Here is a 288,358-nt window from a genome sequence, read left to right on the forward strand (position 1 = left end):
CAAAACATTCATTGCTTAATGTTGCTTATTGGTGCAGTTTTACTTTCATATGAAAGAGGAATCGCAGTTCCATGACTTAAGCGCTCCTATCCTAAGCTATTACTACAGTATGGCTGAGTAGATGAATACTGTAATCAAAAAACTCAAGTGCAAATCTCAGCCTTGCCATGAGCCCATAATTTATCCTGGAAAGAATGGCTGTCAGCACAATTCTATTCAACCCTTAAGAAGTTTAGTTCAACAAGACTTTTACATCAGTAACTGGACATAAGACTAGAGGTTGAGTTTCTGTTTTCCAGACACAATGTGAAATACTCCACAAGATGAGATGGGAGGGAAATGGGTTGAAAATTGCAAAGCATAAGCAGATGAAAATATCTGTATAATATTACATCATTTTCAGCTCTAAAAGCTGTGTTTTGCAGGATTTTCCCCTTAAATCAAAACAAAGTACCAAAGAAAAACAGGAAAGATCATGGTGAAACAACTGAGAAGATAGGCAAAATCAAGCTTTTATGTACATTTAACATCTCTAAAATACGTTCAACTTGAATAGTACAGTATCAATATTAACAATCCTTATAGCTAGTGCAGCCACAGTATTATACAATTGCAGCAATCAAGGGGTGGGAAGTGGAGTACACACTACTGGCCATCTACTAAAGACAGAGACTATTGACAGCCATTTGGACTCCTCTGGTATATAGACTCTTAGGATACCAAGAAGCCCAAGGGGGCAAAAACAACAGGAAAACATCCAGCAATAGCATCTATTTACATGCCTGCAATGTGAAGCAATTTTGAAAAACAATCTCAGCATTGGCAATACAAGAAAATTAACTTTGTTCCAATAATTACTATTTTCTAGCAGCATAGCCATTCCTAGCTCCGATAGCGTTCTATTTTGACAATGTAAACATTTCATTCAAAAACACTCTGTTCTTACTGATGGTGCATGAGACCTGTAGTACAATCTTTTAAGAAGAGGAATCTGGAAATTAAGAAGAGAATGTGCTGAGAATGTTCCATGCTCTCTTATCCCACAAGCCGTTTTGCTGAGATGCTTGCACAACCTTTTGGGGGAGCATTATTATTCTGCCCTATTCAACAGAACAGGAGACCTCTTCAAACTTGGCAACTTTAGGACTTGTGGACTTCAACTCCCAGAATTCCTCAGTCATCGCATGCTGGCTGACGAATTCTGAGAGTTGAAGTCCACAAGTCTTAAAGTTGCCAAGTTTGAAGAGGCCTCTGCTATAGATGATGGATATTCCCACATTTCTATTCTAGCCACACTAATTAAACAGTTTCTTGAAAGGGTGGATACATCAAAGTATTTCAGTTATCTCATTTGTAATGACTTTCATGCAATAGTTAGAAGGGTAGGGCAGTTACTTGTTACTGTAGCTTAGATCCATCTCTTTCCTTGCCCCATGTTTGTCCATGACATATTTAAAAGCATGTAGCCTCTGATGCAGCACTGAACACACATTATTTTTTGTCATTCTCTTCAAGCTTCTGGACAGCATCCTAAGACTTGGTTGCTCAAGGGGTTGTATTAAGGAACCTGGTTCAAACATACATGTTTATTACTAATTGACTGTGACGTGTACCACAAATTAATTGTATTCATATTTTCCAGTATGAGAACTCTTACACCGAAGAGCGTAAGACTGCATTCACAATTTTCCATATGCCAGTTGGAAGAGTTAGTCTCAGTTTAGATTAATGGTTGTTAAATGCTGAGGAACCAAGTAATGAGAAATCATGTAGCAAGTAGCATATGCGAACCAGTTCTTTGGTAAAGCTTTAGCATGAAGCACTGATGTGAATCACTGCATCTTGGAGTTTCAGTGACCTGAAGCTTGTTTGTGGAATGCAAAGGCACAGCTTTTATGGCATTCCTTCTCTACACCAAATATTTTGACTGAAGGCTAGTTGGAAAAACGTTGTGTGGTTTTCTTATACTGTATGTTTTGATTCTTTGGACATTCCAGTCGTTTTTAGGCACAGTTTAAATGCCTGAAATTCTACAGAATCTAAATGCACCTGACTTAGACAAAATTGCTATTTATAAATCTACAATTTTAATATATGTTAATAAACACATTTTAGGTTTAGCAAAGCTAAATAAAGTAAAGCTGTAATACACATTGCCCAGTATCTAGAAATTAGAATTCAGTCGCACATCTCTATATGTTTCTTTCTGCTACGAAATGAAAGAGCTCGTTTCACTGTTGCTCTTGAAATGCTGGATGCAAAGGCCATAATTGTATATAGTAGCTATAGCCACGTTAACATGCATAAAAACCCTGGGCTCAGCCTACCAGAAAGTTCTCATGTGCACGCTCCATTGGCAGGAGAAGAAGCTGAGAAAAGGTGGCTTTCTGATGGACTTGGCCCATTTACATTTTAAAGCAGCTTTAAAAACATGGTATGAATCACAGCAGCCTTCCCCATCCTGGTGTTCTTCAGATGTGATGGGGCTTCAACTCCCAGAATCCCCTTTGATTATGGGGGATCCAATACATTTGGAATGCATCAAGTTGGGGAAGACTCAACTACATTTTAAGTTTAAAAGTACTACATTTCTGACATCAGCCTTTCTAGCTTGGTGCCCAACCCTTGTTTTGGAATTACAACTACAATCACTAAGCAGCACATCAATGGAAGCTGGTTATTCTTTATTAAGCTTACATGCTGGCCTTCTAGTCAGTAGGAACTCTGAAGGTGATTACGTTATCTAACCCATGTTAACAAGTACCAGGTTAGAGAAGGCTGACCTCATTAGTTTTTTATGGGTTTTTTTTTTTGCATATAATGCCACAAAATCAAGTTATTTCACTTCTTACATAATGTTGTATCTGTTAATTATTTTGCTACATTCTTTTGAGTACAAAGCTTTTGATGACTGTATTTCAGTCCAGACATTTTATTACTGAATTAATATTATTTCATAACTTCTACTTTACAGTTTTGCAGTCATTTTTTAAAAAAATGGAAAGGAAACGCTTTAAAAAAATAAACAAGATAAAAATTCATTCACATCAAATATGTCCATCCCATTTAATTTAACCTTTTGATCCTTTCAATCTTGATTTTCATCCTGGAATCTATTATGCCCTTCATGTAATATCTCACACACAAATCTGAAATACGTTGCCTAGGATCCAAGGAACAAATGGTAAGGTTGGCATCTTTGAGCTTGTTGAATCTTTCCTCTGCAGCATCCCAAACACCTTTGCAAGCTAAGCTAATCAAAGCATTGCAGAGGCTCTCCAGTGTTGAACCCAACAGCAAAGTCCGGAACAACTGCAGAAATCCAAGCTGTGCACACACGTTGCTTTTCACTGTGGCCAGTTATTTAATCTGGTGATATAAATGGACTGCTGCAGTTCTGTTAAGATGGAACAGTGCACTACTGAACTGCAGTTCTGTCAAGATGGAACAATCCACCACTACAGCTGCTTTTGTCCAAGTGACAGCCAGATCTGAATGTAATCATCCTGACAATTTTCCTTCTTTGGTGACTAAGTCCAGTTCAGGCAGTCCAACAAATCAATATCTATGCTGCTGTTAAACAACTTCATGAACGGAGTCCACTGCATTCTTGGTTACATTTTTAAATATTGCCAACTTTTTATTTCGGGGGTTTAGGGGTATAATGCCCAGTAAGCCCACACACTTGGGAAGGCTCAGGATCTTTGTCACCACTGCCTCATTTATTCGTCTTCTCCATCTGAGCCTAATTTGAAGCAAGGGCCAGAAGGAGAAGTCAAGATAACAGGAGGCAGCTACAACTTCTCTTTGCTTCATTGGTACTTGTATTCTTTGGACAATAGATGAATTCAAAGGAACAGTAAACAAGTGAGAGGTGCTCAGATGTTTGAGGTGGGACACTTTCAACATAAAACCTGGGTGGATGCCTGATGATGTTGAGTTAAGGTGCCAGCAGCACTGCCTGTAAGCCACCTAGATATTTGTAATCAAAGAACCTAAGTGTACGTGTGGAGTGTTTTATGCTCATTTTGCTTAAAGTTATTGTAACAAATTTTCCACTCCCTTTCCTTTCCAGATTTCCATGCAAAAACACTTGGCATCTGAACGGGTTCAATGTCTATGAGTCATACCAGATGGAGACGTTGGACCATTTCTTTATCTTCTTTTCTTTCGAAGACATCTGAAGGAATAAACAGTGTGCATCACTTCTGAGGCAAATACACTTCCAATCTGGGGCAGGCACAGGGCTAAGAATGCAATTTGGGTGCTAATTTTGATACAAAGTGGAAGTCAAACCTAATCTCTGCCAGCTGATTGCTTCTTCTGGCCAAATGAACCTTGAGCCTAATTTTGACTTTGAGATGTTACTAATTAACAAAGAGAATTGCATTTAAGACCCTAAGAAAAATTAACCAAGTATAAGGCAGGCTCTGTTGCGAGTAAACCCTCACTCTACTGGGAATGTGAGCCATGACTGACTTTGAGGCTCCAGTTCTGCAAGGCAGGCACAGGCACTTTTGGTTTCCTGATAATTGCACAAAACGGCAATTTTACAGATGAAATATTTAATGAAACTGTTTCTGCCCATTCCAATGTATTTCATTTCAGCCTTTTAAATCACAGTTTGAGGACCCACAAATAGCTTCCTTATAATGATGGCCAATTGTGGTATGTAATGGCACAGCACTCGTGTAACAAAATACTGCATGAATCACTATTTCCAGCTGTTGTTCTGCTGGGCATTTTTCCAAAAACAGCTGTTGGCTGTAGGGACAGAGGATTGAACCATACGGTCTTAATACTGGCCTGAATCTGGCATTATTTCTTATTCTGAATAGATACCATGTTGAACCACCAAATCATTGTCTTCTCATCCTGTTGCCTTTTTAGGTCACCCTATATTCATAGGCAGCTCTAAAATCTTACCTACAAAATTATGTCACTGGATCATCACTCTCCCTAAGGGCCGTGTATGTCTCTTATACCTACAGCTCTTCAGCCTATCGTAATAAAACAGTCTGTTGAATGATGCTTTAGAAGGAAGCCGAAGATCTTTGGAATCTTCATTAAAAAATATACAATGCTTGTGTTCCAGAATTTTAGGAAAATAGTGGGTTAAATGTAAAATATTTTTAATAAATAACTCTTCTGCAATGTAAAAAATAAATGAATATTCCCTTTGGCAGTAATAGCAGATATATATGCGTGTGTGTATGTGTGTGCATTTATGTTTACACACAAATATGTGTGTGTGTGTGTGTGCGTGTGTAAATATATGCACACATGTTTGTGCCTGTGTACACCCAAACACACCCGAACACATATATAGAAAGATAATTGGCTCATAAAATAATAGCATTATTTGACCAGGGGGAAAAAAAACACCTCATATTATTTTCTTCTTTCAACACTCCTCTTTTTTCAGTTTTTGAAACCAAGATTTCCCATCAGTCCATCACCAGTTGGATGAAGTCCAAAGTCACGTGTGTCCCAGGTAAGCCCCTAGGGTGATGCAGGCGCCCACCACTGCCAGACTAAGGATCGTCTTCAGAGGCAGCCATGACAAATCAAACAAAGGCCTGATGTTGTTGCTGTACAGCTCCACAAAAGCATCCTGTGTAAAAGAAAAGGATAGAGAAAATGATGAGAAACACAGGACAGCACATGCTATCAAACATTAACAGGCATAGTTAGTATTTGCAACCACTAAAACCAAACCAGCCTACAAACCAGTATCAACCTACGACCCTTTCACTCTCATTCCTGGAGGAATCTCTTCATTTGGGGAAGAAACTCTACTAGGTGCACCAGAAAAATCACCTGCCTTTTAGCTAAGATTGAGCCATTGGTATTCATAACTGTCAAGCAATACAATAAGGGCCAGTTTGGTCTAGTAGTTAAGGCGCTAGCTAGAACCCAGGAGACCATTAAAATTCTAGTCCTAACTTAAGCAAGTGATTCTTGGGCCAGCTGGTTGGTGATCTTGGGCCAGTCACACTCTCTCAGCCCTAGGGAAGAGGCAAGGGAAACCAATTCTGAAATCTTATCAAGAAAACTGCAGGGACTTATCCAGGCAGTTGCCAGGTATCCAATATCTGGAAGGGTAAGAGGAAGGGGAGGAAGAGGAAGAAGTCATCTATTAGGTTTCTATGCTTCCATTGGACAATGAAGCTGGCACAATAATCTGCTTAAAATTTAGTTTCCAATGTTTATTCCACACAAATCCTCTGAAGCAAAAAAAAAAAAAATCCTCTATATCAGACATGTCAAACACAAGGCCCGGGGGGCTGGATGAGGCCCGTGAAGTGGTTTCATGTGGCCTGCGAAGCCATCCTGGAAACAGTGAGGGAACGGCCCCCTCTGCCTTGGCCCTGGCCCAGGCTGGCCGGGAGCCAATGTACAATTTTGTGGTGGCCATCTATGCTGAAACGCATTCAGTTTTAGTTCCACAAGACCATCTGGAAACAGCGAGGAACCAGCCCCTGTCGCGTCGGCCCCACCCCTGGGTGCATGCAGGGGAGGTATCACTCTTTGTGAGGAATGAAGAAATGGACCATGCCTTGGTGCTTGCTCCGGTCCCACCCCCTTCGGCCAAAGACCCTCAGATCTGTCCCACTTCTGCCCAGGCCCCCACAGGCCCCCTTGACACGAACGATGTAGAGCTGGCCATGCCCACCCAGTAGGCCACACCCACTATATCCATGCCCATCCAGTAGGCTGCACCCACTTTGGCCACACCCACCCGGCCGCCCGAGGGCAACCGCAATGCTGATGTGGCCCTCAATGAAATTGAGTTTGACATCCCTGCTCTATATTGTATAGCTTTTCTAAACCTTCCACTCCCCCAGATAGGTTCTCTGGAATCACCTCTTTTTCCAAGTCACGCTTGTCATCCAACAGCAATGCCTTCTTGAAACCAGACATTCTTAGCTGCTGCTGTTGCCACCAAAATGTTATTGTATCTACCCAAGTGGACACAAAAATGCAAGTTTGCCTTTGGGGATTAAAGCCAATAACTATTCCCACATCTGAGTTCTGGTTTAGCCCTCTGAGCAGCTTTGCTACTCAGGTAATGCAAGGAGCCTTGAGAATGTGCCTTACTGGCAAGATAATAAAAACAAATGATGAGAATAAATCTTCTCCCCAGTTTAGTTGCACAACTCCTTCTCCTTTGCCCACTCTCCTAATCGAGAGAAACATCAATAGCTTTTAGAAGTGACAGCTGCTCTGAAGATGAGCATGCTACAAGTTTCATCAACTCGGCTAAATGCCTAAGCAAGCAATTATTCCTGCTGGCACATTTAACAAAGGACACAAGATGGCGCATCATCCTTCTTACGCCATGCAGTTCAAAAGCTAGTGAATTAAAATCTGAAGGAGAAATGCTTACATAAAGAAACAGATAATTTTTAAAATTTATCTTCCCAAAAGGGGAAGCAAATAAGCAGTCTAGCTAATATTCTGTTTTTTTCTTGGGGGGGGGGGTCGGGAAGGGAAAGGAAAGGAAACCATCATTCCTTTCTCAGCACAACCGGGAGCTCTTAATACCACTAAAATGAACTGGAAATCAAAAGTACCTACATTTCCTTATTTGTAGCGTCGATGTACAATCTCTCTAGCGATTTTTAAGTAAAGATTTCTACCAATGACAGTTCAAAGTTAAACATCTTTCTTTACGCTTGCTTTTCAAGACATCGGGAAACAGCATGGGCAAAGCTTTAGTATTCTAAAATAACACTACATTTTATATATTGTCAAGGGCATCCCTGTACCTTTCAAAGCTTGAGGGCTGGTTATACGAGAGATACGCAATCCAAGCTACATGCTTGCTGGGAAATAACAGGGTTCAGGCCACTTATATTTGTATAAAGTATGATCCAAACTGCCCGAACCAAATTCCAGCATCTCCTTAGCCAACCGTCTGCATTCTACCATGGCGAAAAAGGGACACGCTGCTTAGTAGCTGCAAGGTTTACTGTGCCCTTAATTATTCTAGGTCAGGGGTAGGCAACCCAAAACACTCAAAGAGCCACTTGGACCCGTTTCCCACCAAAAACAAAACACCGGGAGCCGCAAAACCCTTTTGATATCTAAAATGAAGATAACACTGCATATATCCTTTTTTACCTTTATTATAGGTGTGTGTGTGTGTGCGCGCGCGCGTGTGTGTGTGTATGTATGTATGTATGTACACACACACACACACACACACACACACACACACACACACTAAAAAAAAGTAAAAATATGACTCTTGGGAATATCCACACTATTAAAACAATGATCACCAAGACAATGCTTTAAGAGAATAAAATTACATACACACACAGGTTAAAAAAAGGATATATGCAGTGTTATCTTCATTTTAGATGTCAAAAGGGTCTCTCTCGCTCTCTCTCTCTCTGTCTCTCTCCCTCCCTCCCTCTCTATCTGCCCTTGGTCTGCCACTCCTCTTCCCCCCCCCCTCTCTCTCCCTCCCTCCCTCCCTCTCTCTTTCTCTCTCTCTCTTTCTCCCCTCCCTCCTATCTGCTGCTCACCTGGCAAGCTTCAAGCTATTGTCCAACAAGATCAGGGGTAAGCCATCTCGTCTCTTTCATGACTCATGGACTTCAACTCCCAGAATTCCTGAGTCAGCCTAGCTGGGCTAGCTAGCTCTCTCCTGCCCTTCCTGCTTCCTGCAGAGACGCAGCAAAGGGAGGAGCTCCGCCCAGAAAGCTTTTCAGCTCCTCGGAGAACACTGTGAGTACACTCTCTTTTACACATACACACACACAAAAACACACACACACACACACACACAGAGAGAGAGAGAGAGAGAGAGAGAAGCAGGGAAGCGCAATTGCCTCTCTCTGTCTCTATCTCTCTCTCTGCAAAGGCAGAGGAGGCTGGGAGCCAGAGGGGAAGGCTCAAAGAGCCGCATGCGGCTCCGGAGCCGCAGGTTGCCGACCTGTGTTCTAGGTGATTTACTTTGATATCTAACTGAATGCAGTTATGGTATGGTACGAAGTGGGAAATTCTTATAGGAATGACTACATAATTATTTCCATCTACGATGTTGATGTTCTGATGTCTGAATCATGAACAGGCAACATAGTCTTGTGATACACAGCCTTGTGATAAAGATGGGTACAAATGACATTGTGTACCCTCGTTACTGTTGTGTAGAACAGCCTTTTTGAGTACATTTTTTACTCTTTTCTTGGCCAGGTTGTCTGGAAGTAGTTTACCCTTGCCTTTTTTCTAGGGCTGAGAGAAAGTGACTGGCCCAGGCCAGCCAACTGGCTCTGTCCTAAAGTGGGCCTACATTAGATTTCACAGTCTTCTGGTGTCTAGCTTTGACCTTAACCACTATACCGAATTGTCTCTCTACAGCTTGTTTACTACTTAAAAAGACAGTGATACTCAGAATTGATTCTTCCAAGGTGCATCAGAAATGCAAGGGCATGAATGTAGTATCTATCCTTAACTTTTTAAAGCAGCTGCATCTCTTCCAGGACCCTGATCTTTATATATATATATATATATATATATCGGTAAGCTATCACAGACCACATCATTCACATCAATCCACAAGATTTTTCATTTAGTTGGTTCTAGCCATGCAAACTTCCTTTACATTCCTGCTACTCCTGCTTTCCTGAAATGAGTAAAAGCTACTTCATTTCATGGTTCTAGTTATTATGAAGTCAAATTGGTTTCCATAAATAAAAGGACTTTTCAATGGGCATCCCAGAACTATGTATGTTCTTCTACAAAGTCCTATGAGCCGTGGTGGTGCAGGGTCAGAATCAGTACTGCAGGCTACTTCTGCTGACTGCTGGCTGCCTGCAGTTTGGCGGTTCGATTCTTACCGGCTCAAGGTTGACTCATCCTTCCATCTTTCTGAGGTCAGTAAAATGAGGACCCAGATTGTTGTGAGCAATATGCTGACCCTGTAAACCGCTTAGAGAGGGCTGTAAAGCACTGTGAAGTGGTATATAATCGAAGTGCTATTGCTAACTCTTTGCAGAGAAGTTAAGATACCCCTTTTTCAAGCTGCCTTTGTTTGCTGCTTATAATCTTGTCCTTCTGTTTTGCTACACTTTTCCCAGTTTACTGGTTTACATATGCAAGTTATTTGATGAAAAGCTTGATACAAGTCTAGGACAAGAGTAAAGTGTTCACAAATCAAATGATGTCTGGTCAATCTAGTGATCAAGCCTAGCCATTAAAGCGGGAGATCCTGAATTCAAGTCCCACTTTAGCCATGAAAGCCAAATGGGTGACTTTGGGCCAGTCACGCTCTCTCAGCCCAACCCACCTCATGGGGTTGTTGTTGTGGGAAAACTAGGAGGAAGGTGTGTTGGATATGTTTGCTGCCTTTGAGTTATTTGTAAAAATGAGTGAGATATATATGTGTATGTGTTTGAGTGAGTGAATGGGTGGGTGGGTGTACTTGCTCTATTGATGCTAATTTAATTAAATGCTTAAAAATGTGAAAGTCTTGCCTTACTCTTCTGGACTCTGAATTTGTGGAATTGTGATGCAGCATAAATTGTATTGTTTTATTATGTCGATGCAGGGTCAATTTGATTTGACAAGTCCATCTTATCTATACCTTCCCCCTTCTTCATATCCACATCACGTCTACATGATCTGGATTTGACAAAGAAAAGGCAATTAGGGGTGGTTGTGGATTGTACACATAACACCTGCTAGCTCTTTCTTAAATCCAATTCTTCTCTCTTAGGATTGTGTTGCAGCTGTGTGAACTTTGGAAAAGACCCCGTTTTTTAAAGGAACTGACGATAGGTACTAAGCGAGCACCCTTGCAATGCTCCAAGGCACCTTTTCTTAATTCAGTCTGGACTGCTGCATAGCTCTTTTATCACTTGACCAGTCAGCCTATCTTCTATCCAGTGGCTCTGTTGCTGGGCTGCAAAACGGATCGAGTTTGCTGCATAATCTGGCTAACAGATGCCTCATATTACATCCCTTTCCTGAATCATTAATATTGATACCCTAATGTACAATATGGAGTACAAGCAAATTGTGCAGAACTTCAGTGCCCTTGCTACAGACTTTTCCCCTTGATAATTTCATTTAGCACTTTGTTCTGATCAGGAAGTGGAAGAGCTTGATGAAAAAGAAAAGCCAGGCTAATTTTACGTTCAAATGAATTCGCAGTGAGAGGACAAAAGCTTTAACTCCCAGATTCCTACTTCAGTGAGAACTCATTGCAGCATTAATTTTAATATTTTTGTGACACCTCTGTGTCCCATTAATCGCAATCACAAAAAAGTGTGGTTTGTGCCTAGTGTTAAGGCATGCACACTGTATTGACACAAAGAGAGTGTCAAAGCTCAGGATTCTGGCGATGCCTAAGAAACATCGGCAGAAAATACACAATGGGAAATTACTGTTCCTATTGACGACAAAAGCATCAATGTCTGTCTTATGGCCGCTGCTCCATATATTTGGAAGTAAATATTTTATGGGTCCTTCCTTTCCTCTTCGGTGCTTTCTCACACATCCTGATTAGACTTATTTCCGAAGCTTGTTTGAACAGCCTGTCACTATTTGTTTAAGTCTGAAACCTGATTTAAACAAACATCCCGACTTATAGTATTTTATGCATTACACCAACAAAGTGCCAAAAACAGAGGTTGGAAGCAGAGAAGGGTGATTGGGAAGGGAAGCTGCAAACCTCCAGCATCTAAAGTCAAGTAAATTCTAATCTGTTATTGTTTCATTATGCTGACTTCTTAGGCTGGTCATAAAAAAAACCCTCTGAGGCTGCTTCCTATCAAATGACATTATTGGTCCCTTTTACTTTAAAGTAACTCTGTTGCGCCCGGCGCTGGCCTTAGGCTTTCCAATCTCATTTCTTAGAGATCCCAGGGAATCAACATCAGGTTATCTTTATATCAAGGATATGCTATATGTTAGCAGAATGCAGCTCTAGATATTATGTAGATTTTGGATGATTTGCAGTAACTGGAAGAATTTATTATTCATAATTGCAAAAGAGTGACAGCAAACCCTTGTCTATGGCTGCCCAAATGTTAAAACTGTTAAATAAAATGCGGAATAAGTAATAGTAGATTTTTTAGGTGGAAAAGCCAAACAAATTTATGGGGTCAGATGTCCATTTATACCAAGAGTAATGGATATTGGGGTCTTAATAATAAAAAAAACCTGCCACTCTGCATATAAGCTATAATCTTTTTCAACAATGCCATTACAGAAGCATTACTGCAAGGATTAATGCCACAGTTATAATGTGAGATACAAATATGTCCAATGAAAGTAACATCAGCCTGATTCATAGTATAGATATTCAGCTGAATCCTGCAGAATCAGTAAGGTCTTATTAAATTCAACAGAGCTAATCCCCAAGTAAGCCTAGTGTCTTAGATGGCTTTGTTGTGTTCACAAATACATTTAACTGGTTCAGATAAAGACCTTTTGCCTAATATAATATATTTGATCAGTATTAACTTTGGTTAATTTTTTTGTGGTTTACTACCTTGTGCAAACTCAGCCATGTTTTGGTAGTTTATGGTTCAATGCTTAGTGTGAACTCTCAGAATGGGTTAATTTAATAGCCAGATTAAATGTGTGGTGAGAATGCCTCTGTAAACATTTTATAGCTGTGCTGTGTTAATTGGGTATCTGTTATGTAGGCAGGAATGGGCTTTTGTGGGTCAGCCTTTTCTTTTATAATAACCAGTCCAATCCAAAAATACTAAGGAATTCCTAGAAGATTCACATTCAGATAAATCAGCCATTAACTTACACACTGAGATAAAGCACATTTACATACCATTCAAAAGAGACAATAAAAAAGTTAAGGAAACAAAAGACCAGAACACATCATTTTCAGTAGCCTACCCCCAGATAACACCAGACAAACTATCAAGCCGGAAATAGTACACAAATCAAGGAACTACCAAAGAGAAAACCACACTCCCACCAACACTGACAGAACAAGTTACTGTATATAAACAGGGAGCCAAGCCACACTTACTAATACTTACGATTTTACCTAATCAGTTAATGAAATGTCGGAAAACAAACAAACAAGCTCAGAGAGCACAAAGGACTCCATTTTATAATCAGTCAATCCAGTTGCAATGAAAGTGGAATGGACCTAAAAGTAACCTTATTGGAAACCCCACCATCCCTTTCTTCATGACATGTTGCAAACTATGATCATATGCCATTTATTAAAATTTCTTAAGTTCATTGAAAGGGCTATTGCATACCCAAGGCCATATTTAAATAATGATCGCAAAAGAATCCTCATTATTTGCACGAGCTCTTTCATATACCAACACAATTTAATGTGTTCTTACTTCAAAGGGCCTGTATCTGAACATGTCAAAGGCCTTGGATACGTGCTTGATATTTTTTACTAAGTGGGTACATAAGTCACAATAGATGGCAGTACCTAGCCAAAGTTATTAGCTTAAAAAAAGTTAGTCTGCCCTGATTTCTACTGGGATGGGAAACCACCAGGAAATCCTAGGATTTTGGAGTGGATTGGAAAGTCAAAAACCCCCAGAAGGCAACAGCAAATGACTGCATTTTGTTACTTAGAAAGCAGCATAGACATGCTTCTTTAAAAGTTGCGCTTAAGTCGAGTGAGATTGCATTTACTAAATGTCTTTAGGACTGAAGTACTACGTTAAAAATGTAGAGCGTATCCTCTATATATAACTTAGCCCCTGACATTTCTAGCTGATGCTATCTCAATGGACCAATCTCCGTTTCATACCTTGTCTTATGACTGGTGCTCAGATTGCTACCACAGGCTAAAATGCAGCTCCCAGTTTGCAAAGCCTCAACCTATTAGCTGCACTTCAGTGCTCTGTTACAGATCCGCACCAAACATAAAAAACTAGAGACGAAGTTAAATAAAATGGTTTCCTCGGTGCTGCAGTTTGCATTTATGAGTGGGTGTTGGACAGAGTTTACACCCAGAGGAAGCTGACTTCCTTTTTTTTTTTTCTTTTCTACCTGAATCAAACAGATGGTGAGGAAGTGATTTTATTTCCCTCATTATCACTGGTCCAACAGGATATCCTTTTTGACCACACTGCTGAATGAAGAGCTGGCAAGTCTTCCAAGACTTTACTACAGAACACAACCGCTCGCCTTGTAACTCTTTTTTGCTGCCTGCTCTATGATTCACAAGCAAACACTGCTCATGCCAACTTTTCCGGAAGCTCACATAAGGATTGGGTGATACAACCTTTACATTCACATCCATGAATCCAAATGGGTGAAACAGGGTGTAATGTGATCCATGTGACTAGACTGTGTGAGAAGGAGAAAACCTTTCCCTCCCAGATCATATGTTCATATAGAAAAAGCTGATTCGTACATTTGTTCTTATTACCCGCCCATGAATATATATCTGTCTATTTCATATTGCTTGTCTTCTCGGTCTTTAATTGCTTTATAACACAGCTGCATTTTAAAACTGTAAGTCTCTGTTAGCAACTTGTAGACTCAGAAAAGCAGTGCACAAAAAGGGCCCAGGAAGGTGAGTCCTCTTGGACTAAACACAGCTACTCCCCAACATACGACCACAATTAAGCCCAAAACGTCTGTTGCTAAGTGAGATAGTTGTTAATTGATTTTGCTCCATTTTATGACCTTTCTTGACACAGTTATTAAGTGAATCCCTGCAGTTGTTTAGTAACCATGTTAAGTGAATCTAACTTCCTCATTGACTTTGCTTGTCAGAAGGTCGCAAAAGGTGACGTGATCCCGGGACACTGCAACAGTCATAAATATGAGTCAATTGCCAAACGTCATAATTTTGATCATGTGACCATGGAGATACGTCAATGGTCGTAAGTGTGAAAAACGTCCTTAAGTCACTTTCTTCAGTGCTGTTATAATTTTGAACAATCACTAAACAAACTGTTGTGAGATGAGGACTACCTGTAGACCAGGACTGTATGACTGGCAGCAGATATCCACATTTTCTTGAAGACATCTTTCCTGATTCAATTCTGCTACTTTGAAAACTCAAGGTTGGACAATTTTATCCCCCTTTTTTTGGAGGGGGTGCCCTAGAGGTTTGCTCCCTAAATTAAGGCAATAATTTTATATTGCTAAATTTCATACGTTAAAAAGAATAAAATGCGTAAGTGGCTCCATACTTCCATGCTGAATTCTTGGACGCAAAACCGACATTGGATAAATCAGCTTAGTAGACTATTGCTTGGTCCATTGAAATCTTGTGAAAATGTTGTGTGTACAACTGCTCTGGGTTTAGTGATGTCGTTCCAAACAATGGCCCTACATAGGTTTTCATGCAAATATATGCCAAGTATGCAAATGAGGGTAGATCTCTATAATATGGTTTGCTTGAAATAGTGCCTTGTGCTTCTGTCATTTGCAGAAAAATGACTTATTACATCTTAATTACTAAAATATAGGCAGTTTTGAAATAAACATGTGATATTTATGTTCATTCTTAAATATCCAGCTAATATTGCAATAAACAGTAGAGTGGTTTGGAATGGCATACCATACCATACCATAGCACAGAGGTCACCAACCTTTGTCGGTTGGTGGACCGGAGGAAAAGGGAGGGGGAAGCATTTTACATGCGTGCATGCGTGTGTGCACAGGGCCACAAGCACGCATGCACCACAAACATCCCTGCCCTGTTCTTGCGTGGTGCAGTGCCTTGTTTCTGTACCCCACAGTGTGGTGGTGGCCCATTTTTGTGCCCCATGGTGCAGTGGTGTCCCGTTTTTGAGTCCCACAGCATGGCAGTGGTCCATTTCCGTGCCCCATGATGCGGTGGTGTCCATTTTTGCACCCTGAGGCACAGCGGTGGCCCGTTTTTGCACCCCACAGCCGCAGCACTAGCACAAATGAGGGAGTGTGCACTACCGGGCTGCGGCCCACAGGTTGGGGATCCCTGCCATACCATACCATACCATACCATACCATACCATACCATACCATACCATACCATACCATACCATACTTTACATAGTTTAACTACACTAGATAAAAATAGATTTTCAAAATATTTCAGAATGTGGAGATTCCACATAAAATAATTAGTCTCCCTTCAACTGATTTGTTTTGTAGCTCAGATTCTGAATGGCTAGCTTTGATGATTGTTTGTAAGGATTCAATGTGGCTTTTCATTCTACTGGGCATTGCTAGCAAATTTAAGCAACAAAATATTTTCTTGTTTTGAACTTTTGCTTATTTATTTATTTATTTATTTATTTATAACCAACAAAACAAAACAAAACAAAGCAAAACATAACACACATACACACACAATATATACTCCTCTCCCTTTTTTTTACAGCGATTGCGTAACGGTAATCTATTATTTACATTTCCCCCCTTATTCTTCTTTAGAATATTTGTCCTTATTGCCCCGTTATTTCTTATTTACATTTTTCTTCCTTCATGTTCTACTTCTTATTAAGAACAATTCATATTATTATTATTATACATTATTATACACATATTTTCACTTTTGACCTTTCCATATTTATTCTCCTCTATTATTTCTAGTCTCCAACCAGACATACCACTTGTTCCATGTTATATAATTGCCTTTTTTAAAAAAGTGAAGATCGGTTGGTCCCTGATTTACAGATTGCTTGATGTTACAATGGCACTGAAAAAAGTGGCCAGTTCTTGCACTTACGACCGTCACAGCGTTCCCCATGGTCATGTGATCAAAATTTGGGCACATGGCAACTGGCATGAATTTACTACAGTTGAGGGATCACTGGGTCATATGATCCCCATTTGCAACCATCCCAGCTGGCTTCTGATGAGCAAAGTCAAGGGGGGGGGAAGAGCCGGATTCATTTAACAACCATGTGATTCACTTAATAACTGCAGTGATCTGCCTAACGAGCATGGCAAAAAAAATGGTCATAAAATTGGACGCCTCTCACTTGACGAATGTTTGCTTAGCGACAGAAATTCGGATCCTAACTGTGATCGTAAGCTGAGGACTACTTGTACTAGTTCAAACGGCATCCACAAGGAGGATATAAAAAAAAGGCAAGACTTTTTATAAAAACCACAAGGTGACTGAAGAAGCCCCTTTGTCCATGCATGGGACATTGACCTACATACAAAAGAGGGAGGCTTTGAGCACATTGTGGTAACCATCGTCTTGCCTTTCTTTATCCATCCTCTACGGACATTGGTGCCAATCCATATAATTGGAAACTCCTAGGTTTAATGCCTCTGTGCATCCAGAACAAGAAGTGTGGAGCAGTCCTTCGATAAGTTTCTACCTTTAGGCTTCATGTGCAAGCGGCAGTAGGAGACAGACTGGGAGACCAATGAAATTCAGAAATATCTGTGGCTTCTGATTACATTACTCCAGGGAATCTGCGTTGCTGTTGTTCCATGGAAGCAACACTATAACACTTCGGGGCTACTAGATGAGAGCAAGGAACCTGCACTGTTTGGAGAGGCTGAAATTTCTTGATTATGAGTTGTGGGGAGGCAGTGAATATCCTTCTATGACAGTCTGAGAACCCCCCACTCTGGTCTGATGCTGGCTAAACCAAGCCCGCCTGGGAAACGTTACAGCAATTAGTCTTGGCGTCTCCAACTTAATTCACTTACACACTGTTTTGCAATATCTAAAAGACAGCTCCCGTGGTGGGGGGGGAGGAGGCTGTTCTTTCTTTTTCTTTCCCCCCTTTTTGTTTCCACTCTTGGAAAAGCCACCTCAAAAATGAGATTATATATCTGACACTAGGATAGCAGCTGCAACAGCATTAAGAAATCAGCAGTTAATCATGGTTGTCTAGGATGAAAATCCACTCAGTGGGATCGATGTTAACCCCAAAGATTTAACAGCAACAACACACAGAAATAGACACACACGGTCTCTCTCTCTCTCTCTCTCTCTCTCTCTCTCTCTCTCTCTCACACACACACACACACACACACACACACACACACAATGAATAAAAGCCATGTTATTACAATTCTTTATCAATGATAAAGTACAGGTAGTCCTCGACTTACAACAGTTCATTTAGTGATTGTTTGAAGTTACAACAGGATTGAAAAAAGTGACTTACGACCATTTGTCACATGACCGTTGCAGTATCCCCATGGTCAGGTGATCAAAATTTGGATGCTTGGCAACTGGTTCATATTTATGACGGTTGAAGTGTCCCGGAGTCATGGGATCACCTTTTGCAACCTTCTGACAAGCAAACTCAGTGGGGAAGCCAGCTTCACTTAACAGTGTTAAATGGTAGTCATTTAACAATTGTGGGGAAAAAGTCATAAAATGGGGCAAATTAACAAATGTCTCACTGAGCAACCAAAATGTTGGGGTCAATTGTGGTAGTAAGTTGAGGACTACCTGTATTGACTTGGATTTTTTTCCCCCATCCCTGATGTAAAACTGCAGCTAAGAATTTTTCTTCTCTTGAATAAATTCAGATAACTCTTGCTTCTTACATTTTAGAAAATGCCAGCACTTGCTACCTTCAAATGACCATAAAAATAGTTAATTTGCAGAGCAATTTAAGAAATGAGAACTGAAAGTCTCCATTAAGTCAAATGTCTCCAAAGTAGTTTGGATTCAGAGTTGCTGTCAGCAAGCTGCTGCAGCAGCAAGAATGAGGTTTATTCATTAAATATATTCAAGGTTTATTGCTGGCCAGGGCCTAATGCTGCAGAGCTTTTACTATCTAAGACAGTGGTTCTCAACCTTTTTAATGCCGCGACCCCCAACCGACCGTAAGTCGAGGACTACTCAACCGGTCGTAAGTCGAGGACTACTCAACTGGTGCAGCACTGTTTGCAGAATGGGACTTTCGGCAGGCTCAGCAGGGCAGAGACAGCCTGGACAATTCCTATTGGCTTTTGAAAGCCAATAGAATTAGACTCTATTCAAGAGAGGCTATTCTATTGGCTTTCAAAAGCCAATAGAATAAAAGGGAGTAGCACAGCTAAGGAAAAGGGGGAAAAAAATGGCGGACTGCGTTGTTTGGCGACCCCCGTGAAATGGTCGTTCGACCCCAAATGGGGTCCCGACCCACAGGTTGAGAACCACTGATCTAAGACAAAGCTAGAGCAAAATTTTGAAGGCTCCCCTGCCCTGAGTTTTAGTAGGGTATGTAGTCGAAAATTTTTTTTTTTTTTTTAAACTACTGGATACCCAACTAAAACTCTAAAGAACTCTAAAAGGTCTAAAGAAAAGTCATTTCACTCTTTTTATTCTTTCAGAAATTAGACAAGATAGTGGAGAAAGTCCTTCCAAACATGTTTGATAGGCAAATTCTAGCTCTCTGACAAAGTTTCAGCTCATTCCAGCAATTTGGCATACAGAAGAAAAACATAAACTGATATCCCTGTTAAATTTCTGGAACCAATTATTGCAGAATGACCTGTAAATAAGTCAACAGCAACAACCATTTAAAAATAATAATAATAAAAGCGCAATCACAGTGCAGTGTCATATTCCTAATAGAAATTTTCTGAGATTGAGCAATAAAAACAATATAGAATGGAACAGATCTAGTCAGAGAGGGCAGTATTATCAGCAGACAGAGCAGCATCTGTGATTTGGGTTATTCCTTACGTCTTAAATCTCAGCATATTGTACTATATTGTACCTTCCTTAATGTGCCAGTCCCAACCGTGCCCCATCCTTAAACACCTAAGTAATCCATTTACCTACATTAGGCCATAAACTCATTTAAAACTCCATTTCATCACATCATTTTTCCCTATTAGGTCTACTCTGCCACTGAACCTCCAAAACATTTTATTTGCTGAAAACAGAAAACATATGAACATGGAAACCTCAATACAATTAAGGGATATATAAAAGGAAACCCTAATACCGAACCTTTTGTATCCTAATGTGTCATTTTTTTTTGTCTGCTGTATTCCTTCTCAAGAGTAAGTCCCATTACGTTTTTTTAATTACATACTCTCTATTAATATTTAAAATTGCAAACGAACTATTTTTTTTTATAAAATACTTTTTTTAGGAGAGGATTATAGTTTAGTTGCCTTCCATATAAAGAGTCCCAAATTCAATTTTCAGGCAGGGTTAGGAAACAATCCAGTCCAGAAATATAAAAAGCAACTGCAAATCATTGTAGAATGAACTAGACTGGCCCCTGATTGTTTTTTTTTTAAAGGCTGCTTTCAGTGACATGGGGAAAAATCCCACATTAATTGCTGCTGTCTTATCAAGCAAAATTCAAAGAGCTCGTCTTTTTTTCCCTAGAGATCTTTCCTGCTGCCCACAATGCATCTCTAAGCAATGATTTATCTTGGAACAAATCCTATGGGCATTTAAGAAACAGCACAATGCGTTGAAACTTAAACAGCTGGGTGGAGACACAGCCAGATATCTGGGCTTACCCAAATGAAGCTATTATAAGATGAAGAAGGAGTTCTGTCAATACTGACAGAAATGAAGTAGTAAGAGCATTGTATTGGAGGATAGTGGCTATCCCAGTGCTTCTTCAGCAAATCTGCTGCTCTTGGTATATAGACACTATGGAGAATGTCATTTCCCTATCAACATTTAATCGGTGATCTGGCTGTCTTATTGAAGAGTGGGGAACACTGCATCCATTTTTCATTTAATAAGGGGGAAAACATATTACAGTATTCAGCCTTGGTTTCTGGCACGGATGTCCTGGGAACAATTCCTGGGATTCTCCCCAGAATTCAAGGCCGAGAAGCAACCAAAAACAATTGTATGAATACCCTCTTGTTTTCTTCTCACTCAAGGACAGAACTCATATTATGGCTAGATTCTTGACCACTCTTCTGCAAATTATATCATAAGCAAACCTCCAGAGATCTTGTTTACGACACTTCAGACATAAAATAAAATTATAATATTGGTTGTTGTTCTGCAGTAAGAACATGATTTTCAAGCACCAGTTAAGGAAGACAACTATCTGTTACAACTTAGACAAAAAAGATATGTGGAATTATTAAGCATGTTAAACACAAAGCATCTGTATTACAAGCATTATGAGTGTTTTTGAAAATGGTTACTACAAATACATATCATTTCATCCAAACAATCTAACAATCTACGTTACAATTAGTCTCCCCCCCCCAAACATAGTTCTGATTGTCAGCTTTTGGGAATATGAACCTGTCTTTTTTACTTATCTTATTTGGCAATGTACCACATATCGTACTGGGGCTGTGTAAATGAATAACAAGAGCAGATGGAATGCCATCAGACACTGTAAACAGAATACAGATCAGCATCCTGTAATAATAGACTGCGGTGCATATGGAAACTGAGAACTTTGCATTTGTTATTCAATGGCCCCATCAATTATTTGCATTTATATTTGTAATCCACTGGGTATGACTGTTATATTTATTCATACATTATCTTCAAAGACAATTGAAGACTGGCTTGCAAAAGTGAGCAATGAATTATCCCTGTGCATTTATGGGTTAGCAAGAACATAGATTGCTCTTCAGTATTGCCTGACTTTTATTTTTTGAAGAATGAATTCTTTAGAATTGTCCCCCATTTTAAAATTATTGCAGCAAATCAGAGAAAACATCACCAAGCTTCTATTTGAGTCTGAATTTAGCATTAAATCATAGCTTCTCTTTATCTCTGTTAAACTATTAAGTATTGCTATGTGAAAAATCTTGGGTTGTTTTGCATTCTGTTTCAGTTTTCAGTTAATGCCACTTGCTTTTTTGTCTAAACCTGGGAAAAATCAGGTTAATTTTAACTTCAATTAACATCTGAATAAGCAAGTTTAAAATGGAAAACCAAACTATAGGTCCAAGTTCAGATAAAATTGGGTTTGAACAATAGCATCAAGATTGTAGCCCACAGTGGCAGGACCAGTGGTGAGATTCAGATATGTGAACAACCGGTTCTCTGTGTGGATGCTGCTTCCGAAGTCCATTCTGGGCCTGGGCCACAAAAAATTAGCTACCGGTTCTGCCGAACTGGTGCGAACTGGCTGAATCCCACCACTGGGCAGGGCCATATCTATTGCTGACAAAGGCACCCTACTATGCTTGTATAAACACAAAGCTCTCTCTCTCACACATACACAGAGTTATCACTGTGCAAGAACAGATTGTGGCAGTGACTCTCAGTGACTTTAAATGGCACTCATTTTTCCTACTATGTAGGCCAAGTCTCTCTCAGCAGTGAAACAGCTTGCCTTCAGAAGTTGTGGTTGCCTCATCACCCAAGCTTTTCAAGAAGAGACTAAACAGTCACCTGTCTGAAATGGTATAATAAGGTATCCTGCTTGAGCAAAGGGTTGCATTAGAAGACCTCAAGGTCCCTTCCAGCTCTATTCTGATTCTGATTCTGAGTGAGTGAAAATGGAGTGTGTTCACCAGTGCTACATATACAGGTCTCCTGTTCTCTAAATAAGGACTGGATATAAAAACCATCTTATACAAGAATAAATGCTATTGTTCATAATAAAAGATAACGTATCTGTTTCTATTTTTTTGATGGATGGGTAGACTTACATATTACTGGAGAAAAGCCCAAGTACGCATATCACAATCATGTCCTTAGAGGAACAAATAAGGATATGTGTAGAAGAATTTAAACCTGCCATTTTGATCTTCCAGCAAAATTTGATTATCTTGGCAAGAGAACATGGTGTAATTTATCTTATTTGTTTGGCTTCCACCACTGTGAATAAAATGTTAGTATTAGATATCAGATCAAAAAGAGGGCAAGACGCAAAAAAAAAACAAACCCAAAAATAGGACATAAACCAGAAATTAAAGCAACACTAAGCAGCAATATATATCAAGATAGTTTCAGAAGTGGTTTCTGCCTAACATAAACCCATGCAATTTTATAATTTAGAGGTTTCCATCAAGAACACCTCATCTACTAAAACTTTAAAGTCTGCCCAGATAAACCCTTTATATGATTGTAGCTGACAACCTTTGATTCTTCTTATATAAAGTATTATCTGACAGCTCTTAGTAACTTTAATAGTAGGTAGACAGGCAGGATATGTGTCATTTGTAACAGGCATTGATTCACTGTAGCTAAAAGACATTGAAATCTGTAATGTATTATTGTATAATTTAAATGCATGTACACCCTAAGTATTTGTTTCTCAAAAACAACTAGGTAGTGCAATTAGTACAGTGTGGGGTCAATATATATGGGGTCAAGCCAATTTGAATCAAGGTATCAAAAAGAAAAACTATTTTCTAAACATGCCATTTTTTATCATTTTGACATCACTTTATGATGGGCAGGTTGTAAGAAATGTTTTATATATGTAGAGAGCGAGAAAATAAATGGTAAGATGTAGAGGAAACAGACATAATGTAAAAGGTATGTTCTGTTGCTGGATTTTTCTGTCACATCTGTGCTAACCATCAGAAGCGGAGTCCACATTTTAAGATTACTTTTCTGTTTAGCTAGCCATGGGAAAGAGAATGCTGGATTAAATGGATCTTGGTCTGATTTGGCAAGGCAATTTCTATGTTTCTTTTGCTCAGCACTATTTGATTACAATGCCAAATTTGCTCTTTGCAGCTTGACACTGAACATTCCAAGGAATTAACTAATGTGATTCAGATTTCACAACAACAGAAAACTATTTATGACCTCAGATTGACAACAATATAATGGGAATTGAGAAATCTAATTAGACAACAAAGAATACCTTAAAAGGAGGGGGAAAGGGATCTGCCTGGCAGCATTGTTTTACAGAAATAAAACAAAAGAAGTGCTTGTTCTGCCAAGTCTTTCCCTTCATTCAGTATTAATTGTGAAACGAAAATGCAATATATTGCACTCATTCTTGGGAGCTAATTAACCATTCATAAATATGATTATATCATGGCATACACCTGTAGAGAAAGAAAGCACAAAAATCCATGGCTGAAAATGTAGAATATTATAGAGGCTGAAGGAGGCTTGATGCAAGTGTTCTAAAGAGTCTTAGAATATTGGATAATTTTAGGGGAATATGTTTATCATTTTTAAGGTGATGGTTGCAAAACTTCATGCTTCCATATTAGCTTATGATTCCCAACCTAAATCACAGAATACAGAATTTGGTTCTCAACACTCCATCAGGATGGATGGCCATTATGGCTGGGGATGATTGATGGTATATCCAAATTACAGATGATTTTATAATAGCTTTCTTTTCATAGGGAAGACTAGGAATGTCTCTGTGCAAGTGTAATTTGGGAACTCTCAGCATTTTCACTATCGATGCTGGAAAAGCCTGGCTATAAATCTGGTACAAAGCCCATATAAAAGTTTATAATGTAAATATACCTTAAATTAATTCTACTGACACAAACTACTAGCTTCAACAATGGAAGTTTTAACCTGTTGAATAATTTATACTTATGTCAATAAAGGGGGGAAGCCTTCTAACTGCACAAATGCAAAATAGTTGTAAAAGAGTATAGATAGGAATGAGTAAACTAAGGACAGAATAAAGGAGTCCCTGCGGATTTTACTCTGCTAGCCGTAGCTGACTTTAGAGGATGGCAATCATCTCTCTTTCAAGGCCATTGCGACAGTGCTGTATGAAGACATTTCCATGGTCATGTGACCAACATGATGTCATAGAGCCCTGTAACTTTCCCTCCAAAATGCTCCCTATTTATCTACACACATTTGCTTGTTTTCGAACTATTAGGCAGGAGCTGGAGAGAAGATGGGAACTCATCCCATTGCATGCCACTCGGCTTTTGAACCTGGGCTGCTGGCTTTCCAGCCAACAAGCCCAGCATTTTTAACCACTGAGCCACTGCACCACCCAAGGACAGAATATCCACACATAATTTTGTTTGATATGATGAGTGAATAATAAAACCAAAATCTTTCGATACTATTTATTTTGTTAAATGTAAGTAACTACAAGAAATAGGGACAATATAGGATAGCTCTTCAAGGAACAAGAGAGCCTAGATTAACAAAATAAACCATATTGTAGAGTTCTAGGGCAAGCTGATTATGTAAACAGGTAATTGCACTCATGTGTTGCTAAATGTGGGACAATTTAAAAGTATCCTTTCATTCCTTTCCAATCATAAAAATATCATGCAGCAGATCCACAACACCAAGTAAACCATAATGCACAAGCAAACAAAAAGAGAACACAAACATTCCAATTATCTTTTTTTAAAGTGAGAAAACTATAAAAATGTTTCCAGGTTAAGTTGGCCTTGGGAGAAGATGAAGTATCACCACCAAGAAGGTTCTACTCACATTTCTTGATAAAGCAGTGTTGGCTTTTGTGTATTGCCTTGCAAACGGGGGTGTCTGGCAAAGATACATAAGGGAAAGACTCTGACAAATAGAGAGAACTGAGGCGGAAAAACTCTTAGCCCGAATCTCCTGGTGAAGAAATTTGGCTGAAATAAATAATGTGTGAAGTGTGGGGTGAGTAAGAGCTGGAGGGTTGTGGGGTATGAAGGGAAGGAGAAGACAGAAGCCAAACAGTCCTCCCGGGGCCCGTTAATAGTGACTGCTGAAGTTCAGGAAATTCTTTCAAATTTCTAATCAAACCTGAACTACCAAGAACATCCCCACTGACACTGATAGGGCAAGGCACTTGCATATAAACAGAGAGCAAACCCCACTCCCTTCTAGTACTGATGATATTACCTAGTTGGGTAATGAAACATCTGCAAGAAAACAACTAACCTCAGAGAGCACCAAGGACCTCCCAGAATTGACCCAATGGATGGCCTTGGACAAGCCAGTCGCTCTGACACTCCAGTGACAATGCTTTCAGAAGTGTCTTTGAGATTTCTGGGATGATGCATATTAAGAATTTTCACTGATCAAGAGTGGCATATTAAAGCCAAGTATCTCTACAACCTATTTCAAAACAAGGTCTAAATGTGGGGAAGGTATACATATTTAAGAAATAATATGTCCTTCAGCATCAAGATGATGCTGTCCTCTGCAGTGCATTGCCTCAGAAGAGAAAGAGCCACAAGATGTATCTGTTTAACCTGGATTTATGATTGAGGTCAAGAAAGTGGGTGGTGTTTTTGAAGAAACAGAGGGTGATAATAGATGGCAACTGCCTGCCTACAGATATGGATTGGCCTTATGGTTTTACTTTGATAAACATGTCCAGATGGATGTTTTTTTAATTTAGAAAATAAATGTTCGCCATGTGAAGACAATGAATTTTAAAACTGCCTTTATACTGCAACTGTCTGTGTATTATATTATTTGAAAATGTATGTGTTTGTGTATATGTAGACAGGTAGACAGACAGACAGACAGGCAGATAGGCAGGCAGGCAGGCAGACAGATAGATAGATATTCCTTCCAAAGATTAATACTTATAAAGCACCAATTTAATAGAAAAGATACACAATATACTAATATATTTCCCACATAAGTGGGAGTCAATAGAATAACAGTGGCTGTATTATGCCCATGACATTTTTAAGAGAAGCCATAAATTAAGAAACCAGATGTAACGTGCCCATGAAAATATATTTCACCAGTGCAACCTGCAATAAAAAGTTGCAATGTGAACTGTTTCCATCCAGGGTTTCCCCAACATTCATCCAGTGCCTCCTTTTGCTCTCTTTCTCAAGAAAACCAAGCCTTTCTCATCCACCAAGCGAATTCAGATCTTGCTGAATGGTTTGGGGGAAAGTTATTTGCCTTTATATTTACGTTCCTCTGTGCTTTGAAGTTCTCTTAGCCTTGCTAGGTTTCTATTTTGGATCTAGTTCTCCTGGCACCATTCAACTGACTTCATTTAGATGAAAACAGGGATCTACTGTATTCTGTACAGATAAACATGTGACTCATTTCTGTTGACTATATTAATTACTGCCAGTTGAAATAGGAAACATGATCACAAGCTTTAAAATGTAGTCTGTGATGTCTACAGTTGTCAATTTTTTTAAATTGTTTCTCCTGTGTATGATCAAGAGAGATTCAGCCTATGGACATTAGCAAATGATACTATCAAGATGATTTCACTCTTGTATTTATTTGTTTCTGATATCAAAACACAGAAAATGGATTTTTTTTTTCTGATTCAGTGGCAATTTTGTCAGCAGCTTGAGACTTTCCTTCAGTTTAGACCAGGGGTAGTCAACCTTGGCTCTTTTATGACTCGTGGACTTCAACTCCCAGAATTCTTGAGCCAGCTTTCTGGGAATTGAAGTCCACGAGTCATAAAAGAGCCAAGGTTGACTACCCCTGGTTTAGGCAAAGAAAGAAAGAAAAGAAAAAGAGGGAAAAACCCCAGTTCACCACAATTAATACTTTGTTTGTGTAGAACAATCTGATAATATACAAGCGTAATTTAAAAACCCTTATTATAATTTCATAAACTATAATTTATGAAAAAGGGTATTTCCAAGTGTCACCACTACCCTTTTTACTGCCTTTTCTAGTTTCAAGAGGAATTATTTTAAAAGGCTGATTTGTCATAAAAAATGAAACTCTCTGAACTAATTTGCAAATTTCTACAGAGTGTGTTAGGGGATTCCCATATCTGTACACAAAAATTTTTTTTTTTTTCATGAAGCAACAGGCACCTCCCTCCCCTTGCCCAAACAAACCTTTCAAATAAGAATATGGATTCTTGCTTAAGTTCTTGTTATTTTACTGTATCTAATGTGCTTAGGCTGTTTTCAATTGCTTAAACCATATTGATATGATTTAGGGCTGAACTTATTTTAACTGGTATATATATAAAAAATAACATAAGCCAAAGCTTGGATCTCTGAGGCTTTTGCATATTTATATGGAAAGGTTCGGTGGCTGAGAATTTTAAGAAAATCAGCTGAGTTTTCTTTTCCTTTTAAAATTCAGTATTAGTACACTTTTGTACTAATGCCAAATGCTTCAGATAATCAATCTGTCTGTAAAGTTAAAGTTACATTTCAAAACAGCCTTGCAAGTCAACAGTATGGTAAAAGAGCCATAGGTCCTGGATTTTAAAATGAAACTTTGCAGATGTCACTGCATTTGTGACAAGGAAACTAAAAACAGACTGGATCTTATCAACCAAACAAGATGAAGTCAGACTGATGATTCTTCCACCATATCTGCAGGACATTTTTGGCAAACGAGAAGAAAGATTTGGTTCTATTCTGGATGCTTACATGCAGTCCTTCATTGATAGTTCACTTGGGATGTGCAGCAGACTATAATGATTTATAGAGATACTACAATCATGGAGACACCATAAATGCAGTGAAAGCTGGATGGATGAAATAATCCTGTTCTCATAAACTAAGCTTTTAGACATTCAGGAGACAGATTTACATCAGCTACAGAATACTTCCAGCTTTTATATAAAGTTATGTTTGCCACAGTACTGTTGTATAGAGCAAATGGGGGTGGGGGATATTTACACATGTTAACCCATGTTTTAAATTACTTCTTGTGAGCAACCCAAAATAGCCTAGTTCAAAATCACACTAAGCCAAAACCAAGCAAATAACATTTATATCTTACTAATATGCCTGGAGTAAATGAGTGTAAAGAGCAGAATAATTCCCCCCAATTCTTCATAAATGTTCCCAGCAGCCCTAATTATATTATGGTGTTCTCTGTGACATTATATGGAAGTGAAAGCTGGACTTTAAAGAAGCAGTGTAGGAAAAGTATTGATGCTTTTGAACTTTGGTATTGGAGACAATTCCTGAAAATACCATGGATAGCTAAAGGAAAAAAAAAAAGATGGATCACTGAACAGGATTCTCACTTGAGGCACAAATGATCAGATTCAAATTATCCTATTTAGGACACCTTGTGCAAAGATCCTGCTCTCTGGAAAAGGCTGTAGTGCTGGGAAAAGTAGAAGGAAAGAAGAGTACGACTAGCAGCAAAGCAAATGGAATCAGTTATGGAGGCAATGAGCACAATCATTGGGAGATGTGAAAGAATAAGTTCGGAATAGATTGCCTTGGAGAAAATCTCTTTGTATATTGTTAGGAGTTGAAAAAAAAATTGATGACACATTGCCTGTCTGTCTGTTTATCTATTTATCTATCTATCTATCTGGCTTCATGAATGTCAGTCTGGTTTAATGATTAAGGCACCAGGTTAGGAACCAGAAGACCACAAATGTCCCACTGTTAATGGTCCTGGATGAGTCAGTCTGTCTCAACTCTCAAATGAATACAATGGCAAATGGCTTCTGAAAATCTTGTCATGGAAACTGCAGGGACTTGCCTGTAGTCACGTCTGACTCAAAGGCAAAAAACACCCCCAAATCAAAACAAAACCACAACTACCTCCACTCATAACCTTTATGAGTATCTTTCTAATGTTCATGTTCTTTTTTTAAAAAAAGCCATTCTTTTATGGCAACACACACACACTATGCCAGATCCGTCACCAAGCTTTGGCATTTGAGAAAAAACTGTTCTAAAGTACTGTGACGTTAAAATTTCCACTTTGAGAAGATGAAGAAGTTTGAGGCTTCATAGCATTACTTTTCAGTAACAGCACTGGACCTCTGGAATGACCTCCTGGTAGATATTTGGATGGCTTCCATTTTGGCTGTCCATTAGAAGCAGCTGAAAATGGAATTCTCTAGGGAATCATCTGGGAAGCCACTTGGGTTGTGCACTGATGGCTGTTGCACTATTGCTCCATGTTGGAGGCTCACAATGTTTTGTATGCTTCTTAGTTTTGTATTCATTTTGATGTTACTTGCTTTAAGCTACTGTTGGTCCTTCAGGATATGAATACAATAAGCAAACAAAGAAACAAACATTTTCTATATTCTATAGTTTACAGCAGGGGTCTTCAAACTTGGTCCTTTTATGACTTGTGGACTTCAACTCCCAGAATTCCTCAGCCAGCATGGCTGGCTGAGGAATTCTGGGAGTTGAAGTCCATAAGTCATAAAAGGACCAAGTCTGAAGACCCCTGGTTTACAATATTTACATCCTTAAATCATACTGAACTTTGTAGCATTTATATATAAATAAGCTTTTGGATATGAAATCATTCCCTGTAGATACAAATGGATTACCACTTCAGGTATAGAAACACTATAGATCAGTGGTTTGCATGAAGAAAACAAAAATCTATTCCCTCACCTTTGGGAAGGATCCTTTGTATATAACTCCAGTAAGATGCCATTAAAGTAGATCAGTCTTTTACAACCACAACTGAGTCCAAAATTCCTGTTGCTCACTGAAACATTTGTTAAGTGAATTTTGCCCCATGTTACAACCTTTCTTGCTACAGTTGTTGAGTGAATCACTGCACTTGTTAAGTTAGTAACACGGTTCTTAAGTGAATCTATGGACATTCCCCATGGAGGAATCAGAAGGTCATAAAAGTTGATCGCATGACCCTTGGGCACTGCAACCATCATGAACACGCGTCAGTTGTCAAGCGTCTGAATTCTGATCTCAAGACCCTGGTGATCCTGCAACCGTCATAAGTGTGAAAAACAGCCTTAAGTCACTTTTTTCAGTGCCACTGTAACTTTGAATGGTTACACTGTACTTGTATTTTGGATTGCAACTTCATAAAATCTCAGCTAACAAGAGCTTCCTGTTACATATGAAAAGCATGAGGACTGGAAGGATGATGGTAGCTAGTTCCAGCCAAGAAAAAAAGCACCAAGCAAGACAGCTTCCTGTGCATTTATGAGATAAACGCCAATGATGCAGCAATACTGAATTTATGTTGAAGAAAAGTTAGACGGAGGGCATGAGCAAGGAACAGGTGAGCTGAAGAAAAAAATAAAATCAAACAAACTATAGTTACCATCTCAGCAAAATCAAATGCCTGGGTCACACTTCCGAGCCTGTGAGAATAGGCCCTTCAGAACTTCTGATCATAACAATGTGGTTTTTTTAGTGTGTTGTTCTGAAAGGTCACCCCCTCCGCCCCTGAACATTGAAAGCACAGAGGATATGTTGATTCATACCTATTGTTCCTTATCTCATTTGCATTTGGTGAAATCCCTGCACGGGCCTGATTTAGTAAGTGAGCACCGCACTGATATTTTCTTAGGCCAAATATGATTTCTAAATGTAGCTTCTGTGCCTCTCTAAAACAAACACTTGTTCTATTCTGTCTGTTTATGTCCATATTTTAATTTTGAAGATTTGAAGGTTTGTATACTTTCATCTAACATCTCTAGGTAGGATCTTTTTTTTTCTTTTTACTTCCTTCAAATAAATGTATCAGATAATCTGTAGTGATCAATATTAATCAAAAAGCACTGGAGGAATGAACGTTGTACCTTTCTAGCATTGCTCGGTATACAGGTAGTTCTTGTCTTATGACCATTGGCTTAACAACTGTTCGAAGTTATGATAATGCTGAAAAAAGTTACTTAGTCCTTGCACTTATGACTGTCATAGAATCCGCACAGTCACATGACCAAAATTCAGGCACTTGGCAACTGGCTATGGTTGTGGTGTTCTAGGGACACATGATTGTAATTTGTGACCTTACCAGGGGGCTTACAATGAGCAAACTCGATGGGAGAAGCTGGAATTCACTTAATGACTGCATGATTAGCTTAACAACCAAAATGATTCTTCTTAACGACTACTGCTAGGTCATAAAATTGGGTGCAACTCACTAATGACTGCATCACTTAGCAATGGATGTTCTGCTCCTAATTGTGATCGTAAGACAAGGACTGCTTGTACTGTCTACATTGTGGATACAACTAATGTTGAAACGGACCTTTAATTTATGCTAATCTATTGATACAGGAGCATGGTGGTTTTTGTGGTTAAGATGCTGGGATTGAGGTTAGCAAGCCTGCCTTCGAGACCTGAGTGCTGCTGGGGAGGGGTGAGCTCCCGTCCTTTGCTCAAGCTCTTTCTGGGAACATGAAAGGCGCCTCCAACTGGGCGTCCCTTGGGCATTGGTGATGTTCCTGGCTAATCCTTTCTACCCAGAAGCATCTTGATGCTTCTGACACGAGTGCAATCTGTTGACACAACTACTGAGAGGTGACAAAATGCAGGTTATTACTTAAAAAGTCCCCCCATTTTATCCTACATTTTGTAGCATAATAAAATTATCTTTACAGTGTGGTAAGATGCATAGATAGTCCTCGACTTAACACCACTCATTTAGTGACTATTCAAATTTACCGGTTTTGGGGCACTCGGTCTCTAAAAAATTCGCCATCACTGATCTATAATGTGGCAAGCTGCTATTGTACCAATCACTGATATTGCATCCCCCCCCCTTCCCATTCAAATAGCTTGTCAACCTAATTACACTACACTAAATTAGACTCATTAAAATCATCATCATTCCATCCATAATAAGTTCTGTGTGAGAGAAAGGTTCAATGACCTTTAAGGATTATGGCCTGGCTACTAGAGGTCTACTCGCCTCACTTCTTTTCATCCATGAGCTTTCTAAAGCCACATTTGCCTCTGGGATACTAACTGAGAGAATTTTAAATTCTATCTGGCTCATTGGTCACCAGCTGTCAAATTCTAATTAAGTACAGGCAGTCCTCAACTTATTACCACAATTGAGCCCGACATTTCTGCTGCTAAGTGAAACATTCGTTAAGTGAGTTTATCTCCATTTTATGATCTGTCTTGCCACAGATCATAAAATGATCTGTTGTTCAGTGAATCTCTGCAGTTGTTAAATTAGTCAAACTGTTGTTAAGTGAATCTGGCTTCCCTACTGACTTTGCTGGTCACAAGATGGCAAAAGGGGATCATGTGACCCCAGGATACTGCAACCGTCACAAATATGATTCAATTGCTAAGCGTCTGAATTTTGATTGCGTGATCATTGGGATGTTGCAATGGTTGTAAGCCTGAAAAGTGGTCATAAGTCAGTTTTTTCAAGGCCGTTGTAACTCTGAACAGCCACTAAACAAACTGTTGTTAAGTCAAGGAATACCTGTATTTAAGCTGTTCTGAGATAAAAGGCTAAGTGCTCTCATGGAATAGTAACTGGTTAAAACATAGGAAACAAGGGTAGGAATAAATAGGCAATTTACTGGCAAGATGTGCAAAGTCAGATCTTTCAAGCATGAGTTTTAGGATAAATATGAATACACACACACACACACACACACACACACACACACACACACACACACACGACTTGCAATTGCTATAAATTTGATATAGTTATTCAGGGTGAGAATCACCAATAAGGGAACGTGAATAGCTTCAAAGGATCCTCTACAAATGGCCTGAATGGGCTGCAACTGCTTTTCAAAACAATAACAAAGGCAAATTCTAAGTTTGGCATCATTAGGAAGGAAACAGAAAATAAACCTATGGATGTAATTATGCCTTTATATTATCCAAGGTGAAATCACAGAACTATTGTGTCCAGTTTTAGACACTGCACCTAGCAAAGAATATAGTCCTCGACTTATGACAACAATTGGGGCCAGAATTTCTGTTGTTAAGTCAAGGCAATTGTTAAATGAGTTGAGCCCAAGTTTAGAAGCTTTTTTGCCCCAGTTGTTAAGCAGATCACTGAGGTTGTTAAGTGAATCATGCAGTCCTTAAGCAAATTCAACTTTTCCCATTGATTAGGCTTGTCGGGAGCCAGCTGGGAAGGTGGCGAATGGCGATCACATGACCCTGTGATGCTGCAACTCTTTCTAGCCACCCCAGTAAACACATGACGGTTCCCATGGGCCTAAATTTGATCATGTGACCATGGGGATGCTGCAGTAGTTCCAAGTGTAAGAACAGGGTCGCAGGTCACTTTTTCAGTGCTGTTGTAACTTTGAACAGTTGCTAAAGAAACAGTTGTAGGTCAAGGATTCCCTGCATCACAAATCTAGATATTGTTAAAATTTTAGTTTTTTCAAAATTATTAGGGCAAGGGTCCCCAACCGCCGGGCTGTGGCCCATTGGGAACTGAGCCGTGTAAGCACATGAAGCTGCATTTGCACAAGTGGCACACATGCATGCAAAACCATCCCCCCCCACTGCCACTGGAAAGGTTGGGGACCGCTGTATTAGGGGTTTGGGCTGAGTAACTGCCTTACAGGGAAAGACTACAGCAGCTGGGGACTTCAGGTTGGAATAAAGGGAAGGTAAGAAAGATAGGACCAGAGTACATAAAATTATATCCTGATAACACAAGTAGGAAGTTCTTTCCCCTCCTGCAAAGGGCTAGAAGACAGGGCCATCCACTGAAACTTAAATGCTTGGAGATTGGGGATAAAGACAATGAAATACTTTTTCACACCGTGCATAGTTATACACTGTGAAATTTGCTGCTAGCGGTTGTGGCAATGTTAGCCAAAGAGGATGGTTTGAAGAGGGGACTGGAGAGAGAGATTGAAGGCTAGGCTAGGCTAACAATGTCAACTGATTTCTAAGGCTATTTGCCACTTCCTCAATCATACGTATATAGGTAGTCCTTGGTCTACGACCATCAGTTGACCACAACTGAGCCCAACATTTCTGTTGTTAAGTGAGACATTTGTTAAGTGAGTTTTCCCCCATTTTACGTCCTTTCTTGTCACGGTTGTTAAGTGAATCACTGCAATTGATAAGTTAGTAACCCAACTGTTAAGTGAATCTGGCTTCTCCACTGACTTTGCTTTGTCGCAAAAGGGGATCTTGGAACACAAGAAACGGTCACAAATATGAACCAGTTGCCAAGCATCTGAAGTTTGATGACATGACCACGGGGATGCTGCAAATGTTGTAACTGTGAAAAATGATCATAAGTCACATTTTTCAGTGCCATAGTAACTTTGAACTGTCACTAAACGAGCTGTCAAAACTATCTAAATACTGGCTTTTAAGAAGCAAAAGTGGACATTGTGTGGTGCAAAATACAAAGCTAAATGAACTCTGGTCCATCTTTCCATGTTCTCATCTTCAAGGCATTTTCTAAGGATTATTTTTACTTTGGCCTGCGCTAGTGACCGTGAGAAGTTTCCTGATCACAGGTTGAAATTATTTTTATATTATGGTTAAAATATTTTGTTAAGTTGTGTCATAGGCCACCAAGGATGTCTGAGATCAAATACAAGAATGGCACATAAATATTTTAAACAAAACAATGTTCACTGGGACTCCAATTTTCTGGAATAATTTAGTATAAAAAATATAGTATATTTCCCATGTGTTTCACATATGTAGATGAATAAGCCTTGTAGTAGTTTTGTGAAGGCAGCCAAATTTTTCCCCTAGTATTATTGCTGCATGGATTAGGGACCTTTCTCAAAGGGAACACTGTGACTAGGAAAGCACGACATATTTGATATATAAAAAAACGATTCGGCTAAAACAAAATACAAGTTAGTTTTCAGGATAATGTGTGGGTTTGTATACACAGATCTATAGGAATGAGAAGCAAACACAATTGTTAAGTATATATAGTGTCTTGTTAGAAGGGGAAGTTCATTCCCACAAGAATAGGAATGAGACAACAGTTTATTGGACCCACATGTGGTTTAGCTACTTAAAATGCTATATAATGTTGAAGGGAGGAAGTGCCATTGTTAACAATATTCTATCCAGTCAGCTGGACTCAATAAAATAAATTAAAGCAAAACCCCAACCTAAGCAATGCTTTTTAATTGAATCAAATCTTTACACATGAAAAGAATTCTGGCCAACTCGGTCATGATGTAGCCAGAGAATTCTAAGGTCATTCAACTAATCCAACAAAGCTGGTACTTTCCTAGACACTACAGATCTAAGTAACGCACACCTTTTTTTTCCTATCCAATATTTTAAATAACAATTAGTATATTTCATACATTTAGATGAAACACAAACCAGCCTAAAACCTGATCTTTTGCCCTAGTGCAATAGATATGCTGTCATGTGTTAATAAAATTTATCCATATGGATTATCTCATATACTTCATCACAGGCTAGGGTTATTCTGCAAAGCGATGGGTCGGTTTCTTTCAATATGAGATTCAATTCTCTAGATATGTTGCAGTTATAAGGGCAATTCTTATTTTGTTATATGTGTCTATATCAGAACAATCCTAGATATTGATTCTTTATGTAAAATGAAAACTGAAGGTATTGTTGTTTTGATAAATTGCCTCTGTTAAATTTTGTTGGAATTAGTTTAGAGCTATATTCAGTAACCTTTCCCATTTGATTGAAAAAAAATATTTAGGAATAGCAGATTTCTAGATAATTACATTTTTCTTTACCTGAAGCTTGAGATGGAGAAAGGAAGAAACACTAGTAGAGTTACATAACAAATCATATCCATCCACTTTAAGAAACAAGTACTTTTTCAATGTCTTGGGTGTATTCCAAGAACTATTTCAAAAGTTACCTCTAATTGTAATTTTTAATGTCATAGAATGGGGAAATTATTAAATATGGAGAGAAGTAACTGCATTAGGACACTCCATGGAAATGAAAATTGGACTTTGAAGAAACAGGATAGAATATTGACGCTTTTGAACTGTGAGGTTGGAGAAGGCTCTTGAGAATAACAATGGACAGCCAAAAGCAAACAAACAAATGGATCACAGAACCAATCATTCCAGACTTCTAATTTAAGGTACAAGCTGCTAGGTTCAAATGATTATACTTTGGACACATTATGCAAAGACCAAGCTCTCTAGAGAAGTCTATAATGCTGGGAAAGGTGGAAGGAAAGGAAGAAGATGACCAGCAGCAAAGTGGATGGACTCTATTACAGCAACAATGGGTGCACCATTGGAAGATGTGAAGAGCCTGGCTGGAGACAGGTCATCCTAGGAAAGCTATTTCTAGATGGTTGCTAAAAATTAACATTGATTTGATAGTATAAAATCAATCAAAATCCTATTAACAATATTTTCCTAATTCAAATAATTACTAGTTAAATATAATTAATGCAAAAATCCTTTCCCCTGGCCATATCCACTGGGGGCATGTGATTAGCCATCCAAAGACCAAATGGAAGTCTAATTTTCTCTCCAAAACGAATAACTGGCTAGGGAGAGGAAAACAGGGATTGGTTATAAACCACAGAATATTTACCTTTTACCTGATTGGAAGCTTTGTCAATCTAACCCAGTGTTTCTCAACCTTGACAATTTTAAGGCATGTGGACTTCAACTCCCAGAATTCCACAGCCAGCAATGCTGGCTGTGGAATTCTGGGAGTTGAAGTCCACATGCCTTAAAATTGTCAAGGTTGAGAAACACTGATCTAACCCAATATTTGTCTACCATGAATGGCTCTCTAGATTCTCAGTGATTTGGTCATTTATTTGTAATTTTTAAGAAAAAAAAAACGGGAATGGACTTTTGCTCATTAAAGATGCCAAGTTCAACCATAATATCTTGTTTTTTTAAAAAACAAACAAACAAACAAGTAATACACAATGGGAAAATCCATGGTGGATTTGGCAATTAGAGAAAAAAATAAGCATAATTACAGATATATCACTCTCAAAATCTTTCATTAACAAGTTACAATGTCTTTGAATTTCAAATCCCCCCCCCAAAATGTCACATCATTCTTGATTACCCCCTTCCATTGTACGGACCACATCCTAATTTGTGCATATTTGGTAAAGAAAGTTTTACACTCACCTTCTAGTTTTTATTTATATATTTTTCCTATGAATAACATTTTCATAGGGTAATCATCCTACTGATGTAATGGAGATAGGGTTTTGATGTCTAGCAAAATAGGCTTTTGCTCTTTTACAGGAAATAAAAAGAGTTCAATCAATGTGTCAAAAACGGTTTTAAATATCCTATTGATGTTTTTGCACAGCATTGGCTCTATTCAGCTCCTGTACACAGGCAGTGTGAATGAAAGAGATTCACTTCTGAGCAAACAAGGTTGATATTACAGTAACTGATCAGTGTGTTAAGACAGGACGGAATGAGAAAACCCAAGCTTTCTTTATCTTTTGTCAATGTCACAGAGATGAATCTATTAGGAAGGTCGAACAAAGCATGAACTGAAAAAACTGTGATTTTTTTATCAGTTCAAATGCAGGCTTAGGAATAAACATTCCATAGCACTTGTTCTTCTGGGACATGTATAATGAATGAGTGTGGATGTAGGATAGAGAATGAGTTCAGTGAAATAAGCCCTGGGGTCAGTATACATGAATTTGCCTGATCATCTCTATGCATCAACAAACCTCTGCAAGCATTGTATACACTGTTACGTATTCCCCCCTCCCAAAGAAATTCAGCATCTATCTATTCTGGAATATCTAGAGCAGCCTTTTTCCAACTCAAAGCCCTCCAGATATATTGCATTATAGAAACCCCTCATTCCAAAAATACAAATGGAGTAAAAACATGTGATGGGAGTTATAGGCCGATACATCCAAAAAGCACCAGATTGGAGAAGGATGAATTAGAGAGATTTTGAATATGGCCGAATCAAACCTGAGATGGCCAGAGGAAGTGCAACAAACCAATTCATACACAAGTTCCACCGAAAACTAAGATTAAAGGAAATGTTCTCTCTTACAAAGCACAGTTCTTATGAATATGGTCTTCTTTTGATCATCCAACCAAGAGGCCTTCATTAAAGAGAGTAAGGTTGACAATGAATGGGATCTTTATACCGATCCACAGAGGGAAAGCTAGGACACAATTTGGTTACAAACCAGCCTTTGACGAAGAAGCTAGTTATGCTATTAGGCTGTACTGAATTGCCTTTTCTATTTTATTTTAGGCAAGCAGCTAATGAGGTTAAAATAATAGAAAAAGAGAGCCTGTTTTGAGTAGAAACTGGAAATTAGATTTTACCTGAACATTCTGTATTCTTTACTTGGCTTCATTTGTCAGTTTCTTTTAGCAAAGTCTAAACAAGCTTTTCCTGTTCCTTGTGTTCTGTATATAAAATAGAAAACTGTTTTTTGAGAAAGCTTAGGTCATGGAAGGAAATATATAGACCTTCTGAGTTAATACACTTTAAAAAAAACCTCGCAAATAAGACCCCCCCCCCAAAAAAAGAATGTATTTCTACCTGTTTAAAAGAAAAGCAACAGCATTCACTATAGAGTTATCTATATTGAAATGAATTAAGGCAATAGTCCAATATTCCCTTTATGCGAGGTCTATTGTATCTTGGCTGCCAATTAAATTATCCCTAAATGACTGCAAAGAGATATAGAAAATTCCCTTTTGTTTTCAACTAGATAGTGCCCAGAGTTCCGCAACTGAGACACATTTTCACCAAAAATTAATGTTGAGTAAAATTTTGTGCGACCCTAAAAGGTCATGAAATAATTGTGTCTTCTCCCTTGAAATCCTTAAGGATTTGAGACAAGAATTGCAAATGTAAAAGTCCATAATTTTTCAAGATTTGGTTTATTTAAGCACACACACACACACACACACACACACACACACACACACACACACACTGCAGAAATCATTGCCAACAGATTTATATACTACCAGTAATTCCTAACTACTGACTGGGAACCACTGAATTAAATAGTTTATGAAAACATAAACTAGGAAAACGTCTGCAGTAATTAACTTGAGCTACTGAGATGTTTCAGACAGAAATCTTGCCCTTTACCAGGTGCTCAAAACCTGGAATAAGCAAATATGAAAATATGTAGTAAACCCAAGTCTATTTTGCAGTCTTGGCAAGAACCACATACCAAAAAAAATCATGAGTCAGTCCTTCTGCCCCAATTATATACAGTAGATAAAGAGCAGATTTCATTTTGCCTTCTGATTTTAAACATTTAGCCAGCTCTAAATGATACCAATATTTTCCATGGCAACCATTAGGCCAATATTCTTTGGAAAGGAAGATGTCTATGGAGATTCTCAGTCATCCAGGCCATGATTGTCCCAAAGGTGCTTTTTCATGAGGCAACTAAACTTTCTTGGTTTTTTTTTTTCTTTGAACGCGTTTCACTTTTTATCCAAGAAGCTTCTTCAGCTCTGAATGGATGATGGGGAATGAAACAAAAGGAAGGAAGGAACTAAATAGATCCAATAACTAAATAGCTCTAAGAACGGAGGCTTAAAGAACAGCATTAAACATCATGACTATCAGGATAAATATGAACTTTGACAACATTGTTATTTCTTGGCAATCCAGATCAAAGGATTCTAGCTATACCTGTGATTCCTTGAACCTACTTTTGGATAACTGCACTGTGATGACAATATGATTCACAGAAACACTCAGGCCAAAACAATGGATTTTAAGCACAGTGTAAAATGCAGTTTCAGCACATGCTTAGATCTGCATTGGGGAAATCATAAAATGTATTTCTTTGTAGAACAGGTATAACAACAACAAAACACTAAGGATGAAATTGTTTTATTTTATTTTGCAGTCACAAAGCTCTGTGTTTAGAAAGACAACTTTTACTGCGATTGTTTTAAGGATTCAATTCCCAGTTAGGGATCTATTTATCTCTATCTCCCTTTCTACCTATTTTATTTAACTATTTGATAATTGCAATGAAATTCTCTGTTTTTAAGCAATATGTCATCAAAGAAATGTAACACTTTAGATTACCCAATACAGGTACGCCTCGACTAATGACCACAATTGACCCCAAAATTCCTGTTGCTAAGCGAGATCGTTGTTAAGTGAATTTTGCCCTATTTTACAATCTTTCTTGTCACAAGCGTTAAGTGAATCACTGCAGTTGTTAAGTTAGTAACACAGTAGCTAAGTGAATCTGGTTTCCCCATTGACTTTGCTTGTCAGAAGGTCAGAAAAGGGAATCACTTGACTCTGGGACATTGCAACCGTCATAAATATGAGTCAGTTGCCAAGCATGTGAATTTTGATCATGTCACCATGGGGATGCTGTAATGACTGTACGTGTGAACAACGTCATTAAGTCACTTTTCTCAGTGCTGTTGTAACTTCAAATGGTCACGAAATGAACCGATGTAAGTCAACGACTATCAGAATATGGATTTTCTTTTACAATGCACAATACCTTTTATGTAAGGTTTTTAGGAACTTGATATTAAACAGCAACATAGTAATTCTCTGTACGTTTGTTCAGAAATAAAAGCACAATGAATTTTATTTATTTATGAGATGTGTATGTCATATATAATAAACAGTATGTGGTTTACTGTCTAATAAGAGTGTTCAAATGACTGGTAATGACTGGCTGTGGGGTTTTGCCCTCAGCAACTTTCCTATATAGGAAAGGCTAATCCTTTCAACCCAGACTGCCTTGGTAGATGCTTCCAGTGTGAACACAGCAGCAACAGAAGAAGTCTCAACCAACTCAACTGGGAGGCTTTACTAGCAAATAACTATTGTGTCATTCCCAAGAATGAGAAATAAAGAAGAAATGTTAAAAAATATTATGGAGTTCCACTGTTAGACATGGATTCAAATATATGAAGTTCTCTTTAATTATCTTCATATATTCAGAAATAAGATTCAGTCTGGTCATCTTGAATCGTCTACCTCAGGGGTAGGCAACCTTGGCTCCTTTATGACTCGTGGACTTCAACTCCCAGAATTCCTGAGCCAGCTGGCTCAGGAATTCTGGGAGTTGAAGTTCACGAGTCATAAAAGAGCCAAGGTTGCCTACCCCTGGTCTACCTCATACTGAGCTTAAAATGTGTTTTAGCTATTAACTATGTTTAAACTCAAAATCAGTCTTGATGAAACTATGCCTTTCATCAAGTCTACTTTTCTGGGGTATACATTTCTACTCAGCCATGAAACTCTCTCAGTGAATTGGAGACAACTGTTACCTCTCAATCCACTCTATTCTATTTTTCTCCAATAAAATGGAGAAGAAGGACAAATCAAAAGGGTTGAATGAAAAGTAACGACTCCTCCTCTTCAACCTTAGTTTAAATAGAGACATTTTAATAAATGAACCAGGAAAATAATCCTTGAAATGAAGTTTTTTTTTCTTATGTGTTCCACTAAATCACTACCATTTGCTAAACATTACTGCCTACTATGATAACTTGTTAAATCTGCCAGAAAATAGTTCTGTATTTTGGCTTTTCAACCATATCCTGATAGTCCTTTCTACTTCATGAACCTTTCTCATGTGAAACCTGTTGATGGTTATCACAACTCTTCATCCTTTATCGCATAAATCAGCTCTTTGCTGATTTGCAGGTCACTATATTTACATTTTTTGGCTCAGTAATGCACAGTATTCATTGTCATCTTCTAAACAGCCTGCAGTGGAAGTGAATTTCAACTGGAAAGACTCCTTCCACGGTCAAAAAGTAACTGCAGCGTCTTATTTAAGCATGCTGACAATACTCACTGCAGGTTTCCATTTCACAAGAGTAGCTACACAACCTTTTCTCACAGCAATTTCCCACACAATGAAGTGAAAGAACACATGCTTAAGAACAAGTCAGAACTTCGAGCACATCAGTACTCCCATCTGTTGTCAACTTTTAACATTGGAGGCATTATTTAACCATATAAGCCTTGTGAATGGATTTAATCTCTCAAACATTATTGAAACAATAATGTAATAAAAATTCCCATGGTGTACAATTCTGCAAGTACTGCAGAATAATAGGAACATATTCAGTTATAGTGTCAGCCTCGGGTTTTCAGCCTGATAAGTTAGGGAGAGTTTCTTTCTCTGACCATTATGCAGCTGCAGGCTAGCCCCTCTCTTATCTGATCATTCTCTAGTTAGCCTCTCCTCCATTCCCACCTCCCTAATTCACATATACCATTACAAATAGGAACACATATTTTTTTGGGGGGGGGCTTGGCCATTGTATATTGAGCTGCAGTGGGTAGACTATAGTTGCATTAAATTAATGACTCTTCTGTCAGTAATGTTCTTCTACAATTTAGTACAATTTAGCAGCCCCTGTAAGCTACACTAAGAGTTTGGGGCTGAAACTTCTATTTTTGTATCTCTGCTCTAAAAGTAAACTTTTAATGTGCCAGAGCAAGTGGTGCTTCTAATTTTGATTGAGAAAAATAATGAGCCTCAAATATATGTCAATGAAGTGCTTCCATCGTTAATATATAAAGGGAATATGATTTAAAAAACACTACATATCACTTAATTAAAGGTTATATTAACATGTCACACAGAGATATTTAGAAATGAGTCTCTAAAGTTCAGTCTCGTTCAATTTCTTATTTTTTTCACACATAAGTTCATTTTGTCCAATGTCCACATACTCTTTATAAAAAAAAAATCTCAGTGAAAATTCATATGCGTTTTCATTAGGTGCTCTTCGTTTTTGAAAATGAAACAGGTGGGTGCCATACTAAAAAAACAAAATACTCGGCATAAAACCAATCCTAAATCGCTTCTAAAAGCTGTAAATAAATTGGTTTGCTCACCTGGAGAGGATGCCTTCGGATTTCTTACCGTACAAGGCATATACAAAAAGAAGAGAAGGTCAAAAAACCAGATGCAGACCCAGAAGAAGATGGAGAGACAACATCAAAGGCACACTACAACAGCATCAAATAACAATGGGTGAAGCTGGCAAAAGAGCAAGAATCAGAACTTTGTATCTCTCTCAACATCCAAAGTGGTAAAAGAGGAGATACAGAAGAAGAAAGTGCCATATCAAAAAATTGGTATCTGAATGGCAGGCACCTTGACTTCCAGAAACAGACTTCTGCCTCTATTAATCCATCTCTACTCAAAACTCTTAATCCCTGGTGGACAAAACTATCGTGAATTAGCCTACCGTATTTAAGGACTTGTTTACAAGGCCCAGACAATTCTACCTTCCATTTATAACCATTTCCATCTTACCTCCATTTTTTTTTTTTAAAAATCCATTAAAAAGAAAAAAATTGTTGCTATTTACAGCAGTGATTACTTCAAGGTCCATTTACTATTCCCAACATGTGCAGTGGGATCATAAAATGTAGAAAGAATAATAATTTTCACTATAACTGTATCTATAATGATGTTCTATTGCTTACTTAGCCAAAAATGCTGAAAAAGTGCTGAAATGCATACCCATCCCACTGTAATCCATATTTATTCAGCATAAATGGGTCCAGAGGCTGAATTAGTAGGGGTGCAGGCTGGTCTGAGCCAGCTTTTAATGAGATGTCACTGCTCATTATTTTGCACATAATCAGAACAAGCGTTATCTGGCTTCTGTAACAGGAGGATATTTCTCAAATTCCTTTAATAGAGCTTTTTTTTTTGCTGAACCTCTATGTTTACCTCTGAGATACATTATGAAAACTCTTTTCATATCTCCCATAAGGCCATGAGGCAAATTAAAAGGAAAGCTGAGAAAAGCACTACGTAAACCAAAAGCAAGGCTATTGTATCGAGTGAAAATCAGCAATAAGATGACAATGATTTGAAAAGTAACGGCAACAAAGAAATGTTAGGCATGGCAGTAATTTTCTGCAAATATAAACGCCGGAGGAGAACCATATTAATCCTTCTAGCAAATGCCAGACAAAATCAAGCCAAAGTTAAATAATTAAACCAGCTATCTAAAATATTATTGAATGATGAATGGTTTTATATACAAGCTAATAACACCAAACATTAAACTTGTCAGATCTGATTTCAATATTTGGGTTATCTTTTTTTTAAACTACACTTTCCAATGTTTTCTCATTGTCTTGAGGAGCTTGGTAATGTGGATAAATTTCCTTCATGAACAACATGGATAATATACAAGTACCACAGATTTGATGAAAGAAAGCACGCATCCACCAAACAAATCAGTCAGTAAATTATTACCAGTCAACAATCATTCAGACTGCGCTCTAGTCTGCTTCTGGGTATCTTAAAGACACATTGTAAACATTAGCCTCAGAATTTAATAAAGATCTCAGAAATAATCACAATACATCTATCTATGGATCATCTTCTCACAATTTATTACACTCCAGAGGAGCTGATTACATCTCCCCTAGTTCATTGACAATATGGAAATTTATTGGAATACAGGTAGCCCTCGACTTACAGCCTTTTGTTTAGTGACCATTTGAAGTTACAACGGCACTGAAAAAAGTGACATGATCATTTTTCACGCTTATGACTGTTGTAGCATCCCCATAGTCACATGATCCAAATTCAGATGCTTGAGACCTAACTCATATTTATGATAGTTGCAATGTCACAAGATCACCAGACATAAAGCATGGAAACAATCAGTATTTTGTCTATGGAGATTCTCAGTCATTCAGGTCATAGTTATCCCAAAGATGCCTTTCCATGAAGCAAATGGACTTTCTTGTTTTTCTTTGAAGACGTTTCGCTTCTCATCCAAGAAGCTTCTTCAGCTCTGATTGGATGGTGGGGAATGAAAAGATTTATACTCCTGCAGACAGATGTTCATTTGCATTCTTTTAGCGAGTCATTAAAGCTACCCAGAAGCTTATCTGTTTCTCCAGGGTCACCTGAGTAGTGCATAAGAGTGTGGAGCCTTCTTGGAACTGTTGAAAGGACTGTGTTGTAGACCGGAGGGGAAAAAAAACCTAGCAGGATCTCCTCTGTAACAGATGAAGAAAATAATAAACAAAGCAAATGTAGTCATTCCATACGTTGGAGGAATATCGGAAAAGCTCAGGAGGATCTTCAACCAACACAACTTACGTGCGCACTTCAAACCTAAGAAGACACTAAGGCAGAAGCTTGCCCACCCCAAGGATAAAACACCCAGACACAAACTGAGCAACGTGGTATATGCAGTACAATGCAGTGAACCATGTACAGATCTGTACATTGCGGAAACGAAACAACATCTTCATAAATGTATGGCACAACATAGGAGAACAAACCCATCAGGACAAGAGTCAGCAGTCCATCTGCATTTAAAAGATGAAGGCCACTCTTTCGAAGACAGCAAGTCCAAATTTCGGACAGAGAGGTCCGCTGGTTTGAAAGAGGGGTCAAATAAGCCATCTATGTCAAAACTGAACAGCCCTCTCTCAACAGAGGGGGAGGGATCTGACATTATCTATCTCCAGTTTACAATACAGTTGTAACAGTTCCAAGAAGGCTCCACACCCATTTGCACTACTCAGGTGACCCTGGAGACACAGATAAGACTCCAGGTAGCTTTACCGACTCGCCAAAAGAATGCAAATGAACACCTGTCTGCAGGAGTGTAAATCTTTCTATTCCCCACCATCCAGTCAGAGCGGAAGAAGCTTCTTGGATGAGAAGTGAAACGTCTTCAAAGAAAAACAAGGAAGTCCAGTTACCTCATGGAAAACCATCTTTGGGATAGTCAGTATTTTGGCTCCAGATCTGAAGTACTACACATCCTATTAGCAAGCAATCATGACTGGAAGAACAGATACAAGAACAGAAAGAAAAACAATTAGTAGACAAATTATATGGAAATTAATGTTAACTGAATACAAATACAATGTGAGTTCTAAGATGCTGACACCTGCCCAAAGTTTCAAAAAGCAAAATTGCTAAATGCTAAAATCTAAACTATTAAAATAATGAAATGCTAAAATGCTATGCTAAGTCTAGAGCACTGCCATATTTTTTTTCCCTTAATTGGGCAATATTAACTCATCCAGCAATTTTTTTTTTTTTATCATTTGAGGTTAAGGTTACGATTCTCAAGTAAATGTTAGACATAAAAACCATAAGAATTTCCAGGAAAATTAGGGAGTATAAAGTTAAAATATCCTTATAGACATCTTTATGAAAAGAGTAGTATAAAAGGATATGTACCATAAATATGGGGTCTAGGACAACTCGGCACAGGAGAACTCACCACGGCCAGCTTGCTGTGGGATAACTCACCGGGGGACAAGAGTTACACTAACATTGAAGAAATGGTGGAATAGAAATCATTAAAGAAAGGATACAAAAGGAGGGACAAAATGAAATGTGAATGACAAAAATTAAAATATTTTTACAATTATTTTAAATAATTAAATTAAATCGTTTAATTGTCCCGCAGCGAGTTGGCCATGGCAAGGTGGCCGTGGTGAGTTGGCAGTGGTGAGCTATCCCATTCCTCACACATTCCAATATTCTTCTTCCATAGGAACAGAGTCTTTCGCAGCACGGAGTTTTCTTGAATTTGTTCTCAAGAATTGCTAAGAAAAAAGGCGTTGAAGATACAAAAGTAAACTGCATCATTTCAATTAATGAGCTGTTCTAACAATCTTGTAACATGACGTGTAACATTTAGAGTAGCTCTTTAAAAAAGTAAAGATCTGGTTTTCAGCCATTCTATTTATGAAACCTCTGGTTCCAACTCAACTGCCCATCAAGGATCTTCTGTCCCAGTTGAACTTATTCACAGTTCAGTGATTAAGCCTGAATTAGGTGAATTACAAAACAGCATTAACAATTCTTTACACTCAACTGTCTTTATATCACTTAAAAGTTTAAAAGTAAGGTATGTGGTCATCTGTTGATACTGTCCTCCTAATTAAAGATAAGTTTTATTAAATCCCACATTTCAATCCAGACTTTCAATCCAGAGTTCAATAGTATTTGGTAAAGAAAAGGTGAAATCAAATTAAGTTAAGTAGATTGGATAATTTAATGACTTGAAACTTAGAGAAGGTTTATCTAACTTGATGTCTTCCAGAAGTTTGGGATTAAGTTTTAAAATTCCCAGCCAAGATATTTAGAAAGTTCCTGCTTGGAGGGCCTGAAGTTTTCCACCATGGTTTATTAGCTCTTACTCCGTGGACATGAGTAAGCAAAGGAATGTGCCATGAAAACAGAAAAATCTATGGTACATTATTTTTAATTTGTATGATATTATTCGGTTTTATTGGTATGAAAGAAGAAATATAATGTTTAATTTTGATTAGTTCCCATAGAAAATTACTGTAAACAAATTTAATGCGATGAAACCAACATTCTCCAAAACTTAACTAGATACAGGTGAAATCTGTGCAAATTACAGGAAGAGAAATGATTTTATATGACTTAAACAGAGGGAATTAGGAGAGAAGAATGGAAAATTGTACAAAATAGAAGTTGCACTGCACATACCATGATCACAAATTCCATATGTTGCCATAATTTGAGCCTCAAGTTCAAATAATTTTAATTATAATCCTTGTAAATGTTTTTCAAAAAGGCAGGTTTATCTCATACAATAGCAACTAACACTCAAAGTGAGTACATCTTTGAAAAAAAAAATAAGTATGTTTTACTACTTTCATTGCCAAGATCTAATATAGGCTTTTACATTTGTTTGGACAGATTTACTTTTTGCCTTTCTCTAGGGTGGTCTGGTCATTTCTTCTGTGTTGTTTCATCTCCCAGAGCTCCTTGGAAAATCACACAGCCTCAAGATCAACAAATGGAGAGGTTGCATAAGAAGAACATGATCCAGGGCTCTTGAGTTCCCCATTCTAGGAGGCAACTGAGGCCTTTGTCAAGTTGCCCACCACATCCACAAGAAAAAGTCCAATCTCCTTCACAAATCCACCAGGGACCATGAGTTCACACGCTGCTCATGTATTGTACATGGAACATAATTGCTAAGATTTGAATCATGCTTTTAGGTCTTCCTGGTCCTAAATAAACATGTTCCTGTACAGACATGGTCTTTGCACAATAAAAATCTATATTTGCAGCCAGAAACACATGGATATCTGTAAGAACTGACAGGTAGTGTGCTTAAAGTCAGTTGATGAAAACGCACAGAGGCGCTCAACTCCCATCCTCAAATTCTCCAAGACAAAAAGTGGCTGCTGTACATCTGCAGCACTCAAACTATTCAAAGCCAAGTCAATAGCACAACTTCTTTATAGTACCCAGCTGGGCCTCTTATCCAGCTTTGTACCATTAAAACTTCTATAATCCAAAGTTTTAAAGTCGACCCTTCAAGTCCCAAAATGTATTTCTAATGCCACCCTGAGATTTGAGAAAGACTTCATGTAACTGAAGGACACATTCTGGATGATCATATTTAACTATTGGTTCAAACTATTCTATTTTCCCTAACTATAAGTGATGATTTTCAATCCACATGGAACAAGGCACTGTCAACTAAAATCTCATGCTTGGGAGTCCCAAAGGTGCCTTTTCAAGAGGCAACTGGACTTTTTTGTTTGTCTTTGAAGACGTTTCGCTTCTCATCCAAGAAGCTTCTTTGACTCTGACTGGATGGTGGGGAATGGAAGGATTGTATATGCATTGTACCCACAATCCAATCAGAGCTGAAGAAGTTTCTTGGATAAGAAGCGAAATGTTTTTAAAGAAAAACAAGAAACTCCAGTTGCCTTTTGAAAAAGTACTTTTGGGACAACTATGTCCTGGATGACTGAGAATCTCCATAGACATCTCTTACGCCTGGGCTTCACTCCAGGTTTTTTACTCAGCATTAGATATGAACAGGCTAAACCTCTTATTAAACATTGTATAGTAGACACCGAGCACCAATTGGATTTAGCTAGGTCCCCAACTTTTATCGCTAGCAACAGTTACTCTGCTTATCCCGTGACATACTTAACCATCTCAAAGTATCTAACCACTGGAGGGCCTTCACTCTGGCATGGTATCATGCCTTCTCCTCAGCTCTTCTTGAAGAGAAGGAAAAGATATAGGAAAACTGCCTACCAGGAGAAGCTATGTACCTGTGAGTTGACATACAAAAACAACAGACCATCTGCTCTTCCAGTACTTAAATTACAGAGACATTCATACTAGCCTCATCTCACCAAAACTATTTAAATACTTAAGGTGCACAGGATAATTTTATACCTCCTTGAGGCTTGCAGACACTAATCCTGCTACAACGTACAATGCTGCTGGGTTTTGCACAACAGCGATTAAAATCTGACAGATGATGATCTGTGCCTCGAACCAGCCTTAATGAATATTTGATTTGTTACTTCAGTTTTGTATTATGATAGATTTAGTTAACCATATATTAATTTTTATGTTTTTATATATTTAATTATCTCTTTTTAGAGAGGATTTTTTTATTTTTGTTGTATATATATATACACACACGTCACTTTATGTAATTTATATTGTTTTTAGCTTTTAAAGTTATTAACTATATTTTATCCCTCCTATGATGGTCTAGGACCATAGTAAAGGTTTGACTTGATGTTTTGACTATTTCCTGATAAATACATGATATCTCTTTACACATATAGCACATGAAGGAAAATTGGACAAAATTCAAAATAAACGTTTTATTTATATATTATGACTTCTGATCTTATACAACACAACTCTGAATGGCTCTCAGCAAAAATAAACCAAGAAAGAAAATCAAGAAAACCAGGTTCCTGACTCACATTTCCCAATCCATCAAAACATGCAGTCCTTGGGTTCCAATCTTGCCATATCCCAGAGAATGAAGGGAAAGCCAACTGTTCAGTTTTCCAGAAGGCTAAAAGGGAGAGAGCCTACTGGATGGATCCCAGGAGAAAGAATATTCCATACTCCAGGGGCTACTACAGAAAAGGCAGTCTTCCTGATTCACACTAGATAGCAGAATGTAAGGAGCGGGACCTGAAGCATGTCTACCCTGGTGATGCAAGATAGATAGCCTCTGGGAGAAATGGTCCTGCAAATAACCTAAAATGCCTTATTTTCACTAATTTGAAAGTCTCGGGAAAAGTATGACCACTTTCCCAATTCACTAAGTTCACCAGCCTTCAAAATACAAACAATTTATGACTCCTATGTAGAGTCAAGCGATAGATCTAGTACTGAGCCCAATGATTTCCAACATTGAGAAACAGGGGACAGGAAAGAGGAATAGTAACTTTTATACATCATATCATGGTCCTACAGCAGAATGAGAATGTCAATGTTATCTAGTCTGTTCTATCAGGCTTATGTGAACTAGCTTTCAAAGAAGTTACTTTAATTAATTTACTAATCAAATCACAGAAGTCACTTGGGAAAGATAAGCCCAAGGACACACCAAATCCAGAAAAGGAAGAGCAACATTTCCAATCTAGGTATCCTAGTGGGTCACCCTTTAAGTATGAGCCAGTAGTGTGCTGCAGCTGCCAAAAAAAGCCAATGCAGTCCTAAGAAGCATCACCTGACGGATAGTGTCAAGAGAAAGAGAAGTGATAGTACCGCTTTACACCATGTTGGTGAGACCATACTTGGAATACTGCCTCCAGTTCTGATTACCACAATACAAAAAAGAAAGTTGAGACTCTGAAAGTGCAGAGAAGAGGAACAAGGATAATAAAGGGTCTGGAAGCTAAATTGTATGATGAACAGTTGAGGGACCTAGATATGTCTTGCCTATCGAAGAAAAGGTCGGGAGGGCATGATAACTGCTTTCCAGTACTTGAGGGGCTGTCACAAAGAATGGGGATTAACTTATTCTCTAGGGCAACAGAGGACAGGGCAAGAAGTAATGGGTAGAAACTTGTCAAAGAAAGATACAACCTAGAAGTAAGGATGCATTTTCTGACAGTAAGAGCAATTAATCAATGGAATAGCTTGCCTCCTGGGGTTGGGGTGCTCCATCATTGGAGATTTTCAAAAATTGATTGAACAACCATTCAATTGGGATAATAAAAGCTCTTCTGCCTTGAACAGGGGATTGGGCTAGAACAGCGATGTCCAACCTTTCCAGGTTGGCAATCCGGCGTCTGGGGGGGGGGGAGAGAGGTTGGTTTTGCGTGAGGCACAAATACATGTGTGCGCAAAGCTTCATTTGTATGAGTGGCAAGTGCACGCGAGTGGGGCTGCTTGCATGGCCCAGTTCCAAATGGGCTGCAGCCTGGTAGTGGGCTGCGGCCTAGGGGTTGGGGACCTTTGGGCTAGAAGATCTCTGAGGTTGCTTCCAACCCTATGATTCTATGAATTCCCAGTCAACTTGGAAAACATCTTGGCGAGCATTCAACACTGAGGCTCCTTAGAGTTACAACAAATGGCTTCCTTCTCACTCAGAGATGGGTTTTCAGTTGTCAGATTTTTAACATAATTTAACTGGAAACAGAGTAGAGTACTCTCTATTCTGGAATCCCCCTTCTGTGCTTCATAGAGTAAATAGACATAAGATCTGAGCTTCTTGGGTGAGGAAGTATTCAGAATTTCAGATGCAATGGAGTGACAAGAGAAGGAGCAGTGCAACCCTGCCAAAAATCATGTAGAAAAGCAAAGTAGTATTGGGGAGGTCTGGTATCTAGTAGAGGCTAAATTGCTACTTACTGCCCTCAAAAATAGAGGAGGAGCTGCCTTTAGCTTGCAGCCTACCTATGCTTTCCTGGAAGTAAATTCCATGGCATCTCATAGGGTCTTTCCCCTAAGGAGATCTATATAGGCTGACATTGTTGTTGGAGCAAGTTGTTGCCTAGGTTATATAACATCCTATGTGGGAACCATTAGTGATTCTAGATATTACTGAGCCATAATTTCAGCAGTCCCAACCAGCAAGGACTTTGATACAGCATCGCTCAGAGTTAGGTCCCACAACGTCAAAACCTCAGGTTTTCCAACCTGATCAGACTTTTAAAATGCAATAGCTAAGAAGTTTTTTTTTAAAAAAGGTAAGTCGAATCCTAAAGAAGAGATTATATCAAACACAATCATCAGAACTAAATAATATATATACAAATATACAGAAGATGACATTACAGATGGCATTCATCCCACTTATCCTAGGGAAGAACAAATCTGAAATATTTTTTGTTCTGTTCAATGATAGCCATAGTCTATTTCAACATAGCATAGCAATAGCAATAGCACTTAGGCTTATATACCATTCCACAATGTTTTACAGCACTCTGAGCAGTTCACAACATCAGCACATTGTCCCCAACTATCTGGGTTCACATTTTACCAACCTTGGAAGGTTGGAAGATTGAGTCTACCTTGAGCCGGTCAGGATCGAACTTCCGGCAGTGGGCAGAGTCAACCTGCAATACTGCATTCTAATCACCATGCCACATAACCAACATAGGCTTCTGGTTTATTGGTACAAATTACAATTCATTTGATTCTTTATCAACCCTCTTTTACTATTGTTAAGTCCATTAGCTATAGTATTGTAAAATCAGAAACTTTCCACAGAAGCAACATTCCAAACAGATTGAGCTCCAGACTTTTTTTTTTTTAAAAAAAAACTGTAATCATCTTATGTATCTTTGTTTTTTTGTTATTTTTTTTGAAAGCAATAAAAATAAATAAAAACCTTCCTTTTCAATTAAGTCCAAAATATTTAAAGGACATTAGGCTGGAGAATGTTGTCTTACAGGAATTTGGTGGTCCTTGATCCACTGAATTATTATTCAATTACCAGGTGCAGCGAGGAGGGTGAGTTTAGGCATTAATGACACATGAAAAAAAATCTACTCTATGCCCTCGTACTGAGATGGAATATTCCATTTAATAAATTGTTGTCCCAGCTTTCCCACAGCATTACTCCTATATCTGCTAGTAGGTCCTGGACTATCTTTTCTTCACTCTTTCCTTAAGGTTAATTTCTCAAGAACAAATTAGATGTGAAAGTAATAGTCATATTTGTTCAGACTTCTAACATCTTTGTTCATGAATAAACAGACTGGTGGCTGTTTCGAGCATCATTTAAAACATAAAAATTTCTTTCATGCAATAGAAATGTTTGGCTTTATTTGTGAGCGGGAATAACAATGTATGAAAATGGCTACTGCTACTTCAGTTAGTTGTATGTTATCAATCTATGTACAGTATGGAATGTAGCTGTTTAGCTATGAGGACTTGAATGTTTGCTTATAAAGGTAGTCCTCGACTTACAACAGTTCATTTAGTGACTGTTCGAAGTTACAACGGCCTTGAAAAAAGTGTGACTTATGAACATTTTTCACAGTTATGACCTCTGCAGCATCCCCATGGTCAAAATTCAGATGCTTGGCAACTGGTTCATATTTATGATCGTTGCTGTGTGCCGCGGTCACTTGATCCCCTTTTGCGACCTTCTGACAAGCAAAGTCAATGGGGAAGCCAGATTCACTTAACAACCGGGTTACTAACTTATCAACTGCAGTGATTCACTTACCAACTATGGCAAAAATGGTCATAAAATGGGGCAAAACTCACTTAACAATAGAAATTTTGGAGTCAATTGTGATCTTAAGTCAAAGACTACCTGTATTACATAACTCCCTTCAGATAGAAGACTATGCATCGGAGAAAGCAGACAGGCCAAATCATAGATCAATCAAATCAAAGAGACCAATCTTAGATATACCTAACATAGGATTTGAAAATTGTGGTCTTTCAAATATAGTCAGATTTCAACTTCCCTAATTATAAAAACTGGCCATGTTGGCCGGGGCCAGTGAAAGTCAAATAACATCTGCCTTTTTATATAAGAGCTCGAGGCAGCATGCATAGCACTCTGAGCATAGCACTCTTGATGCTCTCCGAGCTTGCTCGTTTGCTTGCAGGTATTTCATTACCCGACTAGGTAACAACATCAGTACCAGTGAGTGTGGATTTTCCTCCCTATTTATTATATATGTATATATCTTGGTGGGGCTGTGAGCAAACCTCACGCTCAGTAGTACTGGTGATGTTATCTAGTCAGGTAATAAATATTTCCAAGCACTGAGAGCCAGTTTGTGCTACTAGTTAAAGCACCAGGCTAGAAACCAGAAGACCTTGAGTTCAAGTCCTAGCTTAGCTATGAGTGACTCTGGACCAATAATAAGCCCAGTCCACATGTCAGGGTTGTTGCTGATGTGCAGAAAGTAGGAATCGGAATATGCATTGAATATGTTTGCTGCCTCGAGTTATTTGTGAAAGTAATAATGGTAGGATAGAAACAAACAAACAAACAAACAAACTCAGAAAGCACGAAGGACTTCACATTTCCAATCTGAAGGACAAATAGTCTATTCTACAGCCTCCTCTTGCTTTTCTCCACAATAAAAACATTGTAAGATAGATTGATCTAGAGTGAGGGAGTCGTCCAAAGTTACCCAATGAGCTTTCCTCCAGATACTGTAGATACCTCTAACAGATACAGCTTGCATTTCCTTCAAGACTGAACATTTAAGCTTACTATGGAAAGGGCTTCTCTGTTAAAAAAAAAAGGAAGTCCAGTTGTGGACACATGTGAGTAATGAGTTTTAATATGCACAAGATAACAAACTATTTAAAACGATGGCCCCAGAGCCTTCTGTAGCTAGCTTATTGTCTTGAGAGTAGAGAAATCATAAAGTTTCTGTTTCAGACATTTTTATTTCCTTTGGCTTTCTTTTTATTTTAAGAGCAGGAAGCCTCAATAGATGGGGCAGGATGATTCAGTTCTTAGAATATAGTTATATTCTACCACTTGATTTAATTCTTAGAAGCAGACATGCACCACTACCGGTATTCTTGGAGTTCAGAGTATAATACAAGACACATTTTCCCTGAAAACACTAGCTTCAAAGTCGTTAACACATTTTCCTTAGAGACAAAATAAAGTGCAGCAGGCATTCCGAGTCTATATGCAATTACCAATCTGAATTGCACAAAATATTCACTTTACATTGGAACACTCTTAAAGTGAGCGTTCTGCTGTGGTGTAACCCAGATTGTGGATAGCATCCAATTGCACCTTAATGTGAAGAAATAGGGAAAGGCAAAAATTATTTTTTAAATGTTCATGCTAAGTCTTGTATTCTAAAACCCAAAAAGTTGAATTATAACATTTTCTTCTTCTTCTTCTTGTGCCATATCCGTTATTGGACGTTGGCAATCCTGTTGGCGATCCTGTTTTTATAAGCAGCTGCACGAAAAAGTGCTGCTGAGTTTTGTCCAAACCACTCCCTTAGATTTTGAAGCCATGATGTTCTTCTTCTGCCTGGACCTCGTTTGCCTTCAATTTTTCCCTGAAGGATTAAATGGAGTATGCCGTATTTTTCTGGATGTCGCATCACATTTTATTAAGAAAGCCAATACAGGGAATCCTATCTTCCTAAAGATAGGAAACAAATGACAAAGTAACTATAGGCATGTTAAATGAAAAGTCACTAAAACTTTCAACAGTCAAATTCAGTTTATTCAAAGAATTTATGGTAATGAAGAATTAAATGGACAAAAGCATGGAGATTATTGGGTTGATTGATATTAGTTTAAAGAGTGTAAACATTGGGGGGGGGGGATTATTTATTCTTCAACAACACTGTTTCCCTTCTCTTGGGTTTGGGGTGAGAGGCCAGGTAGGATCTACAAGTAGGCTGGATGGGGAAATTCCATGGACTATGTGTTCTCTACTTCTGACAATTAATACTTCTTTTTGAATCAGACCTGCACACTGTGTAGTAAAGCAACTACATCTACCGTAAATGCCGGCGTACAAGGCGACCCGGTGTATAAGACGACCCCCGTCTTTATAGCCGGGCCGCATTCCTAGAACGTCATCTTATACGCCGGAAACTACCAGTATTTCCAGCGTATAAGACGACTCAGCGTATAAGACGACCCCCGTCTTTGGCGCCGATTTCAGCGCTCGCGGAAGTCGCCTTATACCCCGGCATTTACGGTAGTTCACTTAAGAAATTTCCCATTCTGTATTCATGGGTTCAAGCAAGAGACAATCACGAGATGATTACTGAGCCACCTGGTCTAGTAGACTGAGTTGGTGGAGAATTACAGATTGCACAGAACTCTCCTATATAGAAATGGACCATCAGAAAGTTGGCTAAGGTGTTTTGACTTGAGAACACAAATGAACACTGGTGGGAAACAGTGTCGCTCAAGATGGCAGTGTTTTGAGGAAGCTTGGTTGATGCAATAGGCAGAAAAATGAAGATGTGATTTCCATCTTAGAATTAAAGTTAAATTTTCTATTCTTGCTAGATAGAAAAGAAGCTGCCTGTAAGAAATTGCTATGGGCTTTTTCTGCATCATTTTTTCTGGGCAGACAGAGGGCTATGTGGGAGCAATACATTATTGTGTAAGCAGTTTTGTCTTATATGGATGAATGGCATTCCAAAAAAAGGAAGAAATTAAATACATCATTGTTGACAATTCACCGTGAACACTCACTGTAGCTGAAGATGGGGAATAAGCCTCATACAGTCTATGGAACTTTTAAATATTTTTTTAGAATTTGGTAATCCTAAATCGAAACATTTGATATTAAGCTTGACAAATCACATCCCATTTCTATAGGGCACTTTAAATGTATACATGCCATTATTTTTTCTAGTTGTAAAGAAACAAAAACATTTTGTCAATATTAATTTATTGATATGAGCTAATAGCATCCGTTCTCTTTTATTTCCTGTGAGACTCAACCCTCTCACCTACTCAATGCTGTTTTATTTTAACATCAATTGATTTTGCAAGTTAAAAAGAAAACTATCTGTTTATGTCGGCGTATATTTTCAAAGATAAGTAAGCGATTTTAAAAACTGACTAATACAGACTGTGGTTTCAATTAGACAGTTTATTTTTTAGTAAAAAAGATTGTGTGTGTGTGTGTGTGTGTGTGTGCGTGCACATGTGTGTGTAAAATTACTTTGTAATCTCCCAACAAAGCAAGACAAGCTGCAGAGAACATTTAGAAAATGAATGGGAGATTGAATGCCCCACTTACTGGAACTAGAACAAGGGAATAGCAGGTATTCAGATTTTTGCTGACTTAATAAATGAACGGGATTTATTATATTTTATTTAGCACCATAAACACATGGCGTTCGTGCTCCCAAGTGGAAAGAGCATCTGAGGGCCTCATTTACAGACCTAGAAGGACAAGCTAATCCCTTATCCTTGCTGCCAGTTTTAGCTACGCTTGCATTTTTCTTGGCACAGACTCAAATGTAATGTTGGTGTCATGTGTTTAAATGCCGCTTCAGTCACTATAATTTCTGTCCAGGTCACCTGCAGCGTGAATTGAGGGACTGTTTGGTCTTATTACCACCAAACAGTTATTTCAAACCAAAATCTACCAGCTGTCAAACTGCCAACAAAAGGCTTTTGGCTTAGATGTGAAGCAGGAAGAGACCATATTCTTAGAAAAGCATCATTCTCAGTAACTGATAAACCGCAACAGCTACTGCGTTCACGTTACCATGCACATTATACCACAAGAATCAGGTTTTTATATAGTGCAGTATTGGAAGTCAAACTCCCCCTTCTCCTTCAACCCAGCCTCCATAAGGAAGGTAAGACCTATATCCAGCAATAAACTCTTAGGCCCATATCCTCTTTCCCCACCATTAATTATTCCAATAATGTGAGATTTAAATTCTTTGATGCCTTCATCATTTATTACCATCATTGCTGATCTTTTAACAACCATACTGATAAATTTCTCGGTGAAGGCAAATAGAGGGCTAGAGTCCACGTCAAAGTATCTGCAGCAAGATTTATAGACCGGCTGGTAATGGAGGGCACAGAAGTCATTGTCAAGATGAAATTTCTCGTTGCAATACCGGGTATACTTCTGCATGCTAAATAGGAAAACATGAATGCAGCAGATAACTGGGGGAAAAACAATAACATGCCACAATATGCCAATAACTCCCATGGTCTCTAAGATTCTTTAGACCAGTGGTTCTCAACCTTTTTAATGCTGCAACCCCCCCCCAACCGGTCGTAAGTTGAGGACTTTCCCTGCCCGGGAGCGCTGCGCACGCATGGTGCCGCCCCCTGCGCCGGCCGAGGTGTAGCTGGCAACCGGCAGAGATGGCGCAGGCCAACCACTGGCTGGGCCACCAGATGGCCCAGCCCAAGGGAGGTAAGGCACCCACCGGGCCCCACGCGTGCCAGCAACCCTCCCTGCGCCTGCTGGCCTCCCACCTTCCACCCCTGGCCCTCTTTTACTTTCATTTTTAGTAGTTGCTCAGCAGGGAGGGGTGGAAACTTCCAGACAGCTTGCCTTCGCTGTAGACAACTTGCAGCACTGTTTGCAAAATGGGACTTTTGGTGGGCTCAGCAGGGCAGAGACAATCTGGACAATTCCTATTGGCTTTTGAAAGCCAATAGAATTAGACTCTATTCAAGAGAGTCTATTCTATTGGCTTTCAAAAGCCAATAGAATAAAAGGGAGTAGCACAGCTAAGGAAAAGGGGGGGGGAAATGACGGACTGCATTGTTTGGCGACCCCCATGAAATAGTCATTCGACCCCAAATGGAGTCCCGCCCCACAGGTTGAGAATCGCTGCTTTAGACCAAGTACAATGAGGGTAACCAAATGTAGTCCATAAAGCCCATGATTACCAGTGTCAGCAATGTGATATGTTTAGGTTTTCATGAGATATTGAAGCAAAGCATAGGAACAAGCAAAGTGATAGTTGTACAGTGTGCATTGCCACTGTAAAGAGGTACAATGCAAGGATATACGTTTGCACTCTCAATATTCTGTGAAATATTTGAATGGGCCATTCTGAAGTTTATTAATTGAAATTAAATGGAGGGACTCTCACATTGAAAAGGTTTTGACATACAATGGGGGTTTTCTTCAGGCTCAACTGAAGTGTTATTGGGCAAGAGTGGACACAGCAAAGACGTTCTGATTCCCTGCCTCCATTCCATCTGCCCAAACCAAGCCAGCAATGCATCTCCATCAAGGTCTGGGGGAGGGAAATGAGAACTGTCAGAATTTGCCGAGAATGATTTTCATCATTCTTTGCAGGTAAAGTTGACCTGATTCACCTCAATTTGGACTGCAATATTGGGGCAGGTCATACGAAAGTAACCATGGTAACCACTTGTCAGGTTCATTCCTTTCAGCTTGTAGATCTGAAGGATGTATCCAGAATATGCGTAGAAATAAGGGCCATTACTTGCTTACTCAACCCTTGCCCTTCCTGGCTAATTAAACCAGCTAGGTTGGGCTGGCCCTATGGTTAAATGATGTGATCAATGCCTTCTCAAGCAGAGGATATATTCCTGTATACCTTAAGGAGGCAATTATAAAACTTTTATTTAAAAATAACCCCTCCCTTGCAAACCTGCTTGTCTAGTCAGATTGGCAGGAGAAGCGTTTCTGAAGATCCCCACTACTATCTGGTATGTGTGGCTCCCAGGAAGTACTTAGTCCTTACTCTCCTAGTTGTGAGGATGTTGGTAAAAATAATTCTTTTCCACCAAAGCTTGAACAGTTAACTCGTTTATTTTAATGTTTGTTTTAGTCTGAATTCTAATTCTGTTAGTACTGTTTTGTTCATATTTTGCATTTTCTGACTACAGTATTTACCCATATTGATTAAATTCACTGCACTCCAAAACATGATTGCTTAAGTAAAATGATCAGAGATGTAGCAATTATATTACTATATATATGAATAAATCATGGAGAAACACAAAAACATACGATTCTGGTCACCACACTATAAAAAAAAGTTGTTGAGACTCTGGAAAGAGTGCAGAGAAGAGCAATAAAAATGATTAGGGAGCTGGAGGCTACAACATACGAAGAACAGTTACAGGAGTTGGGTATGTCAAGTCTAACAAAAAGAAGGACTGGGGAGACATGATATCAATGTTCCAATATTTGAGGGGCTCCAACAAAGACAAGGGGGTCAAGCTATTTTCCAAAGCACCAAAAGGCAAGATGATAAACAATGGATGAAAACGAGCCAAAGAAAGAAGCAACCTAGAACTAAGAAGAAATTTCCTAACAGTGAGAGCAATCACCAATAGAGCAATTTGCCTTCAGAAGTTGTTGGTGCTCCATTACTGGAGGCTTTCAAAAAGACACTGGACAATCATTTATCTGAAATGGTATAGGGCAGAGGTCCCCAACCTCTGGTCTGTGGACCGGCACCAGGCAACGGCATGCCAGAAACTGGTCCACACAAACAAGCAAAACTCCATCCAAGGGATGTAGGCAGTATATGAAACCACGCCTCTCTGGTCCGCGGAAAAAACTCACTCCATGGAACTGATCCCTGGTGCCCAAAAGGTTGGGGACCTATGGTATAGGGTTTCCTGCTTGAGCAGGGGGTTGGAATAGAAGACCTCCAATGTCCCTTCCAACTCCTATTACGCTATGTTGTAAGGTCCTTGCATGTGTAAGCTTCACATTCCATCTTTGTCATAATTTCTGGTTTAAAAAAATAGTTTATGTGAACAGCAACCTCTGTGAAAATTTTGGGGAAAATGCTGTTAGTTGAAGAAGCTAGCCTTCCTCAACTTGTTGCTCCTCAGACAGACTGAGTTTGACCCAGCTAGAATATTGTTATAATCTATCCTGATTGGAGAACAGCACACCGGGGAAATCTAGGGTTCTGAAAGAGATGCAAATATTCTGACATGGCATGAAATAATTTTTCATGTCCCTAAATCTATGATGTATATACATAGAGGGTGATTCCTTGAAAATTATACCTATTCTTGAACAATATATGAAAAAATAAACTGGAAAAACAAATCTGATTAAATGAATTAGGAAACTATTAAAAGCTGAAGCTACAACAGCCATATTTTATTGTATCCAGAACCAATCTTTGCTTGAGCTGAGCAGTCATTGATATCATAACATAAACCTTATGATACGTTTCCATGTTTGTATTGTTCTCATCATTGTAAATGTATATTTCCCTTTTTCTCCTCCCATTACATAGCTAATTTTTAAATGTTCAAAATATTTGGCTTGGAAATAGGTTTCTAATTCTACTGATCATGAGATTACTCAGAACATTTAAGCCACACTCTCACAAACTGTAACTCACTACTGTCAATATTGTCAAACAACAAATTGTGATGGCAAGCAACTGAGGAGTTCCATATTGATTATGTATTATTGTTATTATGGTATACCAGATTCTTGGAAGGAAGTTTGAAATTTGACAGATACTAATCTACTATTAAACTATGTTCCAAATTTGGACTGCATTAATTTACCAAGAATTTTGAATAAATTGTGCTTTGATGGTTGCGAAGAAGACATGTACTATATACTCTAAGAAGGTGTTTATATATCAGATTACAAATCTTGGTTCAATGAAATTTGCAACTCTTAGTCTTTGTTTCAATGGAGAATCAAGACTGGATAATAATAAGGTGACCAACTTTTTTACAATGAAAAGGAGGACACAAATAAATTGAAGAAAAAAATATCATAAAAGCTGGCCCGGTCCATGGAAGGTCAATCGCCCGCCCGCTGCGCCCCTGCCCACAGCTGCCCCACCAGCACCGCTGCCCTGTGTAGAGCGGGCCCCGTGGCTCCCAAAGCACCAGCCATGCCAGCTCCGGGGGGCAGCCTGCCATCGACACACCCCGCCTGCAGCCGCCCTGCCAGCACCACCGCTCACCCTGCGCAGCCCTGTATAGGGAGGGCCCCGCGGCTCCCACAGCATGGGGCAGCTGGCCGCTGCCACCCCTCACACTCCTGCCCGCAGCACCCCCGCCACCCATGCCTCTTGTGCCCGCAGCCATTATTTCCCTAGCAGAGCCGAAGATCAAGAGAAACTTACCGCTCCAGTCTCCTCCAGGTATCTTCGGAACTAACTATGAGATGGCGTAGTTGGGTAGCAGGGAGGGGTGCAAAGTTCCTGCAAATTCACCTTCGCTGAGACAACTTATATGTGCCAAGTCAGCAGCAATTCCTACTGGCTTTCAAAAGCCAATAGGGGGAGTAGCACAGCTCAGGCAAAAGTTGTAAAAAAACCATCAAAAAAGGTGCCGGAACGCCGTTCTGAGTGTTCTATGAGAAAAAAAAAGCCCTGCAGATTGGTCTTCAAATAGCAAAAAGGAGCACATGTAGGAGGACACTTTTCGAGGGAGGACAGAACTCCCAAAAGGAGGACTGTCCTCCCAAAAGGAGGACAGTTGGTCACTTTAATAATAATAATAGGTTTATATTTAAAATCTGAATAATTTAAAGTTTTATATCAAAGGAAAAGTAAGTAACACTTACAATTTTGAATTTTTTTCCTAATTTTTTTTTAAAATATATTTTCTTAAAGCTTGGTTAGGATTTCCCTTTTATGTATGTAATACTTTCTATAAGAGCACTACAGATTGCATATACAACACATATAATTAATATCAAGATCATTTTAAACGCAATAAAAATAATAAAAAGATGGCACCTCAGGAGGATCCAAGAAACTTGGTTTTGTTTCCTCCTTTTGCTATCCCTCCAAAAAAATATATGCATCTGGTATTGCAGCAACTTATACTATTAAGTGATATTTAATATGCCTGCTTAAAATGTGAAAAACCTATTCTCAGTAGTTGCTCTTACAAACTTATTTTAACTTTAATCAGTGTCTACTAACACAACTTCAGAGAATACTTTGAACTCAGAGAAGTTGCTAAATAGACTTTCAAAGAACTCTAATTGCTTCAATTTGATTTGAGGCCAAACTTCTTTTAGATACTAGTTTTAATTTACTCAAATGAAAACAGAGAAATAATTCTACTTCCACCCCAGTAATTTAATTTGAGGCAAAATCTTGGTTACTTTTTTGTTTTTTAAGTGTCAGAATCACGTACTGCTCCGCACTGAAGGAAAAATTCTGGTTAGTTGCAAAAAAAAAAAAAAGTAATTAAAAATCCTTATTTAAATTATATAAAAAATGTTCTACTTTGCCCTGAAAAAAAAAATACATACTTTGGGATTGTTCATGACTGAATCTTTCCCCCACACCAAACCTCTAGCTTAAATAGTGAATGGTTGAGTTTTGAGTCTGAATAAACAGTGTGGGAGGTGACTGTTCTGTGAGGCCCGTGTAAAGGATGCAATCATTCTTCTTTCTTAGTCTGTTTGGTATTAAATCAAGTGAAACCAGCTCAATTACTATATGCGACATTCATTCCACCACTGGAAGATCAACATACAGCATATGCTTTCCTAAAGGAATGGAGAAAACACATATTCAGTCAGGAATTCTCCCAGCTTCTGCTGCTTAATTGTGTATAAAGTTCATTGACTTGCTGGTTACTGTCAGATGATCTTGCTAAAGCCTGTGGAAAAAAATGTCAGGAATGCCGCGATCTGGGCAAAAACAAACTGCACAGACTGCTTTAAATGATACAAAATTCAGCCTGCCACCCAGAGGAGAGAAGTCACAAAAGAAGGGATAGAAGGGATGTGGGATCAACTCTGGTTTAACCTCACTCAGATATTCCCAAAGCCAATATAATTGTGTGTTGTTGTTGTTGTTTTTAAAAAAACCCTACCCTTTCTAGAAACCAGCTTTTGAATTTGTAAAGTTAGTTTTGCTTCTGTATAAGCTGCATCTGAAAAATGAAGGGAGGGTAGAGAGATTATCTGAAGGGTAGAGAGAACATCCAAATCGGTAACATTCAAGGTTTTCTAGTGGTTATCTTATTGTAAGCTGGGAAGTGCCTACTACAATACTGAATTCAGGAACAAATTCAGATCGATGGTTTTAAGCAAATCTGCACTCTTAACTTACTTTCTTAATCAGCAATGTGAAGTAGATGAGTGTCAAAAACATCCTACATGGTTGAATTTGTCTGCCAAGCAGTTCCTACTGCATTGTGTCATCAATTGATACAGCCTTATAACAACTACGTTTGGTATAACCATCTAGTCTTTTTATAAATGAGGACTGAGGTTTTCAATCAACTTTGCGTTATAGGAAAAATAATCAACATTATTCTTCCCCAGTCACACCTATGACATAATTATTACCACTTTCATACAAATGAGGTTTAAGTGAATTTATGAATACTGCATGAATAAATCATTCAATGCCAGAGGAAGTAAAACCAGACTGATTACTAGAAGCACTAATAAAGAAGTTAAATATTTCTAACACAGAATGTAACGGTAAGAATCAGTGCATAAGTATCTAATTTTTAGATAAATTTAAGCCAATCGAAAAAGAGGCCAGCAGAAAGCAAGGTGGTAAGATAGTATCACTAACGACAGAGATAGGAGCTTATACAAACTCATGTTAATTAGGTCACGAGGAGTAAGAATGATTGAATCACAGCAAATAGTTACCTGCATCCCTATGTTCTTAAAACAGAACTAGAAGTTGCTCCACCTGATTTGCATAATTACTGATAGAGTAATATGAATACATGCCAGGTACCACAAGAGTTACCTGAATACAAATATAGATCTGAACACAGTCTTGTGGTTTCTTTAGCAGGCATATTGGCACAGCACTGAATATAGAGTTTTACAGACCTGGAGATTTTGGACCACCCTTGATTGCAAAATATAAATTTGGCATTGTACAGCGTGATTCCTGTTGATGATGTTGCATTTTGCTTGGCAATCTCCGATTACATTTGGAAAACTTCAACTTTTGTGATGAATATGAACCTCCAGCACAACTCTGTAGACTATATAGCATGTGAAATTCTTTGCCTGGTGGTAGCAAAACTGTTCTTAAGATACTAGATCTCCCTAGAATCAAGGAACTATATTTTGGGTGTGGGGAAATACTAGCCTTCACTCAATTTTTTGTTCATTGGTATTGTGACAATCTTTGGAAAAGGATTTCAGAAATAATATGTCTCTCAGGAATAAGGTGTCTCAGGAAGCTTTGCATACTGTACAGTAAGTTCAAGATCTGATATATCAGTTTCTAAAAAGCTGATGACAGGTGAAGGAAACTACCGTGTCTGAGACCTTGGGGAGTTTCTGCAAATTAGAGAAGAAATGCTGAATTGAAAGGACAAGCAATCTGATGTGATAATAAGGCAGCTTCATACATTTTACAAGACACAATGAAAATAAATGGTGGTAACTGAAAAGAACTTCCATGTCTAAACCATCTGATGATAGCTTTAATCGCTACAGAAGGGTCCAAAGGCGAACTACTGAACCGGCTTCTTTAAAACAAATAGCAAAACAAAAGCAATGTTCACATTATGATGAACCGGCTTCTTTAAAACTAATAGCAAAACAAAAGCAATGTTCACATAATGTTCACATTATGCCACAACATTGTGTTCTCCTTTGTTGTGTCCTGCTCCCACAATACTTTTAAAGGAATACAACCATACATGTATTTTTCACCAACTCACCAGTAAGTTATTCCTTCATACATTATGTGGACACTATACTACTGCTACTCAACCAGGCTTGCAATACTATCCTGCCAATATTAATACATGATTTCAGTGATCATCTACAGAAAGCCTAATGCTAGGCCAGGGATAGGCAACCTCGGCTCTTTTATGACTCGTGGACTTCAACTCCCAGAATTCCTGAGTCAGTGCTGACTCAGGAATTCTGGGAGTTGAAATCCACGAGTCATAAAAGAGCCGAGGTTGCCTACCCCTGTGCTAGGCTGTTCATTGTTAATTTAATAGCACATGCTGATGACTACAAGAAGCCTGGATGATAATTTCAACAATCTGAACATAATGTAACAGGACCAATAAAACCAGGCCAGTGACATATTAAATTAAAACTATAGTACATCTTAGTATTGAATTATAAGGTTGATTTTAGAAGATTATACAGAAAACTTACAACAGGCCCTGTTGTATGATCTGCTAGATGTTACTGAATCAAGTTCCCAGAACCTCACACCATTAGAAATATAGGATAGGACTGTCAGAACTGGATGACTACAGATTCCCTATCTCTGATCCAAAAGAGGGGTCTCTAACCTTATTGGCATAGTAGGTACTTTGGTAAGTTCTTATTGGTCATTTGAAAAAGGACTACCGAGATGCTTTACCCATTATAAGCTCTACATTTCAACAACAAGTGGCACAGGTGGAACTGTATAGAATCCATTTGGCACTCCACATTATTAGAAATAACAGGCCAAATCCTAGTATTTGGGCTTGGTGGCGCAGTGGTTACAATGCAGTACTGCAGACTACTTCTGCTGATTGTCTGCAGTTGGCAGTTCGATTCTCACTGGCTCAAGGTTGACTCAACCTTCCATCCTTCTGAAGTCGGTAAAATGAGGACCCAAATTGTTGGGGGCTTAGAGAGGGCTGTAAAGCGCTGTGAAGCAGTATATAAGTTGAAGTGCTATTGCTAACTCTTTGCAGAGAAGTTAAGATACCCCTTTTTTAAGCTACCTTTGTTTGCTGCTTATAATCTGTGAAGTGGTATATAAGTCTATAAGTGCTATTGTTATTTTGCTTTGCAGCCAACCATTTTCCTACTTCCACCACACCCACTTTCCAGATCCCTAAAAATGGATTGGTTCCATTTTCTTTTCCAGAAGTGCATTCATATTGGAAAATAGTGTACTCCAAACTAAAATACTTCTGCAATAGCCTGAAAGGTTGTGAAATCCAGTGAGTAAAATGTTATTTTCAGAAAAATTCTTGCCAGATAGAAGACTTCAGTTTACTTTTTGATTAAAAAAATATGGCGATACTTAAGCAGCCTAAACTTTTAATCCTAAACAAATAAATAAATTACCAGCGTATCAGTTAATGTTGAAATAAATACTATTTATATTTGCAAACCATATTTCCCACATGAAACTGATGAAGGAGACTGTTGCATATGCATGTTCATTCAACAATAAATCAACTAAGCCACAATCCCATATAAGTTAAGTTTTCTTCACCTATTATGAAATCCAGAACACAGCGGGTTCTACAATTAATCCTTGCCTGGTTCCAAATCACTGAAAAGTTTGCATATATAACTATTGGATTTTACGTGCATTAGGATCCTTCTACTGCAGAGCTTGGTTCATGTTGAAGCCAACACTTACAAAGTAAAAGCTTTTATCTTACAGACATTGCACCAAGAATGTGAATGTCCAGAGAAAAAAAATGATGTCAGCATTGAAGTACTTAGCATGTTATAACAAGTAAGTGGAGGTTTAGACGTTCTTATGCTCACTGAATTAAGTTAGTACCAGACTGCCACCTGCCCATATTTTTATGGAGTTGGAGTTGTAATCCTAGGCTTTTCATTTTATTCCGTATAAATAGCCATATTAAAAATTTAGCACTGTTTCCACAGAAAATATACAGCTAGGCTGTGCAAAGTTTTTAACTGGGTCATTTTTAGTACTTATGTGACTCTGCTCCCTGCTTTATTTCTCCTTTAATATTTAATTGCTTTCACAACCAGCAATTCTTTCATAAAGCTGGGGGAACACTGATTTGACAGAAGTCGCAATTTGTGAGGATGCAAGAAAATCTGTTAAAAAGCTGTGGCATTCATAATGCATTGGCTAGGATCACAGGAAATCATAATATGACTTAAATGAAATTTGGAAATTCATACTTAAGACAAAGAGGTCCTACATGCAACCGTTTCACTATATCAGGTATGTGACATAATAAAAACAACCACTTTGCACATAATCAGTGCTGGAACATTTGGTTTTCTAGTATTGTTGGAGGCTACCAGATCATCAAAGTTAAACCTCAACAACAACTAAAGATACCTGATGCCCATCCTTTCAATAAATCAGAAGCCTAAGAAAAAGTCCATTTTACTGAGACAAATCATCGTTCCATCACAATCAAATATTTGTCCTGATTGGCAATGCCCTTTCAGAATTTCATAAAGAGGTATTTTCCTTGCATGCTCAAAATCTTCTTCACTTAAAAGATGTGATACACCATGGAGCCACAGACTCTCGTAGTCTAGCACAGGGCTGAGCAGCCTCTGACCAAAAGGCTACATGAAAAAAACAACAACAGATGTGGGTGGACAATATCCTTCTTTTCTAAGGACATTAACATTATGGCCCTTGAAATCCTTAGTAGCCAAACACATGTTTTCAAACAGTATACTGCACTACACAAAAGGTTACTTATCCCTGATTTAAATTTAACATATCAGCTTGCTTGCTCTCTCTTCCTTCTCTTCCTTAGGCATGCATCAATGAAATAGTTTAAATTAACCAGTTATTAAGATAGTTAGTTTAGTTTAGGATGTAAACTAATTTAGAAGTCCTCGCGTTTCTTATTGCTGGTATAATGCAGCTTGTCTTTTTTGAATATAATAATAAACTATCATTGCATTATACTGAAGGCACCTTTAAGAAAATAGCCTGTTTGCTTCCCCACCTATACTTTTCTGGAGTGGTTCAATCTCACTGGGTAGATACTATTTTAGTGTTGTTTCATCTGATCTCTGTCCATATTAGAAAAAAATAGAGTTAGCTTTATCCTGTTAATGAATGATAGTTTAAATTAGTATACTGGTTTATTGTGACGATGCATTATAATTTATTTGTCATGCTGTATAACCTAGGTCTACAATAGGCTGATCTAAGATGAATGTACATTCAATTTCTTCTGAAAAGCCCAACTTGTCATTCTCTTTAAAAGACAGCCACCAGGTAAAGCGACCAATGTCCCTGTTTAAAATCTTGCATTCGAAACAAGAAAAATTACAGAATTTGCTAGAGGGAGAAATTGGTATAATAGAAATTGTCTACCACATGTCTCTTGAAATCTTCACTTCAGGATCATTTATTCTTATGCCATCTCACTGCTGAGGCATCTGACAAGGGAACAGACAGCACAAAAACCACCACCACCATACTAAAGGGGTTGAAAAGAAACTTTAGCTACTGTGACTGGTCAAGGCAAATATAAGTTAACCCTATTTCCTCATTTACAATGATTGAGCCACAAGACCATCCTGACATAATCCATGGCTAATTTTCTTATATGGTTTAAGGCTGGCAATTTCTGAGGAGATCATCTTAAGAAACAGAAATTAAGAAACAGAAAACCATTAACCGGTATTCACTTTATGATTGTAGATGTTGTTCACCTCTGCACCAGGAAAATATATATATATATATATCTTCTGTCATCAGATAAATAACAGTGATCCAAATTACATATGCATTATCTTTCACAGTTTATCTAGAATACATGAAACAATTATTATTATTATATTATTATTATTACTATTACTATTTTTACTATTATTATTGTTGCTGTTATTATTATTATCAGAAGCTCTCACAGCATAGATGTCCACAGGAAAGGCAAGAGAGACAACTAGCAGAAGCTGTGTCCAGAAGTCTGCATACATTATGTAAATTATTTACTTACCTCAAAGCAAATTACATAACCGTTTTATTTACATCATCATTTTGGCATCATTTGGCCAAGTGATGGATCCTTGTTGTTATAATTCTATCAACTACCAGAAATAACAAAGGTTTTAATATTTTCTAATATTTGGAATGCAGGCATGTAGCATAGGAAATCTAAAAGCAAATGTCTGACAAATATGAAAATTATGTTATTCAGCACCCTACTGACTAAGTAGTTATCCCCCATTTCATCTGATATCCTTGCACCTTAAAACTGTGGCTGATTTCTTTATTTTTGCAGTATTTTTTCTGGCAGCAATCCAGCTGTTAAAGGAGTCTAGGATTGCAGATCTTATACCAGCTTCCTTCCTAGTCTGAAAAAGGACAGAGAACAATTTCACTCGGAAAAAAGATATATTGCTGATACTGTGGAAATTAAAATATGGCATCTGATTTAGAATGTATGATAAGGCCATTCCTTTCTGAGGTCATTTTCATATGACTGCAGTATAAGCTGATCCTTAAGAAAAAAGGAAAACAAAAAGGACTTCTGTTTTTTTAAATATTTCCCCCAGAATACCAACCCACAATTAACATGCGAGAATGACAACAATATTTGGAACAACTGAGGATTGAAGAATGGGCTTTTCATCCTTTCCCCAGGCCTGGACATTAACACATTAAAGATTCCTTTCTACTTTTAACCCATCGATCTTTTATACTTGAAAGATAAATTGCACAGGAGTACATACACATATGCCCCACCAGTATCCTCACATCGAAGCAATTAAAACTTCTGAAGGAAAGAGAAACAATTAAGTATTTGTCAGACGAGAGTTAAGATTAATTGAGCAAGTGAGACAGCAGAGCAACAAGACAGAGTGATTAAACTGAAAGCCTCCCTCTGAACGTTTGCACCAAGAATAAATGTGTTTAATCTTTCTCAACAAGTGCAGTGGAAACAGTGATAACGGACTTAGCTTTACTGGGAAATCTTACTGATTTTTCCCCTCTCAAACCAACCAGTCAGAAAAGAAATATTATATTTTAAAATTTCCGATAATAATATTAGCATTTCCAATACTGATATTAGGACAGGTAACGTGCTGTAGCTTACATGTCAAGTATTATTTCTTGCCACTAAGTAATCTTCTCTCTTTCCTGGAATTTGCAAGCAGCTTTAGAAGAAGACACCATCTACTCTTTTGGGGGAAGAATAAGGAATAAGTTTTTCTACTCCAAAGGAGGGTAGATGGTCGTGCCTGCCCTCAAAAAATTTCAAAAAATGATACCTGAGATGTTATATGGGGCTAAAATGTTGGGGCTGGGATACTGCTCAGCTCAAAATAATCTAGAACAGGGGTCCCCAACCCCAGATCCATGGACCAGTACCAGTCCACAGCATGCCAGCAACAAGTCTGCACAAACAAGCAAAGCCCCATCCACAGAATGTAGGCAGCACACAAAAGCACCCTCCGGTCCGAAAAAACCTCTCTCCACGGAACCGGTCCCTGGTGCCCAAAAGGTTGGGGACCTCTGATCTAGAACATAAGGAAAATTTCAGGTCTCTTCAGTGTATTTTGGGATGGAAATGGAATTGCCTTCAATCTCTGTTCGAATTCACCTTGCACTGCTAAGGATGCTACAAGAAACTAGAAAATATTCAAGATTAAGTTAAACCTTGTTATTTCTGCATTATATGGGTGCAAATTCTTGTCTCAGATGCTATTACTGTGCCTGCCTTCTTTAGGGGAACTTATTTTTTGCAGCAGTGAAAAAAAATCAGAGATAACCTTTTGAAACAAGTAGTAGAAGTAGTAGTAAACGTGCTACTGTGGTAAAATCTTCAGAGTCCTCATCTTGGTACCACTGTGGTAAGAAACATAAAAGGTTCTCCCAATATCTGGTCAATGTTTAATTGAGGAAGCCTTTTAATGCTTTTACTGATATATTTACTGAATTAGTCTAATTTCGTACCATACCCACCGTATAGTTTGAAGGATTTTTTTTTTTTGCAAATATCTAGTGGAAGAATACTTTAGCCCTCTTACAGGGTCAGCCAAATTGAGGACATCATCCATTACATCCTCCGCCATCTTATCTATGATAAATCAGGCATAAAATACTGATGATAAACAGACTTATGGGGTCAGACAATTGACTGAACTACAGGCAGTCCTTGATTTACGACAGTTAATTTAGTGACTGCCTGACGTTACAACGGCACTGAAACAAGTGACTTGTAACCATTTTTCACACTTATGACCACTGCAGCTTCACCACGGTCATGTGACCAAAAATTCAGATACTTGGTGACTGACTCATATTTATGACGGTTGCAGGGTCTCAGGGTCACATGATTCCCTTTTGTGACCTTCTGACAAGCAAAGCCAATGGGAAAGCTTGATTCACTTAACCGTGTGACTAACTTAGCACCTGCAGTGATTTGCTTAGTAAACATGACAAGAAAAGTTGTAAAATGGGGCAAAATTCACTTAACAAATGTGTCAGCTACAGAAATTTGGGTTCCATTGTGGTCGTAAGTCGAGGACTTCCTGTACCTCCTTGTGGATGCGATTCCAAATGTTAATATTCAACTGCCCACCTTTTCCGCGATCTTGTTCTAACTTTGAAAGAAATGAAGCTCTTCATTTTACTGTGGTTTGATCTTAGCTTAAGTCCCCTACATGCCTTTCCTTTTTCTTTTCCTTTCTCTTTTTCTTAGTATTACTGATTTCTTTAAAATTCTATGTAAAGGTCTTATGACTTACTGACTGCCTGAATTCAGTCTCTTCACATTTTTTTAAGGAAACTTAGATGCAGCTTGAGCCAATCCGGGTTTATTTGGAATTAAATCTTATTTTTCCAATAAAACTTACTAAAATAAGTATACATAGAACTGCATTCTAAATCTTATAGGAAGTGATCTGGCAAACCACCAATGGGAATATATAACAGTGTAATAATATAAATAATAACCTTCTCTGTAGAATGTGTCACAGAGAAATATATTTTCTCTCCCTCAGCAGACCAAATTCTGCAATGCAAAAATTAAGTAATGAGTCAAAAAGATTTGGATTATTCTCTTGGGTTACATAAAAGAACAATATAGATGCAAACTGAGATAGTTTAAGAGTTGTAGCATTTCCCCCTCCCCCAAATAAACCAGTAACTTGCCTTATAATCAAGACTGGAGGCAAGAAGTAAAGACATGTCAGCGTTAACAATACACTAATAAGTTCCAGCAAAAGCACTGCCACAAACTTGACAAACAGCAAGTGATTTAACAGGGTAAGTGAACCAAGAAAGTTGCAACCATCTATACAGCGTGGCACAAAAGGACAGGATTGAAATGTAACAGTTCATGTCTGTACTTGCAAACTCAACAATAAGCCTTCAGCAAATATATTAGGTTTTTCTTTCTTGGCTTCTTCCACAGTTTGAATAGCAAACATCCCAGAGATAGTTTTGTGTCAGAACTGTTAGCAAGGATCCTTTAATTCAAGTCTTCATTATCCCTCATAGATCTGTTTCTAGACAACAGTCTCTATTCCTCTTTCTTCTTTTCCTTTTACTGTACAATGAAAAGGGGGGGGGGAAGAGACCACCTTCCACCTCCCAAATCAAAGACCAGGTCACAGCAGAAGCTGCAAATCTATTATAATAGTAAATCACTCTGCCTCCTTGCTTCAGAAATACAGGCATTGAAAAATAAAATGCTTGTCTTAAATGGCTTTATTTGAAGCAAATTAATGAAAGAAATTAGCAAGGAGGGAGCTTTGGGTAGTTATCTAGCTTTATTACAAGCAGAAAATATTTCTCCAATTGCCTTAAGTCAAAATCAATATTCTTAGGTCCAGAGAGTTCTAGTGAAAAGATTTGTTCCCATGGGAAATGAGAAAGCATTTCCCTGACTGGTCTTTCTGGTTTAGATCTCATGGACAGGACTAGCGGACTCTTCAGAACAGTCTGGAAAAAAGGTGTGTAGGGAATTGCAAAAATCATAACTTTTCAGACCCGCTGGCTGTTCTCCAGTGATTTTTATGGCTGAAAAGAGTTATTCTGAAAGGAAAATTCTGGATCCAAGTTTCAATGTAAAAAACAGAATTATACAAGTTTTTTGGTTGTACAGTATTGGATTTTCAACTATTTGGAAATAACTATAATGGAGAGAAAAAAAGGATCTTACTATTCAGGGAATAGGAAGCAAATAGCACACATCTTTGTGGTCAGCCACAAAAAAATGGCTCTACTTATATAACATTGTCTAGTATTTCCCAGTCAATGAAACATAACTTTTATCTGTAGCAGTAGTTCCTAGGACATGCATTTATTTCCATGTTGAAAAATGGCTTAAGTTCTAAAAAAATATGTTGTGGAAAAAATGCCCCTAATTAGCCATTTGGATAAGGTACAATATAATTAAAAGTCATTTAAACAACAACATTCATTTTACAGATTTCAACAGTTTTAGCCTTCCTTTTTTGACTCATAAGAATAGTCTTTTCCTTCTTCTGTGCCATTTATAGAAGCTTTGATTCTATCTGAATGAATTTTGTGAATTGTACAAGTAGCTTTTACAGACTACAATTATATGAAACAATGATAACAAAATGGTGTACATATATCCATAGTTCCATAATTTTACTGGACCAATCTTGGTTCAGAGATGGTTATTTTAACATTGGTATATGAGGCATTTTAAGGTCCAAATAGTGGTAAATATATAAAAATAAAACAAATGCTGTGAAAACATTTATACCCCTCTCTTTCTTTGTGGAAGCTAAAAAGCCATCTTCAACATTTACAAAAGTTAGAACAAGCAAGTGATTTATGTCTGATTCCCCACTAATGTCTTAATACCATTTGTTGTTATTTAACATTTGTCTGACCATCTGTGGTACATTGGCACCCGGCAGGTGGTACGCAACCATCCTAGAAAAGTGGTAGCGGTGGAAGGGAATGAGCTGAACTGGTGGCAGCACTGCACAAGCCTGAGCGAGAGATGGCTGGAGCTGCAGGGCTGTCAGGGCTCAGCGGAAGTGTCAGAATCAGGGCTTCTTCGGGGCTCTCAGCTCAGTGGAAGCGCCAGGATCAGCGCCAGTCTCCAGCTGAAGCTCAGTGCTGATCCTGGCACTTCTGAGCCCAGAAGAAGCGCCGATCAGCTGGAATGTTGCAGCATCTCCAGGGTCTTGTGATTTACATTCAGATGCTTTGCAACTAATTCATATTTATGACGGTCTCAGTGTCCCAGGGTCATGTGAAGTGACCAAAACCTGCTACAACCACCCAGCAGATGGGGGGAATAAAAACCAAACACCCCCCACCCCACCCCCACTGCCAATCCTCAACAGAAATGCTCACAACAATGAAAACCTTGGATAGGAGGAGGAGCGCCGCCGGGTGGGCAGACAGGTGTCTTGCTCAGCTGTGGTTTGGGGGGCACTTTTTTCAGTGTCATTGTAATTTCGAACAGTTACTAAGCGAACTGTTGTAAGTCGAGGATCCCTGTACTTCATCACTTTTTTCCTTTTTTTTATCGGTCATCAAGTTTTTGACACCTTGCTAGTCGACTGGTGGTACTTGGATATTGCCATATCCTAAAAGTGGTACAATGGGTGAAAAGGTTGAAAAGCCCTGCTGAAGGAACTGTGGGGATTACAATGTTGTAGAATTGCTGAGAGTTCTCAACACTATGCTAGGTTTACAATTCTCCAGGTTCCAAAGCAAGGTAGGGGGGAAATCAAGATTCTTTTAAAGTGGTTTAAATTTGTAGTGTAGAATTTCCCCAGTCTCTATGCAGTTAAGTGTCTGTTAATAAGGAACATATGGAAGTATTTTATTTAAACCTTAACTCTGAAATATATGTCTAGAAAGAGAAGGAAAGGACTCATAAGGTAAGTTTGAGATTAGTTCTATGTTACATCATGTGTGACTAAGAGCTCTCACTAATTTTTGTAAATTTTATGTATAGTATTACGTTAAATTGCCAGTACATTCCAATTTTAGATAGGTATGTCTGTATATACGTGATTCTGGATTATCAGCACTGACTATCAAAAAAGTGTGAACTGAACAATGAACAAAGAGTAATGAAACAATGAGCTGCATCTGCATGTATTGCTGGTCTCCTGTTGTGTTGCAACCATGCACGCATGTTTACACTAGAAACATAGGGTAGTATATGCTGTATATGCTCTACTTTGGTCACAGTATGGATCAGGGAGGGAACCTAGAATGGACTTCTTGTCAAAATTGTGCTATACCTCACGGAGGATAGGTGTAACCCACGTTACACCTATTCTCCATGAGCTGCACTGGTTGCCTATTGGTCTCCGGGTCCAATTCAAGGTGTTGGTTATTACCTTTAAAGCCCTATATGGCTCAGGGCCAGGCTATTTGCGAGACCTCCTACTACCTCATAGTTCCCTTCGTCCGGTTAGATCCCACAGGCTGGGCCTCCTTCGGGTCCCGTCGGCCAAGCAGTGCCATTTGGCGGGGCCGCGGAGGAGGGCTTTCTCTGTGATGGCGCCCAAGTCTTGGAACCAGCTCCTCCCGGAGATTAGGACCGCTCCCACCCTGTTGGTTTTCCGTAAGCTGCTTAAGACCTGGCTTTTCCGGCAGGCCTGGGGTTTATAAAATCTGACCCCTGGATGACTGTTATTGTACTGTTTGTTTTGTTATGTTTTATGTTGTTTTTATTGTTAGCCGCCCAGAGTCCTGCGGGAGTGGGGCGGTTTATAAATTTTAAAAATAAAAAAATAAAAAATAAAAAAATGCCTGTTCAGTAGGGATGTGCTGGGGGGAATCTGAGACCTTTTCTCTATTGTTCCCAACATGATCTGCCTATTGTCTTGGGTTGGACAGTAGACATCCCTATTACTCACAATTTAGATATTTTTGAGTTATTGTAATGCATATTCTCGCATCTTTGGAAAACAAAAGAAATAGTCAATGTGATGTCAGTGAGAAATAAGATTGAAGGCCAGGACATGGGAATATGACTATCATCTTTCAATTCCTTTCTTATACATAATTTCTGATCCCAATTCCTTCATATTGTATTTGAGGACATTGTGCCCATCACCAGTTTAAATTACAAAGGATCAAAATGTGTTTTTAAACTCTTTAGAATTACAATTTAGCCTATAGCTGAGTTTACACATAGCCCTATAACACAATTTCTAATTACAATTTCTAGATTAAACCAACATTTATAGATTAAGAAATAGCATAAAGCCACAATGGCTGGATTCTCAATCTCACCAAGCCACAAACAAATATACCTTAGTACTATGAGTGAATTCAGATTTTCAAACTGAAAACGCTATACTTTTCACACGTAGACATATTTTGTATAAATATATATCGGTTTATAAATGCATATCTACTTTCAAGCAGATAAGAGATAGTAAAACTCTAGATTCTTGCTTTCTAGGAAGATACGTCAGTATCAAATTTGATATTTTAAAGCATTTAATATATTTACTAGAACAATACATACAAAAGGAATTTTCCCCATGGCTCACAAGCAAATGATATGTGCCTTCTGATGCTTTAGGATCAACCTATTTTCCAAAGCATCTATCTGAAGGCAGGACAAGAAGCAATAGATGGAAACTAATCAAGGACAGAAGCATTCTAGAACTAAGGAAAAATTTCCTAACAATGAGAACAATTAACCAGTGGAACAGCTCGCTGTTGTGAGTGCTCCATCACTGGAGGCTTTTAAAATGATTCTGGACAGCCACTTGTGTGGAATGGTATAGGGCAGTGATGGCAAACTTTTTAGAGACTGAGTGCCCAAAAACCGCCGCTGCCTCTCCGCCTGCCCTGCTCTGCGCCCAACCCGCTCCGCCCCCACTCCCCTGCAAGGCCTCCCACCGCCTCCATGGCCCACCACAGTAGATTGCCCAAGCAGCCTAGCAGCGCTGTGGCAGCCATCCCCTCCACCCCGCTCCATAGCATCTGCGCACGATGGGACGTGAGGGCGGAGTCTTGTCTCCACTGTCTGGCTGTCATGTTCTTGGCTGAGCTGCTCCGTATGGACCGCGCTCAGGGGTGACTCTCCTCCAGGGGGGCTACTGGTGAGAAGGGGGCTGCAGGGGAAGGCAGGCTGGGGCGACAGTGCGCGTGCCCATAGAGAGGGCTCTGAGTGCCATCTCTGGCACCCATGCCATAGGTTCGCCACCACTGGTATAGGGTCTCCTTCTTGTGCAAAGGGTGGACTAGAAGACCTCCAAGGTGCCTTCCAACTCTGTTATTCTGTTAATCTATGTCATATCAGTATGAAAATTGCATGACTCATCACAACCCTGTTATTTGTGTGATGACATCATGACACATGTCTTTTTTATATCATGGTTGGATATAAATGGTGCCGCTATTACTGAATTGAAATTCTAGGTACTTATCCTTGAATTAGTAAAAAATTATACCAGCATGAAATTGTCTACTGTTTTTCTGTAACACCCTTTGTAGCCAATGCATATGTCAGAAACACAGAGGTCTCAATTAAGCTAAAATCTTTATTTACTCCATTGGAAAAGAAAAGGAACAAAATTAAGCCTCCCTCTTAAAAGGCCTAAATATTCCTTTGCCATTAATTTAAATATCTTCTTGAATTATGTAAGCAATATCACATAACACTAGTGACTCTTAAAGCAGCTTTTCCTGCTGGGTTCCCATCAATCCTTATTCTGCCTCTGTGTGCTCCCTCCCCAAGAAACTAGAATCATTACCATAGACTTCTCTCCTATATAAGAAGGGGACAAACCTAACAATTTATATACCTTGAGGCTGTCTTTGAATAGTGTCAGAATAAGGAGGAAAATACGACTTCAATCCTAAGGCTATTTAAACCATTGTCTCATTTGTGGGCTGGAGACAAGATAAAACTACTGTCATGGGGACACAACAGAAAAGGGTTGCTGCCAGGAGTGTTTGTGCCATGATTCAGTGCAAGTAGGGAAAGTCTCTGTAGTTTAAGAAATGGTGTATGGTCTCTAGAGGAGCAGAACTTAATATTAGTCTTTTTCCCCCATCTCTGCCAAATTCTCAAAGACACGCATGGCTTACAGTCATTTTATGTGAAAGCAGTTACAACATTTGTTTCATATCTATATAGTAAAGGGAGAACTCATAGCTTTTGTAAGTAATGGGTTCCATTGTTCAATACTAAGAGCTTTTCAACAAGGAAAAATGTTCCCTAATTTATGGGTGCAGTCTCCTTGGAGGTATTCAAAATACTGTCTATTGGAAATATTCCAGCACTGGATTTTCTTTATCAAAGATGGACTAAATGGCTGCAAAAAAACTTCTAACTTTAAGATTCATGTTATTGTGTCCTGATGTTATCAAATAGCCTTCTGCCTTATGTCAGAAGAAGGTTCATAAATTAGTATTATTTGGGTTCACAGAGCCTAGCTGAAGGATGCAACCTGCATTATTAAAACATAGACATTGTTATCTGATGAGGGTTGATGTTTCATAGGCTTGTGGGCAAAATGATTGAAGCATTCTGTAGCTTATATAAGTCCAATATCTTTTCAGCACTCCAGAAATAACATCCATATTGATTAGCAACAGATAGCAATGTTCTGTGGCAAGATGTTGTCAACTTTAGTATATAAGGTGCTTCTTGTGTGCATCTTAATGGTGTTATTGATGTAAGAAGGATCTCGGAATAACAAGCACCACATCTATCTCACCCGGTGTATTCTTCAGGAAAATATAAGAAGGATACATGCAAAGCTGAACTACACATACCATTTTGTATGCTACTAGTAGTCTACTAGGATGACACAAATTATACTTAAAGATCAGATAAGCATTTCTAGATGGCCTAGTTGAAACATGACAAAAGGAATAAGAAGAGAACACATATCAATATAATAAATAACATTCATGACAATAGTTTTACTCTGCAACCATATATATTTATTTGTATTGTTTTATTTTTTTTATGGTGTATACCACCCAGTCACTTACTGAGAAGTGGCTATAGAAATTAAATAAATAAATATTACATAAATAGGATGACATAGAAGAGAATTTGGGGTGCTCTTACAGAACTTGGCTCAACTAAATGATTCACAGATAAAGAATAACTTTCAGGTTTTTATTATAAAACTATATAAAAGTTATATAAAATAATAAAAATATGCATGTAATTAATGTAATTTCATTTTAATTATTCTGGATGTTCTTATGTAAACAACCCTAATATAAATGCCTTAAACAAATGCACAAGAAACTAAACAGACTATAATCCAGCTAAAATCAACATAAAGCTAAAAGTTTTATGAAATCAAATTGATTTCTGACCTAAGTATCTTATTTATTAAATATAATGCTTGGTTACATACTGCCAAGATCGAAATTTACTGAACATATGAAAATAATCTTTCTACAAATTCTACAAATTGTTTTGTTCCTTTAAATAAATAAATAAATAAATTCAGATCTAATTTATTGTTAAGATCAAAGATTAGAAACACTAAAAGAAGTCTTAAAAAGAGGATAGAATTAAGAAAATGAAATTAGTAAAATTAATAAAACATGATTGGAAAATGTATCACATTTTTACTGCCATCACATAATTTTTGGCTCCTATGTTAGTAAATAGCATAGTTGAAATCTGGTGGAAAATTGATGCAGTATTCTTCTGTCTTTCCTGGGATGTATTGTGGCAGAGCAGAATGAGTGAGTGAGTGAGTGAATGAGTGAATGAATAAATGAATGAATGAATGAGTGTGTGTGTGTGTGTGTGTGTGTGTAAGTATGTATGGGCCATTACTACAACTGCTAATGGTAAATTGTGTATAAATATAGTTATATCAGCCCAATTGCTTTACCTATAACCTCTTGCAATCTTAGTTTCTTTTAATGCAAAAATACTTATAAGGGGAAAATTTGGGCCCAAAAGAGTAGGCCTCAAACATAAAAAAAATAGAGGGCAATTGATTGAGATGCATATGGTTTACTGAACAGACATGGCAAAGTTTGAGGGAAGTAAATGAACATTTATATCCATGTTTCCCAATTGGGTCATTTACAATAGTTATACTAATTGGGGAATTCTGGGATCTGAAATTTACATAACAAGCCAGCAAAGATGATGAAGAGGAACTGGTGCTCTCTGCAAGAGTATTTCAAACAATGAAACTATTTGTAATTCTGTTTATTATAAATAACATTAATCACTTGTTAGCTATTGATTTTACTCCAAGTCGTGTAAGCATACATAGTACATTGTTGAGAGATTAAGTTCTGTTGGTTGTGTTCCAGTTCAGAATATCACCTTATTTCCATTAGAATAACTATTCTATATTGGTCTTGCATTATAGATTTTGGGCAGGCCTTTAAAGACATTATGACTTTTAGTACTTCCACGCCTGCTATTGGAGAGGGGTTTTTTTTTCACCCACAGTATGATTTTATATAATGTTAAAGTCAAGCCACATGAAAGCCCCAAGAAATTCTACATATGTGATTCTAAGTTTAACCAAGGAGGAGAAAAACAGCTCAGATTTTTATTACGTGAACTTTATTGGAATATTCCCTTCATTCAAAAGAGAATCTGGATTTGGTTACATCTGTGCTGACTCCCACATAACTGTTTTCTTATTGTTAAGATTATCTTTCCCTTACTTGATACTTAAAAAAAAATGAAGATCACGTTTTGCTACAGATGAGAGACATCAAACGCTTGGGCTTCAGATAGTCTAGCAAAGATAGATTACAAGATATGTTTGTTATGCCTTGTTATGCCTTAGGGTTTCTCCTGGCCTGATTTTATTTGAAAAGTGAAATGCTACCTTACTTTTCTAGATGAATTTCTTATGGGGGTGCCTACCTTTCTGTAAAATTAGGCTTTTGCATCATTAGTATAGATACAATTATCTAAAGTATTGTTGAAACTCATATTTGATATCTCCTTTTTTTGTAGAAATCATATTTTGATTGCAATCTTTTTAGATGTTCATCTACACATTTGAACAGCTTTATACAGGTAGTCCTCAACTTACAACCACAATTCAGCCCAAAATTTATGTTGTTGAGTGAAAAATTTGTTAAGAGAGTTTTGCCCCATTCTACAACATTTCTTGGCTCATTTGTTAAGTGAATCATTGAAGTTGTTAAATTAGTAACAAGGTTGTTAAATGAATCTGCCTTCCCCATTGACTTTGCTCATGAGAAAGTTGCAAAAGGTAATCACATGTCCCCAGGGCATTGCAACCGTCATAAATATGAACCAGCTGTCAAACATCCAAATGTAAATCATATGACCGTGGGGATACTTCAGCGGTCATAACTGTGAAAAATGGTCATAAGTCACTTTTTTCAATGGCGTTGTAACTTTGAACGGTCATGATACGAAATGTTGTAAGTTGAGGACAACCTGTATTTTTATATCTGCAAGTCATGTTCTGCTTACGCATCCTAACAAAATTTTTAACAAACCTCCAAATAAACCTTGATGCTGTAAGGTTCAAGTTTACAGCACAAACTATTTTCCAGGTTACAGAATGAAAAACAACAAATGCAAATTTGAAAATTTATTGCACTGAAGAGCTAAATATCTACAGCATCACATGTACACCATAATATAAACCAGAGTTCCCCAATCGTCTTTGCTTTGTGGACCAGTGCAGCGTGGAAGAGGGGATAATCCCATGCGTGGGGCAGGCAAGCACATGTGTATGCGCATAGCTCCATTTGCGCAAACAGCAGGCACAAGAGTGGGGATGTGCGTGCACTCACCTACCAGTTCTGCGGCCCGGTTCCGAAAGGCTCAAGGCCGGTAGTGGGTTGTGGCCTGGCGGTTGGGGACCTGTCACATAAACAATGAATTGTAGTAGCTATTCACTTAGCTGGTGACTTTGAGGAGAGTGAGATTTTAGAAATATTATGAAGATCTATAAGTGGTCACTAAGATTTGGAAACTGTTTGACGGCAGTTAACCAATCAGATATACTATCAGATACTATACCTATCACACCCAGCCGTTAAGGTCGATATCTGGAGGGCATCAAGTTAAGGAAGGGCAGATTAAGTAAAAAATTTAAATATTAATAACAGAACAGCTGAAAAGATTTACATAGCAGTGTTTATCAAAGTGAAGTACTTTTTCTGAAGAATAAAGTAATCCCAAAAGAATGGTGAGGGACAGTGAAAGGATAGGAAATCTGCCACTATTGGCTAAACTGATGGTGGGCTTTGCCAAAAACCCAGCTATTGTTTTTGAATTCATGATTTTTTTCCCCACCTTTTATTTCAATGGGGAAGACATATTCTTGTCAACTCCAAGTTGCCGTAGGTAATAGCTTCTTTTGTACCAATAAAGGATAATATTTGTAGCACAGGGTTGAAATGAGGGGTCTTTGGTGCTCTCTGAGCTTGGTTGGTTTCTTGCAGATGTTTCATTAACCAAATTAGGCAACATCATCAGTGCTAGCAAGGAGCGGTGTTTGCTCTCAGTTTATATTCTTGTGGCTTGCCCCATCAATGTTGGTAGGGGTTAATGGAAGTTAGCCCCCCCAGAAGGAAATATTAAAAAGGAAAATATATTTTTCCTCAAAAGGACTTTTTAAAACCAAACCTGGCCCCAAATCTATCTCTCTGCCCCAAGCAAGAGCTAGGCCCATACAAATGCAGATGTAAAACCATCAGAAAGTTGGAGCCAGAGCAATCAAGAAGACAAAAGAGAAGATCTGCATACCCCACCCAAACTCTAGGAGTCAGCCCCATCACCTGGGAAGCAGGATATGATAATAGAATTAAACCACAGATATCAAGGCCTAGACAAACACTCAGAAACAGCCTCAAGGTTCATGCCACAGGAACAGGAAACTATTCCAAACAAAAGGCTAGGGGGAAAATATAAAACCTATTGCCCATGTGCTCAATCTCTCTCTTCTTCTCTCCTCTGCACTTTCCTGAAGAACCATCTTTCTGCAATAAACTGTAACCTTCTTCCCAAAGCAGTCGCCATGTTTGCTTATTTATTCCCGGCTTGGATGAACCAGGATGAAGACTTTACTTCTATCAGGGTGGTCTTAGAGATTCTTTGGTTGGGCTGTTTACTGTTGGCTTGTTTACAGTTTCTTGATTGGAGTATTGTTTTACTTGATTGTTGGTCTGTTGTTAATCTTGGATTCAATCGATGCCCATCTGGGTGCTGATTGCTGGTGGTGAGGTGCATAGGTCTCTTTGTTCCATTTTTTACTTGTTCATGGTCTCTTTTGCTTTATCTATAGAGGTCTATTTGCCTATTGATGGCTAATTTGTCAGAGTGCCAGGCTTCTAGAAATTTCCTAATGTTTTTGGACTTAGTTTGGTTTAGGATGGTCACAATTTCCCATACATAAAGAACATCTCAGAAACCACCAACAGACTACTACAAGTGCATGAATCAGCGAAGTACACAAGTCAACTAAACATCCTAACAAATCAAAAGCCTCAGAAGAAAAAAAATATGAGTCATCTACAACATACAGTATAATGGCTGCAACAACCTTTAAGACTACCCTCACCTATTTAGGACAAACAGGCAGAAAACTGGCAGAACACAACTAGCAGTCAGAAGACATGATGAAAACTCTTTAATTTCACAATATATGGACAGACTTAATCATAGTTTCAATTGGGAAACTGTGATCATCCTAGACAAGCCAAGTCCAAGAAATGCTGGGGAATTTCTAGACACTCTGACAAATTAGCCATCAGTAGAACATAGACATAAACAATATCTATAGACTATGCAAAAAAGACAATCAACAAGCCTAAAGGGAACAAAAAGATCTGAGCATCTCTTCACCAGCAATCAGCACTCAAATGAGCATAGATTAACTCCAAGATTAACATCAGAACAACAATCAAGTAAACAATACCCCAATCAAGAAATTGCCAACAAGCCAATAGTAAACAGCCTAACTGAACAACCTTTAAGACTACCCTCACTAACACTGACAGGCAAATAGAATATAAACTGAGAGCAAACCCACTCTTTACTAGTACTGATGTTGTAACCTAGTTTGGGTAATGAAACACCTGCAAGAAAACGACCAAATTCAGAGAGCTCTAAAGGCTTTTTTATGGGGCTCATCATAAAATGAATTGGTTTGAATGCTAAGACCATGGATTATCTTCAACCCTATCCTCAGAAAATCTGGTTTGAAACCAATTACTGATATTGCCAGCTAATGATCTGCATCTGGAAAACTTTTCCTCCACAGAAGAGGAGCTCCGAGGAAAGATATTGAGCAACAGAGTGACAGCTCTGTATTCTAATAACCCTCCAGTGAGGGGATTGTGGGTCTATTTTTATTATACTGTAATATAAATTCATGGAAAGCATTAATCTTTTATAGGCTGGGAAGGGTTTCCTTTGGAATTCAACTGGAGTATATACAAATGACTTATCCCCAAAGGAACCCACTCATTCTCACATGATTTAAAGCAGCGGTTCTCAACCTGTGGGTCGCGACCCCATTTGGGGTCGATCGACCATTTCACGGTCGCCAAATAACATGATCTGCCATTTTTTTTTCTTCAGCCGGCGCAGGGGACGGCGCTGCGCATGCGCGCCACACAGGGGGCGGCGCATGGGGGCGCCACCACGCATGCACGCCGTGCAGGGGGCACCGCCGTGCATGCGTGTTGCGCAGGGGGCGGTGCCACGCATGCATGCTGCGCAGGGGGCGGCGCCGTGCATGCACGCCGCCTCCTTATGACCGGGATCACGGGTATAAAAAGATTGAGAACCACTGATTTAAAGGAACACCTTATCTGAGGAACAAAATACAATTTTTATCATTGGATGTATTTCTTCTCTATACCATGAATGGGGAAAAAGGTGTCAGAAAATTTGCAAAACAACAACAACAACAACAATAATAAAATAAAACCCCCAAATACGGCATGTTTGTAGCTCACTAGATAGCTATACCCGTGGGATACATAATTTAGACTGCAAGTATAGTACATAGACATTTCTATGTGGTCCACAAGGATTGAACCTGAATTTTAACTTTATTGAGCAGGGAGTTGGATTAAATAATCATGTTCAACAATATGATTCCACGATTTCAGTAAAAAGTTATAGCACATATTTCACTTAAACCTTTCCACTGAGATTGAGAGATCTTTAAGGTTTCTACTTTGGTAGTACTAATATAACAATAATGTTCTCTATAAAATTAACACTAGTATCACTGATGTGAAAATCAAAATGTTCCATGTTATCCAGGTATTTTTATGTTGCTGTCCCTCTCTCTTTCTCTCTTTGTGTTTGTGTGAATGTGTGTGTATCTCTATGTGTAGGTAGTTCCTAGCCCAAAGACTTAACTCAACAAAGATAGAGCTCTTTCAGTAATAATGGAATTTAGAGTCACACATAGAAACCAAAAATGGAAGCCAAGAGTGGAATACACCTGGAAGAATTAAAAAGAACACCTCCTTAAGACATAGTACTCCTGAACTATCAAACAGCAGCTGGTCAACTGGAATCTCCAGTATTTTACTTAGAAAGGCTTGGAATTCCTTTGATCAAGAATCTAAGGATCAGAAGTGCCTATATTCTACTCTTTGTACCATCCTCTTGATACAAATGGTAAAAACCACACTGAAATGGGAAAAAATACATTTAACATTCATTGATGCTAGTGGAAAATATAAATATTCCTCACAGAATTTAATGAGGATATCAGTACACCTAGTAGAATGCACCCATATAAAGGGAATCCACAAATTGAGACTATGAAGTTCTTTGCAAAATCCACACAAATGTCATTTTTAAATAGTCACCTCATTGCTTTGGCTGTAAATACTCAGATTTCATTTGCTATGGATTTTTTTTTTTTTGCTGAGTACAACCAACTCTATATTGGAAGCAGAGCTTTTTTTCATCACATGTACATTTTTATGTGTTGCCATAGTACTTGGATTCCATGCTCTCTTTTTTTTGGCATTGTTTTGTTTTAAATTACCACATTTCCATGGAAAGATACAAAGATCCAAAGTTGTGGAATTCCTCCCACACTTCCTTCCTTTAGCCAGCAGGAGCAAACAAGGGAACAGATTGTATGCCACTGTACACCACCCTTTTCATCTGATTTGTTTCACAATTCTGTCCTTTATGCTCTTAGTCTCGGTGGCTTTGCTGTGATGTTCCCTGCAACACCATTTTTCCTCATCTCAGTTTTATTATGTCTCTTTCCTTTCCCCGTTTATTGCTTCCATTTATTTTCTCTTCCAGACCTATTTCATTAGTACAGTAAAGGTTTTTTTTTTCTTTTAGAGGCCATATTATTCTGTATCGCTATTGTGCAACATTTGCGGCTCCGAGCCCTTCCTACCATTTTCTTAAACTCACCTGTTGAACCTAATCTGGTCTGTTTAATAGTGATGTAAACATCAAGGGCAACAATGTTGATATTTTATATCTTCTAAATTAGTTTGGCATTAATAAAAATAACCATGGGGGAGCAGCATCAAGCAGTCTCGATAGAAGACCTAATTGATAGAGGTAGGTTTCACAAATGAATGTATAATTGTCCCCATAATGTATTATTCAACTGTATTTGCATTTCCTCTTCCAGTATTATATGCACAGCTGCCATTTCCTCCAGACAGTGGCTTGGACTCAGAACAACATTTTACCATAAAAATGATCTATTCCCTTATTTATTCTCTGCATCATCTCCTGCACAGGGTTTCAGCACACACAGAAATCTCAGGGCCAAATCTTCCCTGCTACAGACAGTCATGATGTGTTTGTGGATGACCAGTTCTTCACTGATGTTACCACATGACTTACAGTACAGAGTGCAGAGGTTGCTCACTGCTGCTTCTGTGTCATCCAATTGTGGCCATAGATATCAATTGGGCAAACCAGAGAAAGTGATCCTTCTCTATGCTCCCTGTCCTCCCTCTTGCGTAAATCAGACAGGAAGGAAACACAACTAAAGATGAATTGTTCTACTTTACTGTTGTTGTTGTTGTTGTTGTTGTTAATTGCGAAGTCATGTCCGACCCATCGCGACCCCATAGACAACGTTCCTCTAGGTCTTCCTGTCCTCTACCATCTTCTGGAGTCCATTTAAGCTACTTTACTGTAAGGCTGCATAAATAGAACCTTGCAAGTTTGAAAGTACAAACTTCTCATTTAACTGCTTGATTCATTAGGACAGATCCTTCCTAGCTTTTTTTGACCCATTGGGGGCTCCTGCCTCTTTTGTCTGATTGTTTCCTAGGCATCTCTTCCTCAAGGTCATCCACACATTCCATAACAGAAGACTAGGAAAAGGCCATTATATACCAATTTTTAAAGAGTGGTCTAGGAAATCCTCATACTTTCATAACTGTTTTGCATTAGCTAGTGACAATACCCTGAAACCTAAAATTAAGAAGCACATGGAAAGCCAGTTTTTGCTGAAAACATACCAATATGGCTTTAGCAAAGGTAGCTGTTGTCATTAAGTTTTCAAAAGATTTCAGCTGTGCAAATAGTCACAGAGGACAATATAGGAAAGACACAAAAGTACCAAGATTCAAAGTAAGTATGATTTGAACGGTATTAATATCAGATCACGAGAAAATAGTTAGTATGAAAACACCTGAATATATTACCGGTAGTAAAGTTGGCCACTTTTCAATATTAGTCCACAATCCCTGTATTTGCTATTAGAAAAATAAATTATAATAAAATCTAGGTAATGTTCCAGGACTGGCATCTCAACTTTCCAGAAACTGACACTGAATAAAGTATCCATGTGTTTCTATGTTGGTAACTGGGAATAATGTATCTACTTTAACTGATTAAGGTTTTACCACTGGTTTACATATTGTGATTATGTAAAATGGAGTATTACTTTAGTACTCTATTCTATTATACATTTTTTCCGCAATACAGGAATGCTGTGGGAGAACTGTAGATGAAGATCAATGTTTGCCTCTCCTTAAATTCCATAAATGGGGCTGGGGACTTCATAAGAAAAGTCACAGCACTATAGTAGCTAAGCATAGAGAATGGCACTGGTTCAAAATCTGAATTAATCAAAACCTTTCCATCCTGTCTTTGATGATATTCCTGTTTTACCTTTTCAGGCAATTAATGAGACATACATTTAATTAGCATTTACTTGTGTTCCACCTTTTCTTCAGGCAGTCCAGAGCACCAAGCCTGGTTTTCTATTTGATTTTTACAACAACCTTGTAAGATTGAGAAATAGTGTTGGACTTCAGATGAACTTTACAGATATGCAGGAATCTGAATTTAGCCCTGTAACCTTTTTATAGTAGAGTAACCAGAAACTGGAAATGTGCTCTACACATTTGTGTGAAGCATTAAATAAAGACGGAGGGAAGCTTGAGCAACTGCATGATAGGGTGTTGTAGCAAACCGAGTGGGAATGACTAGCAGATTCAAATTAAAATGTCACAAAATTTTATTTTTACATACAAGAGCACCAAGTAATTACATTTTTAAATCAATTTCAATACCCAGTATTCTAAGGCAGCTTCACTCCTCAGTGATTATTGCCAGAAAAGATAAATTTGGCATCCTTTTCATGTCTGCTTTTGTCTGCTTCCAGAAACCTGTACTATAATCAGTCAGCCAGGCAGGTTATTAAAAGAGAAGTACATTTTTTTCTCTTCTGGTCAAACAATATTCCCACTGAGTTACTGCTACTAAATAAAAAACATTCTCATTTGATATGAAGTAAATTGTATAATCTATTAGACTATTAAGCACACATACTTAAAAGCTCCTCTTGAAAATACAACACATTTCTTTCTGAATGTGCATAACCTAAAGTGAAATAAGATTTAAATTTAAATGAAATTTATAGAACTATTTTTAGATAAGAATATGCACCTGATCATGTCTTATAGTATATCAGGAACAGGTGGTGCAACCTGGTCACATCTGGTATAGTACCGTATATGCCGGCATATAAGACGACTTCTGGAAGCGCTAAACTCAGCGCCAAAGGCGGGGGTCGTCTTATACTCCAAGTCGTCTTATACGCCGGAAATACTGGTAGTTTCCGGCGTATAAGACGACATTCTAGGAATGCGGCTCGGCGACAAAGACGGGGGTTGTCTTATACGCCGGGTCGCCTAATACGCCGGCATATACGGTACTCTATGCATAACAAAATACCTATCATATTACACCAACAACCCACCGATTTCAATGCCCTTAGCAATGGTGTTCTGTTCAATACTTATGGGAAAAATTTAGCCAGGGATTACAGATAAAAAACAAAATGAAGAATCCTTCATACTGATCCCACTTCCTGGACATTAAATAGGAACAGACTTGGTCATGTGATTTGGGGCAATAAATGCATGGGTTGCAATGGTGGGATTCAAATATGTGAACAACCGGTTCTCTCTGTGGATGCCGCTTCCGGAAGTCCATTCTGGGCCTGGGCAACAAAAAATTAGCTACCGGTTCTGCTGAAGTGATGTGAATCCCATCATTGATGGGCTGCCATTGCTGCTGCTGCTCCTCCTCCTCCTCTTCCTTTTATTTTTTTATTTTCCAGTCTAGCCTAGATTTTTCCATCTATGAATTAAGTACACAAATGTAAGTGTACATATATAAACACCACCCTACCAAAGGGACTATAGATTACTGTATATCTCAACTCTACTCCTCAGTAGCTAATTTTTCTCTAAAGCCTTCTTTAGTAGATTAATTTCTGAATAATTACCACCTAACACTTTAATGTCTAATAGTGAATGAATTAGATCTTATGTAATATACAAAAATGATTAACAGCAGGCAGGCTTACTTTTGACTTAACCTGCTCATGGGTCTTAACATTCCAGGTTAATATTTTTTTAATTGATGGTGGGATATTTAACCAAGAGAACTACTTGCTAGTAATTAATTCTGCCTAGTTTATCAAATGACAAGTGAATGCATCTGCTCTGCATGCAAACAATGGAATGTTCACCCGTCAATACAGGTATTATCCTTAGCAGAGAGAAGCAAATGTTTACAGGTTTACAGGTTAACTTAAGCACATAATGGACCCTGGAATTTCCATCATAAGTCATGATAGCTTACATCAATGCACCCACGTGATCAGACACAATTTTATGATTTTTTTGTGGTGGTCATTAAGTGAACAGCACGGTCGTTAAGTGGATCAATGTATTCTTATGGGTGTGCCAGTAAGCCAGTTTGCCAAGTACTCGATATGTGATCCTGTGACTGTGGGGAAATGTACAGCTGTTGGAATTCTGGAATTGGGTCGCAAATAGCTTTTAGGAGGTCAGTCATAAACAAGGATAAGTTATTTATAGCTGATTCTAGTAGCAGTTCTCTTGCTTATGTTTCATTAGGGTTTTTCAATAAACAAATTACACTGATCTGGCTAATCTTTTCTCTGCTGTTGAGGTCAAGAATGTAGTATCGGAAAAGCTTACGAAGTATTTTTTTCAATATGAGCCATGAAAATCCACTGAAGGGCCACTGCTACATTAGAGTTACTGTTTGTGGAAGAGACTTGAATTTAAAACACAACTAATCTAAATATAAGTTAAGGCAAAAATGTCTAGAGTTCCACAGTTGCTTAGTGAATGAAAAAAGAATAGAACAGGACACAATCTGAAACTGATTTCTACAAACAAACATTTTCTGAGTTGGATCTGGCATTTAGAACATTTTTCTTACTTTTCTCCCTCAGGCAGAATCAAGTAAAGGACAATGGAGCAATTTAGAAGACTATTTCAATGTGAGGATTCCAAGATGAGAACTTCAAGAATCAACATGTTAATGGATTCTGACTTGCAAAACCTGGAAAAGCTCCTATTAGTACTCAACTGTACTCTATGGAATTGCAAGCTTTTCTTTTCTTATTTTCCCCGCTTCTCTTTTTAATTTGGAAGACTGGCCTGACCACTAAATGTTTTCCAATGTAATGTGATTGTTTTAGGGCAAACTATAAATATTTTTGCGCATGACGTCAGCGCTGTATGTTTTCCACTAGCAGTTAGATCTTTTTAATTAGGATGAGGCCTTTGATACTTATACTTGGAAAACACATTCAATCTCTTTCAGTGCGCTCCTTTTTTCTAACAAGAGACTATTTATTTTTTTTTTGTTGCTTATTGTCCTTGAAAATTGGTCTCCTATTGTAGAAGATCAGATTATCCTGGTAAAAGGAAATAAAGCATCTAAAAACCATTATGAATCATTTTAGATATATTTTTAAAGGTTTTTACGATTTTGCATAGAATTTTACTTTTCCAAGTCAGAGTGGCAATGAAGTTAACCAGAAGGGTGAGAAAAGTGGTAATTCTTAAAAAAAAAAATAGTGATTGTTACTCTGAACCAAAATTATTTATGGTTACTTCTGCAAGATGCTAATTATTAACAAAATGTTGTTTATATGTTTGTTCTTTCAAAACTTCTATAGCTTTGTTCCCAAAGAATTCAGTGGCAAAGCATTCTAAGTTCCTCATGAATGGAGGCAGATTAATGTGTCACCAGACTTATGTGACAACCTCGGTTGTGCAAACTGCATTGGCTTCCCAGTGCATTTCAAGGTGCTGTCTGTCATCTCTAAAATTCTACATGGCACACAGCCAGGTTATCTGCAGAACTGCCTTCCCCTAAGGATATATATAGGGGGGAACGGGGTGGGCACTCTGGAGGTCCAGGACAATTTGCTGTGGCCAATGCACCATGGCCATCTAATCACGGCCAAGTTGCCATGGTCAACTTGCCGTGAGACAACTTGCCATGGCCAACTCGTCCTGGCACAACTTGCCACGGGACGAGAATTACACTAATATCAAAGAAATGATGGAATAACATCATTAAAGGAATGCAAAAGGAGGGATAAAGTGAAACCTGAAAGACAAAAATTAAAATAATTTTAAAATTATTTTAAATAATTATATTGCATTGTTGAATTCTCCTGCAATGAGTTGCCCCATGAAGATCTGGCTGCGGTGAAATATCCCACAGTGAGTTGGCCATGCGATATGGCCTTGGCGAGTTGGCAGCAAGTTGTCCTATTCCACACCTTGGTCCCTTCCCTTAAATATTGCCATCTGATGGAAGCTAGGAAGTATGCCTTTTCTGTGGGAGCCCTTACCCTATGGAACAGCCTCCCCTTGGAGTTTGACAGTCATCTACTCTCCTAAATTTCCATAAAGTTTTGAGGACCTTGCTTTTCTCCCAAGCGCTCGGCTAATTTTAGTTGGTTGTACATCAAAAGTTTGGCTTGGCGTCAGATTTTAATGTGTTTAGTTTTGTAGTTTTAATATGGTTTTTATGCTGTTTTAATTTTTTATTGGGAGCTGGGCAGAATTCATTATAAGAAGGGTGGCTATATAAATGTAGTTTCCCCCCACAATATTATAACAGTGAGATACAAGAATCATATGAATGTAGTGATGACCAATGAGTCAACATACCCACTCAAGAGCTTGATCGGCTTAGCTCCAATACAATCCTCTCATCACAATCTCCTACATGTTGCACCCCCACCCATGAATGAGAAATGTATGTGAGTAAGGACATAGTGGATTGTTCCCGAGATCATACGGGGAACCAGTGTTTTATTATTTAAGTTCTAAGTGGGAGAAGAAAGTTTTGATACAACAAAAAGTGTAACATTTTGGTACTTTCCTAGAAACATAATAGCACAAGAATCTAACAAGAAATTATGTCAATGGTAGGAAATAAAAAGGAAATGAGGAAAAGTCTCAATTAAAGTACCAGTAAAATATATGCTCTATGACCACACAGCGAATACCAGGGAATGTCCCATAACAAATATATATCAGCAATTTTTGACTGATGTTTTGAAGTTACAGCATATCATTTATCATACTGAACACCAACATGTGTTTCAAAAAAAATGAACAAATTAGAGTCAAAGTGAATCAGTGAGGAAAGCAGAGTGTTGATATCAGAATGTAACCTTTTTATAATAAATCCACTAATGCTGATAACTGTTTGTTTGGGTAGAACTTTGAAAAATATGCAGATATATCTGCAACATAATACATAAACTATTATTCTAGTTCATTAATTTTTTTCTCTCCTGGTTGGAATCAACAAGTTTATTACTCTTTACAGCCTTGGATGAGAATGGAAAATATTTTGTAGGAAGTGGTATTCCACTCTCCTCTCTCAAAAACAGATTTCAAAAACTTCATTTTAAAGTAGTGGCCAAATTACATTAATGCATGGAATATCTAAAAGGTTTTAATAGTTCCAGGAAAAGTAGATGACAAAAGCAGTTATTGAATCAGCCGATGTACCGCACTGATAAATTATTTAATCTTTTTATTTTTGAATTTTGAAGAGGTTAGGTAGTTTAAATTGTCTGGTATACCATCTATATTTTCCACAAATAAGTTTAGAATAATACGCTAAGTGACAGTGATTAATCTGGCCAGAAGAAATATCCAGACAGGCTATTTATTGGTGTTATGGTTACATTCAAGCCCAAACAAAATGCTTTTATTTTCAGGAAAAGAGAGGTTTTCTGTCTTATTTTTTAAAGCACACATAGACATACACACAGAGACAGACATAAAAGCAACCTATTACTTTTCATTATATTGAAAATAAATTATTGGATATTTCCTTTAGCATATCACTACTGTCAAAATATGTCCATTCACTTAGTGACTGTTTGAACTTATTATGTCACTGAAAAAAAAGACTTATGATCAGTACTCGCATTAATGACTGTCATAGCACTCTTGGGATCATATGATCAAAATTTGGGCATGTATTTACAATGGTTGCAGCCCCAGTGTCATGTGATTGCCATTTGCAACATCCTTTAAACTTATTTCCCAAAGTTATCTATAGTTAGTGATGACCTTACAGCAATGGATGAAACTTAGCTTCCCCTCACCTAATGCCCTTCTTTATAGATGTATCTAGATTCCCACTCTCCACAAAATTTTAAGGTGGCTTAGCAGGGCAATTTGTCCTCTTTGTTTTTATTGAGAAAAAGACATCTAGCCTACAAATGGTTTTCAGTTTCTATAGAACAGTGTTTTCAAACTCAGCAATAGTAAGGCCCGTGGACTTCAATTTCCAGCCAGTGGACCAATCCCAGACATTACCAATCTTGGAACTCAAGGCAGCAAACACTATTAGATAATCAAGATCTCTTCAGCCAACTGATTGGAGAATGCAAAGATGTTACTCATTCAGTGTCTTGTTTCTTGAGGTACATAGAGTAGCTACTAGAGCGATAGACATCCCTCACCTTTGCTCTATGGAAAGAATTACAAATAAATTGTTCACCTTTATGTTTTCAGTACACGCTATATATGTGTCTGGCTAACAATGGAGGTATGAATATGAGAGTGAGGCTGCATGGTCTTCAAGACATAATTCCTCTTGCATACAAATTTATACTGAGCCTATGATTCTCTAGCCAGGCACTCTTCTATTAGCTGTCACCATAGTTGTAGGTTGCAACGTACAATCTCTATATGTGTGGATGGGGTAGATTGGGAAGATAATATTTCACTAAACCCACATGGTGGGAGATAGTCAGAGATTAGAGTTTCTGGCATGCTACATAGGTAAGCAAAGAAAACCAAGTAGGACAATTAAACCTAACTAGAAGAATCAAGATTGGATTCATGTATGAATCTGCCTATGAAATCTATTAAAGAAATTTGAGCTCAGGCAGCCGGAGGAAGATTGAGCAAGAGTTGCCCCAAATGGGAAAATGTCACTTTCCAATCTTCTAGAACTGTAGCATCACAAATCTGAACTGAATTGTACTGCCAGAAAAATAAATTCTTGACTATTGCGGGAACACGACACTGTCACATTATGGTTGCATCGATGCAACTATGGGTGGATGAGCCCATAACAAAAAGGTACCAGCTAGTTTTCACTGTTAAAAGAAACCATCAGTAGGATACCTTTTCTGAATCTGGTGCTTTCCAGATGTGTCACCTACAATTTCCATGGCCTGTAGGTTCAAATTATAAGAAAGAACCACATGGGAAAACTTCACTTAGAACATCTAATAAGCTTACCACGTCCTAAAATAAATATTCATGCTAGGTACCCACATGTTTATTTTAACACTGTTAACAGTCATACTACCAATATATTATGCTTGGTACAGTGGAACTTCACACCAAGTCTAACTGCTGTGGAAGGAAAAGTTAATGTTTAAATTATTCCTTGATATAAAAAGATGTGTTGTTACATGCTGAACAGAATTTAAAACAGGACCGTTCTTGATTTGTGGCTTGCATACACAAATGACAGGTTTTATGTGGAAATTTACAGATTCGGTTCTCCAGAATTAGGTGGAATAGCCAATAAAACTGCACTGAAAATCTGTTTTGATGAGCAAGAGTTTCAGTTTCAAGGCTGCAGAATGCTGAAGTCCAGTCAGCGCTGCGATAGTCCATCAGAACTCCCTAATCCAAGTTACCACAATATGGTATTCATGTAAACAGATGAAATTCTGATCATATAGCACAAATAAGGGTTTTTTTTGTGGTCTGGCCAGCAATGATGTGCAAAAGCCTGTTGGGCATTGAGTTGCTAGCATGAAGAGCAGGAGTCAAGTGAGTGTTATGTGTGCACTTGCACACAAAATTGCCAGAAAAGAAGGGGAAGGACAGGAAAGTGGGGTGCGCACACTTGTATATGCAGCTGGGGAAGAAGAAGTTGTGCAAGTTCTTCCAAAGCTGAAGAGGAAGATGTTGAAGTATGGTCAGGTAGCCTGAGATAGGGGAACATGGGAAAAGGTACTCCCTATAATACAAACATTATTATTGCTTCTATTATTACTAACTTCTGATATTATAGTTATTTATGTTATTCTGTTGTTTTTATGTTCTAAAGGTTTATTATATCATTTTATATATTTTTTTTATTTTTAATTCCTTACTTTCATGTTTCTTCAAACTATAAATCACCCAGAATAGCTCTTGAGAATTGTGCAGTCATATAAACATAAGACAATAGGTTGAATCGGACTGCTGCCAAGAGACAACCTAGATTGGGAGCACTGAATGGGAAGCAGATGCCGAAGCTGCTTCCAGTAACTAGGGAACCAGGATAGATTTCTTTGTGTATCTTTCTGGTTAGATTCATCTATAGCTTTCCACTTACCTGTGGCTAATGAAGGTGCTCATTGTGTCAGATCTTAGAAGTAACTTGAGTAACTTGTTTCCGCATAATGTGGTGTCTTTCCATTGAGGTTGGGATAGTCCTTCATGTGGCCTGGCATTATGTCTCCTTTGCCAAAGATCGTCTTCTGCACCCTGATCTCTTAGGATTAGGGATCTGGTTCTGCCATTTTCAGCATTACAGATTCAGTGTGAGTGATGGAATAGCAATTTGCCTTAAGTGACAAATTCTGGAAATGGCTTTATTTTGTCATTACCTCTTAAAGTAGAAGAAGATGCATTCAGGTTCTACTCATACTTTCCCATAAAGATTTTTGTTGCCACTGTGCAAACAGAAGCAACATGGAGTTTTGGTTTGTTCCTATCAGTGCTCCAAGGATGGTAGGTTCAAGAAACAGAAGCAACATGAATTTCAGAAATGCTCCAGAAATGTAGGATATAATAATCTTGAAAGCCTGTCAGAATTTCTTTCTGCCCATCTTATACTACATTCTCTCATACTTTCCACTTTCTCAGGATTGAATGGTCTCCTTTATTGGTTCATTGCTCCCTTCCCAAGAGCAGATATCCATTCTTTCACAATTCCAGAACTGCTCTTCAAACACTCTTATTTAAAAAGTTGCTAAAACCTATCCTTCATCTATGTTGTTTAATCTGCCTATTGATATCTACAGGTTCAAAATGGGTTCAGAATTGATTCATTCTTCCTTATATTCCAACTAGAAAGCCTATTCAACACCATTCCTGGAGATCTTTTTTTATTTGTACCTGAAGGCCTTTTCAGAGAGAGCATCCATTTATAAAGCGTCTTCCCCAAGAAAACGTACCAGGTCTTACCCTATTTCTTAAGTGCCAGGTGAACATGTCTTTCTATTCAATATAATTTCTAATTATCACAAACATAGCTCATTCTTTATAAAATAAATATCAGCATTTTATAACTTCTCTATATTTTATCATTCAAATGTTGTGGGTAAGATTCAAATCTCTTTTTATTACAAGCTTGCTCCAGAAATCTACTTATAGTTAACAAAACAAACATACGTTTTTGTTACTTCAGGTCCTCTAGTGACATATATTTATAGTTAAATGAAACAAGCCAAGATCTTATGTTCTGGGGAAAGGAAGAAAAGTGCCATTGATCTTAATTATTAAATTGGATTTTTTTTTATGTTATGCAATAAAAATATACTTAAGTAGTTTCGTGTGCAAATAACAAAAGGCCATTCAACTGAGAGAGATTCATGCACTTTGTACAGAACAATATGTAGTTCTCCTTATTGTTGTGAAGTTCCCAGCTTAGAATTTATCCAATTATATATATCTATTGTGTGACATGCCTGGCATGAGGGATTCCATTTACAGGAAATATTTCTGAGATCACAAACACTCTAGCCTAAATGCAAACATTGGAGCAGATGGTAACTGATTCAGTAGGCTGTGCCTTGGGGTGCTAGAAGGGGAAAAGTCTTGGAAAGTAAACTCTGCTGAAAAAAAAAATTATTATTATATAACAGAAAAAAACACACAACTTCATCAGTCCAGTGAGTGGGTAGGGATTCAGTTATATAACAACGCATTACATGTTTCTATTAGTCCATTTTTAGAAGGGAGAAGAAGACCAGCAGAGGAAGTAAATGAAAACAACTATCTAAATATATTAGATATTAAATCCCATCAATTTTCTATAATTTAAATTATTATGAAGCTAGTCCGTGCAATGTGGTTTTTATGGAGGAAGCTGAAAAGAAAGCACAAGCAAGCAATGTGTTTTATTTTTATAGACTGTATAAATGTTCCAAGACAGAATTATTAAATTAAGAAAGTACAAGATGTGGATATAAAATCAACTTGTGTATTTCCCCAACTTAACTTATTTTTCAGTTTATTTAAAAATATTTAATAACTTCTTGATGAACTGCCATATAAGAAACTAAGATAATTTATATACATTTAACTGGAACTAAGATGTAGGGCAGATGGAGTGATTTTCATCCAGATAAAACTGTGCAATGATACATTCATTTGCACCTGTTCTCTTTCCATCTCCCAAACAAGAATGTTCAAAGCATTTTCAGAATAATCCAGTTTAATTATCTAATGCAACTCCCATGAAATAACAGTAGTAAAATAATAAGGAAAGAAGGAGAAGGAGAAGCAGAAGCAGAAGGAGGGAAGGGAAGGGAAGAAAGGGGAGGATGGGGAGGAAGGAAGGAAGGAAGGAAGGAAGGAAGGAAGGAAGGAAGGAAGGAAGGAAGGAAGGAAGGAAGGAAGGAAGGAAGGAAGGAAGATTGGCTAAGTGGTGCCAGGAAAGTTGAACAAAATGACCAACAGCAATCATAACTCATTCCTCAAAATGAATATTTATAAACTTTTATAATAGTTCTCATAGATCTCAGCTGGCACTTTATTTTTATTTATTTATTTATTTCTAAAATTTATATGCCGCCCAATCCCGAGGGACCTTGAATTGCGTCCAGAAACCCACTGGAAGCCAGTGAGCTCGCGGAGGATAGGTGACACATGGGCATACCTTGGCGCGCCCACAATTGCTCTCGCGGCTGCATTCTGAACCAACTGCAGCCTCCGAACGCTCTTCAAGGGTAGCCCCATGTAGAGCGCATTACAGTAATCCAGTCTTGAGGTGATAAGGGCATGAGTGACCGTGAGTAAAGCCTCCCAGTCCAAATAAGGCCGCAACTGGTGCACCAGGCGAACCTGGGCAAAGATCCCTCTGGCCACAGGCGATAGATGTTGTTCCAAATTTAGCTGTGAGTCCAGGAGGACACCCAAGTTGCTTGCCTGCACTGAGAGAGGTAAATTTACCCCCCCCCCAGGACTAATGATGGACCATCAGGTTGACCTTTGGGAGGCAAGACCCAGAGCCACTCGGTCTTGTCAGGGTTGAGTCTAAGCCTGTTCACCCCCATCCAGACCCTCACATCTTCCAGGCACCGGCACATCACGTCGACTGCTTCACTGAAACAGTTGATCTGAACTCCCATTCTAACCCAGGCATACATAAGGCTCTGTTCAGAAACATATATCAGTTTTAATGAATTCTATAGAAATCAAGAGTATAATCTAAAATGGTAAAAATGAGTGCACTCAATGGGTCATAGTCCAACGTGTATTTAAGAAACTGGCAAAATCCATTTTTCTACTCTAGCTCAACAGAAAGAACATGATATTATCTCCTTTTAGTTACTTGACCAAGGATACTTTTCTATAGAACAAATGCTGTTCAGGAAAATCAAAGCTTCAATTAGCACTGAAGCATTAATTTTCTGCAAGAGCTATTTTCAGATAGGCAGTTCCTAAATGCATTCTATTCTTTTCTCCTTAACCAATTTTTTTTGTAATAAGGAAATAAAGAGGAACATACAAAAGTACATAAATAAAAGATGGACCTACCCTCCAACTTCTATGAATAAGGCAGGTTTTATATAATTGTATGGCAATTGCCTCACCTGGAAACACTCATGGTTATGACACCAGTTAATATTACATGATTTATCATAGATCGGTTTCACGTTTTTGGAAAAGGCAAATAAAATACAGCCAAAACTGGGTTGCAAAACAAAAATACCTATGAATCCATCTTTACAAGAAGTGCCTTCATACTAATTAAATACATCATCGTCTCTAACCATGTTATCCTTTTAATATTTAATCAAAAGGAGAACCCATTGGATAGATATCTCTGTATACGACCTCAGCGTAGATAGATATTTCTGCAACTAATTTTACCTGAAGCATAAAATCACTGAACTTCATGTTGAGGTTATCATCGGTCCAGTCCCGATGATAACCTCAATAGCTGCCAATAGCTAAGATTAATAAGGTTTGGAAATGAGTAGTATCTGAAAGGCCGTAGATAATCACAACTGCAATCTAATGTACATTTTTTATTTCTAAATTCAGGTTTCAAATTCTCAATATATTTGTGCAGCATTTTACGATTTCCTGCTCAAAATTCCACACAGACGTGCAATTTGCATGCAGGTCGTCCTCAACTCACGACCACAACTGAGCCCCAAATTTCTGTCGCTAAAGTGAGACATTTGTTAAGGGAGTCTTGCCCCATTTTACGATTTTTCTTGCCACACTTGTTAAGTGAATCACTGCAGTTGTTTAATTAGTAACATGGTTGTCAAGGGAATCTGGCTTCCCCACGGACTTTGCTTGTCAGAAGGTCGCAGAAGGTGATCACGTGACCCCAGGGCGCTGCATAAATGTCATAAATGTGAGTCAACTGTCAAACATCTGAATGTAAATCACGTGATCATGGGTTCCTGCAATGCCTGTGTGAAAAATGGTCATGAGTAACTTTTTTCAGTGCCCTGTAACTTCGAACAATCATTAAATGAACCGCTGTAAGTTGAGGACTACTTGTATTACAGGTAGTCCTCAATTTACAACAGTTCATTTAGTGATCAAAAAAGTAACTTATAAGTTTTTCACACTTATGACAGTTGCAGCATCCCCATGCTCAGATGATCAAAATTCAAACACTTGGCAACTGACTCATTTTTATGAGGGTCACAGTGTCCCGGGGTCATATGATCACCTTTTGCAACCTTCTGACAAGCAAAGTGAATGGGGGAGATTCATTTAACAACCGTGTCACTAACATAACAACTGCAGTGATTCACTTAACAACTATGGCAAGAAAGATCGTAAAATGGGGCAAAATTCACTTAACAAATGTCTCACTTAGCAACACATTTTGGGCTCAATTGTGGTCATAAGTTGAGGACTATCTGTATTTAGAAGTCATTCAAAACTATGAGCCATGGTGGTGCAGGGGTTAGAATGCAGTAGGTTAATTCTGCCAACTGCCAGCAATTTGATTCTCAAGGTATGTTCTCAGCCTACCATCCTTCCGAGGTCCGTAAAATGAGGAGCCAGATTGTTGGGGGCAATATGCTGACTCTGTAAACTGCTTAGAGGGGGCTGTAAAGCACTGTGAAGCGGTATATAAATCTAAGTGCTATTGCTACTGCCAAATGAACATGCTTATCACTGTAACAAAAGTAAATTGAAAAGTCATCACATTTATAAAAGTAATGACTATGTGGTGCTCATGAATATGAGTAATTAACTTTTTATTTTTATTTAATTCATTACTCAGCCTTTTATGTCACTGCAACCAAATCTACGTCTTGTTGTAATTGAGATCCTTGAAACAGTTTAGAGATGTCATAACATAAATAAATAAAATCCAAATCTAGAAAGCAAGAAGTTGAAAAATATTCCTCTTTGCTTGTTTTCTACAAATAAGCTTTCAAAAATACTCCAGACTTAGCAGCTTCCCTACCTCCACTGTTACCTCTTATGAAATTAGAATAACAGAACCAGATCAGTTGGATTTTTTTTCAGAATAAGGAAACTGTCCAATCAGAACCAAACTGTATACTCTAATAGAGCCTTGAATATGCAATGCAGGGAAGCTAATATATAGATATAATCTCATAAATTATTTGTCCATTCCCCCCCCCTTCCCCCAGCTAATCTGATGTGGTTATGAGCAAATCTGTCACTTCCATCTTTATGATTCATTATCAAAGCTGGTAGTTTTTTCTATGGAGTATTTTTCATGATTCACTCTTTCCATGATCTCTAACTGTATCCAAAAAAAGGATAGAAAACATATTTAAACTATCTGATAACTTATCACTATAATAACAGCTGCAATTCAGACGGTGGAGTATGCGTTGGAGCTTTGGTACACTGAGTTTTCACATTTTGTGTTCTAACTGCCATATACCCACTTACAAATAAAGAAGATTTTAAAAAGCCAGTTTTTTCCACTGCATATATCTCAGTTTTAATCGTGTAAAATATTTATCGTCATACTGTAGGAGGGAAAGTTCCAGATGCTAAAATAAATTATGATGATCAATATTTTTAATGATACTTCACATCTACTTAAAAAACAAAGATGAAAAGTCCCTGTTTTGTTAAGCTACTAGGATTATGTGTTTGCAATACATCATGTTGATCTCAGCTGAATTTCCAGCACATTTGCTTCTGGTAAATGTGTATTTTCATTTATTACCACCTACCTATATTTGTAATGGTGGCAATGATCAAAGCATTTTGGCTCAGATGGATAGAACTTAAGTAAGCAGAAATATTTCAGATAGTCATTACCTAGCCTGCTCAGAGAGGAAGGAGAGAGAATAGCTATAAAAGCACTTGCAGTTACATCGTATGCCTTCAAGAAAAAGATTGGGAGCACAAAATATTTTTTGCAGTGCTGATATTCTATTCAGCGAAAAAGCAAAATATCCTGGACAAGGATAGAAAACCTGATATCCCTCAAATGTTGTGGAATATGGCGGCAAGATAAACTATAACATGGTCAGGTCAGGATTAAATACAGTTTGTGAGTCTAAGTCAAGACAATTAACTGTATTTCAATATGACTTGTTAAATAAACCACAAGCTGAGGTTGGACAGCTAATGTAAACTACAAAGCCTATTGATAGGAGCAAAGGCCAATTATCTGTTGGGGATATGGAAAAAGTAGTTCAACAGTATCTAAGTGCCAACAGTATCTAAGTGCCTGTACTTAGCCATAACCTCTGGTTAACAAACTACACTGGCTGGATTCACACAACAAACTAAACTCAAATCAGAGCACATTACAGTTTAGCAAAATTTGTGAATCCAGTCTGAAACAGATCAAATTGTTCCTTCTTACAGCTGCAAAAAAAATAGAGAAAGAAGAATGTGAAAGAAGAATATACATTTGGGTGTTGAGCTAGTTGATAACCCCGATACATCATAAAGATCACCCAAGTCTCTATGATCTGTCTGTCTGCCTGTCTACCATAGGGGTGTCAAACTACCGGCCCGCGGGCCAGACGTGTGACGAGGAAACAGTGCCCACCACATTGCCGGCGATAGAGAAAAAGCTCCAATATGTTGTGTGACATCACGTGACATCGCGAATTTGACATGTCTGATCTACTGTGTTTTCCTGAAAATAAGACCCGGACTTATTTTTTTTGCCTTCAAAAGAGTCACCAGGTCTTATTTTTGGGGGGTGTCTTTTCCACTCACCTTGCGGCAGCACCACCAACAGCATCACCCAGCCAGCCCACTTCTTCTGAGGACGAAGGAGCAGCTTCATTCTGCAGTTGGGAATGGAGCTGCGACCTGCATCACACAGTCAGAGGCCTTCCGGAAAGGCCTCTGACTGCAAAATACAGGCCGCAGCTCCACTGTCAGCTGCAGAATAACTGCTCCTTCGGCTGCAGAAGAAGTGGGCCAGCGAGGCGAGGCAAGTGCCAATCCATGGGAGGCCTGGCTGCAATGGTAAGCCCCCACCCCTGCCCTAGCTTGATTTTTAGGCATGTGCCTTACCACAAAACTAGGATTTATTTTGGGGGTAGGGCTTATATTAGGCTCACCCCCCAAAATCAAGCTAGGACTTATTTTCAGGGTAGGTCTTACTTTCGGGAAAACGCGGTATCTATCTGTACATCTCTATATCTCTATATCAACTTTTATCTAGAACCTCAGGTTCCAGTATGTGGATCTTCTTTAATTTTATCCCTAAACCATACCCAATAAGTTGTACTGGACTGAGAGTCATTAGCTCAAAGTCACATACTGAGTTTCTGTGATTAATGGTATGTTCACCGCCTTGAGTTATTTATAAAAATAGTAAATGCACGATAAAAACAAACACATAAATATTAATCTAACTACTTCTTTGAAGATCAGCTATCCTTTATCCTGAAGCAAATAAATTAGATTCAGGTGTCAACTACACCAAATATTTGTCAGAGTTAAAGCTACATTACTAGTTAACTGCAGTGTTTTTGAGATAATGGTTTGTTTTGCACATATACATAATATTTGTTATTTCTCTGATAGAAAAATGTTGCAAATGTTGACAGATTTTATGAGACTGTTACAAAGCATATATAAATGAGTCTGACAAGTTATGAAGTTCAGATTTTTGCAAAAGTGCATTCAAGGCCAAAGGCACTTTTATGATAGCCATGCAAAGTACAGCTTTTGGTTACTTTCTCAAACACTAAGCCCCAAAAACTTTTTGTAGTTTACTGAACAAGCAAAGTTGGCCAGAACTGCACAATATGCTATAATAACCCCAAAACCATGGTTTCTGAATAAAACATTATTTTCTTCCCAATAAAAACCAAACGTATCCAATTGCTTTAAATGCTAGAAAAATCACAGAATTTTTACTATAATTAGAATTTCATGCATGGAAGAACTTTGAAGGTTCCAGATAATAACTCTCAAGTTGGCCCCCAGTGGTTCATATTCAACATCATCTTCATTCCAATGCTTTATTGAAATTAACATATATGCCCAATAGGATGACTGAGAATTTCCGTAGACATCAACACTGCAGCATTTTCCCATTTCCTAATTCTCAGTATAGGATTTTTTCAATCCGTACAGTAAGTGGGATAACTAAAGAAGAATTGAAGAATGTATACAACACTAGGACCATGACAGATATCAAGTGGATTACTTATCTTATTCATATCTCATTCTTTCTCTAAGGACTTTGTCAAACGGGTTGGCGGGGTACTGAACCCATTTCAAGTTGACTTTGTTCTGCTCCGAGTAAAAAGCCACATATTAGCTAACTTTTCAGCTGAACTTTTGCAAATGATAATTATCTTCAAGTGCACATCTGACCTGCAAAAACAATCTAGGGGTAGGGAAAGAATTCTGCAGTCAGAATTACTGATCTATAGCAAATTGTTAAGAAAGAAAAGTTTTCTTTCTGAGTAGGCATGTATATGTTTGCACCATGAAAGGCATTCCTCGAAATATGGGAAGATCATAAATTCAGATACATTTATAAAATCCTAGCTGTCTAAAAATAGATTTGATTATTTTTTTAGACCTACCAGACAACTTCAGTTGCACATGGAAAACAGATCAGTCAAATTCACCTAACTTCTAAAAGCTAAGCAGACTGGGAATGATGAATACTTGGATGAGAGACTATCATGAAATTCTAGGGAAGTGTTTCTCAACCTTTAAGATGTGTGGGCTTCAACTCCCAGATTCTTCAGACAGCATCTTAAAATCAGCAAGGTTGAGAAAAACTAACATAGGGTAAGCTTGTTGCAAAAGCATCCTGGGAAAAGGCAATGACAAATCAGTTCTGTACTATTAGTTCTTTCTGTCAAGAAAACTGTACGGACATGTCCATGAAGCCACCACGAGCCCAGGTTGAGTTGAAAAATGTGTTACGATGATCTTGTTTCATTCCACCATTTGAGACTGTTCCCCTACTGGATATAAACTGAAATTGGTAGACAGATGTTGCATTTAGAAATCCTACTTTAAAATTTAGTTAAAAGACATTTAAAGACATGAATTCAAAGACTTATTTTAATGCCTTGTTAATTATAGCGACTGGTACTTTAATTTTCCTATAATAGTATGTAAGAAATTCCAAGGTAAGTGGAAGATATCAATGGTATGAAGAAATAATCAACCAACATATCCTTTAAAAACCCAGAACAGACATATGAAATGTATCTAAAAAACACTATAGCTCAGATTTCATTTGTGGTTATATTGTTTACAGAATCTAGAATTTTGGCACATCTACCACACATAATATACTACCTTGGCTTATTACCACAATTGGACCATAATTTCCACTGCAAATTGGTGCAGTCATAAGGTGAGTTACCATGTGACTAGACCTGATTGTACAACCATATTTACTATGGTCATTGAGCAAATAACTTGGTTGCTAAGTGTATCTGGCTTTTCCAATTGACTTTGTCAAAAGCTAGCCAGGAAGGTCCCAAATTGTGATCACGTGACCAAAAGAGCTGTAACTATAGAAAGGCAAGACAGCTGCCAAGTCCCCAAACTGCAATCATGTGATCATGGGGATGGTATGACTGTCGTAACTTCGAGGATAGGTTGGAAGTCACTTTTTCCAAGGCCACCATAACTTTGAACCATTGTTAAATGGACAGTTGTAAGTTGAAAACCACCTGTATATCTTTTATTTAAACCTATTTTTCTATACCCTCTGACTCCAAAAGTCAAGATAAAATTGTAAAAAAAAACACTGGCCACTTTGCAGAAAAAATAATCTCATACTATGAAATATCCATAAGGCACTACTTTTCTGGAAATGCCATTCTATTTGTCCAGAATAAATAAATGATATTCCTTTACCATTGCAAATATGTCATGTGAAGGGATAACAGTGTTTCTTTATTATTATTACTCAGATTAATTATATGTGGAATCCAATATCTTATGACATCATCACTGATCAAATTTCTTCCTTCAGATGGTGCCATCTCCTTTGCGTATCCTGATATCCAGTGCAGCACAATGAAGTTATTTCAGAAAAGATCCCAGGAGTACTAATTGAAACATGGCATGGAAAGAAAAAAGAACTTCCAATTCCTGTAAACACTGGCAAGAACATTCTCTGTCAAATGTGGAATAAAAAAATCCGGAGACACAAGAATTTTTCCCCTCCTCTTTTTCCTCCTTTGGGACATAAAGCATGCCAGTTGAAAAGAAAAAGCATTACCTCTTGTTTTTCTAGCGTTCCCCCCCCCCCAAATCATCTATTAACAATAATATTCAAAAGGAAATTTAAAAAAGGTGGAAAGAGAAGAATAATTGCTTTTAGTCAATCTCTCAGGGTGGAAAATAGTGGTCTTCATTGGCACAAATAGCAACTTTTAAACTCCATGTCAAAAGCTCCATTAGCAGGCATCATTCCTACATTGTTGTAAAACGAGGTTCTTATAATATTCAAAGTCACATTTCAAAAATCCCAAAAAACTGCATTCATATTTTGTACTTTCCACAGGAAAAAAAGAGTGATCTTATTCTGCTACAGTATTATTATATTTTGCAGATTTAAAATATTCTGTCCAATGTTCTTCTGTTCGAGCAGGTTTTTCAATAGCTAAAAGCATGGCATAAATCTGCCTAGACATACCTAAACATTTCTAGCTCTCTATTGGTCAAATAAAATGTGACATCATATAGAATTTGGGACTAAATGGCCATGTCAAAGAAACTAAATCTGCCAAAAATCTTAGGCAACATTCTGAGATACCATTCATGATTTCAGAACTCAAGCAAACATGTTCTTCCTTACAAATAATTGATCCAGGAGTAGCTAAAAATTAAACAAAAAGGTAATAAAATAAAATGTATGGAGTCGTTGCTGCTCTCTGAGCTCAATTGTTTGCTAACAGACATTAATTAATCAGACTAGGTAATACCATCAGTGTTAGTGAATGTGGAAATTATTCCGTTTACATACAATAGTTTGCCTTATCAGTGCTGATGGGGGTGTGGTTTTGTCCTCCATAGTTTCTTGATTAGAGTATTGTTTTTATGATTGAGTTTGTTTGATATTAATTTTGGCATATATGGATGTTGGTTGCTGGAGAGGAACTGTTTCAGTCTTTTTATTTCCTTCTTAGATTTTTTTTTATTCTCTCTTTTGAATGGGAGCAAATGTGGTTTATCACAATGTTGTTGTTGAGATAAAAACTGATTTGACTGAATGTCTAGCTTTCAGGAATTCTCTAGTGTTTTTGGATTTAGCTTGGTCTAGGATGCTCAGTTTCCCAGTTGTAAGATTAAGAAATTTTCATTGTGCCTTCTGACTATTGCTTGGGAGTATTTGTAGTACTTCTGCCATAGTTTCTTTCATTAATTTTGGACCTATTCAATGCCATGCTATGGCATTGAATGAAACCATAATTTCATGTTATTTTATTTTTAGCTCTTTGATTTTCTGGAGGCACTGTAGTGGGGAATTGATAAAATATTCACTTCCCTTTGTGAGATGTCTAAGCTTTTTTGTAAGTACAACATATATTTGAATTCATTTTGTAAAATTTAAGACAGTTTCCTGTGTCTGTATCTATGCCTATGTCTATCCCTACTCTATTTCTATAACTTCAAAATCACACCACCAAACTTCAGTAGCATAACTGTTCCTCTCTCTCTTTTTTAATTAAAAAAGCAGAAAAGCAGATATGTTAAATTGAGGTTTAATGTACTCATTCTGCTGGGTAATCCCACAAAAGCCTAGTAGTAGATGCTAATTTATTAAAATAGTTATATACCTTACTTTGAATTATAAATCTGCACAGCAGCTAACTTTTTCATTATTTACAATGCAAATTAATATACATATATCAAGAAAATACTCCTGACCCCAGTTAATTAAGCAGCTGGGACAGGCAAAAACACTCAGGAGAAAAGTTTGCATCTCCTCCCTCCTCAAAACTTCATCTGAATGAAACCACATTTACTGGTGCTTTAATGCTAAGAAAGACTGGTTTTATTCAAGCCTTTCTTGAACCTAGCACATGAGAAGTAGAAATATGGGTGCACAAATGGTTTCAATTGGGTTTGACTACATGATATGACCATTTAATTATACTAGCTATATATTTAAAGACTTTCAAGTTTGCTTTCAAGATGCCAAATTCAGTTGTATACAATTGGGAACTTTGCCACAGCTTGCTTCTCATACTGAATGATGTCAGAAAGACTCCTGAGAAGTCCATGTATCCTAGGGAAGCAAAGACTATGGGAATGCCTGGAGCCCTTTTTGGCCCTTTATTGATTGTGAGGCTTTTCTGATGAGATTGCCCTGAGGCAAGCTCAAGATTAGGAGAACAACAGCTAAACCTTTTTGACAGGAAATTAAAACACAAACTGTGAACTCCTATTAGCTATCCTCTGAGTAAGCCAACTGAGCTTATCCAACCCACTGCAATTTAAACAGATTCTCCAACTGTTTGCCATACAATTGGTTCCCCATCACAAAATATGAGTTACACGCATATATAGATTGGGTGACTCTATCTCCACATGGAGAAAATGACCTGAACAGGGAATTTACAGAGTTTTGATAATAGATATTTTATGTGCAAATCTTATTTCTGCTCAAAATCATAATCTGCAATTACACATTCTTGCTCCATGGCCCAACACCAGAGAGGAAGCAAAACCACCACAGAGACAGAACAATAGGAGTCCTGCCTTGAGCAGATGGTTGGACTAGAAGACCTTCAAGGTTCCTTCCAACTGTATGATTCTATGAACTAATCTATGGCTAAGCTAAGAACCCCCTCTTATTAAGACTTTTGATTATTTGGTACCAATGAAGGAGAATATTTGTACTTCAGGGTTGAAATGAGGGCTCCTTGGTGCTCTCTGAGCTTGCTTGTTTTCTTGCAGACGTTTCATTACCCTAACTAGGTAACATCATCAGTGCTAGTAAGGAATGCTGTTTGCTGTCAGCTTATATTCTGGTGTCTTGCCTTTCTGGGTAGGTGGGGGTGGCCTTAGGGATTCTTTGGTTGGGCTGTTTACTAATGGCTCTTTGGCAGTTTCTTGATTGGGTAAACAGCCCAACCAAAGAATACCTAAGACCGCTCCTACTCACATACAGCACCAAGGACCCTTCATTTTGATTATTTATATAGCCTTAAATCAGTGTTTCTCAACCTTGACCATTTTAAGGCATGTAGACTTCAACTCCCAGAATTCCACAGCCAGCAATGCTGGCTGTAGAATTCTGGGAGTTGAAGTCCACATGCCTTAAAATGCTCAAGGTTGAGAAACACTGCCTTAAATTGATCTGGAAGTCTATTTAGAACTGAAACAAAAATAATAGCATTTATTAAAATCTCAGGAAGCTATATTAAATAAATCCTAACTTGGCTGGGCTTTTTGCTGTGTTAAAAAAAAATGACTCACTGGCTCACTGGCTACTGTGAAAAATTAATGTTATGACAATAGAATGCATTTAAGATTGAAAACTATGAAGGCAGCCTGAATCATTTGGATAAACTGGACTGCTATTTAGAGCTGCACTGAGAAAATTAATCATTTAAATATTGGAGTGCTATTACACAAAAAATTGTCATCTTTAGACGTGCACAGCCAAGAAATGACTAATTAATTCAATTCAACCTGAGAAATGTAACTCTACTTTTCCAGCCCACAATCACTTGCCTTATGACCTTTAAGCTTTTCCCAGTTAATTCTATTCCTGCCTTCTCTTTATGCTCTGTATGAGATTTTTTTTCAGTCCTTCTCACCCCAATCCTCAATTACTTAGCAAGTATATGAACAGCAATGATTATATTCTATTGTCTCCTACACAATTTAATTCCAATTAGCTTTTTTCTATGGGCCATAGCAGGTGCAGAAGCACAGTTTGCTATAAATACAATTCTGTTTTAAATGTAGTATATTTATTAATAACTCAAACCATGACAGTCCAGGGTTCCAAATGAAATACACTAAATTTATTTATTGGCAGCTCCATCTTTATTTTTACCTGGTTTCTTAAAAACAGAGCTACAAGCATGTCCATGACTTGAAAGGACAACTCACATTAACTTTTTAGTCAAGGTTTTTTGAAATCTACTTGAATTTCACCTAGCCAAAAAGGTTAGACGAAACCATTCATTTTTCAGCTTGTTCATTCTCAAATTCTTCTGAAACTGACTGGAAAGGATATAGCACTTGGTTTTTCATTAAGACAAAATCAATTCACAGTTTGGAGATCACTCCAGACCTAATCCACAATTCTTTGCAAATAAGAGGAACAGTTTACCGTTGATTTAGTAGATGGTGACTGGGCTAATAAGAACAAATTCCTTACTAGGAAAATCCATAGCTCAGTGTTTTTATTACTTGTACAAGCTGCTGCTTCATGGTTTCTGGTTTTCATTTTCATTCAAACCAGTCTAAAATGAGAAAATAGCTTCCCCATTTTGCTGAGCCAGTGGTTGTAGCAATACCTCTCACAGTACTTTTGAGAGGAGGGGTTTTTCTGTGCCATGTTTCTCTTTTGCCTAGGAATATCTAAAGCCTTTTTAATTAGGTATCCTCATGTTTAATTGAATATCCTTTCATTTTGCGAACAAGGCAGCGGACTACGTGCTTAGGTTTATACTTCACTGACATGTATGTTAGTTTTTCTCTCACAATCTGATTATCAGAGATTAAGAAAGAGCAAACTACATCTGTTTGCTTGTAAAATCATGTTCCATTTTTCTTCAATCAGCTCAAGGCAGATTTCCATCTCTAACTTTTCCCCATAACAAATCTTTTCAGTTAGGTTGGGATGAGACTAGTCCAAAGTCACCCAGTGAATTTTCATGAGTCTTAATGGCACAGTGGTTAGTATGAATTGTTGCAGGCTAATTCACTGCTCACTGCCAGGAGTTTGATTCTGACTGGCTCAAAGTTGACTCAACTTTCCATCCTTCCAAAGTAGGTAAAATGAGAGCCCAGATTGTTGGGGGGCAATATGCTGACTCTATAAAGCACTGTGAAGCGGTATATAAGTCTAAGTGCTATTGCTATTTCTATGACTGAGCATGAACTTAAACCTGAGTTCTTCCTTGTCCCATCATAATTCTAATGACAACAACAACAATTTATGTATATTAAATAACTTTATCAGCACATCACACATGAATTTAAATAAATACAATCAAAAGGTGTGACCCACGGGTTGAGAACCGCTGCCCTAAAATATGTTAGGAATGTTTGCCATCAGATTTTACTCCAAATGTGGCAATAAATCTTCGCTCCTGATAAATTCAAATCCACATTCATAATTAGCTGATAGCAAAAGCTTCAGAGAGTTGGCATAGCTAGACATGATATTGTCAACATGAAGGAAATATGGATATTGTCAGGGCGCACTTCAAAACCTCATCCTAAGAAAGCAGAACTCGTGGAAGCAGTTTCTTCCAAAAGGAACTTTTATTAGGAGAAGCTGATAGCAGGCATAATAGACAGGATCTGAGGGTTTCCCGCTCAGATCAATTGGTTAAAAGTGTCCCAAGCAAACCCCACCCCAAAGTTCATCTGGCCAGTTCGAATGGGCCAATCCCCAGGTGTTAAGTCTGTTGTGGGAAAGAGCAGATAACAACAGACTGCCTCAGGGTTGCAGCGATGTTTTGTCGGCCCTTCACACCTTTCCTTCCGAAAGCAGAGATAAACCAGGTGCTGGAGGCGCATTCCTTTCTTCTCCCCCCCCCCTCTAGCTGACATCAAGGAGAAAGATAGTTCACAGAGGAAGTATGTAGAAATAGCAAAGTGTTATAGTGTAGCGATAGAGGAAACCAGAGCAATAGCCTGCAGTGCTTTTCCCCCCTCCCCTCCAGGAACATGGCAGAACCCAAAAGTATAGAAAGAGTAGAGTTAGAATTAAAGGTAGAAAGGGGTCCCCTTAGAATATGAGTTCTGACATATATATAGAAGTCTACAGGTAGTCCTCAACTTACAACAGTTCATTTAATGAATGTTCAAAGTTACAATGCCACTGAAAAAGTGACTTATGACCATTTTTTACACTTACTGTATGATGGTTGCAGTATCCCCTTGGTCAAATGATTTACATTTGGATGCTTGACAATTAACTCACATTTATGACAGTTGCAGTGTCCTGTGGTGATATGATCTCCTTTTGCGACCTTCTGACAAGCAAAGTCAATGGGGAAACCATTTAACAACTGTGTTACTAATTTAAGAACTACAGTGGTTCACTTAGCGAATGTGGCGACAAAAGTTATAAAATGGGGCAAAACTCACTTAACAAATTTCTTATTTAACAACATAAATTTTCAGCTCATTTGTGCTCGTAAGTTGAGGACTACCTGTATCTAGTGCAAAATGCAAAAACTTAATCTCCATTTTAGAATTTAAATTCTACACCTTTCCTCCTGTCTCTCTGAGACATTGGAAATTTGGCTGTTCCCTATCTGGCCTTAAGAATGTGGCATCCCTGCTTAAAATTCACAAAATGGTTATGACCTGAAAACCTGAGTCTCAATTCACCAGTTTCAGCTTTTTATCACTTTCTACAGGGGGACAATCTAGAGCTTCCTGTCATACAGCATCACAGTCTGGTTTGGAAGCATCACTGCTTCAAACAGGAAGGCGGTGCAAAGACTGGTGAGGATGGCCAAAAAGATCATTGGCAGCTCCCTCCCTCCCATCCAGGACATAGCACAGAAGTGTTGCTTGAGCAGGGTCCGTAAGATCATCTGGGACACTACATATTCTCTTCACAAGCTGTTTTCCTTGTTACTTTCTGGGAGGAAGCTTCGTGCTATCCATAGCAGAACATCCAGATTCAGCCATAGTTTCATTCCACCCAGCATTAACCTTGTGAACTCTCAAGCTTCCTCCTTCCGTTATATATTCAAGTTGGACAGTATTTAATATTTATTTGTTATGTATATGTGGGTCTATACATATGTTGTACATAGTATGTTTAGGTGTGTGTCATGTATGTGTTTCACTTTGAGAACGGGCATCTAAATTTCATTTGTGATGTGTGCCGTTGTGCCCACAGTAAAAAAAATGGCAATAAAGGTTATCTTATCTTACCTTACCTTACCTTACCTTACCTCAGTGTTTCCCAAACTTGACAATTTTAAGGCATGAGGACTTCAACTCCCAGAATTCCACAGCCAGCAACGCTGGCTGTGGAATTCTGGGAGTTGAAATCCACATGCCTTAAAATTGTCAAGTTTGGGAAACACTGCCTTACCTTATCACCTTTCTTTCTTCTTCCTGTCTCATTTTGGACCTGAAAGTGTTGTCTGCCTATCTCCTTTCCCCACTTCTAGTTATGGGAGATTGAATAGTGTTTTTTCTCCCATTGTTTTTCTACATTATTTCTTTGTCAGTGGGATCTTAGAAAGTCTCTGCCCTTCAACATTTTCTATCCTTTCTTTATCCCACCTGGAGGAATTTCTCTGTCTTCTTTGGCTATAATCAGAAATTTCTCTTCTTTCTGGCCTTTCTATATCTCTTTCCTCCTGATATCAGAAATCAGGGAGGAGGGAGTTGTTTCCATCTCTTCTAGCCTTCACCAAGAGCATGTGAAGGGCATGTACCCCATCTGCTGCTTATCACAGTCTGTGTCCAGGTAACCATTCAAGTGAATTGAATATTCCAGTGTGCTGCTCTTGCACTTGGAGACCAAATTCAGATTCTTTCCCACAAAAGATTGGGTAGGAGTGGGAGCAGACAAGACTGGATGCATTTTCAATGTGCCTGGGAACTGCAAATGATAGGCTACAGTGCCGATCTATGCCAGTATGAGAAATGACCCAATAGGTTTGGGATCCAGCTTCGCATATACTGTATATAGGGGGAAAATTGGTAGAAAGCCACCAGAAATGGTGAGCCTATCTGGGCAGCAGAATACAGATTCAGTTAAGTGGGAAATTGTTAGAGAATTTTAATTTCTCTATTGGTGAAAAAATAAATCAGAAGCTCTCACAGTTGACTGCATTTAGCTGATTCAAAATAACTTCTTTATATTCATATAAAAATATTTACAATACCATACATTCTTCTTTACAGCAACATAGCTTAATTGAAGACTTCTTACAGAGACAGACCAGAGACAAAACTGAGACTGGAAATCCAGCTCCTAACTCAATACCCTTTTGCACAAACTCAGTAGCACTTTCTTCGCATTGGCTGACTGAGTTACCACATGACTCTTCCTGCTCATGAATATTCCAACAGAAATGAATCTCTTCTCTGGCCCCAGATGTCTCAGAAGACAGGCAAGTTTTGCGAAGGGGTTCTGAAAGTGAAAGGAATATTCTGGTTTACTCTCACAATGTAAATTCTGGAATGGGACAACTTGGTGCAGCCACCTCATCACAGCCAACTCGCCATCGCCAACTTACTGCAAGACAACTCACTGTGGGAGAATTTTATTCAACAATTTCTTTGATATTAGTGTATCTCTTGTCTTGCAATGTGTTGTTCTGCAGTGAGTTGGTCCTGGTGAGTTGTCTCATGGCAAGTTGGCCGTGCCGAGTCAGCCATGCCAAGTTGGCTGCGCTCAGTTGTCTTAGACCTGTAAATTCCTCTGCGATTTAATTTGGTTAAAAAAAAATGCTTTCTGCATCTGTTCCAGAATTGAGGGAAAGAGATGAGTGGTTCCTAATTGTTAGAGAGTTCTAGTTCTGTAATCATGAACATGTAGAGAATCAATCTTTTTAACACAAAGCCAAAAGTACACATCGTGAAAGAAGAACGATGGATAAAACCTTTCTATAAATTCTCAACTATAAAACATCACAGGCAGAGTAGCTACCCAAGTCCAAACCCAATAGCTTCATAACTTCTTCAGGAATAAATTAAGACAGTGGCCTTTTGTAGGAATTCAGGACCAGAAATAAGACCAATAGTTCAGTCATCAGGTCAGTGGTGCTGGGGACATTGTGGAAATATCACTCTTTACCCCTTTTCAAACAAATAAACACAATATTACAGTGTCAGAAAAAGTAAGAATGAATTGCTGCTGGAAGACGATGGGCAGTACGGCTTCAGATCCTAAAGGGATGCCAGGTAATCAAAGATTTTCTTAAGTTGGTCCCAGTGAATATGTGGACCATGATTCTGAAACCATTCCATTCCCAAGACTATTAGAAAATGTAATGACAATTGTAAACGTATCATAAATTGTAAATATTATTATTTATTAATGTACTTATTAATATTAATGGTAATGTGTAAATATTTTTATTAAATATTAAATAAAATATTAAATGTTTAAGTATAGATTGTAAATACTGTAAATGTAGCAACTATTAGTAAAATGTAGGCTAAAAGACTTCTGATGATTGATGAAGATGAGCAAGAGATTTTGAGTGTTAATTGCTAGACATACATGTAAATAATCTCAGGTTATCAAAGGACTGAATAATAGGCTAAGTGAGCAGAGCACACATGTGCATGTAATAGAGGATTCAATGAAACTGCTATGGGGCAGAATCTACTACAACTTACCATTGTACTGTATTTCTGAGCCCATTTAGGTTTGTGGGGTAACAGGGATGACCAAATGTAAATAGGACACATTTGTAGCGCTAATAATAATTCAATAGCAAAGATAGGCAAAGATTCAAAACATTTAAAAGGGGAGAATACTTTTTCATGAACAGCAAGTATGTATGATAATTCTGTGGGTTTTTTCCTTCAGCTGCTTTTGTCTGTTAATTCAACTTTTTTTCTTGTAAATTCTGTATTGTAATATATATTATTTTGCTGTTAAAAGCTGACTAAAATTTAAGGAAATAATAGATGCACAGTGAATTAATTTAATATATATATATAATCAAATTGCAGTGTTTATTTTGAGAGTATTTCTTGTATTTTATATTACAATCTCAGACGTCTCTCTCTCACATAACCAATATGAAATTTTAGTCCAAAACATTTGGAGGACACCAGATTGCCTACCTCCAACTTATATTTGATAATAGCAACTGGGATGTTGCCAACATAGGAAAAAACAGTCATATATTGTTACAAACCAAGATTTGCAATTTGATCTAACATACGTTTATCAGCAGAGCAATCCTAATTATGATCAGAGAACTGCAGGGTGGTACCTCTGTATACCCAGACCCCTGTTACCGAAGGAAAAAGCAGTGTTTATTGTTTTTCTTTGGCAATGTAGTTATGTTTTGTTTTTCTTTCCAGAAACTCCCTCCTGTAAGTACAGATTTGCTTCAGGCTGGCACAGCTAATAGTTCCAGAGAATCAAAAACTATTTGATACACTAGATGCAAACCACATCTACCTCATAGTAGAGCCTATGGTTGGCTTCTGCTAGCCTGCAGATGGCTAGTAATACCCACTGCCCTTGTCAACTCTACAAGGTAGACCAGACTAAGAAACAATACAGACCTCAATCTATTTTTATTAGAACAGCTATAGTAACAAAATCTTGTAAGCGTGGGAGACGGAGGCATTTTTGTTAAGACATTTTCTTGGCTTCATTTATCTGAGCATTGCCCTTGGGAACGGATCCTTCCTCTGTTCTTCAAGGGTCGTCTTCTGTGCTCACTATGCCACCTGACTAGGTTTTACAGCATCGTGCTTTTTCATATGACTGGCTAATAAGCAATAATATAATGAAGATTCGCAAATCTCATTAACAGCTTATTAGCAAAATATTCCAAAACTGTATTCATTGCTGAAAACCTGATTAGGTTCCTCTCCTCTATTTATTTATTTATTTATTTTTGGAAAGCTCATTTTCAGTCTGCATTTCAGCCTAGCAGGAAAATACAGTCCTTTCCCCCCCCCAATCCTCCAATGTTTGTAAATTAAACGAAATGGAAATAATATTGCTGGCTAGGTAGAGACGACAAACGGTGCCTTTGTTTATGAAGAGTGCAAAGTATAAAAATAGACGTCAGAATATTGTGAACAACAACCCATTGGGACTCTCTGTACAGTGGAAAGAACACGAAGGGTGGGACTAAAATAAGATTAATAACTACTTAAGAAAAACAGCCTTGTTAACAAGTAAAACAAAAAATCTCTCTCAACTAGTGGATTTGGTATTTCTCCCCATTCCAAAACAGAAGACTTATTTTTTTTTAAAAAAAAAGTGTGATATTTGTGCTGGTTTTTTAATCAGAAGAATAAAACTAACCATTCTATTCCTCATATATATATATTGATATTACAGATATTCAAGAATGATTTATTTATTAAAACTCTTGCTCTAAAAAAAGCACCAATAAGTTGCTTATAATTAATTGTAGGAACAATAGAACTGAGCTTTCAAGCTATGCGCTGAGAGAGTTTCTTTTTATCTAATTGCTTGGAAGTCTTCCAAACTATTGGGCATTCCAGTGCATGACTGATTCCATAATTTAATAAAACAAGAATACTCACATGAAAAATATTGTTGTCAGGGAGGGTTGAGCTCCATGAATTCAGTACTTGTGCAAATTCAGGGCCACAGAAATATTTTTCTGATAATCAAAGTGCCTTTCCCCACTGTTGAGCTGATGTGCTTTCTAGTCCATTGCTGAGTCAGCAGAAAGCTATACCAGTATGAAATGCGCTGTCCCCATTGCTAACCTTAATCTCCCTTTAATGCTTTTGTTTCAAGTCACTACTATTCCAAAATAAGGAGGGGGGGGGACAGATTTTATACACTGTGAGGCTGTCTTCCCTATCAAATCATATCTGACAGCACTGGGGTTTGCATTGAATTTCAGAAGCTCAGAAGAAGAAAAAATCCTGAGTTCATTTCATTTGATTCTTTGAGTTTCTTTTAACCCATCCAACTTTTAAAAAGCAAGCAATGGATAGCATTTGTTACAGCAAGCACAATTGATCCAGAAACTATAGATCACATTTGATTTAGATAATGAGGCAGAGTAGGGTAATTCAAAACAGATTTTTATTTTCCCATGCTAGGAAAAAATGGCTTTGAACCTTTTCGGTTCCAATTTTAGACTTCCATAAAGTTCCAGTTACAAGAATTCTAGTATTCTCCAAAGGACAGGAATGTAGAAGACAATAGAAAATCACTTCTTCAAGACAATCTATAGGTGGATGTGTCCATTAAATCACTAAGAGTGAGTTTAACCCATAGAAAATTTTAGCTTTTTAAAAAAAAAAATTGATAAAAAGGAGCATAGCTCAAAACCCAATCCAATAATTCAACAAGTCCCATCTTCTTAAAAAAGTTTAGCTTTTTCATATACTGTATATATAATCCTATTTGCGTTTTCCCTTACTAAATTATGGGAGAAGAGTTCAATTTTTCCTAATTTCATTCCAGATGCAGACAATGAATTGGACTGGATTATTTCTAAGTATCTCAAACTCAAAGACTGAACCATTTTTGGAGCAAGTTCTCCAAACTGAATGCCAAATCAGACGGGAGAAATTGCCCGTCAAAGACCATGTATTGACAACCAAATGAAACATAAAACTGATTATGTGCCTTTGCAAAAGTGCCTGATATCTATAGTATGTATGTATGTAGAAGAAGGAAAGGTTGTCTATTACAAAAATGTAAAAATGTGGCCGGAGGAGAGTTGTCATAACTTTGCTTAGAGGATGAAATAGATGTCTTAAATCTAATGGACTAATCTTTCCAATTGTAGCCTTGGCCCCATCTGGTTTTCAATGCACACGTCACACAAAGCCTGCTGGAACGCTCAAACCAACAGAAGTGGTACCCTCTGCACTACAGAATAATTTTATTCCATTGCCATTCCATTAGAGGAGCAATTCAAATGATGAAGGAAAGCTTACGCTCTTTCTGATTTGCAAGGTTCCTCCTGTCACCAAGAAGCAATTCTGTTCCTGCATCAAGTAGCAAGAATAGTTGAAATATCTTAATTATGAAACAGAAAATATTACAATAATATAACACAATAGGAGAACACAGTGCTCCAATATGAGGGTGACTACAAGAACATACAATATTGATTGTTATAAAGAAAGCAACAGGTTTTTATAGATGAACTTGTTGCAGAAATACAACATTATCCCCCCCATTTTATCTACTTACTGGTTAAACTTCACAGCTCCTGTAACCAGTGGATGATAGGTCTCATCTTCACCTCAAAGAATCAAGAGATAATAACTAAACTAGAAGTGCTTATAGTTGGCTGAATTGTTTAACTATTGAGTCTAGTATCCTCTGATTTGGGGAAGATAATTCTGTCTGGAATATATCATACCTACCTACAGTATCTGCTTCTCAGGAGAACATGTTATAGTGAATACATGTTTTACTGGACTAACTAGGAAAGAGAAGTATCTATTATTCATGAAACTCTGTTTATGATGCCATTAGGCAAATGATGCAAATAACATCGTTTGCTTGGTTTGCATCTTTTGCATCTATTGCATTATGATGTGTGTAGAACACTGGCTCATTCAGTGAGAAGTTCATTGTACTGGTAGATCATGATTTTATTTTGCTTTGTTTAATAATTTTGTTTCACTTGCCTATCATTGTTCTTTGTATCACAATAAAAAAGGATGCCGAGGAACTGGAAACAGGGCAGAGAAGACCAACAAAGATGGTAAGGAGCTTGGAGGCTAAATCCTATAAAGAGCAGTTAAAGGAACTTGGTATGTAACTTAAAGAAGAGAAGGCTAAGGGGAGATAGGTTAGCAGTCTTCTTATATATGAAGGGATTCATAGGGAAGAGGGAATAGATTTATTCTCTCCAGCATCTGAAGGTAAAACTAGAACCAATAGGTAGAAGTCCCAAAGGTGCTTTTTCAAAAGGCAACTGGACTGTTGTTTCCCTTGAGGAAGATGATGTTTTGCTTCTTATTCAAGAAGCTTCTTCAATTCTGGGAGGATGGTAGGGGCAATAGAAGGATTAGTTCTGATAGGATGGTGGTGGTGGTATTGGGAGGATCATATTTCTTTGCAGTCATCTGGTCGTTAGTACTCTCCCAGAGAGATCTTGAGGCAACTTGGGGGTTTACCTGTGCTCTCAGGGTCACCTGTATCAGAGTACAAATGGGAGTGGAATCTTCTTGGATTGCATTGGAGACAGGAGATAGGTGGTGTCTTATTCCCCCCCCCCATTGAGAGAGGGCTTCTCAATATTAACATAAATGGCCTCTTTTACCCTCTTTCAAACCAATGGTCCTCTCTATCCAGAATATGGATTTTGCTGTCTTTGAAAGAGTGGCCTTTGTCTTTCAAATGCAGATGGACTCCTGAATCTTGTCCTGACAGATTTGCTCTCTTATCCACCCATCTCCTGTCTACAATGCAATCCTTTCACGCTTCCAAGAAGATTCCACCCCCATTTGGACTCTGATACAGGTGACCCTGAGGGCACAGATAAACCCCCATGTGGCTTCAAGAGTTCTCAAGGAGAGTGCTAACAACCAGATGACTGCAAAGAAATATGATCCTTCCAACATCTCTCCCCATCCTGTCAGAACTAATCCTTCCACAACGCCCTGCCATCCTCCCAGAACCAATGAAATTTTTTGAATGAGAAGTGAAACGTCATCTTCTTCCTCCTCAGGGGAAAAAACAGTTCAGTTGCCTTTTGAAAAAACACTTTGGGGACAACTATGACCTGGATGACTGGGAACCTTCACAGACAATATGTAGAAGCTTTACGTGAATGAGCCAAACTTGAAATAAGGAGAAAATTCCTAACTGTGAGATCAATTAAGCAATGGAACACCTGCCTCCTCAATCTGTGGGTGCTTCATCATTGGAGGTTTTCAATGAAAGACTAGACAGCCATTTGTCCTTAGTGGTATGAGGATTCCTGAAATAGCCAGGGAGCTTGACTCAGAGGCATTCAAGGTCCCTTCCAAGTCTATGTTCTGTTAGAAATCTTGTTATTGTAGTTATTTTGCTGGCTTTCCCCAGTGGAAACCAGTGGAAACCAAAAATTGCAATCTTATAAATGACTTAAATGAGGCAATGATACCAGTTTCCACAGGAGAGACATTCTAAAGCAGACATGTCAAACACAAGGCCCGGGAGCCGGATGCGGCCTGCAAAGTGGTTTCATGTGGCCCACAAAGCCATCCTAGAAACAGTGAGGGAACGGCTCCCGCTGCCTTGGCCCTAGCCCAGGCTGGCCGGGAGCCACTGTATAATTTTGTGGTGGCCATCTATGCTGAAATGCATTCAGTCTTAGCTGCACTAGGCCGTCTAAAAACAGGGAAGAACCAGCCCCTGCCGCGCTGGCCCCACCCCCTGGGTGCATGCTGAGGAGGTGTCACTCCTTATGAGGAATGAAGAAATGCACCATCGCCTGGAAGTGGCCAGCAAATGGCCCTCACCTACTTCACATACCTGGTCCCTGCCCTGGTCCCACCCCTTTCTGCCAGAGACCCTCAGATCTGTCCCACTCCTGCCCAGGCCCCTAGAGGCACCCTTGACAGAATGATGTAGAGTGGGCCACGCCAACCCAGTAGGCCACACCCACTCCATCTACGCCCACCCAGTAGGCCGCACCCACTCGGCCCCGGAGGGCAACTGCAATGCTGATGCAGCCCTCAATGAAATTGAGTTTGACACCCCTGTTCTAAAGCCATCTTTAGTTGAGATTTTTCTAAAGTTCTCATCATTAAAATAGCATTTCTATTTCATTTCAAATTAAGTAAAAAGTAGAAGAATGTTATTATGATTCCACGCATAAAATATTTATTGTTTCACAGGTATCAGTCAGATAACATGATTTGAATTTGAACCACTGTCTTTGCATATATAAATTGGTTTATACTTTAGATAGCTTTTGAAATATGTAGAAAGTCGATTACTTGTTTTTCATCTAACTTATGATTTTGCTTCTTTGGGAGTTAAAATAGTGAAATTGGTTTTAATTCTTTTTAGTGTAACATTTACATTCCCACAGGCTTTTAAATGTAAGTTGATTTAATTGAATTGTATTGAATTGAAACCAGTGTAATTTGTATCTCTGAACTTAGTAATCTATGGTAGTGAGTTTTAATATTTAACTAATATAGTAGCAGCCCCAAATGAATAATAACACATAATAGTCAAAACAGATATTTCCAAAATAAATCACGTGGCACTGCTCCACATATGAGTCTACTGGCTATACGATACACTTACCGTAAATGCCGACGTATAAGACGACTTCTGCGAGCGCTGAAATTGGCGCCAAAGACGGGGGTCGTCTTATACGCCGAGTCGTCTTATACGCCGGAAATACTGGTAGTTTCCGGCGTATAAGACGACGTTCTAGGAATGCGGCCCGGCTATAAAGATGGGGGTCGTCTTATACGCTGGGTCGCCTTGTATGCCGGCATTTACGGTACATAAATTACCTATCCTCAAAACTTTCCAATAATGTTGGGGGGGGTTGGATAATAAATTTGTTTAGGGAAATTAAGTTGACTGAATTATTTAACTTGTCCCATCAGCCTTAATGGATGAATTACTTAACTAGTTTAAATGAGAAATATAACCACTACCCATAGATTGTTTCTATTAATATGTTTAATTTCAGCTTGTTACTTGTTGTGGAAGTATTATACAAATCAAGAAAATTAAGAAATCCTTTAGTACAGAGTTTAGCGTACATAGCTTGTATTTATAATATCCCTAGTTTAATATCTTGGGTCTGGAAAAATGTGAAAATCTTGAGGAGCTATTGATAGTCAAGTAATGAGTTTGAATGAGGCTAGGAACTAGGAGGGCGTGTGTTCTAGTTCCACCTTAGCTACAAAGCCAGCTGGGTTGTCTTGAGCTAGTCACTTTCCGTCAGCCCTAGTAAGGAGGCAATGGCAAACCTCTTTGGAAAAACCTTGCCAAAAAAACTGCAGAAACTTTCTCAAGAGGTCTTCAAGAATCAGATACGATTCAAAAAAACACAAAGTAATAGTTCTGACACAGTCTAATAAGCACTTTTTTATACTCCTAGAAAAAAAGGATTTATCTAGCATATCTCCAAATGAGTACGATTAAGCTAAGAATAGAGTGGATCTATAATGCTAATGGCAGTATTATTTCAACAATGCTGCTAAAGCAGTGTTCATTTGGAAGAAAAAATGAATTTGCAGGGCATTTTAAAAAAATGTCAAGCAATGCCATTTTCAAAAACCATTTTTAGATTATTAATGAAGTCAAAAAAAAAATCAGAGCACAGTAAAACTCCTACAACTCATCATCAATATTTGCATATGCCAAATATTCATAGAGATGATATTCAGCTTCCGAAGAAAAGACTTATAATGCTGCATACCTCAGTCTATCATTTTGTTAGATACAGAATGAAACACACTGTGCCAAAATGGCTCTGAAAAACAGTATCTGTGTTGCCAAAAAGCTCAACTCCCTTCTCATAGCTGAGGTATTTATTGCTGTTTGGTCACAGTCCCGCAGAACCAGCATTTGCTGCATGAAGATTATAAATGATGCATAAACCCTATTTTCCAGTTTGTATGAGAAAGGAAAGAGATGTATTCATAGACCACAAACATCAAAAGAAGGAGTTTATCACTCAAGTTGAAAAACTGATTGGTCATTTAGGAATTAAATTCTTGGCCAGGATACGAAATCTTATGGCTGCTCAAGGCTCCATACATAATAACTAAGTCCCTCTGCCATTTGGTATGATTGAATTATTTATCTGAATACAACTGTTTCTTAAATAATAGCTTACAACAAGCTGAGAGTGAGTTGCCCTATTTCTTTCTCTAATAAGAAATAGTGTGTTGTCAAATAAGGCAATTTAATCTCACTATTAATAATGTTCTTTCTAACCATTTGCAGCACTCCCGTTCGTATCTTTCTTTATTCATCCCAAAATATATTTTTTTTCCAAATTTGATTCTCCTTTTCTGTGAGCTAGTATTATACCATCACCGTATATGCAAACACTTACGAATGATCTTCTATTTACTCCATTCTTATGTGGGTTGAAATTGTGACTTACAAGTCTAACATTTAAATTCTACAGATTTCACCCAAAGCCCACTAAAACGTTCCCATAGTATTTAATAAACTGAGAATTACCAGCTGAATGAGAAAGGTGCAATTACAGAATCTCAGTAAGACTTTAAACTCCACACACTTCATCTCTGAAACAACAAAGACACCTCTATTTTCTGTCATGATTAAAAATGCATTCAACTGAATCGGAGGATGGCTGAACTTCAGGTCTGTAGAGAGACTAAGATAAAAATGTTGAAACACTGGGGGCCAATGCACGATGTCTCTGTATATGTGTGTGATTATCAAGCTAAAATCGAACATGGGAGAAAAAGAGAGGGGGAAAAATGGATGGTGCATGCAGCTGCATTTCTTATGGTACTCTCTGACCATTGACATTTAGGAGACTGGAACTGCGTCATGACTAGAAAGCACAACAGAGTTGGAAAGCACATTAGGCAGGCAGTCAACTGGAACAAAAGAGAGCTGCAATTTAGCAATAGCAGAATAAAAGCATGTAAAAACAAATCAAACATAAAGTCAGCAGGGTAAGCATATGACTCTAAAAGCACTTTTTCCAGAGTTTTGTACTCCCACTCTTTTACAAACACATACAAATCACAATGCCTTGTGATTATAAAACTGCAGCATTGTTAAAGCAGAATTCTTTCTGATTACAAAAATATACTAAGTTTAGTCTCTGGTATTCTCAGGTACGACTGCTAAAATACCCGTTCTTAACCACTGCCAGTCAGAGTTGACAGGGCTAGGCTAGATAAGCCAGCAGTCTGATTTAGCATAGGGTACAATCATAAGCAGCCAAAATTTATTCATGCAGGACATAGCTGGATAAATGACAGAGAATCATGTATGATATTAAAATTCAATGTTTTAAAATTGGAATATAAAGAACAAAACATTTATATTCTTCATCAGCAGTACCCTGAAGTTCTTCTCACAGAGATTAAAAATTTTCATAAATTTCTCACAAGAGTCCTAGGGCAGATAATTCAGCCTGTTGCATCATTCGCTCTATGTAGATTTCTAGAATCTGTTGTCTTCACCATAACATCCATACCACCAACATTTTACGGTGGATATGGATACAGAATGCCTATGGAAAGGAGATTGCTAAACATTTGCAATTTCGTGTTAAGTGGAATTTTCATAGAAGTTTGGTACTGGGAAAAACCAAACCAAACCAAAACCTTGGTTCTTTAAAGCAGGGGTCCCCAATCCCTGGTCCGTGGACCGGTAGTAGGCCACGGCATGCCAGCAACCAATCCACACAAATAAGCAAAATCCCATCCATGGGATGCAAGCAGCAAACAAAACCACACACTCTCCAGTCCGTAGAAAAACCTTTCTCCGTAGAATCAGTCCCTGGTGCCCAAAAGGTTGGGGACCTCTGCTTTAAAGGGACATGAGCCAAGAATAAAGAACAGCAGATTGGGAGAGACACCTATATAAGAAACCAAAAACCCAAAGATCCTGGGTGATACAATATCCTTCAATAAACACTTTTCCCACTTGAACACATTCACTAGTATTAGTCACTAGAACTAAATTATTAGAACATAGGGGACATTTGGTCTCTCTGCCTTCTTATACATTTTTTAAAAGTTGTAAATAGCTTTTTATCTTAAAACTTCACAGAGCACTTCAGCCAACTGTTTTATAACTTAATTACAAGTATACAAGAGTTAATTTTAATAGTAGAAAAGCAGACAGAGGTTTATTCAAATACTATGTCCACTGTTTATGGGCTAAAGCAGGGGTCCCCAACCTGTGGGCCACGGCCTAGGACCAATTGACACCAAAGACACGGCATGTTTTCTATCATATTGAGTATACGGATCTTGAAGTTTAACTTCAGCCTATAATTTTGCAAATCAGTTCATGGGTTCTTATTTGTAGTATCATATGACATACTGGAAAAATGTTTTGATGTCTACTGAATTCAAATTCACTATGAAAAACCAGTTTCTTCATATAATGAATATGTATATTTATGGTAAGATCATAAACAAATGACATTGGGACAGAATGGTGAAGTAAAGGATAGAACGTGGAGGAAAAAAGACATGGATGGGAAGAAGCTAGATGAACTACAGGAAGAGGAAACTTAAGTCTTTTATTAAAAGTATTAGAAGGGATCTTAATCTTCCAGCAAAATGAATATAAATTAGACATAAGGAAAAATGATGCAGAAGCTCCCTGCAAGAAAGTGAGAAGTATTATATTACTAAAATATCAAATAGGCATGTGGAATTATAGTGACAAACTATGAAAAAGATGCTTGGAATACCATCATAATAAAAATTGTAAGAAAATGCATGATTTCTGCAATAAATGAATATTTCAATAAATGAAATATGAAAAATGAAGAAATATATATTTTCACAGAGAAAAGGGAAGTTGCAAACTATCCAAAAAGAAAGCAAGAAAAGATAAAAAGAGGCTGGAAAATATAGAACAATTCTGACATAAATAAAATTGTTTTTGAAGTGGGTGGATAGAGGTAGACTTTACACAAGCAGACTATACAAGAGTGAAAGATTTAAAAATAAAAGTGACAGAAGTATTGGAGAGGAAAATAAAATGAAAGAAATAAATATTTTATAGGTTTGAATGGACATGAAAGACCTAATCCAATAAAGAATAATGAAAAGGAAGCCATAAATGTAGTGAAACTGTTGAAGAATGATAAGAATGAAGAATAGATAGTGAAGAAAATAAAGATGATGTAATTATCAAAATGTTAAAATGTGAATGTGGATAGCTTATGGAGTAATTATGCAATTATATGTTCCTCATGTTTCAAAGAATGTTGTTATTAGTCCCTAATACCAAGGGAAAAGAAATTTATGTGAATGCAAAAATAATAGGATTAATTTATTAAGTGTGCCTGGGAAGATTTTTGATAGGAATCTGAACCAAAAGATACAACAGGTGACTATAACAAAATGTGAGCTTCAGATTGGTTAGGATATGTGTACTGTTTGTTTGTTTGTTCTTCAGCAGGTGATTAAAAAAGTATGAATGTGATAAAGAAAACAGAAAAAGGGTATGAGAAACATTGTTGAATTATGGAACATGGTTGTGCTATTATTGAGCTGAAGGCTGATTGGTTAATGGGGTAAGATCAGTATGCTAGGGAATAAATTGTATGCATACCGAACAGTGCAAACATGAGCCAGGAGTAAAACAATTTAAACAATTAAATAAGATGATATTCTGCTTTTATAACTCTTCACTGTATATTGAATACCTAACTAAGTAAAGTTTTTTTTAAAAAAAAGTCATTAGAAGTGTATTGATTGGGGATATTTAAAAATAGAAGACTACATATGAATTAGTCACTGGACATGATAGAAGCAAGAATGGATTGCAAGAATAGAAAAGTATAGACAGCTGTGATGAATAATGTTGGAGTAAACTAGGTTTAGATTTCCTTTCCTTGTGCTTTCTGCCTTTAATTTGTTTTGCTTACTAGAACATATCCTTTTTCTGCACTTTGATAATGTTGCTTACTTTGAAAGGGAATAGCATTTTGGTATGTATGTGTGTGCCTATGCATAAACATTACTTTTTCAACAGAGTCAAAATATTACATTGTGAACTATCAAATCTGAAGTTTAAAGTTCTAAATATAGAAACAAGTAAATATTTCAAATTCTTTACTTGTTTTAAAGGTACTTCCCATCCTCTGTTAAATCACATAAGACCCAACAAGTTACATAATGGATTCAGAAGGATCTAGGGCAGGGGTAGGCAACCTTGGCTCTTTTATGACTTGTGGACTTCAACTCCCAGAATTCCTGAGCTGGCTCAGGAATTCTGGGAGTTGAAGTCCACGAGTCATAAAAGAGCCAAGGTTGCCTACCCCTGATCTAGGGAAAGAGGTAAAGACACAATCTATTTCCAATCTGAGGTTACAATCACAAATTAAGCCAATTATCTTCTGGTATCTGGGCACCCCCAGACGTACATGAAGAAAGCAATAGGTAAAGATATAAAACATATGTATTTGGCCAACCTGATTATCAATGAGAACTCACTAATACTGAATAACTTTCACAGCTCAAAAATAGTTTTTATTTGTTGAGACTATACATGTTCATCTGCAGAAGGAAACCAGGTGAAAAACATGCCAGTTTAAATACTGTCTTGATAGGCCTGAATTCATCAAACATAGCTGTCCTCCTCTTCAACAGTCTTCCAAAACAGAAAAACAAAAAAGAAATAAAAAACAATATTTCCAATGAAATTCACAGCCAGTTGAACACATACAAGATAACAAAGGCCACATATCAGGGGCATGAGGAGACAAAAGGATGTTACTTGAAACGCTTCTCAACTGTGAGCACAAAGTGAAGGACAGTCCCAAAACAAGGTGAGAAGGCACATTTACATCAAGTAATCTGAAAGACGATTATTACTCATTCTCTTTTTAGGATTTCAGCAGCTATTGGAAGACCTAGGGATCTGACAACCTTGGTTCACTATCACAGAATGCTTCAAATAACGCTTTCACTAAAATGTCCTAAGCATACGGGACCTACAACAAAAAGTGTGGAATGCAATGCTTCCATTCTTTCTATTTTCTATTTATTTTTATTCCTCTCCCCCCCCCCAATAATTAATGACCATGTTGTGGAAACTAAGTTAAATTTTTTCTACCTGAAGTTATTTGGACATACTTTCCTTTTGAAACTTTTGTCTTCTTTATACATTTTACACTTCAGCAAGATTCAGGATTCCTCAAACTTCCCTCTCTTGGGCAATGTTTCTCAACCCTGGGACCTTTAAATGTATGGATTTCAACTCCCATGCTGGCTGGAGAACTCTGGGAGTTTTTTGCCCATATATTTTCAAGTCCCAGGGTTGAGAAACACTTGCTTTGGGGCATAGATTATATTATTCTGGTTACATAAGAAACTGTTGAAATGTGAAGTGCTTCTTTGTTGAGATTCTGGCATGTCCCCATCCCTATTCTTGGCCTATCCCTTCTGATTTTCTCTTGTTTCCTTTCAACAAACCATCAGAATTCTATGGTGAACAAGAACTTTTTTTTTAAGTTTTCCTTCCCTCCTAATAATGATAATAATTACTGCAGAAGAGAATTTTTTTCCTAATGACTTCTTTAATTCTATAAGCCTTCAAATTTCTTGAACTCTGCCAATACCTCCCTCTTGTGTATAAGTGATGCATTTTGACTCCATACATAACGGCATGCATGTGGACATTGAAAATAGCAGATATGGTAAACTCATAAGAAGAACCAATTAATAGCTTTATTCAATAAATGTTTAATGAGCAATTAAGTCCCCTGTACTCAGCAAAGCCAGGAAGGGCACTCTAAGACTTTCCAAAGTAAAGCTCTAGTGTGTATTATTAGATGAACATCCTCCAGTTAGGAAACATTTAAAAGGCTATGTAATGGAAGCAAAAACAAGATTTCTCTGATGGGCTGCTAACGCAGAATCTAAAGTTTAATCTTTTTGGCACATCTGAACACTACAAAAAAGAGCCATATGCTAGGCTATAACCAAGCATTCTTAATATGCAATCTATCTAGTATCTCCACACTTGACTTGTCAAACGATGATTCTTCCAAGAAAAATATAAACTCGATGTTAATCACACTCTGTATCTACCAAAGTCAAATTTCTAATATATAAATGGCTGATCAGCTTTCATCACTTCTAGAAAAAGTAATTCTCTAGAAAAGGGAGTGAGCAAAAGGGGGAAATCACAGACGCTACAAATTAACATCAAATGATACAACTGGAAAACATTTATTTTACCCAATGCACAAAAACCTACTTATTAGCAGCTTTGAAGCAAGATAGTAAATACTCAGTTTCTACTGCTATTAATGGCTTTTTGCAAAATTAATACTGTGACATTTTGAATTGACATGCAAATAATTTGTGCTCTCTTGTGCCACCCAGAAAGCAAGTCATGCGTTTTTGTTTCATCTGATGATAACAGCTAGTTCTGAGGCAGAAAAAAAAAAGCTGTTCTCTAGGAGAAAAGTATTTCCAAAGTTAAAGTTAAGACATGCCAGGTAGAGAACTTTTGTTAATTTAATTTAAAGGAAGCCAATTCTGAAACATAACACATGTGTTAATTCAAAATATTCCCATATCTTTCATGATATGGCCATCAGATGGATTGCAATGCATTTGATGACTAAGAGATAAATGTGTCAACCTGAAAATGGTATTTTAGTATAGGATCTGTAACAATGCTGTCAAAATGATGACATGTGCAACATGGCATCATTGCACAATTATTAGGTAGACTATATAAGTGACTGTATAGTCACTTCAAACGATTATTTCTTTCTGACAGATGGTGAAGAAATGAAAGAGTTGGGGAAACAATTAAGAAGTGGACTGGTAAAGATTAAGGACAAATTTGACACACATGAATAAGCTCTTGTTGAAGCTTATGCCATAGCAGTAGAAGCAGCAAAAGATTTATTTTTCTCTCAGCCTATTGCTTCAGCACAATGTCATCCCGCCAAGTGAACCATTTCTTGCATTCTGAACCCTGCATAGACTACAGGTGAATCTTCAGCAGTTCAATGTCAAATGTTTGTGCTATACTTTGAAAGTTAAATTGCTCATGCTTTCTCAAAGCAAAGGATAGATTTTGAGATGGTACCTGGTCGTGCAATTTTTATAACTGATGGAGAATTTTGCTGCTTTAGAATGTGGTTAAATGGGCTGGAGTGGCCAATTTCTCGCTTGGATCTTCCCTATCTGGCCTGTTAATGTATGGCATAGTGTAATGGATATAGTGCTGGATTAGAACTAGGAAAACCCAAGTTCAAAATTAATATCAGACATGAATATTCATTGGATAATGTTGGGCCAGCCTTGGTCTAATCTGGTCACAGACTGATGTAAGGAAAAAATTGGAGATGAGAGCACCACGTACTCTATCTTGAACTTCAAGATGAAAGGTGGAAAAATAAATCTAACATACAAGCAAATAAATGAAGTTGCCAATAATTACTTGACTAACTGTGTTAATGGACATTGTGGGTGATTCTTGAAGGAGGCCATTCTCACTTTAATAAAAGAGTGCTGCTAAAGCCTATGTTAAATTTGTTTGGATAATAATTAGTCACATTTTGCATTTTTAGGAAGATCTAAAGGAAATAGTAACTGTACAACTATGTACTTCTTTCTAATTTGGAAAAAAAAAGTTTAGGATAAATGATGAGCCGTGGTGGCGGACTGGTTAGAATGCAGTATTGCAGGCTAATTCTGCTGACTGCCAGGGGTTCAGTCCTCACCGGCTCAAGATTGACTCCGCCCTTCATCCTTCCGAGGTCGGTAAAAGGAGGAGCCAGATTGTTGGGGGCAAGATGCTGACTCTGTAAACCGCTTAGAGAAGGCTGTAAAGCATTGTGAAGCAGTATGTAAGTCTAAGTGCTATTGCTAGTCCTATACTCTGTGTTTATTATGCTGGTCCTTTTGATGATATTCAATACTGTTAATCTGGTTTCCTTCTAAGGCAGTTACCTGGATTAGAACCTTGGGGAATTGCTCTGCATTAAGTTCACTTGTTTCTGATACTGCTGAGACACTGTAACTCATATCTGGCCATTGGTTTCTGTGGTATGTTTTAAACCTCTACATGAAACCATTCTGAGAGGTAATTTGATGGTTTGTCTCATCACATGAGGATGACACCTGGCTCTATATATTTTCAACTCATGTCTAGGAGTATGGAACTATTGAAGGACTGGCTAGAAAAAAAATATAGATTGATTATTCATTAACAAATGACTATGAGATGTTAAACTGGTTGGAACATGGGTAAGAGAGTCTTCTGCAATAGAATCTACTACCAGAAGAATGATCTTTCAGGAGGGTTTACATTGTCCTGTTTATCTCCTTGCCTTTTCTTGAGCAATAAGGATATTTGGATTTGATTTGGTATTTAATTCTCAGCTTGTTTTTGTTATGTTCTTTCAAGTACTGTATGGCTCCAATTTTAGGTTTGGTATGTGTGCAAGTTCTCGAAGTTCAATTACTATATTTAATATTTGCAGTAGAGTTTTCCAACTAAAAGTACATGACATGCATCTGGTTATGGGTAGCAAAGCTGCATGAAGGTATGTGTCTATTTATTCTCTCCTAAACAATGCAGGCAACATTAGGTATAGGATTAGGCTGCTAGTCCTGTCATGTTATATGCCTTGTATAAACAAAGATAATGCATACATTATTAACTGTAATATAAAAAAGATGCTATGTTGACTCAAAATGAAAATCCAGGAAATTTCAAAATGGACAGTTATTCGATGTATATAGCATGTGATGAGCATATGATTGATTTGAGTAATATAAAGGCTTCACTTTCTAGATCCAACTGACTCAATAATATGTCTTGGGTATTTTTGTTCTCTATTGATTTATAACTTGTCTTCTAATTTCTTCAAACATTCCAATTTCTTCCATAACAATAGAAGCATGACATATACTATTAACTCAGATTTTGGGGGGGGGGAAGGGGGATTCCCTACATTTTTCGGAGGAGGAAATGGGTGTTATAAACTAGGGGTCCCCAATCCCCAGTCCATGGACCAATACCGGGCTGCGACCTGCCAGCAACCCATCTGCACAAACAAGCAAAGCCCCATCCACGAGATGCAGGCAGCACACAAAACCACACACCTTCCAGTCCGCAGAAAAACCTCTCTCCACGGAACCGGTCTCTGGTGCCCAAAAGGTTGGGGACCTGTTATAAACATCTGATTATAAAATCCAAGTAAAATCACTTTTGTACCCCTTTTCTTCCTATGTTTTTAATTCTATTTTGATTCTACTATAATTCATTTTATCATGCAGACTTTCTACTTGTGCACTGAATCTAACTAAAACTTATTAAAGGAAATGCACCTGAATGTTAGTCAAGTAATAACATACTAAAAATATATTAAAATGTTATTACATCTTTGCTATCCCAGACACATTACCAAATTTCTTTACTTGTATAAGCTGTTTTATATAAGCTTAACTGCTTAAGGTGGCCCTTATAAAGAACATTTATCCGCACAATAAGGACTCCAAACTTAGAATAAGTCATAAACAGTTGAAGTAGGGCAGGGTTATTGGGGGGGGGTTTGCTTTTTTCAGTCTAAATTTAAAAAAAAAATACTCTGCACATGCCATTATTAGCGGCTTCATTGCTAACTTTTCTCTCTTCTGATTCACTTGTGATCTCATTTACCAGCAACTTTCACAATACCCAGTGAATGACATCAGTGACTAAGTATTGATTAAAACAAGATAGGGAATACTCCCTCTGACTAGAGAGAGCATAGCTCAACACAGCCATCAGGAAACCAAAAGGAATTGCAGGTCAATATTGCTGGAACACCTTACTTTCTACCTTGACCTTGGTAGGACAACTGATGTTCATTCAAAGTAAGCAAGATGGTGAAAAGATCTGTATTTTGTATCCTGAAATGATCTTGCTGGTAACAGAAGAACAATATTATGGTACATTTCAATAACTAATCAATGGTAACAGGCTGTTGATCTGCAAGAACTGAATTGATTGAAACCATTGTTCACAGATGAATACCAATGACATTCCCAAATAGAAAATACTAGTCATGCAAGCCACACTTGATTCTACTGCAAACATGTCAGTGAAGTGAACCTGAACTAGTGAGATTACTATATCTTGAAAAGGAAACACAGTCAAAGAACACAACCAGCCACGTACCCAGCCTCCATTGTCCTGGATCCAGTTGTGCAGGTGCCTGTTCATGTACTCAGTCATCCATTCAGCAATACTGTCCACCAGAGGTGACATCTCCCGACTGACACTTTCCACACACAGCATGCCACCAAATTCAAAGAATGCCACAATCCTTCCCCAGTTTACTCCATCTCGGAACAGCTCTTCCACAACAGCCATGAAATGACTTCTGGCGGTGACTGGAGTCAAGTGCAGTTGACCAGACATCTGGGTAAAGTCCCTCTGATACCTCCGTGAAAATTCATCACCAGCTTGGCATAGCGTGGAATAAACAACTTGGGGTACAGGATGTACTTCAGTGGCAGCCAAGTTACTAACAGCAGCAGAAGGCAGAGACACCAGCCCTCCAAGAGCAGGAAAGGTCCCAACAGCAGAAGAAACATTTTCTCTGTCTCCACTGGCAACCCAGTCATATCCTTTCTGTGACAGCTTGTAATGGATGTACCTCAGCACTATCTCCCGGTTACTGTAATCTCTTATCCCAGGATGAGCCATCATTTACAACAGAGTGCTGGGAGGGGAATAAAAAGAAAGATAAAATGTCCCCCTCCCCACCCAAAAATTAAAGCAGCCAGTAATAACAAGTGCCAGTGTTATATAGCATCCAGTTCCTTTATTGTGTGTAGTTCCATTTGTGGAGGTGGAGGTGAAGTCCTTAAATCTTAAATCTATTTCTGTCTTCCCAGCGTCTCTTCTTTCGTATATGATAGGGGATGGAGACCAGAGTCAAAATGAAGCCAATATTGTATTCCACATGTAATATTTATTATAAAATTAATGTTCAGAATTCTTCCTTCCTTTGGGTTGAAATACATCTAAAAAGAAAAAAGAAAACCAAATATCCTTTTTCAAAATCGGGTGCTTTTTTCCCCCTCCGTTCTAGGTGATGATCTAGTATATGGAAGAAGATGCTGTGCATACATTTCAATTCTCCTCCCTCCCCCCTCAAAATGATTTACAGATTAAAGCCGCTTCCAATGCAAATTCATGTAAAGCACGTTTAACAAAACTCTTGTTTTTTTTCATAAATAAAAGTTAACACCAAGCAAATTCCCTGTAGAAAATACTTACTGGAATTAGAAATGTCCTTTCCTCTCAAAGGTCCTTATAGAAGAAAAAGCAAACAAAAAACTTCACAGGTCTCTTAAAATATTAAATATAAGGATTTTTTGATGATCCTAAAAAGGGGGGGAAAAATAAAAAAGCAAAAGAGGCTTTTAGCTCCTGTTGAATTAGTCTGATTTCCAAAAATGTTTCTTGGATTTCTGTTTGGATGACATTTCCAAAGATATGTCAGAGCTCACAAATCCTGGTTCTGAACTTCAGAAAGGAGACCAAGCCAAAACAGAGGCAGAAGGGGGGGAAAATAAATTCTGAAAAGCATCAGAGAAATGCATCTTCAGCTTAGGCTCTGGAATTAGTAGGGTGTTCCAGTGCCATAGAACATAGTTTCATTCAGACACGGATCCTGAACTCAATACACCTAAACCATCATCACCAATCACCATCATTCTCTGAAATTATAACCCCCCTCCCCTCTTCTTCGCTGCTTTAACTCCAGCAGACAGACAGACAGCTAGATAGACCCACATCCATAGTTGGGAAGAAGCCAAATAAGTATAAGGCAAAAAGCAAAGAGAAGAGGTGTCTGAAGTATTAATTGATCCTAATTATCCCCCCTCCCCCCACCCTCCCTCCCCGGTGCTCTTGGTACCCCGGGCAGCCTCGTAAAGCTTCCTAGTCACGAGGCGCCTCCTCCTTCTCCAGCGTCGGCTCCAGATTGGATGTGCTGCGTTCGGCGCGGAGGCTCCAGCTGCCGATGGGGAGGTCTCGGCGGCGGGGGAAGGCATAGTCAATGCAGCCGCACACTGGGGGAGGAGACAGAGGAGGAGAGCGCCTAACGCTTCAGGCTCGGCAAATGGGGCAGCCTTTCTTCTAGCCCCACCTCGCTCTTCATTCAAGAAAAGGGGGGGGGGTGGAGAGAAGACGCAGAGGGAGGGCGCAAACTCTCGCCTTTTCGTCGCTGCCACCCCGGACGAGGCTTGCACGGCTGTGCGGCTAAGCTGCCTTTCCCCCCCAAGCCTGGATTTGGTGTGCTTCTTCGCCAGGGCTTCAGGCTCCGATTCCCCTCGCGGGTTGAGGGTGGGTGGTCCAAGATGGGGAAGGATAGACTGGGAGGGGGGGAGTCAGGACGTTCCCCTTGGCTGCTTTTCATTCATTTTTATTGTTTCGATGGATCGATTTTGAAGAGGTCCTGGGAGAGGAAGAGGAAATTGTATTCAAAAGCGCCTCAGAGTTGTACTGGCCGGGCAATCGCTGCGGCAGGTCAAGGGCGCTTAGATCCGAAGAAGAGGAAACAGGCCGAGAAAGGAGAGAAGGCACACTTGTCCGAGACCTCCCAGTAGTTTCCTATGGGAGCTACAACCGCAACCCATCTCCAGCTTTGCAAAAATGTTGGGACTCTAAAGCGGGGGGAAGGAGAATAATATGGTTGAGGAAGTGTGCTATGTAACATCTCAGCTGCCAAAAATATGCGCGTCCAGATTTATTTTTTAGCCAAGTTTAGGAAGCATCCCCCTCTAACAAGCAGCGATGCAAATGTAGCTGCGTCTACAAAGCGGGGGGGGGGAACGTCTCTGTCCTTCATAGTTCCTAATCAGTTTGAGGCAGGCATCTCTCCGAAGTAGAACCGATCCCCGCCCCCCCCCCGTTTTTAGGGTCTCCCAGCAAAAACTGCCCCAAGAAAATCAGTGGGGGTGCGGAGAGGTCGCCATTCGTCCGGACGCGCGTATTCGAAAGTAGGGGCGGGGGAATATTATTTGTATCCATAGGGTGCCACCTGCCGTCCAGCCTGAATGCCTTCATCAGTCTGCAATTTGTCCTTGAATCTCCTTGCTCAGTTTATTCCCGCCTTTTCTTGAAGGGACCATATGGAAAGACTTGTGTATGCTGTCATCGTGTGGGTGAGAAGAGCTGTGCAATTTTCAGTTGGTGGAAGGCGCCCAACCAAGCTCTTCTGTTCTGGGTCTTGTCATAAAAATTTTCGGGTCTAGGGCATTTTATGCACTTTACATCCCGACTCTTAACAAAGCGTTCTCCAGTGTTAAAATAACAGGTTGTTGTCAAATCCCAATTCTTATTGCTGTTCAGTTCTTCTGCCTCCCCTTCCTCCTGCCCTTCAGGATAATGATACACATTATCAGATAATTATCTGCAAATAACACTGTAAAATCTCTTATAATTTAGGCCAGCAATGGCAACCTTATGACATGGATGTTAAGGGGGTAACACGCCATGGCATTTTGGGTGATACGCCAACGCTCATCAATAACCAACTATTCTTGAAAGTTTGCCCCGTTTTTGCACACTTTGGAGGCTGCACAAGAATGAGATGTTCTGCATTACCTCCAGACATTATGCAAGAGGGTCGTGCTTTCACGCATACTCCAAAGATGCATGAGAACGGAATGAGCTTTTGCTTGATTTTGGAGGCTGTAGAAGAGCATTCTGGGAAGCTGCTTCAAGAACAAAGGTCTAGTGCAGTGGTTCTCAACCTGTGGGTCATGACCCCTTTGGGGGGTCTAACGACCCTTTCACAGGAGTCGCCTAAGACCATCAGAAAAAACATATTTCCGATGGTCTTAGGAACCGAGACACCGCTTCTCTATCCGTCTCCGCACGGCTTCGAGCTGGGGGCCATTGCAGCACTGGATTCGTTTCCGTCAAGCATCTCCTAAGGGAGGCTGCGCTGCTTTGTGGCCCTTTCTGTGGAGGAGGCTGAACTAAGCTCTGCTGGCGCTGTCACCCTCTTGGCTCTCCCTCTCCCCGCCTGGGTGTTCCTCCAACCAGGCTGGGCGGAGCGGCCTTCCTGCCCTCCCTCCCCGGCCAGCTGGAGCCAGGCAGGCCGGCGACTTCGGAAGTGAGGCGAGGACAGGTGAGGCACACTGAGCCCTGGGCGTGGCGGGTGAGTGGGCAGCGTTGGTGCGCGCTTGGAGAGCCCTTAGGGTTGGGGGTCACTACAACATGAACTGTATTAAAGGGTCGCAGCATTAGGAAGGTTGAGAACCACTGGGCTAGTGTGACTAGGAGCAGCCTTGGGTAGGCCAGAGTGGTATGTCAACAGAAAGACAACATCACATAAAGGTAAGCGGCACACGGCAGATCCTGAGGGCTGCTGGGCAATCATGCTATTTTCCTAAGCTCATGCACCTTGGGAATGGCACAAGGTGGCCCTTTTGAGTGGCTGGTCTGGCATTAGGGCTGAAGTTGAAGCCTGAGTCTCTACTTTAGGCCCAGTCTCAGAGCTGCCACAGAGTGCTGATGTTCAGAGTGGGCTTGATGGGGATTGAGGTAGAGAATTGTTTTTCTTTTGTTGGGGGGGAGGTGTGGCACATCAAAAGAGTTAAATTAGGCATTTTCCAAATTTTGACACAAAGAGTCAAAAAGCTTTTCCACCACTGATTTAGGGGGCACAATGCTCACTTAAATATTAATAGTTTGGTTTATAAAACAAAATTAGATGGCCTAATATACAGATAAACCATTCTGCTTTTTTTGGCATTCTGGATAGAAAAGCAGAAAGGTATACTGTATTAGGCCATCTAACTGTTGCAAATAACTTTTGGAGTTTTCAAGATTCATTATCAAGCCAAATGAAGAAAACATGGTAAAATACATACCTGTGAACGCTGTTCACAGATTACTATCCTTTCCTCCTCCTCCACATTAGGACGAATGACACAACAAAGAACCTGAGTACAATATTTAGAGATTATAAACTAGGCAATACTATTAAGCTAGGAGCACAAGTAGTGTTCTTATCAGTACTCCCAAAGAAAGGCCAACCCCCACTGAGGGAAAAAAGAATTCTAGAAATAAACCATTGGCTAAAGGTGTCTTGGTGTCGCCAAGAAAACTTTGGTTTCCTGGACCATGGATTGCATTTCCTACACAAAGGACTCTTGGCAAGAGATGGGCTGCACCTCATGAAAACAGGGGAAAATGTACTTGGAAAAACTGGCCCAACTCATCAGGAGGGCTTTAAACTAAAATTGAGGGGGAAGGATGACCAATCTTTAGAATCTCTAGAACCCAAAACCAATCATAAATCTCAAGAAAATAAACAATGAGGTAGGCAATGATGAGAAAAAAGGAAAAACAACCATCAGGAGATGCAGAAACATACCCACGGGCAGGCATAAAAGTTTTAAATGCTTATATACAAATGCTCAAAGCTTGGGGAACAAACGGTGAACTAGACGCAATAGTACACAAAGGTGGGTATGACATAGTTGGCATTACAAAATCCTGGAATGGACCGATGGATGGATACAAATTGTTCAAAAGAAACAGGTCTACAAAAAGACGGGGAGTTGCGCTATATGTAAGAGAACACTACATATCTACAGAAATGCACATGATCAAAGATAAATTCTCTCCAGAATGTATATGGGTCAATATAAAAGAGAAAAAAAGTGACATTGCCATAGGTGTATATTACAGGCCACCCAACTGATCAGAAGAAATAGATGAACTCTTTGCCAACCAGTTAACAAATGTATGTAGGAAGCATACCACAGTAGTAGTGGCAGACTTCAACTATTCGGTTATCAACTGGGAGACAAACTCTGCAGTGAGCCGGAGATCAAACTGATTCCTAACCAACCTAGCCGACAACTTTGTCATCCAAAAGGTGGAGAAAGTAACTAGATGGAAAGCTATACTGGACTTAATTCTCACTAATAGAAAAGAAGTGATAGAGGGAGTTGAGGTTGTCAGAACCTTGGGTGAAAGTGACCAGGTCATACTGGAACTGAATATAATGCAAACACTAGCAATAGTAAACAATCCAACCAGTGTCTTAAACTTCAGAAGAGCTGATTTTAACAAACTCAAAGAGAACCTAGGAAAGATTCCATGGATGAAAATCTTAAAGGGGAAAACAGCCCAAGAAGCATGGTAAACTCTGAAAAATGCGATCATAAAAGCACAGTCCAGCACAATACCACTGAACAAGAAAAACAAATTGAAGAAGAAACCAGCATGGCTGCAAAAAGATCTCTCTGATAAACTGAAAGACAAAAAGGACAAATACAAAAAATGGAAAGGGGGGCACATAACTAAGGCCAATTATCAGCAGACAGGCAGAACATGCAAAAATGAAGTCAGGAAAGCAAAGGCTCAGAACGAACAAAGACTTGCAACAGAAAACAAGGATAATAAAGTTTTTTCCAACATATTAATAACAAGAAAAAAGTCAAGGAAACTGTAGGTCCACTAAAGAGAGAAGATGGCAAGGAAATAACAGGCAATAGGGAGAAAGCAGAGCTGCTTAACTCATTCTTTGCATCAGTCTTCACACAAAAAGAAATTATAGTTCAACATACCAAAAAAAAAAAAACCACTGCAAAAGACAAACTAGAAATAAGATTAAAATAAGGAAGAAAATGGTAAGAGAACACCTATCTGACCTTGATGAATATAAATCACTGGGACCTGACAGATTACATCCCAGAGTTCTGAAGAAGCTGGCAGATGTTATCTCTTGCATTGCTATAGTGCCTTGGGCCAAACTACACTCCAGACACCTTCAATGGTTCTGGCTCCCATATCAAAGACTGGGCACAAGCTCTTCCACCCAAAGGGTACAGGTTCCATCTCAGACCTTAAAGTCCCTCCAGTGGTGGATCTCCCCAGCATTAGCCAAAGGGTCCCTTTTCAAGGAACCCACCTGGCTAACCCTAACTATGGATGCCAGTCTTTTTGGCTGGGGAGTGCTCCTCCAATCTCAGTTGGCTCAGCGCCGGTGGTCCCGGCTAGACCTGAAGCACAACATCAACTGGTTGAAGCTCAGAGCTATACATCTGGCCCTTTGTTACTTCCGCAACACGGTCACGAGGCACCATGTACTTGTCCTCACAGACAATGTGGCGGCAAAAGCTCACGTCAACTGTCAAGGTGGTACTTGATCTCGGTCTTTCATGGCCGAGGCCCGGTTATTGGGATCCTGGGCAGAACAGAACCTCCTCTCCCTGAGAGCCGAGCACTTCTGGGCGAGGCGAATCGGCGGGCGGACTACCTAAACTGATCGACAGTTGACCATTCAGAATGGTGTCTGCATCTGGATCTCTTCAGGGAGATCTTGCAGAGGCTCAGTCAACCTATTCTCGATGGCGAACTCCCAGCTTCCACGGTTTTTCTCTCAGTTCCCCTCTCCGGGGGCAGAGGAGACGGATGGCGTGGAGGGCATGAACAAGGGCCTAGCGCCCAACATTATCCGCAGACAGGTGGCGGCCCTCTACACAGTCTTCACTTGTGACAACTCGATGCCTTTGGCCCAGCACCCAGGGTCCGCTCCTTTATGAAGGGGGTCACGAACAGCAAACCGCCGGTAGTTCATCGGTATTCCACTTGGGAGTTATCACAAGTCCTACAGGCCATTACTGGGTCACCCTTCGAGCCCATCAGAACCTGCAACCTACGCTCCTTGTCTCTTAAGGTGGCTTTCTTGGTTGCGGTGACTTCGGCAGCAAGAATAGCATATGCACAGTTCTGGAAAAATGAGAATATACCATCAGAAGAAGAAGTGATAAGAAAAATCCTGGACTGTGCTGAGATGGACAAATTAACAAAAGAGATAAAAGAAAAGGAAGACACAGAGTACTATCTAATATGAAACAAGTGGTATGACTGGTTGGAGACTAGAAATAATAGAGGAGAATAAATATGGAAAGGTCAAAAGTGGAAAATGTGTGTATAATAATGTATAGTAATAATATGTATTATTCTTAGTATGAAGTATAGTATGAAGGAAGAAAAATGCAAATAAGAAACAACGGGGCAACAAGGACAAATATTCTAAAGAAGAATAAGGGGGGGGGGAATGTAAATAATAGAAGATTACCGTTATGAAATCGCTGTTAAAAAAAGGGGAGGAATATATACTGTGTGTGTATGTGTGTTATGTTTTGTTTCGTTGGTTTTAAAAAAAATTAATTAAAAAATTAAATTAAACTTTTACCATACAAATGGTACCACTAAATGCAGTCTTTCACATTCATGTGAAAGATATGGAAGTTCAATTGTCTTTTTTTACACATATTGTTTGATTGTAGATATTTTAATTGGGATATGCTTTTTTCTAAAAAGTTTTCTTGGCATTGCTCTTGGCTTTTCCTTTGGAAAGCAAAATTATAAGCATAAATAATTCAGTTCTTTTATTCTTACAACCCCTTTTCAGATTTATCCTTAATTTTTTTCCAAGAAAATACGGCCATTTATTTTATTTTATCCTTTTTTTAGCTCTTACGCTCAAGCTGATTATCCCAGATTTTTTGAAATGTGCTGCCAAGATGTATGATTACCTTTGCCTTACTGCACTCAACTGTAGATTGCCAGCCTGCTTTATAGCTTCTGTTTCTCTATTATTTAAAGAAGAAAAAACAGAAGTAGAAGACACTTTTAAATAAAAGAATCTTCTCTCTAATTTACAGTTTACTTTGTACTTAAATCTCTCAAATCAGGGTGCCAGTCATTCTGGAACAGGATGCCTAGTACAGTAGAACTAGCACCCAAAGGAAAATAGAAGTCTCCATAATTCTGAATACAAAAGGCTTCAAATTCAAATTCAGTTAACAGAAAATGGGGGGGGAAGCCATGAAATGCCAGATAGCTTAAAGGAAGACTCCTCTTTTGTTCATTTGTTTTGCCAATAAATACTTTGCCAATCTAAATATTATAAGAATTAACGACTAAAAAGTGTGTTTGTGATTATCTTGATGTATAACCTTTTTTTGTTCTCTAGGGTAATGTGATATGTATTACAATTATCTTTAAATCCAAACCAAGTAGTGGTATTTCATGGAAACTTGAAGGCAGAATAAATGTGTAAACATAGACTTTTATCAACAATTTTGTTTGGAACTTTGAATGCATCTGGTGAATATTGTTATTGTTGATACTTTTCAAAAAGCTTGATTGGAACTGCATTTTTCCATAGCATGCTTCCCCATTGTATTATGTATTCCAGTTTGGAGAATTTTATCTTATTTTATTTTCTTATGTGTTTTATGTACTCAAATGTATTTTATTGAATTCTGTTATGTAAATAAGCCATTTTTGTTTATGAATATTTATTTTATTTTTTATCCCATCTGTATTATTTTTATAAATAACTCAAAGTGATAAACATACCTAATAGCCTTCCTATTTTCTCCACAACAATCCTATGAGGTGGGTTGAGTGACAAGCCCAAGTCCCCAACCAGTTGTCATTCCTAAAGCGGGACTAGAACTCAGTTTCCTGGTTTCTAGCCTGGTGCCTTAACCACCAGAGCAAACTGGCTATCAATAATGTTAATGTCCTAGCTTGGGTCAATATAGGATCTGACAAAATGTTCTGATACCCATTGTACTAATATTAAGTCAAAGATCATTTTTTTAAAAAAATCTTAAAGTTATTGGGCAGATCAGTTCTCTTTCCTATTTTTTACTTTTGAAATATATTTCCTGCATAAAAACGCATGCTGATCTAAATTTATTTAGCTGTGTCCCTGATCTAAATTTATTTAGCTGTGTCACTGCGAATTAATTTTAAGATTTACCCAGTGGCAAGTGAAATATTTTCAGAGAAATGCAGCTGCTTTCATCTTTGTCAGATACTATTTAACGAATCCAAGGCATCTGTTTAGCCATTAAAACCCCTCGGGGGCAGGCATCCTGTATTAGTTTTAGTAGGATTAGGATTTTAATTCCACTGAAACAAGACATGTCAATTAATATAACTTTCTTTTTCTGTTCTTCATTGATTCATTTCTTGATCTGTAACTGCTATAAATCCTTAGGACAGATGGAAAAGAAGAAGCGACTAAAAGCTCTCTCTTCTAAATCTAAACTTCAATCTGCTTAGGCAAACCATAACCTGATGATTCAGAAGGCATCCTGATCAATCAACCTTTATTTTGAAGAACAGAGTTTCTGTTATCTACTGCATGTGCCTAGATGAGAAGTGTTTATTCTATCATTCAGCTTTATCTTTCCGTTACTCTCTAGTTTATTGTTTTGGAAAGAAGTTTAAATTTATTTTTGTCTCAATAGACTTTGGATTCTTCTCACAATTCTGTCATTTGAGTTTGATCCTATCTTTTAGGGGTATAGCATCCATCCAGGCCATTTTTGTATTACCTGCAAATCTGGTAAGGATTGTCTCCATTTCAACACTTAAGACCTGAATAAAATATTGAAGACAACTAAACATAAAAACATTGCTGCAAACCCCTCTATACCTCCTTCCAATTTGATTTTGAAAATGTGCTGTGATTACATTTTGGGGGGAGTAAACACACTACTTAAGATCTACTGATATATTATCAAAGATGTAAAAATTAGCATTTAAATAGTGTATAAAAATGGAGGAAACTAAACAATCTGAACATCTTTCCAGTCACAGCAATTTGAAGGGCTACTTGCTGAATCCTAAAATCAAATTTCCCTATTCTCACAGCACTGAAGACAATAATTTATAAAAACATTAAAATAAAAACCTGGTCTGTTAAATTACAAAATCATTATACTTTCCTAAGGTTTGTGTTCAGCTTTTGATCACACTGCCATGTGCAGTTTCTTCAGGTTGATTGTATTTGACCAGGTCATCCACGATTTACAACCATTTATTTAGTGATGGTCCACAGTTACAATGGCACTGAAAACGTGACTTACAACCAGTCCTCATACTTACGATGATCATAGTAGCCCCACAGTCATGTGATAAAAATTTGGGTGCTCAGCAACCAGCATGTATTTATGACGGTCTCAATATGTCGGAGTCACAAATTCTCTATTTCCAAGATTTTCTTGTCCTCTGTTCATAGGACACGTGTTGGCAATGAACTCAAATATAAATGCATTTGAGGAGATTAGGTTATGGCAACTTTCAACAAATCATCTGATTTCAAAAATTCACTGCAGTGGGATAATGCTAGCCTGACATGGCTCCAAAGCCAAATTGACTCATTTCAAAGTTCCCAAGATTAAGAAACATTGCTCTAAACATTCAGCTTTTTGAAAAGAGAGCCAGAAGTCTTAGACCAGATTCACAACAATGGCTTCCATAAGAACTCTTTTTGTTTTACATTTCATTGCTTTGAAGCCTTACCAGTAGGGAAGAGGAAAGAAGGAATTGGAGTGGGTAAGTCCTTTCTCTTAACTTTATTGCCAATTAGTTTTGTTCTTGGAGATAGTCAGGGGAAAAAAAGCAATATTACGGTGTTGTGGGGGGGGGGTTGTGGCAATTGCAAAGATTTGAAAATGGTTCCTTCTTCACAATCAGAAAATATCTTAAAATATGTCTGTAAAGAGAAATATCTAGGGGGAATTCTGACACATACAATGAACACTGTAAGAATAGGAAGATGCAAAATTACATGAAAATGAACAAAATATTACATGCTGCTTACTTGTGTTGCAGTTCTATGTAATTAGGCACCTGGGGGGAGTCCCTTTGACATCAATGAAATATACCAACATTGGGCTTATAATTCCGTAAGGAGTTACGGCATTTTAAGAAGTTATCGGCATCCTTTTAATATTGTAATTAAACTACTCTGTATGTACTTATGGGGAAGTAGAACCACTTCAAAGACATTTTTCAGAATGTGTTCCTTTCAAATTTCTAATTTGCAGCAAATGATGATATTGAAAAACTAGCCATACACCCACTGGTTAGGTTGATTTTTCCCCTGACTGGGATATTCCATTCCTGAAAGGTATGTGGATATTTATCCTCCTTCCTTCAGTACAGTACTTCCTGTGCTATGCCTCTGGTTGCCACACAACAGTAAGCCATGTTTACCTATAGGTAATGTTGGCAATGAACTCAAATGTTCAGTTTTTCTCCAACAGTATCTTGGGATTGAATAGTTCAATTTTTATTTCATGTAAAAAGCACTTTGTTCCAAAACCAGCCTGCCTTCCCTCCTCACAGCAAGTTTTGGCAATGTACAGGTTAAAAACCATACAATAAATATATAAAAGAAGGTAAAATCCAGGGAACCAGATTCATTTATTTATCTGGCAACTTTACATAGCTATCTCTTCTTAATCAGGCAATTCTGGGTAGCTTGCAAAAGAAAGACACCATGACAAAGCTGTAAGGCAATTTAAAAATGAGAGTCCTGACAGGATAAAAGGAAAAAAAAAAAACACTCCTACCAGGCTCCATTAATGTTGTGACCACAGCATCTGAGAAAGTTTGGCCTTCAAAGCCTTGCCAAGAAGACTGAAATCAACTGGATCTCAGGATAGAAGCTGCTTCATAGGAGAGGTATTTTGATAAGGCATACCCAAAATAACAGAAATCCCACTATACCCAGTGGGATGGGCAGAAGTCACTGGAGACAAGCTTGCTTTGCATGTTCCTCTGCTTTTACAAGGCTTTATCTAATCTAGGGTCTGAGGAAGAAACCAGATCTTCAAGCTCTATTTAAAAGGCAGGAGAATCAGAAGGCACAATTTTTTATGATGATGAGGTTGGAGAAAATGTAAAGATATAACTTTTCCATATATCCCATTGTTGTGTAATCAAACTAGATTATGGATCTCTAACATTTAATGTTAGCTAAACTTTTCAATTAACTTTTTAGTTTGCGGTGATGTGTGTGTGTGTGTTCTATTTTATGCATCTGTCCCAGCAGAGATTTTTCTTGACTTTCAAGTTTATTTATTTATTTCTAAAATTTATATGCTGCCCAATCCCAAGGGACTCAGGGCGGCCTACAAAATTAAAACAATAATATGACAATAAAACAATAAAATACATTCATAAGTTGATGTCCCAGAGTTAATAAAGATGTTGACAAAATTATATATTTCAGCAAGACAATGCTCTATAACCAACCTCTGAAACAATATTTAAATATTGAAAGTTAAATGTTGGAATGGCCTTCTGAGTCCCCAAACATGAATAATATTGAAAATTGGAGGGGCAATTTCAAACATTCAGTATATGTTTGGGGCCTTGAATTTTTTTTCTGAACTAGAATTCTGCAAGGAAGTATGGGGAAAAAATTCAAAAACAAGAATAGGAAGATTCTTAGTTGGCTACTAGAAACATTTAGAAGCTATTAAATATGTTCTGCGCTCGGAATATGTCATTTAAAATTCACATTAGGACCATGGAATTGATTATGGCAAAACACTGAATCACTCAGAAATCTACCTCAATATTATCTTATAATGTATTGGGCCCTCTAACAAAGAAACACATTTTACAAAAAAAGTGTCTGCCAGTGCAAGAGTTATTATTCTGCCTCAGCTGCAAAAGCCAACAAAGTCGAACTTTCCCCATCACTTTACTGCTATCTAACAATTTCCCGGATTTTCTGCTGTCCAAATATAATTGTATTCAATACTGGGTTTTTAAACTGCCAAAACACAGCATCAAATGTTGTCCATTTGTGGTATACATGTGATCTCCTATTTTCTAAATTTTTTTTAATTTGATGAGTAATGAAATGTTAAGACAGAATGTATAAAAATGCCCAGTGCATCTTATACATGAGATTTCTGATATGACTTTATAATTCAGTCACAATTCAAATCTTAGCATCACTGTAGAAAAAAACATTTAAAGAAGAGGCAACGCATCTAGCCATGGTATGAGGCTTGATGAGTTGCATCTCATAGGACTGTGTCGTTTTCTTTTCCCTATAAAATATAAGAGAGGAGGCGGTTTCCCTTAACTGGGATCACAATTTGGGGACAGAAATAATTCCATTATATAAAATATTTTCCTACTTCCTTAAATTGCTGGCTATCAAATAACTGGAAGAGTGGATGTCCAGCAAGAAAAATGATTTAAAGAGATTTGATCCCAACTGCTATGCAGAGGAATGTTTCAATACTTTCTAAAAAAAAAAAAAAAAAGGTAAGACACGTGATCATAACATGTTTGATCATGAGAAAAGTACGAGCACACCAGGATAGAGCTCTCATTAGTCAATTAATTGCATTGCATTGCTCCCAGCAGGACCTGTCCTAACAGTTTACTTTTGATCAGCAATCCAAAGACTTCTCCACCCATAGTAGTTGGGGTTCTAAGCTGGGATCTAATGCATTTCAACCTCTTCTGTTCTGCTCAGCTCTGGGAACAATGCCCATAAATTCCTTCCCCGTATTTTTTTCATGGCAGAGATGAAGAGAAGGAGCCCTCTAGCTGTTCTCTCCCCTTCCTCTCAGAACCTCATTTTAAAAATCTCTTTAGAAATAAAGAAAATATTCTAAGTCCTTACTACTATGACAGCCATTAATAGAAACACATTTACACAGCAGGAGCAGGAGAACAAGGTGAACCAGTTTCGAAGAAAGGCGCAGAGGAATGTAGTTTTTTTATTTAATAAAATACAAAATATTAAAATTTCTAACTCTGCCACAGCAAAAAGCTAAGCACTAATGGATTTTAGCTGTATTCAGCATTAACATTAAAAGTGCATAACATTTTTCACAGTATACATTTATATATGACCTATTGTCTTCTTTATTAACTCTAATTTTCACAAAATATGAGCCATAATTTTAAATAAAGTTCAAGCCAGTTAGAGGAAAATCTGAAAATAACAAAAACTTTTTTTGGTTTAGGCTGAAAAAACAGAGTAATTGATTTTAGGTCAACGGTGAAGAAGCTTCATCCATCCATAAATGATCTTACAAAAACTCATCAGTTTTAGCAAGTTTATCGTGCCCTTGAAGAGAAGTGCAAATGAGTCTTGCTTCTTCAAACTGTTTGTGGTATTTCTAACATCTTTTACAGAACTGAGAATTCAATGCTGAATGAAATGCCTTATTTACCAGCTTCAGTGGTCTTCTATAGCTACTTGCACCAACTCTGGCACATGGTCAGAACAGCAATCAGATTAACAGGTTCTAATTTAACAGTTCCAATTAAAACATTCTAAAAATATAGTTGCTTTCCTCCCAGCATACAGTTTATCTGAAACTTATGGGAGTGAAATTTGAAGTTTCAAGTTTATGAGACCTTAAGAGTATATTGCATAGAGCTTATGAAGACCATTATTATACTAACTCCATCCTTTCAAATTAGACACTCAATTGGCTAAATACCCAAGTCCTTGCATCTGGATGATAAATTTCCAGATGTACATACTGGTACTGGTCTGCGGCGCGTTGGGAACCGGGCCATGCAAATATGCAAAGCTCCATTTGCGCATGCATGGGATTAGGTTGTGCATGCAAAACCATCCCCTCCACCACCACCACCACTATCAGTCCGCAGAGCCGGAAAGATTGGGGATCGCTGCACTAAAAGCTTTTTTTTAAATATTAAATGTTGACATCCTATGTTTAAAACCTTAAAATAATATTGCAAGTGACATTACCACATAGGATTAAACTAAGCATGTTCTTGTGCAATGTTTAAGAGTATCAAGCATACAACTTAATAATTTCCATTTGTTTAATACAATGTAAACCCACCTCTGCCTCTTACTGAGCTGGCAAAGAGTAAGCATGAATTAAATTACAGACAATGTTTATTATGTAGCAACACTTTACATCTGCTTTATTTATAGTCAAGGCATAAGGCAGAAACAGAAAAAAACACACATCCCAGTTTCTCAGTGAGTCATGGGTCCTTCATTTTTCCCGAAGATTTGTAACAATTAAAAAATTCTTCATTGCTCCCACACTGGGAACTTTGGAACATATTAATAATATCCTGCCATCCAGGTACAGTGCGTAATAAAACAGAATGAATACTTCACAAAACTATGCACTTAAGAGCAGAAAAGATTAATTACTATATCTTATTAGACCAGGTCCCAAGAATACATGGGAGGAAACCTACCAATTCTTGACCCGGTATATTAAATCCAATGGAGCCGACCTACGAAAGGTTAGTTCTCCCATTTGATATAGTCTTCCTCCCATGACTAACTATAATTTAAATTGTAAAAAAAGAGCTTTTGTTTATTTAAAGTGTCAGTATGGGCAAGACAACTCAACTGCATGACTTTTGAGAGGTACAAAATAAGGGTTAGATCTGAGGCAATTGAGATCTGTTCTACACCACAGAAATACGTTAACTGTATTTTAGATTTGGTTAGGCAACCCTACATTCCCCAAGGCTTGGAGGGGACAGGAAGAGGGGGAGGGCAATAGCAGGGACAATGGCAGACATCTGTGAAAATTGTAGTCCTCAATATCTGGAAGAGACCAAGTTGTTTACTTCAATTCTGGATTAAATTCACCATTGACTAAATCCTTCAAAACTGCTAAAACGATGTATTTGTGCAGAATTACCAGCAAAAAGACTACTCTGAAGCTCTGCTCTTTCATAAATTCATTTCTAAGGCAACATCTATAATTTCAAATAACAGAAAATAAAAACAGCAGTCTTCTTCAGTAGCACTTTTTCTGGAATTGTTCATTTGTTTCCTTCTTTCACTACTGAAGATCACCATCACTTCAGCATATATATCACTATGAGGCATATTCAGACCACACAAGCATGGTCCTATGTAACAACGAATTGTCCACCTTTCTAATCAGGATTCAGTTCAAAGCATTGTTCTACTTCAGTCTGTCTTTTCAGATTTCTCTTTTTCTATCATGCAACGGCGAACAATACTGTCAAAACCTGCTATAAAATACAGACTGACCAAGCGAAAAATGCCCAGGAACATAATCTGTGAGAGAAACAATCACATTTAATTAATGTAAGTTTTTATTTTTTTTAAAAAATGCAAAAAATAACATATTTCATTATATGCAAATGAAGTATATAATTCAACATATTTTGCCTAATAGGCATTTCACAATTCTTACGAATTAAATCAAATGTAGAGAAATGAAAGTCTAAGAGCTTAATCTAATCCCCAATTTCCTTGCTGAGCTGGAAGATTACACCAAGTAATATCTATATCTCCGTGCATGACTCTTTCATCGATTAACTTTGTTTTCTTGTACAGATAAAAATTCTTAACCAATGACCTCCTACTTGGTTCTGTCCTGTCCTGTGCTGTAAATGTTTGTTCATGCAGGAGAACACTGGGATGGATGGCACAATTCTTTAGTGGAGAGGAGAGGCCTTAGCCTACCAGATCAAATATTCTACTTTAAGTGAATGATGTTGTTGCTAAAAAATAAAATAGCCTGAAATATGGATGAGTACATATTTTATAAAAATGAATTTAATTCAGTCAAGAATAAATGGAGTGCCTTATCTTTTACTGTAAGCTATGAATTATTACTTGAAAAGGAAGTAAGATTCAAATTAGAGAAACCAAGAGGAAGTTTCATGGAACTCTATGAAAAAGATCAACCCTAACCCTATGAATACTGGATTTATCCCCTCCTTGTAGGTCATGACATGATTTTAAAGTACACAGACCCATTAACTTCGACCATTACAAAGCATCACAATAATTCCAAAAACAATGCTTCTATCTTGATTTTTGTTTCTTACCGACTCTAGGATTTCAGCAATGGAAGAAACTGGGGCCATTCCATTAGTCAATATTGTCAGCACGTGACCATCAGCACCAAAAGAACTAGTAAATTTTCCTTGCTGTGGGAAATCATAAAACCAAACTAAACACCAATAGATTATCAAAACAATTCCATCAATGTATGATTTATTTTTAGGAAGACTTCAAACAATATAGTGTCAATTTCATATTACCTTCCTTAATGGGGACATTTCTATAAACTAAAACGGTGTTGTGTATACATAACCAAAAAAAGTGGATTTATCAGAATAAGCCATTTAAATTAACCAGAATGAAATAAAAATGCAAAGCCTGCTTATTAACCTAAACTATCTTGTAAAACATTGAAGAAAGAACAAATAACATATATATATAACCAATTGTACTGCCCAAACCTCTTTCCTCTTTTTATAATTTTATATATCCATTTTAGCTTTTGATACCCTTTGGAACAGAGTTTTTTTTTTTTTAACAATGTAAGACACTACATTTCTGATGCTACTCAATATTGTAGTGTTAAAATTTTCAATTCTGATACTTGGAAAGAAAAGTTACTATACATGAAATCAATTTTTTGAAAAGTATAATTGTTTTATTTTCCCCCAACTAATAATCCACCTATGTTTGCTTGTTATATAGGAAAAATGCAGTATTTTACTTACAACAGCATCCTTAACAATAATTTTGGCAACATATTCAGGTTGGCAGATTGATGATGATTCTGAAATAAGTTTGGTTTCTAACACCTTAAATAGAAATACAAAGATAATATGTATGTAAAAGATAAATGAATTGACAAATCTAGCCACAAAAACCACCCATCTGAAACCTTTCTGCTAAATAAATCAGATGCATTAAGAGTGATCCAACAGTATCTATCTTTAAACCCTAAAATGTATTATTCGTTTTTTGTAGATACTGAGAGTAAAACTAAATATAATGAAGTGTTTTATAGTGTCCATTGACCATTTCTATAACCATATATCTGCACCCAGGGATAATTCCCTCTTTTTGACTTAGCAAGCTTTGTTATTTCTTTTTTAAACCAGAATGTTTATGTTTTATAGTAATTTTATTAAACATTACTATTAAAACATAAACTAATATTAATTAAAAAATAAAAAATAGAAATTGCAGAAAATAGAAAAAAACATACTAAAAAGTATATATATAAAGAAATGACTTTCCTTATATCCCAATAAGTTACTAAACAATTTTAGTAACTTATCACCTTCTCTTAAAATACAAAAAATGATCACTTCTTCCTATATTCCATATCTTATCTATAAAATCCTTAAAGCCTTGTAATTCAGTTTTGATCAGCAAAATTCCATTAAGTTATCAGAGATAATAACAAAATATCTATGTTAAACTTGATCAAATAAAACTTTCTATTCCTTCCTTTTAATAATAATAATAACAACAACAACTTTATTGTCACTCTGAATGTACACTAATCGGCATACAGTAATAGTAATATGCGAAGTTAGTAATAGTAGTAAAGTTGGAAGGGACCTTGGAGGTCATCTAGTCCAACCCCCTGCTCGGGCAGGAAACCCTACACCATTTCGGACAAATGGCTGTCCAGTCTCTTCTTAAAAACTTCCAGTGTTGGAGCATTTACTGCTTCTGGAGGCAAGCTGTTCCACTGATTAATTGTTCTCACTGTCAGGAAGTTTCTCCTTAGTTCTAGGTTTCTTCTCTCCTTGATTAGTTTCCACCCGTTGCTTCTTGTCCTGCCTTCAGGTGCTTTGGAAAATAGCTTAATTCCCTCTTCTTTATGGCAGCCCCTGAGATATTGGAATACTGCTATCATGTCCCCCCTTGTCCTTCTCTTCGTTAAACTAGACATACCCAATTCTCGCAACCGTTTCTTATATGTTTTAGCCTCCAGTCCCCTAATCATCTTTGTTGCTCTTCTCTGTACTCTTTCTAGAGTCTCAACATCTTTTTTACATCGTGGTGACCAAAACTGGATGCAGTATTCCAAGTGTGGCCTTACCAAGGCATTGAAGAGTGGTATTAATACTTCACGTGATCTTGATTCTATCCCTCTGTTCATGCAGCCTAGCATTGTGTTGGCCTTTTTGGCAGCTGCAGCACACTGCTGGCTCATATTTAGGTGATTGTCTACTAGGACTCCGAGGTCCCTCTCACAGTTACTACTATTGAGCATGGTGCCACCTATGCTGTACTTGTGCATTTGGTTTTTCTTGCCTAAATGTAGAACCTTGCTTTTTTCACCATTGGATTTCATTTTGTTAGTTAGTGCCCAGTGTTCAAGTCTGTCCAGATCCTTCTGTATCTGAAGCCTGTCTTCTGGAGTGTTGGCTATTCCTGCCAGCTTGGTGTCGTCTGCAAATTTGATGAGTTCCCCATCTATCCCTTCATCCAAGTCGTTGATGAAGATGTTGAAGAGTACTGGGCCCAGAACAGAGCCCTGGGGCACCCCACTACACACGTCCCTCCATATAGATGCAGTTCCATTGAGGATCACTCGCTGAGTACGGCCGGTCAGCCAGCTACGGATCCATCTGGTGATGGTTCTGTCTACCCCACATTTTTCTATCTTGTCAAGTAGTAGGTTGTGATCTACTTTATCAAATGCCTTACTGAAGTCCAAGTAAATTATGTCCACAGCATTCCTCTGATCCACTAATTTTGTCACTTGGTCAAAGAATGCAATAAGATTTGTCTGGCATGATCTATTTTTGACAAACCCGTGTTGGCTTTTAGTAATGACTTTGTTTGCCTCTAGGTGTTCGTTGATTCGGTGTTTGATTATCTTTTCCAGGATCTTCCCAGGTATTGAGGTCAGGCTGATATGTCTGTAATTTCCTGGATCCATTTTTTTTCCTTTTTTGAGGATGGGAACTACATCAGCTCTTTTCCAGTCCTCTGGTAGTTCCCCTGTGTTCCAGGATCTTTGAAAAATATAGTTCATTGGCTCCGATATCACATCTGCCAGTTCCTTGAGAACTCTGGGATGTAATCCATCTGGTCCTGGCGATTTGAACTCATCTAGGCTGGACAGGTGCTCACTAACCATTTTCTTGCCTATCTTAATTTTTGTTTCTGTTTTGTTTTTTATGGCACTATTTTTGATAGGTTGGTCTGTTTTTTCCCTTTGTGTAAAGACAGATGCAAAAAATGAGTTAAATAGTTCTGCTTTCTCCCTGTTGCTTGTCACCTTTTTGCCACTTCCACCCACTAATGGACCACTCATTTCCTTCACTTTTTTCTTGTTTTTTACATGTTGAAAGAAGCTTTTTTTGTTATTTTTGACTTTGGTCGCAAGCCTCAGTTCATTTTGAGCCTTGGCTTTCTTCACTTCATCTTTGCAGGCTCGGGCTATTTGCTGATATTCTGACTTATTTATGTTCCCCTCTTTCCACTTTCTATACTTGTCCTTTTTATCTTTCAATTTGTCAGAGAGTTCTTTATGCAGCCATGCTGGTTTCTTTTGAGAGCTGTTATTTTTCCTCTTTGTTGTTATTGTGCTAGACTGTGCTTTTATTATCTCATTTTTCAAAATTTCCCAAGCTTCTTGAGTTGTTTTCCCCTTGAGGATTCTCATCCATGGAATCCTTCCCAAGCCCTCTCTAAGTTTATTGAAATTAGCTCTCTTGAAGTCCAAGACTCTAGTTTGACTGTGTTCTATTGGTTGTGCTTCTATAATGTTGAATTCTAATATTGCATGATCAATTCCTCCCAGGGTTCCTATGGCTCCAACACCGTCTATCATTTCATCTCTGTTAGTGAGAATTAGATCCAAAATGGCTAATCCCCTAGTTCCATTCTCTACTTTTTGGGAGACAAAGTTGTCTGCTAGGTTTGCCAGGAACCTGTTTGATCTTCCACTTGGTGCGGAGTTTGTCTCCCAGTTGATGTCAGGGTAGTTAAAGTAAAATGAAATTTCGTTGCATACAGCTCTCAAAGGGCCACCACCTCCGATACACACTCCTTGTTCGTGGCCAGCTTAAGTTTCAGATCATCCATTTTAGTCTCTAGAGAGCAAACGATGGCAAACAGGACAGATGGAAATGGAGCTCCATGTGGATTATCCCTCAAATTAGCTTGTATTCCTGCATAACCTTGCCTCCTTTTCTTTTTCTGATCTTGTCTCTTCCACCTTTTCCTTAAAGAGGCCTCACTCCTTTTCGCCCCTGGAGAACGCTGCCGCCGCCACCAACTCCTCCAAAAGCCTCTCTCCCATCCTCTGGACCTGCCGACAGCCTCATCCAGTTCCTTCGCTCCATAAGCCCCGGGACCTCTCCTCCTCTGCCTCCTTTGGACACAGCCCTTATTTGCAATAGAATCCGTCGCTGGGCCATCAGTCAGATCTTGCTGCCGGCAGAACAATTTCAAACAGCACCAACGACTTTTAACGGTCTCACCAACAGTTCCAAAACAGCTAGAAACTTGCCATGCCAGCAAAGATTGTCAGTCGTGTTACCTTAGTTCCCCCACATTGCTCAAACACATTAAAGCCTTCCTGATCATGTGGCCTATATCCCTGAATATCCCTCCCATAACTCTTCACCTTCGAGAGCCAATGAAGCCGTAGCCGATCCAGGCGCTGCCATCTTACTTTTAACAATCTTGATCTTTCAAATGTCCTAGATTAGAACTTGATTTCTTTTCATTTTTTCTTTGTCTCATTAACAACTCTCTTTTGTAAATGCATTATAGAAAAGCGAATCTAGGTCACTCTTTGGTTAATTACTTGTATATCCCTATTAATTATTAAGACTGGTTCATTTGTAAATCCAATATAACATCTTTTTGCAGATTATTCTTTTGGTCTGGCATTTTAAAATCTGCATTCGAATCTCAGTCTTGCACAGTAAAACCTGTTCCTCTTCTTGTAGCCATTTTTAATTTCATTTTTATGGTAGAAGACAATCTTAAAAGTTCTAAGCACACTGTTTCCAAATATCCTTGAATTCTTCCAAATTCAAGAGTATTTTGCTTCATTCTGTTTCTTTTCTAATGATAAATTTTCGTTTTTTTATTCTCTTTACACTCCAACCTTCAAAGCTTCTTTTATGTCTTTTTTTAAAAAATCAATAGCATTTTCCCATAGGGAAGATTTCTTATACTTAGTTTCAGAATCTTATTTTTTTTTATATAGAATTGTAAACAATCCACAGGAAGAATTCTTATAATTATTTCAAATCCATTTGGACCTGCAATCTGTTTGTAACTTTCCAAATTCTAATCACTCCTTTGATGTTTATTCTGAAATATTTTTTCCTCACTCCTTAAACTTATCTTCAAAGTTTCTTTCACTAAGGATTGATGGAAATTTACCCAGTGCTGTAAAACCTGTCAATCCCAATAGTTGAAAAGTAGTTAACAAGCAATTTCTGAATGTGATTAGTATGTGAACCCAGTGTCCTTTCAAAGGCACCAAACATGATTTGAGGAAAAAGATGGGTATTCCTTCATCTCCGAAAGCTCTAAATCCTCCATAGACCAATGTCTTGCAATCTCCTCACAAGAAGCAACTGTATGGAACATTTGTGAAGGATTGCAAGTTCTTGTCCAACCTTCAAAGCTTCTTTTATGTCTTTTTTAAAAAAATCAATAGCATTTTCCCATAGTATGACTAACAGTATGACTATAATGGAGCCTGGCTATTACGGTCATCAGTTATGAAAATTGTGACTTACCCATGTGACCGACTAATTTCACAACCTTTTTGTGCAGCAGTCATTAAGCAAAATGCCATTCTTTGCCAACGTTTTCAGTAAAAATGCCCCATAACGAATAATAGGTTTGCTTACAAACCTATTATTTGTTATGGGGCATTTTTACTGAAAATGAAAGCAAATGGCACTTTTTGGCAAAAACATCGTAAATTGCAGTCACATGACTACAGGATGCGGCGAATGGCCATAAATGTGGGTCGGTTGCCAAATATCCAAAATACGGTAATGGGACTACAGAAATGGGGGTGGGTGGGCAGCCACCACGTAAATATCTTTTGTGGGTGAAGGGGGTGTCCACTGTAACATTTAATATTCACTAAGTGACTGGTAATAAGTCAAGAACTACCTATATGAAAAGCCAGTCTACTTGCCAGCCCTTTATTCCACGATAATAACCAACTCTCCTTTTAATGGAGCCATCTTTAGTTCTCCATTTCTTTCCTGAAAGTCCCATGCAGTGAACTTTCAAAGCTCAGCAGAACTCAGTCGTCCTCTCCCTTTCCTCTCCTCAGTTGGCATTAATTTTCCTTATGCCCAATAAAACACTCCCTCTCACTTAATTAAAGTTGATTGTGGTTTTCTTTGCAATGTAAACAAATTTAGTGTGTTGTAATACACCCACTTCAATTTTCTTCTCATAAATCCTATCGCACATGTTTTTCAAAAGTTATGTAGGTTAGGATCTCAGCTGTCAAACAGAAATCTGAATAATCCAGAGATGAGGCAGAGAATGGGAGATACACATGCTATCATAGATGCACATGGATCTTGTCTATGCTCCAAAGGTTCCCATGTTGAAAAGCACCATCTGTTCTAACTGAATACTTGGCTCAATGAGCATGCATGCACGTGCACACAGATCTGTGCACAGCTTTCAGAAAGTAGAAGTGTGTAAGGTTTCTCCTAGCAATGTTGTCTTTTCAAATTCAAACACTAAAAATATACCATTGCCTAACCTAGTTTGCGGTAAAGTTGCTATTGAACATACCAACTACCATCCAAGTGAACAAAGTGCCTGGTGTACTATGAAGCAGCCACTATGGGAAGCAATAGGATAGTCTGCAAGCATCAAAACTAATAAAAGTGATCAGTAATGCTGATAAAAATGTTGGCTGATTAGTCCTTCAGAATGGTGTAGGAAGCGGGGTTCCAAGGCCTTCTCTTTCTGGTTGCCTTATTATCCAAATCTATTGCATTCCATCTTTAGCAGGCAAAAACTTGCCTCCTATATACAGGTATTCCTCAATTCACGATCACAATTGAGACCAAAATTTTTGTTGCTAAGTGAGACATTTGTTAAGTGAGTTTTGCCCCCTTTCACAATCTTTCTTGCCACAGGTTACAAAAGGTGATGACATGACCCCGGGACACCACAATCCTCATAAATATGAGACAATTGCCAAGAGTCTGAATTTTGATTACACGACCATGTGGTTGTAAATGTGAAAAATGGTCATAAATTACTTTTTTCAGTGCCATTGTAACAGTCACTAAACGAACTGTTGCAAATCGAAGACTATCTGCATAGAAGTATATAGAAGCAAAATACTATTTCCTATTAGTTTGAACTTTCTTACTCTAAACCAACTATATTACTACTGCAGCATGATTAGACATTGCAAGCAGCATAGTTTTGGCTAGGCTCAATAAGTTAAAAAATAATCTACTCATGTACACACAGGTCATATAAAAATCAATAAAGAGCAGAATAAAAGTGTTGGGACCACAATATTGTGATGTAGTCCACTTATAACATCAGGAAGCTGGTCTGACTGAGGTGATGGTTCCACTGGGTGGAATGGGGGATACATTTACTGCTGAGACTCTCAGTATCTCCCATGCTGCAGAGCTTGGACGCAGAAATGGCTTCTTGTCCTTCCCTTCTATTTTGTAATTGTTTTTCCTTTCCCTCATTTATGCAGCTCTGGGAGACGAGAAAATAGTATGTCTGAGGTAAAAGTTCCTGCTAGAAATCTCGTAGGTCTAGTTTCCCTTAAAAAAAAAAAAAAAACTAACAGTTTTGTTTACTTTTTTATTCCCTTTACTTTTTCTATACGTTTTTGCTGTTGTTAATATGGCTATAGTGGCCTCCGATTTTGTGATTATTATATATTATCTTCAGATTAAAGTTTTCTCGTCTAAATCAATTGTTTTGTTAAATAATTAATTATAAGAATTACAATTATATTATGTTGTTTATAATTAACTAAATAACTAAATAAAATCTTTTATTTTATTTTATTTAAATACATAGCTTTTGTAAATCAAGAATGTTAAAGAGTTGAAAATTATACATAGAAGAAAGATTTTCTTACAAAACTTCTAAAGGGCAGGGTTTGGGGTTTTTTTTGCAAGAAACTCACATTTTCTCTGACGAAAAATATTTTGGGCTAGATTTTGGAACAGAGATATATACATTCAAATTCATGGTAGAACAAGACATTTTTGATATTTGCAGCTATTCTACAGCTTTGGTATCAATAATGGGAATACTGAAATGTTCACTGTCTAATTAGAGATAAATCTAATATTAATGTAATCATTTTGCAAATCTTTTTACTTGTGATACAGGATTTTACTTTTGTTCTAGATCAGAATAAAATAAATAAAATATAATGTATATGAAAAATATAATCATTTTGCAAATCTTTTTACCTGTAATCCAGGATTTTACTTTTGTTCTAGATCAGAATAAAATAAATAAAAGTTTTCAGAGTTGTGGTGAATGCTGCATACATGATAATTGTTATGCAACATAAAAGTAATAAACATAATTTTAAAATGAGTTTGAAGAAAACATATTGATGTGTATTATCTGGAATTTAATTGAAAGAAACTAAGAAGTTACCTTGTTCTGACTTTCTTCTGCAAAGCCAGGTGTGTCTGTATCTGGAGGATAGGCAATAGTCACACATATGTTATATGGTTTTACCTGTTGAGAAAAATACTCAGGCTTATGCTGTAGTAGTTTCAGAGCTCCATGCTTACTAATCTTACGTAAAAATAGATGGTGAGATGCAAGAAAAGGCATATACTTTCCTTATAGTTGCCAAGAAGTTGGTAATACTCTAAAAATACTACTTAGCCTTCACTCATTTCATATTTTATTCTAATTGATCACTTGCTGCTTACCAGTTAAATCAGTAGTGCAAGTAGGATATCATATTACTAGGGCTATAAGATGTATAAATCCCAGTAAAACCTGGGATGCTTACTGCAAATTATAAAATAATTCAGTAAAACTATGAACTTAAGAGTTCAATATGAACTGTAAATTCAACCTTCTATGTTCTGCTTCTGTTTTTTTTAAGATGTGAAATTGTATTCTTTTATCAGAAGAAGTGAAGCTGACTTATGAGCATACAGTTATTCATCTATATTCTACAAAAAGAAAAAAAATTCTTACTTTTGAACCTGGGCAAAAGGTTGGCACAATTATTTGACTACATCTATAGAACAGGGAAAGTTTATTTTCATGCTACTAACAGTGGCTATTTTGAAAAGTACCAATATTCTTTTGCCAGACTGAGACAACTATCATTGCCACAGAAGCATAGAATGGAAGAGACATAATTTATCAATTTTATATTAAATGAACAACTAAATAAATTATCTGTTGATTCAGAAATATTTAATAAATAGGAGAGTTCTAGTCTAGTGTATAAATTAATCCAAGCAAGCCTCTCCATCTCAGGATACTGTTTTGCCTCTGGTTCAGCCTTGACCTATTACTTGGTCCATATCCCTAACTTGTGAGCCTTAAAATTTTCTGGAAAAGAAAGAGGTAAATCCCATAAGAATTAAGTTTTCCTGTGCCTGATGTAACACTGTAAATCATCTTCTACTTTGTGTTCACCGTAAATCATTCAAATATGGTAAAATTGAAACAAATCTCTATCATTAATTCTATGTTTTGGTTTTAGCCACAAAGATTTCAAAAAATAATACTCTTCAGTTAACCTAACTGTACAAAACGTTTTTACATTAAAAAGTATAACAGCTGTGGTGGCGCAGTGCTTAGAATGCAGTACTGCGGGCTAACTCACTGCCAGGAGTTTGATTCTGACTGGCTCAAGGTTGATTCACCTATCGGAGGTCGGTAAAATGAGGACCAAGATTGTTGGGGGCAATGTGCTGACTCTGTAAAGGTCAGAGGGGGGCTCAAAGAGGGCTGTACAGCACTATGAAGCGGCATATAAGTCTAAGTGCCACTGCTATAACAAGTTATTACTATTTTCTTTAAGTACCACATATACTGGTGAAAGATAATCATACCTCCATATGTAAAGATTCGGCTAATCCTCTAAGAGCATATTTTGTTGCAGAATAAGCTGAATAGCCATAAACACCAACTTGTCCAGCCTGTGATGACACAAACACAATCCTCCCCATTCTTCTTTCCTTCATTTTACCAACTACTGCACGAGTTGGGTAAACACTACCCAGATAGTTGATAGCCATTAATTGCTGTAGATAAATATACATTAGTGTCAAGAGCTTCTATAATAAATTTAGCACAGATGATGTTAACGTATAGATTAATAGATTAAAACAGGTGTGGTGCTAGCCTGTAACTTCACATTTAGGTTTCAGCAATCTTAATCCAAATTACATAGTGGCACAATCCTATGCAAAACCTATAATAAAATAAAATATAGGAAATACAAAATATTGCTCCATGCAATGTGCTGATTTTACAATCTTGTAAAACATCCATGATGTGTGTTGCACTCAGTTCTATAGCCATTTTGATACTGTGCAATGTTCTTGGGTTTCCTCCCCCAGAGGAAAAAGCTTTCAAGAAATCCTTTGACAGTCAAGTTTTGGAAAGCCACTATAAGTCAGTTTCCTGTGTTTATTAGCAATACAGTTACAAGTAACCTCACTCCCAACAATAGGTCTTCACTACTAATTGAAGAAATGAGAAACTACTATAAAACTACATAGTAGCTATAAGGCCTCGTCTTCTAAAAATGACAGTTCTATTTTCTCTTAATTAATATCCCACACATCCACAAAATTAAATTGGTTCAGTGTTGTAACACTTTATGCATAAAAGTATCCAAGAATATTTATTAGGTTATAACGTAAGTAGGAAAGATTCAACCTGGTTCAGTATAAGTAGTAACAACAGAACAAACTCAGGTATACTTTATATCAGGTATGTCCAACCTTTTGGCTTGCTTGGCCTATATTGATTAAAGAAGAATTGAACTGGAGCCTATATAAAATATACACTATAGTTCAGGGGTCCCCAACCCTGGGTCGTGGCCCACTACCAGGCTTGAGTCTTTTGGAAGCGGCCATGGAAACGGCAAGCGATTGTGTGTGTGTGTGTGTACACACGCACATCCTGAGCAGCAGGTGACTGTGTGAGCATCCCCGCTCGCGCAAGTGACCATGCGCGTTTCCGCTGTTTGCACAAATGGAGCTGCATGTGTGCATGGGACCTTTCCCCTCTCTCTTCCCCCCCGCCGGGCTGCAAAGCTGAAAAGGTTGGAGAACTCTGATATAGTTAATGTATATAAATGTACATCATAATATTAAAAGTTTACAATCATGTGGGATTATTAGCTAGTAATCCAGGGCATATGCTATCCACAGGCCATAGTTGGACATGCCTGCTTTATATAAAGATTAACATTCAATATCTTAATTTTTATATGTCCAGATGCATTAATATACGTCTATACGGTCCTTTAGAAGTTTTAATTTTTAATAACTTCACTTTCACATAAGATATAATCAATTTAATGCAACAGAAAAGGGTTTATTTAAGACTTAAGCTAGGACCACTTACCTCAAACCTATAGGTATCGATATCTTCAAATTTTCCAGTTATTGATGTTCCAGCACAGTTAACAAGCATGTCAACAGGACCCAACTTTTCTTGAGCCTAAAATACATCGGTGTCACAAATTATATGCTACTATTTGAACAGAATATCTCTACCGTAAAATGAAAATATAAGCTTTATAAAAGCCAGCAGTTCCCTTACTTGTTTAAGCAACTTCTCCACATTTGCATAATCTTTGGAAACATCAAGAGAAATAGAATGCACAACCTATATGAGAAAAAAAATGAATTATATGATTCCATTCAATTGAATGTAATGCAATGTTGAATGTAACTGATTTCATAATTTACAACCATTTTAAATTAGCACTTTACATGTTTTTAATTATTTCTACCTTCCCAAATGCCACATTATGTAAGAAACTACAGTATTACTTCTTACATAAAAACACTAATAAAATATATTTTACCCTAGGTTACCATATCTAAAATGTGACTTAAACAATATTTGTTTGTTATTTTATTAGAGTTAATCCTGCCCTTATTACTTAACAGAGTGACAGAGTTGGAAGGGACCCTGGAGGTCTTCTAGTCCAACCCCCTGCTCAGGAAGGAAACCCTATACCACTGCATACAAACGCACAGGTATAGTATAGGTGGTATCTGGCTCAACAGCAGTAACTGTGAGAGGCATCTTGGAGTCCTAGTGGACAATTACTTAAATATGAGCCAGCAATGTGCTGCAGCTGCCAAAAAGGCCAACACAGTCCTAGGCTGCATTAACAGAGAAATTAGAATTAAGATCACGTGAAGTGTTAATACCATTTTATAATGCCTTGAAAAGACCACACTAAATACTGCATCCAGTTTTGGTCACCATGATGTAAAAAAGATGCTGAGAGTGACAAAGATGATTAGAGGACTGGAGACTAACACATATAAAGAATAGTTGTAGGAACTGGGTATGTCTAGTTTAATGAAAAGAAGGTCTAGGGGTGACATGATAGCAATCTTCCAATATCTAAGGACCTGCCACAAAGAAGAGGCAAGTCAACTATTCTCCAAAGCACCTGAGCACAGAACAAGAAGCAATGATGGAAACTAATCAAGGAGAGAAGCAACTAGAACTATGAAGAAATTTCCTGACAGAACAATTTATCAGTGGAATGACTTGCCTCCAGAAGTTGTGGGTGCTCCAACAGTGTAAGTTTTTCATATGTAATAATCCTATTTCTCCCACAGCATCAACCCTGTGTGAGGTGGCTTGGGCTGAGAGAGAGTGATTGGCCCAAAGTCACCCAGCCAGTCTGCAAGCCTGAGATGGCACTAGAACTGTCTCCTGGTTTCTAGGCCAGGGCTTTTCAACCAGTGGTACGGGTACCACCTGTGGTACATTGGCACCTGGCAGGTGGTACGTGACCATCCTAGAAAAGTGGTAGTGGGGGAGGGGAATGAGCTGAACCGGTGGCACCACCGCACAAGCCTGAGTGAGAGATAGCTGGAGCTGCAGGGCTGTCAGGGCTCAGCGGAAGTGCCAAGATCAGTGCCGCTTTCCAGCTGATTGGCGCTTCTTTGGGGCTGTCAGGGCTCAGCGGAAGTGCCAAGATCAGTGCCGCTTTCCAGCTGATTGGCGCTTCTTTGGGGCTGTCAGGGCTCAGTGGAAGTGCCAGGATCAGTGCCAGGCTCCAGCTGGAGCTCAGCGCTGATCCTGGTGCTTCCGCTGAATCCTAAAGAAGCACCAATCAGCTGGAAAGCTGCACTGATCCTGACGCTTCTGCTGAGTCCAGAAGAGGCACCAATTAGCTGGAATGTTGCATCTCCAGGGTCTTGTGATTTACATTCAGATGCTTGTCATCTGAGTTATATTTATGATGTCACAGTGTCCCACGGTCATGTGAAGTGACCAAAACCTGCTGCAACCACCCAGCAGACGGGGAATAAAAACCAAACACCCCCCCACCCCCGCTGCCAATCCTCAACAGAAATGCTCACAACAATGAAAACCTTGGACAGGAGGAAGAGCACTGCTGGGCACTGTCTTGCTCGCCTGTGGCTTGGGGGCACTTTTTTCAGTGCCATTGTAACTTCGAACAGTCACTAAGCGAACTGTTGTAAGTTGAGGACTACCTGTACTTTTATCACTTTTTTCTTTTTTTTTGGTCATCAAGTTTTTGACACCTTGCTAGGGAACTGGTGGTACTCGGATGTTGCCATATCCTAAAAGTGGTACAATGGGTGAAAAGCTTGAAAAGCCCTGTTCTAGGCAAGCACCTTAATCGATACTGTATACCAAACTGGCTTTCAAACAAGCAGACTTTCAAGAAAACTTTTTGTAGTTAGCAAATAAATATTTCCCCAATGTGTCAATGATGAGTCACAAACATTAACATTAACAAAGATTCCATGCCTTGAGCACTACTAAAACTAAGTTGGCATCATCCTGAGGCCATCTCTCCTTGTTTGAAAAATGGGTAAGTGTGGTAGCAAGCACAGATTTTGGCTAGTTATTAAGGCATTAGGTGAATATCTAAGCTTTATTTTATCAGGACAAAGATTTCCTGCAGGATGCAATTATTGTATCAATGAAAACTAGTGGTTTTGAACAGTCTCCTGGAAACAGCTGCTAGGCAAATGAATAGAAGGGTATTATTATGTAGGGGGTCTTATGTATGGGCTTCCTATTAATTCATGGCTGACCATTGTGGGAATTTTGATTAGATAGGCTGATATGCCTGAGCTAGCTCATCTCTTTTCTTTATACAGTTAAATAACAAATTTAATGTCAAAATTGTTGTAACCCATTCAATACATTCTAAAAATCAAGAAGCCCAGCAAGAGGATTGTATTAATAGACAGCTACGAGTACTTAAATGTATAATTTTGTAGAGTTTTCCAAAAGATTCTAATTAGAGAAAATCCTTATTTTTAAAAGGATATCAGAAGGGAAAGAGAGAAAACTGTTAACTTAGCAATACCCCCCAATACTGAACAATATTACATCTCAAATAAAACCCTGCTTTGAATGTACTATTAATAAATGAACAGACAGCATTTTTAGATACATGATCTGAAACCATTCCACATAGGTGAAACTCAGACATAAAGAATACTATTTGTAAATATGTTTACAACTAGATAGATGTAGGAGAAGAGTAGGCAGAGCTGGGGAGGGTGGAGTTTAGAGTCCTTGCGTTGTCACAAGAGTTCCATGTCCAGCCCCACCCTGAATTCCATTGACCCTTATCTAGCACTAATTTAGTGCTGACCATTAGTCGATTTACATATTTACCTTTTGTTTTCTCCCTATTCTTTATTCATCCAAAACACATAATTGTTTCAAAGATCACCTACCCATTATTTTACATACATATTTATGCATCATTTAAAACAGGGGTAGTCAACCTTTTTATACCTACCACCCACTTTTGTATCTCTGTTAGTAGTAAAATTTTCTAACCGCCCACCGGTTCCACAGTAATGGTGATTTATAAAGTAGGGAAGTAACTTTATTTTATAAAATTTATAAAGCAGAGTTACAGCAAGTTAAAGCATATAATAATAATTATTTACCAAATACTTTATGTCGGACTTTCGCTAAGTTTGGCAGAATAAATCTTTATAAAACAACTTACTGTAGTTAAATATATCATTTTATTTATACTTTGCATACATAGAAGCATGAAGTCTGATGAAATTACATTTAATTAATTAAATTATTAATGAGATCTCTGAGGCTGATGCTGCGAAACTAAATACTGGATATCTAGCTCAATTTTTATAAGGAACAAACGAAGGTCTCCTCTTTCGGAAATATTCAGGCGGTTTCTTTCTTTGGTCATAATATGATTAACAGCACTAAAGCCTGATTCCACAAGATATGAGGTAGGGAAAGGTATCAATAAACTGAATATCATTTTCCACATATTTGGATATAAGACAGGCATTTTTTTATTTTGCCATAGATTTTCATATCCACCACTATCAAATTTATGTTTTACTTTCTTCATCACATCTAATTTCTAACAGTTCTTCTTGGCAAGTTGTATCAGCCTCAATATTTGCAGTAAAAGGATTTTTCATCCAGTCATACACCTTCAATTTCAAAATATCTTCAAATCATTTTTCCATGTCCAATTTCATTGAGGTGGCTACTGAATCTGTCAATATCCTCTGGAGTTACATCATCTTTTATAGATGATAATTCAGGAAACTGATGAAATTCTCTCTTCAATAGATTATAACAAAGTAGTTCAAGTTTGTCAATAAATAATGACACAATACTTTGGCAACCTATAAGAGTTTTATTAGCTCCTTGAAGCTGCAAATTGACATCATGAAATCTCTTGAAAATATCTGCCAAATAAAAGGCATCATTCTTTACTGTTTTTAACTGTTGACACAGATTGGTCTCATTATTACTTTCAAAAAATTGTATGACACTATCATATAATGCTACAAAATGAGCCAAAGATGTACCCTTTGACAGCCACCAAACTTCTGTGTGCAAAGGTAACGTAATAAAATCTTCATTATTGTCCTAGCAAAACTGTTGAAACATTCTATCATTTTTTTGCATTGGATTTGATCTTGTTTATGGCTCAAATTATTATAGTTAATGATGGAGACTTGTACTTAGAAGTTTTCCTACAAGATGTTGTTGTCTGTGCACCACACAATGAATACATAAAACATTTGTCACTTCTTCCTTCAAATAAGCAACAAATCCACGATAGCGACCTACCATTGATGGTGCTCCATCAGTAGCACATGCAACAATATTATTCAAAAGAATATTATTTTTTGTAAAGTATGATTTCACAGTATTAAATATAGATAATCCTCTTGTATCTGTAATGAGATTTATTGCAAATAGCATTTCTTCTCATAATGTATTGTTTTCATCAAAATAACATACATATGCCATCAATAAAGCATTATTATCTGCAATGGTAGACTCGTCCAATGGCATGGAAAATGAAGAGTTTTGGAGAATACTTATCAGGTTTTTTTTCAACATTAACTGCCATTTCTTCAATTTGTCGCTTTACTGTGCTATCGCTTAGGGGCAACATTTTTAAAATTTCAGGTATATCCTGATGCATTACTGTTGAGATAAATTCTTTTATAGAGGGTATTATTACAGTTTCTCCAATATTATAGCTTTTATCACTTTTTGCAATTAATTATGAAATGCGATAAGCGGCAATTAATCCATCTTCATTCGCTGCATGTTGTTTCTTAAATGATGCAATGATTGTTGAACGATTTTGAATTTTTTTATATATTTCCTGAAAATATTCAATGGGCTTGTCTTGTAGAAAGATGTTCTCGCAATCGACTTGGCTTCATTGCCTCATTGGATAATGTTTTATGACACAATAAATACATTGGATGTTGTTTATTTACAACAGATTCTATGAAATCCATCTTCAGATACTCTGACAAATAGCCACGAGCATATTTCTTTTTTTGAGACATGGACTCACAATATTTTGTTTGAAGCTGTAGGCACATGTTCACTCTTACAAACCTAATGCGTACTGACCAGTGCGATTGCAAACAAAAGAGGTTCCGCCGTGTATCGTCATCTGTGCATGCCTCTCGCGCATCGTGGATTGGGTTTGCGGAGGGGGGCGCCGGCTACCAGCTCTGCTTGTCTGTTACAGCTGGGTGGTGTGGGGGAGATATGCGAGCTATTCTGAGGCTTTGTTTGCGGTCACACTATAACGCCATTTCGTTTCACTTATATAACGTGAACTAAACTTATGCGCGGGTGAACAAATAGTATATTTTCAGAAATTTAAATTGTCACGGGGAATTTTATGAAAACCTAATGAAAATGTTTTTAAATAATGCTCTGAAAATTTTTTTAAAAAGTCAATTAAATTAAAAAAAAAGGAAAGGGCTTCATCAAGTATTGGACAAAACCCCTACAGCCCACCATGAAAGCTGAAACGCCCACTAGTGGGCAGTAGGGACCAGGTTGACTACCACTGACATAGGTTAACCTTCTAGCATGAATAATACAATTATTCTGGGAACTCCCTATGCCTTAAAGACATTGACTGAAGGATGCAAATCCCATTAGTTTCAGAAAAGATACTGCTGGGAACTTTTAGAAGTCTCTGTCAAAATAAATGTGTATGCTACTTTCTGGATGCTAGCACCATGGATATACATATATATAATTTACGACTTCCTTTTCTTTAACAAACAAGCTTCGGATTACCTATGAAATTATTTGCAAAGTACTTTAATTTTATGACTTATGAGGAAACTATTACATCACATTTTATTTATAACATTTGATAGTTAGGATAACAACACTTCATGTACTCTAAGTATGTGTGTGGGAGAAAAAGAGAGAGAGAGAGAGAGAGAGAGAGAGAGAGAGAGGGGGGGGGGGAGGGAATATTGTTAAAAGTGAAAGTGGAAACTTACCTGCTTATCATTAACTGAAAATGTCTCAATTTCTTTCTTGGCCTCCAAGAGACGTTTCTGGAATTAAATAAGCACACCTTGGACTTTCTACTAAAATAATTATGTTAAAATAAAGCATTTCTAAAATTATTTTAAAAATTACCATCTAGTATAGAACAAATCTATATAGAAATCAATGTATTGCAAGTTCTATAACTATGTAAGTAATTTCTTTAGCCAATTTGAACTAAATCAACCATTTAACTCCATTTTCAGAACTTTGATTTGAGTTATGTCTATATACAAGCCCATCAGTGTATTCAGAAGTTTCATTGTGTTTCATGGGACTTATTAAGATGTAAAAGTTTACACTAGGGTAACCTTTATTCTTAAGATCTCTACTTCCCAAGAAGCAAACAATCATTCTCATAAAGCATCCACATAACACACGTCATTCCAATGGCAACAGAAAGGTAACAGAAATGCAAGTGGTAATCGCCCTTTAATTGAAAGTCATTATTATATTATAACTCAGCCACATGTTCAGTTTAAGAAGGCACCTTCAGGGTGGGACAATGAACATGCACCTCCTTAACTCAAATGTTTTCCTGGGGTCATGTAGCTACTTTCTGAGTCCAGGGAGAGATGTAACTACTTTAAGCAATGCTAAATAGTGAGATGTGCATGCTTTTACCCCTCCAAAGCACTTTTTAAATTTTAGTTCAGAAGCACCGCACATCCCTACTTTATTAGTCTGTAAATGGCATAACGTCACCAACACAGGACTACGTGTAAATCTGTTAAGGGCTGGCATTCTAGCCAATACTGTTCAAGATAAAAAAAGTAATATTATATTGTAGCATCCAATACATATCACTGCAAACAAAGTTATTTTGATATTTCATTTTAGTGGACATTTTTAACTTTATCAATTTATATTTCATTTTCAGCACTTTAATGCTTTATTTATGCTTTTGTATTGTTGCTTGTTCCATTATTAGGTATGTTTTTAATTAAAGTAGATGTATGCTTCTTTGATTCAATCATAAAAAGCTGGTTACAACTTACAAAATAAAAATTAAAGTTTATAATATACAATGTACAGTAAGTACATAATACCAGAATCTACATGTTTTCAAGCCCACAAGACAACATAAATATATATAGAATATCTATAACTGTTTCCTTAACAAAAGGATACAACTTCTGTCCAAAAATGTGAGGCCTGATATGGGAGCACTAAACATCTGACAGCTCCAACTTCTTCCTATAGCTTTATTTCTAGCTGCTAATGAAAAGAAACAACTGCAGCAAGATCAGCTGATATGAGTCTGAGGCAGTCTTTGTTGAACAGCTGGCCAAAAGGAAGCATTGCCTTGACAACTTCACCTGAGCTTGTTTCTGAGGTTTATTTCTGTCAATATTGCAATAGCACTCAGACTTATATACTTATATTCACAGTGCTTTACAGCCGTCTCTAAGCAGTTTAGAGTCAGCCTATTGCCCCCAACAATCTGGATCTTCATTTTACCAACCTGGGAAGGATGGAAGCCTGAGTCAATCTTGAGCCGGTGAGCCTCAAATTGCTGAACTACTGCAGTCTGCAGTCAGCAGAAGTAGCCTGCAGTATTGCATTTTAACCACTGCGCCATCATGGTGTAGATTAGCTACCTTGGTGCAGACTGAAATGAAGAAATGGCAACGACATAAAACTATGTTTTGGAGTTGTGTACACTTGAAAACTGGAGAACCAGTAAGGTGTAGTGGTTAAAGTGCTGGCCTAGGAATCAGGAGACGGTGAGTTCTAGTCCCATCCTAGGCATGAAAGTCAGCTTTGGGCCAATCACTCTCTTAGTCCAACCCACCTCACAAGATTGTGGGTAAAATAGGAGAAAGGAGTATTGTATACGCAATGAAGGCAGGATAAAAATCTATTAATTTATCAACTCGGGCCAGGAGGTTTCATTCTGCAAGGGAAGCTGCCATCTAAAGCCTTGGCTTTGGAACTGGTCACAATGTTCTTTGATGGCTTACTACAGAGACTAGATGTACTTATTCTGCTGGCTCTATTCCATGGAGGCTGTTTGCTCATGCCACTGTTTAGCCTTATAGAACTGTGGGTAATTTCCAATAGGATTGTACACAATTTCTTTTGAGTCTATGACTCTATCACTTCACGCTTTGCAGCACCCTGAATGAAGAAGTCTGTTTAGTGTAGAAATGCTTCTATAGCAGTAAAGTGGCTGATCTCAAACCATTTCACCCCTAAGCTTTGTGGGGCTACAGTGAAACATTGCAGTAGAGACCTGCTGAATTCCACCAATAAAGACGTGCACATCTCCATATGCAAAACAGCACTTTGGCAGTAGACAGTAGATTGGAACCAGGCACACATGAAAAAGTATACCAGAAGAACAAAAAAACACTTGCTCTGGGCCTTGTCCTCCGGAGTGCTAAGTTCCATGCACAAAGAAGTATAAGATATTGCTCCTTGTGCATTGAGAAACGATTCTATAAAAATAGGATGTGGGCTTTCTCTCCTCATAGCCCAATCCACAGATGTTATTTGAACAGCTGATGCTGATGTGATCTTATCTTGATTTTCCTACATCTGATCCAAATTTACAAGAACAATGTCTCTATTGAAAAAACACTAGAAATGCCACAAATTCAGCTGCATTTCGCTTTCACTAATTTAATTTCATTTTTTTTTCAATGGGATTTAGTCAAGGCCATCAGTGCTTGATTTTGAATCCCAGAATACATTTAATTAAACAACAGTGACTTATGGTCACTGTTGTGTAATAACCTGTAATTAGCTTAAAACATGATAATTATTAAATAAACAAACTTAAAAATTTACCTCATTTCTTGCAATCAGTGTCACAAAAGCACCCTGGTTGACGCACTCAATAGCAATGCTTTTCCCAATGCCACTGGAGCCTCCAGTTACCTTTAAGCAAAGGAGATATGGATTAAAGTCATGAAGTTAGTAAATTGTCATTGTACAGCTCTTAGAAATAAGAATTCCAAGTAGAAGTCACACATTTGCATGCACCAGCATTTCCCCTCCATATGCAATGGGACATTTCTGGTCCATGGTTATATTATGAAGATTGTAAACAATGATAGAAATGCTTGCAAGTCGTCTCCATGGTTAATCAAGTTCATTTTAAACTTAATTATTTAATAGAGTTGTGCACCCTAATCTACTACTAAGCTATCTACATCCCAATCTACTACTGAGCTTTCTTTTGCCAACTGAGCCCACAATACTTGCTGATGTTGTTGATACATCTTGTTTTAGGTCTCTTTTGTGGACGCTTTTTATCAAGTGGGATCCTTTCTGTGACTGCCATCAGCTCTTCTTGCTATGAATCAGTGTTTCTCAACCTCCAGCTAGCAACACTAGCTGGAGAATTCTGGGAGTTGAAGTCCACACGTCGTAAAGTTGCCAAGGTTGAGAAACACTGTGCTATGTGATCAGCCCATTTCAATTCTTTTACTCTCTTGATGATATTGTATACTTTTGTTTGTTCCCTAACCTATGTGCAGGTTTTTCTAGCTTGTCTTGTAACGCCAAGCATGTATCTTTCCATGGCTCTTTGTGCCATTCGTAGCTTTTGTATCAATTGTGGGGTTAGTGTCCATGTTTCACCAGCATGTTATACACTGATCAAAAACTTTTCTCTTCAGGCAGAGGGACAGGTTGTTCTTGAAAATTATGCTTAGCTTGCCGAATGCCTGCCAACCACATTTAACACGTCATTCAATTTCCTTAATTGTATCTCCTACCATTGAGATCCATATAATTTTCTTCTTCCTTTGGTTAATTTATTAAACAAAACCTGGCTCTTTTTCAGGTTATTTTTAAGCCAAATGGTTCTCCTGCTTTGTGCCGCTCTTGTATGTCTCTTTGTAGCTCTTCTGAGTCTTGTAATAAGAGAACAACATTATCTGCAAACCTTAAGTGATTTAAATATTTTTATTTAAATCACTTAAGGATTTAAACTGGATTTTTATTTCATCTTTTGCCCAGTCTAGTTTGTGAAATACTTCTTCAAGGCAGGCTGAGAAAAGGATAGGTGATACTGCATCACCTTGTAGTAGATCTTATTTTCAGGGGATGTCTTAACATTGTAGTAGGTAACAAGCGCGCGGGGGCAGGCATGGCTTGTGCATGCGGCAGCAGACCAAGGCCAAAGCACCAGCAGAACACCATAGGGTTGGGGAGAGTGCTGAAGCAGGTTGGTATCCTCTCTGTAGCACCCATGCCAGTTGCCCCTTCTCTGCCAGAGCTGGAATGCCACCGTGTTTACCATAAGTGCCGGTACCAGTAGATTCCGGCCTTCCCTCTGGCGGGCCTGGGTAGCTGCTAGAAAGCAAAGGATCTGTTTCAGATCTTAGGGGGTTTGCCCTTTCACTCCCCTTCCGAGCCAGACTGCTGGTGCTTTCGGCCACCTGGCCCTCTTCGCAGCTCTGCCCACACAGCCACCAAAGCGCCAGGTGGAGTGCCGGAGCCGTAAAGTGTCGCATTTCTCTGCTGCCGTGGAGCTGGAGAGCTTGCCTCACCCACCACTGCCCAGATGCCCTCCCTTCCCCAAGCATTTATTTGCTAACCTTCTTTCCAGCTCTGACGCGTTCCGCTGCTGTGGGCAGTCCCACAAACAAAAGAAGTTTGTCAAAGTTGATCCCAGGCTGCAATATGTGCTGCAATGGAGAGATGGGAAGTGGAGCAGCTGGTGTGAGGGAAGAAAGAGTGGGGAGAAGAAAGAGAAAAAGAGGCCGAGTGAGGAGTGGGGCCATCCCGGCCGGTCAGGTACCGAAGCACCACTGAAAACAGTGGAATCTGTGTGCGCTCACTTTGTGTCAGCCATGCTCTCCATGTCTTGGATCAGCTGCAGCGTACCTGGAAAGCATGGCTAATGCGGGGCAAGTATGTGGCAGGCAGGCACATGGACTCCGCTGTTTTCAATGGCACTTCTCACTCAGCTGCTTTTCCTCTTTCTTCTCCCCAATCCTCCTTCCCTTGCGCTAGCTCCATACTTTGCAGCCTAGAATCCACTTTGGCAACGACAGGGTTTGGGAGATGGTGAATCCCCATTTGTGGCATGTCCACCGATCAATTGCCATGCCGCCTCTTGGGAGGGCACCGAAAAACCAGAGTCTGTATGCGTACCTGCCTCACATTTGCCTCGCATCCGCCATGCTCTCCATAGTACGTTGCAGCTGATCCTAGATGGCTGGCCAGGCACCGAAGCACCGCAGAAAACAGCAGAGTCTGTGTGCATGCCTGGTACACACTTACCCATCAGCTGTGCTTTCCATGCCTTGGATCAGCTGCAGTGTGCTGTGGAGAGCATGGCTGATGCGGGCAAGGCAGGCACACACACAGATTTGGCTGCTTTCAGCGGTGCTTCGGTGCCTGGCCGGCCATCTAGGATCAGCTGCAGCGTGCCGTGGAGAGCATGGCGGACACGGGGGTGAATGCAAGGCAGGTGCGCACACAAACTCCATTTTTTTTCAAGTGCCATTTTAACAACCAGTTCGCCAAACTCAAGAGAAAGTAGGTAATAGTTCTGCCGAACTGGTGTGAACCAGCTAAATCCCACCATTGTAAACAGTGTCTATGTCTTGACTGAGCAATGCCTTAATTATTGCTTGCTATCCAGGTCACCAGTTTGACATACCCAATAGCTGATCTACAAACAGTCAAAATGGATAATGACAGTGTGCATTTTGTTTCCCCCTCTTTATTTTTCTTTCTACTCCAATCTTCTTATATATATTCTCTTTGCCCAAGATAATAGCCAATGCATTTGATGAAATTGACTATAATCCATAACATACAGCAGTGATGGAGAACCTTTTAGAGACCGAGTGCCCAAACTGCAACCCAAAACCCAGTTATTTACCGCCAGTTGCCAGATGGGCATGGCCCACTGGATGGGTGTGGCTGTGGTGGTCATGGCAGATTGGGTGGGTGTGGTCAACTCAATGTTGCTCGTGGGGAGGGATGCCTGTGGGGGATGGGCAGGGTTGGGGGAGATCCAGGGGGTCTCTGGCAGGTGGGGCGGTAGGCAGGAGGCTCGTCCTGTGGATGAGGCGAGGCAGGGCGGGGGTGCCATTGCCATGGGGCAAGGCAAGGGCCGGGGCAGCTGCTGCCTGACACCATCGGTCCCCGCACACAGAGGCCAGCGAGCGCATGGGGGCCGACAATATCCGTCAGCAACCACACCCTGCTGGCCCCTCGACCGGTGCACTCTGGGGCTCTGCAGCCCGCCGCCAGTAGTTCAAAGAAGTCGCTTATGAGCTGGATGGCTGGCCAACAGCTAAGGAGGCGATGCAGTGGGTCGTGCCTGGGAAAATGAGAGCATGTGAGGCCAGGAGGGACGGGACGGGAGGGAAACCAGCCGTGCCGGGATGCATCCAGTCACATGGGACCTTGGCGAGTTAGCAGGCGGCTGGTTGAAGAGGGACAGTTGCCATCTCCAGGGCATGCCCAGAGAGGGCTCTGAATGCCACCTCTGGTTCGCCACCACTGACACACAGTATCTTTTTGAGATATTAGAATACTTATTTTACAGCAACAGACTACCGTATTTTTTAAAAATTAGAATTACATGATTTTGTTTTTTTAAAAAAATTAATTTGAATTTTAAAGTAGTGATTTTATTGATTAAAACATAAATTCAGTTGCATTTAAAATCAGTTGAACATTTTTAGAGTTTAATTAAACTGATGCTTTTGGGAGCTTGTTGAAAATAAAAAATTAGCATATCTATCTAGCATTATCTATTAACACTGGAATGAAAGAAAGGATGGAAGCATGTAACAGATGTTGTATATTTATTACAACAAAATGATAAATATTTGTTTTGGGGAATATGATGAGCTTTCAGGGTCAAATCTAAATAATTCCTTAGGCTCTTATGATGTTCTAAACTTAAAGAAAACAGTTCTGAAAATCTGCCTCCACTTCAGAAGAGGTTTCCAACAAAATTCCTACCTATATTTGGGCCTGTAAAACAGAAGAGTACTTCTTTAAAGGGTGGGGGAACTAAAGCTAGTAGAAGAAAGTATTACATTTCTTTAAATTCTTGCTTTTATCTTTTTTAAAACTAACACTAAGTTCAAAAGAAAAAATAAAGGTAATTCATCAAGGTCACAATTATCTCACAGTAAAATGCTAAATGTAATAGATTTCAGGATAAAACCTCTTAAAACATAGTCCTAATATTGTAAACTGACTTTAGAAGTAAATCAGTATTTCTTGATTGTTCTAAACAAACAGGAAACAGTGGTTTTTAAAATGTAGTCAGTCAACAATAGCTGAAGCTGAAATATCTTTTAAAATCACAGGAAAATATTTTGTCAACCAAAAGATGGATTAAGATAGTGTTTTTGGTTCAAGGTAGGTTCAAGACCATTAATATAATAGCTTACTAATTATAACTCTAAATGTAGGAAACAACTGGACATTTTTTACTTTCTGTGGCATGCCTATCTTCCTGTTGACATACATCCTCTCTATATTATTTTTGAATATATCTATATACTGTATGCTTGAAAACAATCTAAAACCAATTAAAAATACCCGTACAGATTAACCGCACCCCCACCATTTTAAAATGGTGATTATTTAAATGTCATGTGTATGGTAATCATAACTTAATTTTGTTTAACTTTTAATTTTTTAATTCTAGTGTCACTACGTGCCTTTAATAATGCATTTCCAAGTATTATTACTTTGAAATTCTGCTGACTGTTAATTTTACTATTCCTGAGTATGAAAAGAGACTGTAAAGGCTACATTTTTTTCGTCAAAATCTTGCCACCAGAATTTTCGGAAACTCTGTAATCTGCCTTCTTCATTTATTGTATTTATTGTGATTAGCATCACCAAGATTATAAACAGAAGCACAAAATCAAACAACATGGGAGAATACATCAGAGTCCTGGTCAGAGAGTAGAAGTGACAAATAAGCTTCAAACTTTTTGCCAGGATGTTTTGTTCAGAATGGAATAAATGAATGTCATCCAAGATTTCCTGCATAGAGAGCAACAGAGGAACTTGATAGAGCGTCCCCACAAGGGATATATGCTGGTGCAAAGGGATATTTTTATAATGTCCCCACGGATCTGTAGAGGGTAGTTCTTCCATCTTGGCCCAGTGAAGGCCTGATAAAATTTCAGAAGTGGAATGAAGGAAAGATAGGATGATGACAAATATCTTATTTGGGGGGAAAAAATCCATAGACTGTGATATTTGATATTAGACTAGTTTGGAAATTAGTATATAAGATTCAACAAGAAATACCTGTTATCTTTAAGTGACAAAAGTTAAAGGCAAATAGCATGCCTATCAGGTCCACCATTTGACTGTCTCAAAGGTATATTTGTTGTGCAAATTCAGAGAAATTCTTAGTTCCTGACATGGCTGATAAAGATATTCAATGAAATAATATATTTTTCTTCAATAACCATTATATACAAGGCCACACATAGAGGTTAAACAATTTCTTAATGCATCCAAAAGGGTGCAAATTCTCATTCTTTTTTTGAAAAGGAAATGATGTAAGTCAGCTTAATAAAGTTGGTTGATATTTGTTTTTAAAAATCTATGCAGTTTGTATAATGTTTTCTTGTTAAATATGCATTTAGCAGAACATTTTTTTCTCTATAACTTATTTCGGGAATATAAATTAAAGAAGGTTGTGTTTTTTGTACTTGTAAACTATGATGCAAAAAATGAATAGTTAATTTTTCCTTAAAAGCTATTTTCAGAAAGTAAGATAAAATAAGGTGACAACTTAAAAAAAAACAATGGCACATTTTAAAATTAAGGGAATGAAAACACTGTTATAACACATTGCAAAAAAGCATCTATTCTATAACGCCACAGAAATATAAGCTCTCAATATCAAACTATCAAGTTAAGCAACCAGTCATAGGTTGAGGATTACCTGTATGCTAGGAAACTCTAAACTCTCAGTTATAAGGAGAGAACATTACATAGGTTGCCTTGAGCTCCTGAATAAAGACTGAGATATAATAATAATAATAATAATAATAATAATAATAATAATAATAATAATAATAATAATAATAATAATAATAGAAGAGAAAGAACTGGAGAAGATAACAAAATACAAAGACCTACAAATAGAAATAGAAAGACTGTGGCAAAAGCAAGCAAGGGTAGTACCAATAGTCATAGGCTCCTTGGGTGCAATCCCAAAACAACTGGAGCACCACTTGAACACCATTGGCATTGACAAATTCGCTATTAGTCAATTGCAAAAGGCGGCCTTATTAGGAACTGCTTCCATCCTGCGACGATATCTGTAATACCATCAAACATCCACATCTGCCTATCCCAGGTCCTGGGTAAGGACTCGATAGGTAGACAAAATGCCAAATCCAGTCTGAACATCAGGCTGACTGTGCGATGATCCATAATAATAATAATAATAATAATCAGAAATAAACCCTCTGAGGGTCCTTGGTGCTCTCTGGGCTTGTTTTCTTGCAGACATTTCATTATTTGAATTAGGTAACATCATCAGTGCTGATCTAAAACCTCTGTGGGGTATCAATCCATTGTATACTGAATAGAATTTTATTAAGTAATAAACAGAAGAGGGAAACTGGTATCCCATACATCAATACAGATATATACAAGAATTCATCTGTGTATAGTTACCAAATTAAAGATAATTTTCCAAACTATCTTTTAAATAATCCAGTTCAACAACAACAACAATAAAAAAAATCCCAGGAGGGTAGATTTGCCTTAAAAAAAGGAACAAAAGGCATATATTTTGTTAGTTGGAAAAATTAAAAGGCATAAAGTTGGAATAGTTATCTCATAAGGCAACACACATTAAGCCAGATTTGCTTAATGATTCCCTTAAGAACTGCAGTGATTCACAACTGTGGCAAAAAAGGTTGTAAAAGGGGACATGACTTACTTAATAACTGCCTTGCTTAGCAATAGAAACTCTGCATTCAACTGTGGTCATAAGTTGAGGACTATCTCTATGTCAGAATGACATCCCTACGAAAAAAATTCTATAAACATTTTGTAATAATATGTAAGATTAATATAATGGACTTAAGTATTTAAAAAACTTCAAACACACACCAATTCTTGATGCCAATCTGATTTTTGTCATTCTCAGTATTTATATCTTATTATCTGTCAACCTATGCAGTTTATCAGCTGCATAACTAGCTTATCAACTAATTATTTTACATCACTGTTAACATGAATTCACTAAGTTTTCTTCTAAAGTTTGAAGCAATTCTTTGATTTTTACCTTGACCTTGACCATAATATTTTATATGATTCCTTAAGACTAAATAAGGACATTATGAATAGCATTACTTCCAATGTTCTGCTGGCTTTGACCGCTAAAATTAAGTTCAATTTCCCAAAGCAATTTCAGTTTATGCTGCTCCTACTGCTCTTACTGGCAGAGGATGGGACAATCGGGGAAAAGAGCAGTTACTTAAGATCCCATTACTATTGCAAGGCCTCACTCTCCAGAGGAGATTCTGGCTGTCTTATTCCAAACATAAAAACTGACAAAGACTGTTCTCAATTGTCTGCCTAGTAGATCTTTTTTTTAAAAAAAAAAACACAAGTTCTTTGGTGTGGGGTTGACATCTACATTACTGCATGCTTTCTTCTGCAAACTATATTCATTAGATAATTGAAAAGTATGTGTACATGTAGTTTTTGCATTATACACATATTAATATGCTGGTGAAATCGCAGATTATAAGTTGGAAATGCAAATCAGTTGTTTAATTAAAAGCATAGCCAAACCAAATGAACAAGACTCCAAGAGCAGTAGTGACTTTCAATATAAAACATGCTTGATTTTCATGAGAACTTGACTTCAGTGAATACATTATATAAAATTCTAGTAACCAAACTGAACTGAAACCTGAGAATTTCCACTTCTTCCTGCTCTTTGATTTTCTTATAAGTTTCAAATAAACAAAGAAATTAAGTACCAAGTAAGCTAAACTACAACCTGGAGAATATTACTAGAGGAACTGAGCTAAAGATTGCATTCTATCATTTAATCTCCTATGGTGAGAACAAGACTTGGCACATCCACAGCCCAAACACTATCATTTAACAGTAAACTTCTTAATAACCCAAAAGGGATTTACAACGTGCTAATACATGCCCAATATTATCCTAATTGTTTAAAAATATATAGATTTTTAACAAAATGGCCAAAATCTTGTGAATTTTGACTACCTTTAAATGTTATTTTTCTTGAGGGACATGCATGTTATTGCATACCATTACGTAATGATTTGAGAATTTGAGTATGAGTTGCTACTGCGGTTTGTTCATTCTTTGCCTTGGTTAAAAAACAACCTCTTTTAAGCAAGTGGAATTAGGGGGTTGTTTGTGGTCAAATATTTGTTATTTTAAGATAATCCTTAATACATACAAAACAAGAAAATCCAGTTGGAGTCCATCATGGGTATTGCTACTAAGAGTGTTGGTGTACATCCATGTGTAATATAAAGTGGTTTCAGATATCTATTATAAAAATATACTAAAAGAATCTCCATTAAATGTGGCAAATCAATACAATAAGTATAAAGAATAAAATGTGAGAATAGGAATTATTTCAACATGAGGTTTTTTTTGCAAAGATTTACTTCATTTATACACATTGCTGTAGCTTCTGACTTTTGTTTAGCTTATGCACATCATGTCTGAAAAACTGAAATTTTACATGGGCTTTGAAAACTTTTTCTCAAACTATTAGAAATACCTGCTCTGCTTTATATACTACATTCATATAAAGTGTACATGCAGTTTAGATATATTTTTACAGCACAAATATAAAACAAAGTCATTTGAAGTCAAACACCCACTAAATACTATGGACTTGTTTTAAGCATGTGTGACACTATATTTAAGATAACTAAGTGTTCAATATTAAAATCTATAGGGCTAAGAAATGTTTGGTTAGGATTTACAGCTTGCATTTCCTTCATAAAGAACTTCTTTAATAAAAAGCTGTTACAATTTTGAGTATTTATCAAAGAGAAACATTACAGAACATAAAAGTGGGGATTCTTGAAAGGGGGGGAAGGGGGAGAGAATCAGGAAAACTTATCAAAACAACATCAACATCCTTTTTATTTCCTAATCGATTCAAATCTTTTCTTTAAGAATGAATTTAAGGAACACTTATTGCTTTAGGCTAAAAATAACAGAGGTCATTCACACCCTTTTCGACTCATAAGTAAACCCAAACATTCCAGAAACCACTTTTGGAAGGCTGCATTTTGAAACCGATATTCACCATAGGTTTGTGGATAAGAGTTAAAATACACAGACTAGAAGCAGGCATCTAATTCACTAACACAGGCGGGAAAAGGATGGGGGAAGAGAAGCGGGAAAGGAACCAGAGGTTTAAAGTGTCTGCCAGCAGAACCGCAAATTTCATCTTTCTATCAGCCTCACTTTGCCCTCCCAAGTCCTCAACTCTGCAATAATCTTGGCTAGATTCTCACCACAACGTGAGCTCCGGACAACGACAGCGGTTTGGGATAGTTGAGCGGCAAGACAAGGTAGAGAAGCAGCAGAAAGGCCACAACGAGAGCGACCCCCGTGGCCGCCACCAGCAGAACCGCGCCCGGCATCACTGCGCCACAAATGCCACAGACTCGACTGAAGCCCTCCGCCAAAAGCGCCGGCGCCCTCCCGTCTGCGGTTCGGCTCGACTGAGCGACCCGGTCAGCCAACGAAGGCGTACCACGGCTTCTTTTTGAAGGAAACTAACCCTAGAACGAGGGGACGGGAAGAAAACTAGAGCTGCTTTCTCATTGGGAAGCAGACGGAAAGGAAGATCTGATTGGCTGCCTATGCCGAGGTCGGAGGGGGGGCATACGAACGGAGCACGATGACGTATCCGCACGACGATTGGCTGGCCTCTCGAACTTGGAGAGCAGACCGAAGGGTTGGCGCGCGGGGGTGGGAGGGAGAAGACGGCGGCAGCTGAGGGCTCGCTAGCTGTTGTTTTGACCTTGGCTCCGATTCCCGCCGGCGCCGCTGGAGGGGGAGGAAAACCGGCGACGGTGGCGTAGTCGATCTTTCACATGTAAATAGGGCGACTAAACAACACCTCGTTGTTATACTTAAAACACGATTCCTCCAGAACGGGGACCAACTCACAAATTAATATGCTCTTAGGATCGTTGCCTTAAATAACTCCAAACAGATAAGATAACCATTATTGTCATTTTTTTTATTGTGGGCACACATTAAAAATAAAATTCTGTTGCCTGCTTTCAAAAGTGTACGCGTACATAACATATAAACATGTTATATACAACATGCGTATATATCTACACCAGTGGTTCGCAACCTGTGGGTCGGGACCCCATTTGGGGTCAAATGACCATTTCATGGGGGTCGCCAAACAACGCAGTCTGCCATTTTTTCCCCTTTTCCCTAGCTGTCCTACTCCCTCTTATTGGTGGCCACACCCACTTGGGGGTCACCACAACATGGGGAACTCTTTTATGGGGTCACGGCATTAGAAAGGTTGAGAACCACTGACCTACACCCTTACATATAAATATTAATCACTGTCCATGTTGAATACATAGCGAAACTTGAGAGTTCACAAGGTTAATACTGAAATATTTGAAGAATAGCACTGAAGGATAATTTAAAAAGTCCCCATTCAGTTCCACAAGACACCTATAAATAAAAAAATGTAAAGGTTGGCAGATAGAGTCTTTTACTGAATTATTATACATTCCATTTTGTTACTTTTCAGGTATTTATAATTACTTCATATTTAGCTTGGAGTAACGAGTGAAAGACTTACTCAAGTGGGATGGATGCTTTTCTGTTATCTATCTGAAAACATAATCTGGAACTTGTCTCCTGAATACTTGCCAAAAGTCATGCTCCTCAGTTATTATATAAATTACTGTGGGTTGTCATGTTCTTGTAAACCAGGCATGTCAGAACTGCTGTGGGCCACATTGCAGCTCTGGACAGCTAGTAATATGACCCCACAAGATCATAAACTTTTAAAAGTATGTGATTTATATACATTAACTATATTATTTATTTTATATATAGACCAAGACAATTCCTCTTCATTCAATGTGGCCCAGGCAAGCCAAAATGCTGGACACACAAATCCTTCATTACTTGTTTGATGCGTGATCTTTGGACATTCCTGAAAAACAATTTAAGTAACAAGACATATTGTGATGGGCCTATGCTAGGGCTTGATGTTTGACATACCTTGTAAATTTTCCTTTCATCTTGAAGAAAAATGTAGTCTTTACATAGCAGCAGATCTAGTTTAGAAATGACCTGTTCAAATAAGAAAACACAATTTTCAAAATGTCCAGCAAATGAAAAATGTTAAGTCCTCGCAGTAATGATGAATGATGAAGACACATCTTTCCTTGAACCACTCTTTATTTCAGTTTCAGCCAAAACTCCAACAACGAGCAAAGGCACGCAGGTCTCCTTTTATACGCCCAGATCCCCGGACATAATGGCAACAAAACCCAGGTGCTTTTCCCGCCTTGCGCATGCGCGCAAGCCGGTGCCACTCAGTCTGGTCCCGGGCAGCTTCTGCAAAGCCCAGGACCATTGCAACATCCCGAACCTGCATTTGCAGGCTCAGGACACAACACCCCTCCCCCCTAGCTTGAATCAATCCTGACCTTTTTAACATTCTTCTTTGGGAAGAGTGTCATACTTCCTCACATTCAAGCTTGGAAGGAGTGCCTGAGGATGCCTCCACCCACAAGTGTCTCCCCATTGTTTTGGTGAACTGCTACACCCGAAATCATAAATAAAACAAAATAATATTATGAGTCAATGACTTTAAGGGCATTACCCCTGGAACTTGATAGCAACTTCACAAAATCTGAAAGATATTTGGGCGGGCACTTGGCCCTTTGCGACCTCCTCGGACCGGGAGAGTTTGCTTGGTCTCTTCCATTTTCTACCAGACTGGGTGAGTCAAGATGTTGCTGCCCACCTGCCTCAGGAGACCCTGGTGTTGTTGCCTGACCTACCTGCTCGCCTGCCAGGCTCAGTAGGTCAGGACTTTGCTGCCCCATGTACCTGGTCGACCTGTTCATCTGCTGGCTGGCTGAGCTCTCTGAGCTCAATCCATCATCCCTTGGAGGGGTGGTATTCCCTGGATCCACAATGGACCTTCCTTGGGAGCACTGTCCCTGGAACCCAAGGTCAGCAAGTGGAGAGTCAGGGGTGTCTACATGGCCCCAATACCCCGTGGACCCCAAGGTCATACCTGAGGTGCCAGAATCAGGAGTTGCCTCTCTGTTAGCCCCCATTCCAGCAGACTTCCTTCTGGGAGCAACTGCAGAATTTGGCCATCCCCCATGCTGTGTTGCCAGTTCTCTTGTAGGGTGTGAGTTGTGTGGATACCCTCGGTCAGTCTCCCTGTCTGGAGTATTATTGGTTGTGTATGAATAATGCGGATACCCCCGGTGTGAGTCCTTGGCTGGAGTACATATGGGTGTGTGGGCAGACCCCCTGCCCCATGACTTCCTGTTCGGAGCACTTGCGGAAACTTGAGATGGGACACCAGTGGCCTCCTCAGTGGCCAGTGACAGCTGCTGACCTTAGGATCCTCAGAATGCACTCTATAACCCTCCCCTCCCCCCCAGAGCAGAGCCAGGAGTGGAAGGGTGAAACTCCAGCCTCGCACGCAGCTGATCTATGTGCTGCCAAAGAACACAGCCGTCTTCCAAGGACACTTCATAGGACAAAGGCCCCGAGACCTTGCAGACCACAGCTGATACCCAGAGATGACCGGGCCCATAGTTCAGCTGGGCTATTTCCAGTGGATGTGCAAGGTGTGGTGCGATGTGCAAGAAGAAAGTCTGCTAACCTGTGATGCCAGTTACCATAAGTCAGTTTCTTGAGGGCATCCTTGGTAATGCGTACCATATGCTCAGCCATTCCGTTGGTGGATGGGTGGAAAGGAGCAGAAGTTGCATGGCATATCAGGTTGGCCTGCAGAAAAGCCTGGAGCTCAGGAGAGGTAAATTGAGGACCGTTATCTGAAACCAGAACATCTGGAAGGCCATGAGCTGCAAAAATTCCTCTCAACACCTGGATAGTCTTGGCAGTAGTAGTGGAGGACACAGGAACAACCTCTAGCTATTTGGAATGGCTATCAACAACAACCAGGAAGAATTGCTCCTGAAAGGGCCCAGCGTAATCTATATGACACCAAGCTGGGATGACTTCCTAATACTTTGCAAGATAAACTCAAGATTCAGGTGGATCTTAACAGACTTGAGCTTTGTGCTCTATCCAACAAGATGCAGTTCGGTAGTGAGAAAAGTAAGATCCTGCACATAGGCAGGAAAAACCAAATGCATAGGTACAGAATAGGCAGTACCTGGCTCAACAGTAGAAACTGTGAGAAAGATCTAAATGATCCTACTGGAGTACCACCTAAGCCAGCAATGTGCTGCAGCTGCCAAAAAAGCCAATGCATCCTAGGCCAGGGCTTTTCAACCTTTTCATCCATTGTACCACTTTTAGGATATGGCAACATCCGAATACCACCAGTCGCCTAGCAAGGTGTCAAAAACTTGATGACCAAAAAAAAAAAAAAGGAAAAAAGTGATAAAGTACAGGTAGTCCTCGACTTACAACAGTTCGCTTAGTGACTGTTCAAAGTTACAATGGCACTGAAAAAAGTGCCCCCCCCCAAGCCACAGCCAAGCAAGACGCCTGCCTGCCCGCCTGGCGGTGCTCTCCTCCTGTCCGAGGTTTTCATTGTTGTGAGCATTTCTGTTGAGAATTGGCAGCGGGGGTGGGGTGGGGGTGTTTGGTTTTTATTCCCCCCATCTGCTGGGTGGTTGCAGCAGGTTTTGGTCAATTCACATGACCCCGGGACACTGTGACCATCATAAATATGAATCAGTTGCCAAGCATCTGAATGTAAATCACGAGACCCTGGAGATGCTGCAACATTCCAGCTGATTGGTGCTTCTTCAGGGCTCAGCAGAAGCACAAGGATCAGCGCTGAGCTCCAGCTGGAGCCTGGCATTAATCCTGGTGCTTCCGCTGAGCCCTGACAGCCCTGCAGCTCCAGCCATCTCTCGCTCAGGCTTCTGCGGTGCTGCCACTGGTTCAGCTCATTCCCCGCCATCCTTTTCTAGGATGGTTGCGTACCACCTGCCAGGTGCCAATGTACCACAGGTGGTATCCATACCACTGGTTGAAAAGCCCTGTCCTAGGCTACATCAACAGAGGGATAGCATCAAGATCAAGAGAAGTGATGATACCACTTTATACCACACTAGTGAGGCCACACTTGAAATACTATATATAGTTCTGGTCACCCAATATAAAAAAGATGCTGAGACCTAGAAAGTGTGCAGAGAAGAGCCACAAATACGCTAAAGGGTCTGGATGCTAAATTATGATGAACATGTCAGGGAGTTAAGTATGTCTAGCCTATCAAAGAGAAGGATTAGGGGGGGACATGGTAACTGTATTCCAGTACTCCGAGGGACTGTCACAAAGAAAGGATTGATTTATTCTCCAAAGTATCAGAGGGCAGGACAAGAAGTAATGGGTGAAAGGTTATTAATGACATTTCATTTAGAAGTAAGGAGAAATTTCCTGACAGTGAGGATAAGTAATCGATAGAATAGCTTGCTTCCTGGAATTGTAGGTGCTCCATCGCTGGGAATTTGCAAAAATAGATTGGGCAACCCTTTGACTGGGATGGTATTAGGTCTTCTGCCTTGAGCAAAGGATTGGATCAGAAGATCTCCAAGGTCCCTTCCAGCCTATGATTTTATGTTCTATGCTCCTCTGACAAGAAGAATTAAAAATGAAAGTTATGGTAAATACATAATCACTAACAGATGAAAGGAAGCAAGCAAGCCAAGAAAATCATTCTGCAGTGTGTGTGTGTGAGTGTGCGCGCGTAAGCATCTGAAGAAAAAGTTCAGCCCAAAAGCACAATGTGCAACAAATGGCCATGCATAGCAGAAGCTGGATTCCAAATGCAGTCAGACAGGCAGCAAAAAGCCTTCCAAAGGTTTCCAAGCTCTTTAGTGTCTGACTCCCTTTGGGACTCAGCTTCTACTGTACCTGACCATTTGATGCATGCAGTATCATAAAATAGAAAAACACCAGAATTAAAAACCTCTAAAATGGTTCTAAGAAAGAAGACAAACTGTACAAAATATTACTAGAGCAATGAAAATAAAGTGATTAAAAAGGCCTAGGGCTGGCAAAGTACAAAGATTTTAATTATGGTTAAAAAAAACATTAATTGAGGCATGACTAACCTCTAAGGAGCTTATATTACTGACACCAGTGCCTAGAACTTTGCACTGTTTCAAACTGGATTTTAGCAGTGCCATTAGCTATTATATTCTCTATAAATTATAAAAACAAAGTAGCTCAATAGTAAAACGGTATTCCTTGTATAGCTTGGCCTTTAACCTTTAGACCCATTTAAGGCAACACCAATCAGTCTGCTTAGTAGCTGGTAACTAGGACAGATTTTTCAGGATAGGCATTATGTATAAGAAATCCACTGAATTTATTGTATAGCATTCTAAATAGAGCCCCACCTATAATGCATTTCATAATCCAGTCTTGAAATCATCAAGCATGGTATTCTCTGACAAGATTACTCATATCCTAGAAAACCTTTCATTGTACAAACTAAAATTGTAATAGGTATTTTTGACCTCCAAGACTACTTTAGTCTCCAATGACAAATCAAAAACAATCTACTCCTGAATATGAACCTACAGTGGATACAAAAAGTCTACACATCCCTGTTAAAATGTCAGAGATGTAAAAAAAATCAGACCAAGTTAAATCACTTCAGATTTGTTTCCACCTTTAATGTAACCTTTAATTAAATAATAGTCAGAACACACCTACCATCAATCAAAGTGACTGATTAAGTCCATATAAAATTCAGCTATTCAGGTAGGCTTTTTCTGACATTTATTCAGTTGCCCTTACAGCAAAAACCACAGTCTGCAATGAGCTTACAAAACATAAAAGGGACCACATTGTTGGAAGGGATCTGTTGGGAGAAAGATACAAAACAATTTCCAAGGCATTGGATATACCATGGAACACAATGAAGATAGTCATCAACAAGTGGAGGAAATATGGCACATTTATGACATAACCAAGAATTGAATGTCCCTCCAAAATTGGTGGGGAAATAAAGAAAAAAACTGGTCTGACAGGCTGTCAAGAGGCCAAAGCAACATTAAAGGAGCTGCAGGAATTTCTGGCAAGTATTGGTTTTGTACTACCCGTGATAAAGATCTCCCATATTCTTCATAGGTCTGGGCTGTGTGTTAGGGATCAAGATTGAAGCCTTTCCTTACAAAGAAAAACATCCAAATCCAGCTACATTTTGCAAAAAGCTACATCAAGTCTGACAAAACATGTGAGAAAATATGTTATGGTCTGAGGAGAACAACTTTTTGGCCATGATTCCCTAAAAGTATGATTGATGCAAAAACAACACTGTGCATCACCAAAAGTACACCATGTCCACAGTGAAGCGTGGTGGTAGCATTATCTTTTGGGGGGCTGTATTTTTTTAAGCTGGAACTGGGGCTTTAGTCAAAGTGGAGGGAATTTTGACCTGTTCCAAATATCAGTCAATTTTGGCACAAAACCTTCAAGCCTTTGCTAAAACACTTGAAGAGGAATTTCACCTTTCAACACGACAATGACCCAAAGCATACCTCCAGATCAACAAAAGCATGGCCTCACCAGAAGATCAAAGTTTTGGAATGGCCCAGCCAGAGCCTAGACTTGAATCCAATTGAAAGTCTGTGAGGAGAGCTGACTTGGGCTGGGCAGAGAAGACGCCCTCACAATCTGAAAGATTTGGAGTGTTTTTGCAAGGAAGAGTGGGCAGATTCCCAAGGCAAGATGTACCATGCTGATAGGCTCCTATCCCAAAAAATTGAAGGCTGTCATAAAATTAAAATGTGCTTCAATGAAGTATTAATTTTAAGGGGTGCACACTTATATGACCTCATTATTGTCTGTTTTTTACTGTTATTTTTTCCCCCCTAAAAGATTTCTGGGTTTTTTTAAATTGAATTGTACAGCTTATATATTAAAGGTAGGGAAAAAATTGCAATGATTTATCTGGGTCTAATTTTTTTTTTACATCTCAAAACCTGGCATTTTAACAGGGATGTGTAGACTTTTTATATCTACTGTACCCCAAGTGTGTACCAGATGCCTTCTAGATGTTGTCTATTCTGTTTCAATCTCCTAGGTGTTGTCTGATTTGTTTGATATGCTCAAAGACTATGGAAATCTGATGTTTTCCAGTGTTGTGGAAAATGCTGGAGAATATTCTGGTCGATGGCCTGCTTTGCCTCACCATCTCATTTTAAGACTAAAGCGACAACAGGATCATTGCCTCTAGCAGCCAGAAATTTTTGAAGAGCATTAAAAGAATGCATTAGATTCCATAAGTCTCAAAGGATAACTCATTTTATCAGGTTTTTGAATTGTGCCCCAATGAGACCAAATTTCATTAGAAATTGGCCTGACTATGCCAATAGAGTGATTCCCCCCCCCCTTCCCTCCTATAATCAGACCTTTTCTTTTTACATGTAAGACAAAGACCTGATCAAGGATTTGACCTGCCTGTGGACTGAGCCAATTATCCATTGAGATAACTTCATCAAGATCTTGGACTATTCAATGCAACCTCATCATGAATACAGGTAATCCTCGACTTATGACTTACAATTGAGCCCAAAATTTCTGTTGCTAAGTGAGACATTTGTTAAGTGAATTTTAGCTCGTTTTACGACTTTTCTTGCCCCAGTTAAAAGTGAATCACTGCAGTTCTTAAGTTAGTAACATGGTTGTTAAGTGAATTTGGCTTCCCCATTGACTTTGCTTGTCAGGTCTCAAAAGCTGATATCACATGTTCCTGAGATACTGCAGCCATCATAAATATGAGTCAGTTGCCAACTGTCTGAATTTTAATCAAGTGATCATGGGGATGCTGCAGTGGTCATAAGTGTGAAAAATGGTCATAAGTTACTTTTTTCAATGCCATTGTACTTTGAATGGTCAGAAAATGAACTGTTAAGTCGAGGACTATCTGTATTTAAATCCTCACGATAACTGTCCTTCAAAACCGTACCCATCTCAGCACGGATGCCATTGGGTAACAGAGAAAATGGTACACCAACAATCATCATTTGTCTGTCAGCATCAGATAGATTCTTAAAACTCACTGAATGATCAGGTTTCCTAATTTAAAAAAAGTGCCATGAACCCTAGTTCCGAGTGTAAACTGGTGCTTTACTGAATCCAGTGTACCAATGTTCCCTTGTTCTCTATACCCTGCACATCCTGGCTCTATTTCCACTCAGTCCCTCCCAAATCAAGACAATCCACATCCCTATCTTCACTCTCGGATAAAGGACTGATACCACTGATGAGGATTAATCCCGTTAAAACTTGCCCAAATTGATGACAATTACTTCATTTGAATTCCTCAGATTAGCCATAAGATATATTGTTGCCCTTGACTTTCCACTATTCAGCTTTATAGGGTGCATCTGGGTTTTAGTATTCTTCAAAGGAAAAGGTTGCTGTCTTCCAAATTACAAATGTCCAGCATTTCCTGCCTTTCCACATAAAAGGAGTTGTCCCATTCTGATTATTTCTGTGGTTCATTTTTAGCAATGGAAATGTTTGATAAGGTGCAACCTTCTGAACCATAAATAATAGCATTCAAATATGTTAGCACAGTGGTGGCAAACCTATGGCATGTGTGCCAGAGGCGGCACTCGAAGCACTCTATGGGCATGCGCGCCATGCCCCGGAGATGGCAACCATCCTCTTCAACCAGCCGCCCACTAACTTGCCGAGGTCCCACGTGGCCGGATGCATCCCAGCACCCATGCGCTTGCTGGCCTTTGTGTGTGGGGGCTGATGGTGTCAGGCAGCAGCCGCCCCGGCCCGCTTCGACTTGCCCTGCGAAATGGCACCCCCGCCCTGCCTTACACTGCAGAACCAGCTTCCTGCCCGCTGCCCCACCCACCAGAGACCCCTGGATCTTCCCCAACCCTGCCCAGCCCCCACAGCTGTCCCTCCCCAGGAGCAACATCAAGCTGGCCACGCCCACCTGTCTGCCATGACCACTGTAGCCACACCCACCCGGTGGCCACAGCCACCCGGCAATACATAAGTGGGTTTTGGGTTGAAGTTTGGGCACTCGGTCTCTAAAAGATTCACCATCACTGTGTTAGCACTTCAAGGTAGATGTAAGGATAGAGGTTTTTAGCCTGATTTCCCGGCAGCCTACCATCAAAATACTTAACCATCTAAATGTTTTCCCTCTCCCTTTCTGTAACTTCTTACCTAAATTCTGCAATATGAAAATAAGCTTATTTGGGAGGAAGACCAGGAAGGAAAGATACAGGTAGTCCTCAGCTTACAACCATTTGTTCAGTGAATGTTCAAAGTTAGCATAGCACTGAAAAAATGGACACACAACTAGAACTTCCCAAAGTTCTGGCTACTGCACCTTGCAGTCAAGTGATCGCAATCCAGGTGCTCAGATATTCAGCTCATGACTTCTATGTTGCAGAGCATTGTGGACATGTGATTGCCATTTGTTACCTTCCCTGCTGGCTTCCCACAAACAAAATCAAATCCCACTGCAGGAAAGATCTGTCATACCTGAAGTGCCTTACTGCCCACATGAAACTGGCCTTCCTCAACTCATGCATGACTTTACTGGGTCTCCTATACTCTTAGTCTGCTTACCTGAGATCCCCATCTCTTCCTGCTTAACAACCCGCATGTCTGTGGTAGTGACAGCTACTGGTGGACAGCTGGTATTTCCATCACTGAGACAGTCACGTGACATTGTGCTTTATGATAGGTAGTTAGCCAAATTCGTAAGTCATACGCCACTCAATTCTAAAAAGTTGCATTGAACAGTAATCAGAACAATCTTCTCACCAGCTAGACATTATCCACCTCACTGATGCTAAAATATAGTTCCCATTATTTGGAAAAAGGGCCCAAATAAAAACTACCAAGCTACAAGCAACTGCAGGTTTGAACAGAGGAATGATGGAAGGAGGCCTTGCCAACATTTTCCAACTGTTTCTTCACCCATGGGGAAACAGGATGGAATCCTACATTTTGGAAGGTTCAAAATTAAATAATCAGTGGAAGAAAAAGCTAGTGCTGTATTAGCTTTCCCTTGGGAATTACTTGGCTGGAAAAAAATGCAGTAATTTATCATAAATACATATTTAATACCAAATTTATTTTAATTTGGATTTATATCGTTTGAGAACTTTGGTGACCTAGTTTCCATGGTAAAAGTGATGAATATTTAGTAAATATGCACATATAGCAGTACTGTAGTGAATCTTTATGAAATTTTATAGCTGTTTTCAAGAACTTATATTTTTCAAAACAAATATATTGCAACAGACATAGGAAGCAAGCTGTGAAAAATTGAAGGAAAAATGATTCAACATATATTAGGAAGACTCAGATTCAAAATCCCAAACCACATGGAATTCACTGAGTGATTTGGGGCCAATCATCTCTTTCAGCACAATCTACTTCACAGGATTGTTCATGGGATGTTATGAAATGTGATCCTTGCACTTTGGTTGAGTTCCCAGAGAAAAGGCAGGGCATAAAGGCAATAAATAAATACATCAACCGGAGAGTAAAGAGATCGGACAAAATGGCATAATGATCATGTACATAACTTTAACAACTTGGACATATTCTCAAAAATTCCTTTCACGAGATTTCGAAGTATAATCTGCACAGTCATATTGAGCAAAATAGTCCATATATTTAACAAAGCTATATATGATTCTAACATCAGAAATGTAAACTAGTAATATCTTGCAACTTACTTCATCCAGCAACAAATTTCAACCATTCCTATGATTGTACACAAAATGCAGACATGAGAAGGAAATAAAACCTCTAAGATGACCATATGGTACTTTACACAGAAATTTGCAACACCATAAGCATCTACAAGATACATTTCCGTAACAGAAATGTAATTTGTGTTACACAGATACTACAGCACTCACTTATCTACAACCAGGGCAAATTTCCAAGGCACAAATTCAGTGCTGTCATGGCTGCATTTGAACACAATTTGATATGATGAGAACAATGTCCTGAATTTGCATATTTCCTTTTCCTCCCTCATAACCCTGGACAAAATTTTGGAAGTTTCTGCTTCTTATTAACTAGAGGCTAATATTTGTTGAATCTTCAATTCTGATTAATTTTAACTCTGGCATATTTCATAAGGCAGCTTCATTACCCATGGTTTGAAGCTCACTTAAAGCATGTATAACATTAATTATAATTTGTTGACTGCAGTTAAAGTAATCCAGAAGCAAGAAACCTGTAACTGCACCTTTCGTTATATGGAAGGAGGAAGACTTTAAGCCTGAGGTTCAATAAAATGTTTTTAATGTTGAAACTGGCCACTGTAATGTTATATATCATATTAAGAATTTCTTTAAAATGCATACTTTTTAACAAAAGGCTTTGGGAACAAAACATGCACTGTGTTTAATTTTTAATATAGTTTATCTATTTAACTAACAATATAGATTTTCTTTCTAATTTTTTAAAGGTAGATCTTGAAGAACATCATTTCCCCTGAGCATCCTTGGGAAGTTCAGGCTGTTTAGCACATCGTTCCAAGAGCTTCTTTCAAAATGAAGGTCTGTTCAGAAACAACTTCTGTCAACAAATGGCTGGCTAAAACATGGGTTTCAGAATTCCTCATGGAATTTTAATAGAATATGTCCCTTGCTTGGTTTAAATTCCTACAGAGAATAAAGCAAGATGAAACCAGACAGGAAGAGGAACCACACACTATTTACATTTCAAGTCTGTTCTCTGGTAGCTTGCAGTGAGTATCTGTGAGTTATTCAGAACAATGCTTGATGTTTTTAAGGCAATACCATATTGCAGAAATAAAAAAAAAAACCATCAGAACTTCAATTCTGCACTCAGTAAGTATTGACTTTCTATGCCTTCTCCCTTCTGAAACCATAATTGATAGGAACATTTTAATCATATGCATTATCAAGTTCCAGATGATAATTCAAGAAAGAGCATTTGTTTTGCAAGCAAATTCACCGATTATAAAAATTGATACTTGACAACCAAATAGAATTCAGTTTAAAAAAATACTTGTGAAGTATTTTTTTAGGCCAATAGGAGTTTATAAATACTTCGGATCAGGGGCAGCATATATTATTTCTTACTGAGAAATTCTCCAAAGGGGCTGTCAAATGTTAAAGTATATATTCCACATTTGTCCTTTTTTGCCAACAAGTCTTATTATCGTGCTCCTAGTAAATGACATTTAATAGATATTTTTTGAAAGTGATATACATAAGCCCGAAGATCTTTGCAAGAGGCTCTTTAGTTCTTATGGAAAAGGAATGAGCAATTTATTTATTGGCAACATAGAAGCAATAATGCCAAATAAAGAAATAATAAGATTAGAGAGCCGTTTGGATTAGCCTTCCTGTCCAAAATCTTCTGTGAACTTCTTTAGTTTTTCCAGGTCCTGCTCATTTACTGTTGGTTTTGTGTTGGCTAATGACCTCAGCATATCAGCCTGCACATAAATGAAAGAAGAGTTAAAAGCTGCACATTTCTCTATCATACATATTCACATAGATAGCACAAACACTATAATTATGTGAGTTATGGCATGGAAGAAGAAACCAAAAGAAGCTATAAAAACAAAGAAACCATAACAGCCTCTAACACTTCTAACAGTTTTTTCACAATTGTTCAAATAATTATCACAAATCAGAAGTCTAACAATATTATTGGAAATCTAACAATACAAGATACTATGAAATATCACATCCGCTTTGTATTACTGGTATTGGTAGTCCTTGACTTACAACCGTTCATTTAGTGACCGTTCAAAGTTACGACAGCACTGAAAAAAGCGCTTATGACCCTTTTTCACGCTTATGGCCATTGCAGCATCTCCATGGTCACGTGGTCAAAATTTGTATGCTTGGCAACTGATTCATGTTTAGGACAGTTGCAGTGTCCTGGGGTCATGTGATCACCTTTTGCAACCTTCTGACAAGCAAAGTCAATGGGAAAATCAGATTCACTTAACAACCGTGTTACTAATTTAACAACTACAGTGATTCACTTAAGAACTGTGGCAAGAAAGGTTGTAAAATGGGGCAAAATTCACTTAACACATGTCTTGCTTAGCAGCAGAAATTTTGGGTTCAATTGTGATCTAAGTCGAGGACTACCTGTACTTAGAAGGAATACATTGCTATAGAACGATTTTATTGATTACAATTTAACTAACAGCAGAGCCCCGCTCCCTCTTTTACTCAGAAGCAAAGTTCACTTAAGCGGTTTACTGTCAAGTATTTACTTATATACCACAGCCTAAATATTTCTAACCAGCCTTCACATTTCACAATCCTTTACTACTTTATATGTTACAGCCCAAAGGGTGAGATTTCATTCTTCCTTAACTCAGAATTTGAAAACACTCTAGAGAAAGGTTTCAAAATGCCAATTTACACGAAAATAAAAAAATAACTACGGGATATTTCACTGTGGATAGTTAATTCTGGAAAACCATGAGGGAAAAGGTCATGGTTTTCCCAGTTGCAATGTATGGATGTGAAAGCTGGACCATAAGAAAGGCTGAGCGCCAAAGAATTGAGGCCTTTGATCTATGGTGCTGGAGAAGTCTCCTGCGAGTCCCTTGGACTGCAAGGCGTTCAAACCGGTCAGTCCTAGAAGAGATCAACCCTGATTGCTCTTTAGAAGGCTAGATCCTGAAGTTGAAACTCAAATACTTTGGCCACCTAATGAGAAGGAAGGACTCACTGGAGAGGAGCCTAATGCTGGGAAAGATTGAGGGCAATAGAAGAAAGGGACGACAGAGAATGAGGTGGCTGGATGGAGTCACTGAAGCTGTAGGCGTGAGCTTAAATGGAAGATGGTAGAGGACAGGAAGGCCTGGAGGAACGTTGTCCATGGGGTCACGATGGGTTGGACACGACTTCGCAATTAACAACAAGTTAATTCTATTGCAAACGAAGTTAAGTGAAAAAGTAACTGCAGAAATGTATGTAATAGGGAGACTAGATACACCCCCCCCAATGACATAAATTAATCCCTTAAAACATGAAATCAAAATACGTTTTGAAGAATGTCAGTGAAGAAAGCCTTTCTCATAATTGTTGGCAACAGCTTCTCTTTTTCTGAACAAGTTTTGAAAAGAGAGATTGTGGCCTTGGGTTGGTGAGATTATTGTATGTATTCACACTTCTCCTGGCACAGCAAGTCTGCTCACTGAATGGTAAACAAACTTAGGGAACCCAAAGGTGATTCAAGTCTGCAGCCTCTGCATAGAAATGAAAAAACCAATTTGAATGCCCCGCCCTTCAAAAAACAATGCTAGTGGAACTAATGGCACACCTGGGAGATTAAATTATATGCCCGTGAATGGTTTAAACTAAGACATTAAATTACATTCTTGCACAGAAAGATTATTCTGTACTTTTTAATTTAAAAAAACCAAATAGGCCATCATCTTGCTATGGACCAGCAATACTTTTTCAGATCTTTGAAACAGAAGGTTCAGAAAGTCTCTACTGAGTCCTAAAAAAAAAAAAGAACAGGTGAACATGTTTGCACCGCCAATTTGTATTGTGTACTTGAAGCTCTTGCTTCAAATTAAATGTTGCACAGACTTCTTTACTTCAAATCTCTATACAGCAGGGGTCTTCAACCTTGACAACTTTAAGACTTGTGGACTTCAACTCCCAGAATTCCTCAGCCAGCAAAGCTGGCTGAGGAATTCTGGGAGTTGAAGTCCACAAGTCTTAAAGTTGCCAAGGTTGAGGACCCCTGCTATACAGTCTTTCTTTGGGGAGGGGTGTGCCTTTGAATCGGCTTTGACTCTCGGCAATTACCGGAGGTTTCCTTGGCAGCATTTTCAAAAGACATTTGCTATTCTCTTCCTCCTACAGAGGGAGTGGCTGGGCTAAGATATCCCACTGGTTTTGTGCCCAAGGTGGGGCAAGAACTGATGATCTCCCAGTTTCTAGTTTGGTGCACTGTCTCAAAAGATACTTAGTGTTAGTATATATAATGACAAACTGAAATCAAGAGGACATTAGATCGATCCATCTTTAAAGGGCTAACTTAGATTTAAATTGGAACATTAAACTAAGCCATAACTGCTTAAGCATCGATACACCCTCCCACACACAATATGTAGATGGATTCATGCAATATGCTAAGCAACAAATTGCATTTTGAACTAATACAGTATATGAACCCAATTTCGGTCTAGATTTAGTTCAATATTTTGCAACATAAAAATACGTAAGCTATTTTTTTTACGTTGGAACTTTTAAGTTTTTATACAGAAGAAAAAAAAATCTTAGCATTTCTCAAATCAGGCCACAATTTTTTTTTTTTAAAAAAAATCTTTTAAGTAAAATTATAGTGTTTGTTTGCTTGTGCAACAACTATATTCTCTGGATATATAAACAAGCAAGAGATGAACGCTGGATTTGGGTCAAGTTATTAAGGTGGCTGAGCTGTTTGCTAGAGGCCAGTTCCTACTCAACAATCACTTTTGTAAAAGGCAAGGTCTCCTTTAATCAACAATGATGCCTGGAGACTTGTGGGTAGCTGTTTAGCAACATTAGATCCGAAGCTTGCCTTCTGCCTTTTTCAAGGGTATTTTTCAACTTCCCAGTACAGCCTACAGCCCTGGTAGTTGCAAGTCTTCTTCTATCCAGGTATTAAACCACTGGGAGCCCTGACAAAGTCAGCCAAGTGCTGTCACCTACTGAAGCATAATGTTTTTGTAACTAAAATTATAATCCATATATATTCATTACTTGCTTAGAAGTTGTCAAAGTATACCCAAGTATGACTGCAGGCCTTTCTATAAGCCAAGAGCTCATATTGTAAACAACTTCAACTTGTGTTCAAGGAAACCATTTCCTCCTTAGTAAGGTGAATGAGCTGATAATAATGCTTTTTAACTCCTGACAGATGCAGTCATGTGAAAAAGTATGATTAGACACTTGCTACTGGTTGCACAGTGACCGCTCAACGTTACAATGGTCCTATCTGGACTTGAATTCAAATTTAGAATGGTTACCCACCCTAGGGTCATGTGACTGAACTTTGGCCTCTTGGAAACCGGGCCGCATTTATGGCTGTTTGCATGTTCCCATGACTGTGCTTTATGATGGTTTTTGCCAAACATGGGCAATTACTTCCAGTTTTCAGTAAAACTGCGCCCATAGCAAAGTACTAGTTTGCTTAATAACTGCAGCATTTGCTTAACCACTAAAAAAGGCTGTAAAATCAAATTGGTCACATGACCTACCTGGTTTACAACCGTCATGACTTATGACCATGATGGGCAGGCTCCATTATAGTCATAAGCTGAAAATTACCTGTATAGCAATCCACTGAAATGCTTGGCTTTGCATTTATGTTTATTTATCCATACAATGGATTATGAAATGTGCATGGTATATAGCACTAGCGATAGCACGTTACAGGCCTTTCTAAGCGATTTACATAGTCAGTGTATTGCCCCCAACAATCTGGGTCCTCATTTTATTAACCTTGGAAGGATGGAAGGCTGAGTCAACCATGAGCCAGTCAGAATCAAACTCCTGGCAGTGAGCAGTGAATTAGCCTGCAATACTTCATTCTAACCACTGCACCACCAAGGCTCTTATATATTTATTATATCCCCTTTATCAATTACTATTATTGAAATTAGGATCAAATATCTGTATACTTAAATATATTGAAAAAGTAAAAAAAATCAATGGGGTGCACTCACTTTATTATATGACTATAATTCTTATGCATTTTTGTCTATTTGAGGAAATTAAAGCACTGTTCATACAGCATATTAAGCCACAGTTTAATTGGGATCCTGAAACTTGCTATGTCATAAGCCAAAAGTAAAAAAACTTTCAGTGCCTGAGGGCTATATTTTACAAATATTTTCAACAGAAACTGAAAATTACTTTGCAGATTGAATAATTCTGCATCAAGATTATCAAGACATCACTGTTGAGTTGCTATGCAAGTAATTTAATTCTAAATAACAATGCATTGAGTTTTAGGGTGAGACTCTTGAATGATTAATCTTCTTTAGCCTACATTATTACATCCCATATTTCATAGCCAATCTTTAGAAGCTTTATGATAGCAAAAATTAATGAATCATTTAAGTTTTAAGGTGAACTCAGAATTCCAGAATAGGAATATGTTTAATTATTAAGCATAAATTACATTATACAATTTTTTTAAAAAAACTTAGCTGGTATAATGCCTGATTTGAGTAATAAAGAATTTGAGTTCAATTATTAGCATTTTCAAAGACCAAAAAAACTTCATTTTGAATCTTGAATTACTGATAAATCAGAACAACTAAATCTAAGTTAAATGATATGGTATCTACATTCCTATGTATATAATATAAAGAACCAGTTTGATAGAGCAGTAAAGTTGTTGGCCTAGAAACAGGACACTGAATTCTAAGCCTACTTTAGGCATGAAAACTATCTAGGTGACTCTGGGTCAGTCATTCTCTCTCTCTCTCAATCCAAACATCAAAGGTTGTTGTGGTAGGAAACAGGAGGCAGGATTATTAAGTATTTATAATGAGTTATAATGAAAATAATAGTAATGATAGCCCCAGTGTTGTCTATAGGTTGGCTATGAGCTAGAATAGTAACTATTAAGATTTATAGATTGATACAGAACAATAAACAAACACAAAGTTTTTGATTTTTAGATATAAAAAAGGACATGTAACACAGGATGGAGATGCTCAGCTTACGCAGGGCATATCGGGATAGATATAGGGTTCCATTTGTTCTGAGCCAGGCATGCTTGGCAATCTGTCATACCACTGTTGCAGTCTGTAAGGATTTTAGAAGATAATTGAGGTTTCTAAAATAGGCCCTGATTGAATCTGTGATCTTCATTCTAAGATGCTTGTTGTTCTTGTTAGTTGCAAAGTCATGTCCGACCCATCGCGACCCCATGGACAACGTTCTTCCAGGCCTTCCTGTCCTCTACCATCTTCTGGAGTCTATTTAAGTTCACACCTACTGCTTCAGTGACTCCATCCAGCCACCTCATTCTCTGTCGTCCCCTTCTTCTGCTGCCCTCAATCTTTCCCAGCGTTAGGCTCTTCTCCAGTGAGTCCTTCCTTCTCATTAGGTGGCCAAAGTATTTGAGTTTCAACTTCAGGATTTGGCCTTCTAAAGAGCAGTCAGGGTTGATCTCTTCTAGGACTGACCGCTTTGTAGTCCAGGGGATTCGCAGGAGTCTTCTCCAGCACCATAGTTCAAAGGCCTCAATTCTTTCCTAAGATGCTACAGCAGGCCAAAGTCAAAATATTGATAGTAAACACTTACCATACAAACAACAGGTTCCAGAAGTTTATCTCCTGGTACGTCCATCCATGTCATTTCAATGGCACTGGGTTCCCCTGGAGAACATGGGGTGAAGAGATCTACTAGAACATTGGGATCTGATAGCGATGGTCCTTTCACCTGTGAAACAAACAAGAATTTTGAGGTCAGAATTGAAAATATTTAGAGGCGTGTACAATTAAGAAGAATACTGGGCAGTTAATCAGTACAGGCTTTTCATCTTTTGTCTAATTAGCGTTAACATTGCTCCTAAAAATAACATCAAGATCACCTCAAATGTTATACTTAGAGAAAACTGGTACAAGATGTTTTATTGCTGGTATATTAAGATAACCTTTATTGTCATTTTTTTTTACTGTGGGAACAATGGCACACATCAAAAATGAAATTTAGTTGCCCGCTCATAATAGCTAAATGAGTAGCTCTTTTCCCCCCAAAATGCTGGAAATGGAAGAATAGGTTGGATCTTTCTCCCACATGCGGTAGTACTACTGCAATGCTCAATAATATTGAAAATTAATTCATTAAAGAATGGAACAAATTTTTAAAATAGTAATTCCATTCTAACCAGAGACATTTTGATTAAACTTCAGTTTAAGCCCAAAGAAAATCAGGTATATGTTGGTATCAGATGAGACCACAATAAAACTGTTTGTCTAAGAAACCTCTCTGTCATCTTTGTACTATGCCATTGTACATTGACAGGATTAGTAAACACTAATATATTTCTAGACCAAACATATCCCTCTAGTAGTAAAAGTAAGAGAACTAAGAGGTAGTAGTAGATGGAGAGATTGGGAAAAGCAGGAGGATATTTTATTTAACTCTTTCACTAGCATCTCCAACAGCTCCTCTCTCAAGAGATCTGAGATTAAGAAACAGGCCCCAATTTTTAAAACTGAAATTCACAAAACTTTTTTTTTTTTTTTTAAAACCCAACTTGTAGGAAAACTTTAGGGAAAAAGTTTGAGTTAATGAGCTAATTGTTGCTTTCATTCATCCCCTTCTGCTCCAAGAACAGAACTTAAAGAGACTGAGTTTGCTTTCCACCACTCCAAGCTTAAGACTGGTAGCACTTCAAACTTAAGACTGAAATGAAGAACTCTTAAGTTCTTGCTGCATTTCAGAGACATGATATCAGAAAACAGACCCCTTAGGCAATTATTCTTGGCAAAAAGGATCCAGATTGTTGGGGGCAATGTAAATATATATATACATTGCTTACTGGTGTACACCGCTTAGAGAATGCTTGCGCTTAAAGCGGTATATAAGTCTCATAAATAAATAAATAAATAAATAAATAGAAAAGAAATCCAGCTACTCACTTTTTTAAAATGTGTTGCTGATTGAACTTTCCTAACTGGCTGCATTAGAGCATCACGTACTATGACGCTAACATCAGCACCTGAATAGCCATCAGTTCGCTTTCCAAGTTCCCGATAATCTGATTCAGACAAGGTATTTTTAGTAGTCCCAAGATGAAGCTTAAACATTGCAGCTCTTGCATGATCTTCAGGTAAGGGAATATAAATCCGCTTTTCAAACCTTATTTAAAAAAAAATCACAAACATTCTTATCCATGCCCACGATATAGCATTTCAAATGCTGAACATGACAGTCACGCTCCTCTATTAATCTAAGTTAAACAAGTTATCAAAACAGTTTTTGCAAGACAGCAAATAAAGAACTAAATCTAAGGAGTCACCTGGGGTATATAACATTCCTAGTTCACCAACCAGAATTGAGAATAAGAAGGCAGAATATTTCCAGTATTATTTGCCAAGTTTAAACTTCAGTCCTAGTTCTCTTTTAGTTACTATTTCTTGTTACGCAAAAATAATTCAGAAATTGAGAATTAATATGCCTGTTAAATGGAACAATGTGTTCTAGCCCTGCGCCATGGTACCACAGTGGTTAGAATGCAGTATTGCAGGCTACTTCTGCTGACCACTGACTGCCAGCAGTTCAATTCTCTTCAGCTCAAGGCTGACTCAGCCTTCATCCTTCCGAGATCGGTAAAACGAGGACCCAGATTATTGGGGGCAATATATGCTGACTCTGTAAACTGCTTAGAGAGGGCTGTAAAAGCACTGTGAAGTGATATATAAGTCTAAGTTCTATTAATATTTATTAAAAGAATGTAATGTTATACTACCCTAGTTCCCTTTTTTAATATTGATAAAATAACGTCTTATGCTGATGTCCAAATCTGCTGCTTACATAAACAAGGAAATGCTTTAACCGTGATGTAAAATCAGTTTTCCAGTCCATAGTGCTCTGAAACTATGAGCCATGCTGGCTCAAACCATAAGAGACAATCAATTCTTTACCTCCTTCTTATGGCAGAATCTAGAACCCAAGGGATATTTGTAGCTCCAAGAACCAAAATTCCTTCATTGTCTGTTCCAACTCCTAAAACAACAAGTCAATTTAGTAAGTGCCCATTAGTAGAATGTATAGCATAGTATAAAGAAGTATAGCATCAATAATATACTATAAAACTTTCAGCTCCACATATTATAAACAGCCTGATGCAGTAGTCTCATTAAACACTACTGTATTTTATAGCCATTATGTAATATACACTCATGCTTTAATGTACTTTAACCAACTACTTTAATAATCTTACCTTGCATCTGAACCAAAAACTCTGTTTTAATTCTCCGAGCTGCCTCACTTTCATTTTCACTTCGGGAACCACATAAAGAATCAATTTCATCAATGAAGATAATTGAAGGTTTACTTTCTCTGGCAAGTTGGAATAGATTTTTCACCAGCCTAGGAAGCAATTTAAATTATATCAAAGAAAGTGCAGTGATAAAGCATAGCAAACAATCACTTTTTATGGATATAAAATGTTAATGTAAAATGTTAATCTACCATATGTAGGAAGGCATTTAAAGCTTTTACAATTAAATTTTAGTTAAGGTATCAGTCATTCAGATAAAAATAACTTTCATCTAATTGCTTTAGACACATTTTCACAAATTAAACTATAAAGTCACATATTATTGGATAGCTTTTAATGATCATTAGTTCAAACATCCTTTCTGCAAAGCAGTTAGATAATCTATGATAAATAGCTGTTATAAGAATTGGATGGCCTTAAACATTTCTAAAATAAATAATTGTGAAGCACACATATTTTGGGAGGTAATCCATAAGAGAAATTTATAAGACCATCCTCCCTTCTGACTCATTTTATCCTTACTCTTTAATCATTAAGTCTTTTTAATCTCTTTTGTTAGCCCTTGATCACATAAAAATTGCAAAAAATTTACATTTAATTCATTCCACTGTTTTATCAAATGTGGTCAATGAATAACTGAGAGGACATGGGGCCCAATAATTAAAAGCAAAACTGCTCGTTCTGATGAAGATATTATGGTGCTTCAGAGAGCAGAAGGTGACAATTTGTCCCCTTCCAGCAGAGAGTAAAATTGTAATAATGCCTAGATTTGGATGAAAATCTAGACAAAGTTTATTAGACATTGAAAATTGCTGGTCAGAGAGAGTAGCACATTGTTTTGCTGAATAGTATAAGAAGACCAAAAAAAAAAAAAAAAAAAAAAAGAGCTGCTCATTCAGCACTTCAATTTTTTCCCTAACAAGGTATCTTAGCTCCTAGCATTTTCCCATCAATACTTATCATGAAAAGTGCAAAGCCATCAAATTTACTTTATACCTGTACAGAAGGATAAATTATTTTATAGACTCCACTGTTTTAATTCTTTCCTAAGTAAGAAATTCAGGTTTATAAATCTGATTCTTTTATGTATGTACCCGAACTGAGTAACTCTTAAAAAAAAAGTAACCATTATGAAATGGGTCTTGCTGCTGTGAATGATGCATGTGATACATGTGAAAGTGATGGAGAACAACAGAATCAGTCCTCATAGGGATACATTAACCAGAGATACATATAATTTCCATTTCTCAGGATTCCAGCATAGATTGAATATAATTGGAGCGGGAGAAGAAAAAACGCTTCATGCCCGAACATCTATTGCAATTCTCAGATATCAGTGGCAGCTTGCTTGCCTTGCTCCACAGTGTAATAATTTCTATATACTTTGAACATCTCATGTTAGGCAACAGTTGGCTATTTAAGCTTATATATAGCTCTAAGATTCCAAACGTTTAAACTGTTTGATCAGTTATTACTCACTTTTCACTCTCTCCCAACCATTTTGAAACAAGATCTGAAGATGATACGGAGAAGAATGTAGAATTGTTAGCTTCTGTTGCAACAGCTTTTGCCAAGTAGGATTTCCCAGTTCCTGGAGGTCCAAACAGAAGGATCCCCCTCCAAGGAGTTCGCTTCCCTAAAAATGTGTGACACGATATATATTTTTTTGAAAATCTAGTAAGTTGCCAGCTCATTTAGCATGCACAAAGCAGTCACACATTTTTCAAAACATATTTTAACGGTTAAAAAAAAATCCTTTTTGCATTCCCTTTTTGCGTAGGCTTAATCTGGACAGCTTGGTCAGCCTAGTAGTACTATTATTTAATGCCAGGTCAGAACTTAATTGTAGATAAGGAAGTAGAGTTGCGTTTGTGAATTGGATAGAGCTGATGTCACTTGGCTGTGTCCTCACAGGAATTCTGTGCAGCACTCAATGCAGGCTGGATCATAGGAGTGGGAAAGTTACTGTAATCCATACAAACATGACCATCCTTAGCAGGATTTCTTTCTGTCCAAAGCTAACACCAAGTAGGGACTCACATGGACAAAGTGGAGAAGCGACTTGTATTCCACATACCAAGCCACACTTGTCCTGGAAGTAGAATTACAGAATCCCAAAACTAAAATAACTCTGACTCTGAAACATTATGATCTTCATCACAATAATGAAATTGTCCCAATTGTCATTAGACCCAGACTGCCTAAAATACCGCAATTAATTATCCCAACGTAGTTCAGTAGTACCAGATTGGGGATGGCTGGTCTACAAGAAATACATATAGTCCTCGACTTATGACCACAACTGAACCGAAAATTTTTGTTGCCGAGACATTTGTTAAGAGTTTTGCCCCATTTTATGACCTTTTTTGCCACAGTTGTTAAGTGAATCACTGCAGTGGTTAATAAAATGATTGTGAACTGAAACTGGCTTCCCCATTGACTTTACTTGTCAGAAGGTTGCACAAGGGGATCACATGATCCTGGGATGCTGCAACTGCCATAAATTTGAATCAGTTCCCAAGTGTCTGAATATTTGTCATGTGACCATGGGGATCCTGCAACAAGTGTGAAAAAAGTCATAAGTCACTTTTTTCATTGCTGTTGTAATTTCAAATGGTCACTACGGTAAATGAACTGTTGTAAATCGAGGACTACCTGTACGCAAATTTTGTGTTGACCAATCTTCTCTACAGTGAAACAGTTGAATGTTTTTTTAATGAGCTTCTATTCAAGAATAAGATTAATAGCTTTTGTAGTTAGAATTTCTTGGCAGAGTAAGATTTTACTTAGATGATGAAAAATATTGTCGCTTTTTATTCTTCTCTTCAAGGAACATAGTCAGTACATAATGTCTCTGCTCAAGCCTATTTTATGCCCAAATATAGTTAATTAAGCTGGCTGGGAGATAGTAGATGTTTCCAGTCTGAGGTCTCACTTCAGTGAACTCTACATTATACTAGTTCAGGGGTCCGCAACCCCCAGTCCGTGGACCAGTACCAGGCCACAACATGCCAGCAACTGGTCTGCACAAACAAGCAAAGCCCCATCCGTGGGATGCAGCAGCACACAAAACCACGCACCCTCCGGTCTGTGGAAAAAACTCTCTCCATGGAACCGGTCCCGGGTGCCCAAATGGTTGGGGACCTCTGCACTAGTTCTATGTATTTGATAGAAAAACTCCAGTATCCAACAAGTTCCTCAGTAATAAAGATACAAATTTTGGGCATTGGTTCAAGAATTAGCACAGTCTATTCAAGCAGTCACATGACTAGCATAAAAAACAAAACAAATATATGACAAAAAATTGTAAACGGAGATTGTTACTCCATTACATAGCAACAAAATCCCATACAGATATGTAACATTAAGTAATCCAAAAACAGCCAATCAGTTTACTCCATACATTCATATTCTTGCATTTAGCCATAACTATTATTCTTCCTTTGAGAACAGATTTCTTAACAGTATTGCCTCACTTACATTGCATGTATCTTTCTCATGAAAGCTAAATGACCTTACTTGTACTCTCTATCTCAAACACCTCAGGATTATGCCAAGAAGGCACTGATTGTATATTCACTTGCTTATCACCTGTAAAAAGGTGAGGAAATTTAATGGGCAATATTACTGCTTCTTTAAGGGCTTCTTTTGCTCCTTCTAGTCCAGCAACATCACTCCAGTTTACGTTTGGTCGTTCCATGACAATGGCACCTGTAAAGCAAAAGACCATATTTTTAGGTAACCATATTCCATACTATAATTCTTTAAAAATTAAATATAAATATCTCATTTAAAGTAGAATCACTTCCGAAACAAAATTTTTGACAATCAATAGAAGAATGCGACCGCAGCATATTTAGGGTTTACTTCACACAAAATCAAGTAAGCAATTCATTTCATTACAGAAAATACTATTCTAACCCAAGCTAACTGCAGAGTGCTACTGTACTAATACTACAATTTCATTGAGTGACTGCCAAAATTTAAAGGTCCTGTATGTTTTTCTTTAAATCTCAATTTTAACTTGAATAGGGTGAACCAAGGCACGTTGGTTCACCTTCCAAGAAGTAAACAGGAAAGATTTATTTAATGCCCTTAGATTGCTGTGAAATCCATAAGACAGCTCATGCCCTTTTATATCATTCATACCAATTCACCATAGGCACAGTGATGTTAAAAGGTTTGTGGATGTATTTGAATTTTTAATATTTCTGCAAAAATATGACCTAAAATGGGATCTGTTCTCCAAACAAGCCCTAAAACTAGACAAACAATCCAATTAAATAAAGGGATCAAAAACATTATGCTTGTTTATCAGTTGAGGAAAATGATCCAAAGTTAAATATCTGGGTGTGGCAAAAGGATATGAACCTTTAGGATTATAACTTCATTTGAAGGGGAAATTAGAGTCAAGTATTTCAACCAACAGAAGATAGTCAGGAATAAGTGTGTGTGTGTGGGGATTCCAGATATTCTCTATCGAAGTCTGTTCTTCGCAACACAAGAAGTATGCCATGGCTTAAACAAAGGAGATTTTTTGAGCACCTCCCAAAAATAGCTGTTGATGCTCATTAGGCAGGAAAATGTCACAGAACTATTTCCAGAGTTTGGACTCCACCAGGTCACAGTCAGGCAGATCATGTACAAATGAAGGCAATTCAACCCCACTGTTAACATCACCAAGAGCAAGATATGTAATACTCTGGGAAGTTTCAAAGAAGCCTAGGGCAGAGTTCTCCAGCATTTCTGGCTTTGTGGACTGGTGGTGGTGGTGGTGTGTGTGTGTGGGGGGGAGGTGATGTTTTGTACAAGCAGCCAGTAAGTGTGCACACGCAGCTCCATTTGCGCAAGCGGCTACACTTGCTTGTGCAAGTGAGGATGCCGTTTCCACAACCCAGTTACAAATTCCTTACTAGTGTATCAGGTTTGAAAGTATCCTAGGTGCCTCTTAGTGCACTCAATATTTATATGCCTTGCAACTCTTCATCTGACATCTTGAGAGAAACACTTTTGTTCAAAATGTTAAAAGTCTGATGGAAGGCTACCTTGGAGTTGATTCTGTAGCTTCTTTTTTTCAGGATCATCTGATTCTCCTTCCCCATCACTATCATTCCTAATTTGGGTGTAAGTAAAGCACACAGCTAAAACAGAGACAGATTCTGTTGCTCATGATTGATTCATTTTTAACACAAATAATCTTCCCTCAGAAAACCTATCAAAAAATGCTAGAAGTTCAGCTTCTTATACAGCTTAATATATATTATCAAAAGAATAACAAAAAACTGTTTATAGACAGATATAAGTTAGTCTTTCTTAAGTATTCTGACCTGGCCACTTACTCTTCTAACCCCCACCCTGCAAATTATACAAGATTCCTCAACATGTTGAGGAAGGTATACATTTAATCTTAATATTTTTTTTCCAGTAAGTGTGAGAGTTAAAAGTTTGGAAAGCTGCTGCTGCAGGGAAGAACCAAATAGGTATAGTCAAAGCTCTCTCCAAACAGCATGGAAGTTGTTTTTCTGCCTTCAACAGGAAAAAGCACTGAAGTCCAAAATTAATCTGAATACAATGGATGCATCCGATTTTAAATCATTTTTGGAATAGACCCAACAAAACCAACAGCCATTAATTCTGAATTCAATCCAATATTCTACTGCTCACTATTTCATGAGTAGAAACAATAAGTCTACCACAAATTTTAAAAAATGCAAGGAAAGGAGGGCAGACGCCAAAAGCCTAACAACCCCCCCCCACAAGATAGATGAAACAGATACCATGGAAATCATTCAACTGTTGATTTCAATCCAGCAGATGAGAATCAAATTTACAAAAATTTGACAAAAGTTATACCCAAATAAAGTCTCGCCTAATTAACAAAAGCCAAAAAGTTCTTCAGTGATATTTGACTCCATTCCTTTCCCCTTTTTTGTCCTTGGTTCTAAGACAGTGGTTCTCAACCTTTTTAATGCCGCGACCCCCAACCAGTCGTAAGTCGAGGACTACTCAACCGGTCGTAAGTCGAGGACTACTCAACTGGTGCAGCACCGTTTGCAGAATGGGACTTTTGGCGGGCTCAACAGGGCAGAGACAGCCTGGACAATTCCTATTGGCTTTTGAAAGCCAATAGAATTAGACTCTATTCAAGAGAGTCTATTCTATTAGCTTTCAAAAGCCAATAAAATAAAAGGGAGTAGCACAGCTAAGGAAAAGGGGGAAAAAATGGCGGACTGCGTTGTTTGGCAACCCCCGTGAAATGGTCGTTCGACCCCCAAATGGGGTCCCAACCCACAGGTTGAGAACCACTGTTCTAAGATGTACGTCCATCAGATATATACACGCATTACATAACAAACCAGGGCCTTCAGTACTATGTTCATTATTTTCTAACCACCTCTGGAAAAACAAATTAAAAGAAATCATAATGCACATAATTCTTAGAACTAAATATTTTAGAAACAAGCACAATGACTATGTTAAAGAAACAATGATATGTAAATTAATTGGAGTCAGAAAAAATTGGTATAGAATAACTTCTAAAAATATAGTGTGATGTTTCCATAATTTGCCAAAACCCAGCAATATTTTTGGAGTACTTTTTTGCATGATACAGACAGGAACAAATTTATAAAATCTTGGAATAAATGAAGCTGGCATACCCTTTTTCATCAGCTGAACCAGATTCTTTCACTGGTTTAAGAGGAGTTTTCTCCTTCTTTTTCAAATAGTCCTTCAGCTTTTCTGCTCTGTCCAAATATTCAGTACACTTTGCTCTGATGCTTTGTTTTGCTTTGTCACCCTGTGCCTCATCTGATAATAAGAAAAAGTCAACTTTTACTTCTTAAAAAAATAGCTTCTTAAACCACACACACCCAATCTTTCTCTTTAAAGCATTTCAAATTATTATCAATGAATAACCTATTCTTGTTTTGCTGATTTTTCAATTAAGACTCTGGAATAGCTTAACAATTATTAGATTTTTAAAGAACTTAAAAAATGAATTAGGATATTTTTTAAGAGATTGGGACCTATAAACAAACAGATATGTATCTGTTTGTTTCTATACTTCAGCAAACCTTTCCTCAGGAGAAAAAAACACATTATAATGCCATAGAAAATGAAATAGATAAAAAGAGGTAAAATCAGTAGCATGAGCAAATGAATAAACTAAATAGTAACTAAATTATTACTTAGTTATTTCTAACAAATTGGAGTGAGCAGGAAAGGTTAAATAAATGTCTAAAACAGTGATGGTGAATCTCTTAGAGACCGAGTGCCCAAACTGCAACCCAAAACCCACTTATGCATCGTTGGGTGCTGGGTGGGTGTGTCCCATTGGGTGGGTATGTCCCATTGGGTGGGCATGGCTACAATGGTAATGACAGACTGGGTAGAACTAAAAAGTTCAATCAATCAATTCCAACTTTGCAAGATCTTTTTTTTCCCCCGCAAGAAATTAAATTGACTGATTGATTGAACTTTTTTTTTTTTGCACACGGTGGCAGAGGCCTAAAGTGAAAAGGTTTTATAAAACCCAGCTGAAGGCCTAATACTGGGGCAAAGGCGCACGTGCCCATGGAGAGGGCTCTGAGTGCTGCCTCTGGCACCCGTGCCATAGGTTCGCTACCACTGGTCTAAAACTTTTCCTTCAAGTGTTAGATGGTCTTTTGATAGTTCAGAAAATGTAGCAAGGCATAAATACAGATATTATAGGTAAGATGAGTCAACCTCTTTTAGCAATACTTCATGTTCAGATTCTTCATGTATCTTCTCCATTTTTAGTCCTTTCCTCTCCTGCTACTCTTTCCCAAGTTAGTTAATTTCCTATCTTTGTTGCTTTTTCTTACTCTAATAATCTTATGATTCTTTTGGAAGGCATTCTTTTCCGAACACAGAATATATTCATTTTCTGCCTTTTGCTCTCACTGTAGCCAACTTACATTTCTTCAAGTATTTCTTTCACAACAATTCTTAAGTTCTTCCTTAAAATGCTAATGAGCTTATTTTAACTGAAAGTTGTGACAAGTCACATATTAACATTTTAATTTATTACTAAGTTAATATTTCCACCTTCAAAGGGAATCCTTTAAGGGAGAGTAGAATAGGACCCTAATCAGAACAATTAATCGTATCCTTCTCTTGAGGCCATAAAAATGTAAATGTAATCTGTAGTTTTAGAAAACACCCCAAAAGTTCTAAAAGCGATTAGGAAGATCAGTGCATTTAATTTTGTTTCTAAAACAAAGAAGAATGTGAAATTTATTTCTAGCCATGTGTATTTAGTATAATTCTTACATTTGACAACATGAAGAAAATACTGCACAGCATGTTGATACAAACGAAGGGCTTCCTCAAAGTTCCCCGCTTTATCTTCTTGTGCTGCTTTGCTAGCGAGATCTATTGCTTTCTAGAAAAAAATATTAAAAATATTAAGTCCATTGTTCTTTAAATTAAAATAGGTTTTCAACACACAAACCCAAGAATACAGTTTGATTACCTTACAACTCCATTTTGTAACAGCCTTAAACCATTATTCTGTTATTAGTACTTTGCCCAGATCTCGTGAAAACAAAGGCTCTGTGTGTGATGTTTATGTTGCATTATTTTCTTTGAATCCCACAAAAACATTCCTGCCAGGCTCCAAAGTTTCAGCAGAAGCTTTCTTTCTCTTCTAACCTGAGGATTTATTACGTCATATGGTATGAGTTTGTTTTTGTAATTGCCTGCATTTATTTACATTCCTATCTATACTGAATCCTGAGGCATCCACGCTGCAATTGAAAGCAATGAAATTGATCCATAAGGGATTACTAAGAGAAAGATATTGTCCCATATCTAGCATGTTATATTATATATTAATAATTAAAAATTATGATGACCAAGCACATTTCATTGATATGAATGTGGCTTGTATACTATATAGATGTTTCATTCTTTATAATATATAAAATGTATATCAAAAATCTTTATTAACAGATTTTTTTAAAAAAAACCACAGATACTTAAGTTTCCAACATACTTATAATATTATAAGTTTGTTTGCAAAAACCAGGAAACATTTTATTTACTGTGCCATTAGTATTTAATTATTATTTACTGGAAAAATAGTTACATTAAAATTGGTATTAAATAAGGTAGTAATTACTTTGCAAATACATATGTACATACATGTTTTCAAAGTAAGACTTTACTTTTATAAATTATAATAAAAGTTATATTAACAACTTAATGCAAGAGTAACTAATTCATTACCATGCTATTAGTATTAATTAAGCATTTTTTTTTGTTTTAGCTGTATGTTAAACACCTCCAACCAAACAATAACTTGGTTTAATAACAGAACAATTAAACATGACCACTACACTTCCTGTGTGGCTCTGCAATTAAAGTATTTGTGGAAGAATACTGAGAATCTAGAAATGTGGCTACAATTATGCTACGGACCCAGAGGCATAATCACATTAAATTGGAATTGTTTCCATCAACTGATTACGAAGAGGAATAAATAAGAATGCTCCTTGCATCTTCCACCCACATAATAACCAACTTCAAATTTTGAGTTCCTTACGCCGACTCTGACCTAGATAGTGAGCCGCAGGTAGTCCTTGACTTACGACTGCAATTGAGCCCAAAATTTCTGCTGCTAGTGAGACATTTGTTAAGTGAGTTTTGCCTCATTTTACGACCTTTCTTGCCATAGTTGTTAAGTGAATCATTGCAGCTGTCAAATTAATAACATGGGTTGTTAAGTCAGTGGTTCTCAACCTTTCTAATGCCGCGACCCCATAATACAGTTCCCCATGTTGTGGTGACCCCCAACCACTTAAAAATCACCAGGTGCCAGGGACGTGGCCAAAGAAAAGGGTGGTGGACAGCCTTGTTTGGCGACCCCTGTGAAATGGTCGTTCGACCCCAAATGGGGTCCCGACCCATAGGTTGAGAACCACTGTTGTTAAGTGAATCTGGCTTCCCCATTGACTTTGTTTGTCAGAAGATTGCAAAAGGTGATCACAGGACCCCAGGATACTGCAACCGTCATAAATATGAGCCAGTTGGCAAGTGCCTGAATTTTGATCACACGATCACAGGAATGCTGTAACGGTTGCAAGTGTGAAAAACGGTCACAAGTCACTTTTTTTTCACCGATGTTGTAACTTTGAACGTCACCAAACAAGCTGTTTGTAAGTCAAGGTCTATCTGTATTTGGCAAACAGAATCAATCAGGATAATATCCAGCAGTTGCCGCAAGGCATTTGAACTTCAGCCTTATTCCTTGAAACCTAATAACCCAGACGCAGAAATCCTTGTGATTTAAACCTTAACTTCCTCCAGGAAACACTTATCTCCTAGCCACTCCTTTTAGCTCAACTCTCCTCCTCCTCCGGGCTTCTTTAAGCTTCTTGGTTTACAAGTTCAGTTCTAGAGAGCGCTGGTTCACATTGGCCAATCAGTTACTCATCGTAGAGGCAGGACGAAGGCAAAAAGGGCAGCAGCGGGCCGGGCAACTTCCATGCTACCGGATTAGTCTGGGGTGGGTGGGGAGGTGTTGTAGCAGCACCAGAAGTTAAAAACCGGCACGGAGTGCGCAGGTGGAACTGTTTTTAGCCCAAGTCAAGCATCGCCTCCCCCGTCCCTCCGAACGTCACCGCCCTCCCACCCTTCCTTTTGGGATGTGGGCGACGCCTTTCCCACGCGACCTCCCCCTCCCCCCCGGAATGCGACGCATGGCCAGCAACTGCTCACCTGCAGGTTGGATGTGGCCGCCATGATGGGCCGGGCGAGGAGGGACAGAAAAAAAGGACAAAAGAAAACTGGAAGGGAAAAAAAATAAAACTATTGCGCCGCCCGCCGCCTTAAGAAACTCCGTCTCTCCGTTACGGTCCCGCCCCCCGCTCCTCCGTCGTTCTGCGGAAACCAAAATTACTATATATTTTTTTTAAACCTGAGTTTCTTATTACTTCCGTAACTCAGTCCCCGCAGCCGGCCAAAATCGACCCAAACGGCTCTTCCGCATCCGCTGAAAGGTACTGACGTCACACATCGCGTCTTCGTCGGAACAGGACTGACGGGAAGTCAAACCGGAAGTGCAAAATGGAGGGCTTCGTAATACGCAGAGGCGCATGCGCAACAGCTGGTCCATTTTCCGCCTCCTTGTTTGTATTCAGATGCTTCCTTGTCCTGTATTTAGGGATAATCAGGCTCGCAGTTATGCGGATGATTGCTTCCTGTGTTGTAATATAATTGTAAATGAACGCGCCTTTTGTTTAAAAGCAACTTAAAAATCCTAAGCTGCAATCCTGCAAGCCTGAGTAGGCTTGCTTAAATTGATGCTTAATGTACTGAAGACTTCCTGCGGAAGAAATGGAGATTACGCTGTTTTATAGACTAGTTTTTCTTGCTTCGTCAAGAAAAACACATTAATGGACCTTAGTGCTAAACAAGTGAGCCCTCCTATGGAATTAAAGCCCTTTGAATATCATTGCGTTGGGCGTCGTTGGCATATTGATGACACTAATGGAGAAAGCACAAAATACGTTTATCTGTACTTGATAGGTCAGATTTCCCCAAACTGTCAGCATCTGGATTAGAGCCATTATTCCAGCTAGCTGGGTATAATTGAAGTTCTAGTGCAGGATTTACTGAAAATACCACATTCAGAAATGCTGATTTATGTGAATAAGTGGCTTTTGCACTGGATATTGCATCTTACCTTAAAAGTTTTCCCAACGCATGCAAAACTAGTTATAGGTTATAGAATAACAGAATTGGAAGGAACCTAGTGCATCTAGTGCAACCCCTGCCCAAGCAGAAATGCCTACAGTATGGCAGTCCAGTCTCTTCTTGAAAGTCTCCAGTGATGAAGCACCAACAACGTCTGAAGGCAGTCTATTCAATTGGTTGATCGTTCTGTCAGAAAATTTCTCCTTATTTCCAGGTTGAATCTCTCCTTGATCAGTTTCCATCCGTTATTCCTTGTCTGGCCTTCAGGTGCTTTGGAAAATAGGTTGACCTCCTCTCTGTGACAGCCATTCAAATATTGGAACACTACTGTTGTGTTTTAGCCTCCAGTCCCGTAATCATTGTTGCTCTTCTCTGCACTTTTTCTAGAGTCTCAGCATCTTTTTTATAGTGTGGAGACCAAAACTGGTTGCAGTATTCTAGGTGTGGTCTTACTAAGGCTTTATAAAGTGGTATTAGTACCTCATGTGATCTTGATTGACTCCCTCTGTTAATGAAACTGAGGATTGCATTGGCTTTTTGGGCTACTGCCGCACACCATTCACTCATATTTAATTGATTGTCCACTAAGACTCCAAGATCCCTCTCGCAGTTACTGCTATTAAGCCTGGTTTCACCCAATCTATATGTGTACTTTTGTTTTTTCTTGCCTAAGTGTAAGACTACTTTTCTCTACGTTGAATTTCATTTGGTTAAATAGAGCCCAGTGTTCAAGTCTGTCAAGATTCCTCTGGATCTTGAGCCTATCATCTAGAGCAGGCATGTCAAATTTGCGATATCGCGTGACGTATCGCGACTTTCCCCCCAATTGCCGACAATGGGGTGGGTGCGGTTTCGGCGTGACACATCTGGCCCGTGGTCTGGTAGTTTGATATGCCTGATCTATTCCTGCCAGCTTAGTGTCATCTGCAAATTTGATAAGTTCCCCTTCTATTCCCTCATCTAGATCGTTTGTGAAGATGTTGAAGAGTACTGGGCTAGGACAGAACCTTGTGCTATCCCACTGCTTACTTCCCTCCATGTAGATATAGTATCTTTAATGACTACTAGTAAATACAGTATTAGTAGTTGAACTGAAACTGTTCAAAATTGCTATCTCCTGAACTTCCTCTGGATTTCTGAGATACAGATATTTTATTTTGCAGATTCATCCAATAAAGAATAGCAAATGTGCTGAAGACAAATTTACAATATTTTTAAGGTTGTTAAATTATATGCACAAATAATAACTTTCATCAAGTATCAGCCCTTCAAGACAGGCAAAGTCAAGACATAAGCACACAAGGAAGTCCAGGAATGTTTCTTTTATTGCTGCACAGTAGAATAACTGACTCTTGAAAGTCTGACAAACACTTTCTGTCTCTGGTTTATCCTATATCAAACAAAATCAAGATGGTGTTTGACTTTCTTTCGGATTCTTCTTTCCCATACTGAGTAATCTTTTCTGAATTTCCTCCCAGCTTGATTACTCCTTCTCCCTTCCCAGTTCAACATTCTTTCATATCAAATGATTGAACATTTTGATTATGTAATTTACTAGAAGTGTAAATGACAAGTTGCTTCAGATTATAAAATTCTGGGCTCATGGATGGTCACCAAAATGAAGGTATTAACATAATCTGACCACAGATTATTTTTACAAATCAAGTCAAATATACTTCTAATCAAAAAGATGTTCAGCTAAAGTTAAAGAGATTTCATGTTATTACAATTGGACCTACGATATTCAGTGTAAATTGCTTTTCAATAGAAGACATGGGCTGCACATTCCTGAAATAGAACAGCAAATTGCAATAAGATATTAATCCTTGACTGTTAATGTGCTATCAAATCCAGGTCATCTCTTAGATAGACCTTTAGGATGATCTGTCTCAACTGGTCCAACAGTGCATCCATTCCCACTGTAAATGAACCCATCCTGCTTGCTGCTGGCCATCCACTTCTATTTCTTGCCACTTTCCTGTAGACTTCTCAGCTGGGTCTAAGCATTATGTACCCAACATATAATTTGAGTCTAGTGCCTCAAGTGAGAATTTTGGATTGATTTGGTCTATGATCTGCATGTTTTGCTCATCCACTCTACTCTCAAGAATCCTCTTCAACACCAAAGTTGAAAACATCAATACTTTTTCTAACCAGCTTCTTTAAAATCTATGTGTATCAGTTAAAGTTTTGGCTGTTTGAAGAATGTATTAGTAGTGAAGGGAAGCATTGGATTGGCAGAAACTGATAAGCCTCATTATTGTTTCCCAGTTCATATAGCCCAAGTATGGTTTTTTTGGTATATGTGTTTGTCTATGTCTGTGTCTCTCTGTACCTCTGTTAAGTCTGATACTATACTGCCAATGTTTAAAGATCTTGATAAAAAAACCAGGGTATATTATGCTGTGAATAGCTATATGGATATAGCAGTTTCTTTGTCAGTATAAAGACAAATAAAGAAGACATCTTTCCTTCTTGTTTCTTATCATTAGTAAAAGAATAGGTGAGACCTGTAATTAGTAAATGAGTTTATTGCATTATGTTATGGTATTCCATTGTTAATCTTTGCTACCTCAATCAAATATAATGACATGAAACACATTTTCCTGATATTGGATAATAATTATTATTCAAGTTGTCCATTACTATCTGTTGTGGAATTTTTCTGACACTAAATTCCTATATGTTTCTTCATCAACATTTTTAAGACAGCTGTAAAATGATTGAGTGGATTCAAATGTTCAGCATTTTTAAGGATGCTAATAGGCATGTTAGTATTATAAATTAAATTAAGGAATTCTTGGTGCTCTCCTAGCTTGGCTGTTTGCTTGCAGAAATATCATTACCCAACTACCGTAGATAACTTCATCAGTGGGAGGGAGGGAGGGATTTACCATCTATCTAAATGTAGCCAGTCTTGGAGAGGGTACAACTTGATTCCATGATTAGGGAACCTCGTACGCACACTGATATTACTTATTTGGATAATAAAACATCTGCAAGCAAACAGCTAAACTCTTTTGGACCACGAAGGAGTCATTTCCCAAATTAGGTAACATCATCAGTGCTCTTCTGTTATTGTAATTGCCCTCTTCTGTTGTTTTTTTTTCACTTTAAGAATATGCAGATAAAGTACTGTATAAAGATGTATTGTTTTCTAATATGTTTTCCAGCGGGGCTTTCAAAAAAGGTGTAAGTAAAAAAACATGATTCACAATATGTTATTAACTGTTCAGAATGAAATGACAGGTTTTTCCTGAAGATGTTTTTATTGAATAGCTACGCACATGTGTATTAGAGGGAGGTTACTTCAATTACCAGCATAATTCCTTAAGTATGAGTTCTGTAGACCTTGGCTAGAAGACTGAAATCAAGAAATACCGATCTAGCTGGTCATAGCAACTTGCATAAAGTATAAAAATAATTAAACTAGAACAGGGCTTTTCAACCAGTGGTACGGGTACCACCTGTGGTACATTGGCACCTGGCAGGTGGTACGCGACCATCCTAGAAAAGTAGCGGGGGAGGGGAATGAGCTGAACCAGTGGCAGCACCGCAGAAGTCTGAGCGAGAGATGGCTGGAGCTGCAGGGCTGTCAGGGCTCAGCGGAAGCATCAGGATCGGCACCAGGCTCCAGCTGGAGCTCAGCGCTGATCCTTGTGCTTCTGCTGAGCCCTGAAGAAGCACCAATCAGCTGGAAAGCAGCACTGATCCTGATGCTTCTGCTGAGCCCAGAAGAAGTGCCAATCAGCTGGAATGTTGCAGCATCTCCAGGATCTTGTGATTTACATTCAGATGCTTGGCAACTGATTCATATTTATGATGGTCACAGTGTCCCGGGGTCATGTGAATTGACCAAAACCTACTGCAACCACCTAGCAGATGGGGGGAATAAAAACCAAACACCCCCACCCCACCCCCCGCTGCCAATTCTCAACAGAAATGCTCACAACAATGAAAACCTCAGACAGGAGGAGAGTGCCGCCGGGCGGGCAGGCAGGTGTCTTGCTCGGCTGTGGCTTGGGGGGGGGCACTTTTTCAGTGCCATTGTAACTTTGAACAGTCACTAAGCGAACTGTTGTAAGTCGAGGATTACCTGTACTTTATCATTTTTTTTTCCTTTTTTTTTTTGGGTCATCAAGTTTTTGACACCTTGCTAGGTGACTGGTGGTACTCGGATATTGCCATATCCTAAAAGTGGTACAATGGGTGAAAAGGTTGAAAAGCCCTAAACTAGAATGTCTCAGTGCCCCTCAGACAGCAATATTAGGATCCCATAGTTGTAAAACAAACCTCTTGGCAAGTGCAATAACACCTTTTTAACACCCCAGCCTCCATCACAGAATGCCCAAATCTCCCCAAATAAAAAAAATCACAAAAAGCCTTGTGTATTAGTCCACAGAAAAGGGAAACCATTCTGCACTGTAACACTCAGTGGGCATAGGTTTTCATAACAGCCCACTTGAAGAGAAAAGAAGTAAATTGCTTAAGTTGCCCTGTATCCTTCCAAGATTAATATTGAGAATATTAGAGAATATCAAGAAAATAAAAGGTTCATCCTCTTCAGTGCAAGGAGGAACTGGAATTAGTGAACCTTACCATGAGGACTTCTCGTCCATATGAAGCCCCCAGGTGAATTCCAAACTGTTTACTGTTTGCTTACTATTATTAAATTGTAATAGGAAGCAAAGAATATGGAATGACTTAGGTACATCAGGTATGATCAACCTATAAAGTCCTAACCTAATGACTGGATTAGGATTTTATAGATTGATCATACCTAATGTACCTAAGTCATTCCCTATTCTTTGCTTACTATTGCAGTCTATAAAATCCAGTGATTTGCAGATTAATCTGTGATGGCTAATCATTTTTTTTATGATAGAGATGTAAATAGTTTGCTTCCAATTATCTTGGAATCCATTCTTTTTGCCTTCCAGTTGTAGGATTTTGGTTGAATCTTAATCCCAAACAATACATACACACACTAATTCCTTATCTTCTGAACAATTTCATTACACTACATTTCATTCTTGTTTGTGCATTAGGTTTGCATGGCAAACCTTTTGCCAACGTAGCAATTAAGAGGATAGAAAATAATATATTGCTCAAATCAATAGGAGAGTGGTTTGGAGCCCAGAAAAATAAAAGCAGTCCAGAGGCTGACAAAGAAATAAAGGCAGTTCAAGCCAGTTGGAGAATGAACAAAGGGAAACCTAATGCCAGAATTTTGGACACTTCCTAATATAGCAAAGAAGGAAAGATAACACAAGAGAGCATTTATGCACACATGCACTAAGGAAGAATAATAATAAATATTAAATAAACCACCTTACACAGAAAACCAGAGGACAAAGAAGGCCAGACCTCCTTTGGTTAACAAAGATATTATGTGCTCCTGGCTACTTTCCTTCGTGACCAGAGGCAAGCTCGCCTGACCAATAACCAGCCAAGACACAGTGAAGGCCTTTTGTTTCGTTTTATTGCAATAAGCAGGGAGAGAAGCTATCAAAGCTTGGTTCTCTCCAAAGTTTTAACCCAAAATATCTCCTTCTTTTATTCATCCCTATCACCGGCTGCTACAGCCCTCCTCTTTCCCCATTGGCTGAGGTAGTATGAGGTTACACTCTTTCCGTCCGCCTATACACATTTCCTGATAACATACTAAATTATATTCACATATACAATAAGAATAAGAAAAAATAGACACGTAAATGGTTATTTTAAACTCAATAGATATTTATGTCCCCATTTTAAACAATAAGTTCTTTTCCTGCTTTTCAATTCAGTGTGCCTCTCTTCTTATCTTATTCAGCTTATTTTTCTATTCTCCAGCCTGTCTTTTCCTGGCTAGCCATTTCCTTTTACAAACTATAGCTTCTCTTCTTCCTTTCTCAGACCCAGCTATTTTTGCCTATATGGTTTATCTTACTTCCTTAATGTTATCTCTTCCTGACTCTCACCATCTGTATTTTTCTATTCAATTAGTTTCCATTATATTGTAGGTTTAACTGACTCTGAAGATTTATCATATTGATGCATATTTATCAAAGATGTTTTGTTTCATGGAAGATCCAGTGTTTTCATGGACAAATTAGGCCTATTGCTCTTCCAGAGGAATTGCCAGAAATGAATCCATAACATTTCCTTAGGTAAATAACCTTTCTCTACATCTGCTCCATTGTTTTACCAAGATCTGTCAATCATCAGGGCAACTGGCAAGAATTGGTGCTATCTTAGTTTGGCGAAGTCAGCTTAGGCCCTAGGTCCTTGTTAACCTTCTATATTGCTACTAGAATATACCAGGGTGCTGTTGAAGGCACCTTCCCCCCCCCTAGAAAGTGGGGTTTTCTTCTCAATTATACATGCCTGCTAGATTTCTTGTAGTGCATAAATCCAGCAAAAAGTTTATTCCAAATTGGTGGTATTATATAAAGAATATATAATACTATAATAAATCATGTAACAGTCTTTCTCTCCCCCCCATTAAACAGAAGTCACCTGGTGTCTTCCTAGTTCATAAGGTGACCAACTTTTTTACAATGAAAAGGAGGACACAAATAAATTGAAGAAAAAATATCGTAAATAAAAGAAACATTTTATTCATTGCAACAATAATACAGAATACACTATAATATGATAAATGCATAATAAAAAACATTTGTAACAATAATATTTTATACTGTAATTATGCTTACATGCTGAGCCCCCGCCCGCAGCCACCCGTGTAGACCGGGCCCCGCAGCTCCCAAAGCACCAGCTGCGCCAGCTCCAGCCCCGGGGGGCAGCCCCCCATCGACACAACCCACCTGCAGCCGTCCCGCCAGCACCACTGCCCATCCTGCATAGCCCCATGTAGAGCAGGCCCTGCGGCTCCCACAGCATGGGGGGCAACCGGCCACCGCCGCCCCTCACACACCCCCGACCTGCAGCAGCCCTGCTGCCTCTGCCTCTTGTGCCCGCAGCCATTATTTCCCTAGCAGGGCTGAAGATCAAGAGAAAGTTACCATGGTGTCGCCACTCCAGTCTCCTCCAGGTATCTTTGGGACTAACTAGGAGATGGTGTAGTTGGGTAGCAGGGAGGGGTGCAAAGTTCCTGCCAATTCGCCTTTGCTGCAGACAACTTACATGTGCAAAGTTTGCCGGCCAGGTGTTTTGGTGGACTCAGCAGCAATTCCTATTGGCTTTCAAAAGCCAATAGGGGGAGTAGCACAGCTCATGCAAAAGTTGAAAAAAAACCATCAAAAAAGGTGCCAGAACGCTGTTCTGAGTGTTCTATGAGGAAAAAAAAGCCCTGCAGATTAGTCTTCAAATATCGAAAAGGAGGACATATAGGAGGACACTTTTTGAGGGAGGACAGAACTTAAAAAAGGAGGACTGTCCTCCCTAAAGGAGGACTGTTGGTCACCTTATAGTTCAAGCACTGAATTATAAATAAGCATGCATTACAGCATGCTTCAATTTACTTAACTCTTGTTAAGTAAAGTAACAATAGCACCCAAGGCCAAAATCACTTCAAAAATTGACTATAAAGGGATGCAACAGGAATGAAAAACATTACCATGGTTGCTCCCATCCAACAAAGCATGCAGGCTAATTCTCTAATTTCAATTATTATCTGCCTACTCTTTAATGTTTGAGGAGCTTTAAGCTTCCCCTATAAATCTGGTACAAAACATGGTCTGTAAATTGTCTGAGACTCAAACTAAAGAATGTTTGAAAAAGGGCAGGCTAAAGAGGTATCTACTCTAGAATAGGAAAAAAGAAACCAGAAGCATGAATTGGCAACAATCCTTAATATAAAATGTGGCAAATGTTTTTGTTTCTATTCCAAGGACATAGTGGAAAAACATTACAAATATAACACTGGATATTACAAAGTGCAAGAGCTGAACAAGAATATTCTGGAATCATGCTGAGTGTCAGTCTGCCTTCCTCAATTTTGTAATTTTGTTAAGAATTGAGGAAATAACATGACTGCAGCTAGACTTGCTCTTGCACAAAAATGGAAGAGCAAGGAAATTCCCACAGAGGAAGAGTTAATACAAAAAATATTAGCATGTGCGGAAATGGACAGGCACACAATGATATTAAAAGACAAATGTGGATCAGTTTATTATGAAACCTTTTAAGCTGAAAAACAAAGCCTTAAAGCCAATTTCAAAGGTCATTTCTGATTTGTTCAGAGCTTCTAGTGTTACAATGAGGCCACCTTGTGTCTAGAAAGAATATCAATTTCTGTTAAATCTTAGAGGGGGAAAAAAGGTAAGCTAAAGCTATGCTGGCTGAGGAATTCTGGGAGCTGAAGTCCACAAAACTTAAAGTTGTCAAGGTTGCAGATCCCTGAGCTAAAGGTTATGCTGTTCAGTTATGTCCAACTCTAGGGGGCAGTGCTAACTTCCATTTCCTAGCTGAGGAAGCCACCGTTGGCTAAGAAGCTTCCGTGGTCATGTGGCTGGCATGACTATATGCTGAGGCCACATGGAATGCTGTTACCTTCCCACTGAAGTGGTTCCTATTTATTCGTATTTGCATGCTTTCAAACTGCTAGGCTGGCAGGAGCTGGGGCATGAATAGAGGTTTGCCCTGTCATGCAGTATTTGGATCTTGAACTTCTGGCCCACAAACCCCACTTCTCTATCTTTAGTTCTCCTCAAATACTGTAGAGTTAGCCTTTAGAATGATGCCTAGAGTGTACCTTTCTTTTTTAAAGTTCTCAGGATAGATACAGATATTACATTAGGTCATGCCTTCATGTGCAGATAGTCCTTGACTAATGACCAATTGCTTAACAACCATTCAAAGTTACAACCAACCTACCTTCAGGCTACTTTTGACCTGGATTCAAAGTTCTGATGGTCGGGACCCCTCTTCAGGGTTGTGACCAAACTTCGGGTGCTTGGCTAGACAGCCGCATTGATGACCATTTGCAGTGTCCTGGGGTCACGTGACACCCTTTTTCGATGGTTTTGTTGAAAACAGGCACTTCCAGTTCACACCTTAGTGAACAATCAGTTTGCTTAATGACCATGGTGTTTGTTTTATGACAGCAGTGGCTGCTTTATGACTGCTGTGTTTGCTTAATGATTGCCGCAAATAAGGTTGTAAAATTGATCACATGACCAACCCATTTTATGACCATCACGTGTCAGCTTTCCTATCGGACACTTGCAGGAAAAGGAAAACACAGGAACACCTTCGTCCAACAAACTCCAGTTTACTTGAGGTAAAGTGATGACGTTCACACAGACCTTAGCAATAGGTTCTATGCTTTACAAAGCATAGTGCTGGGAACAACTGCCTCCCAGCTCTGTTTAAATACACTCTTGTAATTACTACCCCACCCTTCACCAATTACTACCCCACCTTCACAATTAATCCTCAGCCACAAGCCTGTTATACCTCTGGCTAACAACCTACAACCCCGCCCTCTCATCTCCCAACCAGCACCCAGCAGCAATCAGAGAAAACTCAACCACCCCTGAGGCTTCTCTGGGATGCCCTTGACTGTTAAGCATAATTTCTGGCTACTGCCCATCAGCTATGCACCGGCTTGCCACTTGTTAGCTGTTTGGCGGCTCGTCCTTCTTCTGCGCAGGCACGGCAGCGTATCTGCACATGTGCGGCATCTAGTGGTGTCCGGAATCATTTCTTTGCTGCTCCAGCATTCAGAACAGCCGCTGGAGGATCTGCGGCTCACTTTTTCTTCCAAAATGGTGAGCTGCTTAGATCCTGTGCTGGTTCTCCTCCTTCATCACCAGGCTGTCCCCCCCTTTTTTGTGTATCGAGCCCGGGAGGGCTTGATAGGTAGCCCCCCTACCAGGTGTCCTCCTGGTAGTAGGCAAAACATATAGTTAGGTTGGTGTTGGGGTTGTGGGTACATCTCTCCTCCCCCTGGCTTTTGGGGATATTTATGGTGGTATCTGCGTCCTAGTCGAGGGGCATCAACGTCTGCCTGCCTCACCCATGATGCTTCCAACATTGGGTATCCCTTCCACAGTACTAGGTATTGTAACCGTCCCCATCGATACCGTGAATTGAGTAATTTCTCGATTTCGTAATGACCTCCCCCAACCTGACCAGGGGGTTATTGTACCTGCCTAAATGAAGATTTCATTACCGGTTTTAGTAATCCACTGTGGAAGACTGGGTACACTTTACCAAGGCTGCGGGGTAATTTTAATCTTACCGTCACTGGATTAATAACCCATTCTATTTTAAAAGGCCCGATATACTTTGGCCCTAGCTTCTTACACGGCCTGCGTAACTTTAAGTATTTAGTGGACAGGTACATTCTTCGCCGACTTGAAAGGGTTTTTGTGGACTTGTCGGCTTGTCTTTTTGATGATTGTTCCACTTTCTGTAGTGCCTTCTTAACTGATTTCCATACGCTTTTAATCTAGAGTATCCAATCATTCGGTTGTTGTGACCAGAACCTCCCTGAGGTAATTCGGGTATAGGGACAAACTCTATTCCATGTACCACCCGGAATGAAGTAAACCCTATGCTGCTGTGGAGGGTGTTATTATACGCCACTTTAGCGAATGGTAGAAGATCAGCCCAATTTGTCTGCTGATAATTGATATAAAATCTAAGATGTTGCTCGAGCATTGCGTTGGCACGTTCAGCTGCTCCGTTCATGCTGGGGTGGAATGCGGAACTCAGTCCCTGAGATGAATCAATAGACGTGATGAAATTTCTCCAGAATCGGGCGGTGAATTGCACTCCTCGATCTGATATGATGCGACAAGGTACTCCATGTAGGCGATAGACATGTATTACAAAATAGTTTTGCTAAACGTCTTGCTGATGGTAACCCTTTGCAGGGGATAAAATGTGCCTGTTTTGAAAACAGGTCTATCACCATCCATATTACTGTGTTCCCATGGCTGGCTGGTAAATTGACTATAAAGTCCATGCCAATCTCTTCCCAAGGATGGTTAGGATCGGACACTCGTTGTAGCAGGCCCAACAGTTTTCCCACCCGTGGTTTTGTAGTTGCACACATGGAACATTCCCGAACGTATTTCTCTACATCTGTTTTCATACCTGGCCACCAAAACTGTCGTTTGAGCAGGTGCAGGGTTTTTTAAAAACCCAAAATGACCAGCTGATTTAACATCATGGCCTCACCTGAGAATCTCCAGCCGTAGGGATTGTGGGACATATAATTTCTCACCCTTCCATGCTAACCTGTCTCTCATAGTAAGAGTATGGGGATGGCTCGTTAACCATGGCTCTACTGTAAGGGTGCCTTGCAGAGTTTGTACCATGTCTTCCACAGATTGTACCACCGCAATGTTATCCCTGGACTGCACAGTTGGAGGTATGAGGGCTTGAACCACCTCCTCCTGCTTACTATGGTACTATGGTTTTCTAGATAGCGCATCCGCAAGAAAGTTCCTCCCTCCAGGTATGTACTTTAGTCGGAATTTGAAACGTTGGAAATATAGCACCCATCTCACGTGTTTTGGAGCGAGTCGTCTGGATGTTTGTAATGCTTCCAAATTTTTGTGGTCAGTCTACACCTCAAAGGTTTCTTTTGCTCCTTCTAACAAATGACGCCATGTGGCTAATGCTCACCTTACTGCGTACGCCTCCTTCTCCCAAATCGCCCACCCTTGCTCAGTGTTGGTTAATTTACGAGAGGTGAATGCACAAGGTTGCAATCTTCCTTGTTCATTCTTTTGTAAAAGTACTGCCCCTACTGCCACGTCACTCACGTCTGTTTGTACTACAAAAGGTTCATCTGGATTGGGATGTCGTAAGACTGGTTCTCTTGAAAACAAGACTTTTAAAGCCTCAAATGCTTGTTGGCACTTGAGTGACCAGGGTAATGGTTGGTTTGGATGGGGCTTGTTACCTGTGGCTTTTGTACGCAGTAACTCTGTTAATGGCAATGCCACTTTAGCAAAAGATGGAATAAACTGTCTGTAAAAATTTGTAAAGCCGAGGAAACTTTGCAATTGATGATGTGTCCGTGGTGGTTGCCAGTCTAGGACAGCCTGCACTTTCGTTGGATCAATCTCTACCCCTCCTCCCGATATTCTGTATCCTAGGTAGTCCAATTTACTTTGATGAAATGCACACTTTGATAGCTTAACATATAATTGTGCATCAAGGAGTTTGCGTAGCACTTGGCGGACTAACTGCACATGATCTTCCTTATTGGCTGAATATATGAGAATGTCATCAAGATATACAAGAACCCCTCGATACAAATGTTCATGCAGCACTTCATTTATAAGCTGCATAAACACAGCAGGAGCCCCCTGTAACCCGAACGGCATTACTTTATATTGATAGCTTCCCAATGGACTGTTGAACGCAGTCTTCCACTTGTCCCCTTCCTTTATATGTACCCGGTAATACGCCTCCCATAAATCCAATTTATTAAAGATTTTTCCTTTTGCTAAATGGGCCAAAAGGTCTTTCATGAGTGGAAGGGGATATAATTTTTCCACACAGACTCCATTTAGACCCCAAAAGTCCACACACAAACGTAACCCCCCCATCTTTTTTCTCCTTAAACAAAACAGGAGCTGCGACCCGCGACCGGGCAGGTTGGATAAAACCTCTCGCTAGATTTTTGTCAATATACCTCAACTCCGCCATTTCATTAGGAGTCATAGCATACATACGAGGCTTCGAGAGGGTTGCCCCTGCCATTATATTGATGGGACAATCGGTTGAACGGTGTGGTGGTAGCACATCGCATTCCCGTTCATTAAACACATATGCGAGGTTGGTATATTCTGATGGAAAATCAACCTCCCTGTCCTCTCTGGTTACTTGGTCAGTTATAATCTCCTCTCCTCTTTTCACTTGCTCATGAGGAGGTGGCTGAGGACCCACACCAATATGCACTCTGCGATACCCTCCTTCCCACCAGATGGTTGGGCTCCATTTGTCCAACCAGGCTAAACCTAAAATCACATTTTCCATCATGGATGGAACTACTACAAACTGTATTATCTCCCAATATTACTCTAACTCTAATTGCACAGGCTCAGTGATGTAGGTGGCAGGCACCCCCCCAGTAAGGACCCATCTACTTGCTCAAATCGTACTGGTGTGTGTAAGACCCTCACTCTAATGCCTGTTTGCTGTACTACATGTTCACTAATGAGACATCTAATATAGTACACCCAGTATCAATGAGGGCGTTACACTGTTTTCGATGCCCCGATTATGTACTAGTGATTGTGATAGAGAGGATGAACGGATGAATGGGTTCGCTTATCATGGGATCTTCTGATGTCCTTATATCCTCATTGTATATGATCAGTTGGGGTCCCACTCTGGTGGTCCCTTCATCAGCATTCAACCTCTCCCCTCATGGCATTGAACTCTCAATATATTGTTGTGCTGCCCTCGTTCTTTCAGGGATTTTCCTCGGTGTACTTTTTTTTGGCACTTCTACCCTTCCCTTAGGAAGCGGCTTGAGGCATTCTGCAGCTCGATGCCCTGGCAGGTTGCACCAAAAACAGTGAAAAGTTGGATGAGATAATCCTCCAGGTGGAGCAGACACTGGACCCAGAGGCCGGAGTCGTTCTGGATTCCTGCATGGTCCCAGTAATTTACCTGGGATTCCCCGATATACACATGCCTGTCGCAGATCTCTATCCAGTCCTGCCCGGAACTGGTGTACCAACAGGCGCTCAGGCCAGGTCCGTAATTTGCTGGCTACTCGTCAGAAATCCCTGACATATTCTGCAGCTGGTCGGTCCCTGTTGCTTTATACTTAACACCTCCCCTTCCGCCTTCTGGATTCTAGAGATGTCTTCAAAATGAGTTTGGAGAGCCCCCAGGAACGCTCCAACATTAGCTAGCTCCCGAGCATGGTCACTATGTGGGTCAGCCACCCATTCCATAGCTTCCCCCTGTAGGGCTGCTGTTAATGCTCCTACCATAGCCCACTGAGAGGGATAAAGGTGGCCGTATCTGTCCATGTGCCCTATGGCCTGACTTAGGAAAAGGGCCAGCCTATCTGGGTTCCCATCAAATGTCACATTGAGGGGTGGAGGACCCCAGACAGAGCCCTGTGACCCCATCCAGGTGCAGGTGAAGGACCTACCAAAACCCCTCCTCCAGGCACAATAGTCTCCGATCCCCTCGAGAATGGGACTCCGGGACTGAACCTGACTCCCTGAGATGGAACTGCTGAAGGCCTCCCAGGACCTCCTCCCCGTGACCTATCTATGGGTCGATTGGGACCTTGAGTACCAACCCTTCCCTGGTATAAATCACCCCCATGGCTGGAATCAAGCTTCAACTTTGGACTTGCTAATCGAAACCATCCTGTGGCTGATTGGGTGGAGGAGGAACCGACATAACCATGACGTTGTTTCTGGCCCTGGGACCCACCGCTGCCAGGAGGACGCATCTTAGTACCCTCCTTCTCCAAATTGCTCATGCAATAGATCCATGGTAGTTTGCCCAGGAGCCGTGGCATAGCTCCAGTCCTCATCTTCATCTGTCATGCGTTGTTCCCGCCACTGGGAGGTTATCCGACCTTCCTCCCCTGGTCCAATTCCATATCCCTCTGGCATCCCAGTCACTACAGGACTTTGCCACCATTCTCCGGCAAGGTCGTTCCCACCTGCTGCCGTTCCTTAGAACCCTGGGACATCAGTTGGAGGCACTTTAGGGCATACTGATGGTTGTTCAGCAACCGGAGGTTCTGTTCGTACCTCCTCTTCTTGGACATCACCATGGTCAGCCTCACCGGGAGCAATATCCTGTACGCCTTCTGCCATATTTCAAAAAGCAACCTATGCCACCCAACTTCAGTTCAACAAACCACAAAGGTGGACACAGAAACCAGGCTAGGCACAGAAAACACAAAGGAATGTGAGACACAAAAAAGGAAAAACGAGGGGAAGCTATAAAAGGGTTTAAAGGGGAGCGCAAACTTTCTGTTAGCTTTCCTACTGGACACTTGCAGGAAAAGGAAAACACAGGAACACCTTTGTCCAACAAACTCCAGTTTACTTGAGGTAAAGCGGTGACGTTCACACAGACCTTAGCAATCAGGTTCTATGCTTTACAAAGTTTGCGCTGGGAACAACTGCCTCCCAGCTCTGTTTAAATACTCTCTTGTAATTACTACCCCACCCTTCACCAATTACTACCCCACCCTTCACCAATTAATCCTCAGCCACAAACCCGCTACACTTCTGCCTAACAACCTAACAACCACCCCTGAGGCTTCTCTGGGATGCCCTTGACTGTTAAGCATAATTGCCAGCTACTGCCCATCAGCTGTGCACCAGCTTGCCAGTCGTCAGCTGTTCGGCGGCTCGTCCTTCTACGCAGGCGCGGCAGCGTATCTGCACATGCGCGGCATCTAGTGGTGTCCGGAATCGTCCCTTTGCTGCTCCAGCATTCAGAACAGCCACCAGAGGATCTGCGGTTCACTCTTTCTTCCAAAAAGGTGAGCTGCTTAGATCCTGTGCTGGTTCTCCTCCTTCGTCACCAGGCTGTCCCCCCCTTTTTTGTGTGTGGAGCCCGGGAGGGCTTGAGATCATGATTGACTATTGTAATGGGCAGGGTCCATTATTTTGATAACTCAAGGACTACCTGTATAAGGTTTTACATGACTTCCCACTTTCCCTCTTAAAGCAGAAATTTCTCTCATGATAGTTTTACTTAGATTGACCACTAGGCAGCAGTACATGCACAGGCTATACTAGCAGTGTTCCAATATCTCAGGGGTTGCCACAAAGAAGAGGGAGTCAAGCTATTCTCCAAAGCACCTGAAGGCAGTACAAGAAGCAACAGATGGAAATTGATCAAAGAGAGAAACAACATAGAACTAAGGAGAAATTTCCTGACAGTTAGAACAATTAATCATTGGAACAACCTGTCTCCAGAAGCTCTGAATGCTCCAACACTGGACATTTTAAAGAAGAGACTGGACAGTTATTTGTCTGAAATTGTATAGTATTTCCTGCCTGAGCAGGGGGTTGGACTAGATGACCTCCAAAGTCCCTTACAACTCTATTATGATTATGATTGTGATTGTGATTATAACTCCAAAGTAGGACAAAACTGGTCATAGTGCAGGTAGTCCTCAACTTACAACCACAATTGTGCCCAAAATTTCCATTGCTAAGTGAGGCAGTTTTTACTTGAGCTGTGTCTCATTTTATGATCTTTTCGTCACAGTTGTTAGGCAAATCACTTCAGTTGTTAAGTGAATCATGGGGTTGTTAAGTGAATCTGGCATCCCGCATTGACTTTACTTGTCAGAAGCCACTGGGAAAGTTATAAACAGTGATCACATGACCTCAGGACCTTGCAAATGTCATAAATACATGTTGGTTGCCAAGTGCCCAAATTTCGATCACCTTACCACTAGGATGCTGCAGCGGTCGTAAGTGTGGAAAAACAGTCATAAGTCTCCTTTGTTTCAGTTTTGTTGTAACTCTGAATGGCCATTAAATGAGTGGTTTTAAGTCTAGGAGTACCTGTGCTGCCTTCTGGAGATGAATGTAAGTAAATACAGAGTCAGTCTTCTTACAGCAGAGTTAAAGTGCTCTCTGCTCTAACCGTTTGCTTGAGCAGTTTCTCCCTGGAAATAATTTGCTATCCTGGTTCAGTAATTTTGGAAATAAAAAAGATCAAAAGTATGATTTTTAATAGATTTTAAGTGGATGTTTCTTTACTGGGATAAGCTGACCATCTTCTAAAGGAAGGGGAGCAAAATCCTGTGCTATAATTTTTCACCTTTTCCTATGCTGGGATTTATGATTCAGTGATATTTGGGAATTCATAATTCCTTCACCCCTGCTCTAGAATCTGGAACATCTCTTGCGTGCCTGAAGTCCTTTGGCGTTTCCAAAGTGCTGCTATTCTGCAATTAATGCAATTAAAATAATGCATTTTGAATTTTCTAACCTTTTCCCTGCCAGTGAAAGCTTTTACAATTTTCTTATCAGTTGTTGCAAAGTTGGAAGTGGTGGTGAGAAAGCAGAAATGGCCAAACCATCAATATTCCAGAATTAGGTTATTCCATTAGCAGTCAAATTAATTCACAGGTTTTGAAGGGCCCAAGAAAAATGCAAAAGACTTCCTTTTTTCTTTTTTATGTAACTTTTTACCGTTCAGTTTACTTTTCTTAGAGTTGACTGATTATCTGGACCCATTTTAATCTGAGATCTCTTTTCAGAACAGAAATTGCCTGATTCAGCCTGATGTGTATTCAACAGCAGAAAAATGACAGGCAGGGAGAAATAAGTTACCATGCTAATTTTCTTGGGCCCCTGAATAGGTTTTAATACCGACAGGGATGTTAGGCTTTTAGTTAGACTCTCTAACTTGGGAGTTTGTTAGAGTTAGTAAATTATGCTTTGGAATGCCACTCATATCTGAAAGGTCTAATTCCCAAAAGTGGGGCTCAGGCCTTAAGACATTTGTATTATGGGTAGTCCTTGACTTACAACAGTTCATTTAGAAACTGTTCAAAATTACAGTGGCACTGAAAAAAGTGACTTATGACTGTTTTTCACTCAACCATTGAAGCATTGCTAAAACCACATTTATTTATTTATTTATTAAAATTTATAGACCGCCCCACTCCTGCAGGACTCCGGGCGGCTAACAATAAAAACACAATATAACTTAACAAGACAAACAATACAGTAACATTCATCCAGGGGTCAGATTTTATAAACCCCAGGCCTGTCGGAAAAGCCAGGTCTTAAGCAGCTTGCGGAAAACCAACAGGGTGGGAGCGGTCCTAATCTCCGGGGGGAGCTGGTTCCAAGACATGGGTGCCATCACAGAGAAAGCCCTCCCCCGCTGCCCTGCCAAATGGCACTGCTTGGCCGATGGGACCTGAAGGAGGCGCAGCCTGTGGGATCTAACTGGACGAAGGGAACTGTGAGGTAGTAGGCCAGTGGTTCTCAACCTTTTTAATGCCGCGACTCCCAACCGGTCGTAAGTCGAGGACTACTCAACTGGTGCAGCACCGTTTGCAGAATGGGACTTTTGGCAGGCTCAGCAGGGCAGAGACAGCCTGGACAATTCCTATTGGCTTTTGAAAGCTAATAGAATTAGACTCTATTCAAGAGAATCTATTCTATTGGCTTTCAAAAGCCAATAGAATAAAAGGGAGTAGCACAGCTAAGGAAAAGGGGGGGAAAATGGCGGACTGCGTTGTTTGGCGACCCCCGTGAAATGGTCGTTTGACCCCAAATGGGGTCCTGACCCAAAAGTTGAGAACCACTGGTGTAGGGTCTCCTGCCTGAGCAGGGGGTTGGACTAGAAGACCTCCAAGGTCCCTCCCAGCTCTGTATTCTGTTGGCTGGTTCTGTAGTTGCTTTTCAAAAGGCACTTGGACTTCCTTGTGTTTTTGCTTTTCTTGAAAACGTTTCACTTCTCATCCAAGAAGCTTCTTCAATTCTTCTTCTTCAGAAGAAGCTTTTCAGATGAAAAGTGAAATGTTTTCAAAGGGGGAAAAAAACCTTTTGAAAATCACCTTTGGGATAACCACGTCCTGGATGATTGAAAACTTCCAGTCTTCTATGTCATTCCATGGGAGAGGAAAAGGGTTTTTTTCCAGCTCCACAGCCGAGTCACCTTCCCCTGGAGCAGTGTTTCTCAACCTTGACAATTTTAAGGCATGTGGACTTCAACTCCCAGAATTCCACAGCCAGCAGTGTGGGATTTTGGGAGTTGAAGTCCACATGCCTTAAAATTGTCAAGGTTGAGAAACACTGCCCTGGAGTCTTCCACCAGTCTCACCCCTTGAGGTGACATAGGCGTGGTCCAGGAGATGCAGATAGAGCCCCCCCCCTTAAGAGCTATCCTTGTTGAGGGTACTCAGAGGGCTCTGTTCCTTACTAAGGAAGGGGGGGTCTTCCCCATGCAATAGGGGGCGTTGTATTTGATGTAGCCATCTGGGAATTACAGCTATTTCTCTCTCTCTTCCACCTCTACAGATGTTTATCTGGCTGTCAAAGGAAGCCTTAGAAAGGGGGGTTTTAATCAGGAGTAGAGCAACAGCGCCATCTGGTGGATTGAGCGGCAAAGTGCAAGCTGGGTTTTTTTTCCCCCAGCCCTGCTCTGTGCTTGAAGACAATGGGGTAGGCAACCTTGGCTCTTTTATGCTGGCTCAGGAATGCTGGGAGTTGAAGTCCACGAGTCATAAAAGAGCCAAGGTTGCCTACCCCTGCCCTAAATTGATTTCCATCACGCCCCCCCCCCCACCAGAGTGTTAGAAAATAGTTCTCCCGATTACCCCCTTTTTTCTGTATGCATTTTGCTCTTTAAAGATTTCATAAGGTCTCCTCAATTGGAGGAATTGGGTATTTCTAGTTTAATTAAGAGAAGGACCAGGGGGTGACATGAGAACCGACTTCCAGTATTTGAGGGGCTGCCACAAAGAAGAGGGGGGTCCACTTATCCTCCAAAGCCCCTGAAGGCAGGAGAAGCAGCAACGGAGGGAAACTAATCAAGGAGAGAAGCAACCCAGAACTAAGGAGGAATTTCCCAACAGTGAGAACAATTAACCAGTGGAACAACCTGCCTCCAGAAGGTGAATGCTCCAACACTGGAAGTTTTTTAGAAGAGACTGGACAGCCATTTGTCTGAAATGGTGTTGGGTTTCCTGCCTGAGCAGGGGGTTGGACTAGATGACCTCCAAGGTCCCTTCCAATATTATTATTGTTGTTGTTGGTCCCTTCCAATATTGTTGTTGGTCCCTTCCAATATTATTATTATTGTTGTTATTATTATCATTATCTGGTCAAACTCTGTCCAACTGGCCCTTTTTTAATTTCCTAGGCTTGAGCAGCCCTACTTCCACGCCAACGCCCAGTTCTTCCATGCCCTGAGCTGCTGCTCCTCCCTGCAGCGTCTTTGCATCATCTCCCGGAGTGGGATGCTGCAGTCCGATGCCGTGATGTCGTTCATGGCCGCCTGCCCCGAGGTGATCATGTGCTACATGTTCATGGGGGAGTCACTCACCGTTTGCAAAAGCCTGCAGCAGAGCCTAATACGCAGGTAAGGGGGGGGGACTCGCATCCGATTCTCCTTTGGTGTGCTCCTGTTGGGCCATTAATCTGGGCAGTGTGTTTCTGATGATGATTTAGCTTCTTTCTGAACAGATCTTTCTTCGTTGCCTTAACTCACGGGTGTCCAACCTTGGCAACTTTGAGACTGTGTGGACTTGAATTCCTAGAATGCTGGGGAAGTCTGGGAGTTGAAGTCCACCAGTCTTAAACTTGGCAAGGTTGGATACCCCTGTCTTAACTGAATTCGTCTAAAGCAGTGGTTCTCAACCTTTTTAATGCCGCGACCCCCAACCGGTTGTAAGTCGAGGACTAAACTGGTTGTAAGTCGAGGACTACTCAACTGGTGCAGCACCGTTTGCAGAATGGGAGTTTTGGCGGGCTCAGCAGGGCAGAGACAGCCTGGACAATTCCTATTGGCTTTTGAAAGCCAATAGAATTAGACTCTATTCAAGAGATCTATTCTATTGGCTTTCAAAAGCCAATAGAATAAAAGGGAGTAGCACAGCTAAGGAAAAGGGGGAAAAAATGGCGGACTGCGTTGTTTGGCGACCCCCGTGAAATAGTTGTTTGACCCCAAATGGGGTCCCGACCCACAGGTTGAGAACCATTGTAGTAGGTGGTCTCGCAAATAGCCTGGCCCTGAGCCATATAGAGCTTTAAAGGTAATAACCAACACCTTGAATTGGACCCTGATCAAAATTCAGACACTTGGTAACTGACTCATATTTATGACAAGTTGCAGTGTCCCGGGGGGTCCTGTGAACCCCTTTTGTGACCTCCTGACAGGCAAACTCAATGCGGAAGCCAGATTCACTTAACAACAGTGTTACTAACTTAACAACTGCAGTGATTCACTTAACGAATGTGGCAAGATATGTCATAAAATGGAGCAAAACACATTTAACAACTATCTCGCTTAGCTACAGAAATTTTGGACCCGATTGTGGTCATAAGCTGAGGACCACCTGTACCTTATTCCTTACGCCTTTTTATATTTATGTGAATCTGTTGAAAAATAGATATTTAGGGATTTAGAGTGAGACAAGGTTTTCTTTAAAGTTCAGCTAGGCAAATTTTGTGAAAACAGACCTTTTCTGCAGGAGAAATAAATTTTCAGTTGTTGTTATGTACATTAGAAAAATATGCTAAGATGTTTCTTTAAAAGACCTAAGTGATAATACCATTAAGAAAAAATAAACACGTCCTTCAATTTTGTCTTCATAATATTTTATTAATATAAGAGAAATTACTTGATTAGTTGAATATATTCATTAATTTATACTGAACTCTATTTAAACAATATATGTAGGCATACTAGCTTATATAGAGATGAAAAATAAACACTAAAAGATTACATTATTATAGGTAAGTCCTCTCATCTAATTGGCCTTATCAATTCCCCCCCCCCCTCAAAAAACACAGTTCTGCTTGTAAGAATTCATACAACATACTAAATCATACTTTAACCATGGTTTGTTAAATGGTTGTTCAAATTTTTCCATATGCTAACCCAAAAGCACATTATGAGTTACATAAGTTTGTTGTAATATAATGAATAAGGTAGATTATGGCTAGCATAATCACTGAAGATGATGAGATACAGTTGATAACTGTTATTGTATTTCTGCAGTCCTGGACTTATATTAATTCATTCTAGTATAGAGTGATAAAATAGTCTTGCAGCAAATGAAATGTTTTGCTAAACAAAATTATCAGATCTGAGATGCAGAAGTTCAGATCGTTATTAGTGATTCTTTGCTGCATCTGGTGGTCATCCAAATTTTTGTATCCCAACTCCAGATATCCTATCAATAGTGATAATCCACTAATATCTAAGAATAGAACTATTTTAAGATAGTGTTGCTCACCCTGATTCAGATAGCTGATTGATCCAAAGGAGTGATGTAACTCCTAGCTGAGATTCATTCGTGGCTAATTACACCAAAACATAGCTAAATCTGAATGAACAGCTGTAGCATGCAAAGTTTCCTAACGTTCTTCTTTTCCCAGTAACTCCTTTTGTGTTCCTTTTCTGTGGGTATCTTTTTGTCCACTGCCATTTCCTTCTCTCCCTCATGGATTAGGATCACATTTTACTACAGTTAATGAGTTGCGTAGGAGCTGAAGGATTTTTGAAAGTCTTAATATACATCATCTGTTGAATCATCCTGTCCATATTCAATTTGTTGGCAATTGTGGAGGTATTGGCTGCAAAGGAAGTGGCTACGTGGCAGTAGCAAACTTTGACAGATCTTAAAGAGCTAAACAGCTAAACTGGGAGGTCACCTGGAAATATTTGGTTGTATGTAAAGAAACCCCCCCCCCAAACCAAAAAAAACAGTAAAAGTAATAACAAACCACTTGAGTATTATTGCTAAGAAAATTACTGGAATACATCTATGAATAGAAGGAAAGCACCAGTTTGGTGTAGTGATTAAGGAACCAGGCTAGAAACCGGGAGACCAGGAGTTCTAGTCCTGCATGAAGCCAGCTGGGTGACCTTGGGCCAGGCCCTTTTTCAATCGGAGGAAGAAGGCACAGGCAAATCACCACAGAAATTTTGCCAGGAATACTGCAGGGTGTAGTCCAGACAGGTGCCAAGAGTCAAAAACTGACTTGAAGGCACCGCCTCCCATGAATCCATGAAGTCACAACTTTCCATCACTGCAAAGTGATGGAGACCACACGGGAGGAAGAACCCAAAGAAGCGAACTGGCAGTTTTGCAGTCCACATAAGCTTCCCTGAGAACTCTGAAAGGCATAGTTACAAAATAGTTTTTTTAAAAAGTGTATTGGATTTTAATTAAGCCTGTATTCAGCTCTGGGAGGGTCAGGGGAGGGTATGGGGGGGTTGGGGGGGGGGCTTGGGGAAGGGAACTGTATTGTTTTGTAAAATTTAAAAATTTTCAATAAAAAGTGTATTGGTATGCATGTGTGTGTGTGTGACATGTCACTAATATTTTTTTCTATTTTATAGCAAAGCATTTGCACAAGCCATCTAGTTATAAGAATGTAAAATCAAAGCTTAAAACAATCCAGTATAACTGCTTTTAATAATAGAGGTGAGGCAATTAATTTCTTTCTGTGATCCAGCCTTTTCTCTCTCCACTTGCAAGCTAGACCATTCCTTTAAACAAATGACTTTCCTGTATGTCGCCCTTATGCAAAATAGGTATTGTAGGAATTATTAGGAAATCACCTTTCTAGGCCATCTGAGGCAATAGGTCAGACTGCTCCCAGCCCCTAGAAAACTCACTCTTGATGGGTGGGGGTATGTGTGAAGAGCTTAACAGAGAGCCAGTGCCAGTTGTGTTGTTGAGTCCCAGGAATTGTATGTATTAAATTATAGATTCCCTGTAAATCTTGATAAAGCCAAGTCATTTTATTGTCTACTGCAGCTTTAAGCAATGTACAGAATTAAAAACTGGAGTTGAGCTGAGTATTTTGCTAAGCCTGGGGAATGATTGTATCAGTGTGCAACTTTTGGATGTCAACAGATTCTTAGGAAAAGAAAACTATTAAAAATTGTGCTCTTCCTATAAAAAAATATATACCTTAGGCCTAGGTTTTATTTTGGGTGTACTGAAATTTAATATTTGTAAATCAACTGAGTAGTATTAGTATATCCAAATAAATAACAACAGGGGCAAGACAGCCTGGTCTACATCTGACTTGCTTCTAGTCAGTAAATGATATTTCAAAGAAGGATAGTTGTGTTTAGAATGTTCTGGCCATATTGGAATCATCCAGGAGGGAAATTGTGCAGGCCACAAATTGATTGAGTGAAGATCTGCTTTGATTTAGTTGTCTATGGAGATTCTCAGTCATCCAGGTCATGGCTGTCGCAAAGGTGCTTTTTCACGAGGTGTTCTGTTTCAGGAAAAGAGGCATTGAGACAAAGCAACGAGTTCCAACAGTCTCCTTTATTGCAACACCAACAGAACAGTTTTTAAAATGGTGCAGCCCTCTTTTATAGCCCCCCTGCACAATACCTTGCTGGCCAATCATTGCAAAGGCTGGAAACAGTCTTTCTTGTCCCAGGCAGCACAATACCTTGCTGGCCAATCATTGCAAAGGCTGGAAGCAGCCTTTCTTGTCCCGGGCATCCACATGGTCTGCCCAGGCCAATCGCTGCAGCCTGTGCCTGCCGGCCCAGGGCCTAACACGAGGCAACTGGACTTTCTTGTTTTTCTTTGAAGACATTTTGCTTCTCATCCAAGAAGCTTCTTCAGCTCTGACTGGATGGTGGGGAATGGAAGGATTTATACTCCTTGCAGACAGCTGGTCGTTTGCATTCTTTTAGAGAATCGTTGAGACCATTTGGAGGTTTATCTGTGTCCTCAGGGTCGCCTGAGTAGTGCAAATGTGTCTGGAGCCTTTTTGGCTGCAGGAAGTTTTCTGCCCTGTGTCCCTGTTGAACTGTTGAAGGCAGGTGCAGGCTGCTTGGGATGAGTCTATGTTGTTTGCATCTTAAACTGAAGTGCAAATGGTTCCTATAGTCTGCAATGTTTTCTGGAAATCCATTCATGCTCCCATACCATTTGAAGGGTGTTCATCCCAAAGTGCATAGCTAAATATCTATGGAGATTCTCAGTCATCCAGGTCACGGTCATCCCAAAGGTGCTTTTTCAGGAGGCATCTGGAGTTTCTTGTTTTTCTTTGAAGACGTTTCGCTTCTCATCCAAGAAGCTTCTTCAGCTCAAATGGTTCTTCAGGAACCATTTGCACTTCAGTTTGAGATGCAGACAGCACAGACTCATCCCCAACAGCCTGCGCCTATCTCTAACAGGGCCAAAAACATCCTGCAGCCAGGAAGGCTTCACAAACATTTGCACTATTCAGGTGACCTTGTAGACACAGATAAACCTCCAAATGGCCTCTTTAAAAGAATGCAAATGACCAGCTGCCTGCAAGGAATATAAGTCCTTCTATTCTCCACCATCCATTCAGAGCGGAAGAAACTTCTTGGATGAGATGTGAAACGTCTTCAAAGAAAAACAAGAAAGTCCAGTTACCTTTTCAAAAAGCACCTTTGCAACTTTGATTTGATTGTAGAGAGCAAGCAGAGGAAATGAAATGGTTCAGTCTCAGGAAAGCATCATCATTTTATTGCAATGCAAGCCCTTCCCCTTCTATATGGGCAATTATGCTGTTGCAGATGCAGAACTTGTGGCACAAGGACACAACACCACTTTCATCAATGTGATGATTTAGCTTGCGGATGTCTATAGGAATAAGAATTGAGCAAGGATGGATAGGTCTGCAGTGTGCACACCTGAGTAATAAACCAAAGGATCTGAGCCAAGTTCTGAATGCCTTTTAAAATTTGGACTGTACTTTTTTTGCTCTGAGGATTTTATGGATACTAAATATACTTATATTATTTTTGCCTTAAAACAGACTCTCGCCCCCATGGATCAATGGAAACTAAATACCGTATTTTCCGGCGTATAAGACGACTTTCTAAACAATTAAAATCTTCTCAAAAGTCGGGGGTCGTCTTATACGCCCAGTTGTCTTATATGCCGGAAAATACAGTAGCTAACACAATTAATTACTATCGTTTGTGGCATTTTAAATTCTAAAACACTTAGTTAAATACATAAGATGACTAGCATTTAATGTTTTAGGCTGATACATAAAGAAAAGTCCAAACACAACATTATAGCAGAGGTTGTTCTGCAGAGCAATAATGAAAAATATTTTTAAAAGAGTAGGAGGTGTGATAACAGTATTGCTTGAAGAATATATCAAATATTTTGCACAGTGGCCAAAGCTGGAATGCAGATGGTCTGTGGTGCTTCCTTTTATCTATTGATAGTTCTAAATCTGATTGGCTTCAATGCCAACATTCCCCCCCCCATTTCCAGTAGAGTCATTTTGTCCTGGTCTTCCAAGCTCCTGTATGTTATGCTGGTCAGTAGCTGCCATTTTAAAATTATCTTATGGTTGATCTGACAATGGCCCACTAAATCAATGAAGTTACTTCGTGTTTTCTCAATCCTGCTAGAATAAGGTTTCCCAAACTGTAAGGTATACCTCACTTGGGGAGATGCAGACAGAGTCCAGAGATATGAGGAGACTTTTAGTTGTACATTATTACAATAAATCCACCAGACCATTGTTCTCCTTTCTTTTGAAAATTGGGACATCTGCTATCTTAATGTTAATCTGCTAATCTTTATCTTCATTTAGTACCTAATCTATTCTCCCAATTTTTCGAAAATTAATAGAAAACACATATTTGGCATCCTTGGATGCAGTTGGCTAGGCTCCTGCCCTCATTTAAGATGGCTGAGTAATTTCTTATTAATCTTAAACAGCAATTCTGATCTAATATCAGTCCTTATTATGCAATGGTTTATATAGCTCATTTTGCTGGAGGCAAAATAAGAGTTGAGCAATTCTGCCTTCTCCTTGCCACCACTTCATATTTCATTTTCTATACTAAGCAATAGAAAAAAGCTTGCAGAAAAAAATCCATTTTTTGCAGCCTTTGCTAGTGTTGGCTAGTTCTGAATTCAGCCTCTTAGAAATTGGGCCTATGTTTATATATTCATACTTGGCAATCTGTCTTCTCTTAAATTTCTTAGATATGCTATTTTTTTCCATCACCTAAGCCTTTTATATATCTATAGTGGCTTTATCTGAATTAAGTGTACTTTGTTTTGAGTTACCAGACACTTCAAGACTGCTCATACATACACTGAGATAGTATACTAGTGGAAATATAATTGCAATATGTTTCTTATGTATCCTTAGAATCTTTGACATAAAGGAGCTGGGAGAGATTTACATTATATAGTTGGCTTATGTCTTGAATTCTTTGGCTCTCTTTGTGATAATGCATTGGTTCTGCCCACTGTTGCTGCCTCACCAGCATTATTGTCTTGAGGATAGTTTGTTGGGAAAGGTTGCAAATGAATTCCTATTCTACAGATATCTATCCAACCTCACCGATTGATTTAGCCAATTGGAAGGGCATCTCTAAAGAATGCCACTGAACTGAGATGGTTAGTCAGGCTCTGCTGATGCCAATGCTTAATAATAGAGATGCAAGTCTGTCTGATCATCTTTATTTGTTCCCATATTTCCCCCAAGATGAAACAAATAACTTGTAGTAGCAGTAAATAATTATTTTTCTACTGTGGCCTAAGAAGCTACAGGTTTTACTGCTTAACAAACAGGTGGGGAAGATGAGAAAAAGCTGCTTGGATGCTGCACAATGAAATAAAATCAGTAATGTACATATAAACAACCAGAATCTCTGCCACTAGACAAAGGGGTATTATCAACATGGAATGAACCTGCTCAAATGAAATAAAGAGGTAGATTTAATACTCTGCCATGTATTCTTAATTCTAGTAATTTGTTCATTCCCCTGTAAGCAGTGCCCTTTCATTTATGTACTGCCCTAAACACCTGAAATATTGTTATTATCATAAGTTCAGATTTTTCAGGCAGCTGCTCACAACATATATATATATATATTGTGAATTTTCCTCTGGAGTTATAGTTGTTGGAATAATTGGAATGCAGTTGGATGGTTGGGATGCAGTGTGATCAGAGCTGGTGCCTCTGCATAGAGATTCAGAGAAAAGGTCCTTGAGAGTCCCATCCATTTCTGCCTCTTTTAATCTCCATCCTCTGCAGGTAGTCCTTGACTTATGACCGTTCACTTAATGGCCGTTCAAAGTTATGATGGCCTCAGAAAATATTATTTATGACCTCATCGAAGTTATGGCTGTCACACCATGCAGTAACATGATCATTTTTTTACCATTTTCCACAAAAAATGCCCATTGGATAAGATGGATTTGGAGTTATGAACCTGTGATTTGCTTAATGATCATGGTGGCTTGTTTTGTGATTGTTGTAAAAATGGTCTCAGGGTGACTCAACATACGACTGCAACAATTCATGATGAAAATTCTGGGCTCAGGCTTGGCCATAAGTCAAGGAATACCTTCTGGGTCATGGATGTCAGAATTGTCCTCTAGTAAATAATTTATATGACATTGGTGGTGGAGTTAGTTGACTGGGTACAATTAGTTTGATTTTTAAAAAGTCTGGGGCTAAACCTAATTCCTCCTGGGTTAATTGGTTAATTCAGTTTTTGAATTTGCACCGGTTGCTTACTTCTGTGACTCCCTAATCAGCATGTCATGGAAATGGAGCTTTGAATTAGAAAGTAAAGCATGATAAGAGCCAAGTAAGAATGGTGAATGGTGAGGAAGATTTTTCTGACTTTTGAGATTTCTTTATTGTCCAGTCCAATTCATTTCAAGAAGCATGAAGCTCATTCATTCATTCATTCATTCATTCATTCATTCAATTATCTTGTTTCTAAACGGCCCACCTCCCTAATAGGTTTAAATTTGCATGAGAGGGCTTTAGGCTTTAGTTTCATGAATGCCAGTATCTGACTTTTCATGAGACCTTCTTTGGCTATTTTAAATGCTGTATCTTATCTTATTTGGAATGAACCATAGTGAAAACTATTTCCAGAAGTGTGGAATAGAATTGCAGTTGAATTGCAATTGCAGCTGCAATTGCAGCTCTGACATTGTCAAAGCAAAAGAAGCACCAAATGTCAGAGGATTTCTTTTAGATATATACAGGATTAAAATTAAGAACATTTGCCACAATTACTTTATAGTACTTTATAACAATTAGATCATCGCTTGGAAGTTTGATGGATAATTACCCCCTCCCCGCTTAATCATATAGGCTTGACAGGCACGCTAGTAATAAGCATGTTGATATCCCTAATGTAAATGCTCTCTGATTGAAGTAATAGGACGCAGAAAAAAATTCAAGAGATATATTTATTTATTATAAACTATTTATTACCTTAACTATCAAGTGTTTTTTTTGTCTTCCTCCAATTACAAATACTGTTTTTGAGATTGCACTGAATAGCAAAGGAATTATAACTGCCACAATTTCACTTTAGTGGCTTATTTACACATACATTTTTGTACTAGATGCTAGTGACAATGGTACAGAACAGTCATAACTACAATATTTCACTGCATTTAAACTATTTGCAATCAATTGAACATCTATACAATTGTTCTTTGGTTAATAGGTTACATTGAAGATATGTTCTGGAAAATTCAACTAATTTTGCTAAGGTGAAGTTGAGGAAAGAGAATGTTTCATGACATGTTTGAACAAACTGCTCTAATACTTCAAAGGGAGTGGCAGGGCATTAGCTGGCAGGAAAACTGAAGAAAGAGCAAACTTATTACAGGACTGCCATTTGTACATAGTGCTAGATTGCTATCTAAGAGTTGCTTTCGAGATGTGCATATTTGTGTTCAGCATTAGAATATTCTCACTTAAAAGCATCCATGTGCTTTCTTTGTGTAAAATTTGCACCATCTTTTCAATGGATGTATGCTTTGTGATATCTTTCTGAGGGCCACATCATAGGCCACTGAAAGCATATAGCCCTAATGACTTTTTCATTTTTCTTGAAAAGGAATTTCAAGAAAGGAATTATAAGGAATTATAATTTTGATCTGGGAGAGGGAGAGGAACCTTTTTATCTACATGCCCTCTGTTAAATAACAATCCACTTGATCCGATGCTGCCGTGCGCCTTGGGCAGGAAAAACCTGTTGTAGTTGTTAATGGGAATTAGATCTATAACACGTTGATTACATTTGGATATAATCCATGAGTTAGAATTTCAGCAATGACTCCAAAATTCCTCCTATACACATATGTAGATTTTATTTCCCAACATAGCTATTAGCAAGAGACAAGAAACATTCATTTCCACTTCTACTTTGGATTGGCTGCAATCTACTGTGTCTTCTGAACACTAAATTTGGCTTAAAGTTAACTGTTGAGACTAATCTTAACTTACTTTGCTTAATGAAAACAAACTTCAAGAACTATGTTTTGAAATTAACATTAATACAGTCAGTCTGAGTTTGGATGACCCAGCCAACTGTGGTTAATTGTAAAGGGAAATAAAAAATTCTTGTAGCCAGAAAAGGTGGGGAATGCATAATTTGGGAGGGGGTTAATGTTGGTCTTCTGATGCTAATTTGTGTTTCTCTATGGAGAATCCACTTTGGACAGAATGTTTGGACAGAAACATTGATTTCACTTGCATCAAAATCCAGGATTTGCTCAACCACAATAATAGCTCTTAGCAGGCAGTGTTTTTTGTTTTTTTTTTGAAGCTTCTCAAGGACCACAAAATGCTGAGCCAGACTGAAAGTAGAAAGATCAGACTTGTTTCTCTATGTTCTAATGCTCATTCCCCCCCCCATTTTTTTATGTAAAGTATTGTCTCTTTTGAGATAGCTGCAACATCTCAGAGTCATTTCACCCCAAACACCTTTAGAATAGAATCCATAACCATATAGTCTGGTCTTGCACTACTTCTTAGTCTCTTTACCAAAACCTCTTAGCAGTGAGAAAGAAACCTTTGTAAAATGACTTCATCCTGCTGGAGCATGTTACAGCTGTTGGAAACGTTTTTACTTTGGCTGTTCAGCCTAAATTCCATCATATGTGAAATGCCAAACGGGATGATTAATAACGAGAGAGAGAGAGAGAGAGAGAGAGAGAGAGAGAGAGAGAGAGAGAGAGGGGGGGGGGAGGGAGAGAGAATAAGTACAAGCACAAAACAGGGAGTGGCATCAGCATTCAGGTGAACTAATGCAGTTCAGTCTTTGTGTTTCATACTGTCATCAGTAACACCAGTCTTTCAATTGTGCTTTTTACATCTTTCTTTTCTCAGTTCAGGAAATAGAGCTGCTACATAAGGTAAGTGAGGAATATCTTTTACACCCTTTGTAGACGTCTAAGCAAATACCCAGGATTCCTTATAAAGGACCCAGTGGGGCTGAAAATAAAAAAAAGGGGGGCACTGCAGGAGAAATTGACGGAATTTCCCATTTTGCATAACTTCATTTGGCCGATAAATTTCAGAGTGAATAGTGCTGGAACATTTCTATAGTTGTCTTGTTTATATGCTGTATTGCTTGTATTGATCTAACCTGTATATGGTACAATAGTTTACTTTTTAGCGAGTGTTTTGAAAAATCACACCTTACAATGTGGAACAAGGATGATAAGCTTACTTATAAGCTTGATTGACTGGGTGGTGAATAACCGTAGTCTGTCGTATGGTAGGCAAGATTTCTTGTGCAATTGTCCTGTTTCATTTATAGAATTTAAGGTTGTTTTTTTTTTTAAATAGTATCTTCTACTTGTGATCCTCCTGTGCTTCCACATTACTGTCTCTTTCTCTCTCCCCCATCTCTTTCTCCATTTTTTCCAAGGTCAAACAAATCACTTAAGGTAGAATAGCTATCTAGTGCAGGGGTCTTCAAACTTGGCCCTTTTATGACTTGTGGACTTCAACACCCAGAATTCCTCAGCCAGAGTGCCTGGCTGAGGAATTCTGGGAGTTGAAGTCCAAAGTCATAAAAGGGCCAAGTTTGAAGACCCCTGATCTAATGCCTTCTCACTGGTTGCATTAGGAGCTGTCCATTGGAATCATCCAAAGTGTATGAGATTGCGAGTAGAAACTTGATTAAAGGTGAGATTTTTCATAGGGTGTGGGCCTTTGACTCAGCTTCTTTTTATGTTGTTCATCAAATAAAGGATGGTAAGACTGATCTTTATTTCAGCAGGACAGGATCATTGTCTGATCTTGTGCTTTTATATACAGACAATTACAAACATGTGATGACTGTTTCTGGCTCTTTAGACTGTATCAGGCATGAGAATGGGAATGAATGAGTCTAAAGTTTGCATAAGGAATGCTTTCCATTCGATCTGCATTTTCCTTCTTTCCTTTTTCTGCATGAAAAGAAACTCAGTCGGAGTCTGAGGAGGAAAGTAAGGACCCATTAACTTTTTCTACCCTGTATTATTTTTTTAATCCTGAAGAGGAAAACCAACTTTTATGATATTATCCAAGCATACAATATTTTAATAAAAGTGAAGTCTCTCACTTTTAGTCTGATGGTAAAGCCACAGACCTCCTTCTTTATGATGACTTGGCTTCTATTCATGTCATTTATAAACAGACCAAAAGACTCAGATTCAAGTGCACCCTTAGCCACCAAACTTACTTAAACTAGTTCACCAGTTTGCTGTTATGGAGATAAAAGAGATTCTTATGAAAGGTGCTCTGAATTCTTGGAGGAATGATGGATTTAAGCCCTGCAAGGTAGTTGAGGGTAAGAAACCTGTCCTTCAAGACTATTAAGTATGCATTCTACATCAGAATATAACTTGAACAAACGTAATTATTAACATAGCCCAAAATATTTTACTGACTGAGGCAAGGAACCCAATGGGAACCTGTCTCCTTATACAAAATCTGCTTTGACAATACTAGGACCGTGTTCTTCACTACACCTGTAGAAAGTAGTATCAGCCCTTTGAGGTAGGCCAGATCAGGAAAGAGATCCCACAAGAAATACTGGAACTTTACTTTAATGTTATAGGGTATAATCATAGTATTTTGAAAGCCTGATATAATTTTTCTCATCCAACTATTATACTCAAGAGAATCAAGGTGAGGCAATCTTGAGTTTCTTTCTCATCCCCTCCTCTCTTTCAAGGTAAGCTGTTTATATAACTCACACTTCCACAAGCAGGCAGCTTAAAGGGGAGCAGAGCTGTTTCCCTTCGAGAGCCTTTTTGTCATCTTCCATTATTTGCTATGTGAACTGACAGCTCCTTTCTCTCCTTGACAGTAGAGCCATCCCTGTTTCTAAATCTTTGCCCTAAAAGCAATTTAATTAAGATGTAGCATGAGGCCAAGGCACTAGGAGAATTATTACATGTTTTTCAATGTTTTAGCATCCAAAAAGTAGCCAATGAGCCTGAGCCAATGCTAGTCTATATGGCTCTTGTAATTTTTAGCTGATGAAGATTAAATTATGTTTATTAATTTATTTTTAAGAATCTGAAAATGATCCAACTCAATTGTGTCTCATGCTGCTCATGGGCCTTATAGGATCATTGTTAAGGCATGACGTAGTTTGAAGAAACATGATGCAACAATGGTGCTCTCTTGCTCAAGTCAAGAAAATCTAGATTGGGTCAAAACTTCGTGGGAGATCCCTGTGGACTCCATGGCTGCAATTTCTTCTGCTATGTCACAGAAAAAAAGGCAGACTACAAGTATACTAAATGATTGTAATATAAAGTTTAGTACTTCCATTATCCTCATGATGTGTAGAAATTATTTCAGCATCTTTTTTACTTGTGTTGATGGGATAATATGAAAAGCTACAGCTTTCTCTAGAGAACCTCATGCTCTGGCTAGTTCTCAATTCTATGCAAAATCTGAGTATATATGGTTACATGGAAAACAAAGGTAAATCTTCCATAAGAGTGAGTACATTTTATATTATCTGGGAAGCTTGAGATTAAACAATACTTCTGTGGATCACACACAGCAAAAGTAAAATAAATATATAATTTGTAATGCTTTATTGCATAGCTTATGAACTAGCACAATTATTGATCATATAAGGTTGCCCATCCAGGGTTTAACAGATCTTATGTTGGTACTTTTCTGGGATTGCAAAGACAGCCAGCTTGTCAAAGGTCTTGGCAAGCCACAGTCCACCGTTAGTGAGCTGTCTGTTCAGATTGGTGAATCACAAATTATGGAGATTTCTCCCTTCTCTCTACATAAGAGGGGAGCATAAAATATTTATCTCCTCTATTTGGTGTTGTGAACAGAAGCACTGGGAAATTTTGGGGGGAACATGTAGAGCAGTGGCCTCCAAACCCTTTTGGGCACCAGTTCCATGGATAGATTTTTTCCGTGCACTGAAGGAGGTGTGGTTTTGCATGCTACCTGCATCCCGTGGATGGGGTTTCACACTTGTTTGTACGGCCTGGTTTCTGGCATGCCGTGGCCTGGTGCCAGTCCATGGATTGAGAATTGGGAACCCCTGATGGGACTGGCATAACTTTCTAATAATTTGGGAGATAACTCTCAGCTTCTGCTACAGTAAATTACATGTCTAAAATACTTTAGGAAGAGCCCAGAATTATTTTTGTGTGGAAAAATAACTATATGTCAATCATATTCCTAAACTTAAGAACTCTTTAATTTTATATGTGGCTGTTGTACAACTCGTAGAAGTGGAGATTCTGTTTAAACCAACCAAGAAAACAAAAATTTCAAGATCTCACAATTTTTTGAACATGCAAAGATGAGGCATGTCAAAGGGCAACTGAACTCAGTAACAACTGAAGAAAACAAAATATGCTCACATATTCTTATTCTAGGTGAACCCAGAAGCATTACTCCTTCTCATGTGACTAAGATAGCATGAAAGGTAATATACTACGTAGAAGAAGCCTCAAATCACTTAAAAATGAATTTAATTGAAATTTTAAAAGAGATTTCTGGAGAAGAGAAAGATTAATAAGTAGAATAGTTCATCCCAGGCATTTTAGTAAAATGTGGGTGTGTTTCAGATTTGCTGTACTTCAAAGATGCTACTATGCCTTGAGCAATTGGTTAGAGGTGCTGACTTAAGCATAATTCTCCATACGAATTCCTTAACCAGTACGTCAGTTATTCCCTGGTTCCACCTCACTGAGATTTTCCAGTGACTAATAGCTTCATATTCTTCTTTTTGAATAGTACTTCATTGGGAAATTGATATTAAATATGGCCTCTAGGTCTATTGCTGAGCTTTCTTACACTGCTGCTTGTTTTCTAGGGAGGCTTTCAACAAGGGAAATTAGATGGAGATATATCTGCACTAAACTAAGTTTTTTTTTATTAAAAAAGTTTTTATTTTCCATTTATTCATACAAAATACAATTAACCATTGGTACCGCCTGCCTATTCCCCCCAGGCTGCGTCCACCCTCTCTAAACCTTCCCTACTTCCCTCCTCTTTCTCTCCTCCCCTCCTGCTCTCTTCCCCTCCCCATCTCCTCTAACCATCCTACTTCCTTCCTACTCCTTCCTCCCCTTTCATCCCTCTCACACACATGAACGCAGCATAGGGGAAATGCCCAAGCATTTGCCATAACTATATTATCATTACCCACCCACCCACCCACCCACCCACCCTCAACCCTCCCCCCCTCGCTTCCCAGAGCAGAATACAGGGTTATTAATAAGAAGGTTAACAATAATAAAAAAAGGAAAAAAAAGAAAGAAAAAAGAAAAAAAATCATACTTAACCTTTAACTCCCCTTAAATTAAGACATATAAACAAATCTCTACAACTAAACTAAGTTTTATGCATATAAACAATGGCCTGTTTTGTTTTCTTCAGTTGCTGCTGATTTTCCATTGCTTTCTTCTTTGTAGTATATTACCTTTCATGCTATCTTAGTCGCATGAGAAGGAGTAATGCTTCTGGGTTCACCTGGTCCTAGAACAAGAATATGTGAGCATATTTTGTTTTCTTCAGTTGTTACTGAGTTCAGTTGCCCTTTGACATGCTTCATCTTTGCATGTTCAGAAAATTGTTAAGATTTACTTTTTGGAGAACTCTTTTTAAGCTGTAAGTGGATTGTGCACAGGTGCACAGGACTGTGCAATAATTCTTGTATTTTGTATGAGACAAAGCATGCACCATGTGAATTACTAATGGGAAATGTTCTAGTCCAGTGTCATCATAAATGTCCATGTGACCTATGAGTTATACTTGGGAAAGTTTTCAAATAATTTTGTTTTAACGCTGATATGGATAGGCCCACATGAGGATTTGGCCACCTCAGTCAAGACAATAATTGTTACATCCAAAGCAAAATAAAATAAAATAATAAATTAAGCCGTACATTAGTTAATTGCTTGTTTAGACACACAACTTAAACACTCTGTGTCTTTTAAGAGAATAAAACATGAGCTAAGAAAGAATTCTGAGATGGCACTTAATGGGGATGACCCTGATTCTTCTTCATCTTGTACTGACCAAAAGGGTGTAGTAGTGTATAAATACAGAATTAAGGATTATTGAAATCTCCTCCTGGTAGGATATAGTAAACTAGGGGAAAGCCTTTGCCTATTCTTGTGACACTTTCTCCTCTAAGTAAGTCTCTTTCTCCTATATTTATAAAACTTGCTTCAATAATCTCTTCCCAGGTCAAATTCCTCAGCAATGTTCATACACCGCCCCCAGAAACATTTCAATTCCCAATAACAATTCCTCTCACATTTGATGAATTCAACAATTGTAAATTCTCTTTAAAAAGTATATTTGTGTGTGTGTGTGCATGTGTGTTTATGGCTGCAGTTAAGAACATATAGGTATCAGTTGGATGTCTGGTATTGTATTATGATCGTTGTAGTGAGGTTTTTACCACTAATTAGTGGATCTAATGTGAAAAGATAAAATATTCCCAAATGTTTAAACTTCTTAGAAAGAAAGTTTTAAATTTCACTGAGGTAGGGGAAAGTAATGAGCATATATCTGATAGCCCTAATCTGAAACTTGAATAGATCCACTTTAGCTTTCAGAACTGTAAGAAGAGAAATTTTGCCAGTTGTGTGGATTTCTTCTGCTATAATGTTGTGATGAGATAATTCAAGAGGTTGTAGGGACTGGTTCAAAGCTTTTTGACTCAAAGACAACTTTAGACCACATTGTACTCTCCTTTCTGTACATACCGCATGTAGATAGTATTAAATGTCATGATTGTTACTTCAGGTTAAACATTTGTTAACTTATACTGCAAGGCTACAGTGCCATTCAGTGTTTACTGGCATGTGGGATGTGAGAAAGTAGCAGTTACTCATATGCAAGATTCTTTGGCTGATTAATTATTTTTCCCTTTTGATTTCAGAATCTTAACCATGGATGCGATACAAGCTGCAAATACAGCTTTTTCGGTTGATCTTTTCAAAAAACTGTGTGAAATGGACAAAAGTGCTAATTTTATTTTTAGTCCACTTTCCTTATCAACTTCTCTTGCTCTAGCATATAAAGCAGCTAACGGTGACACAGCAACCCAGATGAAACAGGTAGGATGTTTACTTTTAACATAACTCTTACTTATTGTTTGGGAATATTATTGTATATATTTTTCTATTTTTCCTTTGCTACATAGATGATAATTGACCTTCTATAAATTCAAGTATTGTTATATTCGTCCATTAAATCTTGGTTTAGTTTAGCAGCAAAGGTTCTCAAACATAAGGCAGGAAACAGAGTTAAACCTTAAAATGAAACAAAGACAACATATTGCCACATATTTGGTCTTAAAAAAGAGATATACAAAACCTGAAAGGTCCCTTAAATATTTCCTATTGTTTATAACTTTTTCTTGTTCTTTCCTCCTCTTAGTGTGGCCATATGGTAGGGCTGCATTTGCACAAGGACACAACAATGTGTGGGTTGACATATTGTGGTTGTGGATACTACTACTACTTATTTTGTCTAAATCTAGAACTAAATTATAATAGTAATATCTTGATATCACAAAGTTGATAAGAAAATATTAAGGAAAGCTACTTGGACCGTGTAAAATGCTATGTTTAGAAGTAGTCACACTTTTTTAAAGAGCAGAATATGGAAATAACACTGTAGATCTCTTATATGCATTTTCTTGGCTCAAGAAAATGTAGTTCCTCACACTTTCACTTAGGACCCTAGCGTTAAATGTTGTTGAATTAATCTATTACAGAATAACATAATAACAAAGTTAGAAGAGATTGGAAGTCTTCTAGTCCAACTCCCTGCTCAAGCAGGAAACCCTATACCATTTCAGACAAATTGTTGTCCAATCTCTTCTTAAAAATCTCCAGTGCTGGAGCACCTACAGGTTCTGGAGGCAAGTCATTCCACTGATTAATTGTTCAAAAAATTAATAATTAATTATTTAATTATTAATTAAAGCTGTCAAAAATGCAATCCCGATTTTATATAAAGAATCCCCACAGCTGAAATCTATTGTATTTAACAGGCATTAGCTATTGCATTTGGTAATCTCTGCATATGGCAGCAAAGGTGAAGTAAACCTATGGAGGCAAACTGAACTGCCTATACATTGATGGAGCTGAATTAATTCAAAGTAATTAAAATGTTTGCTATATTGTTGGCCCCCACTATAACTTAAGTTAAAAGAGGTGAAGCCCATACAGGGAGGAAAAGGTTATTAGAGGCCATTTGTGAGTACTAGTTACTGGTGAAGGCGTCACTCTTCATGTCCTACTAGCATGCTTCTCACTGACCTCTTCCTGGCCACAGTAAAAATAAGAAGCTGGACAAAATATCAGATAGGAAAGAATGCTTTGTTTAATTGGGTTTAATTGGGTTCTTATGTTTTGTTTAATTGGGTTGAAAGCACTATGGCAGAAATCTTTACTGAAATCAATATTTAAACTGGTATTTGTTTATTAACAGGGCCTCCATCTAGAAGATGTCAAAGATATTCCATTTGGATTCCAGACAATTACCTCAGATGCTGCCAAACTTAGCTCATTTTATTCATTAAAAATGATTAAGCGGCTTTATGTAGAAAAATCCCTTAACCCTAGTGTGGTAAGTTGGGAAGAAATAATAGTAATTATTGGTTGACAGTTACCATCTACATTCCATAATTAATTACATTATGCTCATGGTGGCTTTACTAAATTTATTAATTTTTTAAATCTATAGGTATTCTCAGTTTATGACTGTAATGGAAATGGCCCATTACTGTTGTCAGTTGTGATGATCAAAGTGGGTCATCACGTGACTGATCTAGTTTTATGACTTTTCCCTCTCCCCCAGTAGCGAAGTGAATTACTATGGTCATTAAGTGAATCTGGTCGTTAAGGAAACACATTTTTCACTATTGGATGTTTTTACTGAAAACTAGAAGTAAAGTAAGCAACGTTTCCAAGGGGCTGATAATAATCTGAGAGTTCCAACCATTGAAATTGTTCTTGCTTGGCAGCAAAAGTGATGCATGAAATTGCAGCCCAAATTAGAATCGCTATAGCGTGTGTGTGTGTGTGTGTGTGTGTGTGTGTGTGTGTGTGTCCAACTTTGGCAACTTTAGCACTTGGTGGACTTCAGTTCCCAGAATTCCCCAGTCAGCATACTGGGAGTTGAAGTCTACAAGTCTTAATTATAACTTGTAGTTTTTAATGAGAATTACTGAAATTCAGTTGTCATAGACTGGGTTGTAGCAAGTAGCTCTCTTCTGTTGACAGAAGATGTTATTAGAAGATTCAGACAGTAGAATAAAAACAGAAGTTTGGGGTTGGGTTTGGTTTTTTTTTTTTTTTTTGGCAGCTTGATCTTGCCACATCCCAAAGAAAAGATTCACTAAAGAACTGTGGAGAGAATCCAGGAGGATGTGAGAGTCTGAAAGCTGATTTTCTCCCTTTTCTGCTGCCAGCGGTCCCCAAAGAAAATTCCCTTGAGGAATATGAGTTGGAAACGGACCTGTAGTTTTTAACTTCTGGTTTATTTAATGTTAACTTGTGCATTTTTCTTTTTGTTTTCATTTTTATACGCTGAGGAATGTTTCAAGTTGAGTTTCGCACATTCGAAGCATAGGCCACAATAAATATTCATTTGATTTTAATGTGCTGGTATTATTGAATTTTGAAGCAGTTCACCTTAAGTCCAAACACTATTGATTCAAGGCCACTTTTACTGATGTGGAGAAACTACAGGTAGTTCTTGACTTAAGACCACAATTGGGATGAAAATTTCAGTTGCTAAGCGAGGCAGTTCTTAAATGAGTCTCACCCGATTTTACTACCATTTTTTTTCCACTGCAGTTGTTAAGTGAATCATGCAGTTGTTGAGTAAATCTGGCTTTCCCCATTGACTTTGCTAGCTGAAAACCTGCTGGAAAAGTAACAAAGCACGATCATGTAATCCTGGGATGCTGTTGCATCTGTCATAAATACATGCCAGTTGCCAAGTGACTGAATTTTGATCACAGGACCACAGGGATACTACAATGGTCCTAAGTGTGAGGATCAGTTATAAGTCACATTTTTCAATACCATTTTAATTTCAAATGGTAATTGAATGAATGGCTACAAATTGAGGACTACCTATATATTAATGTTCAGTGTATAATTTGGAATTAAAATGATTTATAATTTTTTATGCATCTTTAAAATAGGAGCTGCCCCATGTTGCATATGATAGTATTGTACACTGGATTAAAAAAGCTTTCCTGTTTGCTTACTTTGCTCCCTTAATATTTCTTGATCAGGGAAAAATCCGAGCCCACTGAAGTTCATTACAGTATAACCTATTGTTCTAGGCAAAGCTACTTAATTTAATTTAATTAATTGTGAAAGCAGTTGATGGAGATTTGTAAATGGGACATTTCTTGCAAAGTGCACGAGAGCAAGAGTCATCAATATTTGGGCCTCTTGACATATTTGGCTTTGGCTCATGGAAATACAAAAGCATAAATAATCACATCAAGGAGAGAAGCAACCTAGAACTAAGGAGAAACTTCCTGACACTTAGAACAATTAACCAATGGAACAACCTGCCTCCAGAAGCGGTGAATGCTCCAACCCTGGAAGTTTTTAAGAAGAGACTGGACAGCCATTTGTCCGAAATGGTGTAGGGTTTCTGCCTGAGCAGAGGGTTGCACTCGATGACCTCCAAGGTCCCTTCCAACTTTATTATTATTATTATTATTATTATTATTATTATTATTATTATTATTATTACATGTTATGAATTGTGCAGGTTTGGCTTAGAGATTGACAACTGCCCCCCAAAACTGCCTCGTGTGCCTGATGGTTTCCAGTCCTCCTGTGTCTCTCTGGGTGTAGAATCCCAATCAAAGTCCCCACCCTGTTGTTATTCAAGTTTAAAATGTGTGTCACAGTTTTGTCCTTGGCAGCAACACCTTTGCTCTTCATTTTCATATTACCAGTGGGGAAACTAGGTCTTAACCTGGAGCCTTCTCCCTTTCAGGAATTCATCAATTCTGTCAAAAGGCCCTTCCCATCAGAATTTGAAGTTGTAGATTTTAAAGATAAACTGGAAGACACCAGGCTGCAGATCAACAAATCTGTTTCTGACCTTACTGATGGCAAGTGCATTCTTTATCAAGAGATTCTTTTAAGTCATGAATTATGATGTCCTTGAATCGGGAATTATCCCTTCAGATATAGAGTTCATCCTTCTACATGTTTGCTTATTTATGGCTTCTGTGCTAATAATATTACAGTACCACTACACCAATACTAATCAGTTTGACTATATTTCAGTTTTAAAATGGAAGTCCTTTTTCCCTGGTAAGGTTAGGCTTTTTTAAAGATTACCTTTCATTGGCATTCAATAAATGACCTACTGTGTCAGCAATATGGAAGTGTAATTAAGCCAAGATTTTTTGGCATTATATATCACACTATTATATCCTATTACACTATTATTTTTGCATATAGTAGACAAATAGAAAAAATGTCATTGTTTTTTCAAAGATATGGAAAAATAGTGTATGCATTTAGTGCAAAAAATAGATTCTTCCTCACTTCTCCCTAACCAAGGGTTGAAAATCCCTAGTAACTTTTTTTTTTGCCCATAACATTGCCTTCATCTCATTCTCAGTCCATTTCTAAAATCATTGTCACCTGTTTTAATTTTAAAGTTGTCTTTTCCTCTTTTCCTGAAGCATTTTTTTCCAGAGATATAATTTTGTAATGCTTCATTGACCATTTGGTTGCTGATGGAATCAAGAGTTGTGATCTGCCCAACTCCTATTGGTCACTTTAGGCTTCCGTAGGCACACCCTCTTCCATCCTGTCATTGATTCTGCTCTTGGGGATTTTGGCTTGGGCTGTACAGAGGCATCTGTGTCTAGAATGCCTGTCCAGGGCATACCATACTACTAGTTGGGTATTCTGCTGATTCCCTGTAAACATGGGCTTGCATTTGAAAGAGCAATACCTTGTGCTACATAGATCATTTAAATTCAGAAAGAAACCCAGAATACTAGTTGGGTATTCTGCTGATTCCCTGTAAACATGGGCTTGCATTTGAAAGAGCAATACCTTGTGCTACATAGATCATTTAAATTCAGAAAGAAACCCAGAATACTAATTGGGTATTCTGCTGATTCCCTGTAAACATGGGCTTGCATTTGAAAGAGCAATACCTTGTGCTACATAGATCATTTAAATTCAGAAAGAAACCCAGAATACTAGTTGGGTATTCTGCTGATTCCCTGTAAACATGGGCTTGCATTTGAAAGAGCAATATTTTATGCTACAAAAATCATTTAATTGAAAGAAAGTTTCAGCTGTGCGTGGCGAGTTCTGTCATGATTGCTTGTAGTATGGATTCCTGCTGCTTCTGCAGACAAGGGCTTTCATGTAGCTAACTTTTTACTATTTTTTATTATTTTATATTTGGGCACCTGTACAAGGGCAGCACAACTACTACTGACCAGGCAATGCTCAGAGAAGCATCTGTAATTTATATGGTGTTTTGTACACAGTGCTTTTTTCCTAAAAAAAAAAAAAAAAAAAGGTGCCAGAACTCACACACGTCATACAACCCATCTTGCCTACCCTACAAGGTTCCATCCAAAAGAGGTGCCGGAACTCTGTTCTGGGCGTTCTATGAGAAAAAAAGCCCTGTTTGTAGAATATGCCACAGATAGTTATGTCAGAACTATCCTCTCCTGAATACAGTAGCTTTGCAGCAGCTTCATTAGCTCTTTGGGTGTGACCAACTTGCACGTGAAAATATAAAACTCCTTAAGCTAGATGGCATTAACAGATAGGTAGAATTAAAACCACTTATTAAAACAATTTAACTAGAAATTAAGAATATCTGATCTATTCTTTATTGGAGAAAAGTTAGAAAGCCACAATGAAAGACTTCTGATGAGTGTCAGGTTTCCAGTGCAAAAACTTTTACGGAATCAACATGAAAAGCTTTTTGTGTTCTTCTTTTTGCTTCTTCTATTAAGAGCTACTCAGTTTCTCCTTTTGGGGAGAAGACCCAGCTTCCATCTGTCATTTGTTTGGTAATGGCTAGAAATGACATCAAGTGTTTTCCTCTGGCCACACAGAAATTAGCTCTCATGCCTACAAAGAATGATTTTAGATTTGTACAGAAAGCACATTGAGGTTTCCATTGTTCAGCTGTTGGCATTGCTGGGTCAATTACCTAACAGAGATTCAGTTTGCTTTTTTTATAGATTTAAAGCTATGCCTAATCATGTCCTAATGAGACCATTGGTTCTTTTCAGCCATTATTATCTACCTTTAATGACAGAAGCTGTCTGAGATTGGGACTCTCTGGTAGACAGAGATTCTATTATGTGTAGACAGAAGAGCAGATTGTACGAAAATGTTGGGTGGATTGTTTGTTTAATCAATGCTAAATAGGTTAATTTTTCATAGACTGGTATCCTTAGTTTTACTAAACTAAATTTCCTATCTTCGCTATGCAGGCTGGATGGGGGAACTGCCAGTCAAGTACAATTGAGCAATATCAGATGGGCAAGACATCCTTAAGGACCAAATCTTTTTCTTAAAGCAAAAACTGAGAGACTCCATAGTAGTATTGCTAAATAGCTATGGTAAATGCCTCTTCTAGAATCTAAATTCTTCTGGAGAGACAGAATCTTAAATTGCCTTTTCCTAGAAATTTTGGCTGTTCTTGCCCCGTATCTGTGATTGCACCTCTAATGAAGTATTCTCACCCTTATATCTGCAGGTAAAATGGAGAACATTTTAACTGAGAAGAGTATCAATGATGAGACCAAGATAATCCTGTTAAATGCAGCCTATTTTATAACAAACTGGATGAAGAAGTTTCCTGAGGCACAAACCAAGGAATGCCCGTTCAGAATAAGCAAGGTATAGGAAGAAGCAACCTGAAATGTTTAACACAAAAATTAAACGCTACAGAAAAGCCTTCAGTTTCTTGCTGAGTTTTAAACTAGCCTTTACTTCAAGTCACATAATCCAAAATCAGCTCTAATGAGTGATTTGTAGCTACTGACCCAAACCAATGTCTCACAATGGTTTATTTATGATCTATCCCTCAAAAAAACCCAAATGAAATGTTTAGAAGACATCAGAACATTCTTTTTTGCAGTTAAAAGTGATGGGCTCTAAGATGGTAAAAATACAATAAGATTTTAGAACATTATGGATAGCAAAAAGATTGGGGGCCAATGTCAAATGAGTTACATTTTTTTTTACAAAGCTTAATTACTCTTTTTCACAATTTTGATTAGTAGTTTCCTCATCATCTCTCTTTTTGACCTCTGTTATATATAGCAAATTCAATCCTTAATCCAGGTCAGGATTTCAAATGGATTAAAATACATGGTGATCCATTCTAGAATTCTTACTATCTACTCTTGCTAAGAAGCTAGATTCATATACCTGTTCTAGGTTAACAAATGCAACACTGAATTTCACAAAATAAGATGCTGAGATTAATATTCTTATGTGCATGATTATAAAGAAGCAAATACAATGTTGTTAATCACACACATTACATTTCTTAAAAATTCTACTTATATTTAATAATTCAGTTGAAAGACTGAATTTCTTCAAAATATAAACTTTTATTTTACAGTGTACATATTTGTATTCAGCTGTGTAAGAATTTAACATTTGAGTTCTATTCTCAATTTGTATTTTCAATATATAAAGATAAATACATAATCAGGAATTTTGACCATAACTGGCATTTAAGTGAATTTTCAATTTCTGTTTTTTCCTTATTAGTCGGAAACCAAACCTGTGCAGATGATGAACTTGGAAACTACATTATGCTTGGGCTACATAAATGATTTAAAAACCAAGATTCTGGAACTCCCATGTCACAATAAACATATAAGCATGCTTATCTTACTACCTAAAGATCTAGAGGATGATACAACTGGATTGGAACAGGTAAAAATAAATATTTGGTTAAATTTCAAAGTATTCTTTGGGGAGCTGCATATCAATCACTCTCATCCTTGAATGTTTCAAAGCAGTCTGATTAGAAACAAATGAAAAATAGATTTATTTCCTAACGTGTCTTGCAGCCATTTGTTTAGTTCACTGAATGTAGCAGGGCCTTATCATTTGGACCCTATATTAATAAAAAGAAGCTGGACTGAATAGAATTAGAATACAGCTGGAAGAGACCTTGGAGGTCTTCTAGTCCAGGGGACCCCAACCCCCAGTCCGTGAACCAATATCGGGCTGCGGCATGCTGACAACCGGTCTGCACAAACAAGCAAACCCCCATCCATTGGATGCAGGCAGCACACAAAACCACACACCCTCTAGTCCACCGAAAAACCTCTCCACGGAACCGGTCCCTGGTGTCCAACAGGTTGGGGGCCTCTGTTCTAGTCCAACCCCCTGCCCAAGCAGAAGACCCTATACCATTTCAGACAAGTGGCTGTCCCGTCTCTTCTTAAAACCTCCAGTGATGAAGTACCCACAACTTCTAACAGCAAGCTGGACTGGATGAAGGAATGGTTCATTAACTCAAAACACAACATCTAGTAGCATTCCAGCAATGATACTACAATTGCATTAATGTAACTTGCAGCAGTCTCAGACAAAACACAGTGCCACAGTAGATTAAAGAACTGATGCATGCATTGATGAATCTAAATTAACTTTGACTTAAAGTTAAATAAAACTCTTTCATCTGTGATCAGTGGTTTGCCAGCTGCTTGATAAATTCCACTATGTATGGCTGATAGGCAATAATACAACACAATACAATACCATACATACAATACAATACTGTTACATTACCATACCGTACAATAATACAGTATCCAGTTAGAGCTGATACTCTATTCACCCATTGTTTTCTTATATCTTTAGCTTGAGAATGAGCTCACTCTGGAGAAGCTGATACAGTGGACGAATCCCAGTGTGATGGCAAACAGCAGAGTGAATGTGTTCCTCCCCAAATTCAAAGTGGAAAGTGAACATGACTTCAAACCCATTTTAGAAAGCCTTGGGATGACTCACATGTTTGATGAGAATGCATCAGATTTCTCTGAGATGTCGGAGTCGAAAGGCATTGTTCTTTCCAAGATCATTCACAAAGTCTCTCTGGAAGTAACTGAAGAAGGAGCTGAGTCTCGAGATGTTCCCGGGTACCGGATCCTACAACACAAAGATGAATTTAATGTGGATCATCCTTTTCTTTTCTTCTTTAAGCACAACAAAAGTCGCAGTATTGTATTCGCTGGTAGATTCTGTTCTCCTTAAACAGAACTGCCTACAAAGAAACCTGTTATCAATTTTTATGGGTATGAAATATTCAAAGGCAATCTCGCAGTTTCTCCTGTTAATTGAATTGAATAACTTCCTGTTCAAGTGAATTTACAGAGGAGTAGCCATATCAGTTAGCAAAAATAAGTATAGGGACACTTGAAAGATTAAAATAATTCATTATGGCACATCTTCTAGTGAACCATAGTTAAATTTATCAGCTAGATATCATACACCAAAGTTGGGAAGAAGGTTTTTTGTTGTTTACATATAAAATAAACCTCAGGTCAAATTCAGCAAAATATATCTTTGATAAGTAGCAATGAAACAATATGCAAAGTTGTGGTGTCTACAGAATACTGCAGTTCGTTTTACGCTCCTTGGCAATAATGAATTTCAACTTTATTGAATTAGGGAAGAGCTCATATGAGTTTCTTCAGACCTGAATTAGTTAAATCACTAATTTGTCACTGGAACATTAGAAATTTTATATTTGTAGTGAACTTCATTACATCAATCAACTAATATGTTTTTTTGGAAATATGTTTAACAGGGAAATATTTTCTTTTGTTTTTTGTTATTTTGGGGTGGTTATTAATGTAGATTACCTTCATTTGTTCCAAATAAAGCATTCCAAAAACTATATTTTCTAATTGCTGAAGTTTAAAGTGAAAAACAAAATTGCACCTCCTGCATCATTTGAAATCTGACTTCATATATCAGTGATAATATGCATTAATTAATTCTGTTACTTAGCGCTGTTCTTTATTATGGAATACGTTTCAGTTCCAGGTTTGGATTTGTTGATGAGTGTTTACGATTTTATGTCTCTTCAACATGAAAGTTTGAAATAGATGCTAAATCGTATATTTCAAGAAGGTATTTGGCAAAAGAAGAAATCTGTTCTTTGGGAGGGTGATTAAGAAATGCTAACTAAATGAAAAATGTCAGATATGCCAAATGTTACTGAACACACTTCCCAATAGCCTTTTTAAACTCGACGGATGACAAGGCACGCCAGGAGCCTCAATAAAATACGTGGTGGGCTACCATTTCTCCAATGCTGCCTTAGGATGTAAGTGGAGGGGACAATCTGTGAATAGGGGCTGACTTGCTGTACTAACACTGATTTACAGTGATCCATTGTGGTAAGTGTGCTGTGGTGAGATGGAATTAGCTCAGCCACATTTGTGTTGTAGAAAGTCAAGCTTGCATGATTCTAGGCATTGCCACAGCCAACTCACTGCGGCACACTCGGCATGGCCGACTCACCACAGCCAACTCGCCACGGCCAACTCATTGCTGGACAATTCACCATGGCCAACTCGCTGTGGGACAACTCGTTGCAAGACAAAAGTTACACCAATGTCAAAGAAATGATGAAAAGGAATCATTAAAGAAAGGATGCAAAAGGAAGGACAGAATGAAATGTGAATGGTAAAAATTATAATAAATTTTAATTTATTTTAAGTAACTAAATAGAATTGTTAAATTGTCCCGAGTTAGCTTTGGCAAGTTGGCCGTGGCGATTTGGCTGCAGTGAGTTGGCTGTGGCAAGTTGTCCCATTCCCTTCTGAACACTAAACTAGACCTGAATCCGGTGTATTGAGTTCCCTTTTATTCATATGCATATGAGAAAAAAAAACACTGCAAGGTTTACCTGCTGTAAATTAGGACATGGAATGGAGCAGTGATAGCTGCACTCTCTTGTTTGACTAAATAATTGTATTTGCGTCATATACTGAATATTTACAAGTTCTTGCTGTGATTGGGCTATGAATTGGAGATCTAGTTCAGATTACGATACAGACACGGCAGGAGGCAACTTGCCCTGAATTAAATCAGGGCGTTTTCAGAAAGTAGATCTATTTAGTGCCAATGAGAAGTAAAACTTTAAGACTATGAAGATTAAAAAAAAAATCAGCTCAGAGGCTTAATGAATAGGAGTTAAGTTAATTCTGGCTACAGTACTATGCACATTTGGATAGAATATACTTAAACATAAATAGGACTGAAGCAAATTCAAATAAATCTCCTATGAAGAAAGAGGTGTAATGAGCTAATAGGTCTTGTTTCAGGTGCTCTACTTGGTGAGATGTATTGAACTTGGCAATAGTCCATGGTATACTCTGTCTCTGGAATGCTCCACCCCAATGAAGTACTGCAGTGTTTCCCAAACTTGACAATTTTAAGGCATGAGGACTCCAACTCCCAGAATTCCACAGCCAGCGTTGCTGCCTGTGGAATTCTGGGAGTTGAAGTCCTCATGCCTTAAAATTGTCAAGTTTGGGAAACACTGAAGTACTGTATCACTTTCAGTAACAACTGGAGTTCTAGGTGTGTTTGGATTGGCTCCTACCTTTACTCAAACCCCAGCAAGCAGTCATTTTATTGTCCTTTGCTGCCAGGTAGAGATGTTTTTATTCTCCAATCACTGAACAAAACAATATAGGTTGATTTTTAACACACCACTTTTCTACAAAGAACCCCTCAAATTGCTGGTAGTATTGCATCAATGTTTTACTGTGAACATTTTAAGCATTTTATAATTCAACTTCTTTGGAATTTATTGTGATTTGAATCCATTGTAAGCCATGCAAAAATGACCTAGTTTTGTGGTGTGACCTAGATTTTAATTAAACAGTTTTTAAAAAAATAACATACAAATCAATGAACAAAAACATAAATATTCTGAGTCTCAGCAACCATCCCCATTGCTGAGATAGAGGAAAAAGACAGAAGTGTGCATTTACCAAACCAATTATTATTTCATGTTGCTTGATTCTGGCACAATTGTGGGAATAATTGCATAGGTTTGCTTATAGACGTGCTCCCACAGTCCTTGACATACCAAAACGGACCATTCCAACCATGGAACACATCCATCAGCCATTTGGACATGGCCTCATGTGAGTTTGCACTTCATGTACAGATAGTCCTTGTATAGCGACTGTCTCCTTTAGTGACCGCAGTTACAACAGTGATGAAAATGTAAAAAAGTTTGCTATAATTAACAAAGGAAGATGAATCTGTTAATGGTTTTTCGCAGATGGGATCATCTTTGAAAGCCCAAGAAATGCAAATTATAAAAATAAATGCAACTTGGTAAATGCAAAGCCAGAATAGTTGAAGTTGGTTCAAGTTCTCCGAACTGAATTACTCCAGGGCAGTGTTCTACTTTATAATGACTATCCATGTGAAACTGAGCCCAATTCAAGAATACTCTGACTTGTTGGGGGCTGGGAGGTATAAAAATTTATTCACTCAATCAATATTATCCCACATATACAATTTTATTTTAATATTATTACCGAGATAAATTTAATTGGTATGTTCAGAAAGATGTGTCTTTGCAGATTATCCAGACAGCAGTATGGTCTTCTGAGAGAAGTGCTATGAGCACTAACTTTGAGACAGAATGTTAGTTGAAGTGTCAAATTAAAATATTCCTCTTTTCACAGAGACTTTTAACACACCATACACTATTTGTTTTATATACACTGTAGTTGTTTTAATAATTTCATTGATTCCATCTTGGGATCCCAGGTATGTGAAGGTGTGGTTTAAAATAATGCTTACACTTGGTGTTGGTGTACACAAAACATATTCACCCACACATCTCTATATACTCATTATAGGTAAACCTGGGTAAAAATATAAATATTTACCACTTATTATTGTCATTTTTCGAAAAAAAATGGATTTGAGTTTTGATAATATTTAAAAATCTGTTTAATTATGTATTTTATTCCTTTAAAGCGACAGTCTTAAACATATATTAAAGCCATTTGGACTAATCAGTGAAATTTACTCCAGAACACACTTGCACTGGATTATGCTATCAAATTGCTAAATGTGTTTGTGAGTCACAAAGAGCAACATTAATTATCCTCATTTCCTAACTTGTTAAACTTGTACAGGCAACAACCTACTTCTGTTACTTCCCCAAAATATTCTATTGTATTTGATATTATTTTGTTTGACTAAAGGTAGCCTAAACAAAAGGGGTTAAATAAAAGCAATGACTGAGATTGTTTTAGGATAATTAAAAAATCACCCAAAATATAGACTCACATAATAAAAAAAAGAGTTCAAAAGCGCATACAATGGGAAGTGGGTAAACATTTCTCCAAACATCATGAAATCATCTGATGTATATAGCAATGAAAGGGTGTGGTAATTATAGACTTCCCCAGAAAGTTGAAGAGAAGCATTGAGTAAAGGCAAACTCTTAACAACCAAATAGTAGCAGCCAGTAAATATGATTTTGTTTAAATATTAATGTGCCTAAGCAATGAATGTGAAAGCAATACTTTTTATAGCTAAGGGTGGGGCAGGGGGAGGTGTGAATGTGTGAAAAGAAAATGCTGTTTTAGGAATTCAGAGGTTAGTCGAAAATTTAATACAAGAAAGTGAAGAACAAAAGATAGTTATTATGTCTGTACAAACAAAACCAAGTGAAAGGCATTGTTGGTTTTGTGAATGAACGTTTGTGAATGAAATGAAATCAGCGTGACTGCTTTTTATTTTAAATGTAAATATAGTAATGGCTGGGGCTATAGGGTCATGACAGATACTCTGTTTGGAAAGGACATGGCAGATACTGCAAACAGGACATTTACTAGTGTAGGTTTCCACTGCTGAGAACACATTGGTAAGACCCCTAAAATGGGTAGAGGAAGGGGAAAGGTATGTCTTGGTATCCTAAATCCTGCAGACCATTCTTGTTCCCATGTGAATTTTCAACTTGCCATAAGAAATTCATTAGAGAAAGAGGGGAAGAATTTGAATACCTGTTTCTCCAAAAAACAATGATTGGTTTGTCCATACAGTACCAAGAACACAGCTCCATTCAGCAGCACCCAACATTGTCCTGCAACCCAGGTATTCAACAGGGAGACTTCAACCCACCCATCAGACATGGGGCTACTTTTTTCAGCTCATAAACACCTATGGCACGATTTAAGTTATTATAATTGTGATATTTTAACTTCCTCTGGTTCAATGTTGTTTAATGTTACTTTAAAACTAGAGTATAGGTAGTCCTCAACTTACAACAGTTCATTTAGCGACCATTTTAAATTACAACAGCACTGGAAAAAAGAGACGTATGACTGTTTTTCACACCTATGACTGTTGCAACATGGTTACATGATTTACATTCGGATGCTTGACAACTGACTCACATTTGTGATGGTTGCAGTGTCCTGCGGGGGTGTGTGTGTGTCATGTGATCCCCTTTTGCAAACTTCTGACAAGCAAAGTCAATGGGGAAGCCAGATTCAGTTAACAACCATGTTACTCATTTAACAACTGCAGTGATTCATTTAACAAATGTGGCAAGAGAAGTCATAAAATGGGGCAAAATTCACAACAAATTTTTCACTTAGCAACATCAATTTTGCGCTCAGTTGTGGTCATAAATTGAGGACAGCCTGTATAGCTATTGGAAAATCAACATTGTCTCTGTACTTCTATTGATCTATATCAGTGTTTTTGAGACTTGGCAATCTTAAGATATGTAGACTTCCGCTCCCAGAATTCCCCAGCCAGTTGAGGGATTCTGGGAGGTGAAGTCCACACATCTTAAAGTTGCAGTGCTCTGGATAGTATACAGTACTTCATGTTTGTTATGAATAACTATTTGCTGTTAGGTATATTAATCATCACCCAGGAAGCATCCTGCTTCCCTTCTAGTTAGTTTTTTCCCTGTAATTTCCTAAATAGTGTGTGTGGTTTATTTTTGTTTTTTTGCATTCACTTTTCTGTTCTTGGCTCACCTGCTCCAGTTGCAGGAATTTTGAATATAAAATACACTTGAAAATAATAGCTTGATGATGCAGCTTGATAAATGTTTTCATATTAAATAAATTTATTCTGCCCCTCTCCCCCCACCTTTCCCGTTGGGTGTGGCTTTCTAGACTTCTACATGCAATATACAAAACCTGTTGCTCCTGAGCATCTGGTTACTTATAGGTTTTCTCTTCTTTTTCTCTAGCTAGTCATGGATTTGAGTCTCTCCAGGCAGTCACTTTCCAAAGCCATTACTGCGTTTGCTTTGGATCTTTACAATTCGTTAAATTCCAGTAAACTTTGCAAAAATGTTTTTTTCTCCCCTGCAAGTATTTCAACTGCCCTGAGCATGGTTTTAATGGGTGCAAGTGGGAACAGTAAAATGCAGATTGAAAAGGTAAGTCAGACCATTATTGGCTTGATTTCTTCTTTTGGGAGGCATGGAGACTGACTCAAACATTTATCACATAATGGCTGGAAAGAAAAATCAGCAGTAATTGATTGTTGAGACACACTGAAGATTTTTGAGCAATAAGGTTGCTTGGGGTAGAATTATGGAAACGACACATTTACCTAAACAATGTGTATTACATCAATTGTCTGCTTTGAGGAAAATAGACTGTGTGTGCTATTTGGCACTGAACTCCAATTTTATCCCTTGTATTCAAAGTCAGTTGAAAAGGGGCTTGTAAAATTTAAGTTTTTCTATATCTTTAGTTTTTAGACTCTCCCTTTTTGTTCTATTTTTATACTGAGTGTTAAATTTGAAGTTGTATATAACTACTTTTCTTAATTAGCATAGTAAAATAAACTTTTTTTTCCTGTTTCTGCTTTCTGTTCAGCATCACATAACTGATAACAGGAGAGAATAATCTCTGCACTTGAACCCTCCTCCAGAGGAATTGGGCTGTAATTTCCATTTTACCTAGCCATCTAGAGGGCATCAGTTTGAGGAACGTTGGTATATTCTCCCAAGCCAAATTCAGTGACTCCAGATGCCCAATGGGTATTCCCTATAGGGTTATTCATCCATTCTTGAACTGGCAGATATTGCTTTAAGGTTTGATGAAATTTGCTCTTCCTCCCATTGCAATCCTTTCCCTGCCTGTTTCCACTCACTGCAGTTCCTTGACTTCCAACCAAGATAATGTGTGATACAAAGCCTAAACAATTTGACACACCTTGACATGCCTTTGTATGATATTGGAATAAGAGAGAAAATATTATTCCACTATAGCTAAGGATGATTTAATCCTTTCACACTTGTGAGCTGGGGGATGAGATGACATAAAAAAAAAATTGAAAGCAATGTCTTGAGTGTATTGCCAAAAAGAATATATGCCTGAAAACATGTTTGTGTTATGTTTAGGTAGAAATAGAGACCAGTTAATGGTGTTTGTTATAAAAAACATAAAGTTGTCATAAATCATTACAATTTTGCACAAGGAACACAACTGGAATTTTGAGTGCCTCTCATGAGTGCATTTGCAAATGTGGAAAATGGTGCAGTCATGAAGTGGACCAAAACAAAATAACCACACATGTTGCTCTCCGCTCAAAGGCATTCCACACATAAATATAATCAAGAGGATGCTGCTTTGTTTTGCAGTAGGTCAGCTTCATTTATATTTGATTACAAAAATTTGTTGTTGTTGGTTTTAAGTTCAGGTGGAGACACAAACCAGTTGGGACCAACTTCCGTATTTGCAGATGCCATGTTGTCTGTTTGTTTGTTTGCCTGACTGCTTATTTACTTATTTATGTTACTTATTTATGTTATAATTAAGGTCCCCTCTGTTTTAATCTGTACTGATTGAAACTACTTTTGTTATAGGTTCTACACCTTGCTCAAATTCCTGGAGAAGCAGGACCGCTTGATTCTGAAAGAAAAGTGGCACAGCTTGTGTCAGAATCTATGAGACAAGACATATCTCTTCCAGCAGTATGTCCAAAAACATTGTTAAACCCCACGAAATCAAATGATTTATCAAATTATTTGTTCCTTTCAGTACTTTGCTTAGGGAGGCAGTTGTAAAAATATAACATTGGAGGGTTATGTTTTCTTCAATATACCAGTTTCACTTTTTTTAAAAAAAATAATAAAATCAGGTGATTCAGGGAACTTGTGTGCCTCAAGAGAGATATTAGTAGATACCCTGGCAGAAATGGGCACCAAAGTTGACCTCCCTATCGTGAAATAAATTGAACCTTGTGATATGTTTCCTGCCTTTTATACCAAGGAGACAGCAATATAATTATTTTTATTCAGTTTCCAATCTTCTCTTTCATATCTTGACTAGGAAGGGACAATTTGTTCAGAGTTCAAGCAACTCCTACTTCAGCTGAATAACCTCAGCCATGGTTACCAGCTGAAGCTGGCCAATAATTTGTTTATGCAGAAAGGATATCAATTTCTTCAGGTAAGACCCCTCTCCTTCTTTAAATAAAATTAGAGATTTTGCGTTGCTTGCAAATATTCTAGATTCAGTGTATATAATCTTCATGTAAAGCTGTGAAATACCCATTGCCAGATCTGTCAGTCAGTGTTGGCAATACTGAAATAGATGGACTAGCTACCTGACGCAAGTTCAAGGCAAGTTCCTACATCATTGTAATCCTAACACCAAACACTTTCTTTAAGAAATGAAAGAAAGTGGAGAGCTGATGTCCAAGACTTTCTCATTCTTTGCAACAGTGACTCTAAGCCAGTGGTGGGATTCAAATATGTGAACAACCGGTTCTCTGGGTGGATGTCATTTCTGGAAGTCCATTCTGGGCCTGGGCAACAAAAAATTAGCTACCGGTTCTGCTGAAGTGGTGCGAACCAGCTGAATCCCACCACTGCTCTAAGCCATTGCTAAAAATGGTTGTTTGAACCATTTTCAGTTTGACATTATTGCCTTAGACCAGGCATGTCAAACTTGCGACGTCACGTGATGTCGTGAGATGTATTGGGACAGTTTTGCCATTGCCGGCAATGGGGTAGGTGTGGCTTCCGGATGACGTGTCCAGCCCATGGGCCGGCAGTTTGACACCCCTGCCTTAGACCCAACAGAAGAGGGAAAATGTGTCCTTTCCTTTTGAAGTCACCATGAATATTTACCATTTCATCCCCCAACACTTAATGTCTCAGAGGAGCCTCCATCCAATAGCACAGTGACCCCCAACCTTTTGGATGCCAGGGATCGGTTCCATGGAGGGCAGTTTTTCTGTGGACCAAGGGGGCCTGTTTTGTGCACTGCCTGGGACCTGCTTATGCCAGATGGGGCTTTGCTCGTTTGCATAAGTGAAGTGGGACATAGACTGGTGCCAGTCCATGGCCTGGGGAGGGGGGGGGGGTTGGGGACCCCTGCAATAGCATAATGTTCTGGTTAGGGTTACCGGATGCCCAGCCAAAGGAGGAGGTCAAATCCTTTTTGTCCTCATGTCCTTCTTCCGGCAGGCATAGCTTTAAAATCAAATATTGTCCAGCTTTTCTTCACAGTGCAGTGCTTCTCTAATAAGTTCTAACCACAAGTTAACAAGCCCTGCTGTTTAAATTACTTGATTAATACCCACAGGTCAACTTAACCTGCTGCCTGAAATTAACAAGATCTTAATCAGTTACTAGTTGAAGGCTTTTGCCTTCTAACTGTACTAGCATAGTCCTGTTCTTTCTGATGATGCTGGAATAAATCATTTCATATTCTTATAGATCTAAATAAATTTTTGGCAATCTTTCACTGTAATTTTTGAGATAAGGTTAAAGAGTTAGCGTGTCCTCTTTTTATCTCCCTTTGTCCTCCTTTCCAGTTGTCCACATCCTCCTTTGTTTGTTCATCTGTTTGGTTGCAGCAGATCTGAAGGGTTTTTTCCCCCTGTGGGACAGAGATTAGCGCTCTTCCTGAGCAAGGCCTTGGTGGTTAGGGAAATGTATGTTCATAGACTTGTTGGATTTGTGTTGCCTCTCCTTGTTAAAAAAAAACAAATACCCTAGCAACTCACAAACAAATTTCTGCCGACTAAAAATGTAAAACATGTTTTTCTTCCCTCCTCTCTCCCACTCTCATTGAAATTTTCCAGCAATATCTCACAAATACTAAAGAAATCTACAATGCCACGCTGCAGATAGTGGATTTTTACAGTGCTGCTGAGGAAACAAGGAAGACAATTAACCTTGAAATTTACAAGCAGACCCAAGGTAAAAAGGCAAGAATTTCTTGTCCCCAGCATTGGGTAGTCCTCGCTTAATGACTCCAAATGAGGCTGGTAACTCTGTTGCTAAGTGACGCGGTCACTAAAAATTACATGACTGCAACTTGAAATTTTACTGCTGGCTTCTCCCTTCGGCTCTGCTTGTTGGAAACAAGTTTTGAAGTACCTGAATCTTGGCCAGGCCACTACGGGGATGCTGCAATAGTCATAAGTGTGAGGACTGATTGTAAAGTTACTTTTTCCAAACTGTTGTAATTTTTAATGGTCACTAAGCAAGGCTGTTATTAAACAAGAACTACCTTTATTCCATTCTGCGGACATTGCAAGAGAAATGGAGACTTTTCTAGGCAGGGTAGAGGTAAGAGATCAAAACCTTGGATAAGCTGCAATTTTTAAACAGAGATGGGAAAAAAAACCTCCCTGAAAACCTAGAATTTTGCTCTTAGTCCGCATTACCAAAATAGAGCTAAATAGATCTACAGACATCTTCCTATTTTACCAATAGATTCTTACTTCTTATATAAGTCTTCCCTTATGCATCTTTTTCCATGTGATTTATTATGGACGAAAGCTTTTGTAGCCTATTAAAAATTTTATGAAAAGTAAGGTCACCAACTTTTTTATAATGAAAAGGAGGACACAAATAAATTGAAGAAAAAAATATTGTAAATAAAAGAAACATTTTATTCATTGCAACAATAATACAGAATACACTATAATATGATAAATGCATAATACAAAACATTTATAACAATAATATTTTATATTGTAATTATGCTTACATGCTGCACCCCCACCCGCAGCCGGCCCGCCAGCACTGCTGCCCTGCCGTGTAGAGTAGGCCCCGCAGCTCCCAAAATACCAGCTGCACTGGCTCCAGCCCCAGGGGGCAGCCCGCCATTAACACAACCCGCCTGCAGCCACCCCGCCAGCACCAGTGCCTACCCACCCTGCGCAGCCCCATGTAGAGCAGGCCCCGCGGCTCCCACAGCACGGGGAGCAGCCAGCCACTGCCGCCCCCCTCACACCCCCGCTCGCAGCTGCCCCGCCGCCCCTGCCTCTTGCGCCTGCAGCCATTATTTCCCTAGCAGGGCTGAAGATCAAGAGAAAGTTACCGTGGCCTCGCTGCTCCAGTCTCCTCCAGGTATCTTCGGGACTAACTAGGAGATGGTGTAGTTGGGTAGCAGGGAGGGGTGCAAAGTTCCTGCCAATTTGCCTTCACTGCAGACAACTTACATGTGCAAAGTTTGCTGGCCGGGTGTTTTGGCACGTTCAGCAGCAATTCCTATTGGCTTTTGAAAGCCAATAGGGGGGGTAGCACAGCTCATGCAAAAGTTGAAAAAAACCCATCAAAAAAGGTGTCGGAATGCAGTTCTGAGCATTGTATGAGAAAAAAAAGCCCTGCAGATTAGTCTTCAAATATCAAAAAGGAGGACATGTAGGCGGACACTTTTCGAGGGAGGACAGAACTCACAAAAGGAGGACTGTCCTCCCTAAAGGAGGATGGTTAGTCACCTTAATGAAAAGGGGAATATGAGTAATCTAAGGATGATAGATGGGTATTAATGTGTAAGCATTAACAATTTCAGGGAGATCAGACACTTACGGCACTGGCCTAAGGAGCTAAATTTGGCTGATTTTCCCTGCACCTTCACACCTCTCTTCCCCCCTCCCCCCAATTAAGCAAGTTCTGACGTACCAGTAGTTAGTCCTTGGAGAAGAAATCACCAAGGAATTGTAGGACTATAGATTTGACAGCAATATTGGGGGAAACGTAGAAAAATAAGACAATGGCAAACCACAAGTTATTGCTGCCAAGAAACTATTTGTTCATGTAGTCTCCATAAATTTACTTGAAGGAGGCTTCCTCTTGTCTTATGCTTTTCAATAGATGCTTAAAGACTCCTGAAAAGTCCATGGTTTTGGACCTCACCCCTGGGAAGTCCTTGTCCAAATTCATATGAGTCTATGTGGTATAGCAGGCCTTAGATGGAGCAAAATAAAGAGCAATTTCATGCAGAACAGAGTTAGATAACTGGCGGGCCGTATGAAGCTCTTTGAAGATATGAGATATTAACTGATTGGGGAATTCTGGGAGTTGAAGTCCATACATCTTGAAGCTGCTAAGTTGAGAAACACTGCTCTAGAATATTCCTGTTAGTGAAAATAAGCAATGTGGTTTGTCAGCTTGTTCATTTCCTATCTAAATTTGTAGGTCTTCCCATTCAAGTCTAATTTCTCCTACTAACTTTCCATTTCTTTATACTGATTTTTAAAAAAGTGTATGCTATGCAGCACTCAGTATGCTTTTAGTCTATAAAATATTGTTACAGGGTTAAAAAAACGTCACACACATGATTCAATTTGTTTCCCATATCCATTCATACTTCTTTTTGTCATAGGAAACATTAAGGAACTTTTTGCTCCTGGTGTGATTGGACCACAAACGGTGCTGGTGCTGGCAAATGCCATTTACCTTAAAGCAACTTGGCAACATCAATTTGATCCGAAGTATACAACTGAAAGAAATTTTAGGCTGAATGAGGTATTGCAATATTACAGATGATATCTCACAATATGGCATGACATGACTATATATTTGAATATAATTGATGTGCTACCAACATTCAGAGTTGTTCTATCATTCGTATGTGGGAAAACTGTGTCCTTTAGATGAACTACTGTTTCCATAATGTCTGATGAATAGCCACGGGCTAGGGCCAATGGAATTTGAAGCCCAACAACATCTGAAGGACCACCAGATTACACATCCATTTCTAGTTACTGATTGGCTGACTTTCCAGTAACACAGAATACAAAAATAATGATCCCAGGGCTAGTGTATGTCATCAGATAGAAGTGGGAAAGACACCTACCCAATAAAGACTTGTTACCAATCATTTCCCCCTGATAAATGGCCATCCCCTATTATTCTTTGTAATGCCAAATAAAAGAAACTCCATTATTTTATTTTGTACTGTTAGACAGTTTCCACTGAGCAAATACTTTCTACTATTCAGTCAAATCTCATTTCTCCTTATTTAAATCCAGTAGCTTGGACTTCAACCTTTCTAGTGTACAGTATAGAGAGAGAACTGTCTGCAATACAAAGATATTTTTTTATTTCTTATCTTGCTTTCAAATACTTATTTCAGTGGCTGAAGGCAGCACTCCTGTTTCTCAAGTACTGGTGGAGATGCCAGCGGTTGTCTAAATAAAGTCAAAGCAATCGTGGCAGCCATCTTGAGACTCCTAATCTCAGGTTGACATTTGAAATTCTTTAAAACAAACCTGGATTGATCTGCTGCAGGTCAATGTGCAGCTACTCCCTAGTTCTGTAATTCTACCCAGAGTAGCAAAATGGGACTATAGGTAATCCTCATTTAGCAACTATAATTGGGACCAGCAAATGAGGTCCCAACGAGGCAGTAGCTAAACAAAGGCTGTTTGTACACCAAGCAGTGGCCAACCGAAGTGCACACGGGTAGGGTGACCACTAGGTGGCAGCAGAGAAAAGAAAAACCTGCTACCTATTGGATTCTGTAATGTGGATTTGGTAATTGTAGTAACTAGTACAACTTCGAAGACTTGCTCCATCCCTAAGAGAGTTCCCTGAGCCATAGTTACAGTGTTTGTCCTCAAGAATGGCTTAAATATGCAAGGTCTGGCCAGCTGAAGAGATGCTCTCTCTGCAATATAAACTCTAGCTCTTTATTAAAGCTGCGATGGAGTAGGTTTGCCTTAGGATCCAGAGAGCACTTTATTTACACCTATGGGCACAGACCACTTTTTGTAGTTATCCAAACAGACCACTTGCAGAAGCTTTAAACGCCTAGGCTGAACCTAATATCGTATGTTGCTGAACAGAACATGCCACCTTGAAAAACCCCAAATAGCCACTAGCAAGCTTTTGATCTGCGTAATACCTTTTTTTAATTGAGGGAAAGTCAAAACTGTTCCTCCATCTGCAGCTGGATTGACACAATGCTTTCTATCACTCAACACCACAAAAGGCAGTTCTAATAAAAACAAGAGTGGTTATCCAGCTCTCTCTGGCCTAGCCTGATAATCCTATCAAGGAGGAGCTCTGCACAACTGTTTCCTCTTTTATAAGCAACGTGAGTTTGGACTTCTGCCTAACTGATGTCTGCTCACTTGGAACATGTTTACTTGTTAATTATTGCTCTGCGGTCCACAGAGCTATTACTGTATGAGGGGGGATGGTCCTTGGTGGTCTCTGAGTTTGCTTGTTTTCTTGCAGAGGGTTCATTACCCAAACTAGGTAATCTGCAAGAAAACAAGCAAGTTCAGAGAGCACCAAGGACCCCTCAAGTCAACCCTGAGCTACAAATATTCTCCTTTATTATTATTGTAGTATATGTATAAACCAGGCTTAAATCAATGCATTTTAAAAGGATTTGTCCTTATGGTTTCACAAGGGATCTTCCCCTGTTGCTTTAAAAAAAAACAAAAACACAACAGATTCCCACAGCAGTAGGATACTATATTTTGGGAAATTTGAAGATTGGAATAGAATGTATGAAACAGGAAAACAAATTCCCTAAAATATTATCAACATAAAGAATGAGCATAATAGGAGAAAATAAAATGGACGAATGGAGATTTTAATCTCCTATATTTACAACATATCACACATCTAAAATTTTGTACCCTGCAATTGCTTTATCCCTTCTTTCAAGTATAACCACTTGCCAAATTTGAATATTGCCGGATCCTAGTTCTGTATTTTGCTTTCAGCTTCCAAAAGTTGTAAACTGTACTGTGTTGGTCCTTAACATGAGCGGATGTTTTATATCTTAAACATGTATCTACTCCTATCTTTGGAAACAGAATGAAACTAAATCTGTCCACATGATGTATCAGAAAAGGATATTTAAACTGGGACACACAGATGGAAAAAATGCCCGAATCCTCTGCCTTCCATACGTTGGTGAACTTTTGTCCATGTTCATAATATTACCAAATGACATTCACCATCTGGAGCAGGTAAATCCAAAGCACATCAATGAAACATAAAACTTTATTTATTTCACATTTTCTGAACCTATTTCAAACTTCATAATACATATATAAAACAGTCAGTCAGTTTCTACATTTTTAATTTAGCCGATAAATATTATGCTTCTTCTTCACTGTGCAGTATCTCAAGACTGCTTCAATTAATCATACTTTTCCATTATGTCTAAAACAGAAGGCTATAACTACCAAGATCAAAATTAATTAGTTTTCAAGCAAACTTCATGTTATCAAATTCTGGTTTGCTTCATTCCTGTCAGGCATGGTTTTCTTGTAAAGGTATAATGGCCATGTGCAAACAGTGTATTAAACAAGGTCAGGTAAAGTCTTATCAGATGCGTTCTCACCATGTATAAATCTTGGATAATATTACTCTTACTGAGGTTTTTATAGACCAAATAAATGAACAAGTAAATTAGCATGTTGTATCATGCATGCATGTCTGATTTCTAAGTTTATGGTACAGAATATTTTGCAAGTTCTGTAAACAGATTAATTTAATAACCAGGTTAAGCTTGCTGTGTGAATGCAGCCAATGGGAAGCTACAGTTAATTCACTCAGCAAATTTAGAGAAGTGAAAAAAAAAAGATGGCTATATAAGCATAAACCAAAGCAGCGGCACCTTCAGGGCCTGAGCTTGGGAAACTGATTCAAGGTAGATGAGTTACTGGCAGTGGTGTTAAAAAAAAATATATTGTTACCTGGTTGTTGGCTGAAGCACTTTCAGCCTATAGTTTAACAGCATGCTTATAGCAGCACCATCCTTGTAGTAGCAGCACCTTTCAGGCATTAGAGGGAGCTAACAGAAAAGAAGAGGGAGAGAAGTAAGTCTTATAGAACGAGACATTTGTTTCATGAGAAATTCTATCAGCTCCCTGTTCACTGTTGCTCAGTGTTTGGTAATTAATTCAAGCTCAATAAAATCAGGGTTTAAGCGAAGGAAGTGCTCTTTCCTATTAAAAATGAGTTTATATGAGGGCAGATGTAAAACCCAAGTTATCGAGTGAAATCTAATCTCTATATCAGGGCTTTTCAACCTTTTCACCCATAGTACCACTTTTAGGATATGGCAACATTTGAGTACCAAATGTCAAAAACGTAATGACCAAAAAAAAAAAAAAAAAAAAGAAAAAGAAAAAAATGATAAAGTACAGGTAGTCCTTGACTTATAACAGTTCGCTTAGTGACTGTTAGAAGTTACAGTGTCACTGAAAAAAGTGCCCCCCAAGCCACAGCCGAGCAAGTCGCCTGCCTGCCCGCCTTCCTCCTGTCCGAAGTTTTCATTGTTGTGAGCATTTCTGTTGAGGATTGGCAGCAGGGGTGGGGTGGGGTGGGGGGGGTGTTTGGTTTTTATTCCCCCCGTCTGCTGGGTGGTTGCAGCAGGTTTTGATCACTTCACATGACCCTGGGACATTGTGACCGTCATAAATATGAATCAGTTGCCAAACATCTGAATGTAAATCACAAGACCCTGGAGATGCTGCAACATTCCAGCTGGACCTGGCACTGATCCTGGTGCTTCCACTGAGCCCTGACAGTCCTGCAGCTCCAGCCATCTCTCGCTCAGGCTTGTGTGGTGCAGCCACCGGTTCAGCTCATTCCCCTCCCCCGCTACCACTTTTCTAGGATGGTCGCGTACCACCTGTCAGGTGACAATGTACCACAAGTGGTACCCGTACCACTGGTTGAAAAGCCCTGCTCTATATCACTGTAGAGATTTACTGTTAAAATGATAAATTTCTACCTGGATTTAGTTTGTTTCATTCATTCATTCATTTGTTCCAGGATAGCTGTGTTGGTCCACTACAACAAAACAGTTGAGCTTTGTAGCACTTTTAAAGCTAACAAATTTATAATAGCACAAGAGAGGGATGAGTAAGGTAACAACCACACTTAAGCCCAACAGCCATTATGAAATCACACAGAGCCCCCAGTTGTTGCCAGGAACCCAATGCAACTTTTCTCATCGTATTCATGAAATACGAGACCTAGCTTTTTGCTTCCTAAACATCCCCCAAATTCCTGAAATGGAGCAACGTTCTTGCTTTTCATGTTGGCAATATAGCTGCAGGGCCTGAAGATGAAAAGGGATGAAATTGCAGCTGTAATGGGCTGTGAGAGTAACCTTTGGAGACAGGAGGAAGAGCTGCAGGCTAAACAAGGATCTCACAAGAGAAATCTGAGTCCAAAGAAGCAATGAGGGTGGGGAAGAATTTTGGAAGGACCCTCCCTAGTTTCCTGGAAGCTAAAGGAGGGGGAGGAGGCAGTGCTTCCAGACTTACAAGGTTTGTTTCTGTAACCTTATCATAAAGGTAGTCTAAGTATTCATGGTTCTGGTTACCTGACTGGACTAACTTGCAGGGTTGACAACAGGAGGTAAAAAACGTTCACTCTTAGCATAAGGTTCAGGATCGCAGGATGTGCCATCCAGTTGAGATTTATGATCACTTGCGCAACTAATTCAGTTTAAATGAAATTACACCCCATTTCACCATATGTATGAAAGATAAAGGTCTGCTGTTCAGCTGCCCCATCACTTATTGCCAATTATGTTTAAACTACACAGGTTGAGGCCGCCATGACCTGCAAGAATTTAACAAGCTGGCTTTCTCCAGGAAACCTAAGGGAGCAACATGCGGAAATATATATACCTCGCTTCAAGTTAGAAGCCGGCTATGATCTCAACCTGATGTTGCAAGGATTGGGTCTCATCGATGTATTCAGTGAAGCAAAAGCAGACCTGTTGGGAATGTCGTTTTCCCGCCAACTCTTCTTGTCCACAGTCGTTCACAAAGCTTATGTGGATGTCAATGAAGTAGGGACAGAAGCAGCAGCTGCAACAGGTGTTGCAGTCTCCAACAGGAGCTTAGAACACTATGAATTATTTCTGGCTGACCATCCCTTCCTCTTCTGCATTCTGCATAATCCGACAGGCACGATTCTTTTCCTTGGAAAACTCTGCTGTCCTTGAAACTCAAACAAGTATCTTTTTCTTGAAGCTTATTAAAGTGTACTCCAAGCCACACATTTCTCTGGAATAACTTGATTATAAAATGGCAGTTATAACGCACCTTGAATATATTACTTAATTTGATCACACACAGAAACAGACACAGACACTGTTTTGTATTTCATGTTTAATTTACTAATATGTGCAGCATTATCTTTTTGAAAGAACAAATAAAAGGAATTATACCCGTGTTTCCCTGAAAATAATACTGGGTCTTTTTTTTTTTTGCCTCCAAAAGAGGCACCAGGGCTTATTTTCAGGGGATGCTTTTACTCACCTCCTGCACCAACAGCCCTGCCCAGCCCTGCACTTCTTCTGCAGCCAAAGGAGCAGCTTTATTCTGCAGCTGAATTCCGGCCTGCATTTCACAGTCAGGCCTTTCCGGAAAGCCTCTGCAGCCAAGTACCGATTCAATCCATAGCTCGGTAGTTGGCATATGTGGCCTTTTCAGAAATGCAGGCCTGCCTGAGAAATGCAGGCCTGGCTGCAGAAGACGCCTCAGATGAAGTGGGCCAGTGAGGAGAGGCCTGGCTGCAAAGTAAGTGGGTGCGGGGCACATGGGGAAGATCCACATCCCCACCCTAGCTTGATTTTTAAGTGTGTGCCTCACCCCAAAACTAGGGCTTATTTTTGGGGTAGGGCTTATATTACGCCCACCCCCCAATAAGCTAGGGCTTATTTTCGGGGTAGGCCTTCCTTTCAGGGAAATGGGGTATGCAGGGAACAAGGTATGCAGGGGGAAAGACTTGTGAATCATCTTAGTAGCATCTAGAACAGTCTTCTCCAATCCAAAAAGCTCAAGGTACGATGGACTCCTTCTCTCCCCAAATGTTGAGAAATGTTGCCTGAGAAATATACAGGTCAATGTATTCAGAGGTCATTTGGTGGCAATCTAGAACAAGTGGCATTGTGGCTGAGGAATTCTGGGCATTGTAGTCTCCGCATCTTAAAGTTGACAATGCTCAAAAACACTGGTCTAGAAGAATTTTATTTTCTCTGAGCAAGAAGTCACTTTTCATGCCGAGCCTCAGCAAATAACATACAGAATGCAGAACAGAAATATTTTTTTCCCCCTGCAACTTTCTGGTACTGAAGTGTAATAGAAATGGCTTAAAATCACAGAGATAAATTTCAAAGTTTATACACCTTAAATACATCAAGTTCTCCCAAAGGAACAAACAAAACAAATACATGTAATAAACCTAGATGGAGTGCAAGCTCCACAAAGGGAAGTCTTTAACAGATGGAATAAAGCATATGCATAAAGTCATTACTAAAAGCCAACATGGGTTTGTCAAAAATAGACAAATCTTATTGCATTCTTTGACCAAGTGACAAAATTAGTGGATCAGAGGAATGCTGTGGACATAATTTACTTGGACTTCAGTAAGGCATTTGATAAAGTAGATCACAACCTACTACTTGATAAGATAGAAAAATGTGGGGTAGACAGAACCACCACCAGATGGATCCGTAGCTGGCTGACCGGCCGTACTCAGCGAGTGGTCCTCAATGGAACTGCATCTATATGGAGGGAAGTGTGTAGTGGGGTGCCCCAGGGCTCTGTTCTGGGCCCAGTACTCTTCAACATCTTCATCAACGATTGGGATGAAGGGATAGATGGGGAACTCATCAAATTTGCAGACGACACCAAGCTGGCAGGAATAGCCAACACTCCAGAAGACAGGCTTCAGATACAGAAGGATCTGGACAGACTTGAACACTGGGCACTAACTAACAAAATGAAATTCAATGGTGAAAAAAGCAAGGTTCTACATTAGGCAAGAAAAACCAAATGCACAAGTACAGCATAGGTGGCACCATGCTCAATAGTAGTAACTGTGAGAGGGACCTCGGAGTCCTAGTAGACAATTACTTAAATATGAGCCAGCAGTGTGCGGCAGCTGCCAAAAAGGCCAACACAGTGCTAGGCTGCATTAACAGAGGGATAGAATCAAGATCACGCGAAGTATTAATACCACTCTTCAATGCCTTGGTAAGGCCAAACTTGGAATACTGCATCCAGTTTTGGTCACCACGATGTAAAAAAGATGTTGAGACTCTAGAAAGAGTACAGAGAAGAGCAACAAAGATGATTAGGGGACTGGAGGCTAAAACATATAAGGAACGATTGCTAGAATTGGGTATGTCTAGTTTAACGAAGAGAAGGACAAGGGGGGACATGCTAGCAGTATTCCAATATCTCAGGGGCTGCCATAAAGAAGAGGGAATTAAGCTATTTTCCAAAGCACCTGAAGGCAGGACAAGAAGCAACGGGTGGAAACTAATCAAGGAGAGAAGCAACCTAGAACTAAGGAGAAACTTCCTGACAGTGAGAACAAGTAATCAGTGGAACAGCTTGCCTCCAGACGCAGTAAATGCTCCAACACTGGAAGTTTTTAAGAAGAGACTGGACAGCCATTTGTCCGAAATAGCGTAGGGTTTCCTGCCCGAGCAGGGGGTTGGACTAGATGACCTCCAAGGTCCCTTCCAACTTTACTACTATTACTATTACTATTATTTCAGTAAACGCTGTACTGAACATTGAAATCTGCAAAATTGCTCACTGTGCTGAGATGTTGAAAATGGACAAATTAACCCATCTATAGCTAAAAGCTCGCAGACGTTTTCTGCTGCAAAGATTAGGAAATGATTTTATCTTCTTTTATTGGTCATTTGAACCCCTGCCAAGGTCTTCATTTCTCAGTTTGGATTATCCTTCTCGAGAGCTCACAGTTACTCTGAATCAATTGCAATTACAGAGCAATTAACATGCTAAAGAATATTTGTATTATTTTATCACATTTACATTCTGTCAACTATAGCACTACACCAGAGGTCCCCAACCTTTTGGACACCAAGGACCAGTTCTGTGGAAGGAGGTTTTTCTGTGGACCGAAGTGTGTGTGGTTTTGTGTGCTATCTGCATCTCATGGATGGGGCTTTGTTTGTTTGTGCAGCCCGGTTGCTAGCATGCCATGCCCCGGTACTGGTCCACGGACCCGGGGTTGGGGACCCCTGCACTACACCCTTCCTTCACCATTGTTCCCTTTATTACTTTTGCTGAAAATTAACTTCTCATCTTCCAAATGTAATCTCACATCCAACAAAGGAACAACTCAGAATGAGAACATGGTGATTCCTGCTAGAATAAGGTGTGAAATAGTCAGATGAGACTAAAAGCATTTGGTTTATCCAAAAATAAGGCAAGGTATAATATTTGCCTGACTTGTCTTGGCAAACAACATTACATGACAAGAACGGTGTTTCTTCACAAAATACTCCCATCAAGAAAATACCAGAGAATAAATGTTACACAACTCAGCAGGGCTGATTTCTGAGTAAGTTTAAGATGCAACTGGATGGTAATTTAAAGAGGTAACTGGAATATTCACACTTGTACCTGCATCTAAATTGAGATAGTAATATTTATCTTGAATTGTGTAATCTTTTCCTCAGCAACTCTTTGCACTTAGATTGTTATAATTTTGCTGGTGGTAGCTGAAAGGAAGGAAAAGATATCTTTTCTGCTCTTTCACCAGCACCACCGCCCCACTTCCAAGCTTTCTCAAGGTGGGAAAATGGGAGGAGTAAGAGGAGAGAAGAGAAAATGAGGGACTTTTGTTACTATTGCTGAGTTCACAATAACAGTAAGAGATCATGGAGTTCATGAGAACGGAGAGGAATTACATAGACTTGAATGTTTTTCTGCAGAAGTTATCAGAAGTGTAATAATGCATGAATTGGACTTGGAGTGAACAAAACTAATATCTGTTTTTTTTGAAGAACAATTATTTTCTGAACTCTTATGAATTTGAAATTTCTTCAACAATTAAAAAAACAACACGGTGGCAAGCAATTATATGCACATCTGCAAAGTTATGGTCTTGCCTTGAACCCATTTGAAATCCTTGGCTGCAATATTTCTTTGCCAAGACTATGTTACAATAAAGATGGAATTGCAGCATCAATTGTATGCATCCAAAAACACTTTCAGAATATGTTGCTCTTAATGGACTGACACACTGACCATGATTCCTTCACATTTCAATTTTCTTGCTCACAAAAATATGTGACTTACTTGGTTGAACTCCCAGATACTATTTGTTCTTACAGTTTATTTACAACTCTATTTTTTTTAATTAAAAAAATAGAATTGTGGTGTTTTCTGGCATCCATTTTCAAATGACAAATGTGCTTTTGTCAACCTGATAATGTAGATCATATCAGAAAATAAACAATGGGTTAAAGGCAAAACTACCTTTATTTAGATTGGCCATAATAACAGAAAAGTCTGATTATGCCAATGATGGCGAACCTTTTAGAGACCGAGTGCCCAAACTGCAACCAAAACCCACTTATTTATCGCCGGGTGCCAGGTGGGCGTGGTCTACTGGGTGGGTGTGGCTGTGGCAGTCCTGGCAGACTGGGTGAGTATGGCCAAGGTGGACGTGGTCACCTCGATGTTGCTCATGGGGAGGGATGCTGTGTGGGCTGGGCCGGGTTGGGGGAGATCCAGGGGGTCTCTGGCAGGAGTTGGGTGGCTGCTGCTTGATACCATTGGCCCTGCACACAGAGGTCAGCGGGTGCATGGGGGCCGACAGTGTCCGTCAGCAGCCACAGCCTGCCGGCCCCTCGACCGGTGCACTCTGGGGCTCTGCAGCCCATCGCCAGCAGTTCAGAGAAGGTGCCTCTGAGCTGGATGGCTGGCCAACAGTTGAGGAGGCAATGCAGTGGGTCGTGCCTGGGAAAATGAGAGCATGTGAGGCCAGGAGGGATGGGACAGGGGGGAGGGAAACCACCCATGCTGGGATGCATCTGGCCACGTGGGACCTCGGCGAGCTAGTGGACAAGTGGTTGAAGAGGGATGGTTGTCATCTCCGGGGCACAGTGCACATGCCCACAGAGAGGGCTCTGAGTGCCGCCTCTGGCACGCGTGCCATAGGTTCGCCACTACTGGATTATTCTGTTCTTCCTCCCCCACACACTTATACTCCAGTGAATTAGGGAGGCATCTGCTTAAATCACTATCTGGTTTTTAGGGTTTAAAAATATTGGAACCCCCTTTGTATTTCTGTGAAATTCATCTTCCTCATGCTTCACAAATGTCATCGACCTGTATCTTATTAATTTACACCAGTAGGACATGGTAGTGAATTAAAACAACAACAACAACTCAACATACCATGTCCCTGAGCCAATACATTTTTTTTCCAGCAACAATTCAGAATTAATTTGCTCTTACTTTCTTTCAGGATGCTTTTTCAGTTTTCTTGCCAAGCCAACAAGTATTAACCTGGATAGGCTGATGAAACGATCATAGCAAGTGTAGCATAACTTACCTGAAAACCCATATCTTAATTTATTTTCTACTGTAAATAGCAGCACAGCTCACATTTATTTATCAACTCAGTGTTCCAAAGGCCTAGCCTAATATGAAAAGTTATAGTGATCTCATTCTCTTAGACCAGGGGTGTCAAACTGCTGGCCCGTGGGCCGGATGCATCACGCTCAGGGCCATGCCCACCCCAGCTCCGCAAAGGCAAAAAACTGTTGTGATATGTTGCGAAATGTCACGTGATGTGGCAGCTTTGTCACCCCTGCCTTAGACCTTTTGTGAATAGGCTACTGAAGGGATAAACATGTAATTTTTCAAAATGTAATCTTTTATGTATAATCCATCTTTCACGTATAACATAGTCCAGACATTGTTGATTTACTTTTGATTTCTGTACATGCTCTAATGTAATCTAAATTGTGCCGACCAAAGAAAATGAAAAAGCTTTCTGCTACTTTAAAAATGTTACTGCTATAGCTTGCAACATATAGTAGTGTTCTTTCCTGGACCTTTTCCTCAGCTGGCAAATGTAATGCTGTGGTTTTAAAATGTATCCCTTTTGCAAATGAAAGTTTCTAGGCTAGTTGCCAGCTATTGAGCTATAGTGTATTCAGAGCTTAGAGATGCAGGATTGCAATAAACTTGATAGATAAGGAAATTCAAACGAAAGAAGAAATCTTTAGATGTGCAGAAACCTTGCAATGTTTTTTTAAAAATGTACTTGTTATAAAAGGAAGAAACTTTTTGATTAGGGCTTGCTTTCTCTCCTCTGCTCTTAGTGTGTGTGCGTGACAAGAGATTGGAGATCCAGCTATTTCTTTGATCAAAGGAATAAAACTGTGTTCTGTACAGTAGCCTCGTGTTCAGAATCTTTTTGGATTTATCAGAATTCTGAGCTGAAAAACCTTACACTACTTTACCAGCACTAGAGATGTTTCTTGCTGCCCTCCTAACTATGCCTTTAGGAAGTGACAGGAAAGAGTGTAAAATGAAGACATGTTGGGTACAGCTAGCAGAGTGCATGTGTATGCACATCTGGGGTACAGTTTTGGATATTTGTATCTAGTGTTGGGAACCTGGACAAGAATAATAGTCCTATTGGCCTAATTCCACTTCACTCTCTATTACTTTCCCTGCCCTGAACTCACAGAGGGGGGCCAGTGTCTAAGGATCTGGAAGTGGGATTTAAGTGGGATTGACTGCTGCAGCTACATACCTCAAGAGCAGGGCTTTTCAACCAGTGGTATGGGTACCACTTGTGGTACATTGTCACCTGACAGTGGTACGGCGACCATCCTAGAAAAGTGGTAGTGGGGGAGGGGAATGAGCTGAACCGGTGCAGCACCACACAAGCCTGAGCGAGAGATGGCTGGAGCTGCAGGGCTGTCAGGGCTCAGAGGAAGCACTAGGATCAGTGCCAGGCTCCAGCTGGAATGTTGCAGCATCTCCAGGGTCTTGTGATTTACATTCAGATGTTTGGCAACTGATTCATATTTATGACAGTCACAATGTCCCAGGGTCATGTGAAGTGATCAAAAACCTGTTGCAACTACCCAGCAGATGGGGGGAATAAAAACAAACACCCCCCACCCCACCCCTGCTGCCAATCCTCAACAGAAATGCTCACAACAATGAAAACCTCGGACAGGAGGAAGAGCGCCGCTGGTCGGACAGGCAGGTGTCTTGCTTGGCTGTGGCTTGGGGGGCACTTTTTTCAGTGACATTGTAACTTCAAACAGTCACTAAGCGAATTGTTGTAAGTTGAGGACTACCTGTACTTTATCATTTTTTTCTTTTTCTTTTTTTTGGTCATCAAGTTTTTGACACCTTGCTAAGTGATGGGTGGTACTCGGATGTTGCCATATCCTAAAAGTGGTACAATGGGTGAAAAAGTTGAAAAGTCCTGCTCAAGAGCAATGAAGACATTTATGGCTGCCTGGTCAGTGGTGGCCCTGTTTAATATAATATAGTATGTGAATTGGGGAAGCAGTACTAACTCATTTGGAATAATCAGATCATTACCTGATTGATTTTGACTTTCAGTTACTTGTAACCTTCATAAGACTGGGAAAACAGACCAAACATTGAGATCCACTCAATACTTCTTGGTTCAATCCACCCAAAAAAATGGTAATATTTTTCACGTGCAACTGTCTAGAAAATCCTAGTTATTTCAATAATGTGCCAGACCAACGGTCCCCAACTTTTGTGGCTTCACGGCCCAGCTTGGGGGGGGGGAGAGGGGAACTGGGCTGCATGAATGACAGGCCAGCATGCATGCATGGGTGCACAACTTGACTTGCAGGAGCAGAGGCCCGGCATGCACACACATGAGTGCGCAGCTTGACTCACACAAGTTGAGCTGGGCATGCATGTGCGTCAGCCCACCACTCATGGGAGCTGAGTTGTGTGTGTGCATGTCCGCTGGGCCACTGCTCACGTGAGCCGAGCTGTG

General features: G+C 38.7%; 5 protein-coding genes across 6 annotated transcripts; 2 read left to right on the forward strand and 3 right to left on the reverse strand.

Moving 5' to 3' along the window:
• Nucleotides 1-492: 492 nt before the first annotated feature.
• Nucleotides 493-136,735, reverse strand: BCL2 (BCL2 apoptosis regulator). The gene is made up of 4 exons (XM_039319687.1): nt 136,620-136,735; nt 135,977-136,083; nt 134,870-135,720; nt 493-5,614 (listed from the first exon to the last, which is right to left on the reverse strand). The coding sequence occupies exons 3-4, from the start codon at nt 135,401-135,403 to the stop codon at nt 5,480-5,482; spliced, it is 669 nt and encodes a 222-aa protein (XP_039175621.1). The 5' UTR covers nt 135,404-135,720; nt 135,977-136,083; nt 136,620-136,735; the 3' UTR covers nt 493-5,479.
• A 13,096-nt stretch (nt 136,736-149,831) lies between these two features.
• Nucleotides 149,832-183,210, reverse strand: KDSR (3-ketodihydrosphingosine reductase). The gene is made up of 10 exons (XM_039319697.1): nt 182,888-183,210; nt 173,196-173,285; nt 170,354-170,410; nt 164,115-164,180; nt 163,917-164,012; nt 162,392-162,583; nt 160,965-161,048; nt 153,065-153,148; nt 152,381-152,482; nt 149,832-151,601 (listed from the first exon to the last, which is right to left on the reverse strand). Exons 1-10 carry the CDS (start codon nt 183,014-183,016, stop codon nt 151,491-151,493), a joined length of 1,011 nt encoding a protein of 336 aa, XP_039175631.1. The 5' UTR covers nt 183,017-183,210; the 3' UTR covers nt 149,832-151,490.
• A 10,590-nt stretch (nt 183,211-193,800) lies between these two features.
• VPS4B (vacuolar protein sorting 4 homolog B) lies at nt 193,801-215,614 on the reverse strand. Of its 2 annotated transcripts, none has more exons than XM_039319695.1 (12): nt 215,567-215,614; nt 215,352-215,419; nt 212,904-213,015; nt 211,268-211,418; nt 209,654-209,721; nt 208,200-208,319; nt 206,088-206,244; nt 204,549-204,697; nt 204,250-204,331; nt 203,245-203,464; nt 201,902-202,039; nt 193,801-196,056 (listed from the first exon to the last, which is right to left on the reverse strand). In XM_039319695.1, exons 2-12 carry the CDS (start codon nt 215,373-215,375, stop codon nt 195,955-195,957), a joined length of 1,323 nt encoding a protein of 440 aa, XP_039175629.1. In that variant the 5' UTR covers nt 215,376-215,419; nt 215,567-215,614; the 3' UTR covers nt 193,801-195,954. The 2 variants fall into 2 exon arrangements, with proteins under 2 accessions (XP_039175629.1, XP_039175630.1); XM_039319696.1 differs by having other exon boundaries at nt 215,551-215,569.
• Nucleotides 215,615-247,012: 31,398 nt separating this feature from the next.
• SERPINB5 (serpin family B member 5) lies at nt 247,013-263,173 on the forward strand. The gene is made up of 7 exons (XM_039319703.1): nt 247,013-247,137; nt 253,155-253,332; nt 254,714-254,851; nt 257,252-257,369; nt 260,006-260,148; nt 261,031-261,198; nt 262,135-263,173. Exons 2-7 carry the CDS (start codon nt 253,165-253,167, stop codon nt 262,525-262,527), a joined length of 1,128 nt encoding a protein of 375 aa, XP_039175637.1. The 5' UTR covers nt 247,013-247,137; nt 253,155-253,164; the 3' UTR covers nt 262,528-263,173.
• A 5,349-nt stretch (nt 263,174-268,522) lies between these two features.
• LOC120297263 (leukocyte elastase inhibitor-like) lies at nt 268,523-280,768 on the forward strand. Its single transcript, XM_039319702.1, has 7 exons — nt 268,523-268,720; nt 270,158-270,265; nt 270,624-270,743; nt 272,386-272,503; nt 274,920-275,062; nt 277,369-277,524; nt 280,122-280,768. The coding sequence occupies exons 1-7, from the start codon at nt 268,535-268,537 to the stop codon at nt 280,524-280,526; spliced, it is 1,236 nt and encodes a 411-aa protein (XP_039175636.1). The 5' UTR covers nt 268,523-268,534; the 3' UTR covers nt 280,527-280,768.
• Nucleotides 280,769-288,358: the final 7,590 nt, after the last annotated feature.

Source organism: Crotalus tigris, unplaced genomic scaffold (assembly GCF_016545835.1).
Source record: "Crotalus tigris isolate CLP2741 ecotype Arizona unplaced genomic scaffold, ASM1654583v1 scf7180000023608.1681014, whole genome shotgun sequence".
Taxonomy (NCBI): Eukaryota; Metazoa; Chordata; class Lepidosauria; order Squamata; family Viperidae; genus Crotalus; species Crotalus tigris.

Excerpts from the sequence above, each read along its gene's own strand:
- BCL2 (XM_039319687.1), bottom strand. The coding sequence starts at position 135,403 with ATGATGGCTCATCCTGGGATAAGAGATTACAGTAACCGGGAGATAGTG. Across the intron at positions 5,615-134,869 it reads TCCAGGACAATGGAGGCTGG|GATGCTTTTGTGGAGCTGTA; the intron begins GTACGTGGCTGG and ends TCTTTTACACAG.
- KDSR (XM_039319697.1), bottom strand. The coding sequence starts at position 183,016 with ATGCCGGGCGCGGTTCTGCTGGTGGCGGCCACGGGGGTCGCTCTCGTT. Across the intron at positions 173,286-182,887 it reads TGTCCGGAGCTCACGTTGTG|GTAACTGGAGGCTCCAGTGG; the intron begins GTGAGAATCTAG and ends CTTTGCTTAAAG. Across the intron at positions 164,013-164,114 it reads TGGAGAAGTTGCTTAAACAA|GCTCAAGAAAAGTTGGGTCC; the intron begins GTAAGGGAACTG and ends GATGTATTTTAG.
- VPS4B (XM_039319695.1), bottom strand. The coding sequence starts at position 215,375 with ATGGCGGCCACATCCAACCTGCAG. Across the intron at positions 208,320-209,653 it reads GCTACAGAATCAACTCCAAG|GTGCCATTGTCATGGAACGA; the intron begins GTAGCCTTCCAT and ends TTTGCTTTACAG. Across the intron at positions 204,698-206,087 it reads TGGTTGGGAGAGAGTGAAAA|GCTGGTGAAAAATCTATTCC; the intron begins GTGAGTAATAAC and ends ATTGCTTCCTAG.
- SERPINB5 (XM_039319703.1), top strand. The coding sequence starts at position 253,165 with ATGGATGCGATACAAGCTGCAAATACAGCTTTTTCGGTTGATCTTTTC. Across the intron at positions 254,852-257,251 it reads AATCCCTTAACCCTAGTGTG|GAATTCATCAATTCTGTCAA; the intron begins GTAAGTTGGGAA and ends TCTCCCTTTCAG. Across the intron at positions 257,370-260,005 it reads TGTTTCTGACCTTACTGATG|GTAAAATGGAGAACATTTTA; the intron begins GCAAGTGCATTC and ends TTATATCTGCAG.
- LOC120297263 (XM_039319702.1), top strand. The coding sequence starts at position 268,535 with ATGGATTTGAGTCTCTCCAGGCAGTCACTTTCCAAAGCCATTACTGCG. Across the intron at positions 275,063-277,368 it reads GAAATTTTAGGCTGAATGAG|AATGAAACTAAATCTGTCCA; the intron begins GTATTGCAATAT and ends CTTTGGAAACAG. Across the intron at positions 277,525-280,121 it reads ACATTCACCATCTGGAGCAG|GTTGAGGCCGCCATGACCTG; the intron begins GTAAATCCAAAG and ends TAAACTACACAG.